General features: G+C 39.0%; 2 protein-coding genes and 2 long non-coding RNA genes across 4 annotated transcripts; 2 read left to right on the top strand and 2 right to left on the bottom strand.

The window, feature by feature from the left end:
- Nucleotides 1-28,798: 28,798 nt before the first annotated feature.
- Nucleotides 28,799-29,129, bottom strand: LOC124175024. Its single transcript, XR_006869062.1, has 2 exons — nucleotides 29,094-29,129; nucleotides 28,799-28,926 (listed from the first exon to the last, which is right to left on the bottom strand). It is a non-coding gene; the product is annotated as an uncharacterized LOC124175024 (long non-coding RNA).
- A 54,376-nt stretch (nucleotides 29,130-83,505) lies between these two features.
- LOC124175403 (gonadotropin-releasing hormone receptor) lies at nucleotides 83,506-268,300 on the top strand. Its single transcript, XM_046555628.1, has 5 exons — nucleotides 83,506-86,286; nucleotides 214,783-214,966; nucleotides 233,338-233,540; nucleotides 259,542-259,666; nucleotides 267,978-268,300. The coding sequence occupies exons 1-5, from the start codon at nucleotides 85,636-85,638 to the stop codon at nucleotides 268,282-268,284; spliced, it is 1,470 nt and encodes a 489-aa protein (XP_046411584.1). The 5' UTR covers nucleotides 83,506-85,635; the 3' UTR covers nucleotides 268,285-268,300.
- On the bottom strand, nucleotides 114,313-129,412 carry LOC124175405. The gene is made up of 3 exons (XR_006869157.1): nucleotides 129,348-129,412; nucleotides 122,160-122,161; nucleotides 114,313-114,325 (listed from the first exon to the last, which is right to left on the bottom strand). It is a non-coding gene; the product is annotated as an uncharacterized LOC124175405 (long non-coding RNA).
- LOC124175404 lies at nucleotides 131,830-134,275 on the top strand. The gene is made up of 3 exons (XM_046555629.1): nucleotides 131,830-133,129; nucleotides 133,283-133,715; nucleotides 133,774-134,275. Exons 2-3 carry the CDS (start codon nucleotides 133,436-133,438, stop codon nucleotides 134,004-134,006), a joined length of 513 nt encoding a protein of 170 aa, XP_046411585.1. The 5' UTR covers nucleotides 131,830-133,129; nucleotides 133,283-133,435; the 3' UTR covers nucleotides 134,007-134,275.
- Nucleotides 268,301-288,358: the final 20,058 nt, after the last annotated feature.

Genomic DNA, 288,358 nt, shown 5'->3' with positions numbered 1-288,358 from the left:
CATCCGCATTTTCTCGGACTAATCTAGCGACGCTGTCTTTCTCCTCGTCGTTAAGATGATCTAGTCTCAACAGATTTTTAATGATTTCGGAGCGTCTAGAGAGTTTCTCGTCGGAGTCGGTAACGTCGGTTATTGAACATTTGTTTATGCTAATGTGATCGGTCTTGTCTAGCGGTATCGCCTCGCTTGTGTCCAGCAGTTCTACAGTGGGGACTATTATAAGCTTGTCTTCCTCTGTGGTGTTTACCGCGCGAATAGTTGCCCTGCCTCCATTATCTTTAACGATAGCGTTCCCTATATAGACTCCTTCACAACTATCCAAGAGGGGGACGTATCCCTCCTTGATGCTGTTCTCACTAATTTTAATAGGGAAGATTACGTTCGTACGCTTGGGTACGAGAACGGTTTCTCGGTCGATGAAATAAATCGATTCGTTCAACACTTCAAGGCACTGATCCGCGTAGTTAACATTGGCTTCGAACTGGGTAAGGAAGGCTCACCCTAGGATACCATCACTTTTGATAGGAAAGGTGTTCTCAACTACATGAAAATCTGTTTTGAAACCAAACATTTCTAACTCCGTGGCTCCTAAACTATAGTGCGGGACGTCTCCTATTCCTATTATTGTGATACGCCTTTTGGGGTTCACTCTACGAAAGTCTTTTATGTTGGAGGCCTTTACGATGTTGGCCTCTGCTCCTGTGTCTATCATAAAGTTTACTGCGGTTTTTATGTCTTTTGAATCTAAGTTTACTGTGGGGATTTTTCCTTTTAAGTAGAGGCAGACGAGCAGACGTGTTTACACGGCTCCGCGTTGTTTCCCTCGGCCCTGCTTACACCGCGGTTCCTGGCCCGATCTCTATCTAGTTCTAACGCCTTGCTGGCATCTATGGCCCTTTCATAGGCCGTTTTCAAGTTGGAGTAACCCTTGATTAATACTGCATTCCGGCAGTCGCTCGGCAATCCGCCGATAAATGCCTCGCAGACTTCCTCATCTAGCCTGATTATCTCGGATTTGGTTAACTCGCGGTTCTTTCTTCTTTCCGCTTCTATTAATCCCGTTTTGATGTCGCGGGTTCTCCCTATAAAGTCTAGCACATGTTCATCAGCGTATTTATACAACTGACCGAGTTCTCCACGGTAATGATTCGCGGATCTACTGGGCGCGAACACTTCCGTGAGTTTATCCAAGAGTCCCTGCAGAGTTGCAAAACTCTCGTCTTCAATCACGGCGTATGCTCGACCGGCGAGCTTGTTTCTGATAAGGCGCGTGAGGTAACCCTCTAAGCTGGGTGCTACCATCTCGAGCGCTCTTTTACACGCCCGATTGAATTGCATCACGGTGATATTCTTTCCATCGAATTTTGGAACTACCGCTAGAGCGTCTTTAACTGATATAGACTGCTCCGCTAACGGTAGAGTAGGAGGAATGGCTGGTTGTACGGTGTTAATGGTTTGGGGGCGGGCGATTCCTGAGATTTTGTCTTTCAGGGCCTGCTCCCTTTTCTTTAATTGCTCTTCGCGTTCGGCCAATTTCCTCCTTCTCTCCCGGAACGGATCAGCTAACGCGGCTTGGTACGCGAGCTCTTGCTCCTGTAAATCTAACTCGCGCTCCCAAATCTCTTGCTCGCGTAATTGTATTCCTAGATCCTTGTCGAGGACTAGTTCTTCCGGCACGCCTGGCTCTCCTAACTCCTGAGGTCCCAGGTCCGGTCCTGTGATTCCTCCGCGTAGAGTTTTAAGTTTCTCGCAATTTTCTCTCTGAATGCGTCTAATTAACGCCTCCCTAGCTAAAGCTTCTGCTTCTAGATTCAGTTCTTCGTCGTCGGTGAGGACGGATACCACTGATTTTATCGAAACATGACCGCTTTCTAAATTCTGATTTAGAGCATTTCTACCGATTGCTCCTCTGCTGAGTGGATCAGTGCGTTGACTGTCCACGAGATTAAGTTTATGGGTCGCCACGGATTTTCTTAAGTCGCCCTTTTTTCTTTCTGATTTCTTCCTGAAGTGCAGGATTTCTGCTTCTAACCTTAACTCGTCTTTGCTTCGCGGGCACGCTGGACCGGGTTCCCTAAATGTAGCGTCTGTGGCTAATTCTATGTTTTCGGTTACCGCCTTATCCGTGCCGCGTGAATTTTGAGCTTCGAGAAGTTGTACTTCTCGATCGATTTCCGCCTTTTTACGGAGAAGTTCGGACAACTTTGTGTCCTCCGTAGGACCTAACCGCGGTTCATCCTCTTTCGAACGGCCCGGCGCTTCGTTAGCGTCCCTAATTCTGTCGTCTGTCACGCTCGCGGAGAGTTGTGCAGGATATTTGAAGTCGTCTACCTTGCCCATCTTGGACTGCGTAGGATATTTTAAGTCTTCTACTGTGCCTTTCGTTGGCTGTGTAGGGTATTTTACGTCTTGCGCGGGACCCTCGAGTGGGCTGTTCCGCTGCGTTTTTATTTTCGCGTTCGCGATTTCCTTCGCCTCGAGCTCGGCGAGCCTAGCTAGTTTCTTTTGAACGTCGTCGCTTAAACTCACGTCTCTACTCGATTCTATGGCGCGTTGTTTCTTTTCTAATTCAGCTTCTTGCTGTTTAAATTGTTCGCTAAGATGTCTCGACTTCTTATCCATTTCTGCTTGACGTTCCTCTAACGCTTCTTTTTCCTTTTGGAGCCTCTTTTCTTTGTTAGATACCTCCTGTTTTATAAATTCTACATCGGTTTCTGTGTACTTAAGCTGTAGGCTATCGTCTACTGACGCACCACTTTCCTTCTTACTACCCGTTCTAGTTTCGATAGGCATATTAATTTCGCGTAAGAATTTCTTCCCTGTTTATAAAAATAATCGCAAGCGTGTGGAGTCCCCGTGGTATTCGCTTTTATTTGCTAATGTCGAGCGTTATTTCACGATTCCGTGTGTAGTTTGTTCGTTCGTCCCGATCGCGTTCTTTGCGGCTTAGGTGAATTTGTTTGCTACTCCCGTTACGCGTGTAGTGCGAAGTTCGGTTCACTGTTTTTCCTACTTTTGCGGATTTCGTCTTTAATAACTCTACCGATAAATTTTAGTTGAATTCGGCTTTACAAAATCAATTTTGAATGAATACCACCGCTGCCATCATAAATTTTATTCCTGTGACGTCCCAGACGCACTAATCAACAAAAAAAACAATTCTTATCGTTGACGTACGCGGCGCGACACCGAAATAACGGAGCCCTGTTTTATTTGAGGGACCCGGGCCCCCGCTATGGATTAGATTCGACGTTAGGGAGTTATGGGGTAACGTAAAAGAGCGTCCTACCTTTAGTCGAGGAAGATGATCTCTGGTTCTGAGTCCAGGTCGATGATTTCAGGTTCTTCTACCCAGTCGTAGACGTGCGGCACCGGGAATAGCTTTCGCCTGATGTCGACCTGCTCGTACAGCAGCCCCTTGTTGACTCTCGTAATCGTCTATATGACTTCTCGCTCTACTCCGTGAGTAGAGAGCGGCTGGTCAAGCTTGGGTTGGCTGGACGTACTCGATGTGAAGGTGCCCGATTCTTCGTTAGAACTGGTCTGAGTGTAGATCGGAAGGATCTCTGTGCGACTATGAACGCGTTTGACTCTAGCTTGTAATGCAGCTTGTTTCTTAGCTCGAAGTCGTCGGCCTGCGCGATGTCTATTCTTACGATTCTGGCGTCTGCCTGACTTTGACATCTACCGGTGGAGAAAAGGTGTAAGGATTAGTTTAACGTTGGAAAAGCTAGTTTTGCAAGCTCAATCAAGTCAGCGTCTCCGCTAACAACCAATGTTAATGAGGTACCAGGGAAATTACCTTAGAGGATTCACTGACTCTAGTTTTAGGTTGCAAACAAATAAATACTCGATGAGTTAAATCTTTGTGTGTTGATATATTGTTACAGATAAAGTCAGCAAAAATACAATGATTAATATACTAGACGCGTAAATCTAAAGGTTAACGTAAAACAGAGCGCTAAGCTGTTAGCGAAAATCGTACAAGTCCTAGACGTGCAAGTTAATTATTTAGCTTGTAGAGATTTACAAGAACTCGACTAGTCAGCTTGAAGCGCGGAGAAGAAGTGAAGTCCTGGGTCAGCGGCGTTGACCGTCTCGGCTGCTGGGCGTGCTGGTGCGCATGCGCGGGGTTGGGGTGCGCGCGCAGTTGTCCCGCCTCTATGCGCTCGGTGTCACGTAGGCGCGCGTGACGTCAGAGCTTTGGAATGCGGTCCTTTGTTGGTGTAGGCCCGTTAGGTCCGGCTCCGACTTGTCGCTGCCTGTTGGCTTGCGCGTGTTCGGGGTCCGGCGCCGACCTGTCGCTGCCTGCTCGGTTGCACGTGTTCACGTGCACGTGATGGGCCTGACGTCATGCTGTGAGGGTCTCTGTTTTATGGCCCTGTTGTATAGCTAAGCCGGTCCCTGGCTAAGTGCGGGTCTGGCTTTCACTCTTGTTTATGACGGTTGAGTAAAACAGGTTTCTCCGCTCGACCCTTGGCCTTTGTTCTGCGTTGGCGTCGGTCCGTAGGACTGGGCTGGGATTGTTTGCCTCAGTTCCTCCTTGGGTATCGGATCGCCGCGTCGATGTTTCTGCTTAAGTGTTCTTCAGTACTTGAGCGATTTATTACTTCCGTCTGTTTATTGTATTGGAGTTCGGGAATGTTAACTCTAGAATGTAATCTTAACTACGCAAAATCTTATCTTTATTAGTACGAACGCTCAGCGGGTGTTTATGTTCGGGTTGGCCTATGAACCTTTGTTCAAGTGTTTTCGGGTCCCGCTGGCCGCTCTGCTTACAGTTATTTATTTATTCTAGAGAAAGTAGATATTTCTAAGAAGTGCACGTGGTCGGGCGCTGAACGTGCAGAATGTCACGTAAGCCGCTGAAAGCGTAACATGAATGCAGGGATAAGGTTTCCCTTTGCGCGACGATGACGTGTACTCCTATTGTATATGGTTATATTACGTTCATGGGTAAGTCCCTATGATCATTTATTGTATCCTGTTTATTTCATTATTCGTAATAAAGCAAGTATGCTAAATATGGGTGTGTGTACATATGTGTATACTATGAGCAGGGCAAGTCAAGATGGCGGCCTCTCACTACTCTAGCGATACGGCTTGGTGCCTGGTGCTTTTTGACGGGTTCGCCATGTTGCTTTGCCCCTTTGCTTATGATGTATGCTTATGGCTTATGCCTGATGTAAGTATGTGTTATAATATGGTAGTATACTCGAGGTGAGAGAGCAACAGTCTTGGAATGATAGTAGGAAAAAATATGTATATGGTAGACGTTCTCCTGGGGACGTCACACCCCCCTCCTTATTCGAAGGAAATATGTTTATTTCCGGAAAGATCTTAATGGCGTTGCTAAACCAAGTTAAGATCTTTCGCTCGCTGTTGTGCTCTTTCCTCGAGTTTCCTTAATTCTATGTCAGAATTCAAGTCTAGATTCTCTGGAAAGTGTATCGACTGTGACGGGACATGGTAAATTATTTTGTTCAGCGGTTCCGTCTGCTCCTGGGCGTCAGTCGTTGTCGGTTGGTCAGTCTTTTGTCCCCTCAAGTGCATTAATAGATGCGTCACCGAGTCCCACAGTGAAGCTATCAGGTGGTAACTGCATCCGTATGCTGTGTGTAGAGTGTATCCGTGTATGCAGGTATCGATCAAGAATTTTATTAATGCCCATACGGCCCAGATCCCCCATATTCCTTCTACAATACTTCCGAAGGTGGTGAATCCGGAGAATAGCTTTTTCGCCGTTGATTCTGCTATTCGCGTTAATGTTTTTTCGTTCAGCAGGTTATACATGTTGATCGTTCCTGTCCCGATGGTTTCGCCTCGGGCGCCTCTGGAGATGGTGTCGAGTAACGCAGGCTTTTCAGCCGGAAACATGATATGCTCACGTAGCTCTTGTAATTCCTCTTCGGTGTATATTCCGCTCGATCCGAGAGGTCCAGGGTTGCTATACCTCCAGTTCATGTTGGTCAGCGGCTTGAGTTTCTGCGGTACCTTGGCTTCGGAGGCTCTAGGTGTGAACTTGTACCATGTTTCCTCCACTTTGAACATTGGCGGTACGACCTCGTTACAGCTCCTCCTGGTTCCAGTCTTTACGAGAATCCTCGACTTGGATCGCAGGAACATGCTCTCATTTTGGTGGTTTACCGGAAGGTCGTTGTAGCACTCTGCCGTCTTGCGAAATTCCACCTCTACTGGGATACATTTCATGATGTAAATTACTTCGCCGGCTATGGTTGCAAAATAACCGGGGCCCTTCATGAGGTTAAAAACGAAACTGTCAGGTGATAGTTCGGCGAGATTTAATGCATTTTTTAACACCTGCTGTTCTAATTTGCACTTTTGCTCGATCACATCCCTGTATAGGCTGGTGGTTTGCGTCCTGATGTGTTTCTCGACGTAGATGAACTTCGAGTTGATATACGAGAAGATATCTATGTTCGATACTGCTAGTTTTGATCGTTGCTTGAAGACCTCTGTGGGGTTACTCTCGAAGATAAATAGACGGGGATGTTCTGTGTTTATGATTTTATACCCGCAAATGGTGGCTCGGGACCTTTCCATAAGCGCGAAAGTCGTGTCTCCTGTTTGTAGAGAGTACACGGTCGGTGAGTCTGTTGCATTCGTTCGGTCAGCGTACCCTGTGTATAGTACGTCGTATTTGTCAAATTTACATTCGTCGAGGGGCGTTGTTGTCCAATACGTGTGGCCACCCTCATCGTCGATGCATTGTCCGTCTCCGAAAGGGCACGTCGTTCCACTTTTCAGCAGAATTTGGTTGTTGGAGATCTTGACGTTTGCCGTGTACGAGTAGACTGAAATTTTGATTACTGCCTGAACGACGGCGCTTTCCCACTGTCCATATCCGTCATTGTAATATTGCCCCTGGCAGGTTCCATCAGAGGTTAGGCTACCGGCCAAGGTGGCGTCGCGTAGTGTCGTCACATTTGTCGGGATCTCTACCAGATGCGTCTGTGTTCCGAGGGTTAGCGTGCCTGTGCGATGTAACGTTTCACATGCTTCCCTCGAGATTCTGGGAAGGTAGGCCTTCCTCCCTCCGTCGGTCACTGAGTTGTGCGAAAATTGGCCGCATCGGTATACTGTCCTGTCAATCTCCACTTTACATTGTAAAACTTGCGCCTGTTTGTACTCCGTGAGTTGGAGCAGTTGTATAAAAGTGCGTTCGTTTTGCGTCTGGTCATGTTCCAGGTCGCATTGGTCGATGTCTAATAGATTTATTGTAGTTACGTTTAGGGCTGCTCCGCCACAGTCGTACCCGATTAATGCATGGGTTCCCTCCAACCAACAAATGGCAGTGAGGAGTATGAGGACGGACCTCATGGCTGGGGTTTGCATAGTCCCTGTAACGTATGTCGTAATACCTATAAATTCTGACATCTACTCTTAAACTACTAGTGTGTAAGATTATATGGCGTCTTTGAACATTTGACTGCCTACATAATTAACAATTGGGCCGGAGACGGTGTACTTTGACACTTCGCCGTCCATGCCTTTACCAACGTACGTGTACGCTTCGTTCAGATCTGGGTGAAAAAGTACCGATGTGTGGTGTTCGTCCGGGCGGGCGAAAAACACATCCAACACTTGATCTACTATGCCTTTTTGGCTTCTTATTCTCTTGTAATATGTTCTATAGTCGCCTTCACCTATATCTGTTATCTTTATCATTTCTCTGAGCAATGACTTGAAGGCTTCGTTGGCTTTAAAATACAGTGTTATTGTAACTTTGTACATTATGATTTTGATGTTTGTGACTGGGTATGGTCGTGTCTGTGGCTTTTCTATGAAAACTACTTCAAGGTGGTCGTCCTCCTCGTTAGCTGGGAGCTTCATTATACTACTGTGTTCTTATTTTCTAGTGGTTCCTGCGGACAGAATAATAAGGGTAGGTGCGGTTAAGCCTTTGCCTTTTTGAGTTTGTCCAGGTGGACCACCCTAGCTCTACCATCAACAAGAATTTTGACGTTATTATTGGGAAGGACTTCTATTACCTCATGTGGACCAGTGTAATGGTCAGCAAATTTATTCTTTCTAGGTTCCTTTAAGAGGAACACTAGATCTCCTGTTTTTAATTGTAGCAATTTAATTTTGTTGTCATAATAATGCTTGTATCTGTGTTTCGCTTGAGTTAAATTTTCGGCTGCTAGAGTCTGTATCTCATGGAGGTTCTTACATAGATCCAGCAGATAGCCTTCGTATGTCCTATCTGATACAGCCTCTATTGCCGCGTAACTCGAGGGCACTCTTGCCTCTCGGCCGAATACTAGCTCGTAAGGTGAAAACCTAGTGCTTTCATGAATGCTGGTGTTATAGGAAAACATTGCTAATTCTAACCACTCGTCCCAATCATTTTTGTCCGTAACGAATTGTTTCAGATACTCGATGAGAACGTGGTGTGACCTTTCTATCGATCCGTTTGACTGCGGATGGAAAGCCGTGGTCCTATTCTGTGCTATTCTAAATCGTTTTGTAATTGCTTTCATCAGCGAGCTGGTCAAATTGGCGCCCTGATCCGTAAGGATGTGCCGGGGTGCGTCGTAGATACATATGAAGTTTTTCACTAAGCCGTCGGCGATTGCCACCGAGTCGGTTTCTTTTAAAGGAATTGCTAGAGAGTATTTTGTGAGGAGGTCTTGGATTGTTAAGATATGACCATTTCCTCGTTTCGTAATGGGCAGAGGGCCCACAACGTCCATTGAAATTTTTTCGAAAGCAGCGTCAGGAGTGTCAGTTATCACCATGGGTTGCTTATGCTTTACCCGCGTGAGCTTCCTAGTGGCGCACTGCCAACACCTGCCTACGTATTCCTGTACTTGGCGCTTCATGTTCGGCCAAGCGTATTTCTGCCTAATCCTACGGTAGGTTTTGGTTACACCTTTGTGTCCCCCTAACGCAGATTCGTGATTCTCTTGGATAATTCCGGCTCTAAGTTCCTCCGCCGGTGTTTGAATTAGATCTTCATAGATAGTTAATGTGCAAGGACAATCACTAAGTGTGACCTTTACTCTATTTAAGATTTCCTTCCACGTAATATTATCTATAAAGGCTGTTCTGGCTAACGCAATTTCTGCTAATTCTATTTCCATGACGACATCCAACAGAGATTCCAGAGCTTCTTTGAGTATTTCCCTGTCAAGATTTCTTTTGGCTGATTCTTTGATTGGCAGATATATAATGTTTCCATTATCTCTTTGTACTAACCTAGCCCTACCTAGCGCTAAGTCTTCTAATTTGGGCATCTTAAGTTTATTGAATAGGTCCTGCGCTCCGCGGTCTACCGGCTCACCCTGCTGCGAGACGAAGCAGACCACATTCCCTTTGTGAATCGATAGGCTTTCTTTGCTCCTGGTGATTCTTAGTTCGGGGTCTGCGGCGAGCTCGTAGGGCTGCGAACCTGGTTCTATGATTTCGTCGGAATCGCTTACGTCGCTGTCAATGTATTCATGCTCGTTGCCGTGCTCAGAGCCCGAGTCTGAGTCTTCGTCGGCGTCGCTTGCCTGATATTCTACAGGGGTGTCCTGGCCTGTTATGTCAAGGGCTTTGTCCCTGTTCTTTAAACCCATAGATGTTTCCGGAAGGGAAATTCTACTAGTGTCCCCCCCATTCTCCTGCTCCATTGTCTCGACTATGGGGTCTAAACCCGTACTCTGATACTGGGGCGGGTCGTTTCCGAACTGCCCTAGAGGTGAACTCTCCCGATTGTCCGTCGGGGCAGGCTCAGTGGTCTCAACGTTGGGTGGAGGCAATGCGTATATAGGTATTTTGAAGGGTTGTTTGAACACTTTATTGATTAATTTAATCACGGTCTTCCAGGATAGCTTGTCAAGACCACAACCTATCCTGGGCATCGCGAGGCGGTAATCTGCGTTCCTTTTACAAGTAAGCCTGAGTTGAATCAGAGCCTTTTCTAGATTTTTAAGCGTAGGCTTGTCGTTGCTACGTTTTTTGGTTATTAAATAGTAGACAAAACGCCTGCCCACCTGAAGTTGAGCCACTTCGCCTACCTTGGCGTTCTGTTCCTTCAGTTCGTCAAGTCTCCCGAATTTCTCCCGGAATTGCACTGCGATGCCGGCTCCCATATGCAGGTCCTCAGCCACGCAATGCACCAGCGAGAAATTTTCGTCTACGGTAAATAGGTTTCCTGTCACTTCCGTCGTGACCGGAGGTAGCTCAAAAATGTCTTCGTTCGTGGTGTCGATTTCGTTCGTCGTGTCTAACTCTAACGTTTGTATTGTCGCGAGTTCGGGATCCAACGGGGCTGGATCTGTATCGTCGACTGGGTTTCTGGAAAGGGCGTCGGCATTCGTATTGGCGCGCCCTTCCTTGTATTTTATTGTGCACTGAAATTCGGCAAGGAGGGTCTTCCACCTAATGAGCCGCGCGCATGGATTTTTGTTCTTATGGAACCAAGACAAAGCTTTTTGATCTGATATCACAGTGAATTCCCTACCGTAGAGGTATGGTCTAAAATAGTTTACGCACCAAACCACTGCTAGAAGTTCCATTTCAAAGGTAGAATAATTTCTTTCAGCTGACGTTAACACTCGAGACACATATGATATTGGTAGGTCTTTTCCTATTTCTCCTTGACTCAGGACACCCCCGATTGCATAACCGGACGCGTCCGTTGTGACCAGAAAAGGTCGCTCGAAATCAGGGTATTGCAGGATCGGTTTTTCGCATAACTTATCACGCAAGAACTCAAAGGCTGATTGATGTTGTTCTTCCCATACAAAACTTTCCCCCTTTTTGAGAAGGTTCGTGAGCGGTTTCGCGATCTTTGAAAAGCCTGGTATAAACCGTCTATAATATCCTGCTAAACCTAAGAATTGTTTGACGTTTTTTGGGTTTTTGGGAGCTGGGAACCTTTTTACGGACTCGATTTTCTTTGGATCCGAGTCCACGCCTACGTCGCTAATCACGTGTCCTAGGTAAGTAACTTCATGTCTAAGAAATTCACATTTGTCCGGCTGCAGGGTCAGGTTTGCCTTTCGCAGCTTACTCATTAATCGGGTGACTTTACGCTCGTGTTCCTCTAAAGTAGACGCGTAGATTACGATGTCGTCTAAATACACGAATAGCTCTATCCCCTGCGATCCTAGCAGCACCTGGTCCATTAGTCTCTGGAATGTGGCTGGCGCATTTTTTAATCCGAATGGCATACGAGTAAATTCGTAGTGCCCGTGTGGTGTCGAGAAGGCGGTTTTGCAAGCGTCCTTCTCGTCCATTTGTATCTGATGAAAACCTGACGCTAAATCGAACACCGAAAAGTAGCGAGCATTCCCTAGCTGATCGAGGATCTCGGTTATGTTGGGCAACGGATAGGCGTCACCTATTGTCTTCTCGTTCAACTTTCGATAGTCTATAACGATTCGCCATCTCTTATTCCCTTTCGAATCGGCCTTTTTCGGTACGATCCACAGAGGAGAGCTGTAGGGCGATACCGATGGCTTAATCACGCCATTTTGTTCCATCTCACTAACCTGCCTGGCTATTTCGTCCTTGTGGACGGGCGGGAATCTGTACTGTTTCGTGTGTACGGGTAAGTCGTCGGTCGTGGCTATTTTGTGTTTCATGACGCTAGTGTATCTAAGCTTGTCGTCTGGTAAGTGGAAGACATCCGCATTTTCTCGGACTAATCTAGCGACGCTGTCTTTCTCCTCGTCGTTAAGATGATCTAGTCTCAACAGATTTTTAATGATTTCGGAGCGTCTAGAGAGTTTCTCGTCGGAGTCGGTAACGTCGGTTATTGAACATTTGTTTATGCTAATGTGATCGGTCTTGTCTAGCGGTATCGCCTCGCTTGTGTCCAGCAGTTCTACAGTGGGGACTATTATAAGCTTGTCTTCCTCTGTGGTGTTTACCGCGCGAATAGTTGCCCTGCCTCCATTATCTTTAACGATAGCGTTCCCTATATAGACTCCTTCACAACTATCCAAGAGGGGGACGTATCCCTCCTTGATGCTGTTCTCACTAATTTTAATAGGGAAGATTACGTTCGTACGCTTGGGTACGAGAACGGTTTCTCGGTCGATGAAATAAATCGATTCGTTCAACACTTCAAGGCACTGATCCGCGTAGTTAACATTGGCTTCGAACTGGGTAAGGAAGGCTCACCCTAGGATACCATCACTTTTGATAGGAAAGGTGTTCTCAACTACATGAAAATCTGTTTTGAAACCAAACATTTCTAACTCCGTGGCTCCTAAACTATAGTGCGGGACGTCTCCTATTCCTATTATTGTGATACGCCTTTTGGGGTTCACTCTACGAAAGTCTTTTATGTTGGAGGCCTTTACGATGTTGGCCTCTGCTCCTGTGTCTATCATAAAGTTTACTGCGGTTTTTATGTCTTTTGAATCTAAGTTTACTGTGGGGATTTTTCCTTTTAAGTAGAGGCAGACGAGCAGACGTGTTTACACGGCTCCGCGTTGTTTCCCTCGGCCCTGCTTACACCGCGGTTCCTGGCCCGATCTCTATCTAGTTCTAACGCCTTGCTGGCATCTATGGCCCTTTCATAGGCCGTTTTCAAGTTGGAGTAACCCTTGATTAATACTGCATTCCGGCAGTCGCTCGGCAATCCGCCGATAAATGCCTCGCAGACTTCCTCATCTAGCCTGATTATCTCGGATTTGGTTAACTCGCGGTTCTTTCTTCTTTCCGCTTCTATTAATCCCGTTTTGATGTCGCGGGTTCTCCCTATAAAGTCTAGCACATGTTCATCAGCGTATTTATACAACTGACCGAGTTCTCCACGGTAATGATTCGCGGATCTACTGGGCGCGAACACTTCCGTGAGTTTATCCAAGAGTCCCTGCAGAGTTGCAAAACTCTCGTCTTCAATCACGGCGTATGCTCGATCGGCGAGCTTGTTTCTGATAAGGCGCGTGAGGTAACCCTCTAAGCTGGGTGCTACCATCTCGAGCGCTCTTTTACACGCCCGATTGAATTGCATCACGGTGATATTCTTTCCATCGAATTTTGGAACTACCGCTAGAGCGTCTTTAACTGATATAGACTGCTCCGCTAACGGTAGAGTAGGAGGAATGGCTGGTTGTACGGTGTTAATGGTTTGGGGGCGGGCGATTCCTGAGATTTTGTCTTTCAGGGCCTGCTCCCTTTTCTTTAATTGCTCTTCGCGTTCGGCCAATTTCCTCCTTCTCTCCCGGAACGGATCAGCTAACGCGGCTTGGTACGCGAGCTCTTGCTCCTGTAAATCTAACTCGCGCTCCCAAATCTCTTGCTCGCGTAATTGTATTCCTAGATCCTTGTCGAGGACTAGTTCTTCCGGCACGCCTGGCTCTCCTAACTCCTGAGGTCCCAGGTCCGGTCCTGTGATTCCTCCGCGTAGAGTTTTAAGTTTCTCGCAATTTTCTCTCTGAATGCGTCTAATTAACGCCTCCCTAGCTAAAGCTTCTGCTTCTAGATTCAGTTCTTCGTCGTCGGTGAGGACGGATACCACTGATTTTATCGAAACATGACCGCTTTCTAAATTCTGATTTAGAGCATTTCTACCGATTGCTCCTCTGCTGAGTGGATCAGTGCGTTGACTGTCCACGAGATTAAGTTTATGGGTCGCCACGGATTTTCTTAAGTCGCCCTTTTTTCTTTCTGATTTCTTCCTGAAGTGCAGGATTTCTGCTTCTAACCTTAACTCGTCTTTGCTTCGCGGGCACGCTGGACCGGGTTCCCTAAATGTAGCGTCTGTGGCTAATTCTATGTTTTCGGTTACCGCCTTATCCGTGCCGCGTGAATTTTGAGCTTCGAGAAGTTGTACTTCTCGATCGATTTCCGCCTTTTTACGGAGAAGTTCGGACAACTTTGTGTCCTCCGTAGGACCTAACCGCGGTTCATCCTCTTTCGAACGGCCCGGCGCTTCGTTAGCGTCCCTAATTCTGTCGTCTGTCACGCTCGCGGAGAGTTGTGCAGGATATTTGAAGTCGTCTACCTTGCCCATCTTGGACTGCGTAGGATATTTTAAGTCTTCTACTGTGCCTTTCGTTGGCTGTGTAGGGTATTTTACGTCTTGCGCGGGACCCTCGAGTGGGCTGTTCCGCTGCGTTTTTATTTTCGCGTTCGCGATTTCCTTCGCCTCGAGCTCGGCGAGCCTAGCTAGTTTCTTTTGAACGTCGTCGCTTAAACTCACGTCTCTACTCGATTCTATGGCGCGTTGTTTCTTTTCTAATTCAGCTTCTTGCTGTTTAAATTGTTCGCTAAGATGTCTCGACTTCTTATCCATTTCTGCTTGACGTTCCTCTAACGCTTCTTTTTCCTTTTGGAGCCTCTTTTCTTTGTTAGATACCTCCTGTTTTATAAATTCTACATCGGTTTCTGTGTACTTAAGCTGTAGGCTATCGTCTACTGACGCACCACTTTCCTTCTTACTACCCGTTCTAGTTTCGATAGGCATATTAATTTCGCGTAAGAATTTCTTCCCTGTTTATAAAAATAATCGCAAGCGTGTGGAGTCCCCGTGGTATTCGCTTTTATTTGCTAATGTCGAGCGTTATTTCACGATTCCGTGTGTAGTTTGTTCGTTCGTCCCGATCGCGTTCTTTGCGGCTTAGGTGAATTTGTTTGCTACTCCCGTTACGCGTGTAGTGCGAAGTTCGGTTCACTGTTTTTCCTACTTTTGCGGATTTCGTCTTTAATAACTCTACCGATAAATTTTAGTTGAATTCGGCTTTACAAAATCAATTTTGAATGAATACCACCGCTGCCATCATAAATTTTATTCCTGTGACGTCCCAGACGCACTAATCAACAAAAAAAACAATTCTTATCGTTGACGTACGCGGCGCGACACCGAAATAACGGAGCCCTGTTTTATTTGAGGGACCCGGGCCCCCGCTATGGATTAGATTCGACGTTAGGGAGTTATGGGGTAACGTAAAAGAGCGTCCTACCTTTAGTCGAGGAAGATGATCTCTGGTTCTGAGTCCAGGTCGATGATTTCAGGTTCTTCTACCCAGTCGTAGACGTGCGGCACCGGGAATAGCTTTCGCCTGATGTCGACCTGCTCGTACAGCAGCCCCTTGTTGACTCTCGTAATCGTCTATATGACTTCTCGCTCTACTCCGTGAGTAGAGAGCGGCTGGTCAAGCTTGGGTTGGCTGGACGTACTCGATGTGAAGGTGCCCGATTCTTCGTTAGAACTGGTCTGAGTGTAGATCGGAAGGATCTCTGTGCGACTATGAACGCGTTTGACTCTAGCTTGTAATGCAGCTTGTTTCTTAGCTCGAAGTCGTCGGCCTGCGCGATGTCTATTCTTACGATTCTGGCGTCTGCCTGACTTTGACATCTACCGGTGGAGAAAAGGTGTAAGGATTAGTTTAACGTTGGAAAAGCTAGTTTTGCAAGCTCAATCAAGTCAGCGTCTCCGCTAACAACCAATGTTAATGAGGTACCAGGGAAATTACCTTAGAGGATTCACTGACTCTAGTTTTAGGTTGCAAACAAATAAATACTCGATGAGTTAAATCTTTGTGTGTTGATATATTGTTACAGATAAAGTCAGCAAAAATACAATGATTAATATACTAGACGCGTAAATCTAAAGGTTAACGTAAAACAGAGCGCTAAGCTGTTAGCGAAAATCGTACAAGTCCTAGACGTGCAAGTTAATTATTTAGCTTGTAGAGATTTACAAGAACTCGACTAGTCAGCTTGAAGCGCGGAGAAGAAGTGAAGTCCTGGGTCAGCGGCGTTGACCGTCTCGGCTGCTGGGCGTGCTGGTGCGCATGCGCGGGGTTGGGGTGCGCGCGCAGTTGTCCCGCCTCTATGCGCTCGGTGTCACGTAGGCGCGCGTGACGTCAGAGCTTTGGAATGCGGTCCTTTGTTGGTGTAGGCCCGTTAGGTCCGGCTCCGACTTGTCGCTGCCTGTTGGCTTGCGCGTGTTCGGGGTCCGGCGCCGACCTGTCGCTGCCTGCTCGGTTGCACGTGTTCACGTGCACGTGATGGGCCTGACGTCATGCTGTGAGGGTCTCTGTTTTATGGCCCTGTTGTATAGCTAAGCCGGTCCCTGGCTAAGTGCGGGTCTGGCTTTCACTCTTGTTTATGACGGTTGAGTAAAACAGGTTTCTCCGCTCGACCCTTGGCCTTTGTTCTGCGTTGGCGTCGGTCCGTAGGACTGGGCTGGGATTGTTTGCCTCAGTTCCTCCTTGGGTATCGGATCGCCGCGTCGATGTTTCTGCTTAAGTGTTCTTCAGTACTTGAGCGATTTATTACTTCCGTCTGTTTATTGTATTGGAGTTCGGGAATGTTAACTCTAGAATGTAATCTTAACTACGCAAAATCTTATCTTTATTAGTACGAACGCTCAGCGGGTGTTTATGTTCGGGTTGGCCTATGAACCTTTGTTCAAGTGTTTTCGGGTCCCGCTGGCCGCTCTGCTTACAGTTATTTATTTATTCTAGAGAAAGTAGATATTTCTAAGAAGTGCACGTGGTCGGGCGCTGAACGTGCAGAATGTCACGTAAGCCGCTGAAAGCGTAACATGAATGCAGGGATAAGGTTTCCCTTTGCGCGACGATGACGTGTACTCCTTTTGTATATGGTTATATTACGTTCATGGGTAAGTCCCTATGATCATTTATTGTATCCTGTTTATTTCATTATTCGTAATAAAGCAAGTATGCTAAATATGGGTGTGTGTACATATGTGTATACTATGAGCAGGGCAAGTCAAGATGGCGGCCTCTCACTACTCTAGCGATACGGCTTGGTGCCTGGTGCTTTTTGACGGGTTCGCCATGTTGCTTTGCCCCTTTGCTTATGATGTATGCTTATGGCTTATGCCTGATGTAAGTATGTGTTATAATATGGTAGTATACTCGAGGTGAGAGAGCAACAGTCTTGGAATGATAGTAGGAAAAAATATGTATATGGTAGACGTTCTCCTGGGGACGTCACAACGGTCTTCCTTAACTACATATCGAGACAACAACTTGAAAACTGCCCTGAGCGTAATGTTCCGCAGGAGCGACGATCCGGGCTTAGAAGAAGGGCGAAGAAGATGACGAAGAAGCCAATGATGGCTAACAACGGATATCGACAACCCAACTACGACGGGAGGGATGTCATGTATTTGCCTGAGCGGCAGAGCAACCTTCGATCTAATCGTATCGATCGACAGGTGACACTAGGTGTCCCTCAATTGTCGCGCTTATCTTCGGTGACCGCGAGATTCTTTCGATACGCCAGTTCGAGCTCGACCATCGAGCACAATCTGCTTGTACTCTTCTGAATATGTATATCTGTTGTTTTATTACACTATGAGTCTTTATTTACTTCCTACATCAACATTTAACAGTATAGTTAATTATTCGATATTGTTATACATATATTTCTGAAGACAACAAGGTGCCACGAATCCGTAGATTTCGCAATTGTAATTCATTAAACTCTTGTTATTTTTTTTTTTCACGAACTGTCATTAGTCTCAACCACTGATATATATATATATATATATGTCAGATATACAGAGTAAAATAAAAAGTCACCATATTGTGTCTTTGTTATATTTTGATCACCGGTTGTATGACGTTGATGGAACTTGTTTTGGTTGGATTTGTTTTGTTCTTGTTTAACTTGGTTACTTCGTTTAGAATGATTTTCAAACGATTTGAATAAAGTTGTGTTGTTCCGTGTCTCAGCGGCTTACAATTAAATAAACTGCGTTAAACTCTTCATTTAACTCTGTATATCTAACATCAGAAGTGAAATAAAGAACGTTTAAGCGTGTAGAAGTAAAAAAACTTGGTAAATTTTCGAGATAGAGATGGAACGAAACGAGGAAGATTTCAGTGTGGCAGAAGATGTAGAAGAAAGTGTGAGAAGTGCAAAGAGTGACACAGGCAGAGTAGAAACTTCTCGAAAACGAAAAAGAAATCACCGATCCCCGACGACATCGGAATCTGAACATTCTGATGATTTGCGAAGAAGGAAGCACGGAAGACGTAGGCACAGAAAACGTCAGGCAAGATTGGAGGAGGATAATCTGCGACTGCTTGCACTGCTTTCCAGACGAGAACGTGTATCGATGGATCTCATCAAATTTGATCCGAAAACGACTGACTCGACTGGTTGGGTGAAAATGGTTGACGAGTGGATTCGCCGTTATAATCCTGATGATTATGAAATTGTCCAGCATTTGGCGAAAGCATTTAAAGACGAAGCGGCACAGTGGTTCACTGGTATGGATCCCTCAGGAAAAAGCTGGGTAGAAATACGTTCTGAATTTTTAAGTGCGTATGCGAAAAATAAGAACGTTGCGTCGGAGCTGCACACAACTTGGATGGAAGACGCAGAGTTTACACTTGAAAATTTTATGAAGAAAGGGATGAAATTAAAAGCGTGGCTCAACGAGAGAAAAACGGTGGACGAGACTGCAGCTCAACTTACGGGATTATCCTATTCGGCGAAAAACAGATTTGTTCGCAACATCTTTGTGCGAGAATCTCCTAAAAGCCTACAAGAAGCGATGGCGTACCTTGATGGACGAACGACCGACTTCCATCAACCGCGTGCATCCTCCAGAGCCCCTGGTCCACATACTAAGACTTTGGCGCCGCGAGATGGTAAGTCGCACCGTTTTGACATCGAGTGCTACAATTGTGGAAGAAAAGGACATCGGAAGGCCGAATGTCGATCAGCTCTGCAGACACAGCGTGGCAGTTACTCACGGGTCATCAAGGAACTGGACGGAGAGGTTTGGGGTCAAAGAAGCCGATAACCTGCTACAACTGTAAGGAAGAGGGACACATTGCCCCGAGTTGCCCTAAGAAGAACGAGAAGGTAGTGAGGCTTTGTCATTCTACCTCCACTGAGAATACTCTGAAGCTTGCTGACGGTAAGGTGTTGACGTTCATCTTTGACTCTGATTCGGACTGTTCTCTTGTAACAGAGAGTTTGGCGGAGAGGTTGCCTGGTAAAAGACAAGTCGTTTGTGTGCGTTCGAGGGGCTTAGGAAATGGGTATGTGGATTGCCGTGAGATGATCTCAGTGTGTGCAGAGTTGAATAGCACCAATGTTGAAATTGATTTATATGTAGTACCGGACGAAAGTTTGTCCACAAAAATAATTCTGGGTAAAGAATTGTTAGCAAATGGTATCTCAGTCACATTAGATGGAACCATAGTTGTGTTGCAACTACTAATTTTGATACTGTAGATTGCGATGTGGAAGAGATGAGAGAATCACTTTTGAAATTGTTAAGACTGCACGCGGAACATATGAGTGTTGATACTCCTAGGATTCGTGTAACATCTGGCAGCTTTGAGATTAGACTGAAAGATGAAAATAAAATTGTACAGCGAAGACCTTATAAGCTAGGAATTTTAGAGCGTGAGAGTGTTAGACATATGGTAAATAAAATGCTTGAGGCAGGAATCGTTCGAGAAAGCAGGAGTCCGTTTTCTAGTCCAATTATCTTAGTTAAGAAAAAGGATGGATCAGATAGATTGTGTGTGGATTTTCGGGAGTTAAACGCCAATACAGTAGCAGATCGTTATCCGCTACCGTTGATTCAAGATCAATTAGATCGACTGTGCGGTGCGTACTATTTCTCGTCATTAGATATGACGGCAGGCTTTCATCAGATACCTGTAAAAGAAAATTCAATAAAAAAGCTTGCTTTTATTACACCGGACGGACAGTTTGAATATTTAACAATGCCATTCGGGCTGATGAATGCACCTGCCATATATCAGAGAGCAATCAATAACGCTTTGGGTGAATTGAGATATTCTTTTGCGATTGTTTATTTGGATGATGTTCTTATACCCGGTAGAACTGCACAGGAAGCTTTGGATTAGGTTGGCAGTCGTGATGACAAAACTTGCGGAGAAAGGATTTTCATTCAATTTAAAAAAATGTCAATTTTTGAAAACAAAAATTGATTATCTGGGGTACACTGTGTCACATGGAGAGTTGAGGCCCAACCTTCGAAAAATCGGAGCCCTGGTGCAATCACCTATTCCTAAGACACGGACCCAGGTAAGGCAATTGTTAGGGTTAGCATCCTATTTTCGTAGATTTATACCGAGATTTTCACAAGTGGCTGCTCCTTTATACAAACTTACAGCAGGTAGTTCCAAAACGATTACATGGACAGACGAACACACTGACGCCAGGGCCAAGCTTGTCAGTTATTCAACATCAGAACCGTTACTGAGAATTTTCGACCCTAATCTTCCAATCGAACTACATACCGATGCTAGTGCTCTCGGGTATGGTGCCGTATTGTTACAATGTGTTGAAAAAGAAAAACATACCGTCGCTTATTATAGCAAACGTACCATAGACGCTGAAACTCGTTACCATTCTTACGAACTTGAGACTCTTGCAATTGTTAACGCAATAAAACATTTTAGACAATATTTAGTAGGACGTAAATTTTTAGTTGTGACTGACTGTAATTCGCTTAAAGCCGCAAGCCTTAAAAAAGATCTTACTCCACGAGTTTATCGCTGGTGGGCATATTTGCAGTCAGTTGAATTCGAAATAGAATATCGCGCGGGTGAACGAATGAAGCATGCGGACTTTTTGTCAAGAAATCCAGTTACAAAAAAAAGTGTACTCAAAATAGTTAAGAAAGATTTGAATAAAATAATTGAATTAGCTGATGACTGGTTGATGGTAGCTCAGCAGAAAGATGACGAAATAAAAACTTTGTACCGTGAGGTAATAGAAGAATCAGAGAGAGCAAAAACATATTCAATTAGAGACAAAATTTTGATGCGGACGATAAACAGAAAATCGAAACAGATAACGTTACCTGTAGTGCCGAGACTGATGGTGTGGTCACTGATACATTACGTACATGAGAATATCTGCCATTTGGGCTGGGAAAAAACTTTAGATAAGTTGTACGAGCTGTATTGGTTTCCTCAAATGTCAAAGCGTGTTAAGAGATTCGTTGAAAATTGTATTTTATGCCAAACTTGTAAGTCAGTGTCAAGACCGACACAAGCTCAGCTGCATCCTATAGAAAAACAAGATATTCCGTGGTATACAATCCACATAGATATATCCGGAAAATTATCAGGATCTTCTGACAAGAAAGAGTATGTTTTTGTAATTATAGATGGATTTAAGAAATTTGTAACGCTAAATTTGATAAGTTTTTTGGATACAGAAACAGCAATCAATCAGTTGGAAAAACATTCGTTTATTTTTGGAGCTCCGAGACAAATCATTTGTGACCAAGGTTCAGGATTTACAAATGCACGGTTTAAGAAATACTGCGATGAAAAGAATATTGTGGTTCACTTCATAGCTTCAGGAACGCCTAGAGCTAACGGTCAAGTTGAAAGAGTTATGTCAACCATCAGGAATATGTTATCAGTATGCAAAGCTAAGGGGAAACAATGGCACTCCGAGTTAGGTAAAGTACAGCTTGCAATGAATTCAACTGTTCAGAAAACGTTAGGAAAAAGTCCTGCTGAAATTTTATTTGGCACAAAAATAAATTCAATAGATATAGGACGTGTGAAGCATAGGTGTGTAAAGACTGACAATGTAAATTTAACACAGCTCAGGTCAGAGGCTACAAGTAGCATTACAGCAAAAGCCATGAAAGACAAAGAACGGTTTGATAAAAAGAATAAACCAGTTAAACCATTTAAAATTGGGGATTTTGTTATGGTTAGAAACAACGATAGAATTAAGACGAAGTTAGATGCAAAATATCGCGGTCCTTTGGAAGTTGTCATGGAGCTTCCGAATGATAGGTATTTAGTTGAAAAAAATAGGCTCTTCTGGATTTAGAGGTCGTAATAGCGTTAAGGTGTCTCACGATAAACTGATCGCAGCTCCTGGATATGGCGCGAGTCAGGACAGCTGTGTCGCAGAAAGTGAAGAAGGTAAGAACAAAGTTCCGAAGTGACTTGTTTGTTTTAAAGAGAAAAAAAAAATGTTGTAGTACACAAAGTCATGAGTGCAAACATGTTTTGCTGAGATGAACCGTGAACCCTTGTGGGTTAATACAATCGGTTGTTGAAAACAAATGTAGCGATAATTTGCAGAAACATGATTCTGGTTGAGCCGGATTTGGAAGTAGAAATCCGAAGAGAGCAGGGGACTCTGTTAATTGGTTTAGCCGGATTCACTTAAAGAAATCCGAAGAGAGCATGAGACTCTGTTGGCTATCGCTGTTTCATTTCGAGAGTGCGACTTTGGCTTTCAAGGCTCGCTGGACTTGATCACCCAGAATCCTTGAACCCAAAGCCTTGATGAAACTTGAGAATGATTCGGCAAGTCACAATAGTTAGAATATGTACGGATGCGTAAGGCATGCCTGCAGAGCTATTGTGAATGAAAACAATAGTTAGAACACGTACGGATGCGTGAGGCATGCCTGCAGAGCTATTGGTGCCTTGGATAAGGAATTTGAGAGAAGTCATGAAACAAATAGAGCAAAGCACATGGTTGCACACATGAAGTAGAGATAACAAGGGATTTGACTGAGTGAGGATGCCTGGCTTGTATGATCAGGAAAGCCGAACGAGATTTGATGAAGGTTTCTTCGATGTTTTTTTGTTTCAGAAATAAATTAGGAGAATGAAAAAAACTGACTCTCGAGACGCGTGCTAGTCAGTATGGCCGTGTCGCATCACCATATTGTGTCTTTGTTATATTTTGATCACCGGTTGTATGACGTTGATGGAACTTGTTTTGGTTGGATTTGTTTTGTTCTTGTTTAACTTAGTTACTTCGTTTGGAATGATTTTCAAACGATTTGAATAAAGTTGTGTTGTTCCGTGTCTCAGCAGTTTACAATTGAATAAACTGCGTTAAACTCTTTATTTTACTCTGTATATCTGACATATATATTGTAACGTGGCATTTTTACTGCGCGTTCCACACGGCTCCCCGAACTCCAGACGGACCACAGACTTAGGGAGCACGCGGAGCAGACCGCGGCTCATTTCAAAAAAGAGCGCCAGGACAACAGTCACGCATCCGAGACTCTAAGAGGGGACCATCGCCGGTTTAGCGAATAAGACTTTTCAGGATTTTTGTGTTATTTTTTTTTTGGGTGGCCAGTAAATGCGGCTTCAGACAGGGGATCGGCAGCAAATCCGAATGACGTTACTGAATGGCAATCGCGGCGGATCGCGACGAAAGGAGGGCCTCGCACGAGGCTACGGAGAGAGCGTCAACGGAGAGCTCTGCCGCGAGGGAATCCAAGGCGGACGAGATTCCCGTTGGTGGCCGGCAAGCCGTAGCCCCCCCCCCCTTCGTCACCCAACTGACGACAGGTACCCTCGCGAAGTCATCACCACGCCACTGCCAAGCTACGGGGTACCCGAGACTGGCCAGCCAATCAACACCCCGCGACAGCGGAATTCAACGATAGCGATACGCTAGATTGTAAGAATTGCGTAACGAGAACCCCGATGCGATCGGGAAAATTTTGACTATGGATGGCGCCTATGTTCGGGGCATGTTCGAATTGCGGCTCCGATTAGCAGGACTCGTCACTTGAGTCCTGGCGACAGTTAGCGACTGTTGAGTAGCGCAAAAATAAAAAAAAAAAAAGGAAATAGATACTTGTGTGTGACATGGCAGAAACTGGAGTAGGAGAGTTCCTCGGGTGGCTGCGGAGCGGTAAGCGCTTATAATTCTTTGCGGGCATATTTCGAGCGCAAGTTAAATTGGCACACTGATAAACGGTCGGCCCACGTAATCTTAGAGTTAGAGTAGCGCTCGAAATCTGTTTGCCGATCTCCTTGAGGATGACCGTAGCCTGAGATTTCGCGATAACGTGTAGAGTCAAGGGGATCCCTGTAAAGTCTCGCGTCGAGTCACGGTTTCGAGTGGGGAACAATCTCGGAGTGAAATTAAGTGCGGCCAAATTCCGCTGCACGGGGTCTCGTCGAGTCTGCGTACGTAAAAAGGGTGGTGAACTTTGGGGAAATAGGAACTACGACTGGAGCTCGGATGCGTCATAATACGCTATACACTTGCACGATCAGAAAAGCTTCCTAGAGTGATTAATTTGGTCGCGATTAGCGCGTCGAGTCACGTCTTTTTGATTTAGTTAATGAATTATTGTGCATCAGCAAGGTGGCGGCTAGCGCTCGTAGAAATAAGATATCAGCTAGATTTAATCATAATTGCGATAAGCGCGTCGAGTACGATCTAGATTACGTTTTTGTTTCGCGGTTTATAATTAAGTGACGAGTAGCGTCGTAGTTCAGGCCGATCACGGGCAGCGCATCAAGTCCGATTTTGTTTTTGGTTTTTGCGAGTTGGGGTATTATTAAGACGGCGACTAGCGCACGTAGGCCGTAGAGGTCTCCTAGATTTATTCATTTTTTCTTTATTTGGCTTGTCTCTCCCTTTCTTATTTCTTTTGGATTAAATTTAAACCTTGGTATTTGGAATCGCGAAGGACGACTTGCGCAGTCGTATGATTACTTTTATTTTTATTTTTTTTGTAATATCGCTGACGAGAAATATATTATTGGAATTTTATAGTGATTTGGCCAAACCACGCGTTGGCTTACTGGTGTTACATCTCTCTCTACCCAAAAATTACCCCTCCCCTCTCCGCGGTACTGAGCTATCGAGTATATGGTCGCGGTATTTCGCATTACCGATTTCGAGGCGTGTTAATCACGCCAGGCGCCCAACAAATTTCGCGATATTGTTTTAGGTCCAGGGTACATCGTGGACGCCGATTTATTGTGTACGAGGTAAGTTCTCGGTCATTTTCTCCGAGTGACCAAAGAGCGGTAAAAATCCACGTCACAATATATGTCGCATCGCAGTCGAGGACGAAGTCCGGACGACGCACTCGACCTTTTTTTATGACGTTTATGGAGGGTCAAATGTCCAACATCGAGTGACCAGATGTCGTCATGATGTTCAAGAAATACTTGGCCTGTTGGGGGTGCGTGGTGCAAGTACCACGGGTGGGTTGTATCGCGCAGAGGCCTAGGACAAAAAGAATAAAGAAGGACGAAGAGGTCTCAGGCTTTTGGGTAATGCATTCCTGGCACTCTCTCTCGGGTCATCGAGTCAGAAAGAGCATATTTTGAGAAGGTTCTGCGCGATACACTCCGCTAGCACCACCATCGACAGATCTCTTTAGAACGTTTATTCTGCATCTTTTAATCTATGTATCAAATCATCTAATAAATTCTGTACGCTGTGTCACTGCGGCCGTCAGCTAGATATTTATTGTGTCTTGAGAGCACACTCTTGCTCCCTCTATTTTATTTTCAAAACACATTATTTGTGTGTTTCTGACATATATACACTGGATTGGATTAAGCGTGGTGCCGTCACGCCAATTGAACGGTAGCCATTTTGTACAGATTCTTGTCACTTCGGATATATATATTGTTACAAAGGGTGAAATCACGCGTTTTGCCCCCTTATTAATAATCTAGTAGTCATCATAGATAAAAGACGTTCATAAACCTCTTATGTCTTTTAAAAGAATAAGGTTGCTGCGTCAACCAACATTATTGTAAAAACAGTCTTGTTTCAGACTTTGAACGAAAAACACATATTACGCAATTAAAGCTTTTCACAACATTTTATTCACGCTCTTGATTTTGACTTGATAATTAAACTCGCGAAACCATATTTTATTTCCGTAACGTCAAAGAACGTTACATTGGTGTCAGAAGTAGGATCTCGAGTTTCTTTTTAATCGAGTCAGCTCAGTGCGCGAACTTTAACTATGAGCAATAGTCGTATGACGCGCTCACGTCGAAGGGAAAATGGCGGAGAAGAACCTTTATGGAGAATCCGCGGGTCCCTGAAACGATCTCATCACCTTCAGTAGACCCTCTTCCAATTCCTTCGGCGGTCTCTCAGATTGATCTGCCGAAGATCATGTCCCAACAACAAGAAGCTGCTGAGCGTCATAAACAGCAACTTCTTCAGCTGCTTCTTGATCAACAAGAGCAGCAAAAGCAAGAAATCGTCAATCAACAAGAGCAGCGAAGAAGAGAACAAGAACAACGAGAAAGGGAAATTGCCTCGCAGTTGGAGCAGCGGAGGCTTGATAGAGAAGCTCAAGAACGATCCGAGACCAGTCTTCATGAACTGTTCCGGACGACTGTGGCGGCTCTTCAGGCTGTCCATCAGGTGAACGGCTCAGGAGAACCGGCCGTCACTCCTCGAGGTTCCAGAGTCGTTACTCCGCTTCCCTCTCCTGTTCCCTCTCCTGTTACCTTTCCTGTTCCCGTTCCCGCTGTTCGGCAGGTCCAACATCCAGGACGGTTCCAGGATGTTAGATACTCAAGGTCTGTGCCTTTTATTAGAGGAATAGATGAATCCCCAATTTGTAGAACACAGTAAATAATGAGGTTGGCGTTTCCGAGCCTCTGCCTCAGGTTCAACCTCGTTATTTCCATCTGAGTCAATTAAATAATTCAAGATTTCCTGGGGTTGCTTCTCAAATTAACGAGAAACCCTTCTATCCTTTGAAACCGCGAATTTTTGATGGAAAGATTCCATGGGCAGATTATGAACGTCAATTTAATACAATTGCAAAGCATAATCAGTGGGACCCCGCCATGAGGGCCCACAGCATTGCCTCTTGTCTTCGAACGCCGGCTTTGAATGTTTTAACAGCATTATCTGAAAAAGAAATTTCCGACTATGAAAAACTTAGCTCTGCGCTTAAGTTGAGATACGAAAATGACCATCTGACAAAATTGTACACAGCTCAATTACAGACTAGAAGACAAGGACGAGACGAAGACCTCGCGTCACTTAGCCAAGATATCGAACGGCTTTCTCGTGTAGCTTTGCCAGACCTCGAGCCGTCTCGTAATTTATTAGCGACACAAGCTTTCCTCAACGCAATCAATGATCTAGAAATTAAAATAGCCGTTGGGACATCGGGTCTCACTTCTTTACGGAAGGCAACGGCCAAAGCCCTTGAGGTGAAGGCAATGCGAAAACAATATTTTGGATTGAGCAAGCTTCGTCGGATTGAGGTGTCCAAAAACACCTCAGAAAGGCGAAGTTTTGAACACTCGAAGGAGTCAAAGCCTCAAAATTATAAAAATAAAAATAACAATAATAATTTTGAACCAAGAAATCGTGGCTCTTTTCAAGACCACAAAAACAAGCGTGGAATTAGGAACGCGATCATGACAAGTCAAACCGGCTTGACTTCTATATTTTGTGAAAAAACAGGCCATGACGCAAACCATTGTTTTCTAATTAAAAAAATTAGTGAAAAACAAATGCAAGGCTCGAATCCAAACTCTTATAACTGGGGTAAGAAAAATATAGAAATAGGGGAAGCAAATCTTCAGTCGAGTTCTTCAACAGGAACTCGCCCAAAAAACTAATTCCAGACGATTTGACGGGGCGAAAATCATTGCAGATTGTGAGGAGTAAAAGCCCTCTTAGATAACAGTTTTTAATTAAAAGTCTACGACAGTCTGGTCTTTACGCGCGCGGTACTGTAAATGGCGTCGATTGTCTATGGGTAATAGGCACCGGCGCGGAAGTAACCGTAGTTCGATCGGATCTCTTCGAATCTGATGACCAGATTCTTTTATCTCTGCGAACAGCCACTGGAGAGACGACCCCGGTTTTGAGACAGGTGACTGTCCAAATTAACCTTTTTGAGTGTATCGACTCTCCACATAAGGCTTTTATAGCAGATATAGAGGATGAAGGTATTTTAGGAATAGATTTTCTTACAGCTTATAACTGTGTTATCTCGACCAAGAGGAATTCATTAGCTTCAAACAATCGCGAAATAACTCTTTGTACAAATATAAATGGAATTTATTGGACTCCTCCTAGAATTCGGGAAATACAACTTTCAGAGGATGATTTTCAACAACATTTCCTCTTACATTTACAGAGCCTTGTCGAGAAATCTTCGATTTCGTTAAATCCAGCTCAGGTAGAATCGTTTAAATCTCTTTTAGTGATAAGGGCCGATATACTTCTGTCAAGCACAAGATCGACGTCGGAGAGAGTTCACCAATAAAACAAGCTCCTCGAAGATTCGCTTTCAACGTCCGAGAAGAGGTGAAGAAGCTTGTAGAAGACATGTTAATGAACGATGTGATTGAACCATCGTCTAGTCCCTGGGCCTTACCAATCGTCCTTGTTAACAAAAAGGACGGATCCAAACGATTTTGTATCGATTACAGGAAGCTGAACGATATAACAAAGAAATATTCTTACCCTGTACCCAGAATCGACGAGACACTCGACCTGATAGCTGGTGCAACTTGGTTCAGCACCATAGATCTTCAGAGCGGATACTGGCAGGTCGAAATGGATCCTATAGATTAAGAAAAAACAGCTTTTGTTACGGGTTTAGGTGGATTATGGCAGTTCAAGGTTATGCCGTTTGGTTCAAGTAATGCCCCGACTACCTTTGAACGAATGATGGAGGCTGTTCTCCATGGGCTCACTGGCAAAACATGCCTCGTTTATTTAGACGATATAATCGTTTTTGGCAAGAACTTTGAAGAAGAAGTTTAAAATCTCAGACAAGTTTTCACTAGGCTGAAGCAAGCAGGCCTGAAAATGAGCCCGAAAAAATGCCATCTGTTCCAGAAAGAAGTAGGCTTCCTTGGACATATCGTCTTAGCCCAAGGTGTGAAAACCGACCCATCCAAAATCGAGAAGGTTTCTTCTTGGCCGACACCTAAGAATAAAGAACAAATCCAAAGCTTTTTAGGCCTTTGTACGTATTACAGAAGATTTGTAAAAGGTTTCGCTAGTATAGCTAAACCTCTCCATCACTCGACCGAAATCAAGATTCCTTTTGACTGGACCCCGGAATACGAAGAGGCTTTCAAGAAATTAAAAGAAAATCTTGTTTCTTCGGAGATTTTAGCTTATCCAAAGGTCGAACTTCCTTTTATTTTAGATACGGATGCCTCTCTTTCAGGAATAGGTGGGGTTCTGTCACAAATTCAGGGAGGTCAGGAGAGAGTGATAAGCTATTTCAGCAGAGTTTTGAGTAAAACTGAGAGGAATTATTGTGTCACTCGTAGAGAACTATTAGCTGTTGTTAAGACCGCAGTACATTTTCACCATTATCTGTACGGTGGGAGATTTTTGATACGTACAGATCATGCTTCTCTTAGGTGGCTACTCTCGTTCAAGTCTCCCGAAGGTCAGGTAGCTAGATGGTTAGAAAGGCTCGGTCAGTACGATTTTGACATTCGTCATCGAGCAGGAATTCATCATGGAAACGCCGATGCTCTCTCTCGGAGACCCTGTGAGGACATACCAGAGTGTAAACAGTGTGCACGATTAGAGAAAAATCGTGACCCCTCTCTTATATTACGGAAGATTTCTTTCAAAAATAACCAGGAGGAATAGAGAAAATCGCAACAAGAGGACGAAACTTTGACTCAAGTGAAGTCTTGGAAAGAAGCGGAAACTCGCCCGGACTGGCAGGATATATCTTTAACCGAGCCAGATTTGAAATTTTATTGGGCTCAATGGGACTCAATCTTTTCAATTGATGGAATTTTATACCGAAAATGGGAATCTACAGACTTGAAAGAAATCAGGTGGCAACTTTTAGTTTCCAGGTCACGAGTTCCGGAGATTCTTGCTCTTTATCATGATTCTCCTGTAGGCGGACACTTTGCTTCAAATAAAACTCTGGATAGAATTCGCAACTTCTACTTTTGGCCCCGTTGCCGGATGGACGTTGAAGATTGGTGTCGAAGATATCGAATCTGCACGGCAAAGAAAGGACCTCGAGCGAAGGGACAAAGCTCTCTTTAAATTTACAACGTGGGAGCTCCATTTGAAAGGATAGCGATGGACATTCTCGGACCTCTTCCGATAACCCATTCTGGAAATAAATATGCTTTGGTTATTGCTGATTATTTTACTGAGTGGCCTGAAGTGGTCCCTCTCGCTAATCAAGAAGCCTCTACTGTAGCACAGGCATTCGTCAAAGAATTTATTTGTCGACACGGAGTTCCTCTAGAACTTCATACTGATCGGGGCCGAAATTTTGAGTCAACCTTAATGAAAGAGGTTACTCAGATTTTAGGGGTTAGAAAAACTCGTACGACTTCTCTGCATCCGCAATTTGACGGCATGATAGAGCGTCTGAATCGAACCTTGCTACAGTATTTGTCGTCCTTCGTAGAGCAGAATTAGAGAGACTGGGACTCCTGGATCCCTCTCTTCCTCTTATCTTACAGATCTGCGATCCATGAGACGACGAAGCAGTTGCCAGCCCTCATGCTTACTGGAAGAAATCTTCGACTTCCGTCAGATTTAGAGAAAGGCCCTGTTTCTGTGCAAAGACAGCATCAAACAGATTATGCCTTTTTATTACAACAACGTTTAGAAGAAATTCATCACTTTGCTAGGAGTAGAATTTCCATGGCTTCAGACAAATTAAAAACTCGTTATGATATTCGTGCCAGAGATTTAAAATTTAATCTTGGAGATTCTGTCTGGCTCTTTCAACCCCAAAGACAGAAAGGACGATGTCCAAAGCTACAAAGAAATTGGGAAGGCCCTTACTTAGTGGTTAACCGGATAAATGATGTTGTTTATAGAATCCGAAGATCTCCTCATTCGCTCCAGAAAGTGGTTCACTTGGATCGTCTTGCTCCATTTGAAGAAGATCAACCTGGAACAGTCTCTCCAAGACCAGGAACATCCTTCGAGATTAGATATTTCAACGAACACCCTTGACGGCTGTGATCGACTTGACCTTCTTTACAGTCGGTCATCGATTGGAAGAAGAATTTGCCTTTCGGAATTCATTTGAGTGAAACTCGACCACTTACGATTATTATTGAAGGAAATATCGGATGCGGAAAAACAACTTTCACCAAGAGGTTTTCAGCAGATCGCCAGGTCTGCACACTTTTAGAACCTCTTGAGAAATATCGAGACGTAGCTGGAATTAATCTCTTAGATTTGATGTATCAGGATCCAGATCGTTATTGCTATTATTTTCAGCATTGCGCTCTAATGGTTATATTAGATAAACATCTGCAGACGACTTTATTGCCTGTAAAGGTGATGGAAAGATCGATATTCAGTAGCAATTGTTTCGTAGAAGCTCGTCGAAGGTTAGGTAATTTTCGCGACTTCGAATCTCATTTATTGATGAAAAATTTCGATCTTCTCATTTGCTCGTCTGAGCTCAGAGTAGATTTGATTATTTATTTGCGAGTTTCCCCAAAACCTTCTTTTGCTCGAGTTAGTTCCCGTTCTCGTGAGGAGGAATCGAGCATTTCTTAAGAGCAACTCAGAACTATTCGTGAGGTTCATGAAGATTGGCTAGTAAAACCAACGTTTTCTTATTTATCGGCTCCTGTCTTGGTTATAAATGCAGAAGCTACGGCCAATCAAGTTCTTAAAGATTTTTGTACTTCCTTAACATGCGGATAGCATATAGCTGACCTATACTTGCTTTATTAAGGGATACACTTAATTAAGTAAAAGACATAAAAAAATAATAAAATAGATTTTCCTTATTGAAAAAACATAAAGATTGTGAAAGGTTATGTTTCAAAAATTCATTTTCTTGTAATCGACATTTTGCGTAATTGGTCTCCATTTTGTAGGTTCGAGGCGAGATGACGCTTAGGCGAAGTCGGGTTTTGGTCGGCTCGATTTTACTGCGTCGAACCTGATGTTGCTTCAAGCGTTGCTTTATCAATAAAAGAGAGTGAGTTTAAGATGGGTTTGCTCTTTTTCGGATCTTTCAAATTGGAATTGAATCATTTCTTTTGATTAATAAACTTTTCAAAGAGCTTACATTTATTATCATTGAGAAGGAGCCGGATTTCAGCACGGCTCCAAAGACCGTTGTCGTGTCGATCTGTGTCGAGTCCTGGTCAAGTACCTTCTTCGGGCTCGCGGTTGGCTGCCGCTCTTCGCACGAAGCGTGCTGGTCGGAAGAATTGTCTGGCACTTTGTCGACAAAGTGCCAGGCAACAGTGAAGTTTTCCACGGAAGTCTTGGGAATTTATTTTGGGGGAATATGGGAAAAAGCCCCGGCCGGCATCCGTGCCGGCCGGAGAACAAGAACGATCTGATATTTTCAATATAAGAAGTTCTTTGTTTTCAAATGATCTTTTGTTTTGAGAATATGTAAATTTGAACAACTGGTGAATTTGAAAAATTAACGACGGAGCCAGGAATCGAACCTGGAATCTAGCGATGCTTTACCGGAGACTTACTCCGCTAGACCACCTAGCCGCCCTGATCTTTCGTTTTCCTAAGAGTTTTGTTTCCTTCTGGAAACTTCTTCTTCGGAATCGAGTTTTGTGTCGGATAGGCTTTGGTTTATTAATGTGAATAGAGCCACGCTTATTTTTCGAGGTCGATGAGCGATTGCTTGATTTTTACATTTTATTAAGCTTAAGTGTCAGTTTTTGTGAGTACTTTTTCAGGTTACTTGACACAGCCTTTTCCCATCCAATCCTTCCCCGATTCCTGAGGATGACTGGCGGCCTTATTTTGAAGAAGGACGCAGATATGATTCAGATAAGATCGTTTCTTTTGAATACATATTTAATTTATTTCATTCGTATATTCTCCCAAATTCACTTAGTGAGTTTGAATTGTTATACTATCACTCACATTTGTCCTTCCAAAACTCTAGGGTGAGCTATTTCTAACGAGGATTAGGATCAGTCACCCATCTATTTCTCTATTTCCTGTGAAAAGGAGTCTGGTTTTATTCCGTTCGGTCCTGGAATTTTCGGTTCCCGCCTCGATGTTTTCACCAGAACCTGTTTCGTTTGGGCAATCCTTCAAGAAGAGGATTGGATTTTTTTTCGACATCGATCTGGACCGATGCTGATAACTTCGAATTCATGAAGCCACACAACACTCAATAACATTTACCTTTATAAAAACGAGGCACATGAATTTTTGAAATTATTCAACGCTCAACTGTCTGCTCAAGGTTTTCTGTGGTTTACCTTGAGATTGTGGGCAAATGCCAGATAGTAAAAAAAAGAGTCTTTGAATTTTTAGAGCCACAGCTCCAACTCACCTTTGAGCACTGACTGCTAGATCACTTATATAATTGTTTTATCTTTCCCGAGTCGGAACGACTCTTTTCCTTGGGAGGGATTAGTGTTACAAAGGGTGAAATCACCCATTTTGCCCCCTTTTTAATGATCTAGTAGTCATCATAGATAAAAAACGTTTATAAACCTCTTATGTCTTTCAAAAGAATAAGGTTGCTGCGTCAACCAACATTATTGTAAAAACGTTCTTGTTTCAGACTTTGAACGAGAAACACATAGTACGCAATTGAAGCTTTTTCACAACATTTTATTCACGCTCTTGACTTTAACTTGATAATTAAACTCGCGAATCCATATTTTATTTCCGTAACGTCAAAGAACGTTACAATATATATATATATATATATATATATATATATATATTGTAACGTGGCAGTTTTACTGCGCGTTCCACACGGCTCCCCGAACTCTAGACAGACCACAGACTTAGGGAGCACGCGGAGTAGACCGCGGCTCATTTCGAAAAAGAGCGCCAGGACAACAGTCACGCATCCGAGACTCTAAGAGGGGACCATCGCCGGTTTAGCAAATAAGACTTTTCAGGATTTTTGTTTATTTTTTTTTGGGTGGCGAGTAAATGCGGCTTCGGACAGGGGATCGGCAGCAAGTCAGAACGACGTTACTGGATGGCAATCGCGGCGGATCGCGACGAAAGGAGGGCCTCGCACGAGGCTACGGAGAGAGCGTCAACGGAGAGCTCTGCCGCGAGGGAATCCAAGGCGGACGAGATTCCCGTTGGTGGCCGGCGAGCCGTAGCCCCCCCCCCCTCCGTCTCCCAACTGACGACAGGTGCCCTCGTGAAGTCATCACCACGCCACTGCCAAGCTACGGGGTATACGAGACTGGTCAGCCAATCAACACCCCGCGACAGCGGAATCCAACGATAGCGATACGCTAGATTGTAAGAATTGCGTAACGAGAACCCCAATGCGAGCGGGAAAATTTTTACTATGGATGGCGCCTATGTTCGGGGCATGTTCGAATTGCGGCTCCGATTAGCAGGACTCGTCACTTGAGTCCTGGCGACAGTTCGCGCCGGTTGCGTAGCGTGACACTTGAAAAAAAAAAAAAGAAAAGAGACTGTGTGTGAAATGGCTGAGACGGGAGTAGGAGAATTCCTAGTGTGGCTGCGGAGCGGTAAGCGCTTATGATTCTTTGCGGGCATATTTCGAGCGCAAGTTAAATCGGCACACCGATAAACGGTCGGCCCACGTAATCTTAGAGTTAGAGTAGCGCTCGAAATCTGTTTGCCAATCTCCTTGAGGATGACCGTAGCCTGAGTTTTCGCGATAACGCGTAGAGTCAAGGGGATCCCTGTGAAGTCTCGCCTCGAGTCACGGTTTCGCGTGGGGAACAATTTCGGAGTGAAATTGAGTGCGGCCAAATTCCGCTACACATGGTCTCGTCGAGTCTGCGTGCGAAAAAGGGGTGGTGAACTTTGAGGAAATAGGGACTACGACTGGAGCTCGGATGCGTCATAATACGCTACACACTCGCGCGATTAGAAAAGCTTCCTAGAGTGATTAATTCGGTCGCGATTAGCGCGTCGAGGCACGTCTTTTGATTTAGTTTATGAATTATGCTGCATCAGCAAGGTGGCGACTAGCGCCCGTAGAAATAGGATACCAGCGAGATTTAATCAGAATTGCGATTAGCGTGTCGAGTATGATCTAGATTACGTTTGTTTAGCGGTTTATAATTAAGTGACGAGTAGCGTCGTAGTTGAGGCCGATCGCGAGCAGCGCATCGAGTCCGATTGTGTTTTTGGTTTTTGCGAGTTAGGGTTATTATTAAGACGGCGACTAGCGCCCGTAGGCCGTAGAGGTCTCCTAGATTTATTCCTTTTTTTTATTATTTGGTTTGTTTCTCCCTTGCTTATTTCTTTTGGATTAAATTTAAACCTTTGTATTTGGAATCGCGAAGGACGACCTGCGCAGTCGTATGATTATTTTTATTTTTTTTATTTTTTTTTTGTAATATCGCTGACGAGAAATATATTATTGGAATTTTATAGTGAATTGGCCAAACCACGCGTTGGCTTACTTGTGTTACACCTCTCTCTACCCAAAAATTACCCCCCCCTCTCCGCGGTACTGAGCTATCGAGTATGTGGTCGCGGTATCTCGCATTACCGATTTCGATCACGCCTGGCGCCCAACAGATTTCGCGATATTGTTTTAGGTCCAGGGTACATCGTGGACGCCGATTTATTGTGCACGAGGTAAGTCTCGGTCATTTTCTCCGAGTGACCGAAGAGCGGTAAAAATCCACGTCACAAATTGGCGCCCAACGTGGGGCCTTCGCGAAATTTCCGCTGTAAATTTCCGAGAAAGATAGTAGCGTTGCGCGTTTCGGAAATTTCGACTTTGCAACGGCTAGCGCGCGCGAAACCAAACAACAGCGTTCGGAGAATTCGGGGGAGATAGGTCGCGAGACACTTCGGTCAAGCGTGTTGACGTTTGGAGCACAGCGGGACAGGTGTGAATACGTAGCGAGGAAATAAAATTGTATACAAAGGGCGGCGAATAACATCGAAAATTTTCGATTTACGACTCAGGCTACGAGTTGACGAATATACCGGGTGACTAGAAAGTACACCACGTATATCCGTACCTCCCCTCTCTAATAATAGGAATAAAATCGCCTGCCTTTATCGCCTATCCCTTGCTGGTGTCATTTTTATTTTTTTCTTTTTCTTTTGTTATCATTTTTGATTTCGGATTTCTTTTTGTTTTTCCCTGTCTTCTGCGGTTTTGGAATTATTTTTTTTGTTGTTTTTTTTTTTGTTGTGTGTTCGACGACGGCTTTTAGCATTGCGATCGAAGATTATTTTTTTTTTTGTTTGTTGCTGGAGCGACAATATTTTTTTTTCTTCTCCTTTTTCTCTTTTCTTTTCTTTTCGTTTTTTTGTTTTTTCTTTCAGCTAGTCTTTTGTTTTTGGTTTGTTGTTTTCTTTTGTGGTTTTGTTTCATTTTGTGTACAATATTTCCTTTGCTGGCGCTTTTGTTTCGCAAATATTGCTATCATTAAAATATTAGCGGTGATTTCACTAATACGAGGGGTCCCTATTGAATACCCTTGCTCGCGCTCAGACTCTACCTACGGCTTTTGTCTTTCGATCCGAACGGTTTGATTTTGCGTGCTTGTACTTTCACCACTGTTCCTTTTCTTTTGTGCGTGCTTTTACCTTCATTCCTGCTCTTCATTTTCGTGGGTAAAGTCAACATGGCGGAAGTAACCATTGGCGCGTGGTTGTATGACATGACGAGCGATGAGCTGGAGTTGGCATTAGTGACCGCGAGGGTAAATTCCACCGGTAGCCTACTGGTGCATCGTGACCGGTACGTACGACACCTCTTGCGTAAGCGCGGGGATTTGACGGTCACCTGGGAACCAGAGGACGAGGATGTCTTCGCGGGGTTGGCCGAATAAGCGACCATTACGGAACCGGTGCGGGAACAGCCCCGAAGGGCTAGCGATTCGCGGCTGTTAGAACCCGTGAATATTACCATCGCGACCCGGCTAACCACGGTAGCGACGACGAGTACGGTGGTGAGCGTAGCCGTCGCCTCGGCGGCTATCACCACCTCGGCGGTGTATGGTAGCGCCTCGCGACCGACCGCGTACCAGGTTCCGACGCAAATACCCTTCCACTCGATTCCGTTTTCAATGGCGAGCGGAGCCCAGGGGCACTGGGGAGAGGCCTCCCCAATCCTGGGGCACCGACATGTGCTCGAGGAACCCATCGTGGATTCTACCCGGCTAGTGGCGGGGCCACCAGCTTCGCGGGTCGAATTCCGGTCGTTACCGGTCGATCCCGCAACAGTTCCTCGCGATATGGCGACCGCTGCCCGGCCGACCTGGGCCCGGGATTCAAACATCGAATCGCGTACCCGGGAAACAATCCGTGACATCCCGAGGGCCCTGCGAGGGTGGAACCTCCAGTTCTCGGGGATTGGCGAGCCGAGTGTCGAGGATTTCCTGACGCGATTGGAGGAGTGGCGTAGTTTGTCGGAGTTAAGCGAAAACGAAGTGTTGAGTTCGCTCACGATGATCTTCTCGGGCGTGGCCTTGGAATGGTTGCGTTGCGAACGAGATAGCTGGGTCACCTACGATGAGTTTCGCGCGGCATTACGGTTGTGGTTCGGGGACGGGACAGTCGGAAGTCGCGTGGAGGACCAGGCTAGGTCGCGAACTCAGGGACCAGTAGAGTCAGGTACGGAATATCTTTCCTGCGTTCGAGGGTTGTTGAGACGGATGCCGCGTCCGTACACTATGGAACAGCAGCTAGACCTGGCCTTTAAGAACCTGCGTCCCGAAATTCGCGAAGTCCTCCGTCGAAGGGAAATTCGTACGTGGAGCGAATTGATCTATCTCGCCACGGAGCGGGAACGAAACCTCGCGTTATCTCGCGAATACCGCCCCCCGCCCACGCCGAAAGAGTCCTCCATTAGTGAATTAGCGTGCCGGACCAAAACCGCGGCGGCTCGAGGCGAACCTGGATTAGCCGCAATTACCGAAGCAGGGATCGAGTCAACTGTAGCGCAGACGATAGAGAAGCTACTCGCGGCCCAGGTGAAAGGGCTCGAGGAGAAATTGATGAAGGCGATGGCGGTGGCGACCCAGAGGGGTAAATCGAGCGGCGCACAGCCGAGTGGCGGAAGCCCGGCTCCAACGAGGCCGACCTCGCCGAAGCGACCCGCGCGAGGACCAAGGAGGGGAGCGGCCCCCTCGGGTAACCAGCCGGCCCCTAGCGTGTCCCGGGTCGAACAATTTCGTGGCGACAAGGTGTGGGACGAAAAGTTATGTATGAATTGTCATCGTCCCGGTCACCGATTCAGCCGCTGTCCGGACCCCTTGCGAATCTTCTGCTAACATTGCGGGTACGACGACGTCTATTCGACGGATTGTCCACGGTGTTCGGGAAACCAGGGAGGGCAGCCTCGCTAAGTGTCGGCGCGGCGCCCCGAGTGGAAGACACCACGGCATTGCGAGGCGTCGAGGGGGAAATCGCGACGTGTTTTCCGATGCAGACCATGGAGTTCGGTCAACGCTGGTTTTTGCGGGTGTGTATCGGGGGCACATGGGTCAGTGCGTTGTTAGACACCGGCTCATCGCCAACATTTCTCGGTACGATCGGACACCAAATTGCGTTAGAGTACGGGCGACCGGTAAAATCACCCAGCTGTTCGAGTGTCGTATTGGCGAATGGATCGGTAGATTCAATAACCGGAGAAGTAGAGCTGCCGATAACGTTGCTGGGTGTCGCGCATAAGTTTTCGTTGCGGATTATCCCCACCTTAGTTGGAGATCGCCTTCTGGACATAGATTTCGTGCGAAAATTTGGCCTTTTGATTGACGGCGCGCGCGAATCATGGAAAATCGCGAATATTCCGGAATACGAGGGAAAATTTGAGGAGGGTCGCCCGATCCCCGTTACCGAGGTGTCAAGTTGTAGCGGTATCGTAGAGCTAGGGGATACCGAGAATCGCGAATTACAAGAATTCTTAGCGAAGGAATCACCGAAAGTCTCGAGAGACTTGGGTCTCACTCATCTCGCGGAGCACGAAATAGACGTGCAGGGAAGCGCCCCGATCAAGCACCGGTACTATCTCGTATCCCCGCAAGTGCAGGAGGCTATTAACGAGGAGGTAGAACGTATGCTCGCGGATGGAGTGATCGAACCCTCTCAAAGTTCGTGGTCGACGCCAATCGTGATGGTCAAGAAGCCAAACGGGAAATATCGGTTCTGTTTGGATTTTAGAAAAGTAAATAGCGTTTCGAAAAAGGATGCGTATCCGATCCCGTTTATGAACGGTATATTGGATAAATTGCGGTCGGCCAAGTACATCTCGACTATAGACTTGAGTCAAGCTTACCACCAGATTCCCTTGACACGCGAGAGTCGCGAAATAACGGCGTTTACGGTCCCAGGTCGCGGATTATTCCAGTTTGTGCGGATGCCATACGGGCTTACCGGAGCCCCGGCCACCTTCCAGCGATTAATTGACAAATTAATTACTCCAGAGATGGAGCCGCATGCCTTCGCGTATCTTGACGACATTATTGTAGTGACCATTGATTTTCGTTCGCACTTAAAATGGCTATCCCGCGTTATCGAACGGATAGTGTTGGCGGGGCTTACCATCAACCCGGAAAAGTGTGAGTTTTGTCGTAGCGAAGTCCGGTATCTCGGGTTCAAGGTGAACCAGGACGGCCTACAAGTCGATGCCGACAAGGTGGAACCTATTCTAGCGTATCCCGCACCGAAAAACCTACGGCAATTGCGGCGATTTTTGGGTATGGCGTCGTGGTATCGAAAATTCATCCCCGAGTTCGCGAGTGTGGCGGAACCCCTTACCCGGCTATTGTGTAAGGATAAGAGATGGGACTGGGGTAGCGAACAGGAAACCGCGTTCAAACGCATAAAAGCCGCGTTAACGTCGGCTCCGGTTCTAACGTGTCCCGATTTTGAGCACGAGTTCGTAGTACAGACCGATGCGAGTAGCTTTGGCATTGGCGCCGTCTTGACACAGACTATTGGCGGAATTGAGCGTGTGATCGCGTACGCGAGTCGGACAATGTCGGACACGGAACGGAAGTATTCCATAACCGAACAGGAATGTCTCGCGGTGATTTGGGCCGTTAAAAAGTTTAGAGCATACCTAGATATCACTTCACGGTGATAACCGACCACGCGAGTTTAAAGTGATTGCGGGAATTGCGGAATCCGACGGGTCGGTTAGCTAGGTGGGCGCTCGACTTACTCGAGTATGATTGCGAGATTAAACATCGAAAGGGGGCGATGCACCATGTGCCCGATGCACTATCGCGGATGTACGAGGGCGAAGACGAGGGGACGGAGCAGCTAGCCACCCTCAACGTGGCTGGGGACGGCAGACCAGGGACGAAGCGTAAGGCCGTCTGGGAAGTCGTCGTCGACCCCTGGTACCAACATCGCGTCACGGACGTCCTGGACTACCCACACAAGTTCCGAACTTGGTCGGTAGTCGATGGGCGTCTATACCATTTCCGGGCGGACCCCTTAGTCGAGCCAATACTAGCGGACTTGGCGCCGTGGAAATTGGTGCTCCCGAGGGAGCAGCGATCGCGGATTTTTGCGGAAGTCCACGAGGACCCCCAGGCAGGGCATCTTGGCGTCGAAAAGACCTACGCGCGAGCGAGGGCCGACTACTACTGGCCCGGGATGTATCGCGATATAGTTTTGACGGTCCGAGCGTGCGAGCGTTGCCAGGAGTGCAAGGTACAGCAGGTGCCACCAGCGGGCCTTATGGGTCGACGGGTCGTCGACACGCCCTGGACTGTGGTTGCGGCGGACGTCATGGGTCCATTTCCCCGAAGTCGCGCTGGGTACGAGTATTTGTTGGTTTTTGAAGATCTGTTTACCCGGTGGGTGGAGGTAGCGCCGTTGCGGAAATCAAACGCGAAAAACATTCTTGCCGCGCTGGAAGACCTCGTGCTGTCCCGATGGGGTACCCCGGAGTTGATCCTGACGGATAACGGCACGGAATTCGCGAATAAGGCCGTCGACGAACTGAGCGCTGCGTACCATATTACCAACGCAAAAGTACCGCCGTACCACGCGCAAGCTAACCCCGTGGAAAGGGTGAATCGCGTATTAAAGACCATGATCGTGGCCTACATCGAGGCAGATCACCGGGACTGGGATGTGCACCTTCACGAATTTCGATTTGCGTATAATACCGCTGTGCATAGCTCACTAAGAGTCAGTCCCGCGTTTTCAAACTTAGGTCGCGATCCCAAACCACGGCTGCAATTGCGTCGGCTAGTGGAAGGTCCCGCGGAAATCCCCGTTCCCCGTCCCGAGGTCTGGGAAGACCGAATGGCGAAGTTATGTGAATTGCGTGACTTAGTGACGAAACATATCGAGGAGGCCCACGAGCGACAGGCGCACTACTATAACCGAGGGCACTGGGATGTCCGTTTCGAGGTAGGGGATCGGGTTTGGAAGCGGAACCGAGTCCTGTCGTCAGCGGCCCAACAGGTCGCCGCAAAATTGGCGCCAAAATTCACCGGTCTGTTTCGTGTCGTCAATGTAATCTCGCCCGTCGTGTATGAGTTGGAAGATAGCGAGGGAAAGTGTTTCGGAAAACATCACATAAATGATCTGAAGCCGTACGTAGAGTCTGGGGAGGTTAGGGAATGAGATGGGAGGCGTGTTACCCGGAGGTGGGAAGTGCGGTATACTTTACCTCCGCTATTACTTTCCCAACAGTGGACCACACAACCGCGGAGGACCCGGAGGTACTCCGGGCATTTCGCGATGCAGCGCGACTCGCGTTGCTGCCCGGGCCGGGGGCCGTTACTCCCCCCATTCCGCCCGCAAGGGGACCGTGGCCCCAGGGAGCCCCGCAGGAGACGTGGAGGAGGTGGCTGCCGCCCGGCGGTTGCTATAACTGCTGGGAGAGGGGGCATGGATACCCCTGATGCTACGCACCCATGGGATTCTTCTGCCGCCAATGTGGGTGGCCGGGGAAGACAAAATTCACGTGCCCCGAGTGCTGGAGGCGGCCCAGCGGGCCATGGGTGAATAACACCCCGGCCGCCCTAGCCGCGTACAAGAGGGGCGAGCCGCGACCGCGGCTGGTACAGGAGCCGGTCCCCCGCGTCAGGGACCTGCCCCCGCGAGCCCGCGCAGCGTTGGGGCCGACGTTGAACGACGAGAGGCTGAGGTCCCACTGGCCGGAGATCCAGCCGCTAGTGGTCGCGCTGGAGAACCGCGGAAGAAGACGCGGAGTACCGCGCGTCGACGTATACCGCCTTTGTTGTTTCCAACTCTTCACCTTCCAATTTTTTGAATTGTCGTCCAACCGCTTTTGATCTTCAATCGATACTCATTCCCTGCTGGCTTGTTCCAGCGTCGGTGTTGCTTGAATCCCAATATGTTTGATGCGACTCAGCGCGTTATCTATGATTTTGCCGTTTATGCGTGGTTGTTTCAACTCCTCGTTGTGATTATACATGAATCTCTCAAAATTTGATTGAGAAGTATCCACAATATCCACAGCCATAGACCGTAAAGCAGTATTGAGAGCTTTTAAGGAAGCAGCATAGGTGGCGTGCTGCGGATCAGCTATGTTACACAATCGTTTACCATCCAGATCATACTGATTGTCAGGAGTGATTTTGACTCCAACACCATGGTACACGAACGAGTTTTTTATCGCCACGTTCCAAATGATGCCCGAATATGTCTATGCTCATCGTTAGACAGTCACTGAACAAATGATGATTTTATGCTGATCTGCTGCTAATAAACGATTTCGGCTTCCCGCAACTCTTCAATAATGGCCACTATTTCGTTGGTAAGACTGGTATGACCTGCAGCCCGTGATGCCATAAGCAGCTGGAGACGATCTGCAATTCCATTTGGATCATCCCACTGGATGTAATCTAAATCTTGCCCTTCCTTTCGCGCAATCTTATAGTCAGGTAAGCCTTTACCTGATTTTTTTGCGAGATAACGTGTTGTGCAATGAAATTTCTATACTTTGCGCTTTTAAAATCGTCTTAAAGGCTTCCATCGGCTTGGTAACGTTTTCGATGCGCATTTCTCGTCGTTACAATCCTTATGTAATTACTAGGGGCTTCACCCTTGCGCGCTCCGCGCGCCAACACTGCTTCGGCGCTACGCGTCTCACTATTTCTTTATACATTTTTTTGCGTGTCAGAAACAGATACCTATTAAGATATTTGTCAAAGACTGATCCGATTTGGGGTGGATGAATTTGTTCTCCGCGATACACGATTAAACATATCTTAAAAATGTCCGCAGCTGCAGCGAATTCCGTTTCTCCCCCGTAAATTCCATTTTTCTTCACATGTGATTTGTAATCATCAGGTGACCTAATCACGGCACCGTTTGTCTCATTACCTGTAATAAAACCGGCAAATGTAGACCAATTATCAACTTTACTTGAAACGATACTCAGTCTCACCTCTGCGTGTCGATCTTGAGTGTTGTATACACAATAAAGCGCGAAATAGACAATTCCCGTCGGGAATCATCTTGATAATTTGCATGTTTATTTTTTGCGTGTCAGAAACAGATACCTGTAAAGATATTTGTCAAAGACTGTCGTACACAGCCGATGACAGCTGTCAAAGGAAGCTTTGTTTGCCAGAAGCTTTTTGTTTTGTTCTCGGTATCTCACCCCACCACCAACTTCGTGCGTATACTATTGTTATTATAGGCTTCAGGCTTCTTTGGCTTTAGGCTTCTCTTTCATTTGTTCGAAACTTTTTTATTAGATAGAGAGATAGAGAGATTCTTGTCCGCATCATTTACAATCGATGCATCGCGTAATTTTTTGAACAATAATTCAAATAATCCTGGTGTTCTCTCATAACTTTTATCTCCCACGTTGATCTGATCATCAGAGAAATTGATTGGCATATAACCAATCATCATACCGTTTGTCAAATTTCGAACACCGTATGTGGTATCCAAATCCCTCTTTTTGCTTGTGCTAAACATTTTCAAATATCGCGCCATGGAATCCGTTGTTTTCTTCACCAGCGTACTTGTAGTAGAAATTTCACCAAACTTCAGTGTTTTATCATGAGCATCCATGAAATTCTCCTCGTCCATATCCTCATCCTCCTCATCGTCATCCGTGGTACTCTCGTCATCTTTTTCTTCTTCTTTTTTCATCGTAACATCCGGGAGACCCGTTTCAATTTCTTGTTCAATATGCTGCTGCCTCTGCAGCTTTGAGGTATCCACCAATTCTTGAAACGGCGTCACTGGTGGTTTGCACATCTTTTCCATAACCTGCGTGATTGTGTCTTTGTCTAACTTGATCATTTTGTGTTTCCGACATATGACATCGCTAGCTTCAGATATTTCACTCAATGTATCGCTATGCTTTTGAATCTTGGAGCTCTCCATGTTGCCGGCTCGATTGTTGCAATGAAACTGTGCAAATTCATGTTAGTTTATGCTTGTAAAGCAGTCAAACCCCTTCCTATATCTCCCTCCATTAATTTCGCTATGCTTGTCAATCACGGTGAAACTGTAATTACCATCATTCCAGCATGCCGAGCACAATTCTTTAAATTGCTGATACGTCACGTCTGTGTTCACATGATCGTTGTATATATGTCTCAGATTCATTTCATCTTGCCGAAATAGCACCACTAAGTTTGCATTGTCACGCACTAGATGTATTGCAATGCGCGCATTCGATTGACTTGGGTGAGAGCTATTGACATCGCGATGCCTCCCCATGCTGAAGTATGATCTGATATTATCTTGCTTTTCACAGGCTACATCGTCGAAAACCATAAGAGAGTTGGGGCGAGCATCTTCCGGTTTTACAACCTCATCGTTCTCACGAAACGGGAAATAACCCACACCCCGCACGGATTCTAGTAACTTTTATAAAAATTGATACTATGGCTTGATGAGAGATTTCGAATAGACGTAGACATTTTCGAATCGCAACCCATTGCCGTGGGTGATGAGTGAGAGAAGAGCATTAGTTTTACCACAATTCGATGGCCTGCAAAAAATTGCTCTCACGTATGTGGCAACAATTTTCCATGTGGTTTTTCTATCTTCCTCTTTTCACGCCGAACCAATTTATCGAAATTCGCGATAGGTAGCTTATGGGGTTGATCTTCAAATCTCATGATGCTTCGTTAGCATGACAAGGAGAACTAAAATGACGGTATATAAATTCTTCGTTTTATAGAAGATTCGTTAGTTGCTGCCCGACTATGAGGACGTGCACACGGAAGAAACGCGGCGGTGGTTTGTTAAATACATCATCAATCATCCCCCGGTTAAATTGCACGTGCCGGGGTATAAGTACTGCAGACCCGGAACGAAATTAATTGAGAGGTTGGCTCATGGTAATCCAGGTATTAACCCTTTGGACGCTGCGTGTAAAGACCACGACATTGCATACGCAAAGAATCGTGATATCGCAGCGAGAAATCTTGCTGGAAAAGTGCTCGCTGGGAAGGCGTGGAATCGCGTCTCGGCCAAGCGCGCTAGTGTGGGTGAAAAGGCGGTAGCCTGGGGAGTCACCAACGCCATGAAAGCTAAATCTAAACTCGGAATGGGCTTAGCTGCGAAGCGGTCAAAACTTGGAATGGCTACGAAGAAGAAGAAGAAACTTGGAGCTAGTGCGCAGAAGAAGAAACTTGGAGCGGGCGCGCAGAAAAAGAAATCCACAACGGGTGTAAAGACTAGACAGCGGAAGAGGGCAATAAATCTTAAATCTATCATTAACGCCGCAAAGGCATTAATGCGACCGGGTTATAAAGCCATCGAGTCGGCGTTGGCGGATGCTCGTGCAGCCGCGCGTGGGACTGGGAAGAATGTTCGTGTGCCTCGTGTTATACCTGTGCCTGGTAACATTGGCGGTATCCTACCGCTTCTCATTCCAATTCTCGCCTGTCTAAGCGCTACTGGGGCTCTAGCGGGTGGTGCTGCGGGTATAGCTACAGCCGTCAACAAAGCTAGTGTCAACAAACATCGGTTGAACGAAACCAAACGGCATAATACAACAATGGAGGCGATTGCGTTAGGCAAGGGATTATACCTGCGACCGTACAGCAGCGGAATAGGCCTGTACTTACGTCCAGCATGTTGTATGTGTAGGTTTTACATAAAGTGCACAAGGGTTATCAACTCTAAATATGTCTTTATTAATAACTAACTCTTTCAATCAAAAACGTAGCTTCAACTCGCAAACAGGTAATGTAATAACGCTGTAGTCCCTTCGCCGATTACAGAGCAACTGTGCTTGCTCTTTTGGTCATTTGGGCCGTTGCGCGCCCTTACTACCTTGTATTCTAACTATCTATTAAATTCTTATTCATCAGCTTGTATTCTAACTCTACCCCAACACGACAAAAAACTAATAAAGTTCCACACCAAGATCTTACTGATATTGATTTACACAATTATGCTAAGAAAATGAAGACTCCGCATTTTCGTGGTGCTTTCATGCGAAATGATCTGCCAGAATCTAGACCGAAGAAGCCAGAAACTGCAATCATTAATCTCGATGATAAAAACGGGCCTGGAACACATTAGGTTGCGTATAAGAAAAATGGTGCTGATGTTGTGTATTTCGATAGTTTTTATGATTTGCAACCGCCTAAGGATTTGATGAACTATCTCGGTGTCGGTAGCGCTGAATATAGTCAAAGAAGATACCAGGAGTATAATACTATGATTTGCGGCCACTTGTGTCCCAAATTTCTCAGCCAACGGATATAAAAAGACAAGTGTCACATGAGCAAGCATTAGTCATGCCGGAATCGTTGACGTTAACACTATCAGGCACATCTTCCGTGCTGGAGGCGCAATATTTTCCTCCAATCGAGCTATCATCGAAGAAAAACTATGTTCTTGGACTCGTCAAATTCACAACATTCGATTCAATACCCAATATTCATGAGGGTTGTAATAAATTTTATCTGGGGCGGGTGGACAAGCGCCGAGAAGTGATAACTATACCCACCGGGAGCTACAAAATTGAAGATATCGAAAATTTTCTGTGTAAGGAGATACTCAACGACATCACCCTCAGTCAGCAAACTAACAACAACGAGCTGAACAGTGAAGTTACGTGCAATCAAGTAATAGATTTTAAACCAAGGATTCCATCGGGCGCTTATTGGGATTCAAGCCGGTTGAGCTGGCAAGAGACGTTACTCATAAATCGAAATTACCGGTGGCCATACTGAAAGTTAATACGATACGCGTTGAGTGCAACATAACCACAGGGACGTACATAAACGATCGTAAAGCTCATACGATTCACGAATTTTTCCCCATCGTTCTATCAGGATATAAGATTGCTGAAGTGCCCGCAAACATCATTTACCTACCGGTCGCCGTACAGTCCATACATAATATACAGCTGAGAATATCCGATCAAGACGACGAGTTGATCAATTTTCGCGGAGAAACGATAACTGCGCGCTTACATGTGAAATCTCTCGAATAATGGCGATCGTCTTTGAGACGAAAAAGTCGGGCAAGAGTTATGAAAGCGAGACGTCATGGCCAAATATCACCAGTCGTTCAGCACCTCCGACGAAGCCGACATCTCCGCTGACACCTCTGAACGTTTAGTTTTTACGGAGCCTAGGTCTTCGATTACGTGGAAATTTTGGAAAATAAGAATTCGTGTTCGCTGCACCCTGTGCGTGTTACCATGGAAGAAATAATAAGAATACAGAAACTTGTGGTATTCGACGAATCGATTGAGCACTCTGATATTCATGCTCATCAGCCTTTTGCATTATCCACCTTCCAGAACAACGATGAAATCCATATTGTTGTTCAACATCAAGAATTGTACTTACTGCCCAGTAAAAGCTTTCTCCACATTCATGGAAAAATTACAAAGGACGATGGTGTAAATGAGGTGACGACTACGAAATTGATCAATATGGCTGTTTGCCATTTGTTTGGGAAAGTTCGCTACGAGTTGAACGGTATGGAGATTGATCGGAATAAACATGTTGGTATCACCAGTGTTATAAAGGGTCACTTATCGCTAAGTCCCGGTCAGCAATATAGTCTGGAGAATACTGGTTGGTTGAGCAGTGATACCAAACTAACTGATGCTTCTGGAAATTTGGACGTTGTTCTATCGTTAAATTATATGCTGGGCTTCGCCGAAGATTATTGTCGAGTCATCGTCAATGGCAAACACGAGTTGATTCTCACACGTTCCAACACCGATTTGAATGCGGTGATTCAGACCCCGCCAACGGAAAACTTTAAAATTACCTTTAATAAAATCGAATGATTGCTACCCTACATCAAACTGGCCGATAAACCGAAAATCCAGCTACTCAACTGAATCGCCAAGAATCTGGCCATATCCATGAGTTTTCGTTCTTGGGAAACGTACGTGTATCCGATACTCCCGTTAACGACGCGACATGTGTGGGCTGTCAAGACATCGACGCATTTGGAGAGACCGAGATATGTCGTTCTGGGATTCCAAAATGCAAGAAAAAACGATCCCCAGAAAAATGCCAATGAATTTGATCATTGTCGAATCAGAGATGTAAAACTCTTCCTCAACTCGCAGTGTTATCATTACGGAAATTTGAATCCCGATATATCCAATAATTAGTACGCCATTGTCTACAACATGTATGTTCAATTTCAAACAGTCTACTGCACAAAGAGGCCGAACCTGTGTTATCGAAGCACGAATTTATAAACCAAGCTCCCATCATCAGTAGCACAGCAAGAGAGGTTCTACACGCAGATTCCTGTTACCGACACTTACTGACCGAGCCGCTCCGCGCAGCCCAGACTCAAACCCTTTTCCGCGATGACGTCACAGTCTGCCGTACCGGCTTGAGGTCAAAACCGTGCAACCTTACCGACAGTTGTATCGATCGAGGGTCAAAATCGTGCTGTTTTACCGACAATCTTACCGACCGAAGGTGTGTAGTGCTCGCCTGCCAACGGTAGAGGGCGCAGCGGGGGCGAGAACTTTTTTACCGTCCCGCATTCTTCTCCCACAATAGGACTGCTGATGTGTAACATGAACCACTCCGAATTCCTTTCCCACGGTAGGACTGCTGACGTGTAACATCAACCACCTCACATTCCTTTCCCACCTTATCAACCACGTGACATTCCAAAATTATTGGTTCCGAGAATAGTTTTTCACTTACTCGGATGTCGGTTTGATATTCAAGGTCGACCGATAGTCGCGGTACATTCAAAGCCATGGATCTGCGGTGTCGGGTAACTATCGCTCTTGGAATGCCAAAAGATGCGCGCGCATACACAAACTTTGATATCAGCCCCGTGACATTCCTTACCCTCCATCAAATTATGTGGTGGGGGAACGTTATATAAGCGAAAAGTGAAAACTTCATCGCCAGTCTGAAGCTGTTCTTCTTGCAAATGAGAAGTGCTCTGGAACAACGTGAGTTGAAGAAACGACTAGAACTGCTCCTCAAGAATATTGGAGAAGTAAAACATCTGCTGAAAATCAGATCCGACCTCAATCAACTGACAAGAGATTTCGAGCACCTACAACTGGACCGTAACGAACATGAACTTTTCAAAATTGAACGAAGTCGCTCGCCTGGAGACATTTCTGCCGTTGAAAAAGCTCTCGGACCTCGAAGTCTACTTCGAATACCGGGTCAGTGGCGTTCGTCGGGTTAAAACGAAATTTGGAGACAAAATCGTTCTGGACTTGGATGACGCTTTCACGATTTTTCTGCCCAACCGACTGACCAAGGCCCTCCACGAAAATTAAGATTTGTTCCAGAAGGTGACGACAGCCAGTAAGGAGATTCGGTTGCATCTACGCTATCTTGGCCGACCGTACGGTCAACTTGAATTTGTATACGTATAATATTCGAATATCCAATGTTCTGTGTAAGTCTTACGTTCAATAAACAAAAAAAAAGATTTAAATTATAAATATTTTTTCATTTATCCATCTTGTATACCTTTAATCCTACGTACCTTGTAATTGTATCTGGAATTAAGTCTCAAAACCTAAGAAAATGCTACTCCGAACACCACTAAGCAACGATGGAGGGTTCCGAGCTGCGTCACGTGATGTGAACTCTACGATGAGTATTTGGACGGGTCCAGACCGGAGTGCAAGGTCGGCCGATAGCCGCGGTACAGAGCCAAGGATCTGCGGTGTTGGGTTACTATCGCTCTAGGAATGCAAAACATAACTCGGTTTGAGTACAGCTCGGTCAAGGATAGAGAGCAAGGTCGAATCTTACATAAGCTTCGTATTGAAAAAAATTCTCTCTTAAGAGCTAAGGTGAAGGTATAAAATTATTTCGTGAATATTCTTTCAAAAAAACAGTTTTATTGAGTACAATTTTTAGAGTACGTTTGACAATTATTTCACAAAAATAGTACAATAATTCTATTGAACAGTATCATGACCAGGGTGATATATTCGCCACGAATGCGGGACCGTTCTTGTAGATGCTTCTGCGCAGTAACACAAATCGTACAGCCTCGCCATCCGGACAGTACGATGATTTTGTAGCCAATTCTGAAGTATGCAAACGTTTCGTGCTGCACAGATTGCGTTGGGTATCGTGTGAAGGTCGCATCTCAGAGACACAGCTGAAGTTTTTTGCAGGGTTTCAAGCGACGGGCAGTCAAAGTCCAACATATCGATGATTTGAACTTTCGGAACGATTTTGAGCAACCAATCTCGTTTTTCTTCTCCTCTTACGTACACGGTTTGAGCTTTGCACAGCCTGTCTTAAATGGTCCGCTCAACTTCCTCAAAAGGTATGGTTCCACAGCTCCAACGTAAGCCGTGAAAATTGCGTTCTAGCCAAGAATTTTGGCTTTTGTATATAACGTTCAGTAAATTCCATTTGTAAGGTGGCTTGAAGAAAAACACTGATGGAGATGCTTCCGAGTAGATTGGAATTATAGCCAATTCTTTTAATGTGAAGGTGTTGTTGAAAGGTCTACGAAAGCCTTGTATGTCAACGATGAGCTTCATCTTTGAACTGTGCGAGATGGTGGGAAAGGGTCAGCTTTTATACCAACTTTTTCACCCCACCACTGAGCGGGTTGTATTCGACAATACGATCGTGAACGATCAAGCAGTACGCCGATGTTTCAGCGGGAAAGTTGGCTTCAGCTTCAAATTCAAGACGGATGTCGACAGGTCCGTACTTCAAAGATTCGTTTTGTTTCGAACAGTCGATAACGAATAAGGGGACGTCTCGAAGGAATTCACTCTTTGTCAGCAACGGCTCGGGGTTCTTGTCGTAGTAGGTAGCTTGGAAGTTTGCGTACATCTCGTACAGGAGCGCGTAGAGATTACGACTCATGTTAAGGTTCAGGTTACCGTACGGATAAGATTGGGAGTTTAAGAATAGCTTGACGTCCGTGATATTGCAATGATCGAAATGACTTGCGTTCTTGCCGGTTTTGTTCTTTCTACTTGTTTGGAAAATCAAAATGACGTACCGAGGTTTTTCAAGCTGAGTGGAAGTTTTCACAGTCCAAACGTGTTTCAATGTTGTGGGACGTAAGGGATATTCGTACGATTCCCAACTGCGGAAGCTCATCGAAATAGGCGGATCTCTCTGAATGAAATTTAGTAGGTCAACTTTTTTCTGATCCGCGAGTTTCAAATACGGTATTAGCCATTCCACTGCATTGATCGTGATTTTGGATTCCTCCTCCTGAGTCTGCATGATTGCGTTGACGTCAGTTTTTGATCTCGTCAAAATTAACTCATGTTTAGCGTTGACAACGATCTTGCGGTAGTCTTCGGCGAAACCCAATATCATGCTGAGCGGTATCAGTACGTCAAAGTTACCATCGGCATCGGTTAATTTTTTTTTCTCTTCTACATCGAGCCATCCAGCGTTCTCCATCAGCCAAGTCTGACCAGGGTGCAGGGAAGCGTAACCCTTCATGAGACTTGTCAAGCCAACGTTCTTGCTTCTATCAACCTCAACTGCGTTAATTTCGTAGCGAATTTCTTCAAACAGATGACAGATGGCGTTGTTTACGAGCTGTGTGTTCACAGTAGCTGTACCATCAGGTTTGAGGAGTCGTCCGTGGATATGTACCGAACTTTTGCTGGGTAATATGCATAAATCCTGATGCTGAACGGTATTCGAATTTCATCGCTGTTGTTGAAAGTTAACGAGGCGTAAGGTTTGTGAGCGTGAATCTCGTAATGCGCAACGGATTCATCAAAGACGACTGGTGTTTGAATGCTCAAGATTTCCTCCTCCATGGCACGTAGCAGATGATAAAAAAGCAAAATCGGATTTTTATTTGTCGGAAATTCCTCTTCCAAAAGGTGTCAGTTTCAGACCCAGAGCTATCAGGAACTCCACGTTTCGAGGTGTTAGCGGTTCGGGAATTGATCGACGACTGACTTGATCGGGGCATGTCGACTTACTGATATACCTACTCTTTGACAGTCTGTTATATACAATTCCCATCGTTTATTGCGATTTGATGTGTAGTCTCACAGTAATAACTTCTCCACGAAAATTAACCAGGTCTCCATCTTGATCCACTAACCGGAGCTAAACGTGATCTATGGTCTTGACGGTGATCGGAAGGTAAATGACGTGCGACGGTACTTCCACGATCTTATATCCTGGTGGGACGGTCGGGAAAAACTCGTGAATAGTGTGTACTTTGTGTTCATTGACGTAGGCGCCTGTTGTAATGCTACACTCGACTCGCAACGCGTTGACCTTGAGTATAGTTACAGGCACGTCCGATTCGTGAGTTTTATCAACCTCCAATACACGTGGTGTAAATCCCAAAAGTTGAGCAATGGAATCATCCGGCTCAAAGTTAATCGTGTGATTGCATGTGATTTCGCTGCGTAATGTATTATTGTTGGGTTTGATGGCGAGCCTGATATCTATATTTCTTAGCACGTTTTGAAGATACTTCTCTATGTCCTCGATCTTGTAGCTGCCGGTAGGTATGGTGATCACTTTGTCAGCTACGTAAATTTTATTGTGACCGACATCAACGTTGGGAATCGAATTAAAGGTTAACAATTCTACCAAGCCAAGAGCATAACTTTTATCACGAGCAAGTTCGATCGGTGGGAAATATTGTGCCTCGAGTATCGAAGAGGTTCCCGAAATCGTTAACGTTAACGAATTATCCATGACTGCGAGTGGTAGACTGACTTTGACGAATCACGCACCATGTTCATATAGCTCACCACTTAGAAATTTCAGACACAAGTGTCCGCATTCAAATGTATCATAATCCTGGTACCTCTCATGATTGTATTTGACGCTACCAACGCCGAGGTATTTTATGAGGTCCGAGGGTGGTTGAAGGTTGCCGAAACTGTCAAAGTAATCGATATTATTTTCGCGTTTCTTGTACGCAACCCAGTGTGTTCCCGGACCGTCTTTGTCGTCAAGGTTGATTATAGCTGACTCGTTTTTTCGTGGACCGTTTGCGGGCATTCCGTTTCGCATGAAAACACCGCGGAAATGCGGAACCCTCAAGATTTTTGCATATTTCAACAAGTCCCAATCAGTCAACGCTCGACGTGGTAGCGTCGCATCTAGTTTTTTGAAAGATGGAGACCAAGACCTGTTTTGTACGGTTTCATATGAAGCCCTTTGCCCAACGCGATAGCTTCCATAGTTTTGCTGTGTCGTTTGCTTTCCTCCAATTCTCGTTTAGCCGCGCTCGCATCGTTCACAGCTTTTGCCATACCGGCCGCACCACCGGCTAACGCACCCGTAGCGCTGAGACCGGCAAAAATAGGAATCAGAAACGGTGGAAAACCACCGACTTTCGAAGGTACCGGTAGGACGCGAGGTGTTCGCACTTTACATTTACCACCCGCTTTTTTAACGGCGTTCTCAGCTCCCTTCAGCGCAGATTCGATAGCTACTTTTGCATCGTTGCTTGGAACCATAGAACGTTTTGCAGCATTTACAATTTTTCTCAAGGTCACATTTTTTGACTTTCGCATTCCCATTCCGAGTTTCGATTTTACTTTCATTGTATTAGCTACTGCCCAAGCGGCTGCCTTCTCACCCAAATTTGCGTCCTTTGCGAGAACCCGTTTCCAAGCTTTCTCAGCCAACACCTTATCAGCCTCGTTTCTAACCTCAAGGTTCTCACGATTTTTCGAATGCGCTATATCGTGTTCCTTACACGCTGCATCGAGAGGATTGATACCGGAATCGCTTCTCGCGAGTCTTTTCGTCAACTTCGTACCAGGACCGCAGTATTGGTAACCGGGAACATGCAACACGATCGGAAGTTTGTTGATGATTCTATTCACCAGACCCTTGCCACGATGTTGCCGCCTGCTGCTGCTTCGTTCACCTCTGTACGCGATCATGTTCGTGCGTTGACTGAAGAAAAGTGCTTTAAAACGGGGTATTCATAGCAAATCCGATCAGTCATGTCCGGGATGCGGTTTGAGAAACAACCTACCAAGCTTCCCGTGATGAATTTTGACAAAATTTCGGAGCAAAATGTCGAAAAGCACAAACGGCACGGTGAATTACTCCCGAACAGTGTACGTGCGATATTCTGTGGACCGTCGAATTGTGGTAAAACTAATGCGTTGCTCACACTTATAACCCATCCCAATGGACTCAGATTTGAAAATATCTACATCTACTCGAAATCTCTCAACCAACCTTAATACCAATTGTTGAAGCAATTGCTGGACCATGTTGAGAATACGGAGTATTTTGCGTTTACCGAGCGTGAGCAAGTGATTTCACCGGAAGAAGCACGATCCAACTCAATAATCATATTTGACGATGTAGCGTGCGAGAAGCAGGACAATATTAGAGCCTACTTTTGCATGGGTAGACATCACGACCTTGACTGTATCTATCTCTGTCAGACGTACGCGCGTATTCCTAAACATCTCGTGCGCGACAACGTAAACTTACTCGTGTTATTCAAACAAGACGATATGAACCTGAGACACGTATACAACGACCATGTGTACACCGATATGTCTTACACAGAGTTTAAAAGTGTGTGCTCTGCATGCTGGAACGGTGAGAAGTACGGGTTTCTGGTGATCGACAAAGACAGTGAGCTCAACGAAGGACGATACAGGAGGGGATTCGATTCTTTTGTTAGCCTGGAAAAGGAATAAAATCTACCGTTTTCGAGCGAGAGACGCAGTAGCGTTGCAGACTCAGTTGCGTCAACATGCAGAGCTCTGAGATTTCCAAGCAAAAAGATGTCCTACATCAGATCGCTCAAGCAAGTGCTGCGATCCGTCGAAAACACAGATTGCTCAAGTCGGGCAGGGAATCTACGACTCAGAAATTAAGTGACGTTTTTAAACCAGTAGTGACTCCGTTGCAAGAACTGGTCAATGTTACAAAAGATACCAAACCTGTCAAACAAGAGGTGAAAGAAATTAAAGAAGAAATAAAGGAGATGAAAAATGAAACGAAAAATGAAACTGTCTCGGAAATGGACGATTCCTTTGCTTCGGCGGGGGATGAAGCAGTCGTAGAAACACCGGTCGAGGACGAGTATTTTGCACTGATGAGAGATGCGAAGACAAAAGGCGAATTGGACAACATGTACGGTGTACGCAACCTCTCAAACGGACTAATGATCGGTGATTCGTTGATATCTTTTGAGAGTGACTACGTTCGTATTGGCGACACGCGTTAACCGAAAACGAAGGGTTTGCTGAAACTTTTGTTCAAAAAGAAGCCCGACGGTTCTTCTGTGAGCGCCGGAGATCGGGAAAATTTTAAAAACATAATCCTCGCAAAGAACGCGCATAAGAAGTATTACTCATCCGATGGAGCTGTTCGAAACGATAACAGTTACAAATTTAGAAATGTCATTGCCGAATTAAGGGATTATTCCCCATCACCTCGCCGAAAGGGTGAAGGTCTACTTCCGCAAGCTATGATCACTCGACAAGGTGTTGAAACGGAATACGTCTTCTGGGATGATCCAAACGAGTTGGTGGAGCGTCTTCGTTTACTCCTGGCATCTCAGGCAGCGGGAAATCCGAGTCCCGAAATCGCAGATCCCGCAGCGCCGAACAATGCTGTAACTTTAAAAACCTTGAGACAAAAATTCAGCGTGCTGCAAAAACAAATCGACAACCTCGATCAAATGATCAAAGCTTTGGAGATCACCGCGAAGAAAGCCTTGGATACCTTCTACGCAGACTTTAAAACAGACAGATACTTGTCGATTCGAAACGCGGAAATCATTTCCAAATTGGACACTAGACTAATAGCGTTGGAATATGAACGAGGAAAAGCAAGCACTGGTGACGGAACTGCATAAGCCTGCACGCCGGAATTACCCGCGTCGACGTGTAGACGTGCGCGGCATCGACGAGACCTGGCAGGCGGATCTTGTTGATATGACGTCGTACGCTGGACAAAACAAAGGTTACAAGTACATGCTCACAGTCATTGATATCTTTTCAAAGTATGCGTGGGCTGTACCGATAAAGAGCAAGTCTGGAGATGATGTTACGAAGGCAATGGAATCTGCTTGTCCAAGGACGGGTACCGAAAAATTTACACGTCGACAGAGGAACGGAATTTTACAACTCGAAATTCGAATCGCTTATGACACGCTACGGAATCAAACTTTACTCCACGTACAGTAATTTGAAGGCTTCGATCTGTGAACGTTTCAATCGCACGCTGTAAGGTAAAATGTGGACACGGTTCAGCATGCAAGGAAGCTACAAGTGGCTCGATATCTTATCCGATTTGGTTTCGGCTTACAACAACGTCAAACACCGAACCATAAGAATGAAACCGTCGGATGTCACCGTTGCAAACGAGAGGCTGTTATTACGTCAGGCGTACGGAGGGCTTCGAGCGATACCTACCGTATCGGCAAAATTCAAATCCGGCGACAAAGTTCGAATCAGCAAATTCAAAAATGTCTTCGAGAAAGGTTACACTCCCAATTGGACGACTGAAATATTCACGATAAGTCGAGTGGAAAATACTCATCCTGTGACGTACAAGCTCAAAGACTACCGAGATCAACCCATCGCTGGTGGTTTCTACGAACAAGAGCTCCTCAAGGTTAAGCATCCGGATATCTATCTGGTGGAGAAGGTGCTCAAGAAGCGTGAAAGAAAAATATACGTTAAATGGTTAGGTTTTGACAATACACACAACAGTTGGATAAACGAATAAATGAATTTTTTGTACAAACGTATGTCCCTCTTTATTTTATATCCGACACGCAACAAGTATGCGTCTTTATTTTTTAGACAATCGACGGACGTGGTACAGTTATAAATTACAAAGCTTAGGCTTGTAGCCCCACGGAAGCGTGTCGGTTGTATTTTGAAACACGATCCGCTTGTCGTCATTCCAGCTCAGTGCTACTTTCTGCTGTTCTACGGTGTATACCTCGTGCTTTCGACTCAATATCAAATGCTGATTTGAGGATAGATTTTCACGGTTCAAAACACGGTCCAAATAATCGTTGAAGGTTATTTTTCTCAACGCTGATGCTTTGACACCTTTGGCACGCTTGTTGTCTTTCTCATCTCCCAAGACTCGGAATGCGTACAACTTAGCTCTTAATCCTACAAATTCTGACATGATTTTCCCGTTATTCTAGTCTTTCATTAAGCCGAGAACTTTTTTGTTTGCTCGAGGTATTCCGTAAACGTTGTCGAGCGGATAATCAGAAGTATCGAATTTGTGCAAGTCCTCCTTAATGCGTTCGTATATGTCGGGGACGGTAAAATTGTAAATCAAACTGTCGGTATCCGTGTACATTAATTTTGCTCGGTTGCCGAATTTCTGCTTAATGTAATTGTGATGAAAATCGTAGATATATGTTTTCGCCAGATCCATGATGGAGAAACCTGCGTACAATGGTTTATTCAACTTGACTTTCGTCTTACTCATTTCAACGGTAATTATATCTTTGTCGGAAACGGTGCAGCTGTGAAAATTGGGTTTGGCTATGGTAGCTCTAGCACCGTATCTTCCATCCTATTTCGTAATCAGCCTGACATCTCTATACTTCCTAACATTTTCCATAGTTTTGCCAAAAACTGCGTTGTTCATTAGCTTGTAAAAATTTTTCTCAAATTCGTTGTCAGATTTTTTTCGCAAATCGGTATTTAAATCTATATAATTTTTCAGCCACCGGGTTTGCCTGAATTTGAGAACTCTATGAATTTTGAGTAATTTTAAGCCTAATTGTAAGTATTGTTTCAAAACGCGGTAGTGAACAACGTAGTTTTTCTTGGAAAATAGCGTGGGTGTCAATTTCGGTTGCTTACTATTCGAGATCGTCGGTATGTAGTGCTCCGGACACAGTGGTAAATCCTCATGAATTTCATGCAGTTCCTCAGGATATTCCAAATCAACCTCCAGTACGTAACCAAACTCCGCGTCGTCCGAGATGGTAAGAACGTCGCATTGTCCGAAGTCTGATAACCATTCGAAGGAACTGTATGGCAGAGCAAAGCTCATAGCAGCACCGTACAAATTATTAACGTCAAAGTACATGAGATAAGATCCTTCGACCTCAGGATCGATTTCCTCTCACATATATCTATTGTTGGCCTTTGCGTATCTGTTCGAACACTGTGGCACACCACCACGAATACCCTTTTCGATAAACATAACCATGTCTATGTCGGTGAGAAGCTCGAGTTCGATGCCTGTACATTTTAACATTGCATCAAACGACAGACCGGGCGCTGTGTAGTAATGTAACGGGTCCAGTTTGTACGTCGTCCAACAGCTCTGTCGAAAGTTTTGAAAAACGTCGGCCAGTAAAAACACGTCCGTCTGTAAATACAAGTCCGAATACTCTCCCAAAGTTTGAACGTTAAAAGTTTGCCAAACTTTACATGCATGTGCATAGTCGTCGTCTGATATATCCCGATCATTTTATTTTGAGTAAAATTGTTGTTTGGATGGTAACCGTGTGTCCTTGAGCTTCTCCCAACTGTCTATATATTCGTACGGGAACACTCCTTTTCTGGTCAATAACTGAAATTTATCTGAGCTATGATGAAATTTTCTTGTGATTGATTTCTGATCGTCACCGAGATACGTTGCTAATTTCTCAAGGTTACTGGGCATGAAGCGGTACGAATCTACGAATCTACACTTTATATCTGTCCCCTCGGCGTATTTTGTAAATGAAATGTACTTTGCTTTGTTTACGGGTAGAAGCTCAGTTGTGCCCTCGAACGATGTGGCCAGTGCTTTGATCAGAAAATGCGAATCGTAACCCGACAGATTGTGGAATATCACTGGGATAATGTGCGAATTTTGGTAATTTGGATTGCAACCTCGGTGAGCAGCACCACGGTACTTTCCCGTGAAATGGCAGTGATCACGATGTTTCACGTCTGCGAGTGTAAACGGTTGTTCACAAATGTGACACACTGTCGTTGAATAAAATTCGTTGATTTGATTGAAATTTAGTGGTTCCATCGGTACAACAGTCTTGAAATAAACTTCCAACGAATGCGCCAATTCCGCTAACTCGTTCACAAACCATTGAACGCAAGTCTCTCCACGATTAATTTTGAATTTTGAAAGGGAATCGTCAAACGCGCAATGCAGATAGTAAGCTATGCTATACGGAAGATGCTTCTGATAAATTATTCTATTTTCCCCAAAACTTTCATGTGTGGGTTGCAGTAAACATTCGAGATCCGCGTAGATGCAGAATGGAACGGTTTCTTTGTGCTTGAAATTTTCGAATTTCAGTATTATTTCCTCATCTGTAGGTAGAATAACTTTGGTTTTGTTTAAATTCATGCAATCAGCTCGGTGCTTCAACAAACATCTTTCGAAATTAAAATGAGACAGACACCTATCGCACAACCAAGTTTGACGTTTATGCTTGGAAATTTGAGAACTCGTTAATCGAGACAGATTCCGAATCCATGCAAAATGATGTGTTACATTCTTTTCAATATTTTCCATACTATCATCGTCATCGTCGTCGTTTCCAGACTCTATTAATAAAAGATGGATTCTAGGTTTATCAGACTTGTTTCGGCTTAAATAAATGGGTACAATTTCACTGCGCTTTTTTTTCCGCACTATCTATACGATAAACGTTAACTGAAAGTTTGTTGAGTTTCTCAAATTTTGGAATCTGGTCTAAAGACATTGGAAAATGCAAACCGTCGTATTGTAGCACTGAGCTGAAATGTGGAGACGAAGTAATTTTGCTGGGATTGTTGTTGTCGGCTGGGAACAGAGCTGCGGTGACCGACCAGAGGAAGCAATACGAGTCGCTGTTACGGATGTTGACGACAGCCTTCTTATCTTGAATATCTTTGGGTAGTGGTGTGTATGTGAAGACACCGCCTCGCAGTGGCACGTACTTGTTGATATTCACAGTCAAATTGATTATTTCGGTCAGCGACCAGCCTGAATCCTTTTCCTGGAAATCTTCCACCTTTTTCAACAAACGCTCCGTCGCGTTTTCGATGAACCATTCGTTGATATCCGTTGTCTGGAGGATGATTTCATTTCTCGTATTAAAAAATTTGATCTCTTCCACCGTGCGATCAACTTTTCTAAGTTCAAATTTACAAGCCAGGACAACGTTGGCTTTCAAGCTCCTGTCTTTCTTCAGAGCGTTTTTCAGTCTCGTCACAGCTAGTACCTTTGCGTCTTCTAGAAATCTCTCCACATCTTTATGCTTTAAATTGACGATGGATCCAGTTCGAATTCTACTCTCGAAAGCTGATTCCAAATCTTCCCACCGTACTCGATCGCTTCTTCGCCGGCTTCGTCATCCGTCACCCACTTTCTGCAATTGTTGAAATTTGACTGTCAACGATTTCAGAATTCCAATTGTAGTCAAAATTCTTGTCTTCTCCCCGATCGTTGAGGCGTTGTTGCGTAAGATTTTATTCAAAAGCCTGATATTTTGGGTTCCGAGTCGAATCCATTTTGCAATTTCTGCCGGCGACGATTTTTCCGATAAAATCTTGAACGCCGATTCCATAATATCGATCAATCTCAAACACTTTGCGGATTCCATCTTGAGCTCTTTCCTCACGTATGCTTGACAGGTTGTGACGTAATGATCGTTTGCAGTGATGAGCGTCCTTTTTATAGGGCAGCTGTACGGATGCGCGCGCACCTTTTGGCATTCCAAGAGCGATAGTAACCCGACACCGCAGATCCATGGCTTTGAATGTACCGCGACTATCGGTCGACCTTGGATATCAAACCGACATCCGAGTAAGTGAAAAACAATTCTCGGAACCATTAATTTCGGAATGTCACGTGGTTGATAAGGTGGGAAAGGAATGTGAGGTGGTTGATATCAAACCGACATCTTAATAAGTGAAACACGATTCTCGGAACCATTAATTTTGGAATGTGACGTGGTTGATAAGGTGGTCAGACAAAACAATGCGTTCGACAAGTTTCGACTTGACGGCGAGCGGCATGCGGTCAAAGGATTTCGGCGCGACGTTAAATTTGAGACAAACAATTCTCGGAACTATCAACTTTGGAATGTCACGTGGTTGATAAGGTGGGAAAGGAATGTGAGGTGGTTGACGTTACACGTCAGCAGTCCTACCGTGGGAAAGGAATTCGGAGTGGTTCATGTTACACATCAGCAGTCCTATCGTGGGAGAAGAATGCGGGACGGTAAAAAAGTTCTCGCCCCCCGCTGCGCCCTCTACCGTTGGCAGGCAAGCACTACAGACCTTCGGTCGGTAAGATTATCGGTAAAACAGCACGATTTTGACCCTCGATCAATACAACTGTCGGTAAGGTTGCACGGGGTCGGTAAGATTGTCGGTAAAACAGCATGATTTTGACCCTCGATCGATACAACTGTTGGTAAGGTCGCACGGTTTTGACCTTCGGTACGGCAGACTGTGACGTCATCGCGGAAAAGGGTTTGAGTCTGGGCTGCGCGGAGCGGCTCGGTCGGTAAAGAAGGTGTTTGTACTCAGAACCCGCCTTGCTGTACTACTTTCATCGTTATCGATTGCTCGAGGCAGAATGAATCCTTGAAAACCGGACCGGTGGATATTCGATTGGTATTTGAAGCGAGCGTCGAATTTCCCCAAAACACCGCAGCCTATTGTATGATCTTGCACGATCGTATTGTCGAGTACAACCCGATAAGCGGTACGGTTAAGAAATTAGTATAAGTCAATTTTGGTATAATAATATTTTCAATTAATATGGATATTGAAAATGATATGTATAATTTTACTCTTTAAATTTAGAATACGATGATCTATTTCCATTATTATGTATGAGCTGAAAACAGACTGTGATTGTTGATAAATAAAAAACATCTATTCAAAGCATCCAACCGTTATTTTTTTGAAACGTTCACCCATCCACATGATAAATAAAAAAGTTAGCATCTTGCAGCGAGCTTTGGAGACATCACGCATTATCGATCGAAGGAATATCGATTGATCGATAACGCGACAAACCTGTGGCAACACCCGGTAATACCAACAGTCGTTCCTCGTTGCATAGAAATATCACGCTATCACGCAGAACTTGGGTATTCACAATTCTGTGGGTAAACTGTCTGCCATCTAACAATAAAAAAATTTGAATAGTCCGCTCATCCTACGATGAAAAAATCAAAATGGCTGCTCATCTGACTAAGCAAAAAATTCCATTATCAAACTGTCTATCGGTAAAAATCAACATGACCACTTATCCGACTAAACAATAATCAAAATGGCTGCTCATCTGACTAAGCAAAAATCAAAAACCTGCACACCGACCCTAATCACCGTGGGGGCATGTGATAGGGAAGAAAATCGGTTAACGAAAAAGGAGGTAGTGGGCAGCGTTTGACGGAGGGAAAAATGAAAATGATTACTCATCCAACTGAGCAATGATCAGAATGGCCTCTCATCTGACTAGCAAAAAATTTAACTGTCGAACTGTGTATCGATAAAATCGGGCGAAAATATAGGTGGCGCCATCTATATTAATAGTCGACACCAATATCGCGGGTCAGGCTTACCATCGCGGTGGTAACATACCGACTGTCGGTAAGGTAGGAATCAGGATACAAGAGTTTTAACTGACTACAGTATGTTACCACCGCGATGGTAAACCTTACCCGCGATATTGGTATACCGATTTCACAAAACATGCGGAGTCGTGCAGTTCGACCCTAAGGAAATACTCTGCGAGATTTCCTTTGTACGGACTAAGCCGTCGAGTCTGTGGCCATGATAAATGCACAATATGCAATAAATATCAATTTTTTGTGAATTACATTCACAAGCGACTCAAGGTAAAACTCTGAGAGTCTACCTACGTACGGTAAAAACCGCTGAGTCTGAGGCCCGTTTTTTCCGCGAGCGACACACGCTCGAACCTTCTTAGGTTATGTACGACGATGTATTTCGTAGAAATTGTCTCCGTACGGCAAAGCCGCCTGGTCTATGGAAATAACTATAAAGAACATGAAAAAATACCTTGACGACTTGTCGATGCACCCTGATGGTTAATCGTTACTCTTTTTGCAGCTACGCCCGAGGTAGCGCCCGACGTCTCGAGTCCGTATCTGAAGAACTGTCAGGCATCACGTCGACCATCTTCTTCAATTTCTTAAAGAATTTCTCGTTTTTATACTCTTTGCTCTTCTTCCTCTTGTGTGATTTTCCCATGATTCTTCTCGAAGAAAAACTTTGAACAAAGCTCTAAACGTGCTACACTTTCACACACGAAAAACGTTGACGTGGAGAGGAAACAAGCGCATCGCCATGAGGATCCGGCGGTGCTCTTTTGCTAAGCAGTGAATATTCGTGACACTAGCGTGTGAAATTAGACGGTACTATGATGTAATCTCGAAAACGAGACTCGTAATATAATAATCCAACAATTGGCCTTGCATTTGATTTATCTGAATCTTTTCAACATGCTGAAAAGTCACTACGACTGGTGGCAAAAAACATAAGTTGGCCACTAGGATAAAACTTCAAATTTTTTGAAAATTGGATTTCTAATTCGAAAATTCTTTATAGAAAAGTACAAAGATTAGTTATGATTTTTTTTTAGATTTGTTATACAACCCTTGCACTTGCATATTACATTTTTCTTTGTTCCGGAACGCACCTGGGACGTCGCCTCGGACTGCGTCGAATCTGGGAAACTGTGGCGATTTGATTACAGAATTTCGGGTGCCTCCCACACCTATGCTATTAACCTTGGACATATGCTCTCACTGACTTTCGTACCGGAAATTTTGTGCTATACAAGTTTGTTCCTGTGCAATTTTTGTCTATCTGGCACAATTCTTGCAACGTTCTAAAATGAAGCCAACAAGCGCGCAAGGTTTTCATCATCTTGTACGGTTTTTTTTCTTAATTTTTTTACGTACGTTGTAACGTGGCTTTTTTGACGCCCGTTACAAGGGGCTCTTTGAACGCTGGGCGGAACCAAAAATTTAGGAATTTCCGAAATTGAGTCGCGAAGTTTTTGGAAAAGAGCGCCAGGACTAGAGTCACGCATCCGAAACTACGAGAGGGGACACCTTAGCGACCACCGTAAGATATTTCAGTTTTTTTTTTTGTTTTTTTTTATTTTTCGAGCTACAACGGCATCAGGCAAGAAGTCGACACCGAACTCGAGGAAATTGCGAAGGGGCGGACTAGCGACAATTGCGAAGGAAGGATGTCGAGGCTGCGGAGGGGGAGCCGACGCAGATCCCTGCATCGCGGGAATCCAAGGTGGACGCGATTCCCGCTGGCGGCCGGCGCGCCGCAGCCTCTCCCCCCTTCACCCCGCCAACAATTGAGCAGCGAACTTGCGACGGACCGACTAGCGACGAGGGAGCATCACGCTCACCGCCAAGACGTCATGGAGCTGCGCGGAGGACCAGATTGCGAGCTAGCTTCAAGTTCTGCGCAGCGATGCTATCGAAGGTGCGCGTCGAGTTGCGCGATCGACGAAATCGATGACGGATCGATTATTGCGTATTCGTGGGGGTATGACGTCACGTGTGGGATGGCTTATCGAGATCCGTGTTGCGGCAGGTAGTAGGTTTGTGAAACCACTCTAGTTCTGGCGGTCGTGATTAGTAGTCACGTTTTGAGGGAGTTTCGCGAAGAAATGGAGTCGCCCAAAAATCGCGAGGGGAATGGAAAGGGGGTTGCAAGGATGTAGAAGGTAAGCGCTGCTTCTATTCCCGCGATTGAATTTCGAGCATAATTGCGAACAGGCTTGCCGAGTAACGGATAGCCGTTTTGGATTTGCGTTGTAGAGAAGTACTCGAAATTCTTTTGCCGATGCTCTTGCTTGATGACCGTAGCCTGAGTACGCGAGTTAAAGTAAAGTAAATTCTGAGTTTCTGAAAAAGTTAAGTAGAGTCACGGGTTTTAGTTGAATCTTTCTCGTCGGTGAAATCAAGTATAGCCGAATTTCGCCGTACCGGGTCGAGCCGCGTTATCGTTTTTTTTTTAAGTGTCACCTCTCGAGTAGGTCGGGAAGTGCCGAATTAGAGTGCTCGGATTAGCGGGTAACGTTTTGGAGGGTTTTGAAAAGAATTAAGTTCGGATGCGTTGCGATTGCGTATAGTTTAGGTTACGTTTAGTTGCGCCTGCATTGAGTTCCGTACCCGTTATTTAAGATAATGTAGTTTGAGTTGCGTTACTTTGAGCTTGTGTTTAGTTGAAGTTAAATGTAGTGGTGCTTGCACTTAGTTAAGTTTACGTTTAGTTAAGATAGTGTTTAGTCGAGGTTAGGTGATGTATAGTCGAAATTGCCGTTGCGTTGAGCAGCAGTTGAGACGAGAAGTTTGAGCATTGAGTTTTAGTTGCGTTTAAAATATAGTAGCGTTTACGGATTCGTTTAGATTTAGGACAGCTCGCGGTAGCGTCGAAGCTCCGAGTCGGGTGAGATTTCGAGTGAGATTGAGGACGCCGCGCCGTCTGTTCGGTAGCCCGACGGCGCACCGTCGAATAATTGGTTTTAGTTTCGTTTCGAGCAATAATCGCCATGGAAAACAAATGGCGAATTTGCAAATTAAGAATTGCGTATGAGGATTTTGTGATCGTCGAGTGACGTTTTAGTTAGGGAGCCGCGAGCTCATTAGAGTAAGAAATAGAGTAGGTTACGTGTAATTTTCTGTTTAGTTTTAGACTCGCGATGAGCGATTTTTGAATTATATTTTTTTTTGTTTTGTATCACCGCTATTGTGAAATATAAGATTTTATTTTACTTTTGTTAAATAGCATGTATATTTCGAGTGTCTCTCTCTCTCCAAAAATTACCCCTTCCCTCGCCGCGGTACTGAGTTATCGAGCATATGCCCGAGGAATAGCGTATGAATGATTTCGAGGCGTGTTAATCACGCCAGGCGCCCAGCAAAAACTTTGCGATATTGTTTTAGATCCAGGGTACATCGTGGACGCCAAATTATTGTGCACGCGGTAAGTTCTCGGTCATTTTCTCCGTGTGACCGAGGAGCGGGAAAAATCCACGTCACAACGTATATTATGCAAACTGTGTTTTTCACATAAAGTTCAATTTATGGTCACTAAATCACTTCTTTCAGGCCCATATTTTTTTTAAATTCAACAACCTGTCCACCGAGGAAATTGCGCACTGAAATGTTATACATCTGTTCGTTATTTATGGGGTTTATAGGTACTCGCAAGCGCAGTAGTAAGGCTAGCTCGTATGTAGCAGCGAGAGCAGAGGTACAATTTCCCCGTTTTATACACAATCCACGATTTTGCCATATGTTTGTGAAAAAATCGGAAACTCGTGGAGTAGAAAATTTTTGTATACAATGTGTATAGTTCTTACAAGAACTTCATTAAGCAAAAATGTTGAACCCGGTAAAATGATCGTATTTCATGATTACTGATAATATGTGCGTAGTTATTCATTTTCGGGAAACAAAAAAAGAATGCGGAATACAAATTTTCCATTACCCGCATGTAACGTGTCGGTGCGCGTTGAGTACAGTGGGTCTAGGACACTAAACTCTAATATAACTGGAAGGCCTGCTGCAATGATAAGGGATAGGACTTGCTTTCAGCCGAGTGAGAGGTATCAAATAAGACCACTCTCTCAGTCGCTCCGTGTAGTCTTCCAAAAATTTGTCCACTTATTTTCACACACTACAACACATTCTGTTTAAATCTCTTTACGAATTCTTGCATTATCTTATGTTTTATAAAAATTTACCGTTTTTTTTTTCGTATGATATTGACATATTGTATTGAGATTTCGTAATAATTAAATTAGGAAAAATAAAACTAAGGACTGGTTTCTTTCAAAATACTTACAGACTACCTGAAGTCGAAATACTTACACAAAAAATGAGACATTACCGCCAGGTATAAAAAATTGATTACATTTAGTCACACAACAACCTCACACCATTTTTTAACATAATAATTTTTCAAAGTCAACAATAAAATAAAATTCCCAGTCGTTCACAATCACATATTAGAGTTCAATGTGGTTTAGTACGAATAGGATATCGCAGTGGGATAACATTTTTGCTTCGACGGTGCAACGCATGCGCAGTACCTAATAGAAAGAGACAGGCTGGTATATTTAAGTACATTTGAGCTATCTCTGTCGGGTGAACCTCCACCACCGCAGCAAGCCTTCCAGTTATATTAGAGTTCAGTGGTCTAGGAACAGTGTGGCATATTCAGGAAAAATAAAACGTGAAATTCAAAACAGAGAAATATCACTTTTGGTATATACACATGATGCAGAATTCATACCTTACATTACTAATAGCACATCGCTGTTTCGATAAAACATAAACATTATACAATCAAATTAAAGTAATAATAAAAAGCGTACAGCAATAATCTTGAAATGTGCATCCACTTACACATTCAATTATCGGCCTAGGCTCTACGTTCCGGCAAAATGAATTTCGTACCATATGAAACCATGTTTATGTGAATGTTTCCTAATAAACTTTTTTAATATTAATCGGAAGCTTTACTTTTATGCAATAACTTGTAAAATTGTATTAAATACATAATAAATATTCAATAATAGACACACATATTGTCAATTTTATTGCAAAATTTTAAGAGACTATGTACACTAAAAGAACTGTAGATAAATGTATAGAAAAAAAATAAAATTCTGTAAAATTATGATAAAAAATGTAAACTATAAATATAAGATTATTTATAAGAATGTTTTTGTATAAATTTTAATTATAAAGAATATTGTAAAATAGTCGACACAGTGACATTGAATAAATGTTGATCAAAAATAAATTAATTTAAATAGAAATACTAAAAAAAAAATAAGTTTTCTTCTGCGACTTTCTGAGTCAGTTTCATAATACTGTCAATTAGTTCTCGACCATTCCAGCATGATCTGAAACGTGAAGTAAAATTTAAAAAAAAAAATACTAGCAAAAAGAAAATTAAAAATGGTTTGAATTCTCTTTTATTACCAAACTCTGGTGACGAAACCGAATCAATGAATTCATACAAAAAAGTAACGATAGCATTATATTTTTCTTTATCCATTTCACTCACAGCAAAAGTTAATTTCCTTGAAGTCAGTATCTTAAACCACAGTGCAAAATTTTCTATCAGCCAGGCAGTAGTTTTAACTCCAGGTTTATTTAGTTCTTCCCCTAAAAATTCCAAACTAGTAATTTCATGACGAAGAACGTGCGAGGCACTTTTTACTGTCATCTTTTGAAAATGTGCATTTCTATCAATGTATTTGTTCGATAATTTCGGAGCAAATTTTAAATCAGAATCACTTTGATCTTTCAATAATTCATCAAAATGCGCTGAACTTGCTATAATTGTTGGAAGATTATACAACTTAACGTACTTGTCAGGAATTTTTATAATTACATTGTTTAACATCCCTTCTTTAAATTTTTAAACGCATGACATACGTCGTGAAACAAAAATAAATGCTTTTTGTCATTAATTGGATGTTGACATTTATTTTGTGTCTTTGAATACTTTCCCAAATTAACATCAAATGACCGCCACATAGCTTGATTAGAATATCCCATATCGGATAAAATAGCATGAACGTTTAATCTTAATGAATGCGCTTTTCTTATATAATTTAGAAATAATGGCTTGTATTTTGTACCATCCGTACTTTTCCCTGTGTGAAAAGAAATTAATGACTTGTTTCCACTTTTTACTGATTCCAGCGACCATGATAACAAGCGCATGTACGCTGCAACCTCGCTACTGTCATGCCCGTGTTACGTGGGGGTGAGGGTGGAACTGAGCGGTGGTAGTTAATGATTAATTGAATAATCTAGCTCCCACGTAACGACAATGAATAATAATTAAAACTAAGACAAAGACTTACCTTTCGATAAGCCGGTAATTTGTAGGATCGTGTTGCTATAGACCTGTACAGGTCTGTGAGGTTTGTTTAAATGGTTGAGGCAATTACAATAATAAAAATAGGAAGAAGGTCGTTCAAAATAAATGACTAATATAATTTGACTGGTAAAAGATGAAGTATATTCTATTTCAATTTGGTTATTGAAATGTTTGGTAACAATCAATGGTGATGATGATATATGTATGAGCCGAAAATAACAATTTATAAAGTCTTCAAGTTTATAAAAATCTTGTGTTATACTATTCTAGAGGATATTATTATTTGATACCAAGAACATCTACTCTGAACGATAGTTATAACTAGCTGGTCGTGGTTATTGTATTGTATCTCTCTTTTTAGATTATCTTAAATCGATTATATGTATACTTTTGTTAAGTCTTATTCGTTAGTTCTTGGAAACAATAAGTAGGATTTAATTGGGGGTAGTGAAGCTAGCCACCAATTCTAGACTTGGTTTTTTGTGAATTTACTGAAGTAGTTTTTGATTATCAAGGTGAAACAAGAATTCGTCTAATTTTGAAGATTAACACTCGGATTGACTCAGCTTTTTGGTGAATCGGTCGACGAGATTGAGAGCCGTCGGATCGTGTCGGTCTGCGTCGGTAGAATGCTGGACCAGGGGGCCTCACCTCAAATTTGGAAGAGTTGATGAATCGAATGATGTTGAACGTTGGTCACTTAGTCTTTGTGAATTTAGAATGATATCTTGTTATCGAAAGTTTGAAAGTGTCTGTTTTCTGATTTTGATGATGAGTTAAAATTGATTGGAAAGATTATTTATTAAAAATGATAGTGTAATTATTATTATTTTTACTTAAGATCACCTGATTCGTTTGAATCAGGGCCGAACTCAATTTTAACTAAGGAAAATGGAATATCATAAAAATGTCTATTCGCGAAATGACGAGATTTAGTAAAGAACAGGAAAGATGGAAATGTAGAAGATAGTGAGTCTTTTGCAATTAACAGGATAACTGAATGCTCGAATTTAACGAATTAGCGCGAGACTTTAGGCCGGTCACAATTAAGATTTTCCAAACGCTACTCTTGCTCGAGAGGGCTAATCCGGGTTTACGTCCACGCACTTCGCGACTTGACAGACGAAAGACGCGGCTTCTTGGGCCCGAGGGTCCAAGGAGCTGCAGTTGTAATTAGTTACAACGGTAATTAGCCAATGAGGTGCGAGGGCGACCTCCTGGTGCCCAAATCCACATGGTCAGCGTTACTTCTCGCTCTTCGACGGTGTTCCGACGATTCTCAATCTCGTCGGTGACACATTGAAAATATGAACAAAAGATATTTGCATGCAATGTTCACACATTCATTCATACATTCCAATGAGTAATCTATTTTAATTTGATGGTTCTGAAGGTAGTGGTTTATCCTAGTTATTGATTATAATTTTAATTTAAAAAGAGGAATATTTCCAGGCTGAGCGCTACTGATACTAACTCAGCAGTCTCTCATCTCAGTTCTTGGTACCAGATAAATAGAATAAAGTTGAACCTTATACTAGGGATCATCGTTGGTCTCTACGTGACTTTTGCCAGGAGGGGTGGAACTCGCCGTTATTAGAATATGAGATTTTGATGAAATGATATCTGTGCATTGAAGAAATTAAAGCAATGAAATGAAATGGAATTTTGAAAAAGGTACGCCAAGGCGGTACGTCGGGGCGTAACACCCGGGTAATGTTACATCGCCTGCATAAGTCTCAGTACAATTATCACAACATAAGTTTTCAATTATGCTTATTTCGTCTAAAACTATAACACATTTTTATGAGATTCTTTTTTAAATTCTGATACTTTCAATTTAAAAAATTCAAAAATTTCGTGGCTAATACCGCTGACGAATTTCCAATTTTCTAATTTCTTGCGAAGTGCTCTCAGAGATAATGGAAGTGGAAATTTTTCTCATAACAATTCTGTATACCTGGAAACTCCGCATGCAAATTTTAACTGGTATGCTTTAATTAGAGAACTATTAAACCATTTTAGCATTTTTTGCAAATTTCTATCACGAAATTTTAATTGATCGTAATTTAGTATTGTATGGATACCTTGTGGAGTTTGCTCAAAAATACGTATTCGGTCTTCCAATGTCTTAACCAACACGTTTAAATAAATTATATTTTTACTTGTATCTTTTGTCATATAAATTCTTAGACTTTCACTTTGCGGTACAATTTTTCAAGTGCCTTATGCTTTTTTACTAAATCTGTGTTAGAATCAATAGCTTTGACATCTTGGTGCCAGGCCAGTAATGTTTCTTCTTCTCTGATTAAGCCATCATCATAAACAAACTTCTTTGTGATTAATGATTCATTCTTATACTCCGCTTGATCAGTTGTTAAACTTAACTTCAATTTCGTTGAAACTTGAATTGTCAGGAATAGGTTATATTTTTGCTTCTGAAGCTTTCTTGTCTTCTTTGACATGATTACCGCAAGATACTTTGTGCATATTTTATTCACTTTGCCTTCCGAATAGTTTTCCACCAAGTATCTCTCCATTGCTAGTCAACTCTGTTATTTGCACATCCTTAATATTGTCTAAAGGCTCTAAAATTTGTGAAATATTAAATCAAAAATATTTTTAATAAATTTATATAACATTATTTTGAAAATCATTTTTAAAAATGCACAATGATATCTCTGTAAGAGTTTTAATTTCAATGTTTGCATCGTTGATTCTTCGTGAAAACGGGATTAAAAGTTTGTTATATTCTTTTTCATGGGCTTGTATTGGATAAACTTTATGTGAGTCAGGATTTGTGTGTTTATTATTCTGTTCCTTGTGAGTATTTTCAATTTGAGTGGACTCTAAAGACAAAACTTTAAACTTGAATAATAACAGACAATTGAACAAAATTATTACATTAATTGTATAAGTATGTAACCTTGACTTATTTGTAGATTTACTTGATGTACCAAGTTCCTAAATATTATTGGAATAGCTCACATTTTCAATTTTCTTTTGCTATCTGACCTCACTTTCTCCCACATATCTGGTATGAAATGACACTACAAATATAAAGAAGTCGATAATATATTTTTCTAGTTTCATCACATGAGGTGTTTAGTTATCTCTAAAATAAATTCCGATATCGAATACTCTGTGAAAATTAATATAAAACTTACCTTGCAAAGAGCAGATGAATCTTTTGGTGTCCAATCAGTGATGTGACCCAAAGTCCTGCAGTTTTTTTCCCATCCTCTCCTTCGAGCAATATCTTTTGGAAAGTAATTCATTTTCACACCCATTTGAGACGTATTCTGACAACCTTTCGCTGAGCAGGGATGCATATTGGCTGTGTGCGTATAATCATCCAGCAACAGAACAAAGGAAATATGTACAGTAATTGCATATTATTGCTTGACATTATTGCACATTAACAATAATTTTGCAGTTTTCGGCATGATTTTCCAAACCACTGAGTGTCATTTTAGGTTAGCTTTTGGTAGCAAGTTAAAATTATTTTTCCTACAAAAAAGTATTTCACATCCTCACTTCATTTACATCACGTTCATTTATAATTCATATTGGATGTCATATTGGCTCATATAACAGTGTATTGGACTTATGATCGAATAAAACATACGACTATTACATAGAAGTATCACAACCTGACCTCTTGCCTGGACCCTCCTGAAGCTGGTATCTTCAGTCAACGCATGTAATTTGCCTGATATTTTGAAATTCGCGAAATAGTTTTCGTAAAAATGGCGAAGCCAATCAGTACGGGGCACGCGTTTGGGCCACGCTGTTCCTAGACCCACTGTACCTCAAGCGGTGCAGTCCATAGAGATATAAGAGTAGAGTACGTGAGCCACAGGAGCGCACATAAGTGAAAACCAGCACGCGATAGAAAGAGAGAGAGCAATTTGAGAGTCTGGTTATCTTTGTCTAACCACGCATGCGCTGGCGTGCCGAAGGTTCTTGACACAAACATAACCTGCTTCGTACTCTATTTGAACATGATTATACCAAAAAAGGAGGTTGGTGTTCCACAGAATATATCGATGAAATAGTGAATCATATTAGCGGTTCTATAGTATTTTCATTAAAGAATAAAATTCATTGTAAACAGTGCGTTGCTATGATAGAAGGGAGTACTGATAACAGCGGCAATTCCAAATTAACTAAACTAAAAAATCGTGGAGGCTTGTACTTTGCATCTGACGACGTGAACTTTATTTGTATTATGCTGAAAAAATTTCACGTCAAAATCGACATTTAACATTTTCTTCAAATATTATGGATAGAGTTGTGTCGGAAACTCTGCAAATATTACCAAACACGATATTAAATGATGGTAAACATTCTTTGTAACAAGATCCCTTGTGTGACCACAGACATAAATTGATTTCACTTATATTGTATATTAGTTTATTTAAATTATACTAATACTACTATTCATAGTCTTACTACTGATTACATTATTTTTTTATATGTTTTCGTATTGAGTGCGGCCGAGACTCACCTGCTGCGCATGCGTGATTAGACAAAGACAACCAGACTGACTAGTTGCCTTCTCTCTTTCTATTGCGTGCTGGTCGCATCGGCTGACTCACGTACTCTATTCTTATATCTCTATGGTGCTGTCGCGTGATCAGTGGGTGCAGAAAGTACGAGCGAAACAGCACTAGTTTTGTTTTCTCTCCGTCTCTATCTTGTCGTCTGTGACCCGGTTGCGGCTTTTCGCAGCATTATCACTGTGCTACAAAATTGCACGCCGGAATTTTAATAATGTATCAGCTCAAATCTCCAACATTGTGACGTCTTGAAAAGTAATATGCTCTTATTCTATGAATTCTGAACATTTTTACGCGATTTTAATCAGGTTTGTAAGATTTTGTATCCCTCGCGATAAATATTCACGATCCGAAAACACCTATTTGAATTTAGACTAGTATGTATGATAATTATACTGTGATGATTTTTATCATCAATTGGTTCTTTTGGTAGAAAATTTATTTTCAGAAGTTGGCTTTACAATCTTTAGAAGATTGTACATGGAATTTCATTGATTTCTTCAACTTTCGCGGTAGTATAGCAATAAACAAAAGTCATAGCTAAGCAAACATTTTTAAACGTGAAGTCAATGAAAAGTTTGCCTATATGCTTGGCCTTTATTTATTTTTGAATCCACCGTGCTTTGTTTTCCCCCGGTCACGTACGCTTATTAATATTGTTATTTTTGTGATAGTCTAATGAATATGTGTATGAGCTTCCTCAAAAATGTACAATAACTGCTATGTCGCCTATTACGACAAATCTAGCTATTTGTCAAAAGGCGTATAAATTTTCGTGCTTTCCTCTAGCTTTTGGAAAAAAAAAAAATTCTAGTCAAATAATCAGTGCTTCTTTGCGGAAAATGCACTTCTAGTGTTTCGTAGTTCAAAAACTTAAATTTAGAGCTGTATCCGTTCTGAACAAATTTTTTCTCTAAATTACATTTAAACCCAGGTAGCACATTCATATCCCAGTAACGTGAAAACATGTGCTCTACATGTACCGTACATTTACTCCATTATGTCCGCCACAAAACATTATGGTAGCTATATAACAGACACAGAACAGAGGTACGTATCGATGATATCACAGATATCGATGAGATTCATATCTTTCCAAGTCCGTTATGTATCATTTATGTTCTTATTTTTTGCATCCAGCGCATGGCAGTTATATTTTGCAGTGGCAGATCAGATTCCTATTTGTTACGTAATACATCCAAATCAGAGCAATTAAATAAACGTACTTAATAACTATCTCTCACTTCGTGTAACATTCGACGAGATTCATCTTATGCGCAAGTGCACATATGCACGCTGCTAAAAGAAAGCAAACAAATACCAGAATATATAAGGAAAAGATTGCTTATTACCACCCAAAATATTGAAATAGAATGTGTTATAAAAGATACTAGAATAACAAAGATACTAGAATATATAAATTCAACATGTAGTGTCACAAGTAACAATAGGGAAACCTAGTCTCTCGTCTACGCTACCGATTTCTGTAAATTATTAATGAATGTCAATCTTTCATACTTGTAAACATCTATGGTTTTGTCTTATTCTTGCGTTATTGTCTCCCGAGCTATCGTCACTTTGTTTTTATTGATTTGCAATAAAGTTCGCACTCTCGTTTTTAATTAACAAAATAAAAATTCGCTTAGCGTCATTCTTTGCAACTTGAGTAGAATCATGTCACCCAGTTACGTGTAGATTTGAGTAAATTTAATGCAAGAATCTATTATTTATCGCTTCGCCCAACCTACGCACATTTTTCGCTATTAACTATCGTCTCTCGTTTCAAAGCTACCGTTAAATTCTGTTCTATCAAAGTTTCTGCGAATGGCTATTGTCTGTTTTACTAACTACCGCTATCGTTGCCATTTCATTTGACTGTCTTAAACCTGTAACCTGCTCGACAATGTATGACTGATTGACCCGTTCATTTTCCCTGACTTGAGTTTATTCTTTATTTCTTGACTTTCTTTAATTCTTTAATTATCGTTAGCTGCCTTGAATACCGCCACTCTACCAGTTCGAGTGAGTACCTGAGCCTAGTCAGCCGTACAACGGGTTCTCTAGTTATTTTTCGTATTGTTTCGTATTGATTCTTATTGATTGGTAATTATTGTATGAAATTCGACGCTAAAGCGTCTGACGTCCAACGTGTTTTATTTTGTTATAGTTTAGTTGTTCAACGTAAGTGGAGAACCGCGCCAAGGTGTCAACGGTAAGTTCTCATCTGAGGGTAACAGAATCTAGCGTTACAATACATATATATATATATATTTTTGGTGGATTCGCCGTTGTACCATTGACTTTGTGGAAAAAATACTGAAGACTAATAATGCCAAAAGAGCGTCTGAGCAAAAAATATTGAATATTTATAATAATGATAGTAATAATAATGCTAATATTAGTACTAGTAGTTAATATCAATAACAATAACAGTGAAATTATATATATGATATGATATTATATATTTTGAATAATTAGGGGCGTATCTCCTATACTTACCTACACCCATTTACTATTCGTGTTTTTTGATGTTGGCATTTTCTTACGTTTAGAACACTTTGTCGTGGAATGCCGTAAACAAATATATACGCCTCTCTGCCATTAAGAATTGCAAAAGGGCGTAAACTTGTCGCTTAGGGCTGGTTCCATTTCAAACCGCCCAGCAAGGTCGGGACGAAAAATTTAAACGACTTGTAAATAATTTATATGATTCTCTGCGTAATTTAAGGGGACCCATATTTGATCATTTTGCTCTAAAAAAATTTCATCTTTTTACACGGCTATTACCATTTTTTGTCAAAAACTTGTTTTCACAGATTCCGTAAATTTACTGTTTTTTTTTTAAGGTGCTATAACTTTTGAACTAATCAACGGATTTTGAGTGATTTTTTTCAAAATATGCGTATTTTTATCTTCTTTCAGAAATTCGGGAATTCCCGAAACTCGGGGTTGAATTTTTTCGGATTATTTTACATTACGTTCAATAACTCCGGTGATTTTGTGTCGATCTTCCTGAATTTGGAATTTTCTGAAAGAAGATAAAAATACGCATATTTTGAAAAAAAATCACTCAAATCCGTTAATTCATTTAAAAGTTATAGCACTTTAAAAAAAACAGTAAATTTACGGAATCTGTAAAAACGAGTTTTTGACAAAAAATGGTAATAGCCGTGTAAAGAGATGAAATTTTTTTAGAGCAAAATGATCAAATATGGGTCCCCTTAAATTACCCAAAGAATCATATAAATTATTTACAAGTCGTTTGAATTTTTCGTCCCGACTTTGCTGGGCGGTCTGAAATGGAACCAGTCTCAGGCCTTTCTTCCATTAGTTATACGATATAACAAACTCACAGTTGTTAAAAAATCTGTCGCAATTATCCCAAATAACCTGGTATTGAAACCTAGAAAAAATATTTTAAGGACTTTTACCGTAAACTATTAAGTTCACCGACAATGCAATTTAAGAAATATTCAATGCAATGAAGAAAGTTCTCAACCGTTGGGAATTATGATAAAGATTCTCGGTGTCGGCGGTCAAACGTTTGAAATAAAACAAACATCTTTCGTTTCGGCCCTAGTGAGAGGGGCCCTCCTCAGAACTACAATTTATTAACAGAAATAAAAAAATATATATAAGAAAAGAAAAGAAAAATACATATAAACCATAATGCATCTATTTACATCTGGAGCATAAATTTGTGGTCAGTAATTTGACATATTAAACGAAAAGACAAAATGTATTGTCAAGGAAAAATCAAAAAAAAGGGGGGGGGGGGGGGGGCAGAAACTTACATGAAATTACTCAGTAAATGTCATCAAGGCCAAATGTAGATTCAATCCCTCAAGAATTAGAAAAAAACCAATAGCTCGCCAAGTCGTCATTTGTGTTCGAAGAAAAACTTATTAATTGTCATTGGCACCATCAAAAGAGCAAAAAAACTTACAAAAAGGGCACCGGATATTAATTATTCATTTGTCTAGCTCCTTCGGAACCATTATAAGACGGAATCTGTAATTTGGAATGGAGACCGTTAGCCGAACAGGTGTTAAGCCGGCAAGACAAAATGGAGAACGAAAAAGACCATAAATTGTGAACGATGAGATGACGACTCAATGAGTATCGAAGTACAGTCGGTAACTAGGCAAGAACCCTGGAGAGAAAGACGTCGTGGCACTGGTATCTATCCTAGGAAGTTAGCTACCTCCACCGCGGGAAGGAAAGAGAAACTCCCTATTTGTTCAAAATTAAACTGCAATTAACATCACTGAGGTTATCTGTGACATATCTCAAATTGACGGAATCGCGTTCCCCAACAATATTACACATTTCTAATATCAATCTTTTCTCTAATCCTCACGGTGGAAGACGCTTACTTCTGTGAAATAAAAATTGTGATTATGTTCTATTCTATGTGTTGTCAATGTCTGCTCCAAGCCATTCTCAAACGTGAAGGACAGCTGTGAATTTGTAAATAAGATCCAAAATCTCAAGATCCCAGATGATCACCTTCTCGTATCACTTGATGTCACTTATCGTTTCACCAATGTGCCAACAATTTGGCAATTGATGCGGTATCTAGAAAATGGGACCAAATTAAGAACAACACTCAAATTCCTTTGGATCAACTCGTTTGGATCAACAACACGTTTAAGAATGTTACTTATTCACAAACATTTGGCTTCCTAATGGGATCACCCCTGTCCCCCATATTGTGAGATTTGGTTATGGAGGATTTAAAGACAAGATCTCTAAATTCGTTGAAGTTCAAAACAACTTTTTATCACAGATACGTCAACGATATTCTTCTTACCGTCCCTTCTGGCCTAATTGACTGTACGGTTTCGGAATTCAACCAGTACCATGAAAGGCTTCGATTTACTTTTGAGGTTGAGGCTAACAATCGGATCAGTCTTCTCGACGTATGTGTGATAAATCGCTCTGGATTCTTGATCACAGATTGTTATCAAAAACCGACGTGGTCCCGTAGAGATATATGAATTTTCAGTCACATCATCCGACCAATCAAAAGATTGCAAACATTTACAATTTGGTGGACAGGGGCATCCTATTGGCTGACTACTCATTCTATTCTAAGAACATTTATCTCATTAAACATGTATTGGCTCTTAACAACTACCCCGAAAAACTTGCCAACCGTTGTATCAAAAATAGAGTCGCTTATTTGAATGACAAAACTTACGGAGAAGTAGGCATAACCATAAGCAATGATGATCCTTGAGATTCTCACAAAGCTATTAATGACTTTTCCGTATGTAAAAGGAATGTCACAAAAAATAGGTCGTGCTCTTAGAAATTTTAATGCTAAATATGTTTTTAGGAATACCAACAATTTGTCAGGGCTGTTTATTTTACCGAAAGATCGAATCCCCTTAGAGAAGTGCTCTAATTTAGTCAATAAAATTCCTTGTACTGATTGCAACAAATGTTATACAGGGCAAACTGGCAGACATTTGAAGACAAGAATCAATGAATATAAACGTAATATTTTCTTCAATCCGGAAAAACAAACAACCCTGACAAAATATAGAATAGAACATAATCACAATTTTAATTTTACAGAAGTTTGCGTCTTCCAGCGTGAGAATTAGAGAAAAGATTGATATTAGAAATGTGTAATATTGTTGGGGAACGCGATTCCGTCAATTTGAGATATGTCACAGATAACCTCAGTGATGTTAATTACAGTTTAATTTTGAACAAATAGGGAGTTTCTCTTTCCTTCCCGCGGTGGAGGTAGCTAACTTCCTAGGATAGATACCAGTGCCACGACGTCTTTCTCTCCAGGGTTCTTGCCTAGTTACCGACTGTACTTCGATACTCATTGAGTCGTCATCTCATCGTTCACAATTTATGGTCTTTTTCGTTCTCCATTTTGTCTTGCCGGCTTAACACCTGTTCGGCTAACGGTCTCCATTCCAAATTACAGATTCCGTCTTATAATGGTTCCGAAGGAGCTAGACAAATGAATAATTAATATCCGGTTACACTTTTTTTTAAGTTTTTTTGCTCTTTTGATGGTGCCAATGACAATTAATAAGTTTTTCTTTGAACACAAATGACGACTCGGCGAGCTATTGGTTTTTTTGTAATTCTTGAGGGATTGAATCTACATTTGGCCTTGATGCCATTACCGAGTAATTTCATGTAAGTTTCTGCCCCCCCCCTCCTTTTGATTTTTCCTTCTTTGACAATACATTTTGTCTTTCCGTTTAATATGTCAAATTACTGACCACAAATTTATGCTCCAGATGTAAAAAGTTGCATTATAGTTTATGTTTTTTTCTTTTGTTTTTATATATATATTTTTTTATTTCTGTCAATATTATTGTAGTTTTGAGGAGGGCCCCTCTCACTAGGGCGGAAACGAAAGATGTTTGTTTCATTTCAAACGTTTGACGTCGACACCGAGAAACTTTGTCATATTCAATGCAATATCTAATTTGTGTACTATTTGATGTCATACTGTCATTGCGTGATGTATCCTCTCCGGTTTAATTCATTTTATACCATCACATTAATCATTTTGCTCTAATTTACAGTATTTTCCATAAAAATGGCTATCGCTATAACATATGAAAGCATCATGGTTGGATCAATCGAATTTTTAAAAAAACTCTTAGATTCTTCTATGATATTGGGTCAGATTATAAAGTACCTAGTTACCCAAATAGAGGTATTATCCAACCTAGCTTCCGTTAAGGATTTCCATTCCGTCTTAATTAAAAACATGACTGTCAAGATTACGACGATATAACACACACCAGCCGTTCGCAAATTCCATTCCATAGAGTATGTGCCTGCCATTTTGAATGTGAACAAACAGGCTGGCCCATTTTTGAACTTTCAATTCTTCTCAGTAGCATATTGGTGCACTGTTTGCAGTAAGAAATTGAATATCAGGCATCTAAATGATTCTGTATTTAGTCTAGAACAATGAGCTTGGAGGGTGAAAAGTCAAGTTCCGAATAAGAAAATGTCGGGCCACTGATCTCCGAAGAATCAATATTTATTCACCAATAATCATTAGTCACTGTTCACAAGATCGATTTCTTACGCCTCCCGCAATTGGTATAGAAATAAAGTTCATTTACTAATTCTTTACGTAACTAACTTCGAAGCTGTATCTTCAAGTAAGACGCTGACCTGTGATACAAACGAAAGATTCTCAAAAAAAATACTTCGACTGTGAAGACCAATAGATTGTTTCTATTTCATTAGTTTCATTTTTCATTTGATGAATTATGCGCTAAATTTGAGATCTCTAAAAAGTGCTTGAAATGGCACACCTTGTGGCACATTCATTACGTTTATTTATTTCGTTCCAAAAAAAAACATGCATTGGATTTTCGATAACAGACGGCGTGCAGGTTTATCGTGAGTCTAAAAGGCTGCTTGTTAATCTGGACTAACGATGAATAGTCGGGTATGTTTTTTTAAATCTTATTTTCATTTACTTTTATTGTATTATTTATTGTATTCATTCACATAGAATTAATATGACAGAATTCTTAAAAAAAATAAGTAAAGTTCATAAGTAACTTTATTTTTGACTGGTTCTCAGTAATTCTATGTCCCTCTCACCTTGACCTGAATTTTCTTCCTTAATAATTACCGGTACAAAAGTATTCGGCTCTTTTCTGACAGACGTTGAAATTGCCACAGTGTATATAATATCGCGAACGGTATGCCCAAGGCACAAATAAATTACGCTATCGATACATCTTTTCGCGGAAATAAGATTCAAACAATATTTAAAACACTAGTTCTAAATGCTCGTGTGAGTGAAAAACATCGGTGTAAAACCTGAAATAAAGATTTTCTACAATTGCAGTATAAGAGGTGATTAAAATATCCATTGACTTTGGTCGGTCTTTGATCGCAGCTTGAAGAAATCTGAGGAAGTACAAGTGAATCGCTCGTTGGCACATTTTTCGTCGCATTGACTCCACGGTGCGAACTCCTACGTGCCTATGTAATACATATCCATTATTTAAATTCGCATGGCACTTAAACTTCGTTTCACTGACCTCTCAACCCCGTCCGGGGTCAGCCCGCATTAGGCTAATTCCACTGCATTCTACGCTTGTTACTCTCCACTGCATTCTATGCTTGTTACTCGTCGTGCTATCCACTTGTCTGCCTGTCCTACGTATTCCGATCTCCAGAAGACTTCTCGTAAAATCAGGCGCATGCAGTGTTGGTAATACTGCAAAAAGCGTTGAAAAAACGATAGCCCCCAATAAAATTCACTTATGTTTAAGGAGGTTGATTATAAAAGACCCAACCTTGGCGTGACAATTATAATCTAAGTAATTCTACGGAGCCTCTCTAAAGTTAATTGAATTATATTAGGGGCCTTCGAAAAAATCATTCAGACACCAGCCCACGTACAAGTTAAGTGAAGTTTGGAAAATCCAAACGCGCCAGATGGTGCGAATGATATATGTGAAAGAGAAGGGGTCGCAGTTGATTGTACCTCGCAGCACGAACAGCGAAATTACTAAGTGTGCTACATGTGCGCAAAGCATGCGTATGCAGTCTACGGATCAATGAATCATGAAAGGAATTATTGCGGTAAAAGTTTCTGAAACTTTGCATGGGGCATTCCACGCTAACTCAACCAACGTTTAACTCTCACTATTTCTGATTTTGTCCAAACATCCTTATGCAATTGTCCCAACTCCGGAGTAAATTTGTTTTACTAATGATTTTTGAAAACCAAATTGGCTTTGGCCGTAATTGAAATATTTGAAAAAATCTTAGACCCAAACTTCACTATACGTGGACAACCAATGACGTATCCAGTACCTTACTGGATCCTCCCATTGTTCTTGTTTATTAATTTTGTATCTATTTTAGAGATATTTTTTTCTTCGTAATTTAATTATTTGACGACCGCAATAGGATCACCCAATCCTAATCTTAACGTATTAGTTTCGAGTGATTGACTAAGTTTATTAGAAATTCTAATCATTATTATAACATTCAGTGTACGTTATTATACGACGCGAAGGCTGAATCAGGCGGTACAATTTATAACATCATCAATACTATCTACACTATCACTTCCTTTGTAATGGCGCTACTATGAACAAATTATTGTCAAAAATTAACCTGAAGATGGTCGGCACGCAGCCCGACCGAAACGTTATTATAGTAAATTAACGGTTCTATCTGATCTACTTCGACGAATGACGTCACTTCAAAAAAAAAAAAAAAAAAACGACAAGGTCACGAACGCAACAATTAATAATAAAAATTATAAAGAACATGTTATCACCGCTATAGATATTATAGAGAAACACGCACATTTACTAAACATGTATATTGGAAAATGTTAACATAATCATTTTGGTACTTGTAAGCTTCATCTGAAGATTTTAAATCGTCTGATCAACTAAAATTGAAAAAATGAATTCAAAGTTGTGTATTGTCAGATCAGTTTCAAATCGAGGGTGAAAAAAAACAGTACATCTAACATTATAGTGAGCAAGGTATAGAGAACTCTTCGAACATCGGAGAATTTCTATAACATATGACACGCGGTGCACGTGTAGGGTAAGCACAACTGTTACATACATTCCGACAACAGAATGAAAAATGTGAGAAAATTCAATAAAAATGTAATGCTGCACATTTTGCGGCACATCTAGGATCAGATGTTGGGGCTACACTTTATCTGACTTCACCTTAAACGCATCCTATCTCTGATTATGGTCTAAAGAAAACTTTCCTCGCCCTAGTTGATTCTTCCCTTCCTCCCCCTCCGTGACATTGGCCGATGTGCGCACGCCTGGTCAAAGCACGGTACGTCACGGCGTGGCGCTTGAACCTGCGAAAATCAAAGTTTACGCAGGTCAGGCTGGGGTTAGGCTAAGGTTGAGCAAGGTTGAATCAGGTTAGGTTTGGTCGGGTTAGGTTGGATCCGTAAGTTCGGCGGGACGTCGGGCTCGACGTTACTCCGCGATTCAACTTTCAGCCGCCGCGTCAGTCTGCGCGTGGAACTGAGCCGTGAGCCCACGGAGTTTGTCCCGTCCTCTCGAGTTCCGCATTCATCGGTTTAAGAGTAACCAGTAATCTCTTTTACTTGAGAGAGTTTTTTTTTTTGCAATTTTTGCAATCGAAGTGTAAAACAATACTCTAAAAGTTAGTTCGTACCAGTTTGAAGATTGGTTCCAAAATAACAATAAAAATTTCTTTTTACGCAAATTAGACAACCAGAACAAATATTATAAAGTTAAAGTCTACGAATTCTCCGATTTAAAAAAAATTGTCAACGAAAGAAAAAGAAGTATAGAAACCAGAGACTGAAACTGTTCTTGTTTCATGTTATTTTACCAAATTCCCAAAAAACTTTATAAACAAGTTTATAAAAAATCTGCGTCAGTGATACACGTTCCAAGTGCGTCTGGCATACTCGGCTACACGAATTCTCATTTCAAAACTCTTCGAATTACTAAGGAAGTCCGAAGCCTTTACTTCATGAGAAGACCGTGGTACAAATTTCATCGGAGTCGGTGCCATATAGACGTCAATTGACACGCAGTAGAAAAGTTTTGCATTACTTCAGACTGCGTGGTGCAAGCAGTGCTGGAAGTTTGGTGTGAATCTAATCAAGTTTGACTTGACAAAACATTGTCTGCAATAATTTATTAAGCATTCGAAGACTTTTATGCACTGCTATCCATTTGCGCTCGATAAAGACATTAACGCTTTTTACACTCCTCGGCAACCGCAGCAGAATGTAAAATAAAAGTGAACCAATTATATCCCGAGTGAACTACCCACGTCCACCTTGAAATCGCGTTACGCGTAATTATACCTATTTCTGATGTCTGGTCCCTTTCGACTTATGACAAAACGCTAGATCAGCGTATTAAGCATCTTTGAACGCCATTCTTACTACCCAGTATTATTCTATTATCAGCTTATTGCATAATTCCATATAGAAAGAGAAACGATTATCGCTACTGCAGCGAAGGTGCCCTGATCTCTTTTCTGCAAGCGTCATTCAAACCTATATTATCCACTTGTTGCGGTCGCTACGGGTAGCAGCCGACGGAGATAAAAAAGAAAAGAAAAAGTTCGAGGGACGTTGGATTAAAAGTAATTTCAAGTAAATACAGTCAGAAAAACTGGGTGGTCAACTGGATACTAGATGAGCTCAAAGGGTTCTTTCTGCCTCTACCTCCGGTTGAGTTCCAGGCGCGTTTAGTCTTTGGAGAGACGTCCAGTTCTCTGAACCTTTCCGACTGTTGAACGAAAATTAAATTTTACTCTATTTAATCGGACACATTCTACAGTTTCTATGTAAAGCGATCAAGTTTCCAATAAGAAGTGACCAGGTGGCATTCGTTGCTATTTTTTAGTGAAATTTAGATTTTTTTCAAATCGATTTACTTCAATTTTGCATCCAACTATGCAGATTACCTCGAAACAAATATGCTTCGCCGTCTATTTCGTTCGATAATAAAATGAACCGGTGTGTCGGACCCGTTTGACAGCCTCGAAACTAGTAAAAAACCAGTTTAGCGGTAGTAGTAGACTAAACGACAAGAACGACGCCTTGCAGCTCAATCCAATTAATTGGAAGAGGTAGCTGATCAACTTGTAGTTACAGTAGAAAGTGAAGTGAATGCGTATTTCGTGTAAACGTTAATGTCGCAGATGAACTGTGAGTAATAAAATATTTCTAGCGTCCCAAGTATCTACTCAACAATATCCAATCGACGACTGATTAGATAGCCAATATTTATCGGTGCCAATTTGCTAGGATCACGTGCTGCGAGTGACGCTATCAAATTAAAAAAAGGCGTCGAGAATTTCTTTCTGAGCTTAAGCAATTTGATTCTATGCTACTCTCAATATCTTGCTACGAGTCATTTCGACACCCATTTATCATAAAAAATATTTTGGTAACGACCTTTACAGAGAATATGCGAAGACGGTTGGAGATGCGTCATCCTCTCCTCTATTTAAAAGCAAAAAATCGTCAGTAAAATGAGAAATGAACATCTTTGCATATAATCACTTCCAACGATTAACAGTAACATAAGCCCACTGTTACAGCAGCCAAGAGCATAGGGGTAAGAAAAAAAATCGCAAAAGGTGAAGACCTAAAGGCTGTGAGAGAAAGAGCGAGACATGAATGGCAGAAACTACGGTGAAAATCTATCGAAAGAGGTATTGAAGCTAATACCCTCCCATTTCATCAGCGCAAATAAATCCAGCACCATGCTGCCGCCTTGCGATAATTTCGGAAACGGAACTGTCGAGAACTACCAGCATGGCTGGGTGAATGTGACGGATTTTAACGCATTTGGCGTCGTTGGTTCGATGAACAACGTCAACTGCCTCGAACATGCTCCTCAGTTGACATATAGCGCCTACGTGAAGGCGGTGGTGCTATCTGTAATGGCGGCGCTCAGTCTGCTCGCGAATGCCGCAACAATTTACTCGATAACAAAGAATCGGCGGAAAAGGCAGAGCTGCACCGCCATTTACACCCTAATTCTGCACCTGTCAGTGGCTGACCTATTGGTTACTGTTTTCTGCATCGCCGGCGAGGCGCTTTGGAGCTACACCGTCGCCTGGATCTGGGGTAATGCTGCGTGCAAGATATTCAAGTTCCTACAGATGTGGAGCCTGTATCTTAGCACCTTTGTACTCGTGTTGATCGGCGTCGATAGGTTCGTCGCTGTTAGGTACCCCATGAAGAGCCTCAATACTGCTCAGCGTTGCAGCCGGCTCGTGCTATTGACCTGGGTGGTTTCCTTCATTCTCAGCATACCTCAGGTGAGTTGGTTAAATCAGTGGCTAAAAGTCTTCAATTTTATTTGATTGATTTACTTGACCGTAGTTTTTAGAATAAAGTTTTACAAATGATATTATAACATTCATCGATATCTGATGTAGTTGTCGAAGTTACTAGGTGGTATACCGGTCCTCTCAAGATTACCAGAAGTTGAATTATGTGAAAACGTATACGTTAGACAAGCCCCAATGTTTTTTCCGTACAAATTTTTGTAATTTTGAATTTCTACAGAGGCACTTTAGGATTGGTACCAACGAAAATTGAATGCCTGCTATATTCGATAGCAGGAATTTTTCTCGTCAAAATAGAAAATCAAATGAAAAAAGCAGTAAAAAATAAAGATCTACGAAATACGTGACTTTGGTTCACTCCTTGACAGTATCTTTTCAGGACTAAATACCTCATAGAAATGAATAGCAAAACCCTATGCAAAACTGTGATGAGATCTTTCTCTCTACCTCATGGAATTTTCCGCTATTAATTTCATTGTAAAGAAAGTAACATCAATACTGCTGGCACGCGTCATTCGGTTCCATAACCCTCGTCCAATCTGTAACTGAATCAATTGCTAAAGGAGTTTGACAGAGATAACTTGAAATTTCTGATAAAAAAAAGTATTTCTGCACAATCCGGAATTTGTGATACTGGTGCTAGCATAATCAGTTGAAGGGTATAGAACGCAAGTAGTGCAGGTTAGTATGACCTAATTTTTCAGGACAAAAGAATTTGCTTTTGAGATTACTAGCAATTGTGATACCGGGAAAACTGTATTACTCTGCTTCGTTCTATGTCGTAACAATAGTTAAAGATCACTGTTGCTACTACACTTAGTCCTTAATGAATTACAACGCTTACATTCTCGATCCCTCATTTACGCGATAAAAAACCAGGCTGTATCAGGTATCATCATTCTATGTGTTCTCAGTACGGAACAATCTTTCTGCAGTTGAGAATGTCAAATGTTTAAAAACAATGAGCAATCTGAAGCTTTAGTTTATGTGTTGGTTCAAAATTCCCTAATCAATGTCGAGAAAGTGTAAATAACAGTGTTATCGGACTCAGGAGTTAATTAATGTTTCCGGTGAAATTTTTACTTCAGGGGAAATGCGGGTAGACCCGGACACGTGAATGAAGTATACCAAAACGTATAAATAACAGGTTTCCATGTTCAATATTACATCATTTATTAACTTCAGTATCGTTTTAATGACTTGAACAAAATAATAGATACTTTTCTCAATTGTGTAAATAAGAATAATAGAAAATCGTTACTCTTTAATTTGGGGCAATGGAATAAACGGGGCATAAAAGCCCCGGACACACATTTGAATGGCGATTAGACCGTTCTTTGGTTTCGCCAACGTTAAAATACCAATAGATATTGGACGATTTAATTTTGACACAGGCTTTGTGAACCCAATCGCTGCATTTTCGACTTTGAATCCAATCCTCTCCACACATGATGCCTTCCGTAGCTTCATGACGATCTTCAAGGGAGCAGGTTTGAGATTGTTTTGACGGTTTTTAGTTTGTTTCGATTCGTGTTTTTTTTTCTTTTTTGTTTATTTTCTTTCGTTTTCGGTAGTTTACCTTCGGTGACTGTGATTTTCGTTTCAAAATCATACTTGTACGAAGAAGATGTTAATATCTAACTTCTTTGCGGTTTTCGGGACCGTATTTTAAGAGGCTTTGCTGGCGCATCAGAAAGATAATTGCTTAAAAAATCGGCTACACTGGATTAACTGGGTGTTTCAGAAGTAGGTGGTGTGATACAGCTGGTGGAAAGCTGGGTGATATTATTTTCTCTAACAAAAGACACCGATTCCTGAGCGATATCTGTCATTCTAAAACATACAGACTGTCGGAGGGAACCCGACAGACTTGCGTCCGCGGCTACCCGATAACCTCTATCCCATATTTTTATTAATAACGATCAAATTTTAAACGTGATCTAATATACAATGTTATAAACGTAAAGTACATGTAATATCCCATAATGCAATTAATAAGTTGATTAGTAATACTTACGATTTTTATATAAAAACCGTTGAAGTTAAATGAGCGCGCATGACAATTCTCGGCGGTGACGAACTTCACAAATACATTTTACCCGGTCAGCGGTCATGCCATTATAAACTCTAATTTGTGTCTGCGCACTACGAACACGTTGACAAGTGTCGATTTGTTTACGTTTATATTTCAAGCATTTCGTACTTTAAGTGTCCAAGGATATCAGCTGTCCAGAGCTACCCGCACTTTCTCTACCACCTTCCGAGAAATCTTATTCATCAATTTTTAAACTAAAAAAATAGTGCATTGTGTACTATAGAGGAAAAGCAAGACTTTTGTAGCGAGCTTATTGACAAGTACTGAAAACATCGAGCGCATCATTGAATCTTCCCTCCTCTACGGTGCACACTATACTTTCGATAATAATACCATGCTTTTCAAGCTTTCATTCTAAAATGATTTCCACGAGATGCTGGAATTCAAGGGGGGGGGGGGGGGGGAAAGTAAAAGAAGGGTCTCTTCTGGGTTGAAGCACCGACCTATAACAAAACCACTATTGAAAAAAAAAAAAAAAACAAGCGTGACTACAATATTATGCAAGAAGAAAAAAATTACTGGAAAAGTATTGAAATAACGACTTGTAGATTCTGTTATTTGAAATTTTCATTCATAATAAATGAACAATTACTTTGACGTTTTGGTGATGTTTCTTTAAACTATATTTATGATTGAATACTTTGTTGCTTACCTAACATTATTTTTCCGCGGGTAACAGTCTAAATTTTTTTATGTTCTTGCGCTGGAGCATTGGTACTATATTAGGCAGACTTGACTGAAGCAAAGTATTTTTATAACGATATCGTGTTGCCAGTTTTTGATGAATTTTTGAAAAAAATCTTCTGCATCAGTGCTTGACTTCCACGCACCTTGACGTTCAAGGTTCTGATATTTGGCCCGCTGTCGATAAACAATGTAGAAGAAATTCTGCAAAAGATTGCTCTGCGTACGCTTGCAAGTTATTTAGATTCAAATAAACCGCAACTTGTTTTGGTATATTCAAAAACTTATGTATCCCAATGACTTACGACGTGCAATTGCCTTTTTAGCAATTTCACACTATTTGATTCCTCGGTATATCTTTTGGATGCAAGTTTACATGTAGTTTCACTATTCTGGCAAATTCTTCTGCGATAACAAATGTACATCAATACTGTTACTAGAATGTATTCTAAAAATCACTTTCATGTGTAAATACAGGGTGAGGCAATTGCGAAGTCGAGAATGGGAGGAGCTTATTTTATGAATTGGGCCGTACCCCTCAACCAATCTGGAGTGAGTCAATTGAAACTCCGAGAACAGGAAGAGCTTAGTTGTGTTAATATCAAAGTACGGTTCGAAGTGTGTACCCACTATGAATGAGAAACAATAATGAAGATATGGCAAGAAAGGAAAGATGACAGCACAAAATTTCAACAATTAGGTTCGTCATGGCATATGAAAGTCATGTTCACTCACAGACCTAGCATAGTTGAATAGGTTAGTCAGTATGTGTCAATAAAAAAGGAGAGCAATTTAAATACTGTATACTATAATACAAAGTACCATTTATTACTAATACAATTCTTGTTGCCATATTGTGACTTTATTTCTCATCACCACTGAATACCTGTATGTAGACTTCAAACCTTACTTTAATCAATATAACTGAGCTCCTTCCATTCTCGGAGTTTTAATCGACTCGCTCTAGATCGGCTGAGGGATACGACCTAATTTATCAACCAAGCTCATCCCATTCTCGGCGTTTCAATTGCTTCACCCTGTGTATCGTTACCTGAAGCCTCAGCCAAAATTCTTACGATTTCTTCGGATCAAAGCACCTTTACTTAAGAATCGAGATGACTGTTTTTTCACGAAATCTTTATTGTCAGATAATTGGCAATGGCAATTTGTTCTTTGATTTTCAGCGGTATCTTCATCATAGAATAAATGGTGGGTAGCGTCCATGCTTTGTCCAACTCGTTGTAAAATGCCATCAATATTGATTTTGAAGTCAGTTTAGTATCTAGTTGACGCTTCCAATCGACAACTATATTGTATGCGGATTAATAAATCTGTTTCGACTTAGATGGCAATGAATAGTTTTTAAATCTTTCCACCAAGTCAAGATCGCGTGCCGTATTTTTCAACCACTTTTTGCCATTGCGTTTCTTAAGAGGAAACTACGGTGAAAAAAAAGTACCGTATCTTTAGATCAATTTCATTGAAACTTGAATCATTTATTTACAACCCTCAAACTAGGATCTGATCCAAAATTCAGCTCAATAGGTCAAGTAATTCCAAAGTTACACATTTTTTTCTAAGATTTCTTCGAAACATCCCTTGCCCATTAGGTTTCATCCTAGGGTGGAAATGTTTTGTGGATACATTTAATAATATAGACTAAAAATTATTGCAGGGTATTTTTGATTCGAGATTCCTAAGTCATTAAAATTATTACTTCAACAGTTTGAAGTTTTTTCGTTACAATTTTCGGTATATTATAGGCTGTGAAGTGAGTTATATTCACCGGAGCTAAAATTCACAGCAGTAATTTCAAGATAATATGCCTGAGAATATATCTGCAAAGTGCAAAATGATTGGACGAAACCTATGCGCACGTAATATTTTGAATACCTGAAAACACAATTCTGAGATAAACGCGATTTACATAAATTCAGATTCATGACCTTCTAGGAAGCAAATATAAAGTATGCAGACAATGAGTTATTTACTGTAGAGATAAAACACTTTGACTTAGTTGAATTTAACGTTGATTTGGGCCATAAAAAATTGGGTCCAAAGTAAAAAAATTCGGTAGTCGGATTTTTCTTTTTTCACGCCATTAATTAAATTGAATTCAAAATTCATCTCAGAATGTGAGTAATAATATTGATAAATCATGTATCGCTCGTCAGTGCTTATCACTGTTTTGATTGATCTTCAATTCCATTCCTCGGTTTTAGTTTGTATCCAATCGGCTTCTCCGTATCTGTTCTGAGGTCAACCCTATTCTTACGCCGCGTCTTCCTCCAGAATCATTTAATTATCAATGAACTCGCTCAGGGACATAAAGGCAAAGAAAAACCCAATTATTGTATTGTGGAATAATTATTAGGGCTAGACAAATATTTCAATAATATATTGAGTAAATGAAAACGATCGACTAATATTTATCTTCCCCCACTGGAGTCTACTATACAATAGTGCACCTGAATTTAACTTGGGAGCTGACTGCTTGCAAATTAGTCCCCTGCAGAAACCGTTAGAATTCCCCGGCACCATACCATGTCCCTTGAACTGCTTCTGTTTTAGCCTTCTCCGCAGCGGTTTTTTTTAATTTTCACTGTTCGTCTGCCTTTCTTAGACTCAGTCGTTCCTTTCCATTCAGCCTTATGCTTCCATCTGGCATCTCGTTGCTGGCTCATCTTTTTTGCATTATCTGCCACCTTTTCAGACTTCACTGATATCTTTGCCTTTTGAGCATAGAGCGTTCTAAGTAGCATCTAGTTGGGCTGCGACAACGACACACACCTGGCAGTATTTTGAGAGTACCTGGTTATCTATGGCCAGTCCAGTAAGGATGTCGATGACTATTCTTACGCCATATAACGATGTAAGGCCTCGTTTGTGCCACGTACCATCGTAAGATACTGCAACGTTAAGTACTACCCCACTCTTCATCGAAGAATCTATTACTTCATGCGCTCTTCTAACAGTTTTTCTAACTTTTTCGAAAACTCTCGCTTCTAACTTCTCAGTCCCCGCAGTAAATTGGTGCACATGAAATTTGAAGCTACTTACACTAGTGCCTTTCATACCCATTACGATACAGAATTTTTCCGTCCTGAGTGCCCTAGTCCAACTCCGATGATTCCATCAACTACTCGCCTGTCTATATCGAAGGGTGGCCTTGTCGAAGTGTCATTGGTTCGTGGGCTCGTGTAATTTTCACCAATTTTACAACTTGTAGCATTTGACGACGAGCGAGTGCTGATTGGATTCATTTTGAGAGACAGATCTCTTAAAAATTTACTTCGGAGTAATTCAAACCACAAGAAAACTTTGTGACAGCCCGTCAAATCTATCGTTCCAAAAAGTAGCATAGCAAACACATTCGCGGGGAATAACGACTAAACTATATAAATTTTTAAACCCAAATGGTTAGAGTATATGTATATCAAAATAACTTGTACGAGAGTTATCCGCAATGTTACCGACCGATGACGGCGCACAGGCAGCCGTTAACTTCGCACTTTTTGATTTTCCAAAAATAATGGAAAGGATCAGCGGACTTTGGCGAAAATTGATACTTAAACGTTTTTTGAATCACTGATCGCGAATCCAAAGTCGGATTTTCAAAAATTTCAAAAGCGGCTTCATTATGATAGTCAAAAGTTCAAAAACTTCTTTATCGGGCCAAAAAAAGGGTAAAAAAAGTATTTTAGCAATGTCAAATTTTTCCCAGTTGGGGGACGGATGAAAAACGTTTTTCCGTAAAAAACCGAAAATCAATTTTTCGGTCATTTTTGACGAAAATTTCGCTGAATTCTTCCCTTAAATGAACTCATTTCGACTTAAATTTAATATACAATATCTTGCATTACTTACTTTGAAACCTTGAGCGTGAGGTTATGTCAACGAACACATCCATCGTGATACGAATTTTCGCGTGATTTTTCAACGTAACAATTGATAGCAGCATCTCCTTGAAAAATACCGTGCGACGTACAACAATGACCTGTGCCCGTGAGAAATGCGCATGCATGGAGCACTGATTTGAATATTCTCGCGTACTATGAACCGAAGGTGCTCCTCTGTCCACTCCCCACCATTAATTGGTTTCAAGAGTCCATTAGACGCCTACTTCACTTACACACGCATCAGAAATCAAGGATACATGGTTGCATTGAATAAATCGATATTTATTCAGAAAAATGTGAAGACGTGTTTTGATGAAAATGATGGCATTGAACAACTTTTACCTACATTTAAGATTGTTTGATTCCTCGTACCATTGATCAGATCGGCCTCAACTGATGGTGTTGTATTATCTTAGAGACGTGAGAGATAATGAAACGAAAATTCTGCTGGTACAAAAATGTAGGTCCATCATATTTGAGACTTTTACAACTACAGTTTTTTATCAAATTTTGATATCGACAGTTGGGAACGTTTCGAGGCAAGTTTTGAACTATCTTTTTCTTTCCTTTATCCCTGCCATGTGTACTCATGAAGGAAATCAGATCAATCGCAGAAATAAATTCTGAAGCAATTCATAAATTGATGAAAAATTTTGCCAACATAGTTACTTAGCGTACATCCTGTACGCCCTAGCATCGTACATGATCGTTTATCTTGTCGTCCTACAGAAGGCTTCTACAACGTACTATTTCACTCTAATTATATACGGCTGCTTGAATGCGGCGTGTATCTTTGGAATCCTTGGCTATACCTCATCCAAACCCCGAAACTGCTCGTTGTGAATCTCCCAGCTTGTAGAGCCTGCAATGTGCTGCTGTAGTAACGAAATTTCTATAACGGGGGCGCTATAACTATAACGGGCACTAATAAATGAGGTTGAGGCAATATAGGCCTGCGAAATTCACCCCGGGCAGCGCGATTTTATATTGTTGCCAAAGTTACGAATCTCTTACCGCCTTGATATTTGTGGTATGTAAAGCGTTTGGATGGAAGAATGTCATTCAGTAATGGAGTGTTTGTTGGCGCTCTTAAGTAGTGAAAAGAACTTCAACTTGAGTTCGAACGTGTTAATTGTTGTCTTTAAAAAACCTTAATAAATTAGTTACCTACACGAGCCGGTCTGAAACTCGTTTCATTCTATTGATTATCAGCAATCACAGTAAATATGGTTATCGAAAGAGAATTAAAAAATTGTAATACTTCAAAACTGCTATTCGTCGTGCGATCCCAAGCAGGTCTTTGGTATAGTTTTATAGAAAACAATAACTACGATATCGCCGAATCCTACTTTCTTCTGCAACTCTCAACGTGAGCTTACTACTAGTAGGAACTGGTTATTGGAAATAATGGTCAAACGAATACACCACATCTGTCGTTACCGTTTAGACTCGAGTGTGGGCCCTCCTCAGAAGGGATACGAAGATTTGAACCCTCATCGAAATTAAGACAAGCACAAGTGGTATAAACCTACATCTTAATCGCCGACCAAACTTTACCTCATCTCTTTAATTCGCACTGGGACGTCCAGCGTCTCCCACCTTTTTTTTGCGGCTTATTCTGTATTAAACTACTTTTGTAGTAAAAACTGCCGCGTTTGTTGGTTCTATATGGTCCCTGAAAAATTCCGAATCAGAACAAAATACAAAATTCATTTATTGCAAAAATAGCACACAAAAATAGCACATAAACAAATTGTCAATATTCGTATTTTTTCACGAAAAAAAAAGCATTTTCAGCTGATCCACCATGTCAAATACCAATTTTTACACAAACCTAATACACACCGAAAAATTTGGCAGAATCTTTTAAAAAATTTTTCGCTTCGTAGTTTTGTTTATCGGCCATATTTGATCAGCCATTTTGAATTTTCAAATTTCGAGATCAGATTCTTAATCAGTGACTCCAAACACCCATGTATGCAATTTTCGAGTGAATCGCATGTAAGGAAAAATGTATGCATGAAAGGATTAAGTCTAACTGCTTGATTTAACTTTAAGTCAAGTCGACACTCTATGTTATGCTCGTAATGACATCTCGGATTGCTTTTGACCCCTCTTTTCTCCTAGTCACTGTTCGTTCACCCATGGTTTTCTGCATCGTCAAATTCTTGGCATCTTAATAATTTAACAAGACACGTAAAAGTGGGAGATCAGGATTTCGAAGGAAGTTTGATAACGCATCCGTAACACTTGCATGATGTGGATGACTTTGTAGATATTAAAAAGATCGAAAGATTAAGGTAATCTTTCCTTCTAGTGACGTTATGTATTAAATTCTACACGTGATTCCGAAGTCGATTAGCGTCGCATCTTTTATTTAGTTTTGCAGGTTATTCTGTTTTTCATTGTGTCGAAAATTTGAATTTGAAAATATTTTTGGATCTATGTGTACATTAACATTTAACGACGATGTCGTACAATAAGTATCATTGCCAATCCACGATGCATGTTTAGGACATGCGATATTAATTCTCTTAGTTTTTTTGACCATTAAAATATACATGTTCGTATGAAGAAGGCTTACACTCGGCTCGAAACGTTAACGACAGATGTGATGTACTTCAGAAAGTTTGCTTCCTCAAATGGAAAAAAATATGACAAAACCGGTTCAAAATAGACGTCCGACGAGTGCGCGACATCACTGAGCCGTAAATAAATTACCAGCATTGAGAAAAGCGAGGGTGAGTAAACGAGTTATATGAACCTCGAGCGACGTCACAATGCCGCAATGCTTATCTTTTCGTTATTTCACGCACACGACCTCGGTAAACACTGAAAAAACGCCCTCAAGTACCACGAGTTAACACCTGAAGAATAGCGTATTGTTTTACTATTGCCGAAAGTGGGCGATTTCTAATGAGTGTGAAGTTTTGCAGCATGAGCCGAAGCGAGCGAGTATCAGTTGTCACCTGGTGAACAATCACTTCCTCCCAAATGTCGGAACCAACAACACCTAGGCCTGTAGAATATCGTTTTAAAGTTAGTAATCTGTTAATAACTATTGTAATCAATCTGCCATTCATTGAGTTACCTTGTTTGAATTTAGCTTAGTTTTATAACAATTTTAGTATTTAATGTAATATTTTTGCAACATAAACCAAATATTAATATATAATCTAAATTGAGAGACGTGAGATGACAATCAGTCAAATAACTGATTGTTCGTCTATAAAATAGTAGTGTTACATTCAATTTAAACATTTAAATATTATACAGAGTTATAACAAACAATTTAGGGAAGAACATTAATTTTGTAAAATGGTTTCCTCGATTAGCTCTGAAGATGGTTGGCGGGCAGCCCAGCCGAAATGTCGGAAATATCACAAATATTCTATTGGCCTTACATCGACGACAACCTTATTTTATTTAAATTACAAACGGCCACAAAATCCACGACAAAACATACTATTATACCACTCCTATCACTATTATACTGTTATACTATTATTATTATTCTTACACACTCACAAGCTTCGATAATAGAACTTTCCAAGCATAGGTTGTTTCGGCAAAGTAGCGAACTCGATAGTTCAAATCAAAGTATCGAATCGCACTCATTACTGTCTCATTTCACTCGCTATTTAAAATCGTCCTCACATATATTATGTACTCAGGCTTCCGTGCAATATTTACCCTTTCGTCTCTACCTCAAATCTAGTCGCTTGCCGGTGTCGGGCCTCGGAACAGATCATCTGTGTATTTCATGTATTGTTTACTGTTTCAAAGTCATATCTGGGTATCATCTGTGTATTCTCTCGCCTATTTCAACCTCAGTTGTCTGTTTGATCTCTCACGATACAGATGGTATCGCTATATATCGAATCAATAAAGTATCTCATTTATTGTCAAATGAATATCATCGATCGTAATTATCGTCCCGCTTCTCCACTATCTATAGTCTGTCATCACTAGTTCGCGGATCCTACGTCAACAATCCAAATTTTTCACTATCTTTCCAAACACAGGTGTTGGTGAAATTGATGAGAAACCTCATGCTGAAAAAATGCGATATTTCTACAAGCAAGGGGTCATCCATAAAGGGGAGTGGGAGGGCGCAAACATTATTATGGAGTCTTATCTGGGGGATAAAGTCAGAAAATTTCTCTCGTAAGTGTTTTCAAACTGTCTATAAATACGTAACATCTATGCTAGTGTTCTGATAACACGTGTGATCTGCAGTGTTGTGGAAATTTTCATTAAAAAAATACGCTGATTACCGATCACTTTTGTTACGTCTAACTTCAGAAAAAATACGTCCATAAACAAAATGTTTATAGGGCGATTGAAATGAAATTGATCACAAGCTAATTTTAAAATGACCAATCGAAAAAATTAAATTACTTTTTACCATTGTAATTGAAATTTACGCACATGAGAAAGAAATGTGATTCAATTTCTTCTATTGTTTACTCTTCTAGTCTTTATTCGTAACAACAACAACACTGACATTTGATCAAATTCTTTTCATAACCCTATAAATATAGGCTTAAATCACAACAGTATTTGTAATTGAATTTTTTTCAACCAACCATTATCATCAACAAAATCATTTTAATTGATTCTTGTTAATCACACGGGACAAAAATTAAAAGTTGTCAAGTTCATCATTGAGTTAAAAGTGCAGTTGAAAATTCGCTACGTCAGTCTTCTGTCGATGTTAGAGCATTTTTCTAGTGTGAAATATTGTCGTCATTCGTTAAACAATATTTCACCCTTATTCCGAAAATGCAGACAGTGATGTTTATATATATTTTATATATTATGTATCATTCACGATATTTTATGATTGATGAAATTATTTGGAGAAAAAATCTAATGAAAAAATTGTGGGGGGTGCATAGTTTACGGACAGTTTCTAATTACACGATACTGTGTACGTAAGGTACGCCCTCATTGGAATATTTATTGTCCTGACTGTAAACCTTTTGATACAGCATAAGAATTGGCAAATTTATCCCAGAAGGTGAATGCTGAATACAACGAATATCAAATTGTTTCCGCTGCATCAGACCAGTTGTTAGCTCCAAAACTTCTCCGTATTTTTTCAAGGCTGCTTATCAGCTCCTGAATGGAAAACCGATGAACGTTTTCAATGTCTGTAAATTGTCTCGTTTGATTCGTTTGTTCATTATATAACAGTGAGCATGCTTTTGTATGAAGCGATTTCATTTGGAATTCAAATTAAGAATCAGAGGTTCGGAATCTGCAATTATTTTATTCAAAGAAAATCATACAAGGCAAAAACGAACGGTAAAGGCGAATGAAGTTATTTTTTACACCGTTCAGAACTTGCTCGAATTCCGAAATAGGTACCAATAAATTTTAAGTTAGATCTGGAGCCAAGAATTTGATTATGTTGATCGAATGCTGTGATTAGATGTGCGTAATATACGCGTCGAACAATATGGTAAATTGATTCTAAACGGCAATTTCAGACTGGTATATCGATATAGAAAACGAAATAACTTTCACGTATTTATTAGGTTTTTTATGAGAATGATGTTGAAGTCAATGTTCGTATAATGATACAGCTATTATCTAATGATCGTCGAAATTCGGTCACTATCGAGGACGTGATCGATTATTCTGATTTACTATAAATAACGGTATAACAACTGACGGTTATTTTGTCCTGCATTTTTTATTTTTTTTTTCATTTTATTAGCTCACTCATTAAGCAAATTAACAATTCATAGGATAATAAAGAAAAACCTTGGATCAGTGGTCATCATTTGATGTTTTTCACGGCACTTTTTATCACCTTGCTAACTCATTCTATTACTGAGAGTACCATCGAGTATACTGAAAATCTTTTGTCGTTAAAACGATTTTTTTTAATTCAACAGTTTCATCCTTTTCAACAAAATTGTATGCTATTGCATTATTTTATTCGTTTTATAGTAATTTATGTAATGCTTATTATCAAAGTCGTATAAACTGTGTCAGAGTGCTTCGAATTTTTAAAATTTCGACATTGCCGTCCTAAGCTTACGTTAAAGAATAATAGGGCATGCCAATTTTCTATTCGCATAATTCGAATGTAAAAGCTTTTTAATCCAGTCAGATATTGAATTTTTGAATTTTTCTATAGAAGCATACGTTCAAACATAACAAACTGGCAACTGCTAATTTCCATGCTCATAATTTAAATCCAAGGGCGTGTCAATTTCTGATATTTTTATGAAGCCGCTTCCAGGAAAATTGCGGGAGTTTGTCATGACAAACAGACTATAAGAGTATAAGGATTCATTAGGATTAGGAAAAATCTTTTTTCAACAAAACCAATATTTTTCCTTTCACCGTAAGTAATGAAAAGTGAATAGAATTACGGAGATTGGTGAATCAAATCTCAATATTTGTTTGTTGATTTGATTACGAGATCATCTAACAAAAAATTTATCAGGTTTGAACATTTATAAGCTACAATGATTTTCTTAGAAATGTAAGAAACATGAATACTTTAGTTGCAATTAGTATATTTTTGAAAAATTCAACATTCACTGATACCGACATCATAAGAAGATGATCTCCCCAACAAAATAAACTATCGTGAAATGAAATCGTACGAATCTATCGGATTTTTAAGCACCTTATAGCACAATTGAATAAAAATATAGTATCTAGACTCTATTTTACAGTTTTTAATTTTTCTTGCCCGTTTCATTCACGGTAAAATCTTCGTAGCTTGCAAATATGTGAACTTGATGAATTCTCCACGTGCGGATAACTTGTAATCAAATAAGCAAAAACGAATAGATTCACAAATCGACAACTTCGTAGCCAGGAGCTGAACATTCGATTCCTAGTACCGCGTTTGACTCCGACGAAAAATGGACAAAGAATAATAATAGCATGGAAAAAAGAGGAAAAAGGTTTTATTCCACTTATTGATTCGCCTCGTCCATTGCGGCTTGTGAGTGTCGCGCAGTGGATGACGATTAAATAATTCGATACACATTACTCGCGGTGGTAATCGACGCTTTAATAAGAGCTACGAAGGCACCGATATTGAATGGTAATGCCTTGATTATAGTCTCTGGTTTCTTATTGCCAAAACATTAAAGATTCACGACGAAATTATTGCTACCAACAATCAATTTGATCTCACACGTTTCGTCGCTCATGCAATTCTTGGAGGAACTAAAAGCATTTGCGGGTTTCCTTTCACCTTTCCGGATTTCTTATATGCCTTACAAAGTGCATTGTTTTCAATCGTAAGATTAAAATCTAATAAAAATTAAAATAAATTTAGGCTTCATAGATATTTAAAGCACTCTCCAATGTGTGCATTTAAGGGTGTTACAACAAAAAATATTTTTTTTTAACGTGCTTCAAAATTTCGGTAGAGCATCTCAAATAGAATATCTCAGTCAAGTATTGGCTCTTAATTTTGATATTTAGAGGTACCTATTTTGTTTCTTCCATTTTCCATTTCAATAGCATGTAAAAAAATCGGAAATTTGAAAAAAAAAAAATATGCTTTTAAACGGTTTGATCTATAAACCGTTTGAAAAAAAATTCTTGCAGGAAATTTCACGCTATGTAAAAAAAGTACTGAGATAAAATTTTCTTAACTCTAACTGATTCAGAGATATTAAAGATTACTGAGTGTTTATAGGCGAATATCTCTTATTTGGTTAGAGGTAGTAGAATTCTACCTTTGTACTTTTTTATAGAGAGTGAAATTTCCCAGAAGAATCTGTATTTAGATAGTTTATAAGTCAAGCCGATTACGAGAAAATAACTCAAAAATTTTCCGATTTCGTTTACGTCTTATTTAACCCTAGTAGGTCAAACCTCAGTAGAATCGCATAACGGTCACACGGGGTGAAATTTACTCCAAACGTAATATTTTGCTTGAAAAATGAGTTTTAGACATCTGAAAAAAACATTTAAGTATTGTTTAACGTTCGCAGAACAAGCCTTTTAGTTTTCCTAATCTGAATTGATTGTCTTTGCAAAATATTTGGGGTGAAATTGATCCCCTGTGACCTTTTAGAGTTAAGTGGAAAATGGAAAAAAATAGGCACCTCTCAATATCGATACTAAGAGCTCATATTCGGCTGAGATATTCTATTTGAGATCCTCGAACGAAATTTTGATGAACATTTGAAAGAAAAAAATTATTGATTGGAATATCCTAGTGCGTCTGTACATATACATGCACTGTGCAGCCGCTTTTCTATGAAATGGATAGCGACCGATGACTTCTGCCTTGCTCGAATTTAAAGCTTATGCTTTCAACTTATCACGGAATTTGTAAAATTTTCATGCTTCTTATTTATGAACCTCGTTAATTGTTCCCCACTCTATAATGAAAAGGTGTTGATTATGGGTAACGTCGCGTTGAACGCGACCGAATTTCAACCCGTAGAGTAACCTGTGTCAAACTAATTGAAGATGAAGGATATTAAAATTTTAAATACCTTCCCGGCATACAAAATTCTCTATTCCTGACGTAAAATTGATTTCACCTTGTTCCGAATGAAGCACAATTTATGTATCACACGGATGTGCAATAAGCTCTACAATAACTACACAATATCCGCAACAGACTGTTATGCTTGATCTGTCACAGACACGTGTACGAGTTACAGAATAAAGATTAACATATTTGACATTGATACACTACGAATCGGATATTTATGGGAGGGTCAACGTAGAACGCAAAACTGCGTCGATTTTGATCATTTATTGGAGGGTAAGACATTTATATATCTTTTCAGGGTCATAGATACTTTTTATCATATAATTCTAATTTTCGATTATCTGAAATGGTCTGCGCAGAAAATTCATTAGTATATGGGCAGATTCATTACTTTTCGCCGAAAAGTTGCGAGGGGTGGGTCACCGATTTGGCTGCAGTTTTTTTTTTCTCGAAACCAGGTCAAGAAAAAAGGTAATCATGAAAATATGTGCTCGATGCGCCAAAATCCGGCCGCTGGAGAATTGTTGGAAATCAAAGGATGCTTGACGGCTTATATTTGTCGTTAAGGTATATTCTGATGATATCTGCCCTATTTTTGCTTGATCACTTTCATTTCACTGAGATGTCGCCACATAAGGTAGTTCGATTTTTGAAAAACGGCTGTTCTTGAATAGCTAGAACATTTTTCTGTCAGTTCATTATTGCTGAAATAATGATAATTGGCTAAAGGGGAGGCCATAGAACAAAAAAATTCCAAACTTTGAATCAGCCAAACACATATTTATGTTGATAATTTTTGGTCCGTCCTAAGTTCATTAATCGGGCATAAGTATCATAAAAACATGTAGTAAATATGAGCTTGATCCGTCAAATAGTTTTTGCGTAATCGTGTACACCGATCTTCAAGTCGTTGAAGAAATAAGTCTCAAGATAATCGCGTTTAAAGTTTCGAGAAGAAAAAAAACGTATGATTCCGCGGCTTACCGAGTAGTCAGCTATACCAGCACCAGCCTTCTTCCAAAATCACATGGATGAATGCATATATTTCTATGGGTTTCTGACAGCTATTATTGAATAGCTGCTATGAGATGTGTCACCTTTTTACATAGTGCCAATTGTCCAAATTCACTAACTGAGTCGTATTGTTCTACAGGCTTCAAACTATAAATATAGGCATTAAAAAAAAATCATACTATGAAGCCTCTATATAAAGTTCCCCCTTAACAGTGATGTAAGAAAAACATATCACAGGCACAGCCTAGAATGTGTAGGAAACAGGAGTTTCATGTGGCTTACCTCGATGGGGCCAGCGTAAAAACTTTCGACTGGAATGCGTTTCGAGTCCCGGAAACATTAACAAACAGAAATTTTTTATGTTTTACATTTGTTATGCAATTAAGAAAAGCCCTGTCAATTCGGTCATTCGGTCTCCAGATCGAATCGGATAGAAAATTGTTCACTAACAAAAATGTTTATTGTGCTCGATTCCAATCCGCGAAATTATTTGACGTGGATCACTGTGTGATACAACAAACATCTTCTTGTTACCTGCACCTTTAACGAGATCGATAAACATAGATTTTTCCCCGAAAGTTCAATATTGAGTCGACTATTCGCTTCACGACCCGCGAATTTTAGTTGTTGAATCGAGAAATGTAAGAAAATATAGTCACCATTAATTTTCTCCCGTCAACCAAACGGTCTGCATTTAGTGTGAAAAAATATTCTATAATTTCAGCGTTGATTTTCTAGAACTATATGTCCGTACGTAGCATCTGTAACCGAAACACGAAGAACAAACAAATAGAAAACAAATTCGAAAAGAAAAAAATTTAGCAATAGTATAACTCGTTCTTGCAGTACACCGCAATGTGTAGTCAGGTTAATAGGTAGACAGCTGTATCTATAATTATATAAACATGAATGCAAGACACATATATAATGATAACATGCCATAGTTATTGGATAGCCGTAGGGCTATTTAGCAGCACGTAAGAAATGAAATTAATCACACTTGTCGTCTGCTGTATAATCGCTAGTAACCATCAGAGAGAGACAAGGTAAGACTGTCAAATGATGTTAATAAAATGAAATGATATAGAGTATAAATGCTGAAAAAATTGCCCATTTAAGGAGGACGGGTAAATACCGAGGCCACACATCGACGTGCTAAAATAAGATTAGGAAAATAAAAAATTGGAAGTCTGAAAAAAAAATTGTTCGCAAGTGTAGTACGATAAAACAATTTACCGCGGTATAAATGTCGCTACGTTTAGCTCTGCAGACATGCCTAATTAATTATGACGGTATGCAAGTACGTTGGACGTGTATTTTTATAAAGCTACGAGCAGGCGCGAATTAAATAATGCAAACACTCCAGATATGTAGGCCTATTAACAAAGAATATAGAATAGTTTATACCAGAAGGTCGTTTGTGAGATTACTGAGTTTCTAGTAATTGCAAATTATCTCCTACATGGGCGGTTCCAACGTTCTATTACAAAACAAAGTTATCAGTACACCCATTTGTAGTACCAGCTACGTATTTGTTGAAATATAAAACTGTAGGATTTTGTTATTGACGCTGCGAATCATTCGACTGAGCTACCTACAATTTAATATTCGAGACTCCGGATGGGGATTCAGCACTAGACCTTAGATCTAAACTTTTGCTGATATAATCGGTGTCACCATTTCCAGCTAACTTTCACTGTATGAATTGACGAATTACGATTCTTACTCAAGTATGCGCTAAAATATATGCAAAGTGTCGGACTTGTATCTGAGATATTATCACTGAATTATAAAAGTAGCAACTATTACTCTGCGGCCATTCTCCTTTATAACATAGGTACTCAATTCAACAGATCGCGAGGCTGTCATTTGGTTGAAAGGATGTACAATGTACATAATAACAACTATACGATATCATAGTTATTAGAAAAGCCAATTTCTATCACATTCTTTTAAATCTTAGTTAACAAAATGAAAAAATTAACTAACAGCACCATAGCTTGCTCAACAATTTCTATGAGTTTATAATATTTGTAATCAACACGAAACAATCAGGTGATCTCTGTTATTCTGCTATATTACGTAAAAACATCTGCGCCGGATCGGATCTTCTTCTGTTTTCTTGTTTACTGATTTTGTTCTTGGCCTACGAAGGAAGCAATTCAGGGCCAGTAATTCACTCGCGTTTTCGACAAATGCTTTGAATGGACTATGATCAGTTACATATACTTCAAAAAAAGTCATTCCATAACCGAATAAAAGCGTGCGCAGGATCGTTGCCAACAAACGAACAAAATTCAAAAAAACATTTATCGAGATGAGCGCTATTTTACTATTATTAGTGATAACGTAATATTTCGAGTTCAAAGACTACGTGTCGTACTGGCTCTGCCGATATCTGACTTTTTGTTAGTTAACCAAACTCTGCCATGACTCAAAACAACGTGGATAAAACTGCTGGTTTTCAGAACTTGAACTGATTATTAGCACAAAACGTGAAATACAATCACTGACGAGGAGCACCATATCGAAATATGACAATATGACTTGTCTTCGTGAGAATGGAATGTAAGTAGTGAAAAGCAAAATGTACCAAACCTTTTCGCCCGTCACCCTCTTCTGACACGTGACGAACAGCACTTTTGAAGTACTTAAGGTAAGTGGACCAGTTATTGATACACTTGGACCCAATTATTGAACCTTATATTTTCCAAAATTACAAATTGTCGGCACAAATTGTGAATTTCTCGATGACTAAAACCAATTGCTAGAGGGTTAGACACTACAAATTTATTTCTTGGTAATTTGAAAACTAAGGTTCAAACAGATACAACCAAAAAGGTCGATAACTGGGACACTTACCTCGGGCCACTTTCCCGTTTTCACTTGAACATACAATTCCTCCGTATATGCGTATTACATACTATATTATCTGCGCGTGTAATTCGAGCCTCAAAATCACTGATATTGAATTGGTCTGGCATGGTACAAGCTAAGTAATTCTAATACGTTTGTGTATACTCGTTCGTTCATCTTTAGAATCAATGACGTTAGCAACCAGCTTCTGCGTTTTTTTTTTTTTTTGGTAGCATACGCATAAATAAAAGAAAACCCAGTAATGCGAATAACCTGTAAGGTGCATTTGCTACGTGATTGAATCTCATTATTACCCCCATCATTGTATATTACACAGAATTTTCCAAAAAAATGTGCCAGAAAGCAAGCAATGCGAACAGAAAAGTGCATATTTGTTATAGAGACCGGTGCTTGCATATTTATGAATTCATCGATCAATTTATATTCACCCTATCATCATCATTTATGTTATTATGCTTCTGTCATTTTACTCGAACGCTTCGGTATTTTACATTTCCTCGCTTCTAAATATAACTATTAATTATATCTAGTATAAGAGATAAACATATACTAATCGCATGGCTCCAGGCAAACTATCAGTATCCGGAGTGCGGTTGAAAAACGCCCGCAGCGAAATAACATCTGAAGAAGATTCATCAACACCAGCCGCAAATCGACCGCAATCAAATTATATACGGAATGCATAAAAATTAACGAATCGTCATTCAACGACGATTCTTCGATCGAATATTATTGTGCTTACAGCCGAAAGACGAAAACGCGAACTTTCACTTCGCGGTTTTTGTACACGCTGATGCATCTGACATCTGGGATTATCATTACATGACGAAATCAGCATTATTAATATCAATCAGGATGAAAAGTCACTGGGAAAAAATATGTTACACCTTATTTCGTGAAGTCGCTATAAACAGAAATATTTGAACAAAATAACTCGTGCCATTGCGCAAAATCGTTCAAAATATACACATATATTTCCCCACCTGTTACTTATGGTTTTGTTGTATAGAATTTAATTCCATATTGATGCATTGGCTGATTGGCATCTGCTATATCCTTCAAGACTCGGTGTGTTCCGTCTATTGAGACGGATTTCCTGATTTTCGACCTTCTATGGCCAATGCATTTTAACAGCCGTGATCATCGACCTTCCAATAAATTCAACTACGAGTGAGAAGGGGAGCCGGCAAAGGCATAATATTACTTTATGTGGTATGCCCGTAAACTCGGTGTTTTTAGGTGAGGATATGTTGTTGCGTTCAGTGTTGAGTGCAAGCCACTAGTCGAGGAAATAAAGCAATGGACTGTCGATTTTTTGAGCAGTAAGACGGATTTTAATGCGGTTTTTTGCATTCGCTTCGTAAGAGCGCCTACAAACTTTGTGAACTAAATTGATTAATTAATTTTTACAAAACGCATTATGGCATTAATAATATGCATTTTGCAAGTGCACTTTTAAGAGACACTAAATAAAAAATTAACTGCAGAAGACAAAGTCTATACTTCTTGTCACCACAATCTACACAATTCTTATAATATTTCAATAAATAATTAAGAACAATATACTTTAATTGAGGTAAAAATGATAATACTCAAGATAATTCCAGAAAAAGGCGTTGAAACGTTCACCCTGGGCACCAGGTACTTCGGAGACGGTTGCCGTGGCGATATTCGTGTTCAGCGACCCCAAAAACCCCGAAGCAACGAGTTTCGACAAATTCGATCACAATTTTCGCCAAAACTCTAGGAGAAGACGTTGATACTGTCCACCCTGGGCACCAGGTACCTCGGAGACGGTTGCCGTGGCGATATTCGTGTTCAGCGACCCCAAAAATCCCCGAGTAGCAAAACCGGACTCATTTCCATTAATATTTACCGAGTTGCAAATTTTTTATTTCGTGTCTCTTGGAAGTGCACTTGCAAAATGCATATTATTAATGCCATAATGCATTTTCAAAAAATTAATTAATCAATTTAGTTCACTAAGTTTGTAGGCGTTCTTATGAATCGAATGCAAAAAACCGCATTAAAATCCGTCTTACTGCTCAAAAAATCGACAGTTGGGCCGTTTTTAGTGCTTTATTTCCTCGACTACACAGGCAGGGACGAAGGCGAGCCGAAGCGCAGCTGACGGCTCGTACTCAAAACGTCATTCGGACCAAAAACAGTTTACGGATGCATCGTATATTCTTTTTTTTGGCACACGCATGAAAAAGTCACTTGCATAGCCTATTTTGAAGATTGATTAATACATTCAGCAGCAGATTGCTTCCCAAAATTACGCTTTGTAGTAAAATTGTTCGTATATTGATTGTACAACAATTAACATCAGAGAAAACTTAATTTCCCAGCGATCCCTGAAGAAGTGTTGAAAAAATTATTCTTACTGTTAGTCACATTCTAACATTCCATCCTTCGATTCCTACTGCATTAGGATGAAAGTGAAACTGTAGCTAAGGTGAAATTATGCAATTTTCGTTCCATTTGCCCAGTTTTCAGATCGGATAAAGTTTGTTTTTAAGTGCCAGCTCAGAAACCTTGTCCGGTCTGAAAACAGACGCGTAATGCCGAATTTGCGGGCAAATGGAACGAAAAATAGAATACGCGGCTCGCGCCGTAATATGCTATTCTAAGTTAAGCTGCTCCCAAGTCTCTACTTTATTAATTAATCTTTCAAAGACAAATTCTTTTATTTTAATCGTCTTATTTATGAATGATTCAATTTTTCAAAGCAGATTTTGGGAAATTTACTATTCTCCATTTCGAATACTTTCTTGAATACGGTCGAATGCCAATTCAAATAATGTAACCTCGATTCTATCCAACCCTACCTCTGCTCTCACTGCATAGTCACGTGCATTTGATGGGAGGGCAAGTAGTTTCTGAGAAACGAGTTCTGTAATTTGTTTAATTCATCAATACGTCCTATGCTCTAAATTCGGATGGCATAGAGATGCGTTGATGAAACTAATGCACTGACTAGTTTTTTACACGTATCTAGGATTAATAATATTTATTCTATTAATTAAGTTCACCGTTGGATAGAATGTATTTCTAGTTCTGTTACCTATTTTTAAAAATTTTTTTTATCTATATAGATTTGTTGAATAAGCCTGCTTGTGAGAATACAATTCCTAAATTTTGATAATTCTTATCTAATATTCTATCTCGTTTCTGTTAAACAAGTGGAGAGGGGGGTTGCTTTCTCTTTTGAGCCCTCCTTTGAAAAATACCGTCTCTTTTGTTCTTCTGACCTGGAGATCCAACTGATTCGTTGAAAAATATTCACATAAGTACTTTAATAATTTTGTTCAAGATAGAGGAGGAGTCCGATATGCAAACCTTATCATTGGCAAAGGCTAGAAGACGGACCTCAATTGCGTGGTCAACAAAACCCGTTTCAAACCCTTTCTTACTAAGAACTCTGCAGTTTTTGGAATGTACAGAGCAAACAATAAAGGGCTCAGAATTTTCCTTTGCAGTACACCGACTGTTATATCAAAGGGAGCAGAATCAACGAAATTCGGCCACATCTTAGCTCTACTGGATCCAAAACACGCACAAGAAGTAAGAGATATTATTCTACAACCTCCAACAGAAAATCCTTACACAACACTGAAGAACGAGCTCATCAAACGCATGGGATCATCTCAAGAAGTAAAAACTCGTCAACTACTTGAACACCAGGAGATCGGAGACCGCAAACCATCGCAATACCTACGGCATCTACGCGATCTCGCAGGAACAGAGTTTCCTTCGAATGTCATTCGACAACTCTGGCTACAAGGCCTACCGACACAAGTCCAAGCAGTGCTCGCCACTCAAAAGAATGCCGAACTCAATGATGTAGCCGATCTCGCTGATTCAGTCATGGAAGCTATAAGAGGAACATCTTCAGGCCGTAATATCGCAGCCGTGCAGCAGCCGAACGAATCACTTGATACATTGTTAAGTATCAAAATCACTCAGCTAACTCTCACTCTACGAGAAGAGATCAACGCACTAAAAGGAGCATTCAATTCCTCACGCTCTCGCTCACGTAGTCGCTCAAAATCCAAAAAACGACAATCTGATGACTCTGATGATGAGGACGATGAGAAACTTTGCTGGTATCATCGCAAGTACGGAAAAAAAGCGAAGAAGTGCACATCTCCATGTGATTTCCAGGGAAACGCACAGGGCACTCGCTGATGGCGGTCGGCGATCCCAGCCCAAAACCACGCCGCCTCTTCATTACCGACTACGACACGAAAATACCATACCTCATCGACACAGGTGCTGACTTGTGCGTCTATCCACGAACGCTCGCTCGAGGACCGCACAAGAAATCAACCTACGAACTTGCAGCAGCAAACGGTTCTACAATTCACACATACGGCACAACAACACAGTCTCTCAACCTTGGATTACGACGAGAATTCCCATGGAGATTCATCATAGCCGACGTCTCCAAGCCAATCATCGGAGCAGATTTCCTGTCTCACTTCGGACTTCTAGTCGACATTCAAGGAGGCCAACTCGTCGACAAAGAAACTAAGCTAACTTCACAAGGTAAATTTTTTCAGTGCATCATTCCCAGCGTGAAAGTTATCACCGGCGCATCGAAGTATCATCAGCTACTTGCAAGCTTCCCGGAGATTACGCGACCGGACGGACGCGCTCCCCAGGTCAAGCACCAAACTCGGCATCACATCGAGACAACACCAGGCCCGCCCGTCGCTTGCAAAGCTCGACGCCTTGCACCGGATCGTCTCTCTATCGCTCAGAAACAATTTGACGCGATGGTAAAACTTGGAACAGCGCGCCCGTCATCTAGCAGCTGGGCGGCACCTCTTCATCTCGTTCCAAAGGCAAACAATGATTGGCGACCTTGCGGCGACTATCGCGGACTGAACGCGAGAACAATTCCTGATCGATACCCGGTGAGACACATCAGAGATTTCGCAGGTCTACTCAGAGGGAAAAAGCGCTTTTCCGTCGTCGACTTGATGCGCGCTTTCAACCAGCTGCCCGTCTACGAAGACGATATCCCGAAAAACGCCATCATCACTCCATTCGGATTATTTGAATTTCCGTACATGACGTTTGGCCTTCGGAATGCAGCTCAAACTTTCCAAAGCACTCAGGAAATTCCTTGGCATGGTAAATTTTTACAGAATTTGCCTGCCCAAAGCCGCAGAAACGCAAGCTCCACTCAATGATTCGTTACAAAACAACATCAAGGGCAAAGCAAAAGTCAACTGGACACCAGCAGCTACCATCGCCTTCGAGAAAACCAAAGAAGATCTCGCGAAAGCCACTCTTTTCGCACATACTGAAGCAGGAGCGCCACTCAAACTAGTATGTGATGCATCGGACAACGCTGCTGGAGCAACATTGATGCAACTCGTCGATGGAAATTGGCAGCCACTAGGTTTCTTTTCTAAGAAATTTAGTCCAGCCGAAAAGAAATACAGCGCCTTTGATCGAGAACTCCTCGCAATCTACTTGGCAATCAAGTATTTCCGATACATGTTGGAAGGACGCGAATTTCAAATTTTTACGGATCACAAGCCTTTAATCTATGCTTTTAGACAAAAGTTAGATAAAGCTTCTCCGCGACAATCACAACATCTCGACTTCATCGGACAGTTTTCCACGGATATCCAACACGTGTCCGGAAAAGACAACGTTGTAGCCGACGCACTCTCGCGCATCGAAGCAGTTTCGCAGCCTCTGGACTACATTCTTCTCGAAGCCTCACAGCAAGATGACGAGGAACTGAAGAAATACTTATCTCCAGACTCTCTACTGCAGCTCAAACAAATACAAGTTCCAGGAACGAATGCCACCATTTTCTGCGACCTCTCAACAAAAAAAGCGCGACCATTTCTCACCGCGCCCTTCAGGAGAGCAGCCTTCAATTCTGTGCACAATCTCGCACATCCAGGCGTAAAAGCTTCGGTCAAGCTCATAACTCAACGTTATGTATGGCCGAAAATGAAAGTCGAATGCAGAGAATGGGCCAGAGCATGCATTAACTGCCAACGTTCGAAGATTACACGCCACGTGAAATCACCAATCCAGGACTTCCAAGCACCTTCCGGACGTTTCAAACATGTGCACATCGACATTATTATCATGCCACTGTCAGAAGGTATGAAATACTGTCTTACATGTGTCGATCGATTCACCCGCTGGCCAGAAGCTTTTCCAATACCGGACCAAGAAGCTGAAACCGTTGGACGTGCATTCTACAATGGATGGATTTGCCGTTTCGGACCTGCTGATCGCGTAACCACGGATCAAGGCCGGCAATTCGAGTCGAAACTTTTCACCGAAATTAATCGATTTTCAGGTAATCAACGCCTACGTACGGCAGGGTACCATCCCGAAAGTAACGGAATGGTTGAGCGTTTTCATAGACAACTCAAAGCAGCAATACGGTGTCATGAAAACAACCAATGGACCCGCAGCCTCCCAATAGTACTACTCGGAATAAGAGCAGCCTGGCGAGAGGACATTCAAGCGACATCCGCAGAATTGGTCTACGGTGAACCACTTCGTTTACCAGGAGAATTCATTGCATCGACACCTCAACAATCCGAAGATACAAGTAGTTACGTCAAAGACCTTCGACGAAGAATGCAAGAATTGCAACCAACTCCAGTCATTCGGCATGGTCAACGCAAAATCTTCGTTTTCAAGGACTTGCAAACAACAAGCCACGTTCTCTTGCGTCACGACGCTACAAGAACGCACTTGAGAATCCATACGATGGCCCTTATCCTGTCATCAGTCGCGGCACCAAGGACTTCGTAATCAACAACAAAGGAAAAGAGATCACTGTATCCATTGATCGTCTGAAACCAGCTTACATTCTACACGAAGGTGACCAAGACGTTTCTCTTCAATCAACTGCTGAACGAACTACACAACAAGCTCCACCGCAGCCAACAGATTCGCAGTCCCAAACAGCTCCACAGCCACAAGTGATCGAATCTCCAATGCCAAGCAGTTCAGCACCACCGGCTCAAATCCAGAGAAGCCAGAACGAGAACAACAATCGCCGGACCAAGCGGCGAGTCAGATTCACCGAACGCTACCAAGCTGGATTCAATTAACATATTTAATCGCGACTTCATCACTGGCAGGGGGGTACTGTGGCGGCTTCGCCTCACAAAAATTAAACAGAAAATTACAACCGGACGTGACAAATCCCAAAAATCCCAAATGCATTTAAAAATCCATATTTCTCCTAATCCTTAATTATTGCACCGCAATTATGAACTCCTAAGTACTTAAGTGTATTCTCGTTTTTTTTCTCTCAATACACTGTACTCTAGCCTTTACAACCGACGCCGCCGCGCGTCTCGAGTTTTTACAACTCGACCGCCCGCACGCAGATCCAAGTTTTATGACTTGATCGTGCATGCGCAGTTTAGGCACGTTTTCCTAATTACTGGGTTTTCCCCATTTTTTCTGCATGTCATCTCCTTTGTACCTTTTCGTCCTATCACAGACAAGAAATCCCTTCCATCCACCTACTTCCTAACTGTTTCCTCGTGCATAAAACCGATGCACGGACACAGCGCAAGTACAGGACTCGGGGACTGACTCTGACACTCAACAGTGACTGACGTGCACGCTCAACAGTCACCCGCGCTCATCAACTCTGCCAGCGCGTATTCAAATATTACATTACATCATTTATTTTCTTTGTAATTTAATCAAGTGTTTTATAATAAATAATTCTTCTGTGTTAAAGTCAACCAATTGTGTCATCTACCTCAATCACTCGACCACCAACCCTAAAGATCTATGAATAGGGAAAAAAAAATTTCACCCTTCTTTGTTAATTTCATTTGTATTATTGAATACAACGTGAATATATGATCCACCGTACTTCTACTTCACCGACAGTCCGCCTGCCACTCTGGCACCTTATTGTTTTTCTTTGCACAAATACTATAAAGCCTATGATAAATTACCAATGTGGAAATCTTTTTTATTGTATTTACCAAGGAAATCGGTCTATAGACTTTCGGATCATACCGATCGCCTTTTTCATGCAACATTTTTGTTATGATTAAGACCCAGGAACTGGGAACTTGTTCTTTCTTTGTGATTTTATTAAATAAAACATTTATGTACAATATCGAATTGTTGGGATAATTTTTTCAAAAACTGATTTGAAATTCCATCCCTTCCTGGGGCTAATGCCCCATTTATTACTTGTCTGAATTCAGAGCACTCCTTGTCATACCAAGGTTTTGAGTTCGCAAAAAAGTTAGATTGGTTGGAAATCAGTTTTGCCGATTTAGCGGTCTCTTTAATGGTGTTAACTAAATTAGTTGCCGTCTCCTCTAAATTAAGATCGATCAGTACCACATTCTTCGACCATAATATTTTTTTTCAAGTAGTTTAGCTTTGGCCTCGGTCCATTTAAGTCTACATTCACCCTTAATATTGTTTTCTTCAAGCCTAAACGCTGAAACCAGAGGAAAATGATTGGATAGAGTGGGACAATCAATTACCTTAAAATCTTTTTCCAGATAGTGGGTCGATAAACTGCACATAACAAGATCTATGACTAAGCAACCTCAAATGTTGACGAAGGTATAATTCCCCATACAATCACTTTTTAACCTTCCATTGGCGAAGAAAAGCTCATCTTTTGCAACAAAATCTGTCAGCTCACCTCCACTATTGTTGAACCTTTGATCTAGGCTCTTTCTCCTCAGATGGAAATTACCATCTGCCGGCACATGATTTTGGGTGTGTTACGTGGGGGTGAGGGTGGAACTGAGCGGTGGTAGTTGATGATTAATTGAATAATCTAGCTCCCACGTAACGACAATGAATAATAATTAAAACTAAGAGAAAGACTTACCTTTCGATAAGCCGGTAATTTGTAGGATCGTGTTGCTATAGACCTGTACAGGTCTGTGAGGTTTGTTTAAATAGTTGAGGCTATTTTATAATAAAAAAAATGGGAAGAAGGTCGCTCAAAATAAATGTTTAAAAAGATTTAACTGGTAAAAGGTGAAGTATATTCTGGTTCAATTTAGTTATTGAAATATCTGGTAACAATCGATGGTGATAATTATATATATAAGCCAAAAATAACAATTTATGAAGTATTCAAGTTTATAAAAAATCGTGTGTTGTTCTATTCTAATGGATATTATTATTTGGTACCAGGAACATCTATTCTGAACGATGGTTATAACTAGCTGGTCGTGAATATTGTATTGTATTGTATCTCTCTTTTTAGATTATCTTAAATCGTTTAATATAATATATATATATATATATATATATATATTTAATATATATATTTAATCGTTTAGTCTTATTTGTTAATTCTTGGAAACAATAAGTGGAATTTAATTGGGGGTAGTGAAGCTAGCCACCAATTCTATGCTTGGGTTTTGTGAATTTACTGAAGAAGTTTTGATTATCAAGGTGAACAAGAATTCGTCTAATTTTTTGAGGGTTAACACTCGGATTGACTTAGCTTTTGGGTGAATCGGTCGACGAGATTGAGAGCCGTCGGATCGTGTCGGTCTGCGTCGGTAGAATGCTGGACCAGGGGGCCTCACCTCAAATTTGGAAGAGTTGATGAATCGAATGATGTTGAACGCCGGTCACTTAGTCTTTGTAAATTTAGAGTGATATCTTGTTACCGAGAGTTATAATTGAAAGTGTCTGTTTTCTGATTTTAATGTATGATGAAATTAATTGGAACGATTTATTTATTGAAAATGATAGTGTAATTATTATTATTATTACTTAAGATTACCTGATTCGGTTTGAATCAGGGCCGAACTTGATTTAATTAAGGAAAATGGAACTGCATAAAAATGTCTATTCGCGAAATGACGAGATTTAGTAAAGAACAGAAAAGATGGAAATGTAGAAGATAGTGAGTCTTTTGCAATTAACAGATTAACTGAAGCTCGAATTTAACGAATTAGCGCGAGACTTTAGGCCGGTCACAATTAAGATTTTCCAAACACTACTCTTGCTCGAGAGGGCTAACCCGGGTTTACGTCCACGCACTTCGCGACTTGAGAGACGAAAGACGCGGCTTCTTGGGCCCGAGGGTCCAAGGGGCTGCAATTGCAGTTGGTCCCAACGGTAATTAGCCAATGAGGAGCGAGGCGACCTTCTGGCGCCCAAGTCCACATGGTCAGCGTCACCTCACGCTCTCCAACGGTGTTCCGACGAATCTCAATCTCCTCGGTAACACATTAAAAATATGAACAAAAGATATTCGCATGCAATGTTCACACATTCATTCATACATTCCAATGAGTGATCTATTTAAATTTGATAGTTCTAAAGGTAGTGGTTTATCCTAGTTGTTGATTATAATTTTAATTCAAAAAGAGGGATACTTCCAGGCTGAGCGCTACTGATGCTAGCTCAGCAGTTCCTCATTTCAGTTCTTGGTACCAGCTAAATAAACGAAAGTTGAACCTTATACTAGGGATCGTTGTTGGTCTCTACGTGACTTTTGCCAGGAGGGGTGGAACTCGCTGTTATTCGAATATGAGATTTGATGAAATGATATATGCGCATTGAAGTAATCAAGGAAATGAAATGAAATGGAATTTTTAAAAAGGTACGCCAAGGCAGTACGTCGGGGCATAACAGGTGAATAAATCCTTCTCCGCAATACGTCAGTTAAAGTCTCCTCCAATAGTGCTGACAGGGTCCGGGAATTTTAAATAGACACAATCTAACATTTCGTCCATAGCTTCCAGCAACCCTTTTATTTCATCTACCTGATTTATATACGTAATCCCGATCAGTCTATTTTTTTTTTTCTTATATGGATTCAATGAAACTGAAGTTATTGGTCTTGGACAGCATTTCAATTGACCTAAATATTTTCTTATCAATCATTATTAGAAGCCCTCCACTCGCTCTGCCTCGACTTGCGCGTCTTATTGCCGGGCTATCGATCTGTGAAAAATTCGAAACATCAACATTTGGCGTTTTTAATGCTCATGTTTCGGAAATGCATACAATATTTTCTTTTCTGGTTTCACGAGTTATATTTCTAAAGTTACGAATTCCCGTTGAAATCCAGAAAATAATTCGAAGTAGACGAGATTGAGGTTGTTGCTATTGTCTTGTAGTAAGAATCCTGGGTTTTTTATTGATTGAGTGAGTTGAGAGGTCTATCAGCTCCATTCGCCATCTCTATATTATGCCTGGTACTTTGATCCGCGTTGAGTCCAATTTTCTTATTTATTGTTGCTTGCCTGCTGTCTTTCTTCTCTAGTCTTGCGCTTACGCCGCTTCCCCAGTATTCGTGACTATGCTTAACACTGTAGTCGGCAGTGAGTTGAGCATAGCTTTGTGATTCATCATGTGTTAAGATTTTTGGAAATGAAGATGTTTCTCAGTTAATTACTCATCTTGTATCGACGGCATTCTTTAAAATATTCCAAACGTTAAAGAGTATCACAAAGTCTGACATGTTTATTGGATCCAAGTGCTTTACACATTTATTTTACCGATGCTGCATGTATTAGTCATTATGGGTCTCCCTCATGGCCACTATGACGTGTCATAGGAGTGTTGAATGTATCCGTGATAAAAGAAGTTCGCTGACAGGCCACAAGATCAGTTGGGCTTTTACCAGATGCCAGTTTACCATTGTGTACACAGAGAAAAAGGATTTTTTGGAAGAAGCGAATATTATTTCACTTAACTAAATACGGCAGTGATGGGCAGCGAAATAGAGACTTATTTGAGACAGCAAAATTATTTGGTTGAATTAGCCATTTGTTATTTCAAACGACTATTTCCTCAGATCGATTGGTCGCTGCTACTGCATTTACTGTATATTTATTTGACTGGATCGGTACGTTTCATTGATTGTACCACATGGCCTTTCAGTTTAAACAAAAGAACAGCTAATGTGGAAAATCTGTCGGTTCTGTGAATTTATAAAGAAACGTTTCAAGTTACCAATAATTAGTCAAGGGAAACACAAAATTGTAAAATTTAATATTAGTGGTTTGGAAGAAAACTAACGTTTGCATTATAATTAAGGTATTTACAACATATCAACCTGTTTCAAAGTCGCACTCTTATGACCACTGCGCTAAACTATCTTTCATAAGTTGGATGGCTTTTCCTGATTTATTGTGAGCCATACGCATACTCACCATTATATGCATTACACAGGCTTACAGGAATATGCGGGTGATAAAGAAAAAAGTGAATTTTTAAATCGAACGAATATAGCATTGATATAAAAAATTAACATATTTCTGAAGCAACATGCTGATTGAATCCACCAATACTGCAGTTATCTTATTGTTTGCTGAATCAACTAACATTAAATCGTTACTGTACTCAACTGAATCCGAATTGTCAAATATAATATTATTCATTTGATTCAAAAACATGTTACTTAATTTAATTGGTTCAGACAAATAAATCGTTTATTACAATAAAATCAATCGCTTACAATAATCAACTAAGTTATTCGCTGAATTCAACCAAATGCAAGTGACGGAATAAACTGTTATTTTGTTAATTCGAGCACACGTTGATTGATGTAATTGGGTCTCTTTACTTAATCATTTGCTACACTAAACTAAATACGAGTCAAAGATGCTGTAACAATTTTTTGTTACTGAAAGAAAAGAGGTTCGTCGATTAAAAAATCAAATGCAACGAAAAACAGAAAGTACAGGACAAAATCATATATTTAAGAAAATATGTGTCCTGGAGTTAACGTCTGGAAAGACTATTTCCACAATAATAATGGTTGGTGCAGCAACCATTGTAGAGAAGTTGTTGTAGAGAAGGTACCTTCGCTACATTAACATTAAATATTATTCATTTTATTCTAAAGAACGTTGCTTGATTCAATTGGCTTCCTCAACTGAATCATTTACTAAACTCAACTGCATTATTAAGTTTACTCAATTATATTGGATTTGTCAACTGTACTTTCATTCGTTTTATTCAAGCACTGGTCAGCTTGAGTCAACTGTCTCCACAACTAAATCACTTACTACGCTCAAGTAAACAGAAATTGTCAGAAATACTTTTTTTTCATTTCATTTAAATATACGTTGGTTAATTCAAATAAATTTGTATTGGCCGGACATATTCAGTTGATTTAACAAATTCTTTTTCTCTGTATTCGATTGGTGGTTCATTGGTCAAATCGATGATATTAAATATAGAGTTGATGCTGACGAACTACAGAGATCAATTAAGTTCTGAAAATACGTAAGCCTTATTTTTCTGCAAATCACAAAGGATTTTTAATTTGGACTTGAAGAAGAAAAAGCACCGCATTATACTTTTTTAAACCCAGCCTTAATCATGTAAATTCATTTTTTTGTTCTGAGTATAAAGATCCGATTTGTAGTCTGGAAAAGTAGATGGTAGATGGACCCAACATTTGGTTGGATAGATCTTTTCGTGACTGAAATTCGTGCCGAAATTTTCACCACATACCTGTGTTACTAGTCAAAGCTGATCATCAATGTTTAAGCGAATCCTCTGGTCCTCGGTACGAATAAACAATGTAAACTACCACACTATATTTTCCATTCCTGTAGCTCTATTTTGTAGTACACTGAAGAAAAGGATTATTTAGGTCCAGCAATATTCGTTTAATTCAACAGATGCCATGGTCAAATACAGTGATCACAATACTTTCTTGATTCAACAAAATGCTTTTGCCGGACCAACTACTTGTGACAAGTTGACATAAAATTGAATCAAGCCTTTGATCGATCATGCTCACTTTCAACTTATTCAAGGTAACACGGCGTGAGTTTCTTCCGATAATGTAAATTTTGTATCAACAAAAGACAAAAAATATGACAAAAACAAAAGACAAAGAAATGACAAAAAATTTAATTGAACGCACCTCGATTGTTTTGTTTTAGAAATATGAAATTGGTGTCTCAGAGCACATTAAGCTTGTTATAATTCATGTTTTGTTCATTTAAAATTTCAATGGTTGAAATGGGTAATTAAATTTTTTGTTATAAAAATCTTTTGCATATATTCAATATTACGAGTTATTCAAGCGCGCAAAATGTATTCTTCCAATTATATCATTTATAACTCTGGTGACTCAACATTTTCCGGGATTTACTGAATATTTCATGGGTAAAACCCGATACCTATCCTTGTATATATTTAGAAAGATAAATTGAACATGTGTCCACAGTTTTTGTTTATCTGTCGTTAATATAAATTTCGATAACTCGAAACTTGGTATGGTTATGCTTTCTTCGTTTGTAACAGGTCTGATGGCAAAATTATCGTACGTTATCCGTATCTGAGGTCCTAGACGACTAACCGGTTTTACAACGATCTCTAAAGCTACTTCAGTAGCGAGAAAGTTCACCGCTTAGTGGCGCTTTATAGTACTAGTATTCTGATTTTTAAGATGGAAGAATCTTCTTTTTCTTAAAGCATGTGGTGTTTCTTTTACTTTATCAACAAATTGGTGCAACTGATTCAAGCGGTTACGCCAAACGAGCTCCGGTTAGATAAACAAAATATGGCATTCAATTGATCTAAGTTTTTTGTTGGCTAGAACCATGTACTTATTTGATTTTAAGTACCGAATTGTTTCTGTCAACGAACATGCGACTTGGAGAAACAATACATAAACTTCAATTAAAATTCAAATAAAATTCAATTGACTTAATTTTGGAAATACATCAAAAGGTTCACTCGAATCAGTACTTCACTCGATCGCGACAAGAAAGGCTTTTGTTTAATCAAAAAATTCGCTTGACTAAATCATTTTGACAAACTAACTAAATCGGAATTGTTGAATTGAAGTCATCGTATTTGGCACAAATAAAGGATACTAGATTGAAGTGAATGGAGTCCAATCTGTGGAACACAATCTATTTTGTTGGCTACAGGATTCCTTTCCCTTCGTATACTAAAAGTTCTCTCATCACGATCGAATTTTGGATATAACTTTACGTGCTTCCATAATTGAGCTGGCTAAAGATAACTTATATGAATCGTAGAGCAAAAAATGATGTAAAATATATTCTCGCATGAATCGTAAGAGCGAGAATTGTGGATGATATCTAATTACGTAAATTAGATATAATAAATTGAAAACCAAATCTGTACCGGCTGTGGAATGCCAAAGCTATCTCTGATTTTCACCGTCAGAATAATAATTCGTCTGTCCACGATAATCCTTTCGCTTAATGGGTTTTTTTCCGTATTACGAGAAACGAGTTTGGGCTGCAGCCAATTAACCTGTTGCCGCAGCTTCTCAATCCAGATAATAATTTTTCATTGATCGAAGTGATATCTTATGCAAGTCGGTTGTTCAGAAGCTGCACGTTCAAATTACCAGCGTATTTCGTACCGCAGTTTTATTCTCAAGGCTTTATTAATACGTCCATCTGAACCTACTCATTGGCTCTCATGGTTAGATTATTGAAAACTCGTATAGCACAAACGCCAATGAATATACAATTATGGGTATTTTATGACACAATAAACATACAATTATGACCGTGTTAGGATCGTTCAGACTCGTCGTTTATTTTCTTGCTAATATATTTTACGCTGTTGTGAGGTCACATCATATTTCGCAAGACATTGTCGCATATTAGCTGCCATGTTTAATATGCTTGACAGATTCCGTACAACAGATCCAGAATGTGGATTGTCAATTGCACTGGATTTCATATTCCACACTGATCACTGTATCACTGGAAAAGTGGACGGGTACGCTTTCTACGTATTACAGCGTAGAACCATTAGAAGGGGGATGGGGGGACAAGCGTGGGTTCTTTTGAAGCGGGAAATTTATTCGGACCAAATGTTTCAAGTAAATATGTGTTAACACAATCGACTATGAACTGTTGGAGTACCGCCGTCCTTTAATTTCATATTTTTTAGCCATCCTTTTGATAAAGTAGGATTGCTCAGGGAGAAAACTAAAACACTACAATATTTTGTTTATTCTCAACTCCACACTGAACCCCGATATTGTTAGCAATTGCGGCTGTAGCATTCATCTGTGATTAGTTCGTTTGTAGCATTTCACCATTTTCATTCATTTCATAATCTTTTTTTTAGTGCTATGTACTAGACCTTATCGTTTACCACAATTTGCGAACTTGCTCGCTTCTATTTAGTTTCCACCGCCAACGAACAATACAAGCGTAAAACTAGTTGGCTTTCAATTTGAACTGCCCGCTTTGAAACGGATCATAAAAATTGCAAATAGCACTGATCAATTGTCCAGTCAATATAGAGATCGGTGATATTCCGAAATAAATTTCAATAGTTATCTACGAAAATAAATTTTTATTCTTGTCGGTTGAGCGCGTGATTCGTGAATTTGTAACGCAGGTTAACTTGAATAGAAAATTAGATAGGAATTTAAAATTATGGGCAACGTAGTTTGAAAAGGCTTGCATTTCAAAACCTTGAAGAACAAAATGAAAGAATTAAAAATTTTCCATCGCAAGATCTACAGAATGTACATGTTGCCTACATCACTACATAAGTATTATACACGGGTATACGTACGAATGGATGACGATCGAATTATACAGATCAGCATTCTATATAACGACCCTGAGAGTCCCAAATACATCAATAATAAGAACACATCAATCACAAACAAAGTGTGCAACGATCCGACGGAAGAATTTACGCAGTTTTCACACTCACACTGTTAGTTACATATTATCATCTGAGCATTAATTGCTAACAGCTTCTTTTCGATTTACCATGTGGTAGGTGTTGTTCAGTAATCAATCGAGACGCCTGCTTGAAAGCATTTTAGCATAATGAGTGCTACATTATTCGGTCCGCGAAGTTTCCATCATTGTTCTTTTATACCTGTTTTGCTTCTTCGTTACACTTGTTTTCGTTGTGTGTGTTGGACCTTCTTGACACCGATGTAAATCACGCTGATGCACATTGAGGAAAAATCGAGTTTTGCGGTCAAATATCTATTAAACTCGAACCGAGCAATGAATTTTCTTAAAACTTAATTCCCGAAGATTTTCGAAATCGCTAATTCTGAATTTGACGTCAAATTTTGAAAATTCGAAATGGCGGGTGGAATTTGGTTTTCAAAAAATCTGAAAATGGTGAATTCGGTCGCAGAATTTGGCCTGCGTGGATTTTTGGAGTCGTTGATGATGAATTTGAGATGAGATTCCCAAAATCCGAAATGGCTAACTTGATATGGCAGTCCCAGGCTCTAGCTTGGTATCTAGAGTATATTGTATAAGGTACGAATAGCAGAATACAATTTAATTTATTTATGCATATATTAAAACACGAGCCGTCATTTGGTTTAAAATTGATTCATTCATCCATTCCACAATTCATTCAGCCCATGTGTGTATTGTTTAAAATAGTGTATATTGTTAAAAATGGCGTACATTGTTAAAATTATAAATAAGTGTAAATAACTGTCTTTCGTCGAGGCACTATATTCTTGGTTTTCACTTTTGTTTTTTCTTCGTTTTACATCGTCTCTCTGTAAATTTGGCCTGACTTTTAGAGTGTATAATAATTAATTTTAAATGTTCGTCCTCGTAGTTTAAATTTAATTTTTTATTATAAGTTCGTCAGTTTTCGGTCTGTTAAGACTTAATTTCGGAGAGGGGAACCTCCGCACCTCCTTCCTCCTAGAGAGACGTAGACCAAGCAACTCCTTCTTAAATTTCAAATTGGTGACCAGGTGTCCCACTCCCTGGGTCGAACTTCATCCGCTCGTGTCATGCTCATTGCGCGGTTATATTTGAATCATTACAACGTGCAATGCAATCATTCACGGAGAGATTGCTGCGACGATCGTATATTCGTATTATATACTTCTAGGATAAGGAAAGACAAAATAAAACAGAGGCAATAGTTTTTTTCTATTCGGAATCTTTATTCATACTGACTTGTTTACCCGCTGATACGATAATTTCAGATCTAACAAAGGCCCATCACTTACAATTAATATCACTTTGTACCAGCTTCCGCACAATATATCCTAGTTATTGCCGTAGTTACAAAGTTCCCAAGTCAAGTTAGTCGCGTAGTGCTTCGACGACGTTCTTCACCCGCTTCTTTCTCCACTCAACGTCTCACTTTTCTCGTTCGCTAACTTGCCTTACGCCCGGTCACCGTCCATTTAAAATATGACCGAATTTTCCTCCTTTTACTGCCCTAGATTTCTTGATATTATATTTCCACTTTTTTGTCTCGGTCTCTCGGTTTAGATTGGATGTTGGTAGTTTTTTCTGCACATTTCCTTCCAGAACTTATTATTACAATGCACAGCTGGCATCCTGTGTCAGCTGCACAATCACTTCTTGGCGTCATACTCTCACCTTATTTTTACCAGTTTCTCTTCTTTAATGTACAACATAGAATATGGAATTGATCCACAACAAAAAATACGATTTTTGTGATTTGAGACAAAAATATTTATCACACAAGAATGTTTGAAAAATGTGTATGGGGCTTTTCACATCTGTGGCGGACACCCGCCACCAGCAAGCCGGCGAAAAACCCTTAAAATATTTCCGTTTCTCCATGTGTATCTTTTTCTATAGTTCTTTACAACTAACGTGCGAGTGTCCAGGCCTCGCCTCGCTAGCCGAGGGCTAAGGATTTGACCGTGCCGGAAATTTCCCTACATGTGGCATTTATGGCGCGACGCGACCCTTGGCCTCGACTTGGGGGCGAGCCTGCACTTTTTCCTCATTTGTAACCAGTCTTCGCCACGCTCTTGACACATACGTACCTATCAACTCGTTTCGCTTTTTTTCCCTGCCTTACGCATTTTCTACTACGCCATCCGAACTGTGTAACCCGATTTTCTGGCAATAAACAACTTGTAAACCATATTCTCTGGCGTCATACAGTAACTAACCTCCCGACAGCACCACAACATCAAATCGAACGAAATACTGCAATTTTTCTCCTAACTACTCTTGATTTTTCTAGAGTTAATGATTTCTCGAATTATGTTTTCCCCGGGACTCGAGAATTCTCGACTAGAAATTTTCGGGAATTCCCGAAAACTTTTAAGAATATCATAAGATTGTTAATTAAATGCAAACTGGAATTAAGATTATTAATAACCATTATTATTTATTATTTATTCAGTCTTGTTAAAATAAATGTTTCATAACCTACACATCTTTCCAACAGAGCCAACTAAATCAAACTTTGAGTAGCGTCCTATAAAACTTTTAAACAAACTGAATTTTGGTGCTACCACTACTGAAACATCACGATAGGTATCGTGATATGCAATGCAGTGTTGAATTCGGGTTTAAGATAAAACTGTTTCGTAACATTTAAAGAAAAACATTTTTACGAAATCCGAACTTCAAGTGATATTGCATCACAAATGAAAGTAAATAATGAACCGAAAAATAGTATCAATAAATTTGTTCAACTAAAATATTACTTGAGTATATGATTTCAAAATATTCATATCTACTAGTAACGAAAACTGATCTCCATATTGACCATACTATGAAAACACGTATTTTCTGTGTATGATCATTAAAGATACGTGTTTTTACCTTCTGTACAGAAACATAGAAGCTACGTGTTTTCCATTGCTTCACTCTGGAGGTGTGTTTCTTTCTAGCAAGCATTAATGTATTAAAATCGTATACCTGAATAGTATTCGATCAGAAGTTTTTCACTTTATTATTCGTTATTAGTTCTGATGCTAAGAGTAAAATTATTTAAGATAAGCCGGAGCTGTCGTCCACCCCCTCTGATTGTGCTGACTTTTTTGCGGGCATGTTACCCACTTGGAGAGTAGTCAAAAGCCCAAATGTTGGGTCTCGAAAAAATTTATTGGCTGAGCCAGAGCCATTGTTGGCTTTCTGTACCAAGTGGTTGAAAATCGGTTTCCTAGTGTAAAATTGACCAAGGAACAAGAATATGGGCACAGATTTCACTTAAGACAAATACCTACAGAAATGTTGGTCAAAAACACTCAAAATTGACCAAAAACATGCCCAAATCCTGGGAAAATGGTAAAAAAAAGTGTCCCTGGAAAGCAGTGAATGTCACAAAATAGGCCTGTAGGTCGAATATTGACCCACAAGGTCAAAAATGTCAACTTTGGCAACAATACAAACTCTAACTTTGACGCTACGTATTTTTTGACCGGTTTGTCCTCAAAATTTGAGCATGTGCACATTGGATTCGTTGGTTCTTTCTCTACAAGATAGCTGCCTCAGATAGTCTAAGAAAAGATATTTTAACCATTACCCCAAGAGTTTGAACTTTTTCGGCTAATTTCAAATGTTTTTGGTCAATATTTATGAAGGTATTTATCATAAAACAAATGTGCAGCCATGTTTTTGACATTAGGAAACCAATTTTCAGCCACTTGGCACAAAAATCCTCTGCGTATTCAAAAATACTTAATTTCAAGAAAATATCAGAAACTGTTCAAACGTACTATCTCCGAATTTTCAATGAATCTATATTTTTAATCAGGCGTTGCTGGAATACCGTGGACATACTAAAACACTATGTCATCGAACAACATTGCAGACGTTATCATCACTAAAACAATGCTTTCCGTTGCAAAAAAAATTTCGTGAAGCCTGATTTTCTTTTGAATAAAACAGATCCGAATCGAATTCAATAATTTGTTGTCGAAATATAAATTTCCGACATTCGTGTCTTTTCTCAGTCGCTTACTGGTACATACCGCATCAGAAATGGCGATGCTTCTTTCAATTTCGTGGTTCAAATGAGTGTAGCACATTTTCAGATTCTTATGGGATCAGAATTAGCCAAATAAAGTCTGCTGTGAATCCATAAAAAATACAAAACTAAAATAAAATCTTAAAGCATACTTACATGCGGAGTTTCTTCATTTACCGATATTAGAACTTGAATAGAAATTTCGAAGAAGAATCTGTTCACGCATTCGTGAGTGGAATCCTGATACCTAACATTTTAATGTGGCATTATCATAAGGTGATCGGGATTCTTTATCACATATACAATTTATCTTAGAGTATCTTAGATGTAGTTCCAAAAATTAATTGCAGAAGTTTATCTGTCTACCATTCGGGCCCACTGTGTTTTCATAAAAATTCTCAAACCGGTTACATTTCATTTAAATACATTACGTCCGTTGTCGGTAGTATACCTCGAAAACCGGTTGTGCCCGTGTACGGATAACACTGTATATTCAATGTACAGAAGCATGTAACTTACAGAAGATGAAAGAAATTTTGGAGTAATTAGGTTTCATCATTAATGTCACAAAATAATCTTATCTTAAAGATGCGGTACCAGTTTTTACGATTCATACTCGGTACTTCTTGGAAGGCTCTCGAATGTCCCTGCGAGAAGTAAGGAAATTTATCAAGAATGAAAATGAGTCTTCGAGTAAAGAGAGTGTGTCGAATCGAAAAATTCACTCAATTTTTGGGTTATATAACAGCAGTATGCCCAGCTATAAATTAAAAATAGCTGTACTCAGTCTTTCGGACGCCAAAAGTATTTGAAGTTGTTGAAACCATGGCAACCACGATACAAAGATGCCCCCAATCAAGTCATAAAAACTCCATATCACAGGCAGTCAGGCCGATCAGATCGTGTCAGTTATTTGACGTTGGAAATATAATAAGCCAACTACAAATATAGACTTAAGACTGACAATGAGTTGTCCCTCTAAACAGTTGGCTGTATTTCTATGGTCTTCTTCGTTAGAGCTATATACGTATATCTCGTTGTAACCAAGACGCTATCAATAAAGGCCGATTATGAAATAATTTATCACAGTATAACAAGAAGCAGAAGCTGATGCAATTAGAATTCCACACAGAATTGAACGTTCAAACGAAGTCACCTGCTGTGAAGTTCGATCGAAATTATATGAAGAGTCTCGTTCGAATGATACCTATGTAGTACCACTACTTCCTACATGATAATGCTACGATTTTCAACTAAAAACAAAATGCCGGAGTGCCCTGATTCTTCATGGTGGTGACATTGTGCCTGGGCTGGTGGCACTACATAGGTATACGAGTATCTCTTAGACGGAAAACATATAATGACGATCGAAATTCGCAACGGTTGGGTTCGTTTGATCGCTAAGTTACGAGTTGATCGAATTGTGTTCTGCAAAGTTAATTGATAATCTTGAAGGTAATAGATCATATCGGTCTAGTATGTGATCTTTGATCTTTATATTATTTCGGCCGATTTCAATCTGCCTACAGGTAATAGATGGTACGCTTTAAGTACTGTTAAAGAAAGTTTTGCAGAAAAAATTTTGACGGGATTTTGCCATAAAGCTCGCGTTTTTGGCACATTTGACTTCACAGCATTGGACCACGCGGTAGTGAAAATGAAAAATATATTTTTGCAAATATGAAGAGCTTTCAACCAAGTCACTCACTCAATAATACCCTGTAACGCGTGCGGATTTCCTGAGAGTGATTACTCATGAACCTGCGTTACGGAGAGATGTCTTTGTCTTAAAAAAATTTGATGAATCAAAATAGAAAAGCGAACTCCTGTAGTCTGCCAACACGAAATACCCTATTTAACTATGCTGAAGCATTTCACAGACTCGAACTTTCGCCAGAGCCGTCTTTTCACAGACTTGGGTAACAAGTTAAACTGCCTTTTCCGTAGACTCGGACATATAGTCCAGTCATTCTGTGCTCAAAAAAAGGATAACCGTGCATTTTGGATATGTTTCTATTGATTTTTTAGGGTTGCGGAGGGAAGAGAGTAAAGAACAAGTGAGATACGTAGATATTGAAAAATTGTTGTTAATTTTATTTCGAGTAGTATTTGATTTTATTATGATATTATTACGTTTTAAATTATTATTGTCTGTTTTAGCCAATATAATATTAACATTGAACTCTTTTCCACATCACCGTCGAGGTAGAGTCGTAGGAGTATTTTTTTTTTTGTGGTTTTCCCTGTAGGCCTAATCCACGAGTATTTTTTGCGAAGCTACTTAATTTTTACCAAAGTCGCCCAACTCCAGTAAACAGGGAAATCGGAATTCCATGTATGTCGTGCCCGAATTAGTTTCGTAAGTTTCAACCGGCCTACAGACCAGAGCGAGATCCCAGGCTGTTCACCAAACTCGGGATCCCTCAAATAACGATTCCGGACACAGAATGAACAGTGCCGTTCAAAGTTATTTGCTTCACTGACAGTGAAGCTGTATTTTAATCTACGACTATCTGAACTTGAAATAACTAAAATTAACCGTCAAACGAGGACACAAATATGTTTTTGAGTAATATTTAATCGGACAAACTTCTAGTAATAGAAATCAAACATAAATGGCGATTCTCGTAAAATTATAAAATTTCAGTCAAAATGTAAAACAATATAAAATGAAATCCAAAATTGAAGTTCCAATTTGACGGTTTGAGATCTGTGCTATACGAAGTCTTGTTTCGTTAAGTATGAAGGATGCTTTTGTCGCGATGTCTACGATATTACAAAGACGGAGCCTGAAATGCAATTGAGCAAATATTTCTATGATCTCAAATCCAAGCTGCATTCATGAAATGATTCTAGATGATCCCATCTAAGTAGCAAATCAAATCAGCTGAGCACTGTGCTGTGAACTGCTCTCTACAACCGCTGACTGATCCAAGTGCATTACGACGTGACCACTCTATTCTAATACAAAAACTACCTAAGGTTACTTGCCCCTTTGGCTACGCAACAATCAAACAAGGAAAATATCCCAGTTCAATCTCTCCGATTTGATATCTTTTTGTTGCAATTTGTTATAGTAGACTAAAAACTAAGCGGAACATATTTTTTTCATCTGCCATTAAACATGTTAAAGGAGTGAAACCACCCTTCAAAGTAAGGCATAACAAGGGGCGATTTGGCAGTTTCATCCACAAGAACACAATATTTTTTAACTAATCAAACTGAAATTTTTTTCTCACAACGAGAAACAAAAATTGTAATTTACTTAACCCGTTGAGGACACACATCGAAAAAATAACGTTGAGGACACACGGGGTCCAGCGCACCCCACGCAGATAAACAGTTCTCATTTGTGTTTCACGCTATGTATCGACTTAAAACCGGTGCGAAACTTTAATTTTATTCCATTAGACGGCTGGCGATAGTTCGAGGTCGAAGATTATAAGACATCTGTATATATACACACATATATATTTAATTAATAACCATTATTTATTGCTTAAAAAAAAAAAATTCAATTCATGCATAAATACTTACGTTTACAGAAACAATATAACATCAATCAACGATAAAAAAAAAATTGAATTTTTTTAAGATTTTGCCACAGTAAGGCCACACGGGGTCTACAGAACCCCAAAAAAAAAACACGTGCGCACTAATATGTCTCTGCAGGATGACTAATGCCAAAGAGACCTTCGTAACGTGTCAAAACTTGTTGTGGAGACTTCAAACAACAACAGATGGTGCTATATATCTAATTCCTAAGGGTCTTTGTAGATTTAAAATTGCATTGAAATTTGTCTGGGGTCCGTTGGACCCCATGTGTCCTCAACGGGTTAATTTAAAAAAAAAAAAAAATCACTAGGATACTTTCCTTGGAAGTGTAGGCGATGCGCAAGCCAAGCACTATGATTCGGGTCTTCTCTAAAACTATGGAGAGTCAGTCGGATGCTTTGCCTCGGGTTTGCTGCCGAGCTCCTCTTCGGGCATCTATTTATACTAAAATTCGGTTCGATCTCATTTGCGCACTGCCTTGTCCGTTGTTCAGCTGTGAAAAGGATTATCCTCCCCTACATCGTCGCCTCGCCCTTTCCGCGCTCGCCGTTGCAGTTGTTGAGGTATGGATCTCTCGTTCATCCGAAAAAGGTCGATTACTGATCTTGGAATCAGCTGTCCGTTACAGCCCAGAAGTAATTTCACAACTTCAGTTTCGAAGACAAGGTCTTATCAAAAGAATGCTCTGCAAAAACTCATCTACTACTACTTAGTAATTAAGGCGGAAGGCGACTGTAACCGCCGACATAGACCGACAGACCAACATTTTTCCATAATCTTTTTTTCGAATACCAGATATTCGAAAACACATAGATTCATTGAAATTGGAAAAATTTATTTTTAACGAAACCAATACTTTTTCTATACCACCGCAAGTAATGAAAAGTAAAACAGTAGTTGCAAACGCAGTCTCTGTTCCTAGAAGGAAAGCCTATACAGCATATTTAACGAGGATGTGATGATATATTTTTCTCCTTTCACCATTGACTGCGACTTTCGAGGATTTTATTTCAAATCCGGGTCTGAATAGCCTTTATTTATCTGAATTGCATCGCCATCAGCGAATAGAGACCTGAAATGTATAATTTACTGTATTTTTGACCTTGTTGAAGCTTGATTATATCTTGTCGACGATATAAAATTATTTGTATAAATATAAAAGTGAGATAGAAAGCTGCTAAATCCATGAGAAATTTACATGGAGATGAAAATGAAAAGATATACCCGTCTAGTTTTCATAGCGTGATTGCGTAGTATACAACTTGATTTCGGAAATAATTCATCAACTCCCGAAAATTGAAGCATTCGTTCTAGATTTTGGGTACCAAGAGCTTTAGAAATCGACACCCGTTGCCAATGGATTACAGTAAGCTAAGGTATTTCTATAGTGAAATAGGGGAAGTGGGAACAAAGAATTCACAATAGACGGGCTCGTATTGAAGCATTTATTGTCTCACCGCGGTGTGTACACTGCCGGCTCTTAAGTCTAGCTTATTCTAGCAATACCACCCGGGAAACAGTTTCAAGTGGCAGTTATATAGCCGTCACATAGCGAAACCCAACTACCAACGCAGCGGATATGTGGCTTGTTGACGGTTTTATCCTGGCGTGTACTCAGCAACAACAATCAACACTCATGGTTCTTAGATGCTTAGACTGCCATAGAGTTTCAATATCCTTTGGCCATATGCCTCGGTTGTCGCTGCATAGTAAATATCTGAAATTATAGCACCAAGCTGTTATATTAAAACCGATAAAGAATCGTGGATTTTGACCGTCTTGCGACCATAAGAAAAAGTCTTTTGAAACTCTATGAATATTATAATTTTTTATTAAAATTAGGCAATTCATGTACATACATAATGCTGATGTATTGGTATTAAGCTCTTGTAAATCCTAGAGTTTCAGTTAATTTTCGCATATTACCAAACAGCCGCTTTGTTTGCAGAAACAAGGTACATCTAGTGAAAGTATTACAAAGTGCACAAAGTATTATGGCCATGTTGCCGACGGATGAAAACCATACTATTTAAAGGTGAGAACTACCTGTGAATCATCTACCTGGCCAAACTACTTCTCTATCTTATTGTGTACAAGCATGGCGTTATATCTGAAGAACACGTTAATATTTTCAAACATGACTTACGTGGCCGGTACTCCCGCTCATACGATCTTAATGTTTGAGCCTGATCGAAATTGGTCAAGTGGTTACATATTTATTATCTGTCAAAGATAGTAAAAAAACATTTTCTACAATAGCGGAGCGAAACCAGCGAGTTTCCATCCGCAAACGAGGATGGAAACCAATCGATTACCGGTCGCTGATTCGCGCGGATTAAAAACGCGAGAACATGTGTTGCCGTCTCGTGAATCGTGGTAGAAGCTCGTAGCCGTGTCGCCATCTCCTAAGCTGCCAGTTGCTTGTGTCAGAGAATTCCGATACGGAGTACTGTACTCCTCTCGAAATTCGAGAAGCCGCCACCGAATCAAGACCAAATTTACTCCCGGGAACCTCTCGACAGAAATATCAAAAGGAATACAAGAAAGTATGAACAATGGATTCTCGAAAGTGGAGTAAAACACACCTCGGAAAACGTTCATCTGGCCTATTTTTGGAATTTATCAAAAGCATCAAGCCCGCTATGGGCGACGTACTCCATGCTCGAAGCAACTATTGATTTCCATGAAAACATTAACCTTTTAAGGACGGGGATTTTTACGTTGAAATCGACCTTTTATTTTACACGAAATTTGTGTATCATATCAATGAATTTCTCACGCGGAGTGTCCAACCAACCCAGTGGTCGAAATTTCGACCACTCCCGTCCGCAACGTAAAGTCCAATGTTAAAAATTTGACTTGGCGATTTAGGAATGCTTTCCTACGTAATTGGATACGCTGAATACAAAAAAAATAGTAAAAGATGTGCAAGACACATCCTTGACCTTGAAAATTACATTTCAAGGTCAAATTTATTGCTTCTTCTATTTTAACCCGAAAATGATAAGAAATCCTCCGCAAGAAAAAACAATGTACTGATCTGTCGGTAGAAAATAACGGTGATCAAATATTTCGACTTTATATTAACCTTGAAGATGCATTTTACCATACGCAATACTATTTTTTTCGAATTCAGTGCACCAAAATACGTGGGTATACCAATTTTTAGGTCGAATTACTGAATAAAAAATTTGACCTTGAAATCACTATTTCAAGGTTAAATATGCTTCCTAGAATGTTTACACTATTCCTACTATATTCAACACATAATATTATCCCCATAACAACTCGAAAATATTATGATACTTGAGTGGTCGAAATATCGACCAGTTCCGTCCTTAAAAGGTTAAAATTACCAACTTTTCAAAATTAATTGTCTTTCTGAAAACGCTGAAAAAAAGATTTGTCACAAAAAAGTCAAAAGTTTTCACCGGAGGGGAGATTAACAAGTTTTTAACTGAAGTTCCCCACATTAGATTTTTGGCAATGAAGGTAAATATGAGATTTTAAACATTCATTTGAAAATTCCTATTAATTGCTCAATAAATTTTATTGCTGTTTCACTGAACGTATTCGTATTTTCTTTGGGATTCTTGAATAATTCTGTATAAAATCCATGTTTTCATAAAATTGTATCAAATTTAGGTTGTAGCTGTTTCTAAACTATTCGCTGCATACCGAGGATGCGAATTCATCAACATGAATTGCAATGACGTGAATCAATAAGGAAATTTGATTCTGGTGAAATTAAATGACACCAAAAACCGCACAACGAGATGCTTTGCAATAGAAAATGAAATGGCTCTAATTGTGAAGAAATACATCACACTGCGTCCACCAAATGCACTCAGCAAGACATTTTTTTTCGGCCACAAAAATGGAAAGTGCACCGTTCAGGTCATTGGAAAACACACGTTTGAAAAAATACCTGAGCAGATTGCGGAATTTCTGGGCTTGGAAGGTCCAGAAAGATGCATCGGACACATCTTCCGTTCTACCACAGTGCTTGTTGACTCACAAGCCAACATGGAAACACTCAAACGTCACAGAGAGTGGAAATCTTCAACAGTTGCCAAAGGTAATCTTTTAGTTGTAATTTAAATTTTTGGTTCCATAAATATAATATTCTGTTACAGGTTACATAGCTGACTCGATTAGACACAAAAGAAATACTGGCTCAATGATTGACAACATCAATAAATCATCAATGTCTAAAACTGCATTCGTAATTCCAACTTCAACAGTTTCAAAAGCACCGGATTCGACAAATTCACAACCTCTGAAAAAAGCCAAATTTAGTGACTCGATGATCTCCAACATGATCAACCTACCGACTATGACCTTGACACTTGCAAAAGCACCAGACTAAACCACAACAATCGATATTCAACTTGAAGATCCGAATACTGAATATGTCTTGGATGCATCAGATTCGGAGGACGTTATGGTGGAACTTGTCAGCAACTCAAGTGCTGTAACCAATGCAATGAAAGCCAAAAATCCAAACAGTTATTAATATAACAGGATGTAACTTTTATTTTGGGAAAAAATAAATGTAAAAAAAAAAAAAGTCAGTAGTAGCTATTCCGATTGTCTTACAAGAACAAAGTAATTTATAAGGTTTAGAACATTGAACTTTTGTTCTGAAAATAATTATCACAGAAATTGATAATTGTTGTATCAAAAATAATTGTGTAATAAATTTTTGTAGTTTTTCCGTACTTTCACATTCTAATTTTTTTTAAACCAAAAATAACCCTGCCGACAAGTAAAGAACGCCTGCGGAAATTCGCGAATACGTGGAGATTTTAGAAAATGAGCTGCAACTTTTGAAAAATTGGTCTTATGGAGTGAATTTTTATTCTTACTTTTAAATTTTAATTTTTTCGAGTCAGGGGGCCGAACAACCCGACCAGAGCTCCGTCCCTCAAGCCCGCGATCACTTTCGCCCCCCTTTCACTCCCCAAAACAGGCACACCAGTAGCAGAGCTATCATCCCTTAGTGTTTGCTGCCACTTGCTTGACAAAAACTATAAGCTCTGAACATCTGTAGCGCGTAGCTACTGGAAATTTGCTTTCACATCGCTATTGAAGAAAATAGTATGTTCACCTCGGCGCAAACGACCGTTTTCTCGCTCGGTAAGCAATGTACTATTTCATGAGCTCGGGATGGTAAACTGGAAGACCGGCAGATTCAAAGAAGGTCGCAAGGGCCTGCAACTGATCACGTCGGGTCGGGTAAAACTCTTCCTCTGTCTTAGCCTGTAAAGACAATTGTAAAATAGTTTCGAAATAACGTAAACCAGTCCTGAAGGCCAAACTCGCCCAACGTATGTCCATAAGCCAGAATTTGGATGAAGCGCCCTGAGTTGGGTCCTTCGGGGGAAAACCGCCTTGCTTGCACTTAAGAGGATATGTGGCTATCAACTGCACTGTGTCCGGGTGTGAAAACACTCGGCTCAAGACAGACAGAAAAGAGATTCCACTGAGAACGGTTGTGTATGCAGCCTCTATTTCAAGGTTCTGGATAATTTGTGTTTCTGTTATAATTTGCCAATTCTGATATTCGGCTGTGTCGCCAAGTATACAGTTATTATTTTGCACTATTTTATCACTATATGCCTGCAGTTTGTTGTGACGACGAGATATGATAGTGCTGTCCCGTCGAAGTACCGGTTGCGACACCGCAACAGCTGCGAGTCATCTGTAGTCGTCTTTGGGGCAAGGACTGCCCTCGTACCCAAAAAGTTGGGGTCCTGTAACGAGCTGGGATTTTGCCACTGGGAAATCCTATTTCGCCCAGCGACCTGACTTAGAAGAGAGATCGGTCTCGGCATCACGGAACACACCGTGTATTGCGACAATATCGCGGATGTTGTACCCTCCAATAGATACGAGAGCTCTCTTACAATTAGTTGATTTAGTCAAGCAAATGATCATTCCAATTGCGATAGAAGTCACTGGCTTGTAGGAGTTTATTCACCTTTTTATGCACTTGGATGTTACCTGAGTTTCATCAATAAATTCACTATCATTCATTGGCTAGCTCGGGCTTTTCCCTCTACTCCGTGAGGGCTTTTACGCCTCGACAAATTGTTGTTCGTTATTAGTTTGTCCGCACAATACCCGTGTTTTTATTTAAATGACCCAATTACTCGTTCCTGCCAAATCCTCGCTTTTATATTATAAGAATAATTCACCCGTGACTTAATTCTCGGTGTTGGGTAACGAAATTTTTTCCGTTTCGTGGAATTTAATTTAACTACGCGGATAACATTTATCACGCCATTCGCTTATTTACGTCCGGATTATATTTTGGGTTCTTACGAGAACGCTGCAAACCGGTTTAATCGCGGAACGAAATTTTCATCATTACTCTTTCGTTGATAGTTCCACAGAGCTCTCTCTACACGTGAATTTTCTGCGGAATTTCTGTAAACTATTTTTATTTCGTCACGGCGAGGTCGATTTGGCTTGATGAGTACTCGTCGCCTGTTGTATCCAGTAGTTGGCGAGGATTCATGGTAAATTGTTCAGTCACGGGACAGAACGTTGTTTTGTACTCCCCCGTTACTCGTTATACGTTCCGCAGAGCTCTCTCTACGCACGAATTCTCTTCGGGTCATCTTTAACACGATCTCGGTCTCATCTCGATAAGGTAAATGCAACGTACTACGTGTTCGCTGATTTTCCAGGCTTGTTGGCACAGGTTTGGTTTTGTTTAACCGCGAGGAAACACGTTTTTATTACTTATCCGTTCCTGGCTTCGCGGAGCTCTCTCTACACGCGAAGTTTTTGCGGATATCGAAGTAATTCTTCAAGTTTACCAGGCTAAAGATTGCTTACTTAAAGTTTGCGAAAAAAAATAAGAATAAACCTCTGCGGAAATCTAAAAGGTTAAGTCGTCGCGTACGAGACCGCTCCTCACGTGACAATGGTTTCTTTAGATATTGAAGATGCATGTTTTGCCATGTTTGTAGAAGTGAAAGACAGAAAATATCTTCACTTCAGATTCAAGGGTTGAATTAACCAGTTTATGTGCCTACCCTTCGGGCTTTGCACGAGTTCTACGATGTTTACAAAAATTCTAATACCAGTTATGGACGTACTGAGAAAAAAGGGTCACATATCAAGTATTTATTTGAACAATATTCGTTGTATAGGTGCTAAATGAGGAATACGTTCAAAGAATGAATCAGACACTGTGACACTATTGACAGAATTGTGGTTCCTCGTTACCTTTAAAGAAAGTTCTTTAACCCCACCGTTGAGGTGTAAATATCTGGGGTTCTTGTTAGGCTCAAAGGGGTTTGTAGTGGAACTAACGAATCAAAAGAAAAATGGTCTAAAAGACTAAATATAAGAATACCTGCTCACAACTGAATATCAAATTAGAAGTTTTGCTAAGTTCTCGGGATACCTAGTATTAGAGTGTCGTGTTGCCTAGCTATTGCGTACGGTCCATGTACTGTGAAAATTTTGAAAAAGAAAAATTTGTATGTTACTAAATTTGTAATTCAAGTGGTGGATAGAAACTACAGAAAAAAGTAATAAGTCGATCAGAATCAAGTTTTAAAAAAGAGATGAACCTAGACGCATCGTTCTCCGGCTGGGATGCTTATTCGGAGGAAAGAAGTACCCATAATCTTGAGAATTGAAGAAAGAAGGTTTCATATAAACTACCTTGAGTTACTAACTGTATTTCTTGCCCTGAAATGTTTTGCAGCAAATTTGGAAAATTGTGAATTATTGATAAGGTGTGTTAATACGACTGCCTTGTCATATGTAATAAAATTTAATGCATTACCTTCTTCTTGAGCCGAGTTCGGGCTATTTTGATGTGAATATTTACCTTCAATGTAAAAACAAATTTGTATGGACACGCTCTAAATCGAAATCGAAAATTTATAGTTCCTCAGAAAACAAAAAAAAAAAAAAAAAAAAACCATATCAGTTTGCAACGATTGCGAACAGAGTTGCACTAAAGTAATAAAATTTGGACATCCTATTAGGATCCCAAAGTTCAAGTTCGTACCTATAAATTAGAATAACCTGACCTTTTGCAGAACAATCACACACTTCTACGGGATTGAGATTCAACGAAGGAAACACTTAGGTGTTTGAAACTGAAATGATTTTCATAAAAATACGTATTCATAATTTTTATGATATAAAACCTGGAGATGAGTCTATTTCCCTGGCGTTACGGAAAATTGATGATTCAATCCAGTAATAATAATAAAAATAACGTTGAAAAAAATTTAAAGGTGGTACGGAGCTCTCACGTAATGTCGTTGTTCTTATTTCATCTTACTTTCTGTTTTCATTGACCTCAAACACTCCAGAAACAGCGATTTTCTCGGACGAACCGAGTGTTGTGTCCTAAGTTCAGGTTCAGAATTGTAGAAGTTTGCAAAGTTAATATGGTACCACGTTCATGAGTCTATAACTAGCACTTCTGTGAAATGTTTCAGAATTTAATAAGCAATCAAGCAAGCCTGGTGGCTTTATTCGTACCGACTATTTTTATGCATCATTAAGAACTTCTGGGACACTTCCGACCTTATCAACCACCCTATGGATAAAGATTTGAACACTTGCTTGTAATGATCTTCTGCAACACATCGACAACTTGAAGACTCAGACACATTAACAAACCAGGTTGAATTAATTTTTGCAGTAAACATTGCTTTTTCAAATTTAATTCTTTGTCAAAATAAATATCCCCATCAATTCATTTTTAACAGACACAACTGGGTGGGAATACGAAAATATGATAAACTGCAGCGATTGAACAAATTTGCGATGTAACCTTACGAATGTGTAATGGTTTTATTATTTGCTTGAGGCACAATTTCAAAAAAAAAAAAACTAACTCCTATAATTTAAGTTCAGAAATAGGTTTATACCTTACTGCAGCATCCTACTGTATGGAATGTATTATAGTTTGATCATTCGAAACCCATAATGACATATTTCCTCAATTTGAAATAGTTCTCATAACCAGAAAATAACCTTACAATCATTAACTCATTCATTCTTCCAAAACATGCCGATCGGCCTAGAAAGTTTAATTTAATGAAGTTAAAATTTGAATTAAATTGAAAAAGGAGGAAGCCTATGATAGTGAGTGTAAGTTATACAAATTTTCTGAAGCTAAATATATAGGATTCTCAAGATGATGCTAATTTGATCACAGTTGACGCCTTAGTACTATTCTCTTACTTAACTGGAGAAATTGACGATCATTACGAGCTGTGACATGCACGACCATAGCTCGTAATGGCGGGCGTAGATCCTTTATGTGCTGAACGTGCTTCGAAGAGGCTGTCTAATCGTCGAGATGTTCAGTGATGTCCCACAAGATCCGTAGTGTTGTTTGCTTATGCTCAATGCAAAGACATTTGAAAAATATTTTATACTATGCCGACCCAGCAGTGGAATATTTACGTGTATAATGGCTGTATGTGAAAAACATTGACACACTGCTACGAGGAATTTAGGTATGTGTTGGTTGATGTAAGCGCCTATTTGACTCTCTTTGACGATAAATTTGTTTGTGCTACTTTGCTCTGATGGCAGGTGTCACCCTGTACCTGTCACACATTGATTAAATTGCTTTTTTTCGTGCTGTCTTTATTATCCTTACTTCCGTCCAATCGATCCTCTTCAAATCATTCGATCAATGAGTATTTAATAAAAAGTGATGGTTCTGCAATATTCATTGCTGTAAAAAATTGAGAATCGTCTCAGCAAAAGTCAAAGTGCGGATAAATACAAAATTTCTCTATAGCGAGTCAATGAAGTCGTATTAATTTTGAAATCTATTAATCCCATGTAAAGCGAACATCAGTCGACACCTCAATTTGTCTTTAAATAGCAGTGTTCTCGTATTTCGCAAGCGTGACACAATTGGAGCTTCTGCTGAATCACCCCTAGAATGTATAAAACTACTAATGAATCGATACACCCAAAATGTCTTGTGAACAAACACAGCTGGGCAAGAATATGGAATTATGATGAACTACGGTGTTTGAAGACACTTGCGATTTAACGTTAAAAATAGTTTAGATCGCTTATTTTGCATTGGAGTCTTGCAGTTTATTTTAAAGCAATACGTGAAATATGCTATTATGTGAATGGGGTAGGATTTCTTTTTCGTCCCATCATGCAGACATCAAACATGACTCACATTCAAAACCAACATAATCAGGTGAGTAAATTGAAGAAGTCTTACTCAGCCTAACTGGTACTGTAAATTCTGGTGAACGTGGAGCTGCGATTACTTGTCTTTAGCCTGGCAATATACGCCCACCAGGAGCAGTCTCATTCTAATCTTGTTCAAACAAACTTTCAGACGAATTTATCTACCCTGTCTGTGCGCTTTGTCCTCCTATTTCTCGGATGAAACTCGCTCTGTGTCACGATCAATGTTTCACATTCCTTTAGGAAATCCTTTAACCTATTTATACAAAAGATTTGGTTAGTCAGCGAATCTTACGTGGCTTGAAGTTTCTAGTTTTTCTTTTTTTTTGTATTATGCTAGCATAAAAACTGCTGAACAAAATTTCCGAGATTATCGCGGGGTTTGTTCGGATAAACAGATAGACGGACATTTTTCTAAACCCTTGTTTTTCGCATACCGGAGGTTCGGAAACGTGAAGATTCATTAAAATCAGAAAACAGTACGTTGTGTTACTAGTGCGGATAGTTGGTGATTTTCGACGAGTGTGAAATTTGCGACATGAGCCATTGCGAGTGCTGTAAACGCACGAGTCAGATATCACGCATCCGCATGTGTAAAAATACGTTATTTTTTTCAACACCTGTGAAGAGAAGCTTGATTTGAGTTGTCTTTTTGCCTAGAAAAGTAAGACTGGCAGGATAGGCGGTGAAATGATCAATCCACCTTATTTTATTTTATTTTAAACTAACCGACGCCTATTTATTTTACTATGAATGGGGCACCTTAAGTACGCTCCACAGATTTCGAATATCTCACTTTCCAAGCAAATGTTGGGAAAGATCATTTTCGACTGAGACGGATACATTTATTAAATTACCTACGGTGATAGAAATTACCATGTCTCATTCTTTGCATGTATGCTTCCATCGAAAAAAATTATAAAATTCTGAAGACTCTTACGCAGTTCATACAATATTCATCTAAAATTTTGTACAAACTGCTATGAAACGAGTAAAATCATGCAACAGGTAACGATTACATAAAAGATTGAGGAACCGTATGCCTAACAAAAAAGAAAAAAAAGAAAGAGAATACAACCAACTAAGGATTTCGATCGTATTAAATGGTATTTCCAGTCATTTAATTAATTTACAAAGTGTTAAAAGTAACCATGAAAAAACTATTTTTAGAATTTGTTTCTAGTTTTCCTACTATAAATGTGCGAGTAGGTACTTTATGTAATTTCTCATTGAATCTAGAAAATCATCTATCCGAATACTGTAATCAAAATACGATGTATACAAAAAAGTACGGTAGCAATGTCAATTTTTGTGCTCGTGACTCGGCTTGAATAATGGGTGCATCTTTTTGCTGATCCTAGATTTAATTTGTGTTCCAAATCTGTTGAATTTCACATATTCGGTTGATTTCGTAGAGATGCGTCCATTGACAAAATCATCTACGGATCGTTGTCACGTACGCAGAATTTTCCAGGAAAGTGAATGGAAAAAATATGTGCTTAGGTAGGCTAATCCGCTAATCAAATGTGCGTGAGAATGAAATACGCGCCTCTTCGGCAATGAAGAAAGATCCCAAAACGGCACTCTGATCGGTAAAATATTGGTGAAATTGATGAAATAAGTCCGAATAAGATTCTAGCAGATAACGGGCCTAAGGGCCTGAGAAATGCTACTCGAGTCACGTGGGAAGCGATCAGGCGTCGGAGACTTAGGGTTACAGATCTTGTAGTTCTTCGATGTCCCGACTATAACCCGGGGCAAGTACGTGGGAGCGGCGCCAAGCAATACCCCTCAAGATGTATCCTTTTTGATTGTTGTATAAAATTGGCGGTGTTAAAATTGACCGAAAGTGGCTGGTGTGGACTTAAACGTGATATATAGTCTTAGATTGGCGACAGATAGTATTAGATTGTCATCGAATAGTGTTAAATTGACACCCAAAAATATTCTATTAAAGTCCACACCGCATTTTTTTACAGTGTTGGGAGGCGCCTATCTTATCACAACAAACAGACTCCACGAGGCCCATGGACCTCCCAGAATAAGGGAGCTACCCACCAGTCCCTGAGGGGTGGGGGTAAGAATAAAGGAGGATGAGAAAATAGAAAGTTTGCAATTTAACTAGTCCAGTCAAGATAGGCAAAAAATCGAGCTCACTTTGCATTAATTCCGTTTTTTCTTGGTTCAATTGTTGGGGGGGTCACTGGGAGTCCTCAAACCAAAAGTCGACCAAATCGGCCCCTTGCTATCGCCGCCATCTTGAATTTTATGAAAAATGGTTTTTCTTGAATAACTTGGCTATTTTCAATTTTAACGAAAAATGGTAAAGACAAAAGTCTGGTTCTCGAGTTTTTTTTTCAAAGAATGAATATTTTTCGAATTAAACCTGAAAATAGCGGCGAAGTAAATCTATTGTATTATCTTGTTTATTTTTGACTTTAGGGCTTAAATGAACTTGAACAAACTTGCAGAAAATTAAATTTTCAACAATTTTTGTTCCCACCTTTTTTTTTCTACAGTCAATATTTAAGGTAGTACGCCAACGGCAAAGAAAAAGAGGACCGTCAAAACTTTTGTTTCAATGTGTGAACGTGTCTATATGCGTGGGCGCGTTGTGTGTGGTGCTGCCGGTACAGAATACAAGATAGAAAATAAAAATAGGTTTAAAATGAAATAAAATAAACCTGAAAAAAGCGGCGAAGTCAAACTATTGTATTATCTTGTTTTTAACTTTATTTTTAATTTTAGGGCATAAATGAACATAAACAAACTTGTAGAGAGTTAAATTTTCAAGAATTTTGGTCCTTACCTTTTAAACCTATTTTTATTTTCCATCTTGTATTCTGTACCGGCAGCACCACACACAACGCGCCCACGCATATAGACACGTTCACACATTGAAACAAAAGTTTTGACGGTCCTCTTTTTCTTTGCCGTTGGCGTACTACCTTGAATATTGACTGTAGCAAAAAAAGGTAAGGACCAAAATTCTTATAAAAATTTAATTCTCTACAATTTTATTTTTGTTCATTTAAAGTCTTAAAGTCAAAAATAAACAAGATAATACAATAGTTTCACTTCGCAGCTATTTTCAGGTTTAATTCGAAAAATATCCATTTTTTGAAAAAAAAATCGAGAACCAGACTTTTGTCTTTACCATTTTTCATTAAATTGAAAATGGCCGAGTTATTCAAGAAAAACCATTTTTCATAAAGTTCAAGATGGCGGCGATAGCAAGGGGCCGATTTGGTCGACTTTTGGTTAGAGGACTCCCAGTGACCACCCCAACGATTGAACCAAGAAAAAACGAGAACGGAATTAATGCAAAGTGAAAACCTATCTGGACTGGACTATACGGGGTGGATGATTGTGATCACGACGGCGGCTATCGATGACCGCATTCACACTCAGCCGTCATGTTATTACGGCCTGTTTCAGGATCGTCACCCGTCGACTTCACGAACCCCACGAATCATAAGAGGAAATGAGAGGAACTTGTATTGAGGAGTTGAATGTTTTAGTATGTAATTGATTTATTGTAAAACATATGGAGAATACAGTGAGAAGATGTGGAGGAGGAAAGATACAGGGGCAGGAGTATACTGCGGACTCGGTGAAGATAAGGAGAGGATGCAGGGTGTATAGTTACTATAAGACTGTGGGAAAAGAATGTGAGGTTTGAAGGACGTACCAATATCCATTTTATGCAATATGGAATTTTTGAAGAAGCGATAATGTCATTTAATAGAATTCAAAAGCATAGGAATTCGTGGTATGAAAAAGTAAAAGAGTAGAATAGGTCAGAATACAGATTTCCAAAATGTAGAATAGTATAGAGATTCTAAATTCTACCATTCCACCTTTTGACTTTTCTATATTTTGTCTTTGTGTACTTCAGATTTTGAAGTTAGTAATAGGTGATTTTCGTCGAGTGATGGTCAATTCAAGAGACATTTTTTTTTTAATCAATATTTTATTGCAACGTTTCGATCGGGCTGCAGCCGATCATCTTCAGGCTACTACAAACAAAATGAAAACAAGAATTTTTCTGGACAACTGTTTAAATTATTTGGCGTTCGTTTATATTTATAAAACTAGTTTAAATTTGTGATGATATGAGAATACATGCGTTTTCGAACTGGAAACGTGGAAAATGATATGCACAACAGCTAATATGATGTAAAAATAAAAAAATAAAAATAAAAAATACAAGCCGAGACTTAAAGAAAAATTATTTATAAGAAAAGGATCGGGTATTATCAAATTAGATGTTGAGAGAATTCAACTTACAATTTAGTGACATTCCTTATACATGGTGTTGACTCTTGACCGGTTGGCGCGAAAGTGAGGATATATTGATTTGTATTGATTAACGACTGATTCTTTTTTTCAGGACTCGAGAATTCTCGACTAGGTATTACGTTCTCCAGACCTTAGGATTCTTTTCCCACACTCTTACGGTTTACATTACTTCCCGGGAATTCTCACTTTCAGAATTCTCGACCAGAAACCTGAGTACCACCGTAATTATTGGGTGGGAAGTGACAAACGTACGGGGACATGTAGACTATCTCTAATGGAATAGATTTGTGGATTGAAGATAATCCAATGTAACGAATCTAACAATATTAATCAAGGTACATGAAAATGTATAAACCGATATCAATCTAGTTGTAAGTATGAGTTAATACACTTCAAACCACACGCTTTTGGGGCAAAACTTACACCGGTACTTCCAATGTCACAAAAATTTCTGAATATGCTGTCTCTGTCTTGAGAAAATCACTCTAATTTTTCAAATCTCAGCGTCAGTATTTTTGGAGTTACACGATGTTGAAAAGCTTAGTCTGAAAAAAAAAAATTGCAAAACTTTGGCGCACGGTGATCTTCAAACACTTATATTCTTGGATATATTCATCATAAAGGGTCCGATCGGAGATATTTTGAAGCTGATGCAACCTCTCTTCAAAATATATGCACATAAATTTTACTTCCCTAATAACGAAAAGTCTTTTTTCATGCGTATGAATATTCAAATGGATTTTTGTACCATGAATTACTTGATCTCAAAATCTGGAAAAATACCAGCGTATTTCTTGATCAACTTCCACTAAAACCTGAATTTTTTATCATAGATGACTAATGTGATGTATGTAAGAAGTGAGGAAATTTTGTTCTTTTTATACGGTTGAACGAAACGTAGTATGTATAGAGAAAGATTGGATATGAATAGAGTCACATAAAAAATTTAATTTCCTTGAATTCAGTATTCCGTCATTATTCACAATATTGCAGTAGGTATATCCTTTTGTGCAAAAGAAAAAGATTCGGCAGTTATTTTGTTTCTTGATCGGAGTAGATAAGCCAGGCTCCATTGGTGTGTCATGGATCGCTTCGAGAAAAGCAGGTTCCTGTGCGCAACTTTCCTTCTAGTTTCTTAAAACTAATCTTGCCATATTTCTGGTAACTTGGATGATGACTAGGCTTCCACTCGAACTAATGGATATTTAATAGATATTACCGACGCCTTGGATCTTCAATGTAATTTCACCGCTGTTGCGGGTTTTTTGTCGTTCATGTTCAAAGTTTCACATTTCGTGCAAGGTTTACCAGTATTTAAATTTTTCTGAGGAAGGCCCCCCTTAGAGCCGAAACGTTAAACTGTGACTTCCATTCATTTTGACCTTAGATACCGAGAATTCCATGCATATTATTAAGTTTATAACCTGTAGTCACTATCATTTAGAACTTGTAGTCATTTTTGTTATATCTTCAGATAACTGTTGATTATATTGGTTATGTTGACTGTTTTATTTCGGTTCATTCTGCATTTGGTTCCCAAAATTCTGAGCTATTCGACAATTCTGATTGCAAGAGAAGCACCGTAATCCACCGCTGATGTATACAAATCTGGTTCTTCTGTTATGTTGTAATTTGGACTGTCTCTTCGAATATCCTCTCTTGTACAGCAGCATCGTGATCATTGCTATAACTGCCTCTCTCGTAGTAACGTAGCGCCTGCAACAGCTTTGTCTTGACTTATTCAATTGTTATCAGTATACTTGAATTTTTCAAACCCCATTATTAGTTCACTCTATTCGTTTCCTACCTCAATACCCAGTTAACCCTTTCATGCACACATTTTTCCTGACATGCGATTCAGTTGAAATTTTTGAATCTGAATGAGAAATTTAAAAAATTCAGAAAAAAATTAAAAATTTGAAAAAATTCTGGAAAATCCTACGTCAAATATAAAAACTTTTAAGCTTTGATCCGGAGTAGGCCGATTTTCCCTTCTTACTGTTTTCAAGCTTTTTCCAAAAAAAAAAAAAAATCATGGGAGTTTGAAAATTTTTTCAGACTTTTCAGAACCATTTTACCATTTGCAATTTTTTTTTTATTGACAAAATTGCTGCGTAGATAAGCGAAACCACCATGCTCAGTGCAGCCTGAGCTTTTTTGATGGCGTTAAGAGCAGCTGGTCTGCTAAATGCACTGGCTGAGAAAGTTAAGCCTAAGTATTCGTAGCTATCCACGATATCCAGTTCTTGGTCTGCAAAGTGGAATTTTAGGTTGCCCGGGATCCGGCCAGATTTACAACAGCATACTACTTTTGTCTTAGATGTGTTCACCTGTAGTTTGTTTGTTTGACAGTTATGAAGAAAGTCTAGTTTTCTTTTCAAATCGCTCTTGGAGTTGCTCAATAGTACTGAGTCGTCAGGATACAATAATATGAGGATATCAGAAGAGCCACCAATGTTCACTCCTTCACAGCCATTCTTCCGCAGGAAGTGCTCCAGATCGGCGGTAAAAATAATGAAGAGTAGAGGGTTTAAAATTTCCCCTTGCAGCACTCCTTCAGTCGAGAAGAATTCGCGCGTGGATTCATTGTTATTTTTTGCAGTGAAGGCAGCCGAATCGTAGATGTTTTTAAGTAACCTAACAATTTTAGCACTGATGCCTGCCTTGTATAATTTAAGCCATAGCAGTTCGTGATTTGAAGAGTCAAAGGCCCTTTTGAAATCGACGAACAGAACACATAGTTTGGCTTTGCTTTGGCGCAGACGAAGTTGTGTAGCCGTCAGCAGATTAAATAGATTGTCTACGCAGCCTTTTTCCTTTTGAAACCCAGCTTGCGATTCCGGTATAGCCTTTGCGTCTTTGGCCCAATTTTTAAGTCTCTTGTTGACCTTGTAGGTGATCAATTTTGTGAGGTGATTAATTAGCGCTATTCCACGATAGTTTGCAGGATCGAGTTTGCTTCCCTTCTTGTGCAGCAGTGTAATTGTCGAGGTAAACCAACCTTCTGGAATTGTCTCGTGCTCGAGCACTTTATTAAACAGACAGAGCATGTAATATCTCGAGTTTAGCGGTGGGGCTTTATAGGCCTCATTTTTTATGTTGTCTGGTCCTGATGCTTTTATCCTTTTGCAGAGTTTTGTGGCTTCATTTAATTCCTCCAGCGAAAATTGACTGTCCAGTGACTGGTCAAAGACTCCGTAGAATGTGTGTTCACTCATGTCTTTAGGTGGGGTATTCTCAGCAAAGAAATTTTCCCACGTGGTTATATCAACTGGATTAGCGTTTAGCGTAGGTATTTTCCTGTGTAGTCTGGCAGCTTTCCAAAATTCGGCCGAATTTTTTATGTTGGCTAGGCTGTCGAGATTGTCTTTGTTAAATTGTGATTTTTTATCTTTTATTGTGGATTTGTACCTCTTTTTTGCCTCTAAGTAGTGAGTTTTGGCGCTACCTAGAACGTTTTCGACTCTGGCTTGTTTAAAGAGAAGTTTGAGTTCCGTTTTTGCGGCCCGGCATTCCGCATCGAACAAAAACTGCTTTTTATTTGCCTGACTAGACAGACGGATTTCTCGAGTCAGCCCCGAGTTACTTGCTGCAACTTTTATTGCTACGTTATTACAATGTTGTTTATTGTTGCGTTGTTACAATTCAAGAGGATCCGGTACATTCCTCGGGGTGATACCTAATACAAAAACATTTAAAACATAAACATTGTTCACACGAGCAACGCACGAAGGTACTTTTGGAGCAGCCTCATTTCTCGGTGTGAATGCTGTCTTATATTACAAGTAGACGTGAGGTGATTGAAATATACGCCTTGATCATAATTAATTGCAGGTACAAGCATTTGAGAAAATGATTCGGTATGCATGGTTTGCTGCAAAGTTATCACTGGATCGCGAAATTTTGATCTACGTCAACGATCTTGCTTTTCCAGAAATTGGAATAAAATTATTTTTATGGAATAATATTCTTTTAATAAAAATTTATAAATAATATAACGTTAATTTGAAATCTTCAAATTAAATCGGCATCGCTATTTTCATCAGATTGATCATCTGTGTTCGAATTCGTTTCATCGATGTCGTCTCGTTGCTCAGACTCAGACTTAGAATTTGAAAAGATACAAGTCATTATTACAAACAAATTATCTGCAAATAACACTAAAAATAAAATTCATTCAAATTAACATCATCATTTGAGCAAGTAAATATTCACAATTTCATTTTACTTCCATTTTTATTCGGTTGAACTATCACGTCTCTCACAAGCCTTGGCAATTGATTTCCTTCGAATCAATTGAAATTACCGAGAGATTTCGCAACAAAACTGTCCCCTCGTAGTCATAAACGACCTTTCGAACGGATCTTCAAGGTTATTTTTTGCGCAGATTTTAGCAAAAGTAATTGGGCACTCTCAACGAGACGTTATTATTTTATTTCTGCCATTATGAAAGATTATTTGAATGTTATTAACGACAACATATTCACTGTTAATTTATTTTACTATCAGTTTATATTGAAACATAAAAGTTTTAATTATTAATCAATTACAGGCATATCGTTTTTTTTTTTTTTTTCTAATTATACATAATAATTATGTAATAAACAAATTTTCAGCTATTACACAACTCTTGTACCGACATTATTATTACGACCACTTATGCGACATGCTGACTCGGCGCGTTCTGCAACTATGCGTTCTGACTACTTTTTCACGTTTTTTTGTACTATAAACAAGTTCAGCTCAAATCTTCAACTATTCCGAAACACTCATAGTACATGACATAATTTAACCAGGTGTCCCTTTATCTGACTTTTCGAGTGGGTGCTGACTCATATACACCCTTAATACTACTTTATATTTAGATATGAGCCATTAAAAATCTCTTGCCGTTTTTTATCACGAGCTCTTGGACTAATAGTATCCCGTCAATTTTGTCACAAACTGAGCCATTCAAAGAATTTTTTGCAATCGCGGTGACTCCTCATCATCTCTTTACTTATCATCCATTTGCCTATTTACTGTTATAATAATTTTGCATTTTATATTTACAAATGAAAAAATTTTTCGAACTAGTAATTAAGTTAGTGCTTAGTTGCGTTGAATTCGCCGAATACAAACCGTGTAAGGTATACCAATGCCCGAGACATTGTTCAGTGCACATTGTACCTGTATCTACAGATTACTCCCGACGCTCGCTACAGCTCTCATTTCGAATCAAATCGATTTTATGCCGATAGGGTGGTGTTCAGTTTCCCTTTCGAAGTTAATAGAGAGCTCAGGCTTCTTTTTTTAGTACTCTCAGTTTCCGAGATCTTCAGATAGTTCGCTTGGAATGCGACAGTCAGCTTTTATAGTTCCCGTTTCTGTCCCTGAGGAAATTTTGTCAAGATTGCACACTGGCAATTGATAGCTTTCACGTTGAGCAATAACGTGGGTGCTGAATTAAACGTTAGAACTTAGAGGTATAACGTTTTTCCAGTATAGAAAACGTGGATCAGAACTGAGTCACTGATTCTCATACGCATGCTTTCGGGATCCTTCAGAAAATTATATCTATTCATTACGTATAGTTTTCACTACATCTTTACTAGTTTCAAGGTCTAGTAAATCACCTCCGATCATTCTATGGAATTACCTTCGACCGTTTCCGAATGGTGCATGTGTTTATGGTAATTGGAAAACGAATAAAGGTATTTGGGTGGTTTTGGCATGAATTAAGATTTGTATTTTATCAATCAGGCAGTTTTTGATTGGTATGATTAACCAAATGAAGAAACTTAAAAACTTTCCACGTTTTACGGGTTCGAATTGCATCGTAGTGGGAAATTCTTGATAGTGCTTATACGTAAATCCAAGCTATTCGGATCTTCGGATACCCAATTCATTCGGATCCGTCAGTTATAAAACTTCAAATCTGGATAATTTGAGTACCCGAATGGTTCGAGTATCCGGGTAGGTATGATTTCCGGATAGAATGAGTATCCATATGGTTCGAGTACCCGGATAACTAGTATAACCAGAACAATTTGTACAAGATTTGCAAATAAATTACATACATTCACACGAAGAATTTTAGAAGTTTAAAACACAGAGGTGTATTTTTGCAATAAAGTTTTATTAGATTGCGTTAGCCCTCGATTCCATGAGGAATATGTAGCAATTCCACTTCGCTGTACAGAAATAATACTCTTGCTACACTTCTGCGTAGAAAATCTATAGTGAATTCGCAAACATTTTCACGGGTACACATGTAATGATAGTTATAACAAACACTTAGCTCTAATACTTATGGTACAACTATCCGTAATAAAGTTCGTCGCTAAGGTACATTGATCCAACTATCCTAACCCTAGAACACGTGTATCTTTTTTTTTCTTCTAACTCATGAGTTGGGTCGTTAACGACCTCGCAGGATTTTCTTTCATAAAATCGCTCTAAAAACAATGGTGGGATTCGCAAGTACTTTTCGTTTTTTAAATAGGGAAAAAATGGTGAAGAGCAAATCCAATTGAGTTGAAGTTTAGTTGGGGATAAATTCAATTAACTATCAAAAAATGCTGAACAGCAAAATCGTCATTTTTTCAACAAAATCTCATATCTTTCTTGCTAATGAAATGATGTTAAAATTTTAAAGGCCATTTTAAAGAGGATACATTAGACTAGCAGAAAACAATTGCTTTCCTTATATCCCATTGGAAAAATGTGTTTATTTCGGGATATGCAAATGGAAAAAATACGGGATACCGAAATAAGAAAAACGTCAATGAAAACGTAACAAAACAGTATTTGTCAGGAGTTTTCATATATTTACAAGTTATCCTGTTTAAAAATTATCATATCTCTCTATCTAATAAAAAAGTTCTGAACAAATGAACAGGTAAAAAAGATTATAATAACAATAGTATACGCATGAGGTTGGCGGTGGGGTGAGATGCCGAAAACAAAACAAAAAGCATCTAGCAAACAAAACTTACTTTGACAGCTGTCATCGGCTGTTTATGACAGTCTTTCACAAATATCTTCATAGGTATTTGTTTCTGACGCGCAAAAAATAAACATGCAAACGAAAATTATCAAGATGATTCCCGACGGGAATTGTCTTTTTCGCACGCTGGCGTATTGTGTATACGGCACTCAAGATCGACTTTTATTTATTTTATTTTATACAAAGCCGCTGAGTTCACGTGAAAAAAATAAAGTGGCGCAGATTTTTTACAAAGGGTCCGCGTTCACGAAGAAAATTGCTTCGGTATATGAAGTATATGGCTTTAGATAATACATATATGGAACCATTGATGCTTAAATTACGTATAATAAATAAATACTTGAATAACAAGTCAAATATTTTGATACGAGTAAAAAAGGAAAATTCACTTACTTCCACGAAACACCAAAGGCAGCTACAGAGCGGGGTCGTTAACGACCCCATACATGAGTTATAGGGTGTAACACGAACCCCCGCGTGAAAAACCTAACTATTCATATTATTCGAATAGTTCATGTATCCAAACAAATAAAGTGCTCTAACTATTCAAATAGTTCGGATAATGCGGATGCCCGAAAAAGTGGTAGCTCCTCACCGACGATGAGGCAAGCTAAAGTAAACACATCTTCATTGTTATTTTGCTTAGTTTATCTAACACCGATATCGTATTTTCCGCTTGAATTTAATGCACCAAAAGTCATTCCGCTCACATTAAATTTTCTCTAAATGCCCTGCAGAATTAATTTCTTATAACGTTGATATGTGTTCAATAATCTTGTTCGTAATATGTTCGTGATTAGTGAAGAAGTTAAGAGAAAGTTTGTAATGAACGATTTGTAAATAATTCATCTATCAATAAAATAACCTGTTATTTATTAGCCGTTGGACGGAGGGAGCAGTTTAGCATTACAAACACAATAAAATAATGTGATTACTCTGAAATCAATAACGGACGGACGCTTTCATTTTATCTTTCTGAGGTTCAATAATTTTTTCCTACACATGATGGATAAGATACACACCATACTATCTCCTTAAATCACGTCAATCGGTGAGAACCAGAGGAGATAAAATGGTCAATGGCCAGCCGTTACCCCTGATTAGCACAACTAATTGGTACCAGGTTGAAGTTGCAGAAAGTCCCGTACAATCCGTGCAGTTTTCGTCCAATATCGAAAATCAAATGTTCCCTTATACTTATGAAAAAATTGGCGCCCGAAAATAAAACTTCAAGAAATGAATTAAAAAAACTGCCGTCTATTTGAAGTCTGTTGGCTACCAATAGCTGCAGTTGCGATTAGTACGTACAAATTAAAGAAAGCTTAAGAGTATTGCTTTTAGTATTGTTGTCTATTTTTCAATTCTCTATTCTTCGCTACGACAATTAGAATCAAAAAAGTGTGCACATGGAGAAAAAATTTGATCAGAAACCTGGAAGCTGTGTTGGAATTACTCCAGCTGTGTAATTTAAAACGGGTGTGTGATGAATTGTAATGATTAAGAATCAGTATGATGATGAGGGAAAAATGTTGAGCCAAGAGATTTCGTAAGTTTCTAAAAACATCCAGAGCCTGGTGCATGCGAGTAAACTTTCCTTAATTGGTGAACCCGACTTGAAAAAGGTGTACAGCAATCTACGCAGACTCCTTAACCGGAAAATATCACAATAATCTCGGTATGTTGGAACTGATCCATTTTTCAATTTTATCATTATATCTTACGCGAAGGCAGCAGGTCACGTGGATATCGAAACAAACAGGAATATGAAAATAAAAATCAGAAAAACTAACTTAGCCTAGCCTAACCTGAAACAGAAACAGACAAATGAGCTAGGCATAATGAAAACTTCGGTACATGAACCGAATCTTCATAATGTGTACATAAATATTGTCCATGTTATTAACGGGAGTTTGCAGAATATCGCATACTCAAAACTTTGGTTCAGCTATTATCTAAAGTGAGATGTATGAAATTAACATTCATTCATTTTTTCATTATACAGATTTGGATCGTTAATTCATCTCAAAGTTTACACACTCGTGAATAATGGCATACCTATGTTGTCACTTTCATTGGGCGTTAGTTTTGACCGTCAAAAAATTATTACAGTAAAAATCTATAACAAGGCTAATTAGCTAAGAGTTAGCTGGCTAGAATAATTAGCCGGCCAAAATAGTTAGCCGGTTCATCTGCTAAACCTAAAAGTGTAAAAGATCAACAATCAAATGAATTTTCCACCTTTTGGATTCGAACTTGCAGCTGGAATAAGTTTTATTATATTTACTTGACAGATTTATTGTCATCTAATTATCCAAGGTGTCTCAGTAGTTGTTCAATCAATAATAATCAGCTAAACTAACAATAAGAATAACAATCAACTTCGTCAAATCGTGATACGTGTTTGGGTTAACTTTTCAAAGTAATTTACTAGGCTCCGCATATTTTCGAATAATTTGATACGCATTATTTCCTAACTGGAGTTAGTACGTTATTCAGTTATATTAAAATTAAATTCATTCAAAAACTCTCTAATTATAAGTAACAGATGTCTATTTATGTGGTATTTTGGCTAAAAGTTCGAACCCAAAAGGTGAAAAATTCATTTGTATGTTGATTTTCTGCATTTTTAGGTTTGGTCGGTTAAAATTAACTGATGAGCTATTTTTGGCTGGCTTGTAACGGATTTGTTATATTAGTAGGTCAGTTCTACAAACGATTAATTGTGATTTAAATTTTATAATTATATAAATGGTCATACCAATCAAGCTGACGGGAAATATTGACCGGATATTAAATACAACAAGAAAAAAAAATAAATAAAAAATACTTAAAAGTAACTCTTATCTTTTCTGAGGCGTCATACGTTAAAAATAAATGTTAATCATATATGTTTGAGTCGTCAGTCCTTACATAATATATATTTCGATTAATCTTGTAATTGGTGTCAGAATTTTCCGCAAGTTTTCCCAAGAGGGTTCGAAGAGATTAAAAAGAACAAATAAATAATTAAAATTCCGTACCGATGGTTATGTATGAATTGAGCCGTCACATCGATAATTGATGTGATTTGCGATACGGATACTAACCGACTGACTATCCTCGCACCTCACGCGTGATCGACACCACACGTATATGTGTGAACATATACATGTGACGTCCAGATTCTTACAGGCTTAACCAGTTAACCAGCTAATTATTTTAGCCGGCTAATTACGTTAGCTAGCTAACTTTCAGATAACTAGAAAAATTAACTGCCTTGGCCGGCACTAATCTGAAGATATGACTCTACAGGTTGAATGATTCTTTTGCCCTTTTAATGCGATTCGAATTGGCGTTGGGAATACATTTATCCAGCTTAAAATTAATTGTAACCTTGAAATCAGTAAGACTCAATAACAAGTTTTTCTGTAGAGAACTGGTTCAGTCGATTCATTGGTTTGGTATTTGATTGATATTTCAACCTTGTTTGGCATCGAACGTTTTCATGTTTTGTCGAAAACTATATACTGCAAATCCTTCAAGTGAAACAATTCCTCTTCGATCTTTATTTTCGTATGCTTTCACGTTACATGTATTCAGACCGTCAAAAACTGAATTAATCAATACACAAAAATACAAGAAAAGGTGCATTAATAAACAAGTTTTAAATTACGTATATCAATCCGAGCAGTATGAGTTTATTTATTGTTCTCTTTCTGTAACGTTAACTTATGCGGCATCTAACATCTTCAATGGTTTATTTTTATATTTTTTCTTACATAACATTATTACCGAATAATCACGGTAATTTAGTTAAATAATTTCTTCAACGTGACAAATCATTGAAATCCGAGAAAGATTCATCGCGCCGGAAGTACAATATATTCGACAACGGTTTCGTGAAATATCATTTCGTGCAGTCTGTTGCTATGACTACATCGAATACAGTTATTCATTTTACATCCTATACAGCGTGTTATGTTGCCACGAAATTGCAGTGATCGGTTTCGGTGTGCAAGATTGCTAATGTTATGTTCACCTTACAGCAATGTTGTGCCAATTTGTTAGGGAGGAGATTTTGGCAAATTACAACAATATTACTGGGTAATATTGCAAACAAAGCATTCAAAATCAGTTTTGGAATGAACATGCGTATGTATTCAAAATGCATGAATGGTTTGAGGCCTCGTGGACGGAATAAGATCGAAAACAACTAGAAGCGGTTTTTGTATTTGAATATGTCTGAATCCTTTTTGCGAATCAAAAATTTACCTTAACACTTTCACGCACCTTACGTGTGATTCACTTGAAATTTCGCGTGCATGGGCAAAAGCCAGAAGGGGTTACCGATTACAAATCTGAGCTCGAAATTTGAAAATTCAAAATGGTGGACGTAAATTCAAAAACTTATTTGATTTAGATAAAAATTTATGTAACATGGCTTTTGGGGTCACTGATTACGAATTTGAACTCGAAATTCGAAAATTAAAAATAGCGGATCCAATGAAACGGACAAAATAAAACAAGAACAAGAAAAATTTTGAAAAGATTGTGTAAAATTTTTTAAGGTGCGTCAAGTTTGTGTAAAAATTGGCATTCGGATTTTCATGGCAGATCAGCCGAAAATGCTTTTTTCGTGTAACGGCACGAATTTCGACCATTTGTTTACATGTGCTATTTTTGAAATAAATAAATGAATGAATTTTATATATTTATTAGACTTAGAAACATTTCAGAGACGACGTGAAACCAAAAAACTCGGCAGTTACTAAAAAAGTAGTTTAATAAATAAGAAGTTGCTAAAAAATGTGGAACGCTGCGCGTCTTAGCGTGAATTAAAGGTTTAACCGATCGAATATGTACAAAATCAGGTCAAACATCCAATATCCTCACCACATGTTAATTGTATTATAAGATCACTAGCTTTAGACTTCATAGTATTGATAGACGGTAGAAGCGTATGAAATATTTTATGAGTACCCAACTGCAGATGTCAAGTGCTCAGATACGGAACCATATACCGAATGATTTCACGAGTTGGGATATTTGCAGCTCGATAATAGTTTCCAACAGAGTACGTCAAACTCTCCTGCGCGATTGGTGGCGGACTGTAGAAATTCCAAGCAAGTGTGAAGGAAAGACTGTTTTCATATGAAATCTGTCCATCCACTGTATAGGATAAGAATTTGTTACCCATAGTGCGGTCATGAATTGATACACGAAATGTGACATGAACTACGTTTGTTTGTGAATTTGATACGCATGTGAATAAATACAACCGTGTAGGGGTCAAAAAGTGCACAGTTGTAACACTTTCCGCCATTCCTGAAAGAACGAGGAATGAAATGAGCGATCGTGACACGGTTTTCATGCAATATTAAGATCACTAGACGAGTACTAGGAATTACAGTAATTCCGAAAATAAAAGATGCTCTCACGATCAGCTGGGCGCACGGCCAACATAGGAGAGATCGGCCGTGTGCCCAGCTAATCGCGAGAGCATCCTTCATTTGCGATATTATTGTAATACCTAGTTCTCATCCAGCGATCTCAATATTACATGAAAACAGTCAGAGAAGACGACAACTTTATATTTTTAAAACAAAACTAATCTCAATCAGATGCGTTCAATGAAATTTTCAATAATTTCAATCACACATTTTCTTGATACAAAATTCACATTATTACTAGAAGTCACGCCGTGTTATCTTGAATAAATTTTTAGTCAGCAATCATTCAAAGGCTCGATTCAATTTTGTATTAAGTTGTAAGAAATATTTCGCACGACAAAAGTATTTTGTTGAATTAAGTAAGTATTGCGTCCACCGCATTTAACTATAGCGTTTATTGTTAGTTGAATCAAACGAATATCACTTGACTCGAATAATTATTCCCCTCTATGTAGAAATCATTATATCAGCCGAATTGCAGTTGTAGATGTGGACTTGAAACTTCAAAGTTACGCAAAATTAATCTGAATTTTGATATCTATTGAATTTCAGGAAGATCATATAACGCATAACGAATCTCCGGAATCAATTATTATATGGCGGTGAAATTCAGACCAACATATTTCGCATTTCACGTGGCAATACACCAAGAATATTGATAAAATCCACGCAATAGATGTCGAGTTACTAAGTTGATAAAGGTTTAGAGATTCGTTATTCGAGACGGACGGCTGGACGCAAGTTCTTGATATTTAGAAGGTAGGCTGTGTCGTTAAAATCGTGACCTCCATTGACTTTAAACAAAATTGGAAGACAGACCGAACAGTTAGTTACTGACTATTTTTGTAAAACCGGTATGAACCGCGATTTCAGACGAGCAGCCAGAAGTGAACGTTTCAAATTTAAAAGGTCGGTTTGCTAGAAGGAGGGAGGTCGGCGAAAAGTCTGTCGACTATGAAAGATCCTTGAGCATCGTATTAATGATACATGAAAATGCATAGGTAGTCTAGAAATATCGGTGTACCATACAAACATGTTATTCGTGGTCATGGTAACGTGATTTGAGTGTACATAAAAATTGTTAACTCTTAAGATAATTTTTATACATGTGTATCTGTACAAATTATCAATATTTCCAACCATTTTCTGCACGCTCAATTAAAATAAATTGGATAAAATATGCTATTTCGATGCATTGACTTTGACCACGAATTGGTTACAAAATCAGTCCAAAAATAATCAGAGAAAAGTTCATCAGAATGTTGGAATAAAAATTTGATTCCACCTACAATAATAGTTCATCTGCACGATTCCCAATAAATTGTTGCCGCAGCATCGATATTATATTATCAACATGTATATTAACTGAAAATCAGAAACCAATTCATTCGTACTTCAGTTCCCTAAAATCTAATTACGCAAACTATGCAGAGATGCAATTGAAAACTGTATCTGTAACCCAATAGTCATAACCATGTTCCTCAGAGGTAGATCGAGCCTGAGGCTAATATTCAATGTCAATACAAACGACGTATTTACTTTTAAGGTAATGAGAATAATCACTCTAAATTTAAGCAATTCGCTCATCACGGCACATGATTTGGGATAGATATGATTCTATACTGCATTAGGGTGGTCCTTAATAGGGTTGTTTTCGAATTTTCATGCCCCAACGGGCTTAAGCGCTTCCAAATAATTGAAAAAAAGCCCTCAAAATTTGAATATAAAATATAAAAATATATAAGTATAAAATACCAAAAATGGTGAAAAATACATATTTTTGTAAAGAATTGAACGCTTAACAAAAAAGCTCTGATGCATAAAATTTTTGAATGTAAGCGTTCATATGTTAATTCACGAATTCGATTCAACTTTGAACGTCATATTATATTTTATTTTATTTGATTCAATTCGATCCAATTTAATGAAAATAAATTGTGTTGAATTTGTATGAGTGCTGAATGTGGGTGGGGTCAAAACTTGGAAGGGTCTGATTAGTAGTCATTCTAATCAGTGACACTTTCGAAAATCAAGATTTCGCACAATTAATTTTTCGTTCTTTTATTTACGGATGTTTAAAATTTCAATATATCGGCTATTCGAAATATTGATCCTTCCAAGTTTTGACCCCCCATCCACGAAAGTGCGTTGCATCGAACAGGTATTGTGTTCGATGTGTGAAAAATCGTAGGTGTTACGTCTGGCCTGCCAGCCACACGTATTCCCCATCTTGTCTATTTACTCATTACCCATTTATTGTACTTACTAACTATTCCACATTCTTTACGATGACCTTTGTAACGATATTATTTTCCTTGCACTCTTTCGTAACTAGGTTCTTCTAAGGTTATATTAAAAAAAAGCACACGACTCGTCGTAGGTTTAGCAACATAGCCTAATAGTTTAAAAATAATCAAACACACGATAAATAACAAATAATATAAAAATGTATAAATAAAAAGATAAAAAACGAGGCGTGAAGAGACAATTATCTGTAAAATAAAATTGAGACGAGAGAGGGGTTTTTCCGGCGAACGTATAAAATTGTATAGAAGACGGTGACGATATTAAAACTGAATAAAATAAATAGTGATTGAACTCTTTCTATGCTCGGTTGTATATTTAGTCAAAATTTATACCTGGCCAGAGTTTCGCTTCAAGTCACTACTGTCACACATCTTATCCTATCGAGCCAAGTAGATCTACTAACTCTTTCGCCCCAAACTCGTCTCTCTCTCTCCCTCTCTGTCTCTTCTCCGAATTTAAATATAATCCGTCACACCTTATAGTCTGCTTCTTGTCTCGTTTTCATCCGGCCTTCAAGATGAGACGGGCGCATCTCAATTGTTCCGACACCGTATAACAACATTCTATCGTTACGCTAGTGACAAAAAAAGTTACTTATGGACCTCGGTTGGCTGAATAATCAGTAAATGTCAACAATTTTATTCAAACCTATAAAAACTTCACACGTGGTTTTTTTTTTAACTGCGTTTTTCAAATCGGCAGCCATGATATCGCGATAACTAATTAGCGGATTGACCTCAGTTTTGGCATTCGCCTTCAGTGGACTGTTTTTCAACATTGGAAGTAGAATTGAGTCGATATGATATGTTTTTTTTCAATATCGTATATTATAACTTGGAGAATCGTTAGAAGAGTGTAAAAAATTCACAATCGAAGTTTAGCATGCCGCCGTTTTTTAAACTTTATTTCCACTGAATCCGGTACCAAACATCGCAACACTCATGCGGATTAAGAATGTGTTTGTTTTTTTCCAGATTCATACAACGAATCGTTAAATAAACTGATTACCAATTGGATATTTTTTTTCACTCATCGTTGTAAATAAATGTACAAAAGTACATGATAACGAAATTTGCATATATTCTTGAAAGATCAAAAACATGTGTCAAAATTTCATTATGTACGAGAGAAATTTGACCTTACAGATTTGGTATTCTGAACTGATAGTTACCCTCTGTGGAAAATTTCAATAAATGTTCAATTACACGGTCGAAATTATTCAGAAATGACAGAAGTCTTACCGACGTTGATCATATGAATTTAATAGAGTAGCGAGCGTTTAATTCATTTCTACCGATCATACCGATTGTCATTGCAATAATATACTATACGAAAAAATTTATTAGACGTAAGTTAAAGCACCGGCACGAGCATCACTTCCGTTGATTCCCGAAATGTTGAGGCTGAAAACGTCCGCGACTTGATACCTCGACGTTGCCAATGCTGCGTTTGCAGTAACGGTACAAATTATTGTTTTCTTGATTATGGCGATTTTTGTAACGCTCAGCCCGGGATTTCCTGAGGATTTGGTCAACGACACGCGTGACCATGTATTTGTCGGATTTCCTTTTACTTTTTTTATTTGCTGACTCTGCGTGGCGACATGGGCAAGATTTACCGCAGCATCGCTGGCCGGCTCCACGTCTTCCGCATTTTTTCACCTTGCGGCGACAGCATCGTCTGCGAGAACACATCTCGATCAGATCTATCTCTTGTGCGGCGATCTCTTCGCTCGCAGCATCCGTCTCAGTCGGGAAACTATAGAAGCCTCCCTCCCGCCTCAGGATTCCGTAGGCGAAGCCTCGCTTCAGAGATGTGTGAACCTGTCGCAAGATCATATTATAGTGTTAGGTCTCGTGGTTTTAACGATTTAATTCACGCTGGGATGCTCAACGTTCCACGTGTTTTAATGTAGCTTTTTATTTATTAAGCTACTTTTTGGTAACAACTACTGAGTTGTTTGGTTCTACACGTTCCCTGAAATGTTTCTACATCTAAAGAAAATGTAACGTTTATTCATTCATTTATTGTAAAAATAGTAAATGTAAACTACGTGGTCGGAATTCGTACTTTTCCACGAGAAAAAGCATTTTCTGCCAAATCTACCATGAAAATTCGAATGCCATTTTGTACACAAGCTTAGTACGCGCCAAAAATTTTCTTCTTGATTTCGATTGTCTGACATATTGAAGCCATCATTTGAATTTTTCAATTTCGAGTTCAGATTCATACTCAGTGACCCCAAAAACCCATGTGTGCAAAATTTCAAGTGGATCGCATGTAAAGAGAAATGCATGCATGAAAGAAGAATTTAATGAGTTTTGCAGTTTTATCTAGATCTCGATCATGTAGTTCACTTGATACACAGGGGAAATTTACAATTTTTTACAGGTCTGATTCGACTTTATGGTTTTCCAAAACCAAAGGTGTCCGTTAAACTTCATCGGCAGGTTCCTATCGAGCTGTGCTTGTTAGCCTAGTAAGCCCTGTTGTCACATAACTATTAACTATAAGAAAGGATCAGGTATATATCTGACAATGAGCAAAGCAGCGTACCACGCAAATTGTCTATCTTCGGCATTGGACTCTTCAGCATCCTTGAACTACTATGTAAGTAATGAGAAGGTTTTATTGCATGTCGCTTAGCATGTTCTACATAAACATGAGTCCAGTTACTCAGCATTCGTTACAATTTGAAAAAAAGTAGGAAGTATAGCAAAGTATAAAAAAAAAACTAGAATAGCTGCATCAATCCAATCAGGTAAGATTTCTAACTGAATGTAAAACCGGAATACTACAATACGTAACAACATGAGTATTTCAGTAGAGGTAGTAGAGGTATTCAAAAAGTTTGGAAGTTGTGAGTTTATATTTACTCGTATAAGGCTAAGGAAGTCGGTGAATTGTTGGAATTCATATATTGAAAACTGATTGGTTAATTTGATTGAAGTTTGTTTTATTTGAAACTCTGTGGATTAAGCTGCATTCACGTTTTTTGAAACAAGAATCGTTGAATCACACGCATTGAGACAGCCTATTCTTGAATAGCCTATTATTTTTTATATGATAACCCCATAATGAAAATTGAACCTCAGGTTCAGTCTTCATTTTGAGAGTCCTACATTTTTCAAATTACTTGAATTCCATTTAGGAGTAACTATAAGTACGAGCTGATGTAAAAAATGAGAGTCCATCACCATAGGAGTTAATGAAATTGTAGGTTTTCATGTGCGCATTACGCATAAGAATCCGCAATCGACGAAAATATGGCTGATAATATTACAATCGATAACGAGTTACACGTGATAATTAATGGGGATTTATATCAAGGTATGACAGTAATTACAAATGTTTTGTAACGTCCCGAATTAGCGTCGACCGCGGGAGATGGAATGGTCGTCTTCTTCTGTCTTTTCGTACAGATTTTATTTGTGATATTTTGACTGTATAATAATAATATGGAAAAAACAATATGAAAGCAATCGAAGAAAGAAATAATCGTAAATGTGGTATTAACAAATATAAATAAAGAAGGCCTAATATCGGTGCAGTTGCCGATGTAATTATTGTAAAGATTATGTACAATATTTGTTAATCAAATGGTAATTTGACTATCAGAGTGGTTAATAATATTTGTTTTAAATGCGCTAGTCAAAAGAATGTATCAGAGATCCTTAAAGAGAACATTTTATTAACATACCGGCTTCGGTTGATATTTGTTCGGAGAAGACCCTACCGTGAAAGGTTTTTCATCTCGTGTCATACAAAGGACCAGGAAAAAAAAAAATTTTTCCAACACCTGCTTAAAATGTTTGATTTTCGAAGCCTGTGGAGCGTGCGCAAAGTGATCTATTTCCAAGCGTGTCATAAACAACGTCGGCGCTTACACACAATTTAAATGCCATATATTTTACGCACTGTAGTTTTCTTTGGTACATTATTGGCTCAGAATCATCGGAGAAGGGATCAACAATAAAAAGAACTACGTGGAAAACGCAAAAATCTTTAAAAAGGCCAGAAAACCGAGTACCCTTCTTTGAAGGACCAACCAGCGCCGGATTAACGCCTAGGCCGACAAGGCCCAGGCTTAGGGCGGGAAATTTTTAGAAGCAGCACTGCCGATTTTTATTTTTTTTTCTCTTGCTAAGATTACATTATTACAGTTATTGTCGTCGGATCGTATTCCAATCATATTTGGCTGAAATGATAATTAGTGGATATATTGTATTTTTTTCATCATGGTACCTAAGCCACGGCCACCCGTGGCTGCTGCTGATGCCGGAACCGAAGTATATAATTTTGCCACAACGTGGCGCGGCGGTACCGGCGGACACCGGCACGGCGGTTATATCTCGACGTTCGACGCTTCTCGCGAATAAAGTGTGGTCACAAATTTTATACCTCTGAGCGGTGATGTGCAGACGTTGCCATCTCCATGCGTACTGATATGGCTTGGTACCATTGCGTTGGGTTGATTGGTATTCGTTTAATTGGTAGCGATTAATACTGTATAAGAAAATCGTAGTAGACGCTGTACAGGCAATGGTGAATTTTTTCCTGCACTACATTACAGGAGTTATTTTTTTCATAAATAGGTTCAGTATGACGTACTGAATGTAAATTCATAAAATCCTTACAAATTTCAAGGGCGGAGGTGCCGCCATTTTGAGAAAAACCGTTTCGGCCTATATCTCCGTAACCGTGCACTCTAGGCCCACAATGATAATGACCTTTATTGTAGATAATGATATTTTCTACCTTTTTTGTTGAATAACTTTTTTGTATCCCAACTATTAACAAATTATCAACTTATACGACTGCCAAAATTCATTTATTGACTTTTTCATCAATATCTCCCCGAATAATTGTTTAAACAACGAAATGCTAATAATTCAACTTTTAGATCCACAAATTTCCTACAACTTTTACTTGAAACTTTTTGTCCTCAAATAAGTATTTATGAAGTTATAACTCTTTCTATGTTGCACTATCGGTTGGAAGGTTAATAAAAACGCGGGATGCATAGAATAATGATGAAAATTCTTCAAATATGTGCAAAAAATATTGATGAGGTGACAAATAGCAATAAATAATTTGCATTCTTAACTCCAAAAAAACAGTAACTACCTGATGGAATTTTTTTCAAATTTAATAAATGAATTTTGGCAGTCGTATAAGTTGTTAATAGTTGGTGATACAAAAAAAGTTACTAAACAAAAAAGACAGGAAATATCATTATCTACAGTAGAGGTCATTATCATTTTGGGCTTAGAGTGCACGGTTAAGGAGATATAGGCTGACACGGTTTTTCTCAAAATGGCGGCACTTCCGCCCTTAAATTTTGTAAGGATTTTGTGTATTTACATTCAGTACGTCATACTGAACCTATTTATGAAAAAAATAACTCCTGTAATTTAGTGCATTATGGACAAGAGTAACGGGTCCCCTATTGCCTGTACTAACGTACAGAATTCTAAACTAAGCATATATTTTCAAGTGTCATGAGTGGGAGAAAGAGATTGAGCAGTTTTCGGTACAGAAAAAATGCGAATGAACAAAAGTAAGCTTAAGAGAAACGAAAGCAAATATTCCGAAATTAGAACGCGTTCATTGTATAAAATAAGGTAACTGGCTAGTACCATAGAAACACCAGCTGGTAAACATGAAAATGAAATCGGGAGCGAAAATATTGATGTCGATATTAAAAATAACGATTTGCAAATGAAAGTACAAATGACGGAAGTTTTTAGGAGCTGGAGCTATTGAAAAGAATGCTCCAAATATTAGCACATCGGACACTCTTGAAATTTGTAATGTTCTTGATCTGCAGGATATAGGTAACGCATGCAATACCACAGATGTTTGTAAATTACGTCAATCGGAAGACAGTGGTCTTATCAGTAAAGATCCTGCCAAATGGATACTGAATGAGACAACGATCGAGTATTTATTATCGCATAGTATTGAACAAAATATCGATTGTGATTTTACGAGTTCAAAGCGACGATACATATATCGATAAGACCCGCGTCCTTATGAAACACGTATTGGTACGACACATCCAAACAGTGAAGTAAAGCAATAGAAATATCTTGTCTATTCCGAGAGCAAAGGAGCCGTGTTCTGTGCTCCATGTCGATTATTCGAAGGGGTCTCTAGTTCGGCGACAAGTGGATATCATGACTGGAAGAATATATCTGCTTGTCTGCACGAGCATGAAAATTCGAAAGAACATAATACGCGCGTCTTCAAATTGATTAACAGAGGTCAGACATCCGGTAGAATTTACGTGAATTTAAAAATTCAAATGGAAGAAGAAATTTTTTATTTGAGAAACATGCCGACGAGAATTCCAGCAGTGGTGAAAAAATTATCAAGTAGACGATTTCTATTTAGATGTAGTGTAGAAAAATTTGGATCGCCTCATAACGACAATTACATGATGGCTCTTGAGCTTATAGCAGAGTTTGATCCATTTTTAGCAAATCACATTACACGTTACGGAAATGGAGGTCGAGGTAACGCATCTTACCTCTCATCCCATACATGTGATGTATTTATAGAATTGATCGCTGCAAAAGTGGTTTCAAATATTGTCAACGAAGTAAAAAAATCTAAATACTTTGCGATCATCGTTGACTCGACTCCTGACATATCTCATGTCGATTGGTTGTCTTTCATGCGCAGATATGTAAACGACGATGGCGTGCCAGCAGAGAGATTTTTTAGTTTTCTGCTGAATACCAGTCACAAATAAGAACAGTTAGCTGATGCTGTACTTTCAACTTTGAAGACTTATGGACTGGATATCACTAATTGTAGGGGCTAGTCGTACGACAATGCCAGCAACATGTCGGGCACATATAGTGGGCTGCAAGCAAGAATGAAAAGAATCAATTTGTATGCTGTATACCGGGACAATCTCTCGAAACTATACATACAATGCGCATGCGCCAAATAATTCAATCTCATTGGTCGATGAAATAGCCCTGCGGCGATGTTTTCGTCTGCTGAGCAGAAGGCCAACGTACACAAAAATGAGACAAGACTCAAGAGCTGTAAATCTCTCGTGCATAAAACCGCGGATCGAGGTTATGTTGCTGTTTATTTTCACGTAGCGCAAATTGCCTAAGAATACTATCGTTCAGCAATACCGTGGTCGATATCGGAAAATATTCAACCGACGCAAATATCAAATGATACAGAAATTGGATGTTATTTATTGAAAGAAAAAATCTAAAATTCAATGTGAAATGTCATTAACAAGTGGGAGTCTGGACAAACAGAGGTAGGTGAGTAAAAACAATGTTTGTTGTGAACAGATTCTTTATTTACATAAAATTAAAAATGGGTCTCATTAACGATTTATGTTTTGTGCATTTTATTGGAAATTAGTTGTATTCAAAAATACCAAAAGTTCCAGTCTGATAATAATAGCTTGTAATATTTTCAGGTACGAAATAATTCATTGTCAAAGCGGGACTAAATTTGTCAGGCATGGAAGCATGTAGGTAAATTTATAATTACGTGATCTTTGACGATTACAATATTTTAACATAAATTCAATGATTAAATTCGTTTTTTTTTCAGCAGGCTCGAAGTTTAAACTTTGATTAATACGAGGAAAATTGTGCCTTACCTGATGGTCAAAACGTTTAGATGGCAAGGATCCTGTTTTCTCGAGCGGTGCAATCATTATAACCATCGAACCTGGTTGTTCCGTCAGACATCAGGTACCAGAGTGAATTTCATCAGGCCATCGCCACCTTCTTAACATCAGTTGAGGCAAAATTGAAGAGCGGGATATACTACAGATGATAATGGCTGAATAACCCATCATTTTACTTTGATCGAGCCAATAACGATAAGTTTGTTACTTAACCGTTGCCGCTAATTCATTGTACCGAGGAATCATTCTGTGCACCATTGTGATTCAAGCATTATTATTGACCAGCATTGTTTTTCAAACTTTATGCCATTTAATTTGGTATCTCATTTTGAAGCATACTTTTACTCTCTTTGGCATTAAATTCAGATGAATAGTTTTTCAAGACCTCAATTAGATTGTGGGGTTGAATTTTGCTAGGCAAACTGAATCAATCTAAATCTAGAATTGTTGAATAACTCCAGTTAAAAATGTCTTTAAATTCAATTTTAGTTGACGGTGTCATCTGGCTAGCTAGTTGCACGATAACTTGAAACCAAATTCAATTTTACACTCTTTATAGGGTCCTACGCTAATTGAACATCATTAAAACGTCATTAAAAATACATTGACTATCGACTACTTGTAAATTTTGTTGAACTATTTTCGAGAAAAAAAAGATTCACAGTTCTGTTACAGATAGTGTGATATTTAAATTTCTTGAACACTCGGTTTAATGTCCCATTTTCAAAAGTAATAAAATTCAATATTATTGTCTGAAATCACAAGAGAGTGAGAAAGTCGCTTAGTTGCTTGAAAATGGCGATGATCTTTGTACGTGTGATAAATTCAATAGGCAGATAACAGTAAATATTAGAGATGCAATTATTTTGGCCGTATCACCTGTTGACAGAAAAAAATTTCATTGTTATTTCTAATGTACAAAATAATAAAAGTGATCAAATAAAGTGTTCCCACCTACCTGCTGCGTTTCTTCCAAGCACCCAACATTTAAACAGATTTCTCATTCAAGTCGAATAAAGCCAATTTTCAAAGAGCATTAGCATCAACTTTCCGAGTCACTATCTCGACTGTTTGAGATTCTAACCTCAAAAATCCGTATGAACTACATCGACGCCAGAAACATAGTTTGACAGCTGAAACTCGGAGTGGCCAGCCTGCCCGTGCAGCCGATAAAACTCGCGCATGCGCATTGTATGTATAGTTTCAAGAGATTGTCCCGGTATGTACCTTGCTCCGCACATTCTTTGAATTTGGTTGAAACAACTGCAGCAGAGAGTTGTCCGGGAGCTTGCGGGTTTTTCTCAATAGTTCAACATCTTAATTTATACTTTTTTGCTGCCTCTACCCACCGATGGGAGATATTAGTATCTAATTTCCAGCCAGACAGTAAGGTAATAACGAGACTTTCGGAAACTCGATGGTCATCTTTAGCAGAAGCTTGCCATAATTTGAGTGAAAACAGGACTGGAATTCTTAACCCTTTCAGTCATGCATTTTTTATCTGCACCGATTTCGATGAAAATTGGTACTCGTGGGTTTTCGGGATCGCTGATTACGAATCCGGCATTAGATTTTTAAATTCAAAATGGCGGATCCAATATAGCGGACGAGAAATTCCAAATACTTATTGATTCTTCTAAAACTTTGTACTTAGGGGTTTTCAGGGTCGCTTATTACGAATCTGGCATTAGATTTTCAAAATTCAAAATGGCGGATCCGATATGGTGGACGTCAAGTTTTATATTTTATATCCTTCTGCTCAATATTTTGGCCTGAATTTAGTCATTTGGGGGATTTTGGAATGGCTGATCACCAATCTAAAGTCATGACTTCATAATTTCTAAATCCAAGATGGCAAATGCCAGCTTATTTTCTTTGTCTATATTCGTGTCTCTCTCTTAGCCCTAACCGGAACTAACGACGAGGACGTGGAGAGCACCTAGTTCCACTTTTTTTTTGTTTATTTTTCTGTTTTTTGTTGCTTTTTTCTGTTTTATTTTTTATTTTTTTGTGTTTTTTTATTGTTTTTTTCTTCTACTTGTTTTTTTTCAATATCTCTATTATGACGCACGCACACACACACACATATATATATATATATATATATATATATATATATATATATATATATATATATATATATATATATATATCAATGATAATGATAAGGAACCACGGATTTTAATTATCTTAAATTTCATCTCAAATTAACTGAAATATTTATTTCTAATGTATATTTCAAGGAATATTCCTGATAAAATAAGATTTTACGTGATTGAAATTTTTATTGTCACATTGCCCAATTTCATCGACTATAGCGGATCCACCATTCTGAATTTTCAAAATCCGACCTCATATTCGTGATCAGCGACTCAAAAAACCCCTAGATACGTATTTTCAGAGGCCTTGGTTCAATACTAGAGCTCTGAGGTGATTTTTTAAAAGGTGGGACCGTAGCGGTCCCACTATGACTGAAAGGGTTGAAGCATTGTGTAAAATAAAAGAACATACTATTGAGAAACCAGTAACACGTAGTGGAGCTGCAGGACTGGAAAAAAGTTTTCATCGAATTGAGACAGCTTTCATGTCCGTATTTTAGACCCCACTGTTGGATCGCTTTCACATTATAAGCCAAAAGCTGCAAAGTGTTGATATCGATTTACAGACAGTTATAGAACGCTACTCTTCACTTATAGGATACACCGAATTTATGAGGGACTTGTTTGATATCTACGATGAAAAAGTGAAACAGAAATCCGAAATTCAAAAGTACGATCTGCAACCCTTTTATTACCAGCCAATCGATCTGCCAATGTTATGACGAGATTTATAGGCTAAAAAACAAACAATACGATCAGTTGCAGCCATGGAATAATAATAATATTTTCACTATTATATTACATATTAGAGGTGTTCTGCCTCCCTCGCATACCGCTATCAGGGATAATCCTCATAGGTGTCACTTATACATGTCTCCCTCGACATTCTCACAAAAAATAGACCTTGAATAAATAATTACTGAAAAATATCACCAGCTCTTACACTACTTGCCCTTCCTTTAACACGGAAGATCCATAGAAGGTAAATTAAGCAATTCAGATTCCTGACGGTCGCCGCTTTTTGATCGTGAACTCTTGATATAATTTATCACTGACATCATTCACCCACAAACGTGACGACGTAGCCTGTACGCCTGCTAAGTTACGCCGGGGATTTTGTAAGTCTTGTTGGTATGTTTCCCACTGAATTCATTATACATTCGATCATCAATACACTCATAATTCACATCATTCACTCATATGCCAAAGACTAGTAAAACGAGTTAATAAGAAACAAATCACCTAAGGAATACACATCATTCTACGAGCATCGAGTGTATATGTGGCATTCTCATCAGTTCAGCCACCTTTTTCGGACCCTCTTAAATACCAACCATAAACGGTCACATTTTAGTACTACTTAAAAGTAGTTTTGGTGCATTTGTACAGTTTTTGAAATTAATCAATCTATTCAAGATGATGAATATGTTTTGTAAATCATACACCTTGGATCGAGTGAGCCTGGTAACACAGTTGTTCTGTTTTGAAAGTCGCAGCATGAAACTACGTCATACCTACCATTGCGGCAATATACAGATCGTTGTTACTAAAACGATTTGATAAAGATGTACACTTAGGGACAATGAATCTGAGATGGCTAATTTTTTACACTAGATAGTTCTGTGATGGATTGGAAAATCTAAAAAAAATCACCGATTTTAATATCAAATAGGACTCAAATGTGATTAAATAAAACTAAAAAAAATTTAAAAATCGTTTGTCAAACGATCTGAAATTCAACGACATTCAATCGTGATATTCCAAACAGACGTGACTGAATTAGTGGAGAATGCTCGGTAAAAGCTTTTCATGCTCGAATTTGTTATCAATGTAGTTAATAAGTTCATCAACAAGTTTTCGCACTGAAGAGCACGGGAAAAGACACTGCCCGAATCTAGTGAACCAAATTGATCAAGTATTAGAATAGATGGACACTTTCGTATCGGAAGTTCCGCGTGTTGCATGGTAGATCAACCCCTGCATCTCACGTGTATCATTTGCCCACTCACCAATTTTTTTTCATTTTGACCCGTAAAAATTTTGTCAGCAAATCTTAAGGATTTATCAAAAATTCGGATTTCGATAGATGTTGAGCGCCTTCGTCCCGCGCCTCGTACGTAAATATCTCCAATTGCTACTTTCTAACCTGTTTTCCGATCACATCCTCATCAAATCCGAAGTTCCTTGTTATGTAGTGAACAATAGCTCGGGACGTCGATCCTCTAACTTCCTGCAACTTCTGAATCGCAGATACGGTCAAAGCCAAAGCCTTTGTTTTCGGTGCATTATTCATTTTAATGTTGTGAGTCCAGGTCACCACGCAATAATCCCCAATCACAAACTGTAGAGCTTACGGCAGTATCTTTATCTTTAACGTACGTCTGCGGAAAAATAAAATGTTTTGATGATCATGGGATACTTTTTGTTACACTTCAAATACGTAATACGTGGGTACGCGCAGGGAAAAGAATTCTTTAACTAACATAATACATTTTATTGGAGTCCATTCATTTCAATCTAGTATCCTATTTTTGTCCACATACGATAACTTCAGTGCAACAATTTCAATTTAGTTAATTTGTCAAGACGATTTATTCAAGCAAATTCTTTGATTCGACAAAAGCATGCGGTGTCGTGATCGAGTGAAGAATTGATTCTAGTAAACCTATTGATATGTTTCGGAAATAGAATCAACTGAATATCATTTCGTTTGAAGTTTATGTATTGTTCTTCCAATCGTATGTTCGTTAACAAAAACTATTTAACACTTCAAATAAAATTAGCACAGGAATCTAGCGAAAAAAAAAGTTACATCGATCGAGTGACATACTTTGTTGATTTAACCGAAGCTTGCTTGATGTAACTAGTTGAATCAATTGCATTAATTTTTTTACGAGCTAAAAGAAACACCACATGCTTTGAAACAAGTAGAGAATATATTCATCGTAAACATGGGTATACTAGTACTATAAATGGCCACTAGGCAGTGAACTTTGTCGCTATAGAAGTAGCTACAGAGATAGTTAGTTACAAAAATGTGTAGTCGGTTAGGAAGTCAGATATTATCAGGATAAATTAGATAAAAATTTTCCATCCGACCTGTTGCCAACGAAGAAAGCACGATATCAATTTCCGAGCCATCGAAATTGATTTAACTAAAAATTAACGAAAACTATTGACACACGTTCAATTTATACTTCTACATATGCGTCATTGCACGTCAAGGGGACAGATTTAGTCAAAAATATACCTCGATGTTTCTGATTCTCTCATCGTTTTTCTTCCAAATTCTCTGAGCACGATGAATGAATCAAACAATTTTTTTTTTTCTACTCGAATAATTCAAAAGTTACGAGGGGTTGAATTTTCAAAAAATGGACATTATGCTCTACTTTAACGTCGAGATCTCTGGTTCCCTTTTTCGTACAGATTGCAGCAAAAACTAATTTCAAAGCTCTTAAATCGTAATTTCATCTTATGTATTTCAAATTTATTGGATAAATGATTTTTCATTTATATTAAGAAATTATATTATTTAAATGTGATTTTCAAGATAATTAACTTCTTGAAAATTTTCAAAAAAATACGAGCGTGTTCCTTGATTCATTCTCTAAGAAAGCTGTATGTTTAAAAGTGGAACTCCAACGTAAACTATATTAAAAAGTGATTGATTCCTGAGGCACGTCACGCATGGCCACAGGCAGGGGCGCGGCAGACCCTGTTCGCGCATAGTTATACGTAATTGAAATTCAAGTCAGGTAACAAACTGTGTGCTAATTTTGCCTTCTATACGATTGGCTTGCAACTCCGAAACACTGAATACATTCCAAGAAATTTTTATTACAGCTTACACTGAATTTCTCAGAAGGTTATAGATATCTAGTAATTGCCAAGTTTTCAGGATATTCCGAGTAATACAATATCAATACCCATTGTCTGAACAGCCGTTTGTGTGAACCCTCAGGCATAAATTTTGGACATGAACTGGGTTTTCACCAGGCTCTTAGAAATCTCCTTTTATTTACCCTTTCAGGTATTCATGACCTCCCTTTAATAGCGGAATGCATTCTATTATTTGACTATTTCAGTATCGTTTTGATACTTACTGGGGTCGCTCGATTTTCTGATCACGTAGCTTCAAACAATTCACAAGTGTTTTATATTTTTTGAAGTGCTTTGAAATTAAATTTTCAATATTCATTATGGCACCAAAACAGATCGGTTATGACCGTTGCTTCAACCCGTTCAATCTAGAAAAGCATTGCAGACAATCCGCAAAAGATTTGAGACGTGTACTTCCCACGCTGCTACAGAAGTTGAACATAAAAAATTTAGCAAATTCCGCAAATATGAGAATTTATTGTCAGTTGATACTTACAAAAATACCTGAAATCGATAAAATCAGTGATAGTTCTTCACTAACAAGTGAGGATCCTCAACGTAATACCAGTGCGGTGATTCAATCGTTAAGTGCCGAAAAGAATTCTTTTAAATTGACCGTTACTGGACGAACATTACGTATCATTAATCCTCCAGCGCTAATTAACTTCAAAATATGAAAAGAATTCTACGCCAAGGAAAAGATCTGTGGATGTTTTAAAACTAAATGAGAGTTCAATTAAAAACAACATCCTTACGACAAACTGAAAAAATTGCGCAAAACACTAACTTCAAGGGTATTTCATATTAAAGATGACATTGAAACGGAATCGGAAAAAAACAACAAACAGTCAATTAATTCAATAATTAAAGGAACAGTTTCATTGTACAAAAGACCAGAAGAAGAAAATTCGAATTGTAAAAATATTTCAAAATTGGTAATTTCGCAACATTCATAAAAATTTTGATGTTGCGGACCAGATGATTACCGCTGCCTAAAAAAATTAGAAGAACACGAAATCTTATCCACCCCCAACGTGAAGACTGGTTAACTCATCAACGCTCACACGGACGTAAGCGGACACTCGCAAAAAAAAGTATCCGGTAACGAAGTAAAGTAAAAAAGTATAAAAGTATATATAAAAGTAAAAAAAGGATATATAGTATTGGATTTTTATACATCTGATCTCATTAGTCGTGTGATGGCAGGTGAAAAAAGGTAGACACAAACCATGGTCAGTAATTCCTTTGAAAATAATGATTTTGATTTGATGCGATTGTTCAACTATTTTCATATTTCGCGTGCCTAGAATGACCTTGTGTTGTAGATCACTGAGTTTGCTTCATAGTCAGTAATAATGTGGTAGGAAAAAAAATGCATTGTTCCATTTAAAAAAGTGGCGTTGACCTTGACGTAGCTTCAGCGCCTCCACCAAAAAAAAAAAAATAAAATGATCCAGTATGACAGCCTTTTTGAACTATGTAGCTTTCATCTGAAAATTGTTTGAGTATCATCAATAGTTTGAGTACTATTGCTCTGACACACTTTAAATGCCCCACCCTGTATATCATACGAATGATACGTTTTGTGCGCTTGAATAACTCTAATGTTTAGTCGGTGCAAAAGATTTTGTGAAACAACAAATGTTACTTGCTTCAACCATTGAAGTCTTCTCTCCACAGAACATAAAATAGAACGAACTTAATTTGTTTGAAACAGCAATTTCATATTTTTCAAACAAAGCGATTGAGGCGCGTCCAATTAGATTTTAGTTATTCCAGTTACACGTTTTGTTGATGCAAAATTGACATTATCGCAAGCAACTCTCGCCATGTTGAATAAATCGATAGTCAGCATAATTATTTAAAGATTTGATTCAATTCTGTATCAAGTTGTCACAAGTATTTAGTCCGACAAAAGTATTTCGTGGAATCAAGTAAGTATTGTGTTCACCGTATTTAACTACAGAATTTAGCCGAATGAAACGAATATCATTTGACTCAAATAATCCTTTCTCTCCGTGTAAATGCGTGGAGTGTATGTTCCAATTCCTGGTTATTTAAGGGTATGTAGTTGCGATGGTTTTGTTGATAAATACAGAAAATAAAGATGACATTACAGCTGCAATCCTTAGATATTTATATATCTAGATATGTTAAGTATTCGTTTCATACGGTACCGTGGAATACGAAAAATATACCTAATCTTGAAGTGAAGGGTGAGCGCATTTTACAATTTCTGAATATTATATATAATCATCATACATAATTTCTTCAAATAAGACACTTCGACAGTGTAGTGTATTACTATGGTATTTAGACTAAGCTATAACTATAATTAAGTATGTACACTTCTAACCCATTACACTATTGAAGTCAGTCTATAACGGAACGTATACGAGTGAATAGGTATCACCTATCACTAGAATAATGTAGACATATCTGAAGGTTTTTATCTCAGAATAAGAGCGTCTGAACCAACAACATGGAGTACAATTTACTTTGAGCATTTACAAGCCCTAAAAACAGTATTTGTCGCAGCTCCTCGCGTCACCTTACGAGCCAATGCAATTACCGGAAGTAAAATCAAGTTCACTCAAAATCTGTTGTTGTGACTACTTTTTTAAAAGGGGATTCACTAGTTCGGCTGCTGCGGGGAACAAAGAGAATAATTACGTTGGCTCTTCTGTGAAACACATGCATAAAAATCAAATTTTCTCATTTTCTTACGATCAACGGCGTGGACGAGAATTCGTAAACAATTCAATTATATGTTTACAGTTTTGATGAGAATGTTGAAAAAATTTTGAATATTACTCGACATTTATATAAAACTAGCAAAACCTTCTCGGATATTGAATGATTTTCTCATGCATAAACTTGATGTGAAACGCCGTATATTTCAGATCTAAAGAAATAAGAAAAAACGTTTAAAAATTTATTTTCTATTCTTCAAGAGTGCTTTGTTTTGGCAGAAAAAAAAATGGTTAATTAGCGTATTTTAACCGTCGGAGAATAAATCACGAAAATCAGCTATTTTTCGACCCGTTACACTAGCATGATCTCTTGATTGCACAGTGTATATCTTGCAACACATACACGTTATGAAATCAAATTTCATATGCCTAAAAAACGAATAAGAATTTTGCGCAACATTGCCATTTGAAGTTTGACAATGAGCTTCTATATACATATACGGCATTTCATATATAATCGACCTGACCAAAACCTTTACCTTCTCAGATCTTGGTGAGATCTTTTCATCAATTAATAAGACTGTATGTGAATTTTTGTAGATTTTGATTCGAACATGTTTGGAAGTGAGCAACCGACAAAATATATTTTCAAGTCTACCACCTTCGATTTCAGTGGAGTTGTAACTCAAATACTATGAACGATAAGAAGAAAAGTTGATAAAAGAGTTGCACTATATATTTCAGTTGATTTTTAAGTCATAGTCTTCAAAGCAATATGGCGGCTCTTAAAATTTGATATAAAAAAACTAAAATTCATTAGTTATTTAAATTTCTCAATAACCACCCGTTTTCACTAAGATTTTAGATGATACTTCTTTCTAAGTACAGAAAAATGTGTATAAATTCAGTATCGGACCGAATTCAGTTACAAAGCTATACATTTTTTTCGTATTTAACGAAAAAAAAAACGTAAAAATATTAATAAGAATGTTTCACGCTTCCAAAAGCACTGCACTTTGCACTCTGTTTCAAAAGAAACAGAGAACAAGATCAAACCTGTTCATTTGATGTATCACGAAGACTATATGAGTCGATAGCTATGAAGTTTCTGAGATAAATTCAGCCCCATGTTGAAGTTTATACACGTTTTTCTACACCAACAAGGATATTGCATTGGTGAAAATGTGATTATTTTCAACCGTATTGCCACTGTTTGTAATCGAACAATTTTGATATATATCATTTTCTCTGAACGTTAAAAAATCGACCAGACTCAAATTTTCTTTTGGATTTTGGGGCGTATGATGTTCATTCGATTCAACAGTATTCAGAAGAAAATTTGTAAAGCTAGACAGTTAATACTTTTTATAGGTACATTTAGTGGATGAGCACCCTCAAATTATGGTGCCCTTAAATTCGGGGATATCTCACATCTCTCATATCTTTACGGCGGCGGGGGGAGGGGAGTATGGGCTACTTATCTTCATACCAAATAATCTGAGATCTCGACAGAACTGTTGCGTACCGTCAATTTATTTTCACTGGAATCACTGTCAGGATTGCTAATTGCACTATCGTATGTGTTCCTCCCAAAACCCTAAGACCCTCTGTTTACAACCTTATGTTGTTATACTTAGTTTTCCCAAGATATTTCAGCACTCGAATGCGACCCTCATAAATCTATTTCTATCTCAATTTCACTCGGTATTACTTTTCTGCGAGTCCAATATTTTTGCTCTTTGCTCTAAAAATTGACCTTCGTCTGCTTATTCTTTTGCCCATGGGGCTTATAAATTTTCAATTCCGTGGCGATCTCCCACCTTCGTTATTTCATCCACCGCAGCCTTCCCGTTCCAAATAACATCCCACGTAATTTATTTGCCATCGATGCTCGCCACTTGATAGCAGTAAATTATAGCAATTGAGAAATGTGCCAAGGTACACTATTTCTGAGGCACATCACTGCCTCTAACAACGTGATTCAGCGTAGTTGAGCACTTGCTGCTCACATTGGGTTGGACAAACACTACGAAAAAGAAAAATAGAAAGAAAACGAAGTGATATCAAAGGAATTTGACGACCAAAAGAAAACTGTGGTTCGCTTTGACAAAAGCACACGCTTGTCAAATTGCTTATCAGGAAATCAAGAATCCGCGGCTAAGCCAAAGTTCGTACATTTTTACCGTGCAGATGATCATATCAATTTGCATATGGATGTTAAATCACATGACATAGGGGTGGAAAAAAGTGAAATAAGACTCAGTTCGACGGAATAAGTGAGTACTATCAACTGAATTACTGGGGTATAAATGGATATACAGTATTGGGTGTAATTAATTAATTACAAAGTACAATTGTACTTTATAACCCAAAAGAACATTAATTGCACATTGCAAATATATTTTGTAATTGAGTAAAAAAAAAAAAAACGATTAGAAATTACAATTGTCATTGTCATCTTTTTTGGAATCAAGTATAAATTACAATTTTAATTGACATCCTGTTATCGTATCAATTACAAATTGCAATTGTAATTGACATCCCTTTATCGCATCAGTTACAAATGAAAAAATTAATTGACACTTTTTTCGAGTCATTCACAAATTAAAAAAGTAATGACGCTCTTAATTCAGGTCAATAACTAATTGAAAAATTAATTGACACTATTTTCAAATCAATTACAAATTACAAAAGTAATGATACTTTTTACGAAACAATTACAAATCACAAAAGTAATAGGTACTTTTTTTAAATCAAATCGTACACTCTGTTCCCGCATGAAGCAAACAGTGGTCGTCGAGCCAATTAGGGTAAGAAGATAGTCGAAACTAGGTAGAAAGTAATTTATTATTGTTTCGGCAAAGTATCGAATAGTTAAATGTGTGTCTGGCGGCACTTAAAATCGTCCTCACACATGTACGCGCACTCACGTGCAATGTTTACTTGCCGTCTCTGCGTCAAATCTCGCCGCTTGCCCGTGTCGCGACTCAAAACCTATCAGCTGTATCTCATGTATTGTCTACTGTTTCGAAATCATGTATGTGTGTAATCTATGTGTTCTCTCGCTCTGTAAATCATCACTCTCTGTAACGTTCTCTTGCGATACGGTCTGTATCGCCACATTGAAACCAATAAAAGTCTCGTTTATCGGTAATCATTATCTCTCTCCATCTCAACATCATTTTCGTTTCATTTACACTCGTCCTCATCACTAATTCGCGGATTCCACGTCAATGATCCATATCCTTTTGCCATCTCTCTAAACAATTATTGAACCCAACGTGCAATGGTTAACCATTTATTAGGACATAAAACGACGTGTCATGAACGAGGAAACAGAGCAATGATAAAAAGTTCGACGTTCCTGCGTCTGGCCCCCAATCAAACTATCTTTACCGATATTATTCAGATCAGTACCTGCGCCGTAGGGTTCCGGATTATCCACCCTCGACCTATCTTTCAATATCATTTCTAGGATAATTTGCGTTCACAGCGTACAAATGTTAAACAAGTAAATATCTAATGAACGTGATTTTGCACACCATATACATTTTCATCATACGGTTATTCGCAGGTAATTTGTACGGCTGTTATGCTTTTGTGTTCATTATGAGTATGTATGTACTGGCTCAAATCATTTAAAGTTATCCAATTCAATGTTTTAGGAATATTTACAAAACTCTTGGGCCTCGTAAAATAGATGTTCTATTTTGCTCCGGAATTCGACTACTTCAAAGGCGTCCCATCAAGTACATTACATAAAGGGGAGATTCAGGCGAAATGGGCCCCGCACTGATTCGAAATAAAATGTCAATTACTTTGTTCATGTGTAATTGAGTTTAAAAAAGGGTCATATACTTGTTTAATTTGCAATTGACGCGATAAACGGATTCAATTACAGTTACAATTTGTAACTGATTCGAAAAAAGATATCCGTTACAGTTATAATTGGTAATTGATTCGTTTTTGTAATTACAAAATACAATTGAAATTGTAATTCAATTTTTTCAATTACAAATTACAATTCCAATTTGTAATTTGAATGTTATTAATTACAAAAAGTAATTGAATGCTGCCCAATACTGTGGATATAAATATACAGTGATATGTATAAACTACATATTAGGGTATTACAAAAAAAAAAATCTTTAAATGCGCATCAATATTTCGTTATAGCATCTCAAATAGAATATCTCAGCTAAATATGAGCTCTTATTATTGATATTTATAGGTGCCTATTTTATTTTTTTCATTTTCCATTTAAATAACACAACAAAAAAGAAAAATCAGAAAATTATGATTTATTTTCCCTTGTAAACGGCTTGACTTATAAACTATCTAAATACTGATTCTTGTAGGAAATTTCACGCTCCATAAAAAAGTACTGAGACAAAATTTTTCTAACTGTAACCGATTAAGAGATATTCGTCTATAAACATTGCGTCATCTTGAAATAGGAAAACTTTAGCTCAGTATATTTGCTTTGTATAATTTATCCGGTCATTTTATGAGATCCCAATGTAGACTCGATGCTCAAAGCCTTTGTGTATATACACTGCTCGCAAAAATTAAGGGAACAAAAAAATTTTCGAAATTTTTTGGTGATTTTCAACAGGCTGTATTTCAGTGAAAAATGGTCGTACAAGAAATAAAAAAACAAAGCTTTTGAAGCTTGAAGACTCTAGTTTTTGAATTTTTCGGTGAAAAATTTTTCGAAGCACTGTTAGCCATGCAATTCTTGGATAAAGCACGAAGAAAAAATTTTCAAAATTTTTTACATGTTTTTTTTCGCTCTAAGGGCATGGAAAAATTTTTCCGAGCTAAATCAATGCATAGGTCGCATAGCCTGTTTATTCAGCTTCAAGATGCTTTTTTTTAAACCTCGATACGACCATTTGTCTTCGAGATATCGAATTTTGAATGCCAAAGGATCCTTTTTCACACAACTGCCGATATCTCTAGAACTACTGGTCGCCTAGCGAGCCGAAGGGCAGTTTCTTTTTCTGCAGATAATTATCTACAAGAATCTGTCATGGTTGATGTCAAAAAAAATTTTTTTCCACCTGTAGCGTTAACGTGAAAAAAGAGCAAAAAAATGCCGTTTTGACTTTTTTTGGATAATCGACTGTATCTTCGTCAATATTGGGGGGAAAGGTTAGAAGAAAATTTTACAGCCTAATGTACCCCAAAGGTCCCCCTAAATCGGTAGATCGATCGGTTCAGCGGTTTTCCCGGACCGATTGATTGAAATTTTGAAAAAATTAAGGGAACAAGGTTTTTGTTCCTTAACCCTTTCGGCTCTGTATGAACGGTGTTCCAATCTTTGTCGCATATTCGAAATGCAATTTCGGATCATCCGTTGAGGGATCTGACGCCAAACTCTAATCAAAGCGTTCTCTAATGCTGGTAAATTGTTCAAGTTTGGATAATTTTGACGCAATGTGCGGCCCAATATGTCCCAGACGTGCTCTATAGGATTCAGATCAGGACTCATTGCAGGATGATTCAATAATCTGATGTTGTTTCTCTGAAAGAATTGACGGGTGATATGCGCCGTATGAGGCCTAGCATTATCCTGCATAAAAATGAATCCTCTCCTGTTTCTCGCTAAAGGTAACACCTGAGGTCGCAAGATTCGGTCGATATAACGCCGAGCATTGAGAGTGTCTCGAACAATCACTAAAGGAGTTCGAGAATCCCTCGAAACTGCAGCCCAAACCATTACCGATCCTCCACCGTAAGCAGCTATGGGACGAATAAACCGTTGTTGATAACGTTGACCTGTACGACGCCAAACTCGAGGTGTTCGGTCGTTACCATACAGGCAAAACCGAGACTCGTCAGAGAAAAAAACGTTGTTCCAATTTCTCATTGGCCAGTTTACATGGTCGCGAGCGTACTGCAGGCGAGCTGTGCGATGTCGAAGGTCAACATCGGTCCACGGGCAGCAGTTCTTGCACGGAATCCAGATTCGCGAAGGCGATTTCTCACCGTCAATCGAGAAATGTTTCGCGGCTGTCGTCGTTGTCGTTCTTGTTGACGGTTAGGGAAGTTTCGGGCGATGACGTTTGCTGGAGCATAAGGGTCTTGGATAGCCTGCCGAATGATTGCCCGGTCGTCTCGACGAGTCGTTGCTCGTCGGCGGCCTTGTCCAGCACGTCGTTCATACCCATCTGTTTCCAGGAATCGGTTGCACGCACGAGACACAACCGAAGCACTTACACCGAGTCGTTCACCAACCTGCCGATATCTGTACCCCTCCTGAACAAGAGTCACTAAACGAGCGACTTCTGGGGTGGTTAAATGTCGCCTGGGAGGCGTTATGACACAAATCGAATTTTAAAAGCTGCTGTGAGTAATTTTTTTTTTTGAAATTTACGAAAAAAGGTTAGTTTTGAAAAAAACTGTTTGTTGGCTTTTTTACCGAATAAGTCGAAACGTTTTGAAAAAAACTGTTTTTCAACACGTGATGGTTCTGCAGAAAACGGAAAAATTCTATCGCTCAGAATTTCGCACAACGAGTACCGTGGGCAACTTAGGGGTATCAACTTTAAATTTATTCAATAAATTTTTTTTTTTAGCAAAATAAAGGTTTAAATGTTTCCATAGCTTCAGTGGAGGTGAGTCAGAAATGGTCTCTTGATTTTGTTTCAACTTTTTTAAATTAAAAAAAAAATTGTTTTGAATTTTTTGAAATTAAAGAAAAAAATTTTTTTTTAATTTTTCGATATTTTCAGAACAAAATTTTAGGGAATTTTCTTAAAAACGTAAAAAAAGTTTTTTTTCGAAATTTTTTTTTAAATTTTCAAAAAAAAATTTTTTGGAAATTTTCAAAATTTTTGCAAATTTTTTTTTTGATTTTTTTTTTTGATAATTATTCTTTAAAAAACACACAATTGAGTAAAAAGTGAAAAAAAATGAAATTATTGATTTTTAAAAAGATTAGGTCAAGTTTAATCGAGGCCAAGTAACTGCCCGAAAAATCATGGTTCCTTCGATGTAAAAATGAGTATACTCAAGTGCGAGTCAGTTGCAATTACCGGGTATGAATGATCCGTTGCGCGTGTACGTGGATGATACATCGTGGTTAGCATCGGCTGACAGAATATATTAATATGTATACCAATATCTGCTGTCACTCAGATTATCCCTGGACGCGTCTTTTTCGTCTTTTTTCTGCAACACGGATTGCATTTCCACAACGGGATTTTAAACCGATTTTGAAGGCAAGAATGAGCTTTGTTTCTGGAAAAAGTCCTAGTAAACTGAAGAATTCTCTTTGTATTTACACGTGAAAGAAAATATGATCTGCTGCTGCGCGAACGACGCTGTTCAAAACTAGATTCAAGTGGCCACGATCGATTTGAAATTAAGTGCAGTTTATGCATGTTGGTCAAATAAAATTTTGTCAACCGTGGAAAGCACAGTAATGGTGATGATATCTAGTAAGGTCGATTACGAAAATTTGAATGGATAGCATTTCAAGTATAAAATCAATTTAATTCAACTGGGCCAGCATTTCGGTTGATTTGAAAACGGGTTGAATTTATATGCTTCATAAATGAATTGGTTGAATATGATTTCTATTATTACGAGGAATTTTTAAAATCACTAGGATCCTTCGGGTGATTGTTTGGCTGGTAATTATGTCAATAGCGTAATAATATATGCCTGACTACCTAACCACTGTGTTGTTATCTTCATAGCGTATACATTATCATTATCTGTGCTAGATAATTGTAATGATGGGTATTACTATTATAACTTATGCTAAAATGAATTACTATTCGAATACCTGTAGCAGTACTGAAAATAATTAGATTTGCAATTTAAATTTTATAATTATTCTATATCACGCGCTTGACGCGTGTCTAATACCACATTTTCAGAAAGATCCAAGCGGTAAAGAGTAGTATCCAAACAGTGGACAGCGCTATACTGTAACATGAACACATTATTTTCAATAAAATTACCTTAACAATATTTAATAAAGTCAACTCAAAGAGTCACAAGACTACTCAACTAATGCATACATTTATTTGATTCTTCAAATATTATTTTTACAGCGTCAAGTGGTTCACTTGCTTTCATTGTTAATAATCTGAAGATATAAAAATCTCTGCCGACCACTGCATAAAATATATTTTAATCACTCTGAATATAAATAATAGAACGGAATGGTGTGGGCACCGACTTTTTGCATTAAAATTCACGAAATTAACACCCGTATTATACTTCGTGTCTTCGATAAGAAGGAAAACCATTTCCACCCTTTAGAAATGTGTAACATTGTTGGAGAACCCTGTCAGCGCTGCAGCGCCAGGACTAGTGCTTTCCCGTGTCATTTTCTCTTAGCTTTTTCTTTATGACACCGATTCATCTTTCTATCCATCATGGTCTTTCTCTTATAATAATCCGATTCGCAACAGGTGTCAACGGATGATTTCCCTCCTGATTAATCCAATTTTTGATTCATTACTTGCAATAAAATGGTTCCTAAAGAACCAGAGAAATAAAATCGTTTTCTCTCTTCACATTTTCGTAAATTTCTGGTTTTTTTCCCGCTATTCATGGACATTGACGTAAGTTTTTGTTTCAATCGTTCCTTGTAGATAATGACCTGGCGCTTATTATATGCTTGCCTGTTTGCACGAATCTGAATGTAAGTTAAAATACTCTTATGTTATACTTTTTTTCTCTTTTTTTCTCTGTATTAATTACTTACAGTTACTAGTGTGTTGTAAAACATCATTTTCGTTAGGAAAATATATTTTTCTTACAATAAAATGTTTCTAGTCCGAGGAGCCCCCCCCCCCCCCCCCCCCCTTAGGGCTGAAACGTCATTGGCATTCGGTTTTTTTTTTATTATTAATCTGACGACACCAAGAAAAATTTCTACAGATATAGTTCACACTATTCGGCATCGGCACGCATCGACCGTAACCGACACGACACACACGGCATATCATTCGAGAAAAAAATGATTCGTTGCGTCATTTTGGACAATGTGGCTTACGAACGGTAAGAGTACAGTCGATTTTGCGAATATTGATTTCCGAAAACTCGTCGAATGTGTACGATCTTACGTGATACTGTATGTTATAATCCGCATGAAGAATAGTATTAATTAGTTCTAGAATGATGCTTGGCGAGAAATTGGAAAAAAATGAACCAGCCAGGTAAGTTTGATAATCATTTAATTATCTCCGTGGTTCATAATTGCTATGAAATTGCGACTTGACATCAACACGACCGTGTTCCGCGATAATAAACTGTTAGAAGGTATCTCAGACGGTAAATTCAATATTCGTTGCACTGCCTTCCTGCCGTGGTAAACTTCGCAATTCGGTGGCAGTATCATAATTATAAGAACTGCTTCTTCATGAATATTATATAATTCCTCGGATAATTATGTAGGATGGATGTGGTATTGTAATTTGTACAACATGTAGAAAATTGGCGGTTGCAATGATTTTGGAATCATGAGTCTGTAACCCAAGAACAAACAATTTTTGTCGATGGTTAAATCTGATTTTTTATTATAAAAAAGTCTATCGATATTATTCAACTTTTAATGTCTTTCGGCCATCAAAACTATGCTTCATTACGTTACGTAAATTTTTATCTTTGTCTGTTTCAACAACACTGTGTTCGAAATTGAAATTTCTTTCACCAACTTCAATGAAATTTGTACATGTAAACTTAGTTTCGAATACTGGTAGGGTATAGTACAGGCAATAGGGGACCCGTTACTCTTGTCCACAATGTACTAATTTACAGGAGTTATTTTTTTTCATAAATAGGTTCAGTATGACGTGCTGAATTTTGAGAAAAACCGTTTCGACCTATATCTCCTTAATCGTGCACTCTACGCCCAAAATAATAATGACCTTTATTGTAGAAAATGATATTTCCTATCTCTTTTGTTGAATAAATTTTTTTGTATCACTAACTATTAACAACTTATACGACTGCCAAAATTCATTTATTGACTTTTTGATCAATATCTCCCCGAATAATTGTTTACACAACGAAATGCTAATAATCTAACTTTTAGATCCACAAATTTCCTACAACTCTTGCTCAAAACTTTTTTTTCACATATTAATATTTTCAAAATTATAATGCGTTCATTTCAAAAATCCTGTATTTTGCCAAGGAAGACGCGGACGAAAATGTGAGAATTGATGACATTATGCAGGGCCGTATCGATGTTATGTCTGCGAGTGACGATTGCGAATTGCTTTCGGGAATTTTGAAGAAAATTAATTCTGAAGATGTGCTTGATATTCTTACCATGAAAAAATATTTATGAGAGAAACACGGCGAAGAAGTTTGCATCGTTGATTCTCAAGGCCACGATGCATTCGTTCTTTACAAAAGTAATTCGCAATTCGAATCGAAGGGTGAATTGCATAAAATATAATATAAATTTGAAAAAAATTTCCATCAGGTAGTTGCTGTTTTTTTTCAGTTAAGAAAGCAAATTATTTATTGCTATTTGTCACCTCATCAATATTTTTTGCACATATTTGAAGAATTTTCATCATTATTCTATGCATCCCGCGTTTTTATTAACCTTCCACCCGATAGTGCAACATAGAAAGAGTTATAACTTCATGAATATTTATTCGAGGACAAAAAGTTTCCAGTAAAAGTTGTAGGAAATTTGTGGATCTGAAAGTTGAATCACTAGCATTTCGTTGTTTAAACAATTATTCGGGGAGATATTGATGAAAAAGTCAATAAATGAATTTTGGCAGTCGTATAAGTTGATAATTTGTTAATAGTTAGGGATACAAAAAAATTATTGAACAAAAAAGATAGAAAATATCATTATCTACAATAAAGGTCATTATCATTTTGGGTCTAGAGTGCACGGTTACGGAGATATAGGCCGAAACGGTTTTTCTCAAAATGGCGGCACTTCCGCCCTTAAAATTTGTAAGGATTTTATGAATTTACATTCAGTACGTCATACTGAACCTATTTGTGAAAAAAAATAACTCCTGTAATTTAGTGCAGGAAAAAATTCCCTGTTGCCTGTACTAGTAGTGAAGAAAACTCATTAAACTTACCACTTACGTGTGGTTTGATAATTTTAATATCGTACGTAAATCCGGAAATAAATAGAACTACCTTATCAATCTACTTTGTAACATACTCAATAAATTTTCATTTGGTACTGAAATGAATTTTAAGGACACATGACCAGTTTTCGAAGTAACCTTAGCAGCATATTCATACTGAAAATATTTGCTCTCGCTTTTTTATTCAGAATTTCACTGTGGGGTTCAATTTGGGATATTTTTTTCGCGACGAATGCAACCGATCGTTCTGAACTATCTGAGAAACGATGCGATAGCACTGCTGACAGCCCATAATGACATGCATCACAGTCCAAGAGATAAATTAGGATCGAACAATTTTAATACTCCGTCCAAATTCGATCTTTCGACCATTCAAACTCTTTCAAACACTGATTAGTCCATTCGTATTTTAATTTGTTACTTAAGTTAGACAACGGTTTGACACTATCAGCTTTATTTAGAGAAAGTTTCTCGTAAAAATTCACTAATCCCAACAAAACTTACGATCGTTTAAAATTTTTTGGTACTGGAGCCCTGTATAATGCTTTCACCTTTGGAAGTGTAAGACTTAGACCTGTATCACCAATCAAAAATCCTAAGATTTCAATTTTTTTCTTAAAGAAATTATATTCATGAACATTTATTCTTAGTTCAGCTTCGAATGTCTTTTATTTCATCACCGAGTGTGGATTCACCGTAATTCTGAAATTCCCACACGCTCTGACTTGTGCGTTTTCTTTCAATACGAGTATGACGGGAGTTGGCCATTTGGTACAAGCCATTGGATTTCAATTTCTCGCTTTCACTACTTTTTAATTTCATCTGAAATCTTGCATCTGACAGGGAAAATGGAGCGCGATAGGGATTTAATTGCACTGGTTTGTCGTTATCTTTAAATCTGAATAGTATTTTTCGACCTGTAAAGCATCCCGGTTTACTAGAAAACAAATCTAAGAATTGCGATAAAAACTTGTCTCTCATTTTACCTTTAAAATAATACATATCAAAATTCTTTGGCTTTTCGACTTCATCTACTTTCAAAGGCCAATACCCAAACTCCTGAACTCTTGTGTTCAGGTCATTCGTTCTTTATTGCGAAACGTTACGTGAATATTTCTTATTATACCTGTTGCAATATTATTTTTTCTCCTACAAAATTTTTTTAAACAGAACGTGGCAAAACATCGTTGTCTACGAACAGCTTCGTTTGAGTGTGATGTGGTTAAAAGCGATCGTCGTTTGAAATATAAATAGTACACTTTTTAAGCAAGTAGAATATATGAGTAGTAAAAAATGTATCCTTCGACTTATCGATTTCTATTATTGATAGATTTCACTCAGATATCACTCTGATTTTTTGAATAATGAAGCAGGTGCTTACTTCCAGCAAACACACTTCAGACTGTATGGAATTCGAAGCACAAATCGTCATCGCTAAATGTGAGATACAATTGTGACAACGGATTTTTTATGTATAGAAAAAATAAATACATGCAGTTGGACAAAACTTGGAATATTTCGAAGATTGTAAGTTTATGCTTATAATTAGATTTACTCCTTGGGGTGTACTGAACTCTAATTTGATTTTCAGAAAGAATTTGAATATTGAATACATCATGGAATGTGCAAGAATTTTACATGTTGTTCCATACTTGAAGTTATGGTCATAATTCCTTACCATCACGCAGAATTTATCTCATACACTTTCTGTTTACAAGTTTTTAAATTATTACATCGACTGCTAAACAAGCTTTTTAATGTAAATGAATCATGACTATTGCAGAAACTTCTGGGACTTCTTCGTATCATCACTTATATTTACTTTGTTCACACGGAACTAATAGAAGAATCACGAGTAATACTTTCTACATTATCCACTAACGTATCAACATTGCATGAAAACAATCTCATGACGGCTGATTTTACCCTTCATTCTTCCCAGAATGGCGGAAAGTATCACAATTATGCACTTTTTGCCCCTAAAATGCGGGAAATGTGGAAATGGCAACGCGTGTCAAAAAATCACACATTTGTTTCACGATTTTTGGGATTTGAGTAACTTTCCTGAATTCCGCTACAAAAGAGCGACTATACATTTGATTCTTTTGCGATCGTTTGTTTATTCAATATAGAAAGAAAAAAAAGGTGAGTTTACTCGGTCGGTAAGGGTAGTAATTCTGCACGACCTTGAAGTTTTCGCACGATGTCCATTCACAGCCGTGAATACAAAACCAACCGGCATGGGTATACACAAATATTCCACAGTTATAAAGACCGCTTCGTACGCGCTTCTTCGATCCGAGCAGTATTTCAATTTAATAACACAGCGTATTACGTAAAAATGCTGGTATAATACGAAGGCCCCCCTTTCTCGAGCGTATAACCTGCACGATCGGTAAAAAATGAGAAGTTACGACGCGACGCTACATATTATAGTCGAGGTCCTCGCTCACTCTTGCGTGTCCCGGCAGTAATTCTAAAGCTCCGAAAGACATAAACACTGATCTGTGAGACGGTCTTGCTGCGTGCGACGGAACGGCCACTGTCCGTGTATACGTATTCTTCTCCTTCAATCAACGACGGTTATTTCGACTTTTTCTTATACCAACTTGTTACATAAACGCCGAACTTGGCCTCTAAAAGATCAATTGATTGGGGCAATATTCACAAGATATGTAAATTCAAACGGACGTCATCGGGTAGGTCATTTGACGGAGTGTTAATTCAGTCAGCCATTTGTGCTACGGCTATACGATTATCATGCCGAATTTTTCATCGTGTTACTTTTTCTATAACCCATTGTTATAGCTTCCGGTAAATTGAAAGCACTCATAGATATTCATGCGCCCGGCCACGTGTAAATACCATGTTTATACTTTACAATGAGTGCCTGAGCATTCGAATCTTTCACTAAACTGCGGGAGTGTTTCCACCTAAACGAATCAGGATTTCCTCAATTTTTCACCGTTAATGTGACATTAAATGAAGTCGGTTGCATTTTTTATTATTTTTTTGAGATTTCGGTTTCGATATAAAGTAAGCGTGAAGTACTGAGATTTCAGTTAAGGTAGTACCGTGATAGCAGCAGTCCTCAAGTTCCAGAGAAATATCCCCCGTATAAAACATTATAACTAAAGTAAAAAGTAGTTGAGATACAGTACACCTTTGCGCCTCCTCTCACATGCGCAGAAGTATAAAAATTTTCCCATTGCGTCTTTTGTCTGACTTGGCAACGTTGCATTCTAACTCAGTATCTCTTGCCCCTCAAGCATGTGTTGTAGAGAAATGTATTGTTATGAAATCAATTTGAGGTTAGTTATAATTGGAGACTGAAAATAATACACAATAACTTCGCGATTAAAACCTGTACCGTAACCTATATCCGCAAAGTTCCGACATTTATTTCAATTCGTTGGGCCTTTATGGCATTTTAAACTTCCCGCGTAGGGCAACGTTGCCAAGTCACTATTTCTCACGGGTCAGGTTATGAGAGAAAGTTTGAAAATCATTAAAAGCAACAAATTTTAAGAATTATTTACAAAAAAATGAATACGGCTTGTTTATGTTTTTTTTGAAAAAAATTACTTGTTATATCCTCAATTAATAATTCTTAGTTTTTAAAAAAAATTCTAAGAAAAGTATGGCTGTTGTTAAATAAAATGCTCACTCTAACTACGGTCGGGATAGGGAATACATGTAAATTGTACGACTTTTGATCGCTAATATTGCAAAATTTAGTACCGCAAGGACTATTAAAAAAAATTCCTACGTATAAAGGACACTTCAAATTATGTGTATTCAAAAATTGAAAGATATTGTAAGAAAAGTGATTTATCACGGTACTACCTTAACGAGTCACGAATCAAGTAATCTGAAAGCTTCCCATCGGAAGTGATCGAAATTTTTTACATTAAAGGCAAATACCATAATCTGATCATATTTGAACAATGTAGACATTTAACACTCACCTATGAATTGTTCCACCAAACATGAAAAAACTTTATAATTTCCTTTGTTAATGAAGAATTAAAATATGATTATCGAAACGGTTTTGAATTTTTTATAGCTGTGGTTGATGAAAGAAAAAAAATACAAGCGTTCTTGGCGTTTTGCAAAACATCGTAAAATTGCCTTAAAAAGAAAATAAAAAAGTTTCGTATTCCAAATGTGATATTGCCGCCATGCCGTTGAAAACGTGTTCTTATTGAAAAAAAATTAAAACTTTGTGCTCACGAAACTTTTTGTTCACATTTTACTTTTTCATTGGGATCGATTTCAGTTTGATTTCTTATGTAACCAGGAATGAACATAAGATTTTGCGAGATCTTTAAAATATCCAGAGGCTCATAATCATAATATTTATTACTTCTGACGATTATGTGAGATGAGAGGTTATAGTACAAACAGTAATTATTCAGTACCCTGCAATCGCGTTGAGGCGCTTGTTGATAAAAACAACATGGTGTGGTCAAGGTTAGAATATATGGATCATTCCTAGTCAACTAAACCTACTTTCGCGATCGATCTCTTGTTGACTACTTTGAGACTGAAGAATGATGTATGGAACGTTGAGAAAGAGTCTGACGCTAATTTAAATACACTGAAATATCTGTACGTTAAAATAAATATCGTTATTGTTTTAGAACTCCGTTCTTTGAAATTACGAAATAGTTGACGTCTGTTCTCATCTTGGCTAGCGTAGCCATACCAACAGCCGCTGGTAGAGCTACATTTTTTTGCATCACTCGTGCTATGGTTCATGGACAGCCCCTAAGTTGATTTGACAGTTCAATTATACTCGATACCTCGTTATTGCAGATCACAATGTAGATGTTTTAAAAGAATTAGCATTTTTCAAGCAATGCAAAATGAAACATAGGTACGGGGTAATTCTACTTCAAATCGGCGGAATTTAGGTCTTTTTTGACCTTGTATTTTTTAGATAAATTGTACGCACAAAAGTGGTCCTATTTTTTCTCGGTGGTCCAAAACACGCGTACTCGTACCAGCACAACGCGATAGCGACGAGGCGGACCACGCATCAATACGATATCGCGCGCTACAAGTAATTGAACCAAAAATATTTAGAAGAAACGCATAATTATTTAAACTTTTTTGCATTTCTAGCAGAGAATAAGGAATGCAATCGCATTATTAGAAAAATTTTTGAATGGTTAATGTTTGAGAAAAAAATTTATAAGCATTTGAATTGCTCATTAAAAACAAAAAAACTCTATTTTTTCAGAAATTGTAAATTTTCATTCGAAAATGTCTTTCATTAACCTTGAAACGGGTTTTTTAATATCTTCCCACGGTAGGGAGACCCGAGATATGAATTTTCAAAGCCGCCCGCAAGCTAATTTTATAGTGAAATGCAATAATTCATGACTAATAGATAAAAAAAAATTTTCGACCAACGAGTAAATGCAGTCCATTTTTCAGGTAAACTTAAAAAGTTTCAATTTATCTATAAGTACAAGGTCATTTCTGGGCCGATTTGACATGGAATTGCCCAGATATCTTTATAGCGCATACCGAAACGCATATATGTACCTCATTTTTCGCCTAGGTATTCATTTTCTGCTTTTCAGAAATTATTTCAAAGAAATTCATTCAACCGCCTTAATCTCATAACTATGTTTGTGTATTCTAGAAATTCCTTGCGCATTTATTTCTATCCAATCATTCTGCCCTTAAGCAGACATATTCTAATTTCTATAATCTTGAAATTTGTGGCAAGAATTACCAACTCTGATAAATACAACACATTACTATGCATATACGAGGATAATGCCAAAAATTGTTACAGGGAAAAAATAGGCCCGTTTAGCCAATTTTTCGAATGACTCAGGAGACTTTAATCAAAATTTCTACTACTGTAGTTTAAGGTAGTATAATATAGTATTCATTCATTTGCCAATCCTACAAAAACCTGTACAAATAAGTGAGAAGTTGGCATTGTATTTACATTAGGTACATAATCGCTTGTTACAGTAGGTAGTAGGTAGGATTTATAGTAGATAAAATCTCGCTTGAGAATTCATTAGATTTGTGTCACAATAGAAACGAAATAGAGGACAAAGTTACACATTAGATCTAACGGACAAAGTCATGCATTGTGCGACGTTGCACTTTTAAAGTTTGATAATATTTTGAGCTACTACGATTTTTTTTAGTAGGTTCGATACTACCTTAATTCTATCAATACAGTTGACATTCAATAAACATGTTCGTGCATTAATTTGAGATATGCCCAGTATTTGTTATACAGAGATATCGGTTTGAGTCAAATATGCATTATGCTTCCTTCTCAACAACATTAATTCTGGATGTGCGTTTAGTAAATAGCCTGCACTGATCTTGAGCTACGATCTTTATCATCTAGATTGGCAACGTTTGATTTATGTAGGGCTGGTGCTCGTTTGCCAGGTTCAAACTCCGATAGAATACAATGAGATTAGATTAAATGAAGTTTATTGTGTGGATATTGTGCTGTCCAAAGTTCATTGAATATTAAAGTTCCCTCGGTATTTGTATTGTATATATTAATATCAGCAGTATATAATGGAATTGTAATTCTCTATTCAACAGTGCGAAATAAAATGATATAGCTGCCTCACTGCTGCTCTCTCTCTCTCTCTCTCAATCAATATAAAAATTATAGATGGGGCGTTTGCTTGTTTCATAAAGAGACTGAGCTAATATGAAACGAGCTATGTAAGGACTCGGTGGCGCAGTTGGGGATGACCAACCCTCCAAAGGCAGAAACCGGCATTGGTTTCAAAAAAGCTGCATGAGTTTATAGGCTTACCTGAACGTGAAACTTGATACTCTTATGGCAGGCAGGCAGAGCCAGGACGAGAAATAATGTGAGCTAGCCCAGTTCACGTGTGTAGGGGGTAATGTGCTCGTCCCTCCTAAAACCAAAACCATATCTTAGGCTCGTGTTGATCACTCACGGAAGCAGCACGTTTTGCTCCTTTGATGCGTCGTAAAAAACCAGAGAGCATGAACCCACTAGGGAGAAGTAAAGCTTCTCGATGAGGTACTTTCTCAGCGCTGGGAATAATGCTTTTCTTTAAAAACTTGATACAGGTGATTCGAGCGAGTTGAAATGCTGCACTCTCTAAATGTCCGTTTTTCAGGCTGCTATATGAGACACCTTTTATAAATCGATTATTTAAGATTTACATTCAAGTTTTGAGATATCACTGTCATTCTTCTTTGCACAATTGGCCTTCTCAGTCAATGTTGATGTTTAAAGAGGGATTATTATGATTCCGCAAATACAATGAGCGCCATAAATAAGCAAAGTGTTGAAAATGCCTGTTTTACAGAATAAATGTAATTGTGGAAAGGTTATAGAGACTAGTAAAGTGGAACGCGGTAAACTTGATTTTCTGGAATCGCTAAAAACGAATCCAACGTCATCATTTCAAAATTCAAGAAAGTGGATCCAATATGCCAGACAAACATGAAAACTGATCTTATGATTTTGACAATTCAAGATGATGGATCGAATCCCACATAATATGAAAACTTTTTAAGAAACTGTCAATAAAATATTTTATAGAAAGATTATGAGAACTTTTTTAAGAACAACAACAATCAAGAAATCTGTTGCAAGCTTCTGGCGTGAACATTTTCAACTTGCAGCAACCTTTTTTTGACATATTTTTGGAATGTTTCTCTCCTTTCATGAAAGATTTCAGAAAGTTTTCTGAAATATTCATTGTTATGTGGGACATGTTGGACGAAAATTTTTAATTTGTTCGCATATCGTCAAGAAACTCCGTGCAGTGGTGTTTGCAGTCCCTGATTGGATTCATCATATAGAATTTTCAACATCTGATTTCAGATTCGTAATCAGCGATCTCAAAAACCCTCGAATAGAATGTTTTCTCCGGATTCGATCGAGTTGTAAATCTTTATTCGCTATGGTGGATTCGCTATCTTGAATTTTCAAAATTCGATTTCAGATTCGTAATCAGTGACCTCGTAAACTAATAATTTATGTAGAACATGTATATGTGCAGAGGGGTAACCTTCTCGAAAATGAATCATTCCGTTTTGTGCCCCTGGATACTGTGGAGCATTTGCCTAATCAACTGCGGGCAGGGTGTTTCGTCACAATCTAGCTTAGCAATAATATTTTAAACAAAATCAACACATTAGTTTTGGAAACATTGCTTTACTCCAAAAAGCAGGTTCCCTTCATCACTACTGTAATAAAGTTTTTATAAAAATTTTCTATCACAATGGAAACATTCCCATCAACTTCTAATTCCAGATCTGCAATGCAAAAAGTGTCCTTGACTTTTCTTATAAAAAAGCATTTGTAGCTGAATCTGGGTCTTGAACTTATATTGAATTTTACCATGACAATGATAATTTTCTCCAGTCTTTGAGCTTATCGGTCACTTCACTTCGATAACAGCTTATCACAAATACCATCGGGGGAAGCACCGAACTCAGGAAATTTGACACCGAGTAGGAGTGAACTCTTATCTACTTTTTTCAATCGATTAGATACTTTTTGAAGCACTTGAGGTTCTCATATTCTTCCGCTCTTCATTGCCATGGTATAAAAGTTTTGTGCACTCAAAATTCTTCCACCAAAGTTTCATGAGTTGTGTTACAACGTGCCGTCTTAGGAATCACTGATGAAGTAATACGTCCACGACGCAGTTCATACCATTTTAGTAGAGCATGCTGCTATGCAAGCTTAATTTTGCAGCAACATAATCCAGAAATGCTTGTACGTTCCATTTGTCACCATCATGCGATAGAGTATTATGATGCATTGACAACCCAAAACCAAAAGTTGGCGCAAACTTTCGCTAAAAAAATTTTATCAAATGACTATCTGTGTCTGATTTCTCGATATTTAATATTCTTTGAAGGAAAGTTTCCTGCCGATTTTCACTCTAACCACCTACAGCAACAGATTGTGACTGTGTGATGTCTATCTGCTATTTAATACTTTGTCATGATGTACTTTAGATGAGAGTGAAACATAGAGTTAATATGAAAGTTGAGCGTTCGATTATCAAAATCGAGAAACGTGGTCAATACAGTATCAAGGCTCTCGCCGGACTGCCTAGTCAGTCTCTTGTCCGGTTAACCTTATAGAGGTGAGGTTTAACCCAGGCGTCGTTACTCGCGGTACACATTGTACGATATTATTCCTACGATCAGATATCAGTGCCAACTTGAAATAGTTTTGGCTTCTTCGATAGCATGCTATGGATGTAGGAGCAGGCTCTTCTGTAGGACGATGAATCCACACAAATAAAGCCACAGCATGTTTGCAATTACCTACAAAATTTTAAAAATAATTTTAGAACATGAAAGAATTATTGCAGCTTCAGCTTGCAAAATATTACAGACATGCCCATTGAAGAAGTGCACTCATCACAAACAGCACTCATTACAACATTGTCCCCTTCATTTATTACTACCCTGGCAGTATAAATTTAACTCTTTATTCTGTGTTCTGGGCATATTTTGACTCCCTCTGCATACGTACCCTTTTCTTGCAATGCTTGTACATGTTCTATGGCATCGTCTGCATACTTAAGCCGCATAGATATAGGAACAACAGACAATACATGTTGGAGATATTTTATGATAGAATTTCAAGTTCACATTGTAAATAATCAAGAAGTATGTAAAATACAAGCCTTTCGGTTTTGACGTTAAACTTAGTTCACCTATTGAGTTCAAATTTGGATCAGATTACAGTTTAGAGTTCTTAACAAAAGGTTCAATCTTCAAAGAAATCGGCCCAAAGATATGTGATTTTTCAATTTCACCATATAATAGGCTTCGCTTAACTCTTACAATTACAGGACCGACGTTTGGAGGTTTAAGACTCCCATACAAATCTACAAAATTCTGTACAATATCTGGACGAAGGTAGCGTCTATGTATAGGTTCTCCGGCCCTATGGAGGTTAAGGTTTTTATTTCACTGTTTTATGCTTGGAAATGTAATAAAGTACAGAAGCACGTCGATAGATTTAGCATTTCCCTTCTTAAGTAAGACTCCTTAATAAATGCTCTACAACCAGTGAAAGGTTTGATGCTAGCAAGTGGTGAATTTTCTTATAAGGAGAAACCAACTGATTCATTGAAGAAGTAAATTGAAGCAGTTCTTCTGTAAAAATCAATTCTAAAAAATGGTACCTCGGTTGTGAGAGCCACCGTTATGCCATTAGCTTGATGAGGTCTTTATTAAGAGTCGGCCCAATTAATGCAAAGGGCGGAAATGTAGAAGAACTAAATTTGATAAATTTGATACACTGGTAAATTCAAAAAATTAACGGCGGAGCCGTTTTTTTTTTCAAATTTATATCTTCAACAATGAAAAGTCCTCGTAATTAATGATAATGCATATCCGCATTTCAATTATTAGACGATCTTTGACTGTCTTACGGGCTTCGCATCAGAAGCGTAAGATTCCAAAATGTAAACATTCCTTACATACATTGTTACAGTTGTTGCTTAAGAGGAAGAACACTTTCTATTCACAATGTAGGAGAACCATTGCGATCAGTCTGATAAACGCATTTAACGTATAAGATTCAGAGTCTCTATACCATGAGCAATAAGTATTGCAATTTCGATTAAATCCTAGATGCAAATAAGTCTATCTGAGGAGTACCCAACCTCGAGGTTATCTCTCGATAAGCAGTCTGTGCAAGCTTCCACCCTATATCAATGTCATTTATGTGTAATTCCTGATCTGCTACCTTATTTTCTTTATACCGGGACAATCTCTTGAAACTATACATACAATGCGCATGCGCGAGTTTTATCGGCTGCACGGGCAGGCTGGCCACTCCGAGTTTCAGCTGTCAAACTCTGTTTCTGGCGTCGATGTAGTTCATACGGATTTTTAAGGTTAGAATCTCAAACAGTCGAGATAGTGACTCGGAAAGTTGATGCTAATGCTCTTTGAAAATTGGCTTTATTCGACTGAAATGAGAAATCTGTTTAAATGTTGGGTGCTTGGAAGAAACGCAGCAGGTAGGTGGGAACATTTTATTTGATTACTTTTATTATTTCGTACATTAGAAGTAACAATGAAATTTTTTTCTATCAACAGGTGATACAGCGAAAATAATTACATCTCTAATATTTACTGTTATCTGCCTCTTCAAGTTGTCACACGTACAAAGATCATCGCCATTTTCAAGCAACTACGCGACTTTCTCACTCTCTTGTGATTTCAGGCGGTAATATTGAATTTTATTACTTTTGAAAATGGGACATAAAACCGAGTGTTCAAGAAATTTAAATATCACACTATCTTTAACAGAACTGTGAATCTTTTTTTTCTCGAAAATAGTTCAACAAAATTTACAAATAGTCGATAGTCAATGTATTTTTAATGACGTTTTAATGATGTTCAATTAAATAAATGAAGGGAACCTAATACTCAACTTGAAAATTTAAGTAATATTAGATTTATTAAAATAATTTCTGTATTTCATGTTAGTGCGGTTCGAAACAAAGAAAATCTAATCGGAAGCGTAGAACTCAGGAATGTAGATCACATCCTGTGACACAAGTTGAAAATCAACTTTCTCAAAATGCGCCTTTACGTCACAATTACCTTCAAGGACAATCATGTTTTAGAGTAATGTCAGAACATTATTACGAGGATGTTGACTTATCGGATTCATGATTGCGCCCCTTGTTCCATCAAAATAAATGAATATCTAATTTTTAACGAAGTTCGTGAAGATTTTTTTCCAAATAATGTAATCCGATACAATATCTTGTTCATAGTCCTCCGAACATCACCTTGTAATAAGGATATTTGGAAAGAGTCCCTTTGTTGCAGGAACCATTATAAAATTCTTGGTTTTCAATTCATGCTAATGAATAACTTCTGCGTTTCAGGTTCCATTTCCGATCTCAAAATGAGATTTTTTTGCTCCAGACAATGCTCATATGAAATGCAGAAATAATTGCGCTGAATGGAGATTCACAAGCTTTTAGTTTTAGCGTAGGACCCTATAAAGAGTGTAAAATTGAATTTGGTTTTAAGTTATCGTGCAACTAGCTAGACAGATGACACCGTCAACTAAAATTAAATTTAAAGACATTTTTAACTGGAGTTATTTAACAATTCTAGATTTAGATTGATTTAGTTTGCCTAGCAAAATTCAACCCCACAATCTAATTGAGGACTTGAAAAACTATTCATCTGAATTTAATGCCAAAGAGAGTAAAAGTAAGCTTCAAAATGAGATACCAAATTAAATGGCATAAAGTTTGAAAAACAATGTTGGTCAATAATAATGCTTGAATCACAATGGTGCACAGAATGATTCCTCGGTACAACGAATTAGCGGCAACGGTTAAGTAACAAACTTATCGCTATTGGCTTAATCAAAGTAAAATGATGGCATATTCAGCCATTATGATCTGTAGTATATCCCGCTCTTCAATTTTGCCTCAACTGATGTTAAGAAGGTGGCGATGGCCTGATGAAATTCACTCTGGCACCTGATGTCTGACGGAACAACCAGGTTCGATGGTTATAATGATTGCACCGCTCGAGAAAACAGGATCCTTGCCACCTAAACGTTTTGACCATCAGGTAAGGCATAATTTTCCTCGTATTAATCAAAGTTTAAACTTCGAGCCTGCTGAAAAAAAAACGAATTTAATCATTGAATTCATGTTAAAATATTGTTATTGTCAAAGATCACGTAATTATAAATTTACCTACATGCTTCCATGCCTGACAAATTTAGTCCCGCTTTGGCAACGAATTATTTCGTACCTGAAAATATTACAAGCTATTATTATCAGACTGGAACTTTTGGTATTTTTGAATACAACTAATTTCCAATAAAATGCACAAAACATAAATCGTTAATGAGACCCATTTTTAATTTTATGTAAATAAAGAATCTGTTCACAATAAACATTGTTTTTACTCACCTACCTCTGTTTGTCCAGACTCCCACTTGTTAATGACATTTCACATTGAATTTTAGATTTTTTCTTCCAATAAATAACATCCAATTTCTGTATCATTTGATATTTGCGTCGGTTGAATATTTTTCGATATCGACCACGGTATTGCTGAACGATAGTATTCTTAGGCAATTCACGCTACGTGAAAATAAACAGCAACATAACCTCGATCCGCGGTTTTATGCACGAGAGATTTACAGCTCTTGAGTCTTGTCTCATTTTTGTGTATGTTGGCCCTCTGCTCAGCAGACGAAAACATCGCCGCGGGGCGATTTCACCGACCAATGAGATTGAATTATTAGGCGCATGCGCATTGTATGTATAGTTTCGAGAGATTGTCCCGGTATGTAACTAGGGGCTTCGCCCCTGCGCGCTTCGCGCGCCAACCCCGCCGCCCCGGCGCTATGCGCCTCGCTATTTCCTTATACATTCTCTATTAGACAGGTGAATTCATTTTGCACGTTTATTTTTTGCGTGCCAGAAACAGATACCTATGAAGATATTTGTCAAAGACTGTCATAAACAGCCGATTACAGCTGTCAAAGGAAGTTTTGTTTTCTACATGCTTTTTGTTTTGTTTTCGGCATCTCACCCTACGGCCAACTTCGTGCGTATACTATTGTTATTATAGGCTTCAGGCTTTCCTTTCATTTGTTCAGGACTTTTTTATTAGATAGAGGGATATACAATGCACTAATTAAACGCGAAACTAATTTGCAAAACTTTGGAGATCAAGCTCCTCTCATTTTATTGACACGAGAGATGGTCGTCGCAGTGTAAAATCGTTAATGTATCTCACAACTTCTCGAATTATCTACAGTCGTTTTCAAAGCCGAAAGACACTGCTAACGATTCAATATAGAAACTGAGGAATAGGCATCTAGAAAAAATCACAATCCTGTATCGCTGTGTTCAAATATGATTAGAATTTGTTGACACAGAATTTTTCACTTAATCACGATACCTTTATACCCAGATTGGTGTATGCGTATCGTAATAGCAAGTATAGAAGGGGAGCGGCGATTAGACGTCCTATTAATTGTACAAAAGCTTTTACTTTACACGCTTGTGAATAAAATTCGTGACTTCTTGATGAGGCAGCTCTGTCTTCTCCTCTGTTGCTTCTAACATGAGGGGCATTCTATGTCAACTCAACGAATGATTTTCCCTCACCACTTTTGATTTGCTTCAGAATTTTTTATACGATTTTACGATCTCAGAAAAGCACACCTGAATTTTTTAAAGTTTTTTCCTACAACTGTTGACTTTTTATGATTAATCAAACCTATCTCAAGGTTGGAACTTTTTTTAAATCTCAAAAAATTGTCTAAAATCTTTTCATTCTGATCATTCTGATATCGGTTCATGATGGGGACATTTCTTTTATAGTTTTTTTCAGCATTTAAAAATCTTGAACAAACAAAACATCATATTACGACGTTCCAAAAATCTGAAAAAACTCAGGAGTGCTTCTTTGAGATGAGAAAATCGCACAGCAATTCCTGAAGCAAGACTTCAATGTCAATAACAAGACTCAGATATAAACAACGCTTTTTCCACTTTTCTCTAATTTAATAACGAAACCTAAGCGTCTAAGACAAGATATTATTTGTTTCACGTTATCGCTATGGGCCTCGAAAGATTCACCTTAACGTCAAATGTCGTTCAGGTAAATTGATGATATTAATATCTTCAAAGGAAAGTGATGTTAAATTTCTCTTCGAAACCATAAGAACTAGGCCCGTGGAAACGTAAGGTGCTGTTGACAGGTCGAATTGCAAGTATGTAAATTCGTAGACCTAACCCAATAACATAAAGAGCAGACATGTTTTCTGAAATTTATATGCAGAAATAGGGAGACCTTTCAAATTGAAGGATATCAAAGAAGAACAGACTTCGCGCAGCAAATATAGTCTCGGCTTGTTTACTCACACTCTGGCTGCTTACGATCCCTGTTGAATCGTGTGTGGATACCCTTTTCACCACGTGAGCGCTTTGATTTTGCGTCTGACGAAGATTGCTGTTTTGCAGTCAAATCCACCAACAGCTTCCGTAGATTGTCTACGATGGTTTCTTCGAAAATCGATATTTTACAATGTTCACCGACTTTATGCAACGTGGCTCTGTTCAACGTGTATAGCCAAGATGTTTTTTTACTTCTACAGTAGAACTCCTTTTGACTGTGATCGGTTCAGTATTTTTCAAGTAATTTAGATGATAAAATTATCAGAAATAAAATGAAAATGATATCTTGGGAAGGGATTCACAAAGTTTCATAAAAATTGATTTTACAAGGTTTTTGCGGCGCTTACCAAGGATTCCAGGTCATTTAAGCAAAAATTGTACCTACAGCTGCAGTCAAATATGGTGAAGCAAAACCCAGAACTCGTTTGATTTTCGTGCATTATGGTATCTGAAGGTTTTTCGGTCGCCGATCACGAAGTTGGCATTGTACTTCTTATATTTAAATAAACCTATGACATTATTTTTATTATTTCAGCTTGAAACGAGTTTGAAAACGGGATGTTCAAAGGCTGGCTCATGGTCAGCCTAAACCTGCTTATTTATAAATGTAAAAAAGAAAGTCTTCATCTTTTTATTTTCGCTAAAAATTGCTTATCTTGATGAGTTGATCCATTAACTGCTACGTTGGTATAAAGTACGCTGTATGTCGCAATGTCTGAAAATAGCCATGAGCATGACATTAATCGAGGTTAACGAATTCAGCGAAAGTTGAGATCATCTTCATCATTTGTTGATTCGTCGATATAATCTATTTCTGATTCGTGCGAAGAGGCTTCTAATTATTCTGCTTTATCTGAGAAGAAAACTTTAGTTTAATAACCATGGCAACTGGGGGACGATAATAACAGTAAGTATCATGAAGCCGATACTGACAATTGTAGTAATATTAGTAGTATCTCGCCCTTGTGAAGTCAGTATTGGGTCGTTTCCAGGATGATGGCATGTGCACGAGGGATCCAGGCTCGAATGATGATTTAAAATTTAAAAAAATAACATTTATTACGTACACACAAGTGGTTCACATTGTCGTATGGTACATAGACGAAATAGGCAGCAACCAACTAAAAGTTTTCAGTAAATTCGGACACACTATATTCCGTTACAAGCCTACCACGGATATGACATTAGTAACTCTTAATCCAACGATCATATAAAAGTGATCGATGTCTAGATCATCCATTTATTCCCCATGTAGCATATCTAATGCCACAATACCCGTGAAAGAGTGAGGCGCAAAGCTTTAAAACTTATAAAAAAAAATTCATTAGATTTTTTGAATTAAAGGAAAAAATACTGCCACGATTTTTCTTTAGTCTGATAATTTAAGTAACGAGATCTGATTCACGTATACAGCTGCTGACAGAAGGACTAATTGAAATAACATCATAACCAGCGTGAGGTTATATTGAAGATCAATCATTACAAATCCTGTAGAAAAAAGTGTTGGATTGCATCATTAGTTTCCATAAATGAGAAATATTATAAATTAGGAAACACATCGAAGTGTTGAAATATCTCGATAAATAGCGATAAAATCTGTATAAATAATATTATATGCAGATTAAATTGATGAATTTCTTACATATACTCCTCAAAAATTTTTGAGAAATGGTGAAAATCGAAACAGTGAAGCGTACTACTAACTTATCAAGTTACAGGATTGGCCAATCATCTTATACATAAGAATGTTGACTACGGAAAAAAATCGCTTATTTCTTAAATGGTCTACAGCATGATGATAAGATATTTCGTAAACCGGAATATTTATAAGCTACAAAACTAACCTGTACCTCGCCATTGGTTTTTTTTTCCTGGTGTATTCATCGGAGCAAAGAACCTTTAGATTCAAAAGTGTAGAACCTCGATTAACCAGGAAGGATGGATCCGAATCTGCTACATTGTATGAATTTTTAATTTGAAAAATAGTCGTTAACGATTCTGGAAGTATTCATAACAGCTCGTATAAATGAAAAAGCAAGATTTATAACCATTGCGTGGTCATTATGTCAGTGAGAACAAGCACGACATCTTTATTGTTCGAGTATAACAGACATACACAAAGCTTTGTAATGAGAGTAATTCATTATCTGTAGTTGACGTCGAAAATTATCACTAAACTTGCTAATGTTTGAATCAAGTGCGAGACTGCCAGGACGAGGAAATACAGACATTTCTGATGTGTGAATATGCCACGATAAGCTTATCGCGGATCTGGAAAGGTCTTAACGGGTCAACGCACACACAAAAGAACCGAATACTGAATCCCTAAAGGCCTGGGTCCACGAAGAAGACAGATTCACGTCTTGTCCCCGCCTTGAGGTGAATTTTTTTTTTTTTTTTTATACCGCATGTGATTTTTGATCTCGATATATACGACTGCAGAAATTATTTATGCGTGTGGGAATACAAGGTCACTAGAAACCGGTCATTTGGAACCGGGATAAGCTGTTTGATACTATTCGTATCACTTGTATGAGTACCATAAAAATTTTGTTTACAATGTTATAAGCGACTATGTAATTGTAACGTATTTATACTTTATTTACGGTATAATAATTAATTGATATGTTTCTAACCGAAGAAATTCAGAGAAATCTTTCTCAAGTTTCTGTAATAGGTACCAGAACTTACGATTAGAAGAGGTTTAAGTGTGTTGATTTTCTTTGTTTCGGTTTCACCTCTCTCTGTTCATGTCCAATCTTTGTCACTTTTGACAAAATTATATATTATAACAAATTATTATAAGAATATTATTATAACAAAGATTAAAATAAAATATGAAATACTTTGGTCAGTCACAAAATTTTCACAAAAAAAAAGTAGGATATGTTATTCTTGATTGAAATCTAAACGACACGTGTTTTTTCTTATCAATAGATGAACGGTTTAGCGGGGTGAATTCAATCCCCAAAGTTAGGCATCCTGAGTAGCAGTTTCACAATTTCGCATGCTTCCAGTTGCGATATTTGAATGAAACCAATTGGAGGATAATTCTCATGGTAAATAATGAAAAATGTATTCAACCGATTATGATGTTCAAAAATATGGTTGAGAATTATAAACATATCATTATTCACTTATTGGAATGAAAAAGTCGTACCTATGTAGAGAAATATTGTATTACAATATTTTCAGAACATTTCAAGACTTGGTTGCAACATGTTTTCTCCCTCGTAGGTCCAACGTTGGTTCAAAAAGTGTGGTATTGATTGATGTATGGAGTAGCCACTGCCCTGCAGCTGTATGCTAGGCATCACCTCCGAATAAAGATTTACGTTGAAAATTATATCTAAAAAAACAACCGGAATGATTCAACCCCCTTACGCTTACGGTTTTAGGGTGTGGAAAAATTTCGTTAGACAATTCTCGGACAGTGTTTTATTAAAGAAATATAATGTAAATTTACATTCGAGAAATACTGTTATTAAATTACAATCTTTGACTTACAAACAGTTATCATCTCCACGATATGTCAATCTTTTTGAGCTTTCTTGGTTCAAGAGTAGTTACACAGAAGTCAAGCCAGAAAGATTTTGAAAATTTTGCGGATTTCGCTTTCGAAGGAACTTGTTCATCACATTGTTAAGTTGCAAAATGTAATAATATGGCGGCTATTTGTTTTTCTTGGTGCAAGAAGTTCTTATGGTTTCACCATTTTTTGACGATTATCATTATTGTAATACTTATAATGAGTATTGCAACGCATATTACCTCTAATATGGAGACAATACAAAAGTAGATAATTCATTATTGTTGAAATTCAATATATTGCAAGATTCGTAAGTTGTAAGTTGAGTTCAGATTAATAAAATAATATACGTCCTGGTCTCCCTCATTAATTGCATTTGTTATATGAATCTAACAACATCGCACTGCTGTATTTTATTATGCGATGATTCCAAAATTGCAAGGCCAGAATCGATTCCAGTGATGTCAAAACCCCTGAAATACCGGGATTCGCAAGATTTCGCGATCGTGAAATCAACTCTGCAAGAAGGCGGGCGAAAATTTGAGAGGGTGGTTTTTGTCATTAATGAAACTAAATGTTATGCAAATGAATAAGTTTCTCAATTGTTACGCAGAAAAGCTTTGTAATATTAAATAACACAAACTGAAGCAAAATAGTACCAATTTAATATAAACTTGGTTGTATGTGTACAGGAGTAGTTCACCTCCTATGTGACATTATTTCGAAAAACGCAAAAACACGTATGACCTAATTTTTTATATTCTGTCAATGCAATTAATTGCATTCAAATATGAGCAACAAGTTTAGATTTGTAACTTTCGAACCCTTGAATCTATTACCATTTAATCCTGTCCTAATCCCATAAAATGCATTTTTCGTTATTCGCCACGGCAATTATCCTCAAGTTGGTTTCATTCAAATATCTCAACTAAATGCAAGCGAAACTACGAATCTACCACTGTGGATGCCCAACTTTGGGAGTTGATTTTAGCCCTTTAAGCCGTTCATTCGCTGATAAATAAAAATACGTGTCGCTTATATTTCGCTGAAGAATCATATATCCTAAGATGAACAAAATTGATGGTGGGGAGCACATCTGAACTTTTCATTATTAGTACCGTATTAGATATCGCTGTGCAATATATAATAAAGTTATGACCTGCATTGCAAAAATTTTGTATTTAACTTGAAAACCATGAGAATATAGACTCACGAAAATTGTTCAATGTTTCAACTACCACCTGACCGGCAAAAATACTTCCTTTATATACGAAAAAATGTTAGAATTAATCTTTGTCGTCAAGTAGGTACATAATTCATAAATAAATTGGCATTTGTCACCTCTTTTTGAATAAAATGATGTAAAAGTGAAGAATAGAGATTTGTGATGAGATGAAAATTTTTCAGATATCAGTAGTTGGCAAGCATTTTTTTAAAACACCTGGAAATTTTTCTTATGCAGCTGCAGAAGTTTCCAAAGAATTTCATTATAAGTTCCCACTCTAATTGATGATCTGATAAGTCGATTGAAAGTACTGCGTCTGCAGTTCTCAATAAAAGAAAACATTGCTCCCCGCAAACGTAAGTCTAAAGACTTAAACGTCGTGTTTGTCATATCAGATAGAGAGTTGTAATTAATTGTAAGCGAGAGTTCCTATATCGCGAAAAGTTTCCGATACGTGTTTTTTCAAATCGTTCGGTTTACGTAGTATGTGTAAAATACATTATTTCATACCCTAGATTTATGCATATTTAGAATCTGTTCTTTATTACAGTCTCGAAAAATATCATCTGTTCAAAAACTTTTCAAGCTACATTACGGATCGTAAATTACAGCAAAGTCTACATATAATGTATAAAAACTCATGGGAAGATTATTCTACTGCTAATAAGAATGCAGGCTCTCCCAATATTTTAAACACTTTTATCGTGAAATTTACGTTCTAAAATTATTCTTTAAGCGCTTATTAGAAGTCAATAAGTTTATACATTAGGGTTACGTATAATCATTTAAATTTTCAAGACTCTTTTCCTTTTATTTATCCAACCAACGCTAACATCTCACCATATAGATACTCGTATTGCAGAGAAAGTAGATGAGACATGGGCGCTTCTGTAAGCGGAAATACGCCCGGAAAAGAAAAAGAGAGAAGATTGCGGAGTGCTGTTATCTCGGTCCTCTGGCGCATGCGCAATGAAGCTTCTTTGTTGACTGGGGGAGGGTTATTTTCGGCGCTGGATCTACGAGGAGGAAGGGGGGGGGGGGGGGGGGACCGGGGCACTTATCCCAGGCGGCAACTTCGTGGAGCGGCAAAAAGAAAGAAAGCGAATTGCGAACACATATGCCCAAGATAATTTACCTGAAAATAAAATATTGAGTAAAAACTAGAAACTACTTATTCACATGTTCCTGGAGGTTCTTTCATAAAACTGTTCATCGTCCATCCTTCATGATCAAATAGAGTTGAGAAAAGGTTCTCTTAGGATGAATGTTTTCTTTACATATGAACCCATAACATATTTCTCCAAAATTTTTGTGTATTTTGATTATGTCGTCATATAAATCACATTGAAGAGAAATGTTTTTTTAGGACTCATGTCATTTATCCAAATATATTTGAAAAATCACTTCTATCCGTTGAAGATATAATTTTTCTAATATATGTATATAAAAAATTATATTTCACAAATGAAGAATTAAGGAAATCGACTCCGATCGAATACTCTGATTTTATTCATTCGCAATATAACAGATCATTTTTCAACAGATATTCTTACCATTTTTCATTCGTTATCCTCATTCGAACCTTTGCCACTGGAGCATTAAAGGCGGCATCGACGGTGCGTGGAATATCTCAGAATATTAAATTAACAATAACTAGTTCCATATACTAAATTAAAATTGATATTAACAGAAGTATATAGCAAACATAAATACCATATGAGTTTTTAAATGTTTGCCGTTTGTAAAATAAGCTATCAAGTTCAAAGATTTTATCTTAGTTCTACTACAAGACATCCACTTTTTTGTCTTCCGAAATATATTAATATGTGATTTATTTACGCAATAAATGATATGTTTTTTTTTTTTATTCCAACTGTTATTGCTTTTCTGAAGTACCTGAACGAAATTCCAGTTCTTAAAAAAGTATCAATCATGTAATTTTGATTTTTTGTCCGCCATATTGAATCCGCCATTTTGTAGTTTTTTAAAACTGACCTCAGATTCGTAATCAACGACCCCGATAACCCTAGGATCAAAATTTTTGCGCCAAATAATGTTTTTTCAATGATTTCATCCGCTGTCTTGAATCCGCCATTTTTAATTTTCAAAATTTCCATACTTTTCAAAATTCAGACACTGAATCAAGGTTTTATCCAAAGTTGAACCCAAGACAATTAGCTCGAGAAATCAAGCAAGGAACCATTGTTTGATTTTTACGTAAAATTTCACCCTTTTCGAGCCGCTATTTTGCAAACAATTAATAAAAAAAAATTCTTAACCAATAGGTTCTTAAAGTACAGATAAAAATTCCACGATTTTTGCAGAAAAGAATCTGATTTGAGTGTTATGAAGGTTCGATATAAATAGTTTTTTAAAATAACTACACCGAAATTTCGCTGTTTTTTTTTTTTTAATTGCAAATTTTCCATAGAAAATTTAATTTTCATGGCTTCTAAACTCGATATTCTGAAAGAGCACCCTTAAAAATAGCCGGGTACTAATTTTTCTTAAAATCCCATTGTCCTAGCATTGTTGACAATCGGTCAAACGTGACTAATGGGTTAATTAACTGGACCGAATCGATTTGTATTGATCTGAACTTTCATCCCTATCGATATGAAAGACAAACAAATCATTTACCAAAATGGCAACCAGCTCCCTAACTATTAGACAGAGATAGAAAGCACTCCACGGTTGTTTTTGTCTTTTTATTCGCAATGTGTATATTTCGCTGGCTTCCTGACATTATCTATAATATGTCTGTGCGATTCTTACACGTGAAATTAGACATTTTGACTTTGAAGCTAAGTGCTACGACTGGGGGGAATATGGCGTGCAATTATTTGAAATAATTTACATGGTAAAATAAAATAATTTGGTTCAACGCAAAATCTTTATCAAAATTGAATAGTACTCATGATTGTATCCAAAACAGTTCATACATTTTGTTTATAAACATCAAATCAAGGTTGGTTCTGCTAAAAACTATTGTTGAGTACTGTTCTGACAGCCAACATTTCCGAGGAGTCAGTATCAATAGCGTTGACCTAAAAACTGGTACCAAATCGCTGAGATTCGATCCAAATAAATTTTTTTTTTTTTTGAGAAATTTAATATAACAGTTGAAGGTACCTATGCCTATGAAAGAGATTTATTTATCCATACATCATTCAAACATACATATTAAAATACGCCGTTATATTTCACGAATAATAGAAGAGTCCACCAGTTAATTAGTCGGGTATATTATGAACGACAATTGAAAGTATCGATTTCATTTGTGTGACGTAATTTTATTTGTTACCGTATTAGCACACTGTTAATATGGTATAAAGAACTCGTAGAGATCCAACGTAGGTAGCAACAGCCTTCGATGAGAGCACAATCCAAGATGGTGTAGATCAAGATGATAACGTTTACCACGTGTGATGTTCGAAATTCGATGATCCAGAGACAATGTATAATCCACTTGATTTGGTGATTGATTAGCGTGGAACTTCTATGGTCTACTGCGGAACACTGATAATTTTCTCTTTACTTCTTAATCGTATCGTCTTTGGTTGAATTACGGGAGGATAGAAATTCGTTTGTAGTTACTTGAGTTAGAGATAGAAATAAATATCACTGCTATGAGATATGATCACGGCCTTCTACACAGGTCTGGAGACTCCTATCTCTTTACCATTGAACGCCGTGTAACCGGTTTGAAGCCTGTGTTTCTTAGTTCGACCGGAGCGTTGTAAACTCGGAGGCTGGCTACTGCAAGTGCATGTCTAATAATAAGTAGGTACACTTACCAGTGTATTGGCCTCCCCCTCATTAGCGCAAGCGGCAAAAATGCGGCACAACGCGGTGTATTATGGATAACGGGATAATAATATAGACAGATGAATTATCGTTATATCTTTATTTGGGGACGGTGACCATCGAACTGATTTCTCACCCCTTACATTCTATCTTCCCCTTAGGCTCTGTCTTGCTCTCACCCCACTCACGCTCGATGTCTCGCTCACGTCGTACACGCATACACCACAGCTTACAACGTCGGTTTCAATTCCGTTTTGATTTTAGAGACGGAGTCCCCAGACCTATGTAGAAGGCCGTGGGTACGATGGATCTTCCGTCCCGGTGTCTTCCCATAGAGTATGTATTTGTCTCCTCCAATTTCCGGCTTGGTCACCATCCGTCCGTAACCATGCTCGTCAGTTAAATTACAGTTCAGGTTGAAATGGCTGCGTGCGTTAAAATATTTTAATGCTTGTAGTGTTACAAACCTAAGCAAAGTAATCACGAATGTACGAGTCTTCGGCGGGGGGGGGTTAGAGACATACTCTGAAGTGAAAAGTTTCTTTTATTTACACTGTATTGCGTTAGCTGTCCCAGATATTTATAATGCTGAGAGCTCTGGAAGACGGTTAACGTAATAAAATTTGTACGCTATTTAGTGAGTGACATTTTGAAATGACATGAATATCTTCTGAAATTCGTTATTCCTCATGGGCCAAAGAAATTCCATAACCAGAAGAATGAATATAAGTCTTCACAGAAGAATCGGGATGGATCAAGCTGCTCACGCTAGGGTTACTATGGTCCTTTTTAATACCTGCGAGTCATTCCTTCGAGTACGAGAACCGAGCTACCACTAGATTTGGAAAGCCATAGTACCTGAGAATTTTAACTTCTTCCAGACGGTAAACAACCTGGTGGCGTTCCGTGGAGGCAATTTGAAAGCAAGTGCAGTTTCTAAATACATATTCATTTCGTCTGTACTGAAACTTGTCAGATGCGTATTACATATTGGATGTTTGATAAAGTTTTGGCATCTGTCTGCCGTGATGCGGCACAACAGAATTTTCGAAGGTGCAGGTGTTTGCTCTTTTGGTATCTATAGATTACAATAATTCGTTTGGCATTTGAATTACTTGCCGAAGGAACGATGGTCACTGTGTGCCCTCACGCCAGATTATTGAGCATACGTCGATTTCTATCTCCGGAATAGGTTGGCACGGCTTTCTTTGATGAATCGTTCGCTGGTCTCGGTGAGCATCCTACTTGGACATGGTCAGAGCGGATTCACACCGTTTCCAAAGGTTCGAAACTCTAGTCTAGGTTCACGTTTTTCATCCGTGTTTCAACAGGCTCTGGTTGATTTATAAAACTATAAAAAAAAGAAACAATAACCAACGCTACCATAAGTGACGTATACTTTATCCTATCAGTGATAAATTTCTAGAGTAATAATTTATCGTAAACAAACTTATCGAACCGAACCTCATCAAGGTGGACATGATTGACGTAATCTATTTCACAACTGTGTTTCGTTTATGTACTTACCAATGAAATTATACGACGCTATAGGTTTTTTCTCCTTGACCACAAAAAGAACAGCCCGTTGTCATTTTTGAGTATTTGGATATTCCACGCGTCGCTGTCACTGGCGGTTAATTATTTCGACAATGTATCGGAGAAATCGGTTCACTCATGAACTCGTGCGGCCCTCTTACCGACGAATCATCACTAAGAATTTTCGCCCCACGCGATCTCTCGGACGTTCTCGACAACGCCTGTAAAAATCGATTGCCATGGTTCCGAGCTAAATTCTCAATTCTCGGAGAATCACCGATTGTCGCAATTGTCTAGATTTCGTGTTATTTTCTCATTCCAGGGTGAAGCCCACATATTCATAGTGTCTGCCTGTTCGAAAGGCTGTGAAAAATGGGGCTGTTATATGCCCATTTTTTTTATAAAAGGTGCTACGTGGCGGAAACTAGGAGCCAGAATTAGCAGCTAAATGTTCTAATGTTCATTTAAATAAGGCAGTGAAGTCCCAAAATAATAATTTTGGGAAATACCTTGCACCGCAATTACTTTTATAGAATTATAAGGATAAGACTGAACTGCATTTTTCTATTTCCAAAAATTTAACACGTTTGGTTGCTAACTCTGGCTGTTAGTTTCAGCTTTATAAAGATGCTTCGGTTCTGATTTTTAACGACATAAGTGACACGCCCACATTTTAAGATTTACATGACGTGAATTTTTATCAATTTTGAGTGATTTTGTGCTTTCATCGGAAGCTATTACTCGAGAAATCCGTATATAAAAAATTTGCTCCAATCTCACTTCACCCGTCTATGAATGATATCGATGTTGCCTAATCTCTCTATCTAATAAAAAGTTTTGAACAAATGAACTGGTAAAAAAGATTGTAATAACAATAGTACACGCATGAAGTTGGCGGTGGGGTGAGATGCCGAAAACAAAACAAAAAGCATCTAGAAAACAAAACTTCCTTTGACAGCTGTCATCGGCTGTTTATGATAGTCTTTGACAAATATCTTTATAGGTAACTGTTTCTGACACGCAAAAAATAAACATGCAAACGAGAATTATCAAGATGATTCCCGACGGGAATTGTCTTTTTTGAGCGCTGGCGTATTGCGTATACGGCACTCAAGATCGACACGCAGAGGTGAGACTGAGTATCGTTTCAAATATATCATACTGGCAAACATGTCAGCAGAAGTAATGAAACAGAACTCGAGGAGAGTTATATCAGAGAAGAAATAGGTTTTTTTGTTAGACCTGCATGGAAAGTTCATTTTTATGCGCCACTTACAAACACCGAAAGTAGTCTTTTATACACATGTGCGGGTAAAATTTTCGCGCATTGCTAGGGGTATGAGAAAAAACCTTTTCACATTGCTAACGGTGTGCGAAAAAGTTGGTCGCGCTTTTATCCACAGTTGCGCATTTCGCAAACAGCTGCACTAGCGCTACCGATGGAATAGTTTGGTGCATAAAAATGGACATTCCATTACAGGTGTAATAAAAAATACAGTTCGATACACGTGCGAAAGTTAGCAATGCCTATCTCGCGTGAATGCGCCACACTCGCCCTTCAACTCATCTCCGGGCTCGTGCTGCGCCTTCACGCTTGTACGGGCATTGCCACCTTCGCGCACTAGTATCGAAAAACACTATTTTGGATCCTGTAAATCCTTGATCCGGTTAACCACTAAGTAAGGGCCTTCCCAGTTTCTTTGTAGTTTCGGACACCGTCCTTTCTGTCTTCGAGGTTGAAAGAGCCAGACAGAATCTCTGGGATTAAATTTTATATCCTTGGCTCGAATATCATAACGAGTTTTTAATTTGTCTGAAGCCATAGAAATTCTACTTATAGCAAAGCTATGAATTTCTTCTACTCTGGGGAAAATAATAACTATAGCAAAATAAGGCGCCAAATGCAATTGGGGATGCATGGCATCGGGGGTTTTGTACATGTGAGTGGATTCGTTTACGAAAACAATCTGAGCAGACCTGCATAGGGAGCCAATAGCAATGTCGGGTTGACCGGAAACAACCGATTAACAGTTGTGGACCTGTCATCAAATCAGCACAAATAAATTCACTTGTTTAACAGACACTGTATAAGGAAATAGTATGGCGCGTAGCGTCGAGGTGGGGTTGGCGCGCGAAGCGCGCAGGGGCGAAGCCTCTAGTAAATACTTTACAGAATTTTTGTTTTTTTTGGTTACTCATGTTTATAGAATTTTAAATTTGTAATCTTTGTGAAACTTAATGAACTGATCGGTCTGTCTTACGCCAATATATTCCATGTATTGATAAATGGTACCGATAGAACATTAAAACCACACAAATAGAAATGTTAATCGATACACTAATTTTTCTTTTGGTTACTCTGCTTCTGGTAGGTCTTTTCTTTAATAAATCAAATATCATTCTGTGAATTGTTATTGCTGAACCGTTATCAAACAAATGTTAAATATCTCAGAAGCCTCACAATCTTTACAATCATTACGATATTGTTACAAAAGGTGAAATCACCCGTCTTACCCCCTTTAATGATCTAGTAGTCATTACAGATAAAAGAGGCTTATAAACCTCTTATGTCTTTAAAAAGAATAAGGTTTCTGCGTCAACCAACATTATTGTAAAAACAATTTTGTTTCAGACTTTAAACTAGAAAGACGTTCTCTGCTATTAAAACTTTTCCATAACATTTGATTTGCGCCTTTAATTTGATTCACTAAATAAGCTCGCGAATCCATACTTATTTGGCAACGTCTTAAAACGTTACAATATCATAAATTGTAAGGGTTCAAATGATTCACGTACTATTTGGTTAAGTACTAATATTGAATACCATTCGGTGACATTACGAAAATTTTAGGATTCATCAATACGTAACCTCATTCAATAAAATTCATTGTAATCAGTTCATTTAGAACACATTAATTCCTTCGAGAACGCCGTTTAAACAGTTTTGGTTGTTCATGACAATTGTTTTCAAACTTGACACACTACGGTGAATAATATAGAATTAACGGATCAACGGCTTGGTATTAAATAATAGATAATCAACGAATTATCCGTGTCAATTAACTTTTTCACACAATCGTATGAACTATTTTCGACTACTACGGTTAGAGGCAGAACAGAATGCAAAGGGTCTGTACAAAGTACTATAATATTTATTTTCAACTATCTTGTGGTGAACTTGCACTGCGACGCATTTGTCAAATTTATACCTATAACATTTAAAAAAATCTAAGATTCTGGAATTTAGCTCTGCACTTTTCGACAACTAACGGTGCTACCCTCAGTGATACATGTATGCGAAATTTAGTTTCTTGTGAAACGTGGTTCTTATCATTCTTACTATCATTACTAGTAATACTTATTGGAACACGGTTTACAAGTACGTACGTTTACTAACGTTGGATGTTTTGTGCTTAATTTCAGTTGGTGATATTTCACGAAGCGAGCGGGCCCTTCGTTGAAGAATTTTGGCAATGCGTCACACACGGATTCTATACGGAGCCATGGCAGGAGCAGCTCTACACGACGCTCAGTTTGATTTTCATGTTTCTGCTGCCTCTAGCTATCTTGATATCCACATACGTATCGACCGTAGTGACGATAGCTCGTAAGTAAGCATAAAAAAGACTTATAGTGAAACTATCTCTCAGTAAAAGTTAATGTACAGACTGCTCAGCTGAACAACTTTTGAACCGACAACGAAATTCAACTTTGGTCGATTGTCATTTTTTTTTTATTGGTAGGATTGTATGTGTAAGCCCGTCTTGTGCATAAGTCCACAAGTCAAATTTCACAGACTTAGGTTCATTACATGTGGAGAATTATGTTTATTAATTTTGACTTTGAGACAGTTTCAAAAGCTTTCATGTCAAGTTTTTACTGTAGCCACTTCGCGAATATCGTGCTAAGTTTTACTGTACCTATAACGAGAAATTTCTGCCATTGTTCGTCACGTGCTTTCTCGCTTTAGGTTGCACCTTCGCATATTGAGTATGCAAATTCTCGGTCGATCCTCGCTCAGCAGTACTGTCACCAATTTCCATCTCATTTTCGAGGACCTCCGCAATCAGTAGTTCTCGAAGGCCTTAAACTTAAGAATATAGCGAAGAAAGAATATCTCACAGGCTTTCACGCTTAGTTTGAAATTGGATTTTTTGTCGGTATGGCAAATCTTTTTCAACTTGAGATTCATAGACAACATGTGGAAATAATAGAGGAAACTAATATATCATCCGAGTACTGTGGGTTTACTATAAGACCTTTTTGGCAACCAATATTTAAAACGTGCTCATCAATAATTGGAATAAGTTCAAAATATAAGGAATTTTGTTCTAACAATTCGTACAAACTTCCGACGCATTATCTTTGAAAAACCGTCTGACTGTCAGAAAAATTATACCATTTTGTGTATCCGTAACTATATTATGGTGGATACTCGATACACGGAGAAAAATCCCGGGTTCAGAATACCGTAATGAATGTAACTTTTACTGAAATCGCTGGTGCGTATATGGACAGAATGCCTGTACGGTAATTTCTATTTTATTTGTCTGGTAAGGCTCGAAACTCAAATTGTGGTTCTCAAAACCAATTCCGAGCATCAGCATTACAAAAACGCATGTTATATTTACTCCGTCCAGACAGCTTATTTACTAGTCGATGCTGTAAGTGTTACGACAAATCTATTAGTCAATGCTTTAATTGCTACGACAAAACAACGATAAATTTACAAGACCGTAAAGTTGAAATTACTGCCCCAATGTGGTTCATTGAGCCAGCTGGTATTGTTGGAATAACCAAACTGTACGGTATCCTTATCAAGTTGAGGGAATAATCCATGCACTGGTTACCAGTGTGTATAGTTGAGAGTACCGATCGGTGTAATCGTAGCTAAAATATTGTTTTGTTTGTTTTAGTAAACTTTTTGGTAAAATTAACAGTACAGGCATTCTATCCATATACGGACTTGCCACTCTCGTGAAATTTACCAGAAGTTCAGTAAATTTAACATGCAAGGTATAGTTATAGAAATAATGAGTCTGTAATTAAAATATTTGTCAGTTTATTCAACATTCCTTCAATTTACATGAAACATGAACATTGAGCAGGTACATGTAACAATTGCAAGAAATTCCAAGGCGTAACGTGTAGTTACGTAAGTCTTAGACTGTTTTATAAGTAACAAACTACACGGACGTGAGTCGGGTGACATTTTAAAAGAAATGAGACTTGAATGTATATCCATACCTGGATTTTCAATTATTCCGTAGCCCCAAAAATGATGATCGAATCTACAAGATGGCAAAATATTAACTAAAAAGTTGGGGTTGTCTCCGACCATAAAAATATCTGTTACTTTACCAAAAACCGGATAAACTGTGGTTTTCTCCAGAATCAATATCGAACCTACCAAATATCTCCGACTGTTTTATTTCATTAAAAGTTAGGATTTCTGCATTCATAGGGGCGTCGCCATGTAAAATAGTGTTGAGTTGATGCGGGACGATATACTGATCTATATGTATATCGGAAAACTATATATATATATATATATATATATTGTATAGAAACTGAGGCCAATAAACAAAAACACTGATTATATACGAGTAAAAGTGAATGAACAAAAGTACTCACCATTCCCCAGCTCTAGCAATGAAGAAAGGGAAGAAACGTAGCATGGTACTGAGTTTTGGTCTTGATCCAAGCTTTGGAAAGACAGATTATTTCTGTTTGTCGAACACTGCACGCCACTAACATAATGAGCCATGATGCCTCAAGTTTAACCCGCTTTTTTAGAACTGATAGACGGTTACAAACATAACTGTGCCAGAAACTAAATTTACTCTTTACCGATCCACGCACTTCGGTAATTTTCCCTCCAAAACACGTCTTATAAGCAAAGAGTAAATACCACCGTAGCGGCATGCAAATCCAACCGGTCTTCTAGTCTTTCTACGACAGAGCCGGTAAAATTCACCACGCGCTTCAGTTATTTTCCCTCCAAACGTGTTACGAGCATAGACTAGTAAACTTCACCAGAGTGACGTGTGATGCATACCGCTTCTATGGTGCTTTTACCGACGAGGCTGGCACACAATTCGCTACGCTGTGTGATAGAACTTACCAACTAATCGGTAAACCATGCGCTTGTCTGTATCTAGTTAACTCGACTATGCAAAATGTATATAGTACTAGAATAATGGTACACTCTACCATTACGACATCAGTAAAAATCACCGTAACTTTGTAGCAGTTTTTACGTTCACGTATGTACTTTAAAACGTACACATTTATAAGTATGAACAAATCTTCAGTACTCAGTACCATAAAAATTTTCCCTCTGCAGTACGGTAATCTGGACAGAGGGATTTTTCTCTGTATACGATTTTTCGAAAAATTCTAATATTTAGGATTATTCTCTCACAATCAGACTATTTAGCCCACGCCATTACAGATCCAACCTGTCGAAATATTATACTGATAAAATATTATGATACCTTCAAAACATGCTATTATTACATATAAAGAAAATCAAAAACGGCACACAGATTGATCCAAAGTGATCATTGTGGGAGATTCGCTTTTCTTCGAAGCAACCTGAAATATCGACTCATACATATCTTATTGGAATAATACGCAGGTGCAAATATTATTTTATCTAATGCAGCTTCGATTCTCGTTACCACCCGGTGCGGCGGTTCAATTTTATACGAATACAATTACAAATACAAATAAACAAACAAGTATCAATTCTAAACCAGTCCAACGCCGTTTTACAGTGATGTTATTTAACTCACGCAATAAATGTTCCGGCGTTATGCTTGACTTTCACGACATAGGCGTCATCGTTTTTGATGCAAATACTTTCTTTGAATTCCAAAATTAAACACACAGATAAAGCCCAATTATTAAAATTTTCAGATATCACGTTACAGGATGGGTTTTCTCACGCTGAAGGCGTGTTATACCTATTTTTAAACAAGTTTGATGAATAATTATCATATTACCTCTATATAATAAACCTCAATAAAATCTGTATCCTTTGAAAATCTACCTATTCTGTTCGTTTGACTGGTAACTTCAATGTTTGTGAATTTAGCCATGTAACCATTGTGGACTAGGAAAGAGGTTCGGCAATCATGCCGTCTACAGAACAAAAGCGGATGAGATTCAGTACACAGTTTTGTAGTGGCGATAACGTTAGTAGTAATTGATTACGCTACAGGCAGACACCATCTTTATGTGGCTAGTCCGAGCTAAGGTTGAGGTGATTGATGTAAATGAGAAAACACTATTTAATAAAAAACGGAACTTGAAGTATAATTAGGTAGTTGTATTAATTGAAACTCGATAATATTTTTACAATGAATTTCCAGAGTCACGCTTATTTTTACTAAGTTCTTGATTTCTAATGATAATTTACAGTAGCTTGCACATTGGTTGTGTAGTTTCAAATGCGACACAAATGGAGTTGACGGTTTGAAGAATTGCGGTAGACTGGTTGTTGGTGGGTGTTTTGAATGAAGATTTGGAAAGAAGGTGGAGGGGTGTAAGAGTTTGATCTTTCGTATTGATTGGTGGATTTTTAAGAATATTTGATTACTAGAATTGGTGGATGTTTGGGATTGGTCGAAAAATGTATACCGGAAAAGCCTCACAAGAGGAGGAGCATTGATACATAGGGCTTCTTGGAGAGAGTATGTGGACAGGAAGAATAAAAGAAGGAATGTTGGAAAGTTCCAAAGGCAGGGTTGTAAGAATATAGCCCGGGGAAATTGCGTGTGATTATCGCATATTTAGTTGCCAGAAGTAGTACAGCAAGGCGGGTTCTGAGTACAAACACCTTCTTTACCGACCAAGCCAACTATCGCAACCCAGACGCAAACCCTTGGAGATAACCCTCACTCTCGTAAGATAAAACGTGCGCTGCCGTACGGACCTGAGGTTGAAAACGTGCAACCTTACCGACAGTTGTATCGGTCGACGGTAAAAATCGCACTGCCTTACCAACAATTCTTATCGGTCGAAGGTCAAAATCGTGCTGTTTTACCGACAACCTTACCGACCGAAGGTCAAAGTTTTTATGTTGTGCTCGTCTGCCAACGGTAGAGGGTGCAGCGGGGGCGAGAACTGTTTTACCGTCCCGCATTTTTTTTCCACGATGGGACTGCTCAGGTGTAACATCAACCACCTCACATTCCTTTCACATGTTATCAACCACGCGACATTCCAAAATTAATGGTTCTAAGAATTGTTTTTCACTTACTGGGATGCTGGTTTGATATCAACTACGTGCCATTCAATACCCCCACTAAATTTCAAATTATGTGGTGGGGGAACGTTATATAAGTCAAAAGTGGTAACTTCATCGCCAGTCTGAAGCTGTTCTTTTTGCAAATGAGAAGTGCTCTGGAACAACAACGTGAATCAAAGAAACGACTAAAACTGCTCATCAAGAATATTGGAGAAGTAAAACATCTGCTGAAAATCAGATCTGACCTCAATCAACTCACAAGAGATTTTGAGCACATACAATTTGACAGTAACGATCATGGACTTTTCAAAATTGAACGAAGTCGCTCGCCTGGAGACACTTCTGCCCTTGAACAAGCTTTCGGACCTCGAAGTATACTTAGAATACCGAGTCAGCGGCGTTCGTCGGGTTAAAACGAAATTTGGTGACAAAATCGTTCTAGACTTGGAGAACTCTTTCACGATTTTTCTACGGAACCAAATAACCAAGGCCCTTATTACGTCCGGCACATTGCTTCGGCGTACCTTTTTCAAAATCTATGTGACCTTCAACACGTGGTGGTGATTCTCACAATTAGCTTTCAACACTGTAACGGTTACGGCCATAAAGAACATTAAAATATCGCATTGCCTGAACCGGCGAGTTCCACCCCACCTGGCAAAAGTCACGTAGAGACCAACAATGATCCCTAGTATAAGGTTCAAAATTGTTTCTTACAACTGGTACCAAGAACTGAGATAGGAGACTGCTAAGCTGGTAACAGCGGAGCTCAGCCTAATAATACCTCTCTTTTTGGGAGCAAAATTATCATTGATATTTAGCATAAACCACTACCTTTGGAACCACCAAATTAAAATAGATTACTTATTAGGATGTATGAATGAATGTGTGAACATTGTATGTGAATATCTCTTGTTCATATTTTTAATGTGTCACCGACGAGATTGAGAATCGTCGGAACACCGTCAAAGAGCATGAAGTAACGCTGACCATGTGGATTTGGGCACCAGGAGGTCGCCCTCGCACCTCATTGGCTAATTACCGTTGTAACTTATTACAACTTGGACCCTCAGGCCCAAGAAGCCATGTCTTTCGTCCGTCAAGTCGCGAGGTGCATGAACGTCAACTCCGTATTAGCCCTTCTTGAGCAATAGTAGCGTTCGGAAAATCTTAGTTGTGACCGGCCTAAAGTCTCGCGCTAATTCGTCAAATTCGAGCATTCAGTTATTCTATTAGCTGCAAAAGACTTACTATCTTCTACGTTTCCATCTTTTATGTGCTTTACTACCGACGCAGACCGACACGATCCGACGGCTCTCAATCTCGTCGACCGATTCACCTAAAGATAAGTCAATCCAAGTGCTAATCTTCGACATTGAACGAATTCTTGTTTCACCTTCATAATCAAAATTTACTTCTGTAATATTCATTTAAAAGCAAGTCTAGAATTGGTGGCTAGCTTCACTATCCCCAATTAAATCATACTTATTGTTTCCAAGATTTAACCAACAAGAATTAACAACAGGATATATAATTGATTTAAGATAATCTGAAAAGAGAGATCCAATATCGAATAATCACGACCAGCTAGTTATAACCATCGTTCAGAGTAGATGTTCCTGGTACCAAATAATAATATTCTTTAAAATAGAATAACACATAATTTGCCAAATCCCGCAAACGGTCAAATTTAGTGATTCTGCAGCTTCTCTGCATTTGAATATAAATTCGTCTATCGGCGTGGATCGTTATACAAACTCAAATGCTTCATAAATTGTTAATTTCGGCTTTTATGTCATTATCACCATTCATTGTTATCGGACATTTCAATCACCAAATCATACAGAATATACTTCATCTTATACCAGTTAAATCATATTAAACCATTTATTTTAAACGACCTTTTTCCCATTTTCATTATTATAAAATTGCCTCAACAATTTGAACAAACCTCACAAACCTGTACAGGACTATAGCAACACGATCCTACAAATTACGGGCTTATCCAAAGGTAGGACTTTTCTTAGTTTTAATTTTCATCCATTGTCGTTACGTGGGACCAAACTTGATTATTCAATTAATCATTAACTACCACCGCTCAGTACAATCTCACCCCCACGTAACACCCTCCAAGAAGATGAAGATTTGTTCCAGAAGGTGACGACAGCTAGTAAGGAGATACGGTTGCATGTACGCTATCTTAGCGGACCGTACGGTCAACTTGAATTCGTATACGTATAATCTAAGTATCACATCCAAATATCCAGTGTCTTGTGAAAGTCTTACGTTCAATGAACAAAAAAAAAGATTGAAATTATGAATATTTTTTCGTTAATCGTTAAACCGTCCTGTTTACCTTTGATCCTACGTACGTTTTGTACCTTGTAATTGTAACTAGAATTGAGTCTTAAAATCTAAGACAATGTTACTCCGAACACCACTAAGGAACGATCGAGGGTTTCAAGCTGCGTTTGCGTCCTGTGACTGTAATGTGAACGATAAATTTTGTACGGGTTTAGTCAAGAATAGAGTGCAAGGTCGACCGGTAGCTGCGGTAATATACATTAAGAGCCAAGGATCTGCGCTGTTGGGTTACTATCGCTCTAGCAATGGAAAACATAACTCGGTTTGAGTACAGCTCGGTTAAGGATGGAGAGCAAGATTGAATCTTACATGAGCTTTGTATTGAAAAACATTCTCTCTTACGAGCTGAGGTGAAGGTGTGAAATTAATTCATGAATATTCTTTATAAAACAGTTTTAGTGAGGACAATTTTTGGGTTACAGTTGACAATTACTTCACAACGATAGTACAATAATTTTATTCAATAGTATCGTAACCAGGATGATATATTCGCCAGGAATGCGGGACCGTTCTTGTAGATGCTTCTGCGCAGTAACATAAATCATACACCCTCGCCATCCGAACAGTATGATGATTTTGTAGCCAATTTTAAAGTAACAAAACGTTCTGTGCTGCACAGATTGCGTTGGATACTGTATGCACGTCACATGTTAAAGACACAGCTAAAGTTTTTTGCAAGGTTTGAAGCGACAGACAGTCAAAGTCCGGTTTATCGATTATTTGAACTTTGCGGACAATTTTGAGCAACCAATCTCGTTTTTCTTCTCTTTTTACGTAAACGGTTTCAGTTTTGCACAGCCTGCCTTTAATGGTCCACTCAACTTCCTTAAACGGTATGGTTCCACAGCTCCAAGGTAAACCGTGAAAATCGCGTTCTAACCAGGAATTTTGGCTTTGGTATTTGACGTCCACACAATCTCATTCGTAAGGTGGCTTGAAGAAGAACATTGATGGAGATGCTTCCCAGTAGATTGAAATTATAGCCAATTCTTTCTATGTAAAGGTATTGTTGAAAGGTCTACGAAAGCCTTGTATGTCAACGATAAGCTCCATATTTGAACTGTGCGAGATGGTGGGAACGGTCAGCTTTCATACCAACTTTTTCACCCCACCACTGAGCGGGTTGTATTCGACAATACGATCGTGAACAATCAAGCAGTACGCCGATGTTTCAGCGGGAAAGTTGGCTCCAGCTTCAAATTCAAGACGGATGTCGACAGGTACGTACTTCAAAGATTCGTTTTGTTTTGAACAGTCGATAACGAATAAGGGGACGTCTCGAAGAAATTTATTCTTTGTCAACAACGGCTCGGGGTTCTTTTCGTACTAAGTAGCTTGGAAGTTTGCGTACATCTCGTACAGGAGCGCGTACACGTCACGACTCATGTTGAGGTTCAGGTTACCGTACGGATAAGATTCAGAGTTTAACAATAGCTTGAGGTCCGTGATATTGCAATGATCGAAATGACTTTCGTTCTTGCCGGTTTTGTTCTTTCGACTTGTTTGGAGACCCAGAATGACGTACCGAGGTTTTTTAAGCTGAGTGGAAGTTTTCACAGTCCAAACGTCTTTCGATGTGTGGGAAGTAAGGGATATTCGTACAATTTCCAGCTGCGGAAAGTCATCGAAATAGGCGGATCTTTCTGAATGAAATTTAGTAGGTCAACTTTTTTCTGATCCGCGAGTTTCAAATACGGTATTAGCCATTCCGCTGCATTGATCGTGATTTTGAATTTCTCCTCTTGAGTCTGCATGATTGCGTTGACGTCAGTTTTTGATCACGTCAAAATTAACTCATGTCTAGCGTTGACAACGATCTTGCGGTAGTCTTCAGCGAAATCCAATATCATGCTGAGCGGTATCAGTACGTCCAAATTACCCTCGGCATTGGTTAATTTTTTCTTCTCTTCTACATCAAGCCATCCAGCGTTTTCCATCAGCCAAGTCTGACCAGGGTGCAGGGAAGCGTAACCCTCCATAAGACTTGTCAAGCCAACGTTCTTGCTTCTATCAATCTCAACTGCATTAATTTTGTAGCGAATTTCTTCAAACAAATGACAGATCGCGTTGTTTACGAGCTGTGTGTTCACAGTAGCTGTACCATCAGGTTTGAGGAGTCGTCCATGGACATGTACCGAACTTTTGCTTGGTGATATGCATAAATCCTAATGCTGAACGGTGATTCGAATTTCATCGCTGTTGTTGAAAGTTGACGAGGCGTAAGGTTTGTGAGCGTGAATCTCGTAATGCGCAACGGATTCGTCAGAGACGACTGGTGTTTGAATGTTCAAGATTTCTTCCTCCATGGTACCTAGCAGACGATAAAACAGCAAAATCGGATTTTTAGTTGTCGGAAATTCCTCTTCAAAAAGGTGTCAGTTTCAGATCCAGAGCTATCAGGAACTCCACCTTTCGAGGTGTTAACCGTTCGAGAATCGATCGATGACTGACTTGATCGGGGCATGCCGATTTACTGATATACCCACTCTTTGACAGTCTGTTATATACAATTCCCATCGTTAATGGCGCCTTAATATATAATCTCACAGTAATAACTTCTCCACGAAAATTGACCGGGTTTCCGTCTCGATTCACCAACCGGAGCCGAACGTGATCGATGGTCCTGACGGTGATCGGAAGGTGAATGACGTGCGACGGTACTACCACGATCTTATATCCTGGTGGGACAGTCGGGAAAAACTCGTGAATAGTGTGTACTTTGTGTTCATTGACGTAGGCGCCCGTTGTAATGCTACACTCGACTCGCAACGCGTTGACCTTGAGCATAGTTACAGGCACGTCTGATTCATGAGTTTCATCAACCCCCAATACACGTGGTGTGTATCCCAAAAGTTGAGCAATGGAATCATTCGGCTCAAAGTTAATCGTGTGGTTGCATGTGATTTCGCTGCGTAATGTATTATTGTTGGGTTTGAGGGTGAGCCTGACATCTGTATTTTCTAGCACGTTTTGAAGATACTGCTCTATGTCCTCGATCTCGTAGCTGCCAGTAGGTATGGTGATCACTTTATCAGCTACGTCAATTTGAATGTGATTAACATCAACGTTGGGAATCGAGTTAAAGGTTAACAATTCTACCAAGCCAAAAGCATAACTGTTATCACGAGCAAGTTCGATCGGTGGAAAATATTATGCCTCGAGAATCGAAGAGGTTCCCGAAATCGTTCACGTTAACAAATCATCCATGACTGCGAGTGGTAGACTGACTTCGATGAATCACGCACCATGTTTATGTAGCTCACCACTCAGAAATTTCAGACACAAGTGTCCGCATTTAAATATATCACAATCCTGGTACCTTTCACGATTGTATTTAACACTACTAACGCCGAGGTATCTTATGAGGTCTGAGGGTGGTTGAAGGTTGCCGAAACTGCCAAAGTAATCGATATTATTGTCACGTTTCTTGCATGCAACCCAGCGTGTTCCCGGACCGTCTTTGTCGTCGAGGTTGATTATCGCTAACTCGTTTTTTCGTGGACCGGTTTGGGCATTTCTTTTCGCATGAAAACACCGCGGAAATGCGGAACCGTAAAGATTTTTGCATATTTCAACAATTCCCAATTAGCCAACGCTCAACGTTATAGCATCGCATCTAGTTGTTTGAAAGATGGAGACAAAGACCTGTTTTGTACGGTTTGACATGAAGCTCAACGCGAGAGCTTCCATAGTTTAGTTGTGTCGTTTGCTGCTTTTCAGTTCTCATTTACCAGCACTTGCATCGTTTACAGCTGTTGCTATACCTGCCGCACCACCGGCTAACGCGCCTGTAGCACTAGGTCCAGCGAAGATAGGAATCAGAAACGGTAAAAAACCACCGACTTTTGAAGGTACTCTTAGGACGCAAGGTGTTCGTACTTTACATTTACCACCCGCTTTTTCAACGGCGCTTTCAGCTCCCTTCAGTGCAGATTCGATAGCTACTTTTGCATCGTTGCTTGGAACCATAGTACGTTTTGCAGCATTTATAATTTTTCTCAAGGTCACATTTTTTGAGTTCGGAATTCCCATTCCGAGTTTTGATTTCACTAGTTATCGCACAAGCGGCTGCTTTCTCACCAAAATTTGCGTCCTTTGCGAGAACCCGTTTCCAAGCTGTCTCAGCCAACACCCTATCAGCCTCGTTTCTAACTTCAAGATTTTCACGATTTTGCGAGTAAGCAATGTCGTGGTCCTTGCAAGCTGCGTCCAGGAAATTGATTGCCGGCTCACCCCGCGCTAGTCTCTTTGTTAATTTTGTACCAGGCCCACAGTACTGATAACCAGGTACATGCGATTCGACTGGAAGGCTGTTGACGATTTTATTCACCAGACCATTGCCACGATGTTGCCGCCTGCTGCTTCTTTTACCACTGTACGCGATTATGTTCGTGCGTTGACTGAAGAAAAGTTCTTCAAAACGGGATATTTATAGCAAATCCGATCAGTCATGAACGAGATGCGGTTTGAGAAACAACCCACTAAGCTTCCCGTGATGAATTTTGACAAACTTTCGGAGCAATATGTCAAAAGGCACAAACGGCACGGTGAATTACTCCCGAATAGTGTACGTGCAATATTCTGTGGACCGTCGAATTGTGGTAAAACTAATGCGTTGCTCACACTTATAACCCATCCCAACGGACTCAGATATGAAAATATCTACATCTTCGCAAAATCTATTGACCAACCGAAATACCAATTGCTGAAGCAATTGTTGCACAATGTTGAGAATACGGAGTATTTTGCGTTCACCGAGCGTGAGCAAGTGATTACACCGGAAGAAGCACGGCCCAACTCAATAATCATATTTGACGATGTAGCGTGCGCGAAGCACTACAATATTAGAGCCCACTTTTGCATGGGTAGACATCATGCCGCTGACTGTTTCTATCTCTGTCAGACGTACGCGCGTATTCCCAAGCATCTCGTGCGCGACAATGTGAACTTACTCGTGTTATTCCAATAAGACGATTTCAACCTGAGACACGTATACAACGACCAGGTGAGCACCGATATGTCTTACACAGAGTTTAAAAGTGTGTGTTCTGCATGCTGGAACGGTGAGAAGTACGGGTTCCTGGTGATCGACACAGACAGTGAGCTCAACGGAGGACGATACAGGAGGGGATTCGATTCTTTTAGTAGCCTGGAAAAGAAACAAAATCTAACGTATCTGAGCGAAAGTCGCAGTAGCATTGGAGAGGCAGTTGCGTCAACATGCAGAGCTCTGAAATTTTCAAGCAAAAAGATGTCCTACATCAGATCGCTTAAGCAAGTGCTACGATCGGTCGAAAACACAAATTGCTCAAGTCAGACAAGGAATCTACGACTCAGAAATTAAGTGACGTTTTCGAACCAGTAGTGACTCCGTTGCAAGAACTGGTGAATGTTACAAAACATACTAAACCTGTAAAACAGGAGGTAGAAGAAATTGAAGAAGTAATGAAGCAGATGAAAAATGAAACAAACAATGAGACTGTCTCAGAAACGGACGATTCCTTTGCTTCGGCAGGAGATAAAGCAATCGTAGAAACAGCGGCCAAAAAAATCGAGGATGAGTATTTTACACTGATGAGAGATGCAAAGACAAAGGTGAATTGGACAACGTGTACGGTGTACGCAACCCCTCAAACGGACTAATGATTGGTGATTCGTTGATATCTCTTGAGAGTGACTACATTCGTATTGGCGATACGCTTTACCCGAAAACGAAGGGTTTGCTGGAACTTTCGTTCAAAAAGAAGCCTGACGGTTCTTCTGTGAGCGCCGGAGATGGGGAAAATTTAAAAAAGTAATCCTCGCAACGAACGCGCATAAAAAGTATGACTCATCCGATGGGGCTGTTCGAAACGATAACAGTTACAAATTCAAAAATGTCATTGCCGAATTGATGGATTATTCCCCATTACGTCGCCGAAAGGGTAAAGGTCTACTTCCGCAAGCTATGATCATTCGACAAGGTGTTGAAACGGAATGCGTTTTCTGGGATGATCCAAACGAGTTAGTGGAGCGTCTCCATTCACTCCTGGCATCTCAGGCAGCGGGAAATCCGAGTCCCAATAACGAAATAATCTCCATTATCGAAGAGCTACGCCAAGCAGGAATCATTTGGTGAGGAGCTTTCATCGTTCTTGCATTCATTACCGAGATGAGCGTCGACGTGTTCGGACGGCATCTGGATGAAAACACGGCCACGAGCAATCGCGATCCTCCGGGTGTCGGATTTCGAATAACAGCGGACGGGCATCACGATATACGGAACAAGAGACTGTGCAATGTCGCAGATCCCGTAGAGCCGAACAATGTTGTAACTTTAAAAATCTTGAGACGAAAATTCAACGTGCTGCAAAAACAAATCGACAACCTCGATCAAATGATCAAAGCTTTAGAGCCCACCACGGAGAAAGCTTTGCGGCGACCTCTCGACAACGACCAGGTTCGCCCGTCGTCAGAACCGAGAGCAGCGCCCCAGATCGTAAGCGGCAGCGTAAGCAGACGAATAATCGTGCGAGAACTCGCCCTAAGGGTGCGCCCCAAAACAAGCCAAATCGGTTACTCTCAGCCAGAGCTGTGGCTAAAGAACCACGTAATACTTTTCTCTGAACTCTTTAATAAACGACAACTTATTATCTGTGATACATCCAGGTGTACCTATCATTTAGTTACCCGTCCTCCCTTGAATAAAGCTAATGTAGCAAAAAAAGCCAAACCTTTGGGTACCTTTCACACAGACTTCAAAACAGGCAGAGATCTGTCGATTCGAAACGCTGAATTCATTTCTAAATTGGACACCAGTCTAAGAGCGTTGGGGTATGAACGAGAAAAAGCAAGCACTGGTGACGGAACTGCATAAGCCTGCACGCCGGAAGTACCCGCGTCGACGTGTAGACGTGCGCGGCATCGACGAGACCTGGCAGGCGAATCTTGTTGACATGACGTCATACGCTGGACAAAATAAAGGCTACAAATACATGCTCACAGTCATTGATATTTTTCCAAAGTATGCGTGGGCTTGCACCGCTAAAGAGCAAGTCTGGAGATGATGTTCGGTAGGCAATGAAATCTGTGCTTGTTCAAGGACGGGTGCTGAAAAATTCACACGTCGACAGAGAAACGGAATATGACGACTCGAAATATTATTCGCTTATGACACGTTACGGAATCAAACTTGACTCCACGTACGGTAATTTGAAGGCTCCGATCTGTGAACGTTTCAATCGCACGCGGAAAGGTAGAATGTGGAAACGGTTCAGCATGCAAGGAAGCTACAAGTGGCTCGATATCTTGTCTGAGTTGGTTTCGGCTTACAACAACGCCAAACACCGAACCATAAGAATGAAACCGTCCGATGTCACTGTTGCAAACGAGAGGCTGTTATCACGTCAGGCGTACGGAGGGTTTCGAGCGATACCTAGCATATCGGCAAAATTCAAATCCGGCGACAAAGTTCGAATCAGCATATTCAAAAATGTCTTCAAGAAAGGTTACACTCCCAATTGAATGACTGAAATTATTACGATAAGTCGAGTGAAAAATAATCATCCTGTAACGTACAAGCTCCAAGACTACCGAGATCAACCCATCGATGGTGGTTTCTACGAACAGGAGCTCCTCGAGGTTGAACATTCGGATATCTATTTGGTGGAGAAGGTGCTCAAGAAGCGTGGAAAAAAAATATGTGTTCAATGGTTAGGTTTTGACAATACCCACAACAGTTGGATAAACGAATCGAACATGTAACATTGAATAAATGAATTTTTTGTAATAACGTATGTGCCTCTTCATTTTCTACCGGATACATAACAAGTATACATCTCAATTTTTAAGACAATCGACAGACATATGCATCGTTGTACAATTTTTATATTTCGGAACGTTCTTATTCACTATCCTACGTAATAATATTTTATACATCATGGTACAGCTATGAATTAAATCCTACATAGATTACGATACGGTAATTACAAAGCTAAGGTGCAGGCTTGTAGCCACACGGTAGCTTGTTGGTTGTGTTTTGGAACACGATCCGCTTGTCGTCATTCCAGCACAGTGCCACTTTCTGCTGTTCTACGGTGTATACCTCGTGCTTTCGACTTAATATCAAATGCTGATTTGTAGACAAATTTACACTGTTCAAAACACATTCCAAATAATTGTTGAAAGTTATTTTTCTCAACGCAGATCCTTTGACACCTTTGGCACATTTATTGTCTTTCTCATCTCCCAAGACTCGGAATGCGTAGAATTCAGCTCTTAATCCTACAAATTCCAGCATTATTTTTCCGTTATTCTCATCTTTCATCAAGCCGAGAACTTGTTTGTTTGCTAGAGGCATTCCATACACGCTGTCAAGCGGATAATCAAACGTATCGAATTTATGCAAGTCCTCGTTCATATGTTCGTATATGTCAGGGACGGCAAATTGTAGATCAAACTGTCGGTATCCGTATTCATCAATATTGCTCGGTTGCCAAATTTCCGTTTAAAATAATTACAATGAAAATCGTAGATATATGTTGTACCCAGAACTATGATAAAGAAACCTGCATACAATTGTTTATTCAACTTGACTTTCGTCTTACTCATTTCGACGATAATTATATCTTTGTCGAAAACGGTGCAGCTGTGAAAATAAGGTTTGGCTATAGTAGCTCTACCACCGTATCTTTCATCCCATTTCGTGATCAGCCTAACATCTCTATACTTTCTAACATTTTCCATTCTTTTGCCAAAAACTGCGTTGTTCGTCAGTTTGTAAAAATTTTTCTCGAATTCGTTGTGAGATTTTTTTCGCAAATCGGTATTTAAATCGATGTATTTTTGGAGACACGGGGTTCACCTGAATTTGAGAACTCTGTTAATTTTGAGTAATTTTAAGCCTAATTGTAAGCATTGTTTCAAAACGTTATAGTGAACAACGTAGTTTTTTTTGGAAAGTAACGTGGGCTTCAATTTTGGTTGCTTACTATTCGAGATCGGAGGTATGTAATGCTCCGGACACAGTGGTAAATCTTTATGAGTATCATGCGGTTCCTCAGGGTATTCCAAATCCACCTCCAGTATGTAACCAAACCTCGCATCGTCAGAGATGGTAAAAACGTTGCATTGTCCGAAGTCTGATAACCATTCGAAGGAACTGTATGGCAGAGCAAAGCTCATAGCAGCACCGTACAAATTATTAACGTCAAAGTACGTGAGATAAGATTATTCGAACTCAGGATCGAATGCCTTTCTCATGTACCTGTTGTTAAGCTTAGCGTATCTGTTTGAGCACTGTGACACACCACCTCGAATACCTTTTTCGATCAACATAACCATATCTATGTCGGTGAGAAGCTCGAGCTCGATGTCGGTACACTTTAATATTGCATCAAACGACAGACCGGGCGCGGTGTAATAATGAAACGGGTCCAGGTTGTACGTTGTCCAACAGCTCTGTCGAAAATTTTCAAAAACGCCGGCTAGTAAAAACACGTCCGTCTGTAAATACAAGTCCAAATACTCTCCCAAAGTTTGAACGTTAAAAGTTTGCCAAACTTTACATGCATGTGCATAGTCGTCATCTGATATATCCCGACCATTCAATTTTGAGTCAAATTGTTGTTTTGATGATAGCCGTCTGTCCTCGAGCTTCTCCCAACTGTCTATGTATTCGTACGGGAACACTCCTTTTCTGGTCAATAACTGAAATTTATCTGAGCGACGATAAAATTTTCGTTTGATTGTTTTTTGATCATCACCGCGATACGTTGCCAATTTCTCGAGACTACTGGGTATGAAACGGTACGAATCCATGGATCTAAACTTTATATCTGTCCCCTTACATATTCTGTAAAAGAAATGTACTTTTCTTTGTTTACGGGTAGAAGCTCAAATGTGCCCTCGAACGATGTAGCCAGTGCTTTGATAAAAAATGTGAATCGTAACCCGACAGATTTTGCAATATCACTGGGATAGTGTGCGAATTTTTGTATTTGAGATTGCAACCTCGATGAGCTGCACCACGGTACACTTTCCTGTGAAATGGCAATTGAAGACGTTTGAATTTTTCCGCGAGCGCTTTCAAGAGTCTGATCGTTGTGATAATTCTCATTTTTTCTCCAATTGATGAAGCCTTTCACAAAATTTTGTCCAGAAGCCGAATATATTGACTTCCGAATTTTATCCATTTCTGAATCTCTGCTGTTGATGATGATTTGTCCAAGATTTTGTACGCCGATGTCTTAATCTCGATCAATATCAAACACTTTTTGGATTCCATCATAAGCTTGTTCGTCGCGTATACTTGACAAGTTGTAACTTAATGATCGTTTGCAGTGATGATCGCCCTTTTTATAAGGCAGCTGTACGTATGTTTGTTAATGCGCGCGCACCTTTCAGCATTCTCAGAGCCATAGTAACCCAACACCGCAGATCCATGGCTCTGAATGTATACTACCGCAGCTATCGGTCGACCCTGCACTCTGGTCTTGACCGAACCCGTTCAGAATTCATCGTAGAGTTCACAGTATAGTCACAAGCCAAAAAGAATGTCACGTGGTTGATATTAAACCGGCATTCGAGTAAGTGAAAAACAATTCTTAGAACCATTAATTTTGGAATGTCGCGTGGTTGATAACGTGTAAAAGGAATGTGGGGTGGTTGATGTTACACATCAACAGTCCTACTGAGGGAAAGGAATTTGAAGTGGTTAATGTTACACATCAGCAGTCCTATCGTGACAAAAGAATGCGGGACGGTGAAAAAGTTCTCGCCCCCGTTGCACTCTCTACCGTTGGCAGACGAGCACAGCATAAAGACTTTGACCTTTGACCGATAAGAATTGTTGGTAAAGCAGTGCGATTTTTACAGGCGCCCGATACAACTGTCGGTAAGGTTGCACGTTCTTAACCTCAGGTCGGTACGGCAGAGCACGTTTTATCTTACGAGAGTGGGGGTAACCTTCAAGGGTTTGCGTCTGGGATGCGACAGGCGGCTTGGTTGGTAAAGAAGGTGTTTGTACTCAGAACCCGCCTTGCTGTACTACTGCTAGGCGTGTTAGTAAAAGGTAGAGAAAAAAAGTACTTATTTTATTCCTGTTATGCCCTATGGGTTCCCGGTCGAAGTGTCGGTCACTCTCTACGGCGTGTATTGTTCCCGCTGTCATTACTAACTAGGTGTCTAGTTATTGAAATCACCAAATCGTGTCTTAAAATCTATAGGTACTGCATCTCGAATAGTAAGAATGTTACGAAAAGGATTAGATTGATCCAAAACCACGTGACATGACACACAACAATAATAATATAATAGAAATGCTAAGGTAGTACGATCGAGCCTTTGATTAAATGTGGTTTGTCCATATTATGTAATTACAGGCAGTGAGCGCGTATTCAAAACTGAACTTGCCAACAGTAATACGAATCACGTATCTGGGGACCTAAATCGACGCCGTCTGATGCATCGCGCCAAGACTAAGTCCTTGCGAATCAGCGTCGTCATCGTGGCTGCCTTCGTTCTATGGTGGACGCCCTATTATACCATGATGATCATCTTCATGTTCCTGAATCCAAACAAACATGTGAGTAGAATTGCCAGATTACAACTCACTCAAATCAATGGATGAATATTTAGTCAAACTGTGATTAGTAGCACCATATACGTGTACGACTTTTTTTCCATTGAGTGACGTAAATGTTGTATCATGCTTTATATATTTCATCCATCTTAATTGAATCTTGGGTGTCTGAAATCGAATTCATTTGATTTAACCATTGGAAATATACCTCTTTTCGGTTCAGTTACATTCCTTGATACTGGGTATGTAATGGTTCTCGAGGTCGTTGATATAAAATATGGGGTCAGATTTGGGAAATTTTCAAAATTCAAAATGGATCATCTAATATAGCAAACTGAAAATGTAAAAGTGATCGAAATAGCTTAAAAATGCACACTCAGGGATTTTCTCGGATCACCAAATACGATCCCGCTGTCAAAATTACGACATCAAAGATGGTGGATCCAATATGACAGACTGAGAATATGAAAATTGATTTGATTTGCTTGAATCTTGCTATTCGGTGCTTTTTGGGAACACTGATAACAAATCTGAATCCAGTATAATGAAATTCAAAAAAGCAGATCTATTTTAGTGGTCAAAAAATAAACAAATTGATCGGACTAGCTCAAAATTTGCTACTTGAGGATTTTCGGGGTCAACTGTAACGAACTCGAAATCGTGATAGCGACTACCTTCATCCTTCATCCATGCGGACTTTTATCCTAATGTATTCTTCATCATGCGAGATTCATTCAAGCATTTTGTGCATAATGCATAAAATGCATTCGGCACATTGAATTTAGTAATTTTGACGGTGAACACGTTTTCATCGACCCCGAAAACCACCGAGTCACAAATTTCAATAAAATATGAACTGTTTTCATATTTGCAGTCCGCCATATTGGATCCACCGTCTTGAATTTCGAAATTCTGACTTCGAGTTTGTTTTCAGCGAGCCCGATAACCCCTGGATAGCAAACTTCAAGCGAATCGGATTGATCTTTATATTTTCAGTCTACTATATTGGATCCGTTGTTTTCAATTTTCACGGCAGATTCATTTTTAGTGACCCCAGAAACCCAAGAATACCGAGTTCTACTGTTCTACTAGTCTCTATAACGTTTCCATAATTACATTTATTCTGTAAAAACAGATATTTTAAACACTTAGTGATGATTAGAAGACCAATTATGCAAAAAAAAAAAAAAATAAATAATAACAGTGATATCTCGAAAATTGAATGTAAAGCTCGAATTACCGATCCAAAAAAGCGGCCTCATATATGATACGCTGTGCCGCAAAGGATTAAATATAGCTGAGGTGGATTCCGCGCCTTCGCAATCCTCACTGACGGGATTACTTTCAAACGTTCCAGTCCCTCCGCTCTCTCGAATCTCTATCTCTTTAGACGCAAGTGTGTGTGTAATTGTATCAAAGAGTCCCGTTTTGGTTTGTAGATCGGAAATTAGGGGCTTGAAGCGGGCCTCGAGTAGGGCACGCGGAAAAGAGGTGAATTTCGTACAGCAGCAAAATGTAAAGTGCTTTTACTTTCTCATACTTGAAATATTGGCTCGCCGAATCCGAAAAAGTATTAGCTCTGCTCTTAATGAATGCGTACACTGTCCTAAGCACTAGTTTATGTATTAATAATCAGCAATGTTGATAGTATCTATTTGAATTATCGTTCGTTCGCCTCCGGGAGTACAGTTCTGTGAGACGCTGCTCGTCTCGTTACAAACGAGTTCGCCACCTATAAACCTCGTCAATTTATCCCAAAATCAGATTTTTCCTCCTCCGGTAAAAATTATTTCTGTAATGAATGTCGGCAATGTATAAAGGATTCATTACTGCACTGTGCTCTGAATCGACGATAATTATTCAACAATACGCTATCTACATAATGAATCGAACTCTTTTTCGATGAAAGCTTCATCTCGTCCTTCACCTGTTCACGCGTTACTATCTTCAATCACAGGGTATGCCTACGCGTAGAGATCAGGAAATGAAAGTTCGATTTTACCTCGGCAAAGTGAGATCAGACGGCGAAAATCGACGTCGTTGAATCGTCGCACGTAACCACGAACCAACCAACGTTTTTACATGGCATTTTTCCCTTGAAATTCGATATTTTTTGTAGGTATGATTTATGTACATAAATATCGACGTTATGATAATCGAAGTTACCTGCTGGCTCAAAAACGAGCCAGGTCGGCCCTCTAAAAGTTGATGGAGTTGCTGTGTCTCATTTGGAGGTTGGGTTTAATCTGGGTGTAAGTTGACAAGCGACCATATGACACTACAGCCTATAGCCCTCTCGTAATCCAGGTAGACCGTATTGAACTATTAGGAATTGTCTACTCGATTTTGAAAGGCAATCGATGTATCACATCACCGAAGCATGCGAAACCAATCCTTCTCTCTGAGAATTATCTTCATTCAATTTCATTCATCGATCGCAGTACGTCGAGCATGTATTTTTGGCGACATTCAGTCACTTGAGCCATCAGGCACCTGATCAATCAATTACTACAGTCTCGGAAAATATGCCGGACAAAACCTTTATGCCCGTGAACGAATTGTTTTCACCCCTTACTGACAATATCCCTTAATTGTAGATCTAAAATTTTAGACATTTGTTTTCATGCAATGGAGATTTTTTTCAGGTTATACGAAATTTTAAACAAATATTTCAGTAAATACAGTCAACGTCGAATGTTTCTTTTCAGTTTTTCTCGCCGATCGAAATATTCCGAAACGTAATAATAATACGACCGAACCGCGAAAAAAAAGCATTGTAAGTGTAAGAACTGTCACATCCTCGTGTCTTTATTACTATTGAAGTCCGTGAACCTTGTGTCATCTATACCGGCGATGAATAAATGTAAGAACCTTCTCCTTGTCGACTAAATTACGATAAAATCAACGACTCAGAGGGAGAAGGGTGGTTCGTGATTCGGCAACGTAGGCCGTACAGCCGAAAATAAAAACATATTTCTAAGTCGCCGGAGGGAGAAGAAATAAGAGAATACAACGGACCGGGATCTCATTTGTTCTGGAGTAGCTCAACCAACATGCCGAGCACAGTGTTATGGGTCTGGATTCGATCGACATTCCTCTAATTGTAGGTATAATGCGCATTATAAGCCAGCAATAACGATGCTTCGGAGTTAGGTATAGTTTAGGACTCCACGTATTGGACAGTAATAGATCAGTGAGAATAAAGTAGTGTGCACAATTATGAGTTCGATGCTCTATTAATGTAGCTTTTATTATCCGTTTAGTAGTTTTATCGCTTTTTTACTTTATCCCCTGAGAGATGGAACACGTGTAAGGCCGCTTGCACTGTACTAAGGAAAAGTTAATTGTACTGGACCACAGGATTGCGTTTACGTTCACAGACTTGAATTCTGCAGGACCGAAAGAAAAAAGAGAGCAATTTTCGTCACAACATTTCGCGAAAGTTTAACTTTTAGAGCTTCGAAAACACACACTGAATTACCCAATCACATTTCCTCACCAAACCTTGAGCTTCTCCTGTAAAGTCAAACGAGTTCCTTTCTACTATCGGAGAGGCGGTGTGAGATTTATTTTATTCCTACTTGAGATAAACTGCACCATTCATCCGATTAGGTTAACAAATACACACGAAATAAAAACGGTAATTTTTTCGGGATTCTGTTTCGTTATCAAGAATTTGAGGTAAGAGATTTGAAATTTTACCAGCCTATAGAAGTCACACTCCCCTCATCAGTGTGAGTCCTGCACATACGAACCCTTAAACCGAATTTTGATTAGCCATTCGGCATCAAAAATTTGATTCATCTGGTACTGCCATGTTTTATTTCATGTGATAAACATATAGGGGTAATTTAATTAAAGGAGGGAAAATTTTTCTCGCTATAAATATGATATGGTATTTCATATCAGCAAAAATGAACGGCCCGCCGTTCAAAATGGCCAAATTAATGTAATTCACATTAATAGCCACATACAAACGTCACATGTGTGCACATGTCAACAAGCTTCACACACAAATTCAAAATATGTGCTATCGCGGCGAACTTTAAAATGTAAATATATTCAGAGGCACACGAAAACAAACAATTTTCGAAAAACAGGTGACGAGGGAAATTAATGACATGTAGTCAGGGCGGCTAGGTGGTCTAGTGGAGTAAGTCTCCGGTAAAGCATCTCCAGATACCAGGTTCGATTCCTGGCTCCGTCGTTAATTTTTCAACTCACCTGAAAATTTCGAAATTGTTTTCTTCAACTAGCAAATTTTTCTCGCTATAAATATGATATGGTATTTCATATCAGCAAAAATGAACGGCCCGCCGTTCAAGATGGCTAAATTAATGTAATTCACATTAATAGCCACATACAAACGTCACATGTGTGCACATGTCAACAAGCTTCACACACAAAGTCAAAATATGTGCTATCACGACGAACTTTAAAATGTAAATATATTCAGAGGCACAGGAAAACAGACAATTTTCGAAAAACAGGTGATGAGAGAAATTAATGACAGTGTAGTCAGGGCGGCTAGGTGGTCTAGTGGAGTAAGTCTCCGGTAAAGCATGTCCAGATACCAGGTTCGATTCCTGGCGCCGTCGTTAATTTTTCAACTCACCTGAAAAGTTCGAAATTGTTTTCTTGAACTGGCAGATAGTCATAGCGTGAACGATTGTAAAAGGGTACAACGATCGAGTCGTAACTCAAAAAGGTGATACAGTTCACTCAATTCGCGTTTATTCGACGGACTTAAACGCCCACCTCTCTTCCTCTATCGCTCTAGGTATGAATCATGCATAGGTAGTAATGCATCTCTACAGCAAGCAGTTTGCATGCGTCCTTCCAACACGTACATATATGCCGTGTATTTTGCAGCCTTGCAAATCTCTTTATAGCCAGTTTTGCGGTTTAACGTTAAATCGATGCGTCTTTAACAAGTGCAGGCCGTTTCACATTCTGAAACTACAAAGACGGCTCTGCAGCCCAGCTTTCTTCAGGGTTCGAAAGAATGGATGAATACGATTCCACCCTGGTTTATTGTTGGGCTCGCCTGCCAACTCTTGTGAATAGATTGCAGCCACCCCCTGTTGCTGTAATAATACGAACATTCTCATGCAAACTTACTTCAGGGAAGATAGACCCCTTCTCAATGGGTGAATCGATACTTTAAACAACTGCTTATGTATTTTGAACTTGGAAACGTATCAGATTTCATGAAATGTTTATAAATTCAAGCTTTGTACGGGCTTGTGATAGATTTTACATAAATTTGAAAATATGGACAAGATTTTATGGGACGTTTTCTCAGACTTTAATGGATCTTACATAAAAATTTTTCGGAATTTGGTATTTTTGAAGTTGCCGCAACCATTCACAGATTCCATTACATTATAATGAACTCACAAGATTTAACGATATTTCATGGTTTTTCACAATCATTCATAGAGTTTTTCCAAGCCATATCAAGCTGGAACCGCCACATTCGAAAATCGAAAAATTTCCTATGGAATAATCAAGGGCTAATTAGAGGCTAATTAAATGCTCTATTTTCGAATTAAATGCTCCGCGTTTTTTAAAAGAAACCTGTGGCGGTGCCAGCTTGACATAAACCTGGAACCGCCACATCGAAAAAAAACGGAAAACAAGTGAAATTTCGGAAAAGTGTTAGGGTCATAATTAAAGGCTAATTAAAGGCTCTTGGAATTGCTCATCTTTAAATTAATTGCTCGGTGTTTTTTAAAAAAAACCTGTGGCGGTGCCAGCTCGATATAAACCAGACTTGAAAAAAAACGGGAACGAGGTCAAATTTCGAAAAAGTGTAAAGGTCATAATTAAAGGCTAATTAAAGGCTCCCGGAAAACCACCCGCTCGAATTAAGTCCTCCACCCCCGGGGGTGGAAACCACCAAAAAACTCGAAAAATCGGTGTAACTCTCGGACGCAACAACTTACAGAGTTCGTTCGAGTGTTAAAATTACTCCAGAATTAAAGGCTCCCGGAAAATCACCCGCTCGAATTAAGTGCTCCACCCCCAAGGGGTGGAAACCACCAAAAAACTCGAAAAGTCGGTGTAACTGTCGGACGCAACAACTTACAGAGTTCGTACGCACGTCAAAATTACTCCAGAATTAAAGGCTCCCGGAAAATCACCCGCTCGAATTAAGTGCTCCACCCCCAAGGGGTGGAAACCACCCCCAAGGGGTGGAAACCACCCAAAAACTAGAAAAATCCGTGTAACTCTCGGACGCAACAACTTACAGAGTTCGTTCGAGTGTTAAAATTACTCCAGAATTAAAGGCTCCCGGAAAACCACCCGCTCGAATTAAGTGCTCCACCCCCGAGGGGTGGAAACCACCAAAAAACTCGAAAAGTCGGTGTAACTCTCGGACGCAACAACTTACAGAGTTCGTTCGAGTGTTAAAATTACTCCAGAATTAAAGGCTCCCGGAAAATCACCCGCTCGAATTAAGTGCTCCACCCCCGAGGGGTGGAAACCACCAAAAAACTCGAAAAATCGGTGTAACTCTCGGACGCAACAACTTACAGAGTTCGTACGCACGTCAAAATTACTCCAGAATTAAAGGCTCCCGGAAAATCACCCGCTCGAATTAAGTGCTCCACCCCCGAGGGGTGGAAACCACCAAAAAACTCGAAAAGTCGGTGTAACTCTCGGACGCAACAACTTACAGAGTTCGTATGAGTGTTAAAATCACTCCAGAATTAAAGGCTCCCGGAAAATCACCCGCTCGAATTAAGTGCTCCACCCCCAAGGGGTGGAAACCACCCAAAAACTAGAAAAATCCGTGTAACTCTCGGACGCAACAACTTACAGAGTTCGTTCGAGTGTTAAAATTACTCCAGAATTAAAGGCTCCCGGAAAATCACCCGCTCGAATTAAGTGCTCCACCCCCAAGGGGTGGAAACCACCCAAAAACTAGAAAAATCCGTGTCACGCTTGGACGGAACAAGTTACAGGGTTTCTAGAGGCGTCAAAATCACTCTTCAGTCAACGACTCTCGATACACTGCCATTACAAATCAAATGCTTCACAGTCCACCCACAAGAGTGTGATTGAGACACGAACTTTACGAATCAACGTAGCAGGTGGATGAAACAGGAACCAGGATTTTCAATGCGAAAAAATGCTCGTGTCGCGTGAATTCGTTACAATTTTTGTGTCTTCTACTTTGATTTCAGCATCGTCACCAACGAACGTCATTCCAGCGCAAATGAGGCGTTGTTTTTGCAGTTATTGATTTCACTTGTGTGGATTGCAGGTGAGTGATGGAGATTATTTTCTATGTACCTCTCTCCACACTATAAACATTACTCGTCACCGCCACCGACGTCACCATCACAGGAACTCAGCCCTTTCTTCTCTTTTCAGACGCTATCTAGAAAGATAGACACAATGGTCTAAATTGTGCTACAGGCTTGAGAAAGTGAGTGCGTTATATAAAGAAAACTCCTACTTCAAATTTCAAATCTTCAGAAGCTGCCAATTTTGTTTATGGCCTGGGAGTCAACGATAGCTGGGTCATTTTGGCAACATCAATTTATTTAATGAATCATCCGTGTAACGTATAATAGTAATATGAACATTCTCCAACGCACCACCGGGACGTGAACGGGAGAGCTTTATTGACGATTAAAAATCAACAAAAAAAATTCATAAACGCATAAGCGAAAGTGTTCTTACACATTGATTGGAGTATAAGAATTTCACAAAATATCGTTTTCCGCCTGAATTTCACGACTGAACTCGTCTTTCACCCATATAAGCAGGCGTAAAAAAATCTAAGAAAATTTGTATTATCAAGAATGAAATTAATTGCGATGCGTTTTTTTATAATAAAAAACACGAAAAGAATAGTGTTTCACCTATAAGATACAACGACGGTCGTCCAGGACTGTGAAACTGCGTTGGGCATGCGGCACATGAGCGACGAGGTTAGAACGCTGTATCTCTACCTGCCTTAAAGACGATCGTTGGTGTTCTGAATGATTGGAAGACCATCGTGAAGCTGTTTTTTCCATGTTATACGTTTACTCAGTGAATAAATTCAAACTCTGGCGGATAATTGTAATAGATCTTTTACCGTAAGAATCGAGACTCAAATATACTGGTAAAATTCGCAAAATTCCACCACTTATGCGGGTGGACGACAAGCGTGTCATGGAATCCAGGCGGAAGATGATATTTTTCTAAGTTTCTTATTTTCCATTCTCTACAAAAATATGTCTATGAATTTTCTGTACGGCGCATCGTTAGCTAGTGATGAAAATCAGAATAAGCCACAAACAATTTTCTCCCATGTAATCCTTATGAAAAATGGAAAAGTGCGATGCGCAACCTCTTAATGTTAAGATTGAGAGCTAAAATTTTGAAAGACGTATTTTCGTGATGAAATGGAAGTTCTCAAATTTTTTGGAAGTATAAAAAATTGCTTTTTTTATACTATCTAGTTTCATTCAAAATAGTTGTAAAATTGATTATTCGATATTATTATGAATTTGACTTCTAGTTAAGACCTCAAGAAACAAGAAGACATTTTTCCAGTATTTTAGGTATTATAAAGTTTTCAGTGGTTTAATGTGCCGCGAATGCAAACGGCTCATGTTTACCTTTAGTGAGGTACGAAAAAACGGAGTATGGTTTCAGGATGAGGGCTTACATAGCTTCACAGCACATGATGTGAATGCAAATATGTCGATATATTGTCGATTGATGTTCCCAACACAGAAGAAAAGTTAAAAATGGCAGTTTTGATTATTTCAAAAACTCTTGCAATTGAAATATTTCCCGAGATGTGCGATGCCATGATGGCTAACATCACGGTCGCCTACACACAATCCACATTCTACTGAAATCATACATGCTGTGAGTACCAATAGCTATTTTGTTGAGTAAAAATGATTTTTGCCTACCGATGAGATTTAATATTAACAATGTGTACTTATAACCAATTACCGGTGAATAAGATTGATGAGTTTTTGATACATAATGGAATTTAACACAGGTCAATTAAATAAATTTACTCGAAGCGCTTGCGCATTGACAAGCTTTTTTTGCTAATTGTTGAAATACCCTCTGTTCACCTGCATTTTTGTGATCATGATTAATTCATATTTTATTACTGATATTTTTATTATTAATTATTACTGATTTACGATTCTGATTCATGGGTGGATTCAATTCAATGGATCAGGGGCGATAACGTCGGAAATGAACCAAGTCAACGTGAAGTGAAATATGTTTTGGATGACGGTGAATGGCTTATACGGGCAGAACACATTATCGTAGCAAAGTTGTGAGCGAAGATCAATTTTCAACAATGTTGACACCTGATCCAATGGCACTCCACATTTATACACCAGCACGAAGTTACGGGCAAAACCAGAAATTACTCTATTTAAAATTGTCTCGGGAATCATGGATTGAAACGGGGTATCATGATTCCTGATAGCGACGAAGTAGTGAACTTTACTGCAAAACGGTCCCGTAAAACTTGAATTCTTTTGTACTACTAACAGTACAAAATGATCGGTTTGATCGTTGACAGAACATGAGATCAACTGAACACTTGAGAATTTCGTGTACCCTGAAATTCACTCAAATTTCTCTGCTGATTTTTGTAGGGCTTGTGTTGTTGAAAATTCTTCTGTTTTCAGAGACGATTCAATAATGCATTGTTTTGAAATGACCGAAATCTGGAAATTAGAACGGATTACGTCAACTTGTATGGATTTTCTGAAACACAAACTTTTGGACTGTGCAGCGGAGAGCCTATGATTGAGAGATTAATGTAACGCCTCCAAAGATCATCTAACTTAATCCGTCCGAGAGTTACACCGACTTTTCGAGTTTTTTGGTGGTTTCCACCCCTTGGGGGTGGAGCACTTGATTCGAGCGGGTGGTTTTCCGGGAGCCTTTAATTAGCCTTTAATTATGACCTTTACACTTTTTCGAAATTTAACCTCGTTCCCGTTTTTTTTCAAGTCTGGTTTATATCGAGCTGGCACCGCCACAGGTTTTTTTTAAAAAACACCGAGCAATTAATTTAAAGATGAGCAATTCCAAGAGCCTTTAATTAGCCTTTAATTATGACCCTAACACTTTTCCGAAATTTCACTTGTTTTCCGTTTTTTTTCGATGTGGCGGTTCCAGGTTTATGTCAAGCTGGCACCGCCACAGGTTTCTTTTAAAAAACGCGGAGCATTTAATTCGAAAATAGAGCATTTAATTAGCCTCTAATTAGCCCTTGATTATTCCATAGGAAATTTTTCGATTTTCGAATGTGGCGGTTCCAGCTTGATATGGCTCAGTTTCCAGTAATACGAACACCAGACAGCCCATGTGCAGGGGACATCTATCCGACAAGGATAACCGACTTAATGGACGTCAATGCTTGGAAATGCTGACGTCACGTCCAAACATGAAAACAACGTGAACACATGTATTCAAAGCCCGCTCTCAAGCCTTAACTCCTGAATACCCGATAAGCCGCTGAAAGCAACAGAGCAATAGTTCAGATGAGAAAGAATTACGGCACTCACTATCTTCATTCTCATGGTCATAAAAAACAAATAGTGATTCATGTTCAGTTGGTACAATGTACGATTAACAATTCTACAGACTAATGCCGTATCCTCTGCCCAATTCAGGGTGCTATCCAGTGTCACACCGAGGCAGCGCAAAGGAGACATACTTGATAATAATTCCACGGATTATTGGCGGAGAAGATTTGCATAGTCAAGCCGATAGATAAAGATAAAGTTACCAGCTTTGAAAGCCTTCCCTAGAGCGTGAAAGACCCCAACTCGACTGTTTGGTTTCTAAGCTAGTTTTCACCTCACTCATCCAAATTCTCAGCATGCCTGACGACAGATATCCCATAATATGCTTGCAAAAACAACTATCATTGGTTTCATATGATTCCAAAATCCCCAAACACGATTGGATCCTTCAGATCAAACGCATATTTGTTGAGCCAATCGGACAAGCATCAATTTTTTATGAACCCACTCCCACCTCACTGATAGCAACCAAAAATCTCGATGTGACGCTTTAGCAAATATCTATATAGGGTGGATGTTGAAATCCATCAGAACAGTAGCACTTTAGTAATTCATTCTGACATTTGCCTGCAACGTGGAGCTCAGCAGTATTTAAACTTGAAACGTCCACTCAAAACATACCAATTACTGGCGCAGATCAGATTCCTTAGCAATTTTAACTGCAGAATTATATCACATTTAAAAACTTACAAACTTACTTGCACCTATCCTCTGACTGTTGTGATAGAACTAACGATATTTTTCACATGTTAATTCACTGTCCCGTTTTTGAAATCAAAGAGTTTCACTTAGACTCCCTCTGAATAAACAAGACAGCCTTGATCTCTCTGACATACTTCCAACTCTGAATTTAAAAAATATAAACAAACTAGCATCATTCATAAAATTCATTTTGTGAAAATACGCATCCTTAAGTCAAGTTTATGTATACCGTAACGCTAATCTCGGTTAAGGACTCATCTTTGACACTTTGGCGCGATTCTCTAATAACCCTGAATTCAATAAACAATAACAAAAAGATACTCGTTGGGCGCCAGGCACGTCAGCGTCAATTTCTAAATAAAGATACGGCACGATACGATATCAATAATCAGAGAATCCGTTGTATGGCTGGCTAGGCTCAGGTACTCTCCCGAACTGGTAGAGTGAGGCGGTATTCAAGGCAGCTAACGATAACACAAAGTTGCGGTTCTTTTTTTCTAAAAGTTTCTTTACTAGAGTGTTAATGATTCTGAAAGTAGTCCTGAATGTAATATAAAACGACATTCATATGATATACACCACGTCACATTCAGCAGATTTAGCTGACACTACGTTTGAATGGAAAATCGGTACCAACTATAGGTTGTATGAAATAAGACTACCTATATATAAAGTTAAAACTTGAAATTAAACTGGGCAACATTGGTTTTCTTGCCCTTGATATTTGAATAGCTTAGTAAGATTTTGTGTCAACGATGCTAGGTGTAAGCGTAGTTTTACGAAATTGGGTCTGGTTACTTATTTTACTGACGTTTTCACGTACGACTTAATCATGGAGCCTAGAGTAAAGGAGCCCGAACGCTGTACTGTGGACGTGGGCTATGAAAGCAATGAAAATTTTTACTGAAATACCCTCTGGCGCTACTGTACCCAAAGAGAGGATGACAGAGACGGAATGAGAAGAGAGAGAGAAGCGAATATTCATATTCGTAGCGCAGTTATACGTAAACAGATGAGAAAACAGTAAATTTTTCGTTTGTCGATTAATTCTGTCATCATGCATTTTGTAATATTTTTGGCATAATTGAAAGTCGAGTTGACCTAGATCCTAGAAATATTTATTAATAAAAATTATTTTTATACAATATGCGTCAAATCCAGACTAATTAAAACAAACAACAAAAAGTGCGAATATTTATTATTCAGTGCACAATAGGAACGTGCTTTTTCATACAGATAGGAAACAAAAATTTTCAAACAACAAAACATTACAATTTTATTAAAACATTATTATTTACTGCACAATAGGAATGTGTTTTTTCGTACAGATAGGAAACATAAACATTTTCAAACAATAAAACAAACAATTTTTAACAATAATTAATATTAATAATGCGGTAAATTGTGGAACTGTGGAAATAAAACAATTTTTACCTAAATCCAAGTTCATCCAAGATCGAAATTTTCATTGCAGGCCCTCGACAATTACCGCATGATCATAAATTGTCCAGCTCTGGATGGCCCGACGAACTCAATTGTTCTTCTAGCCGACGCGATGAAACTAATGTTTCCTCGGTGAATAATTTATATGGAGCATTCCACCCGAATTCGACCAGGCTCCGACCCTCACCCTTTTCGATTCGACTCGTAATTAGACACTGTCCAAGGACTTCGCGCCGTCGTTGTTGCATATTCTACAGACAAAAAAAATTTTATTGTATTTAATATGAAGATACGGGTAAAAACAAAGCGGGTCAAAATTTATATACGCCAAGTCATTGAACAAACATATTTTTTTCTATCGGCAAAAATTGGTATGCAATAACTTAATATTTCGTCAACAAATTATACGTGTTGACTCATTTAATAAAGAGAAAAAATTGTGACCGGAGATTTACCTTTGGTACCTTGAAGACAGACAGCTGCCGTCGTCCTAAGCGCTTGCAGTTTGCTCTGCGGGCATCTCGCCCAGTTCGGCAGCCTGGGTAAGAACAATATTTCCCCATTGTGCACTCTGCTACCAGAAATAAACTAAAAATATAATTTGTGATTACACATGACAATATATGAATTTTAACCTCACTTTCTTGCTCGTTTCATTCAATCCGTAAATTACAATTTAATAAAGTGTTGAAAATAGCATATGTATTTAAAAAATACCATTTTCTCACCTGCTTAGATATAATGTGGAGCAATCACTCACTACACCTTACGACGCCGGTTTTTATCACAATAAAAAAATCTTTGGAAAACTCGTTTATACGTGCAAAGCCGAAAAGCCAAAAATGACGTGTAAACGCAAACCCATCTCCTCTCTTTGGAGCACTAGCGCTTCCCGTGGCTGCATTCTGAACCCAACTTTTCGTCACTTTCAGGGTCCACGTTTATAATACTTCTCCTATAGGCGTTCGGGCTCCTTTACTCTAGGCTCCATGGACTTAACCCTTAGCGGCCACACGGGGTAACTAGTTGCCCCAGGCTCAGGAAAAGTGAAATTATTAGTCCATCCAGTACTTTTGCAAAATAAATATACTTTTTGAATGATTAGCGGATACTGTTATTTTTTTATGGTAGTGGTATGAGTTGTGCGTGCAATCCTAAAATTTTAGCCCTTAATATTGAAAAAATAGCGGAGTAATGAATTTTTTTCTGGAAAAGCCATTTTTGCTGAATTTTCACACATATGACCAGTTTTTAGAACGCCATCTATAAATTGACCGATAAAAATCATTAGAAATGTTGAAGAACTCTTCAACAAGCATGAAACAATCGGTTAGAAGTCTTCAAACACTCATATATGTATATGTCTTGTACAACTAGGTTTTTCAGCGTGGGGTACTGAGTTACTCCATGTGGCCGCTATGTGGCCTGGCTGAGGTGCAGCCGCTAAGGGTTGAAAAAGCAACATTTAGATGAAAACTTTGATTTTTTTTAATATCTGAAGTTTATCAAACAAATACTACACAGCTCATGAAAAATAATTTTTTTTGCTGTCCTGATTTTTTCCGTGAATTTTGGTGTTTGACAACGTACAATTTAGGAATAAAATCGGAATTGTATTATAAATCATTTCCCCCCTTACAATACGACAATAACACAAAAACTAGCAGCAATATAAAGTGACCTTTTAGACTCATATGATACCCCGAGTTTTTATAGTTGCTTAACATTTCTTGGACAATATTTTTATAATTGGGATCGGTTACGTTGCCTGAAAATTTAGAAGCTCCAGTTTTTAAAGAATTCCAGGAATGTTTTTCTGAGCTTGCCATGACATTCTCAAAGTCTGTATCTTCATACTAACGAAGTAATCATGAATTTACTAGATTACTCCTTTGAAACTGATAAAAATATTTATTTTAATAGAGTTATTCTGAGAAAAGTTTCTCTCCATGTACATCTGAATCATAAAAAACCATGATATGATCCGTAAAAACAGAGTTGATATTCAAAATCAGCAGTCCAAAATCTATATGTATCATGTAAAAGTTTTCAGAACACTTTTTTATTGCAGATCTAACTAAAGAAACAAAGACGTGAACTCAAGTCAGGAATTAACAGATCAATCAATCGCATATTATCGATTAAATCTACAATTTTGGATCAGTTAAATAAGTTCACAAAAGATAACGATAGTCTACTGGGTTTCATTCAACAAGCCAAAGATCAGAATTACGTCTAACGATAGCTGTTGACAAAAAATGATAATCAGCATAAAATATGAGAAGTAGATCGGTATAAGCGACATAATGCAAAAGTCTACTTAAATCGCACGTCAATTCTTACGTATAATTTACAAGAGAATACAAAATTATGAGATATTTCGAAAGGATTGAAGAGGTTTTACGGAATTAGGGAATACCTGCTAAATATACTTCATCACGAGAGAATCAGAGATAACTAGTGTGGCTTAAATTACGAAAAAAATCAAATATTCCAAGAAATACGAAAATACATCAAGTAATAAGCAATACAAAATCGGTAACAAGAAAATAGCGAGAAGTACTGTAGTATTCTATAGTATATTTAGCGGTTGTTTAGTATCTACACTCAAGTGTACTCTAAGGAACTCGATTTACGATATAAGGCATGCACAACAGCAAATAAAATATAATAAGCGATAGAATACAATAAGTACTGGAATTAAGAGAAAACAGAGATAAAGGTTGCTCAAAATACGGTAGGAATTACAAAAGTAATCTAATAGAAAATTACGGTAACGTAGAGAAATTCAAAGGATACGATACAAATATTAATTCGGGAGCTACGAGGTCGCTCAGCGATACGAAATTCATTAATTAGTGAAATCATGCAGTCACGCGACGGCTTACAGCAACTCAGAGCCATAGACCACCATTCACAAAGATAATGGCATCACACGATGCAACCAAATAATACATTGTGTCCATAGGAATAGTCCATATGAAGGAAAATAATAGTGTTTTTCGATACTAGAACTTTTTTATTAGATAGAGAGATATAGTTTATCATTTTTTTCACACATGAATATTTGTACCATATAGTTGATCATTTTTTTCACACATGAACGGGGAAAACTATTTTGCTCTCTCAAGAGAGGAAGAAAAAAGAAGTTTTGTGTCCCTAGGTAGGAAAGAACAATATTGCTACGGCGATCTTAATATCTCATCTCCCCACCCTCGGCTCGGGCAGCATGCTCCGCGCTCCTAACAAGGAAAGTCTTTCCGCTGACATCCTTCGATTTTGATGAAATTTATATATGTTATTCTACATCAAAATCTAAGAGACGCGTATTTTTTTTATCGGCGGAAAAACGTTTCTAGGGGGTGAAATTATCCTTTGAAGTTCACACCTCCAAGGGGTACTTTTCAGGTTTCACCTATTTTCACTTGAGATAATCGAATGCACGTCCCATGGAAACGGGATAAAAAGTATCCTATATCCGTCTCCTGGTTCTAAGCTACCTCCCCACCAATTTTCAGCCAAATAGGTCCAGCCGTTCTTGAGTTATAAATCGTGTAAGTAACACGTCTTTTATATATATATATATAGATAAACATAATATTTTTTCGTGAACATATGGTTCGCAAATGTATGTGCTTTATTTATCAAATATTGAAAAACCTCTAAATATGTTATTTTTTTGTAGTAGAATAAGATTTGTGGCGTGGTGGGTACAGGTCAGAAAGTAACGTCACATACTTAATCACGTTGATACAAACTACTGCGTTCCTCAGTATATTGATGAAATGAAGCGATTGCTCTGTTGCATTATCGTAACTATGAAAATTGTTCATGTATAGTGATTTCGAGTAAAGTACTCTTGATGATTCTAGGATTCTATTATTTCGGCATAAATATGAGGCATTCTATAGTAAAATATCGAGCTGTTGATTAACATTATACTTTTAATTGAGTTTATGGAAGCAAGGGAACCCGTTAATTGCATAAGAATGTGTATGGAAATATATTAACCGTAATAGCCTTCTACTTTAAACTTACAGCGGATTCACTTTCCGCTGCTTTCTATCGGAGGTTTTTGCTTTGCGATATAAGTTTTTACGTCTGTCGTTTTGGGCCACCAACATTCATGTTTGTTTGACGTGAGCCATATTGTAGGCACTTCTGATGTTACATCCTCATCCTCGTCACTGAAATCGCCTTCACTAACAACAGCGTACGGCAAGCTCATGGTGAAGAGTGTCAATGGGTAATAAAAATTGACGATATTAATACTAACCAAGACGAATGAGTTCAATGAACCAAATTTTTCAATCTACGTCATCACAACGTGGTTCGTAGCCTGCCTTAAAATATAAAATTACAAATATAAAATTTTTAATTTCTCGTTCGTCACTCAATTTTTTTAATCATGTTACTGATGCCCAAAGAAAGTTTGTGTAATTTTAAATGAATCTGGATGAGTCTTAGGGCGACTCTGAAGTGTCCTATTTTGTCCAAAACTTATCGTCAAATGGGTCCCAAACAGAGTCACAGATTTATCAATTACCAAGCCAGCGCAATATTTAAAAAACTACTTGCTTAGTAATTGTTAAATTCGACTCGATGTTTAGGTTCAATAAGAGGGTAAAAATTTCAAAAAACAGAACACCTGTTCTAAATTGCCTCTTTCTTTGAGCAGCGTGTTAAATCACTTTTCTTTTCTCTTTAGAACTTGGCAGGGAGTTATGGTTAGTAAATTTCGGTGAAAATCAAAGTAACCTTTGAAGTAGTCTTTTTTTGAGAAACTAAAAAATTGCGACCAAAGTTCATCTCTTCAAATGCAGAATCCTATCGTTCTATCCGTAAATTACAAAAACGATGCAACTTTGTTTTTAATAATAACATTTGCCCGGTATATTTCTTAAATTATGGGTCGAAATTCTCTTTAGATTTGCAGAAAACAAATAATATTTGAGAGGGTGTAATATATTGTACAAGCGTCGCAAGGTTTTATAGGTTACGAAAGCGTATCTACGTACGTAACAGCATAACGTAGAAACAAATTGTCAATTAGAAATAGAAACCTATTACAACTGAAAGTAAGAAATAAAAGAGATGAATAAAATCACCTCGGTTCGGTGCGTACCTTTTAAACCGCATAGTGGGATCCGCATGTGTTGGACTTGCAAAACCAGTGAGGCGTTCAGCGTGGTTTGGCTTGTGTAGTAGGCACGCGCGCGTGGAGTACGAGTTGGAGATTCAAATATCATGGGCCAATGGAAATACTGCACTTTTCCGGTCGCTTATGGGTAACTTCAAGCACTTTCGTTTGATGTCTCTCGTCTGAAGCACAATGAATTCGTAGCGTTCTTCGTTTACTAAATGTACGCCAACTTCTGAAGAATCACAGGGCTCATTGAATAATATTTTACAATCAACATACTTCATTCCATACAGAAATATTGTACCGTTTTTCAAGAAAATACGCTTGACAGCTATAATATTTTCCTCAAGTCAGAGAAAACAGCTATCACTTTTTTTTGTATTCAAAGAGAAGCTTTCATACTCTAGAGACTTCATTGATTGTCTACCCGCACTATCTTCTCCGGAGCTATGAAATTTTATTATTGGATAGTCTTTTTTCTGAGGACTTATTTTCAAATAATTTTCTACATGGACCCTGTTAATGAATGGTTTGTTTGATGTTCTTACGTTTTTCTTGATTTTTTGCATGAAATTTTCATATTTGAAAGCACTGTATTTGTTGATAGGGCCCAAGGATTGCACATCGTCAAAAACATGAACTAAATTGTGTACATTATGAGACACTTATTCTGCACCATATAGCTTTGAATAAGTTGATACAAAATATATCAACAAACTTCGAGCATAATCTATTAGTGTCACAGAATATTCCTCACTGGCTAAAATCTGCACTGCTACCCTAAGACTGAGAAAATGATTATATTTGTCCTTATCCAAAGTATCTTCGAAAATTATCGGTCCGGTGTATAATAAGATTTGTCTTAGCTCCGTTGCTTTGAACCGATCGACTTGTTCCAATGGTCTTGGCTTCCTTGCAAATTCTTCAGATATGGTTGCAACTAATGACATCAAGTGAGCAGAGGCCAGCTTTAATTGGGAACTAGTCATCTTAACATTGTTTTCTTACTCTACCCAAAATTGAAGCAACTTTTCATGATACCAAGGCAAAAAGATGCAGATATTCCAGTAGGATCCGGCTAACCATTCCTATTTTCAAGTCTTCGAGAATTGATCGCTTCTTATGATATTCTTCGTTAACTTTTAATCTGAAAGTAGCATCAATTTCTGGAAATGTTACACGATTTGCCTTGAATTCGCCTTTTTGCATACATTTGCTGCACCCGAATTATGTATTATGTCCTTTGGTACCAGTGATGAAGGCTTTCGCAGGTACGTCGCATATGATTACATTGAGTTCACATGATATTTCGTGGCCGTTTATAAGTATACCTGACTCATGAACCGATAAAGTATCCGCCACAAAATGTTTCAAGAAGTCATTGTAGTCCTTAGGTTTTTCATTGCCGTGGTATATGCCATTAAAATTGGCCAAGATTGACTTCCAGAGCTTTTGTTCAGCGGTAGACCATCCACATTAATATTAAATTTGACATTTGATAGAAACTCTTTAGGCGAATAGTACCCTGGTGGCATGCTTATAATTTTGATATTCTTTGGTGTGTTCAGAAAGGTAAATCAGCAGGCAAATCACGTCCAAGGTTTTGTAAAATTTTCAACAAATCACTCAAGTGGTTTCGACTAACCGATGACTTAATAGCCCAATTCTGAATTTCAGCATATATTCCTGGATTATTTTCAGTTGAATGCTGTTCACAATAATCATTGGTAACGTTTGCAGAACCACTACTACTACTGCTGTGGAGATCAGCACTGAAATTTTCGGTTCTATCCAAACTCTTCTGTTTTGTCTCATGAAAATCATGTGAAAATTTTGCCTCAGATGTTCTATGATTAGAAGTTGTATTTTCTAGAGTACTTTCCTTCAAATCATGCTCAAATTTTTCACAATTGATCTTCGGTTTAACTTTTTTCAGCATACGTTTGATTCTTTTCTAATCAAACGTCTCCAATGCCTTTTCGTCAGACATGTAATTTCTTTCCCAATCTTAGGCACATGGTGATGTAATATCCTGTTGAATAATCGGATATAACATATTTTTATGATTGACTCACTTATATCGATTTAAAAAGATATTTATTCTTACTTTTGATCGTACTGAAATATGTTGAGGTCACTATTAACAAAAGATGTTTCACTGAAGGGAACAAATTTATTCATCTGTAATATTACGATAAAATAAATTCACAAAAACCTGAACGCCGCGTAAATCCCGGTACACGTTTCACTTAGGCGTAGTGCAGCGAGGTTATGTTCCGCGTGTTGTTCTTTTTAGGGTTGACACAATCATAGATCCACTGCAACATAGATGGCGCATATTAAGGTTACGTTTTGCAGTCATGTTAGCTACGTCTCCTCAAATCTGTGAAGGGTATGTTGCACCGCATCATATAATTAATGTGTCAAGACGGTTTCGCATCACTTACATAATTTCTATGGAAAGTATTATCACAGATATACCATAGCATAGATTTTACGTAGCACGCTTGCATGGCTGTGACAAGTTGTCACAACATGGAGTATATGTCTCAGATATGTTTGTTCCATTTCTATTACATAAGCATTACATTTACAGTTGAGCGTATTAGGATCATCACGCTATAGACGTCGCATTCACGTCAACAGATTAAATTGTTACCTGGGTAATTTATATGTTGCAATGTTTTCTGGCTTTCTCGAGAGCTGATTAGCTCATGGAAAGTGCATCGGTTGTGGGTTTTTTGCAGAAAGATGTTAATAGTGAGTATGTTTGTTACATTAGGGCTATCTCCAGGGAATAGGGTCAAGAAAGATAGGTATCGCCTATTCAAAAAAGAACCCTAAGCTGCTTTAGTTTGTCCTTGACGAGGTAAGGGGTTGCCTACGCCGCCTTTTTGCACAACTAACGAAGATTTGAATACAGCCGTCGTTCGTGTTTTGATCTATTCCAAGGTCTCGGGCGCTAATGCCGTCGCCGTGGTCCCTCCAACGATGCAGGGTTTGAAATTCCCGTGCTCGTCGTACCTGTTCTTTATTACATCGGTAGCCTCTACAGTCCAGGGTGGATTGCCGTGGCTGTCAATCAGGCTCGGATTCACATTTACACGACTGGTTCATGGTTTATAACGATGCCAAGTGTGAGGTTGTGTCACCGTCGCTGAGTCCCTAAATTATACGCGATTACTGCCTAATTGGTCGGATAAGGAAACAACCGCGTATATTTCACAAGTGCCAAATGTACGATGAATAAATATATTGAATCACAAATTATAGATTCGTTGACAACAAGATGACAGAAAAGTAAAATGAGTTTTGTTATAATTTAAACGTGATTCTGTCTATATTCCTAAGTTTTCACCTTACTTTTTCCTAACCTATTGAATTTAATTTTGGTTTCGCTTTTGAAACCACGCTTTCCTTTTTTATGATAAATTTGGTCGCTTCGACTCGAAATTATTGTGTATTGAAATTTATAATTTTTTAAAGTCAAGTTTACATGAATCTATTTTGTTCTCCTCCCGTTTGATCAGGCGGGTGTTTTACCACGTCTTCTTCTAACACTGCTCCTCGGTGCTGATCAGCGTGGTCCTTGTATACTCGGTTCAATCCCTCGGTGTTGTCGCCTCGTCGTGCTTAGAGATTATCCCGTTCACGTTGGATTGGTCCTTCTCTGTAGTTCGATCATGCGTGTACTCGGTTACGTGTATGTATGTATACCCGCACGTTGCAATTTATAGAGTAAATGACTAATGATTGAATGGATAAATGAATGCGTTCGTTTATACATTTAAGAGTAAACCACAGTGGCCACGATCTTTGTTAGTCGATTGCAGAACTTCCTCGGTCAGGAACATACATACGTGCAAGATCATTTATGGTGCCTATAGGGTCCGAAATTTCTGAATTTTTTCTGTATGAGAGAATGTGCAGAAAATTAATTCTTTGGTAGCAAAGACCGATTCAGTCGTAATAAAGTATAGTTGTTTGTTTTTATTTTTATGTTGTATTCCGGAACAGAAAACTAGTTCACATCTGATCGACGCATGTAATAACACGATTAATACAAAAGAATAAGTCGATAACAAACTTGTTGATCATTCATATTTGCTGACACAGAGATATGTTATCATTCTACATAATAGCGTAGCATTACAATGGTCTGTAAAAAGAATAGGATTACTTAATAGATCCATCAATATTTTGAAATACAAGAGAAGTAAGCATTTATGTTTGTGTCGAAATGTACAGGATAACTCGTAATTTTTTTTTTTTTTCCGTTACATTTCCTGCACAGACAACAGTCTTTTTCATGACGTACGATTATAACTAAATCTTACTATCGTTGCCATATCGTAGTTACAAAAATTTGCGAAATTTTTTTTTAAAAATTATTCAATATTAATATCACATATCATTAGGGTGGTCCTTGAGAAGCTTATCTTAAAAAGGTCTCTCTCCAGATTGGTTCCATAAAAAAATTAGAAAAATTCTTCAAGTATTGGAGATAAACAAAAACACCGGCGACGATGATCGATTGCCAACTTCAAGTAATAACTAATTAATATACTTTAATTTTCTGAGGAGGGCTCAGACTCACGGCCAAGACGTCAAATTTGTTACTGAATTTATTGACCTTTGATACCCAGAAACTCTACACATAATTTCAAGATATGGTCAAGAAATCAATCAACAACAATGAACAATGTACTGCAAAGTAATTTGTCTAGGGATCTTATTATCGCTTTTCAATTATGCATCGGTAGAGATATTTTCGTCAGAGGTAAACAATGATAAATTTTAGGTTATACGCCCAAATTTCGTATCTTTATCCTCACGAGCTATTTCAAATTGATATGCATTCCATATGGCCACTACGGCAATCTACACAATTGTAACGAATACAGATAATTTAATATGTTTCATTCGAATACTGACTTGAATTGCCCGATCAGCGTCGATTTGTCATATTAATAAATCAAAGATGAACAGCTCGACACTCTTGAACTTTCAGGGCTGCTTGCAGTGGCTCACCTGCTCAAGCTTGTGTGTGTGTAGTGTATTAGACGAGCTGTTTATGAGCGTCGTGTGCTACAGATGACGTCCAAGGAATTTGCGCTCGGCTGTGGTTTGACAGCGTACTTGAAAGGTTAATGATGGCGCCATCTTATATCACTGAATTTTCGTGGGGTAAAATATCAGTATATAGAGCTTCACCAACAACGGAGTTGCAATTAATGTATTCGCGCTGCTGTTTTATTGCGCGTGAAATAAATTACAGTGGTATCTAAGTGCCGTGAATTTTTAAACAACCGAAATTCTATCGCAGTCATTTTAGCGGTAGCCATGTTGACTTTGTGAGTGCGTGAATACGTGTGTCAACTGTCAACGGAATATCATACAATAATTTCTTTCGTTACTTTTGATTCAACTGTGACCTGCTGCTGCTATTTCATCCACAAAAATTTCGAATGAGGAATCATTTCATCACAAAGCATTCGAAAAGTATTTTTTCGTCATTCAGAATTCATCTCACAAAATTCGTTTGTGATTCACATGTGGTAGTATCAGACAAATGAAAAACTTCACTATGGTTGATTCATAAGGAGAGTAGGCAGCAAAAATAGGCCGAAAACGGGATGAAATTGAAATGGCATTTGTGAAGAACTGAAACAACATACATACATTTTATTCTTTGCAATATTTTTATTGGAGTTTGGACTACAAAATTCAGTGGTTCAAGTTTCAAAAATATAAATATTTAAGGCGATATGGGCGGATAAAGAAGATCGCGCGTCTTGTGCACTGCTCCCTTATTGCCACAATTCTGAGTGAACAGTCAAGAGTTTTCGGTAATTCTTAGCATCATTCTCTTTAGGGGATGTTCCTTTACAGAATGAACCTAAAATTTTTGAAATAGCATGTAAATTAGAAAAATGGCGGCTAAATTTGTAAAAAACATCGAATCACGAATGACATTTGTTTTAATAACTACAATAATAAATTTCTGTTGACATAGACATTGGTTCACTTTGGAGAGAAAGTTGATATCTTCATTTAAGGAAAAACGAAAACGGCGATATCTTACCGTGTTCTTGAGTTATCGTGGCAAAACTGATGAAAAATGTTGAAAAAAACGCGTGCCAAAAATATGTACCACACCTGAACACACAGTCGTCTTTAACGCTTGATATCTTTCTTTATTATTGATATTTTTTTAAGTTCACCATTGATTTTGATTTCTGAATTCCGTTGATACTTTTTACTACGTTATCGGGTATAATGCACGAAAAATAGAACTGTTTGCATGCCGCTCGGCAAAATCAGCTCTGAGAATTCATCAGACAGTGAGTTCGCTGGCTACGATTTGCGTAAAGAATTCATTGAGTTTCTCTGTGTTAGTAGTAACAGGAAGCCTTGGTGCCTTAGATTTTGCTACCCGGTTGTCGGAATTTCGACTAGATGGCCCTATAACTATTCACAACGCTATCGAGGTGAACCCGCCAACTGTAGCCAAGGATATGCACGAGACTTCGTAGAATGAAAGAATAATAAAAATAAACGAATAATTATTTCGGTTTATCCGTAAACACTCGACCGTTTCCGAGAGTGTAACGGTTGAAGTTTCGTCGCTGGATTACGAATCCGCTGCGTACACTACGTTCAAGTGGATCGATCGACCAGTGGCTAGCGTTACGTCTTGCGAGTTTCTGCGCCTCGTATTTCAAGTTCAGACTGTTTTACTAGTTGTGCTTACTTTTTTTATCTCTTCATCAGATTATGCTTCACGAATGTTCCTTAGTATATTGATAAATAAAAGGGTGCTATATTTGAATTACAATTTATCATTCCAACGCAATTGTCCGCTTTTCCGAAATATGGTACATGATATTGGGTTTGAAAATAATTGGAAATAGGAAATGTACAATAACGAGTAGTGTTTGAAATAGGAGAATGCTTCGGATGGCTCGGTTAACGGACCAAAATGTGTCTGTGAGAGTAAAGGATATATTGTAAAGAGAAGTATAACAACTGACATAAGATAAGACAATTAATGAAATTGGAAGAGTAAGAGTGGTGTCATCACGCAGCGTTAGTAGGTCGGTATTGGAGGAATCTGTGAAGTAAAGAAATAGTATTAGTTCGTTGTTGGTCGAGGAGGTTCGTCTAGGAATGTAGACACAAGTTGGTTATTTTTCAATGTAATTAGAAAATATCCAGGCTGTAAGAAAACAGTACATATAATGTGTTTTATGAATATAATCGAACGAGTCGACTAGAGAAAAGAGCGCGAAATAGGCGCTGCGGACAAGATTGCACGAATGGTGCAATCTTGTACAGTGTATGGATTAAATTCTCTCAAGAAGGTTGCGCGAACAAGGTGCCTGAAAGGATCTCAAGAAGGTTGCACGAACTAGGTGCCTTGAATGAGTGCACGGACTAGGTGCTTGAAAGGATCTCAGGAAGGTTGCACGAACTAGGTGCCTTGCACTGGCTGTGCACCCAAACAAACCAATGCACAAACTCGGTGCGGTAAAGTGACAGAGCGTATTCAGTATCAACCTGTGATTCACCCAAGGTATTGGTGTTTGAAAATCGCAGCGCTGAGCAAGCGCGGCTGTGGTCAGACTACAACTGGCCGCCTCTCTGCGGTGGCGCTTATATGTGGGGTAGTTGGTCGTATCATGGAGCGCTCAGTAGTCTTTCGGTGACGTCACAATTCTGTAACGACAGACAGATTATTATCTGTTCCCTTGCCGGATTATACTCTTAGGTGCTCATTCAATCATTGTAGGCGAACGTGAATCCGATAGCGTAAATTTATTGATACAGAAAATTAATAGTTTAATAGTAACAAAAAAAAATATGTAATTGTAAGGTTACTCAAACAAGTAGCTTGGTTTGTGTTTATTGTAACATTATTACAATCCAAAAGGATCCGGTGCATTCCTCCGGGAGATACCTATCATAAAAACAAACAAACAAATGTCGGTGGTTTATTTGCTCTTTTTATACCCAAATCTTGTTATTTGCAGTATATGAATGAATCGTCCCTAATTTGTCATGATATCAGCGTATTCATGTACATTTTAACAAATTAATTACAAATAGAATTAAAAGACAAGCAATGTTTTTGTTTGATAGCTAAGCGAAGACCTACAAAGTGGAATATTCTTGTTCGGAATGAGCAACAGCCTTGTCAATCCATTGATCTACGGAGCTTTCCATCTCTGGCCACAAAGAAGACGGCGTCAAGGCAGTAACTACAGGTCAGATGGCGAATGCCCCCTTGTACTATTTATCTCAATTGTGTGTTTGCGCAGTAATTGTATGTGTACACGGTATATATTTTTGTCACTGCACAAACACGCCTAACTTAAACGGCTGGGAATTTAAATGAGCAGCGTGACAAATATCCTTACTTCCTTCCTTTTGTTAGAAGACTGTATACAATAGTAAACAAATAGCAAAACAGCTTAGGAAGTGATTAACTGGGAATTTAACAGCAAGAAGAAAACTTTGTTTAACACTTTATCAAGTACCTCTTTGTTTATTAGTGGAGCGAATAGAGATGTAAGGCTGATCACACCAGTCGACCGAGCAAGGCAAAGATATTTGCAATGCTCACCTAGCGTCTGAGAATGGGGAAAATCAAACAAAACAGAATTTAAAAATTCGAAGACAGCTCTGCCCGTTTCCCTATAGCAGTTAAAAGTAGTAATATTCGCGTTAGAAAAGTAGGATTGTTTAAATCTATACTTTTCCTCACATATGGTGATTTAGGAAAAGTATTGGTTTCGGTCGAGAATAAACTTCTCCTAATTTCAATGAATCTTCACTTTTTCAGATCTCTAATATCCGGAAAATAGCTTTTTACAATATCATCTGTCTGTCAGTCTGTCTGTCTGTCCCAACAAACTCCCACGATGAACTCAGGAACGGCTAACTGAAAGAATTTGAAATTTACACGACTTTGCATTCAAATGATAATCATAAAAAATTGCCGTATCCCATTTTGTCGAACGTATGCTTTTATTGAAAACAGTCGTTAGTCTATAAATTCTAAACACTCCGACACGGTTTATGTGACGTTGATAAAAAGTGTTATACAAAGACCATAGTGGGATAAGCAGAGTAGAAATAACTTTTGCGAATATCCGAATGATATCTTAATCGTTAGTAGGTCCTATCAAACTACTAAGATCCTTTGAGTAACAGACTTCAACCTATATTGTTTTTTGTTAAAAATAAGGTAAACTAAAAAATATAAAACAAATTTCACCCTAGGACTGACTTGACCGATTTGTCCAAAAAACGAACATGTTATTGCGAGAGTTAAGAGTTTTCACAGAAACAATGGATAAATTTTCTGTTCAATAAATTCATGATGAAAGAAAATTATTATCCCTCAAAGTTCCGTTTTTACTGTAATACTTTTCCAGCAAAATTATAAAACCATTATTTTTACATTCTTCACAGATTCCTGAATAACTCGTATTTTCTCCGAATTTTCATAACGGTGCATGGTAATTAAAAAAGAAACGCCTTTTTCCTATCAGAAATCTGAATTGTTAAACGAGTTTCAGCCGTACTATTACATCATAAACAAAAAAATTTAATAATACACTTACTTAAGAAGTTGTAAAAAACTTTTATTATAACCGTTTTTTTTTTTTACAACAATTCACTTACACAAGAAATTGTGAAATTTATTATTCAGAACTTTTAATGTGAGTCTATTATTTCAGTACATTATTTATAAAGAAATAAAAGTAGAATGTGTAATAATACGGCTCAAACTTGTTTAAAGGCTGACCCCATACCATGTGGTTGTAAGAAATTCTTTGTTTTTTCCCACTTTAAAAGGTAGTTTGAACGGATAAGATCAATATGCTGTTACGTCCCAGCCGATAATTACGGCTATACCCTTTCTGTACCGTAACTTATAGACGTGTAATTGCCATAAGAGAGCACACATGCTCATACCATAGCCTTTAAGATGCATATCGATCTAGATTCAGTTACCATCTTGGTGTGGAATTGTCTCGCACCGACAATTTGCATACAACATACCATTCGTTATTTCGCAAGCGAGCTTACATTCATATAATGCCATGCAGTATATGAGATATTCCATGCCAACTGAGAGGCCTTTTTCGCTGACCCACGCCGATTTTGTTCATTTTTTTTTATATGATTTTACAACCTAAAAAAAGCACTTGCCATTTTTTTCAGATTTTTCGTTCCAACCATTCTTTTTAAAAAAATGTTACAAACCCTTTTATCGTCCTAAAAAAAATACGCCATTTTTTATTTTTTTACAAAAATTCACATAATTTCTGGGTCCCAAAACAAACATTTTGAGCAATAATTCAGAGTGGAGAATTGATTTTTTAAATATTTTTTTAGGGGAATAATTTTTCTTATTTTGTATGTACTATCTAATAATAATTCCTAACGGCTCGGCATTTTCCAAACTAATGGATTTTTTCGATTTAACAATTATTTATAATCGAAATAGTTCGAATGCTCAATTTTTCTTTCAATTTTTCTGGAATCGGCTTGGATGATAAACGTCGAACCATTTTCAGTACATTCTTACCATTTTTGACGTAGTTATGAAGTATTTCATGAAATATCGTACGATTTTGCTATGGTCTTCCATGTATACGAGTACGATTTCAATAATTAATTGCAGGACAACCATGCAGACGATCGACTTGAAATTTTTCACAGATGCGTGATCCCTATGGACGTATATTCCTGAAAAATTTTAACTCGTTCTTATCATTTTGACAAGGCGAGCCAACCTCCTTAAGACGATTATCGTCCAAGCCGATTCCAGAAAATTTAAAAGAATAATTGAGCATTCTCAACATTTCGATTATAAATAATTGTTAAATCGAAAAAATCCATTAGTTTGGCAAATGCCAAGCCGTTAGGAATTATTATTAGACAGTACATACAAAATAAGAAAAATTACTCCCCTAAAAAAATGTTTAAAAAATACTAAAAATCAATTCTCCACTCTGAACTATAGCTCAAAATGTTTACTTTGGGACCCAGAAATTATGTGAATTTTTGTAATAAAATAAAAAATGGCGATTTTTTTTAGGACCACAAAAGGCTTTATAAAATTTTTAAAAAAAGATTGGTTGAGAGGAAAAATCTGAAAAAAATGGTGAGTGCTTTTTTGAGGTTGTAAAATCATATAAAAAATAATGAAGCAAATTGGCGGGGTCAGGGAAAATGTCCTCTCAATTGGCATGGAATACCTCATATACATCATTTTCATTTCTTAACTTCATATCTTGAATTTCAACTCACACATAGACCTTGTCTACAATCGAAATTCACGGAACTCAGGTTCATAAACCCTCACTGACCAAACGTAAGTAACATGTAAAAATAAAAGATGAGCAGTTCGCAAAGTATCATTCTGAGAACTCAATAATACACTCTTGCAACCTACTATCTTGTCAGCACTGTACCGATTGGCCTCTTCAAGACAAATCGTTACGCACTGACGTAGCTAAAGACCAATCAGGAGTCTATTTCAGATCTCCCACTATTGAATACCCTTTTCGAACCAGACAGATGCAACAGAGAATCACTTCAGACATCAAAAGAGAACAGGACTAAATTAATTGCAGAACCAATTTAGACTTCAGACTATTCAGAACAGTTCGAAATTGAGAATTTTATAGAATATTCTGAATCAGAGAACACTCATATTCAGAACTTTCGAATTTCAGTACAACTAAATATGTGAATAATAACATTGTGAAAAAAATCTCGAATATCGATTTAAAAAACATCTTATTGTTAATAAGTGTGTGTTATAAATTAAAGTGATGTGTAAAATGAATTATTTCAATCACGCGTAGTGATAGTTGGCACGACCCATAACATAGTTCCAGTCCGAGACAGGCTGCACGAGAAATCGTAATGTACAAATAAAAATAAATAATAAAATATAGAAATGGTAGTTTCATCAGTACGGTTTAAAAGTATCACAATGAATTACAAAAGTTTGAGAGACAATAATTTTTTAACCATAAATTTTGTTGAGCTACAAATCTGTCCATAGTCTCTCTGAAAGTTCTTGACCCACTTAATAGTATATTAAATTGTCAGTCGAATCGCTCAAGTCAATCCTATGGAAAAAATTATTTTATGCTTTTGAGTTTTCTTCTATTTTTCTTGAAAACCAATTGAGAATGAGGTTGATACTTTCAGGATCTCAATATTTAAATAGTATCTACGTATCCACAGAATATAATTAAGATATTCGTGAAAGGCATTTTACCCTTATTAACCCCCTTCGCTCTTACTGAAACACGGATAAAGTGCAGCAATAGGAAACAATGTTACGAAAAATGAATAAATCGTGTAACAATAATAATATATATATGGGACTTGTAGTAATTTAAGGAGGATGGGGGGGGGGGGGGGGGGGGGGTAAGGGTAAGGGTTTCAGCGTAAAAAAAACCACTTTTTTTGTGAATTTTTTTAAAAGTATGGATTGAACAAATTCAGTCAAATCTTTTGTACATTATTGAGTATACTTTTAACAATATTCTGTAATTTTTTCATGCGGAAATATTGAAAAACAAGCTGGTGACAGAGCTTGCCCCAGAACGTCTCAGAAAAAAAAACAATTTGTGGTGTTCACTATATCTCGGTCGAAAATTATCTGATATCAAAAAACATTGAAATTTAGTCAAAGTATCATCAAATCCTCCGCCCAACGTTTTTTGATTATTTTGTTTTTTCATTTAAAAATTTTTAGTGAACATCTAAAGTGTAAACTGCTATTTTCCACGCAAAATTCCGCCATTTTGTGACTGGGAAACCCCCTTAATGTGAAAAAAATTTTCTTTGAACTAAACGTTGGGGGAGGTATTTCATATGTAGAAGATGTGTACCAAGTTTGAAATGAATCGGTCAGGTAGTTTTTAAATGGCAGCGAACACGGACTTTGAAAAACTAGTTTTGAGAAAAAATCACAAGCGCACGATCGAACGTACAACGACAAACTGACGCTCGTCTCTCGTTTTAAAATATTGTACAGTGTATAGTATACATACAAATATAAAATATGTCTTTATGGTTTTACTCACCTGTCTTTACTAAATAAAATATTCTCGAAACAGGATAATGGACCAGAATGATAGAAGTGAATAAGCTGTATACCTGCTGTCAGAGCTATAGTGTTAAAAGGTAGGAGACTAATTAGACAATAACTTCAAGAGTTTTGCTCAGGTCCACTTAAAATTTTGGGAATATATTCTTGAAATGTTTAACAATAAGATAAGACAAAAGAAAATTCGATTTTTCGAAAGTGCAAACCCTTACCCCCCCCCCCTTAATCGGTTTGTAAAGTGATGAAAAATATCGCAACGAAGACTTTTTTATGACTTGTTTCTCTGGACTGGAATTTTCTCGCGCACTTCTGATAGTAAATTTTGAGAATGATAGAAGCACAGCAGTAATTAAACAGCCGCACAGCACTAAAAGAAGAGAGGCATACATATTTCTAATAAGAATACCTCAAAAATACTTCATAAAAGTAATGAAATTAGTCTACCAATGCATACGTACATTTATGGACCTCTCCAAATATTATTTCTTCAGCGTCAACAGGATCATTCGCTTTCTTGCCAAGAACCTGAAGATGTAAAAATCTATTCTAACTACCGCATAATAGTACATTGTGTTAAACGTGCGAAAAATGCAAAGGACGAGTCAGATACAATGTTGTAAGTATCGTAATTGAGGAAACTCTAATTGCTAATTACTTTTGTAATGTGTGGTTGAAACAAATTCAATTATACATCACATTTACAATTCGATATTAAAAAAAAAAAAAAAGGTTCCAGACATTAATTTTGTAAGATGCATTTAGGAAAAGAAAATAACCTATTATTATAATAGCATAATTTTTAATGGAAAAAAATTCAATTATTATATTAAATATGTGTTGCCATGTCAGGAAAAGTCTGGTAATTTTAAATCGGTAAAAAAAAAACACGTAGGCCATAGCCTGTGTAATGACTGTTTGTCTGGCATTCGTTACTGAGATTTAGGATTATTGGGGTGTAAAGAACAAAATTGGCCGAGGGTGAACATTTGAAAAAATGTAGAGGAACGTGAAATACTGATGAATTCAGAGGACGAGGTGAATCGTGTTGACTAAAAGAACCAGACATTTTCAAGAACAGATTGAGGTAGAGCAAACGGAACTAACGTTTTGCAAACTCCGCCGTATATTGGCACTGTGTTATAAGTCACGAATATTATCATGTCGATAGCTGCAACCGTATTTGATAAAACTGGAGGAAATTGATAAATGAGTTGTGATGATGGTATCTGCTACGTAATAACATACGAATTGAAAAATGTCCTCATGACGTCAGAGCCTGGTTGTCAGTGCCATTTTATCACCGGATAACCTAAGTTTTTAATTTTAGTGGAGGTGAATAGTAATTTTTGGGGTTTCTAAATAGTCATGTCACATAAATTAATGAAACGCAATCAATAATATACCTGTTCTGATATCCGCACGCGAAAAAACACGGTCGACAGACAGCTGTCAGCCTGGTTGCATTAGTTTGTTTATTTCCCCCCCGAGGACGCATTTTAAAGTGACAATCCCAAAAGGTGTCCATAAGTATAATGTATGGTTACATATGGTTACACGTACAGCTGTTTACGACAAGACTTTATAGCCAACGCACTCAATTGGATCAAGTGCCTTACTTGAATAAAATCAGTTAACGAATCCTTTCCGGACCACCCCCCCAAATCTACTTTTAATAATTTAATAAGAATTCCCAAATCTGATCAGATTTTTATCTGGAGTCTAACCCGTGCCTGTGAAAATGAGAATTTCTTCATTAAAATTATTTTTTCTCCAAGAGTAATAAAGTTCACAACAATCTATGACTGCGAGGTTTTCGTGGGCACTAGTGCTATCTAAGAAAAAATTCACATCATTATAGGTGTTACGAACGGCCCCTTTGAAATACGCGACACGCGTTAAACTGGATGAGTCAGGGAGTGCATTAACACCAAAAAAGTGGCGCAATGGATACTCTGCAGAATAACGCCCCACCACCGATGAAACCGAGCCGTAATTTGTAATCCATCGACACCTTCGAGTCAGTCGAAATTGAGGAGCTTAAGATCAACGAGATCTGAGCCTGGAGATGAGTGAGTAGTACACCCCATCGATCGAACCGGCCACTGGAAAGGACCTTCCATCACGCATAAAGGCAACGTGGAGACTCAGGATTACTTAACGGAACGGCTCGGCGAATCGATGGTGTGTCCTAAGAGTCACCCTCGCGCTACCCAATGTGGCCCACTCCTCGACTCACCTTCCCTAAACCGTAACGTAGCACTTAGTTGTCCTAAATCTCTGTTATTTGTAATAGTTCAATTGGTTACCCTAGTTGTTCTAAGTCTCTCTGTCGTTTGTAATAGTTTAATTGATTACTCTAGTTGTTCTAAATCTCTTTGTTATTTGTAATAGTACATATACTTGATTTATTTCATTGGACAAAATATAAACCATTGTGGACAATTCGAGTCTCATCCATTCGTCTTGTCCATACCACTGAGATCCTGTCACCTAGAATAGCATGCATTCATCACAGCAGGTGTGTTTACACTTTATACCACCGAAACCCAAAGTAATCTATTTCTAACCGCTCGGGAATAGATTATTTACATATTCTTTTAGGTCACGCTGGACGAGATCCGTGAGATCATCGTCTGCACATGACACAGGTCATCTAGACAAATTGTACTTCTAAATGGAAAAAAGTCAGATTTTGAGTGTACGCAACTCGTCGAGATTGCATGGTGTGATGATATGAGTTTTTTTCCAGATAGTAGCAGTAATGCCCACTAAAACCTCGCAGTTAAAAATTGTTTTGAACATTATCACTTTTACAATAAAATATATGCTGTGAATGTGTCCGATACACGTGTATTTCAAATGGGAAATCCACCCTTTTACAGGCACGGGTTAGAGTTAAGATAGAAATATTTAAAAATTAGGGAATTGTTTTTGAATTTACTAAGTTGATTTAGGGGGCGGCTCGGAAAAAAAATCGTCAACACTCTGAATAAGGAAGAGTCTGAGTGTACTTGTATAAGTCGAAAATTTTATTTTTTTCATCGAATGATACTTTTCCCTTCTCCCTAATTTTGGCATAAATGTTACATATTGGTTGTAAGTGAAATTTTCATTCATTTAGCTTTGTGTTCCCAATAGAAGGAATGATTGCATGGGGCGCAACTTTGAAATGCACTCCATACTCATCATCCTTCTGAAAAATTGCAACGTGAAATTCAGTTGATATTTCTATTGAAGACAATTTCTCAACCAATTAGTATTATAAGTATCAATCGATCGGTTGAAAGTTCCCTACGATTATTTTTGACCCAAGATTATCTTTAAAAAATGTATATTTTTCTTGCAATGGAACTCAAATCGCAAACCTACGCTAAGTGAGCATAAAAAAAATGTGTAGTCGAAAGATCTATATTTTGTTCGATTTTTATTCACAGGGATGGGTCAACGGGTCAACACCGAACGACGTCAACGAACGCGAGCATGATGCTGGCGCAGAGAGGTAGCAGCGTACGTTTAGTGCGTCAACCAACCAAAAATTCAAACCTTGCCTTGAACCTAGACCGTAGTAATTCCCAACGCTCTGACAAGACGCTACTCGTTCATCTTCTGCAGGACGAATCGCGGAACAACAACGAAACATCAATCAATGACCGACAGGCTCGCGTTGTCTTGCGGTATAGCGGAACCGAAAACGGTAACGGGGTGCATTTCGATACCAAACTTGGGGATCACCAAGTCTGACTTGAAAAGTCTGTGAGATATTATCATTTTCGTCGTCGTAGTTATTTAATCCAGACGAATGTGAGTAACATTGCGTCAATTTGATATTCTGTACGATTGTACGATTCTATAAGCTTGAAACACGTTATAAATAACACTGGTCAGTAGTGGTTTTGTTGCCCTTGATATTTGAGTAGCATTGGTAAGATTTGATGACACCGACCTTAGGAGTATGCGTAGTTTTTCCGAAATTGGATCTAGTTATTTATTTTATCGACATTTTCACATACGTTATCATACATATGACAAAAATCATTGTAGGTGTAAACTGCAAACGAGCGTTCATACTTTGGCACATAAAACCTGCTTGAAATTGAATAATTCAAATGAAGTGATGCTAATTCACAAAGTGGTAATTGTTACAGTACCGCGGTGATAAATAATAATTTGAAAAATACTTTGGCTTACATAGTTTAAATAGCAGTAAATGAATTTCGACGTTAATAATTAAGTACTTAATTAGTAAGAAATTTACAGTGATCAATATCATACCACGCCTAGAATTTTTCGGTCTCTTCATTTCTGAGGTTAAAAACATAGGGTCCCATGCAAAAAAATCGGCTTGACCTCGAGATGACCTTGAAGGTAATTGTCAAGGTCAAATCGATGGTCACGGTCGGATAGTCAAAGAAAAATTATACAACCTCAGTACCCATCATTTTTGCTACTACTTAACGTTTTGAAGTTATTCCGCTATCCCGGAACTTTTTAGACATCTCATATGGGTACGTCATATTGACAATGAAACGGAAATTTATTTTCTAATTTTTATTTGAACGGACCAGAGATTTCCTTTGAATACTTGTACGTACAAAGGTATGTATTGATACGATTTATTTCATGGAGTGATGGATCGTACTACGGCTTACGCTATGAATGAGGAATTGATCATTGCCACAGATTTGTTTGCAAGGCAAGAATTGTCCAAACAGTATTTCTTTGCATAAAAGTAGTTTCGTTGACAACTCACGTAGTTCTTTTACCGAGAAAACTACAAAGTATAAAATAGTCTCAGCCAACAAAAAAAAAAAAAATAATAAAATGAAAACAACACCCAAGGTTTCTGCTTATAGGTAGACTTCTTGATATTCAAGAAAAATAAACTGTGACGCTTGAGTTGACATGAGGAAAATATGTGATTAAATGTACTGAGTTTAATGAGTAAGATCTTTTGAGATGATAAAAAAAACCTTCATTTCATTATTTTATTACAGTACGGTATTACATAACGTTATAATCGAACGATTACGGATATTGTAATACAAAGCATTTCGTGTTCAAGAATAATTATTGATTCATCTTCATACATCGACGCATCCGTCAGCCTGGCTGTATTCAAATATCACGCTAATCATTATAGCAGCATAGAAAGTTTTGAGTTATTTCGATTATGTGAATACTCGTAGCATATGAGTTTAATCAACGACAGGTTTATACGGTCTTTCCGCAGGCATGTTATACCATACGTGTTTTTACAAGTTGCAAATTACACTCGTAAGCTCGTAAGTTCTTTACTGCTGCTATTTTATAGCTCTCGACACGCATAGGTGACGTATTGGAGCCGTGTCATCACTTTTCAAATCTTGCTTACCTCACTTTACTCCACCGTATATTGCCTTATTCAACTAAATTGGAGAGTAAAAAAAAAACAATAAATAAATAAATAAATCTCTGTCGTGGAAAATATCATTTGGGTTTCAAATTTGAACGAATTCAACAAGTTCCAATCAATTAATACCGGCATAGAAGCAGCTCTCATTATTTGTATAATTCAGAAGAAGAAATTCCAGAAGAAGAATCTTGATGATACTTATTGTATGTGAAACATAGCAGTTCATATGTTGAAGGTATCTAGTAAAAATGTAATAAAATCATCTGGTGACTCTAACTCCCTAAAGGTTGCACGGATATAGGTATATTATATTAATATATGCGTGTAATTCCAAAACTTACAAACAGATACCTACCGATATCCACTATTAGAAGTGTAGCATACATAAAAGTTAACTAAAATGTTAAAGTGAGAAGGAAAGTATGGCTATCGCGGAATAGGGTGAATTTTCACAACACGCTCTATCCGTTTCCGCACATGAAATAATAACACAATTTCTATTCGATTCTCGGTTTCATTCGATTCTGCAGGCCTAAAATGTATTTTTAAAGATCTGAAATGATTTCCAACCTGCGCATAACAGGATGTTGCAGCGGAAACATCGAAAATTGATCGTTAGAAGTTTCCAACAATTGCTTGAAGGATTTGTACTCCTAGGAAAATCTTGAAGAAAACCCATTATTTCATATTCAGGACTTTTTTGGTATATATTCCTGGAACAAACTGTCTCAGGGACCAAAAATCCTTCTAGACCTCCAGTTAATTGATTTCGAATAATTTTTCAACTTTGCTCACCGGTTATCTTCACAGAGAGTTTAATGTTTGCACATTGGAATCTCCTCGAAAAATACACATCAAATTACACAGGTGTGCAATGAAAAAGGTTTCTGAATACTTGTACATATTGCGTATAGATTCTGGTCTGCTGATTCCGAACATCAGCTTTGTTTTTACATATCACGTCATGATTTTTTGCTATTCATATATACATGGAGGGACACTTTTCACAGAATAACTCTTTTAAAATAAATATTTTTATCAGTTTCGAAGGAGTAATCTAGTAAATTCATGTTTATTTCGTTGGTATGAAGATACAGATTTTGAGAATGTCATGGCAAGTTCAGAAAAATATGCCTGGAATTCCTTAAAAACGAATGTTTCTAAATTTTTAGGCAACGTTAAAGGTCCTAATTACAAAAATATTATACGCATTTTTCATCTGAATCTTACTTTTTTAAGTCAAAATATGTTACGTTCTGGGAAGAACGTCACTAGAAATCTTTGATTTACTGCGTGATTTTCGGGTTAAACTGGATTCACAAACCTTGTGATGTCCAAGTTCACGAACTTCGATGATCATCTCGTATAGATTACTCGTTCAGGTTACCTCAATCTGGAATTATATTGTGGGTCCTGCCAACTATCACTATACGTAGTTGAAATAATTATTCGTACATAACACCTTAATTTAAATACACATTTATTAACAATAAGATGTTTTTGTAATCTAGTTGGAGATTTGGTTTCACAATGATGTCGCTCACTTATTTAGTTATACTGAAGTTTGGAAGTGATTTAGAATGATCTGTATGATTTAAAACTTAAATTAGTTCAGCTTTCATTGATGTTAAATTTAGTTCTGTGTTCTTCGATGTGCAATTTAGTTCTGTGTTGTTCAAAATCTAATTTGGTTCTGAATTATTATTCTCTGTTGCATTAGTTTCGTTTGAAAAATGGGAGTCTTAGAAAGGTTTCTGATTGGTTTTTAGCTACGTCAGTGTAGGACGATTGCTCTTAGAGAGGCTAATCGGTGCAGTGCTGACAAGATAGTTACTTGCAAGAATGCAATTTTGAGTTCTAAGAGTAATACATTGTGAACTGCTTATATTTTTTTTCGCACGTTCTTTACGTTCGGTCAGTGAGGTTTATAAACTTGAGTTTTATGAATTTCGATTATAGACCATGCGGTCTATATGTGTGGGTTGAAATTGACTATGTAAGATTCAGTAATGATAATTATCATACATATATCGCATACCATTCAACGGATGTAAGTTTGGTTGTGAAATAACGGATAGTATGTTTTACGCAGTGATGGTAACTGTAAGGTAAGTTATGGTACAGAAAGGGGAACACCGTAATTCTCGACTGGGATGTAACACATATGTAAAAATGTCAATAACATAAATAACTAGACTTCACGGCACACGAAAACAAAAACAATTTCGAATACAGGTGATGAAAGAAATTAATGACGATGTAGTCAGGACGGTTAGGTGGTCTATACTAGTTGAGTAAGTCTCCGGCAAAGCATCTTTAGATACTAGGTTCGATTCCTGGCTCCGCCGTTAATTTCTCAACTCACCTGAAAATATTCGAAATTGCACTCTCTCTATAAATAACTAGAGCCAATTTCGAAAAACTACGCGTACTCTCAGGGTTTTCGACATCAAGTCTTAGTAAGACTATTCAAATATCAATGGCAACAAAACCACTGTTGACCAGTTCAACCAAAACTTTAAATACAGGTAGTTTTATTTCATTCAACCTATGGCTTGCATCTATTTTTTATTTAACCACAGTTTCAGCCAAATCTGATGAACCTATGAATCTGTTAGGATAATAATTTTTTTTTTACTTCAGACGTCCAAAAACTAAGTGTTATTTTGTACTGTATTGAATCCCATTTTCACTTTGCTCTGTTTTTGCTAACATAATATGTAAGATATTCGATGTAGATTTACAATTTGAAAAAGATAGACTCTTGCATTTATCTTATTGTCTAATTAAACGAAATAAAACAGTAATAAACTATATAATTCTAGATTAATTATTCGTAAGATGTAATATAGCTGTATGGTAGAATATAGCATATCTATAAGTAATTTTTTGATGATAACGAAGATCAATAGGAAAATCTGTTTCTTAACTGGAACGAAACATGTTAAATAAATCTGAAACACTTTAGTTGATCTGATGAATTTCTGCTTCACTGTCGGAGAAAATTTAAAATCACGTGATTTTTTTAGGTTTTAAATTTAGTTGAAAATGTAATTTACCTACAATGTATCCGTATTATATGAGTAGAAACTAACAAAACTGTACTGTGGACTCTCCTAAGCTATACTCTGTTTATATGTATATGTCAGAAACACACAAATAACGTGTGTTGAAAATAAACTAGAGAGAGCAAGAGTGTGCTCTCAAGACACAATAAATATCTCACTGACGGCCGCAGTGACACAGCGTACAGAATTTATTAAATTATTCGATACAAAGATTAAAAGATGCAGGATAATCGTTATAAGGAGATCTCTCGAAGGTGGTGCTAGCGGAGTGTATCGCGCAGAGCTTTTTTCAAAGTATGATCTTTTCGACTCGATGACTCGAGCGAGAGTGTCCGGAATCCATTCCCCAAAAGCCTGAGACCTCTTCGGCCTTCTTTATTCTTTATGACCTAGGGCTCTACGCGATACAACCCACTCGTGGTACCTGCACCACGCACCCGCAATAGGCTAAGTATTTCTTAAACATCCTGACGACATCTGGTCACTCGATGTTCGACTTATGACCCTCCGTAAACGTCATAAAAAGGTCGAGTGCGTCGTCCGGACTTCGTCCTCGACTGCGATGCGACACGGCCATACTGACTAGCACGCGTCTCGAGTGCCCAGTATTCAACCATTTAGTTCACTTCTGAAACACAAAAACAAGCATCGAACGATCGAGCATTAGTTTACGTTCGGCTTTCCTGACTCTACAAGTTCGTCCGTGTCCTTTATGCTTTTGCTGTATTTTTCTTTTAAATACTCTACAGTCACACTGTAGGTCCTATTACCAAGACACAAATGGCTCTGCAGGCATGCCCCACGCATCCGTGCAATTTCTAACCATTGTCCACTTGCAATAGCTCTGTAGGCATGTCTTCCACATCCATACATGTTCTAACTATCGTTTCATTTACAATAGCTCTGCAGGCATGCTCTAAGCATCCGTACACGTTCTAACTATTGCCTTCATCCAAAATAGCTCTGCAGGCATGCCTTACGCATCCATACATGTTCTAACCATTGTTTCCATCCACAATAGCTCTGCAGGCATGCCGTACGCATCCGTACATGTTCTAACCATTGTTTCCATCTGCAATAGCTCTGCAGGCATGCCGTACGCATCCGTACATGTTCTAACCATTGTTTCCATCCACAATAGCTCTGCAGGCATGCCGTACGCATCCGTACATGTTCTAACCATTGTTTCCATCCGCAATAGCTCTGCAGGCATGCCGTACGCATCCGTACATGTTCTAACCATTGTTTCCATCCGCAATAGCTCTGCAGGCATGCCGTACGCATCCGTACATGTTCTAACCATTGTTTCCATCCGCAATAGCTCTGCAAGCATGCCGTACGCATCCGTACATGTTCTAACCATTGTTTCCATCCGCAATAGCTCTGCAGGCATGCCGTACGCATCCGTACATGTTCTAACCATTGTTTCCATCCACAATAGCTCTGCAGGCATGCCGTACGCATCCGTACATGTTCTAACTATTGTGACTCGTCGAATCATACTCAAGTTACATTTAGGCTTTGAATTCGAGGATTCTGGGTGATCAAGTCCAGCGAGCATCGAGAGCCAAAGTCGCACTCTCGAATTGAAACAACGATAACCCACAGAGCGCCCTGCTCTCTTTCGGATTTCTACACATAAATCCGACTCAACCAGAACCACATGTTCTCCCCGAATTCTCAGCTACACGATTCTGTGGTCGTCTTCTTCATTTTCTGCGACACAGCTGTCCTGACTTGTCTCATCCCCTGGAGCTGCGATCAGTTTATCATGAGATACCTTAATGCTACTGCGACCTCTCAATCCACAGCCTACTTTCTTGACAAGATACCTATCGTTCGGAAGCACCGCAACGACTTCTACGGGACCGCGATATTTCGCGTCCAACTTCGTCTTTATCCTGTCATTGTTTCTCACCATTACAAAATCTCCAATTTTGAATGACTTAACCGGTTTGTTCTTTCTATCGAACCTCTCTTTCTCCTTCGTGGCTTCCGCTGTCATGCTACTTGCAGCCTCTGCCCTAAGTTCATTGAAATTATCGTTATCGGCTTCCACGCTACCGTGCTTCACGCGTTTAATCTCAATTGCATTTATTTTTGTACCAAATAAAATCTCAGCGGGACTCTTCCCTATTGTTTTGTGAACAGTCGAATTTATCGCAAGCTGCACTCTGCCTAACTCATTTTGCCATCTCTTTCCCTCGGCCTTGCTTACCGATAGCATATTCCTCATGGTCGACATGACCCTCTCAACCTGACCGTTAGCTCTCGGTGTCCCTGAAGCTATTAGGTGTAACACGATATTCTTTCCTTCACAAAATTTCTTAAATCGCGCATTTGTAAACCCTGAACCTTGGTCACAAATGATTCGTTTCGGTACCCCAAAAGTAAACGAGTGTTTTTCAACCTGATTAATTGCTGTTTCCGCGTCCAAGCGGTTTATCCAATTTAGTGTCACGAATTTCGTAAATCCGTCTATAATTACGAAAACGTACTCTTTTTTCTCAGAAGGACCTGATAATTTGCCTGATATGTCTATGTGAATCGTGCGCCACGGAGTCTCGTCTTTTTCTATCGGATGTAGCTATGCTTGAGATGGTCTCGATACTGATTTGCAAGTTTGACACAGAATACAATTAGCTACAAATTTCTTTACTTGTTTTGACATATGAGGAAACCAATAAAGCTCGTACAGTTTGTCTAAAGTCTTTTCCCAGCCTAGATGGCAAATATTCGCGTGTACGTGATGTATGAGCGACCATACCATCAATCTGGGTACTATGGGCAACGTGAATTGCCTACCCTTCCTCTCTATTGTTCGCATCAAGATTTTATCCTTTATCGTATAAGTTTTTGCAGCCTCTGATCCGTCAAGTACTTCGCGGTATAAGGTTTTTATTTCGTTGTCTTTTTGTTGAGCTACAATTAACCAGTTGTCTGCTAGTTCTATTATTTTATTCGCGTCGACTTTATTGACTTTCATTACGGTTCCCTTCGAAACAGGGTTTCTTGACAAGAAATCGGCGTGCTTCATTCTCTCTCCCGCGCGATATTCAATGTCAAAGTCGATGGATTGTAAAAATGCCCACCAACGGTAAACTCGTGGCGTTAAATCTTTTTTAATGCTAGCAGCCTTCAGTGAGTTACAGTCCGTTACAACTAGAAATTTGCGTCCAACTAAGTACTGTCTAAAGTGCTTTATTGCATTTACAACTGCAAGGGTCTCGAGTTCATACGAATGATAACGGGTTTCAGCGTCTATGGTACGTTTGCTATAATAAGCGACCGGATGTTTTTCTTTGTCAACGCGTTGGAGTAATACAGCGCCATACCCGAGGGCACTAGCGTCAGTATGCAGTTCGATCGGAAGATCAGGGTCGAATATTCGCAGCAACGGTTCTGACGTTAAATGTTCAATGAGCTTGTTTCTAGCGTCGGTGTGTTCGTCTGTCCACGTTATCGTCTTGGTGCTGCCTGCAGTCAGTTTATAGAGAGAAGCTGCTACCTGCGAGAACCTTGGTATAAACCTACGAAAATAAGATGCTAATGCTAGCAATTGCCTTACCTGGGTCTGCGTTCGGGGGATGGGCGATTGCACCAGTGCTTCGATTTTTAGAAGGTTGGGCCTCAGCTCTCCGTTCGATACAGTGTATCCCAGGTATTCAATTTGCGTTTTCAAGAATTTACATTTATTTAAATTAAACGAGAACCTACTCTCAGCCAGTTTTGTCGTTACAATTTTCAGTCTATCAAAAGCTTCTTGTTCGGTTTTGCCAGGTATAAGGACATCATCTAAATAAACAATCGCATACGAGTATCTCAGTTCTCCTAGTGCGTTGTTAATTGCTCTTTGATACACGGATGGTGCGTTCATCAGCCCAAATGGCACTGTCAAGTATTCGTAATGTCCGTCAGGTGTAATAAATGCAAGCTTCTCTATCGAGTTCTCCTCTACGGGTATCTGATGGAAGCCCGCTACCATGTCTAACGACGAGAAATAATGCGCTCCACACAGACGATCTAATTGGTCCTGTATCAGCGGTAGTGGATAACGGTCTGCTACCGTATTTGAGTTTAATTCCCGAAAATCCACGCATAGCCTATCCGATCCATCCTTTTTCTTTACTAAGATGATTGGACTAGAAAACGGGCTTATACTTTCTCGAACAATTCCTGCCTTGAGCATTTTGTCAACCAAACCTCTCACAGTTTGCCGTTCTACATCGCCTAGCTTGTAAGGGCGTCTCTGCACGAGTTTGTTTTCGTCTTTCAATCGAATCTCAAGACTACCGGAAGTGACTCGAATTTTGGGGGACTCGACACTCATATTTTCCTCATACATTCTCAAAAATTCAACGAGTGCTTTTCTAATATTAATTAAATCACAATCGACAGCATCGATACTAATTTCCAAGTTACACGAGCCGATAAATTTGTCTACTTTTGCAAATTTTACCACGGTTCCGTCCAACGTGACTGAGACACCGTCTGCTAACAATTCTTTACCCAGAATTATATCCTCGGACAAAGTTTCGTCCGCTACCACATACAAATCAATCTCAACATTTATGCCATTTAAATCGGCCAAAACAGAGATTTGCTCACAGCAATCTACATATCCATTTCCAAGGCCTCTTAACCGCGTTGAGACGCACCGTCTCCTACCGGGCAGCCTTTCCACCAAACTCTCTCTTACCAACGAGCAGTCTGAACCAGAATCGAAAATAAATGTCAACACCCTACCGTCAGCCAGCTTCAAAGTACTTTTGGTAGAGGTCAAATTTCAAAGCCTCACGATTTTCTCTTCCTTCTTTGGACAGTTCGTGGAGATGTGACCCTCTTCCTTGCAGTTGTAACAGGTCAACGCCTTCTTGAAATACGCGCCCTTGCCGTCCCGTGACTTGCTGCTGTGTGACTTCGAGGATGATCTGCAATCGGCCTGACGATGTCCCTTCCTTCCGCAACTGTAGCACTCGATATCCGAACGGTGCGACTTCCCATCTCGCGGCGTCGGAGTCTTAGTGCGTGGACCAGGGGCTACGAAGGATGCACGCGGTCGATGGTGATCGGTCGTTTTTCCATCGAGGTACGACATTGCTTCTTGTAGGTTGCGAGGTGATTCGCGTACGAAAATATTTCGCACAAATCGGTTCTGGAACGAGTACGACAATCCAGTCAGTTGGGTAGCGGTCTCGTCCACCGATTTCCGTTCCTTGAGCCACGCTTTGATCTTCCTCCCCCTCTTCATGAAATTCTCGAGCGTGAACTCGGCGTCGTCGGTCCAAATCGAATGGAGTTCTGAAGCGACGTTTTTGTTCTTTGCATACGCGCTCATAAATTCAGCACGAATTTCAGTCCAGCGTTTTCCAGAAGGGTCCATACCGGTGAACCACTGAGCTGCTTCGTCCTTGAACGCTTTAGCCAGATGCTGGACGACTTCCCAATCGTCCGGTTTGTAACGTCGAATCCATTCATCAACCATCTTTGCCCAGCCAGTGGCGTCCGTCGTTTTTGGATCGAATTCAACGAGGTCCATCGGTGCCCGTTCTCGTCGAGTAAGCAAAGCAATCAGTCGCAGATTCTCTTCCTCCAGCCTTGACCTACGTTCTCTCCGTTTATGTTTTGTGCGCGCAGAATCATCAGACTCAAGTTCCGATTCGGATGTAGACGGAGATCGTTTTCTTTTTCGTTTTCGAGATCGTACACTGTCTGTCTCAATAGCATTTTTTTCACTGTCCCTTGCTACCACACCGGCATTGTTTTCATCAGATTCAACCACATCACTGGCACTGTTTTCGCCGTCTTTTGTCATAGTCGTATTTCAGAGTTTTCACAATTTTCACGTGAACTTTATCGTCGAATCTCTGAGTTGAAAGTTCTTTATCCCACTTCTGATGTCAGAAACACACAAATAACGTATGTTAAAAATAAACTAGCGAGAGCAAGAGTGTGCTCTCAAGACACAATAAATATCTCGCTGACGGCCGCAGTGACACAGCGTACAGAATTCATTAAATGATTCGATACAAAGATTAAAAGATGCAGGATAATCGTTATAAGGAGATCTCTCGAAGGTGGTGCTAGCGGAGTGTATCGCGCAGAGCCTTTTTCAAAGTATGATCTTTTCGACTCGATGACTCGAGCGAGAGTGTCCGGAATCCATTCCCCAAAAGCCTGAGACCTCTTCGGCCTTCTTTATTCTTTATGACCTAGGGCTCTACGCGATACAACCCACGCGTGGTACCTGCACCACGCACCCGCAATAGGCTAAGTATTTCTTAAGGGAGCTTTCCAGTGTGACAGCCCGAAAAATCGCTGTTTTTCGCAATTTTTTTTTTTAAAGAAAAAATAATCTAATCGGTCTGGTTTTTTTTTTTGTATATTAATTGGGTATTGAAGAATACTAAACAATTTTTTAAAGATCGATTTATTCATTAATTAATATCTATAAAAATGATGAAACAATTGTTGCAGAAAATGCACTTGGATGTGGTGTCCACATTGGGGGTCACAATTTTGATCTGAATCAAAAAACACAAAAAGATTATTGATCGGTATATAATTGGCTTTCGTGCTATGGAGGCTTTTTTCTTTTTTTTTGCAAAAATGGCGCCGGTTTGAACAAAAAGTATCGATTTTAGCATTTTTTTTGGCAGTTTTTTTTACAAAAAAATAGGAAGATGTCAAAAAAAAAAAAAGCTTCCATAGCACGATAAACAATGACGTTAAGAATATTGTGTAAAAAATTCAACTCGATAGCTTTAAAACTCTGCCCTCCAAGTTGGACACCGTTTTGAAAAATGCTGTTTCGAGAAAAACGCGTTCAAAGTTTCAAGTGAGGAAATTTTAGGTAAATCGTTTACTTACGGTCAATCAGCGATGCCAGGTCCGTACAATATCCCTTCTGCTTCTTCGAAAAGATCGTGTTCAATGGATTGTTCAGTCCGACGAGCTGTCCTCGCCTCTTTGCTATCCAGAGACGCCCGGCGGTTTGCTTGGATGATGCGCGCATTCTTGTACTTAGCGGCGAAATCTGCGGCGCTCGGCCCTATCGTGCATCCCATCGTCTTCAAAATTTTTAAAATTGGGTCGTAACCTTCATTGAAGGTGCACACAGCACACTGCGTAGCGATTTCTACTATCTGCTTGCCGCAGAATACGTGCTTTGGGGCTAGTTGCCACACACAGTGATTGATTGATTTTCAAGAATTTAGCACGCCATCCGCTTTTTTTTTGAAAATTGAGTGCGACAAAAAAATAAGTCGCGCGACTAATTTACGGCTAATTAACGGCAAATTATGCAATAGTCCGAATTCACATTTTCGACAATTGGCGAGCCAAGTTCATGTACGTGCAGGTAGGAACGAGACAATAGAAATAACAGTCGCACGGGCAGCTGTAGCGCTCCGTTGCCTTCTTCCAAAAAATGCTGTACAGTAACCGAAATAATCTGAATTTCGGCATGAAAATTTCAGGGAATATTCGGAAGAGTGTATACTATTCGATAAAGCAAAAAAAAAAAAAATCGATTTTTTGAAAATTTCACACTGGAAAGCTCCCTTAAACATCCTGACGACATCTGGTCACTCGATGTTCGACTTATGACCCTCCGTAAACGTCATAAAAAGGTCGAGTGCGTCGTCCGGACTTCGTCCTCGACTGCGATGCGACATATATATATACAGGGTGTCCCTAAATTGCCTCCCACGGACTGGCCAGCATGATGCCTCGTTAAAATCGAACCGAGAATTTCTTTTCCGGAAGCTCGTCCGACGCATAGTTTTTGAATTATAAGCGATAGCGCTAGGCCAATCAGAGTGCACCATTTCGTCTAGATTTGCCGCCACGGAAATTGCTATTTTGTTCGACTGGGTAAATTATTATTATTCGTTTACGAATTAAATATCGGCGCCTCTCCTCTCTCGCTACTGTACCCCTTCTCCGGCGCTGACCTCGGTATTGTTGCCGCGGTACACGCTGCCGGCCGCACATCCATAGGCGCACACTTGTATGTGTAAACAGAAGCGCATCCTCAAGCATAAGGGGTACAGCAGCGAGAGAGGGGAGGTGCCGATATTAATTTCTTGAACGAATAATAATTCACCCAGACAAACAAAACAGCGATTTCCGTGGCGGCAAATCTAGATGATATGGTTCACTCTGATTGGCCCAGCGCTATCGCTTATAATTCAAAAACTATGCGTCGGACGAGCTTCGGGAAAAGAAATTCTCAGTTGGATTTTAACGAGGTATCATGCTGGCTAGTCCGTGGGAGGCAATTTAGGGACATCTATGGGAAGCACCTTTTTCTCAACAGCAATGAAGTACAATGATATTGCTGCCTTGTTTGGTCCCACAGCAAGTAAGCACGGCTGTCCAATCCGCGGCGAAGACCCCCCCCCCGCTCCTCCCCCCACCGCCCTACCCCCCATCCGCCGCGGGAACTCCCCCAATCCCCGGCGCTACGCCCCCCCTCCCGCCCCTGAATCCGTGGCGCTCGCTCCCTCTCTCTCTCTCTCTCTCTCTCTCTCTCTCTCTCTCTCTCTCTCTCTCTCTCCTCTCTCTCTCTCTCTCTCTCTCTCTCTCTCTCTCTCTCTTCTCTCTCTCTCTCTCTCTCTCTCTCTCCTCCTTCCTCCTCCCACCCTCCCTCCCTCCCTCCCTCCTCCCTCCCCTCCCTCCCGCCCGCCTCCCTCCCTCCCTCCCTCCCTCCCTCCCTCCCTCCCTCCCTCCCCCCCTCCCTCCCTCCCCCCTCTCCGCCGTCCCTCCCTCCCTCCCTCCCCCCTCCCGCCCTTTCTCCCTCCCTCCCTCCCTCCCTCCCTCCCTCCCTCTCCCTCCTCCCTCCCCTCCCTCTCTCTCTCTCTCTCTCCTCTCTCTCTCTCCTCTCTCTCTCTCTCCTCTCTCTCTCTCTCTCTCTCTCTCTCTCTCTCTCTCTCTCTCTCTCTCTGTCTGTTAATGCTTGGTGAACAACGTCTACCCGTTATCGCTCGTCACATTTTCTGGCCGTTTTTTGAGTTTTTCTTTTGTGAGTTCGGTCTGTCTAGTATTGGTCGGTTCGCGCTGTGCCGGCTCTCAAGTGGTATAAAACTCTTTGCACCTTGTAGTGCGGCTATTAAATAATTGAGACTTACAGTGCATTATAACCCGTTAAAATTTTACGGACGATTTGACTTTGTTGTTTCTTTCTGGACCTGTCAGTGTCAGTGTCAGACTAGTGAGGTTGAACGCAGCCTTTGTTGACTGTTGGCTGTTTTGGGATTACCTTCGTGTTATCTATAGACGTCTATTTATACCAATCTGTGATACCGACTTGCTGATAGTATGGCTCCTCCAAACTGTGCTTTGTGCTACGCCTCTATAGATGTCCCTAGTAGTGCCATTACGACTGGCGACAAATGTAAACATTCATTTCATGCTATCTGTCTCAAAATACGGTTTCAAGTCGAAACTAGCAGGGCTGCGACAGATCGTGTACGTAATTGCTGTCCTATTTGTACGAGAGATGAGACAACCGCTATTGGAGCAGAAATTCAAAAAATTTCAACTTTACTCGTGGCTATGAACACTCGCCTTGGTGCGTTTGAAGCCACAGCGGCCAAGGTCAACACGCTCGTAACGGTTGTCGAGAATCTTCGAGGAAAATTTGACAGCATGCTAGCCGATAATGTAGCTCTCAAATCAGGTCTCGAAACTGTCAATGCCACCGTAACAGAGGTAAAGAAAGATGTTGATTCGCTGGCTGAGGTAGCGTCTCCCCATTCAGCGGAGATTAACGAAATTGGAAGCAAGCTTGCCATCAGGCAGACTGGCGTGCTGGCACCTGCTGATGAGGCTATGCTGTTGCGGGTAGCATGCAATGAAGTTGCGAACCAACTAATTATTACAGGGATTCGAGATGGTGGTGATCGCGAGCGTCTAGATGAACTATTAACCAAACTGCTAGCGGCTCTTAATATACAGCTGCCTCCTGATGCCATAATCCGCTTCGAACGAATGGGCCGCTATAGAGCTCAGAGTGCCCCTGGTGCTTCAACCTTGCGTTTGGATGCAACTGCTCCTGGCTCTCCTCCTGCCTTCACTGCGCGTCCTCTTCTGTTAATACTTGGGTCTCCTGCCTGGTGCGATCAAGTAATTGCGGCTGAGAAGCTCAAGCCTCAACTCCGCGCTGCAGAAATTGATGCCGCCCTCTCGGACCGAAAGGTCTATATTAACAAAAGGCATCCTGTGCAACTTTACCGATATCGGAGTCGGATCTTGAAGAAGTTCCCGTCGCTGAGCCCGAGGTCTGTGAGGATATCTGATGCTGCGTTGTTTGTTCGAACTGGACCGGGGATCAAACCGTTACGCTTGCAGCCTTCTTCCGACTTGTCGACCCTAACCGGAGCCCTACAATGACTCACACCTGCAACTGTTCTCAAACCTAAGCGCTCACTGACCCGCCCGGAGCTCCTCAATGTCTGCGGCCTTAACGCCCAGTCGCTGCCTGCCTGCAAAGGATTGCCCATGCCTGCCCGTGACGTATCAAAAGTCTTTTGCGTATGTTGGCGTTAACTTTTGGAACTCTTTGCCTCCGTCAATTACATCAGCGTCCACTTTGCCGGTATTTCGTATTGGCCTGCTAGAAGATCTGCGAGCGGAAGAGGCTGAGCGTGTGCAGCGAGGGTGATGTTTGTGAAACTATTGAAATCAACAGATGCATTGTATGATGTATGATGTATGCTGTATGATGTATGATGAATGCTGTATGATGTATCATGCGCGCAGAATGTGGCTGCCCTCTCTGTATGTACGCTTTTCATTCGGTTTGTGTCTATTTCTATTTCTATTTTTATTTTATTTTAATTTTTGTATTATCTTATATTATTTTGGTATTGGTCACCAACCGCCATATGTGTATGTGTGCCTATGGTTGCTAGGGGGTATTACCCCGCGATCAAATAAATACTCTCTCTCTCTCTCTCTCTCTCTCTCTCTCTCTCTTTCTCTTTCTCTCTTCTTTTCTTTTTCTTTTACTCTTTTTCTTTACACTATTTCTATGTTTTATTTACACTTTTGTGCTCGCGGTTTCTCTGCATTTTGATTTGGTACGCTTTTTCTTAGTTTTAAGCTCTTAGGTTAAGTTTTATTACACCATATTTTCATGTACGCATTGCCCAAGGAGTCTTTCTCCAGGGCATAATAAAGTATATTCATTCATTCTCTCACGCTCACCCCCCCCCCCCCCTGTTCCCCCCTCGCTTCCCCCTGTCCCGTTGATCATTTTCGCGGTTTGCCGCAAGATGGCCATTTTCAAAGGATATGACACACACACACACAAAATAATTCCTGTCGAGACTTGTTTTCCGCCGAACGTCACAAACGTAGGTATTCGGGGCCCCGATTTTTTATACCTGCACCGCCCACTACCTGCTTTTTGTTGACTGATTTCCATTACATGCTTGGGAAACTATACATTGCTACTTTACTCACAGCATTTGCGCAGATTTTTGTACTTAGGCGGGCATCCATCGTAGGCGGAGGTGGGTTCGCAGAGAGGGGGAGAGGGTGAAAACCTGTTCCAACACGCTTTGAGGCAAGATGCAGCTGCGGAAGCGGGTCACTTCAAACGAGCAATAAAACCCAAAAATTTGGGGATGGGGGGATGGGTAAAGGCTGGGCCCAGTCGTCTCTGACGCCATTTTTCCTTCCGATATGCGCAGAACGCAGTGCGCACCGTTCCCAAATTCTTGCGATCCATCGGCCTGTATATAAGCTCAACGCATCCGATACAGACTCATCAGTCTTACACGATACGTGCAAGTCAAAAGCCTATAATTTTCATTTCTCTGACATACAATTGTTACCTATAACCGTCAAAGCCATGGCAGTCGAAGCGTATATGGGACTTGCGGAGCAGATGGAGGGGACGTACAATTTGCTGAGAAAGCAACCACCCGGAGAAGAGAATGACGCTGTCATCAATCATTGGGTTGATATTGGAATCGCGAATATCCAAGTTCTGCGCGATATTTCCATGCAACGAGGAACAACCGTTGGTGCGAAAATACGGATCCAACATACGATCGCACTCCTGCAATCTTGGGTGACGAAGATCAAGCATTTGCAGCAGCGCACAGTGGTGACGGGTGGAAATATCGGTACTCCTGCGGGTGTACAATGGGACGACGTGGATAGCGCTTTTGCCAGCCGAATCAGAACGGGTGTTGTCACGAATCTCCGTCATAAAAATTTGGACGCCTTCCGGGACGATGTGCAGCGCGTCGTCACCGAGAAGTTGGAGATGATACTGCACGAGGAGGGAAATGTGAAGGTTAACATCATATTATCATGCAAATTCGAAAATGCCAAGCACGAAGAGATCTCCACCGAAGTCCAGTGTTTCAACACCACCAGCGTGGCGATTCTCCTCCCATCGAGCGATATAAATGGCTGGTTTATACGTGCACGGGGTGATCTGCTGTCAAAGGTGGAAGATTTCGAGCAACGCGATTCCGGCTGGAGTATGATTGAGATCCTTAACATCGCTGTAAATATCAATCGCTACCAGCCTCTCGCCGCGGGGGCTTCAACATTCGTCGAGCTGCCCCAAGGCATTCGACGGAAGAGAGCGGTTGTGAACGTGAGGTACGAGGACGAAAGATGCCTTCTCTGGTCCGTCATAGCAGCCCTCCACCCGGTCAAGATCAACACCGATAGGACTCCTAACTATCGTCGCTATATTTCCGAGTTGGACTGTACAGGTATAAAATTCCCTGCTACTCTACATGATGTGAAAAAACTTGAGAGATTGAATAATTTGCGCATCAATGTATATGGTATAGAATCTCAAACTTTTTCGCATCATGCAAAATCAAATAAAAGCGTCATCGTGCCAATTTATTTGAGTCAAAATTTGCATAGCGTAAACATTGACACGATCCATCTTCTAATGGTTGAGAGTAATCCGGAAGACGATATGACCGGTGAGTTTGCACCGAGATTCCACTTTGCTTGGATTAAAGATCTTTCCCGATTGGTGAGCAAACAATTGTCCATTCATGAACACAAAACATTTTTATGTGACAGATGTTTGTGCCACTTTAGCGCGAAACATGTCTACGACGATCACCGACAAGATTGTATTACGCTTAATAAAGTACGCATGGAGTTTCCCAAGTGTAAAGATTTAGTATTTTCCAATTTTCAAAACAAAGGCACCGTTCCATTTGTCGTATACGCCGATCTCGAATGTATATTAATCCCTGAACCTGTGGATGAATTTGAAACTCGTAAGACTTGTGAAATTCAAAAGCATATCCCGCACAGTGTAGCGTACTATGTACATTGCGCGTACGATGAGACTTTATCGGAGTTCCACGGTAAACGCGGTGTCGATTGCATGAATTGGTTTATGAAACAGCTTAAAGATTTATCAATTCAAGTAGAGTCACGCATCAAAAACATAATTCCGATGAAGTCTCTTACCCAAGTGCAACGCGATCGTCACATGCGCGCAAAGAATTGTTATATTTGTGGAAAACCGTTTACCCCTGAGGAGAAAAAGTGTTACGATCACTGTCACTTCACGGGTGAATATCGTGGTCCTGCTCATAATCGGTGTAATTTGAATTTGAGAGAGTCGCACACAATTCCAATAGTTTTCCACAATTTGTCCGGTTACGATTCTCACTTTTTAATAAAATCCCTCGCGTCAACTTTTCCTGGTAAAATTACACTACTACCCATAAATAAGGAAAAATATATATCCTTCACGAAACGCGTCGATGGAACAATGATGCACTTGAGATTCATCGATTCGTTCCGATTTATGGCTAGCAGCATCGATAAACTTTCCACATATTTGACCGATACCTATAAACGCATAGCACGCAAATTTTATAATAACCCGACTCAGTTCAGTTTGATGACCCGCAAAGGCGTTTTTCCCTATGAATACGTCGATTGTTGGGGGAAACTCGATGAACCGCGATTACCTGCAAAGAAGCATTTCTACTCGCACCTCTGCGATGCAAATATTTCAGACACCGATTACGACCACGCGAAAACTGTTTGGAGGGAATTCCATTTAGAGTCATTGGGGGACTATTCAGATTTATATTTAAAGACCGATGTTCTTTTGCTTGCCGATATTTTCGAAAATTTCCGCGCTAGCTGCTTCAAAACATACGATTTAGATCCGTTGCACTACTACACTGCATCGGGACTTGCTTTTGACGCGATGCTCAAGCATACTAATGTAAATTTGCAACTTTAAGACAACCCTGAAATGGTGTTATTCATTGAAAGAGCCATTCGAGGCGGCGTAGCGCAATGTTCCAATCGACACGCTCGGGCCAATAATAGATTCATGGGAAAAGATTTTGATCCAAACAAAGCGGAATCGTATCTCATGCATTTTGACGTGAATAACCTGTACGGTGCAGCTATGAGCGTGCATTTACCAATCGGTTCGTTCGAGTGGGAGTATCAGCACATCGATATAACGAACCATCCGGACGATTCGCCGATCGGCTACTTTCTGGAGGTAGATTTGGACTACCCTGTGGAACTCCACGAGGATCACAAAGACTTACCTCTTTGTCCCGAACATTTTACTCCTCCAGGTAGTAAAAAAGCCAAACTCGCGACCACCCTTCACCCCAAAACAAAGTATATATTGCACTATAGAAATTTGAAACAGTATTTGAGTTTAGGATTAAAAGTAACGAAAGTGCATAGAATTTTGAAGTTTGCACAATCTCCATGGCTCGAGCCTTACATCACGCTCAATACAGACATGCGTAAGCGGTCTAGGAATGAATTTGAGAAAAACTTTTACAAACTCATGAATAACGCTGTGTTCGGCAAGACTATGGAGAATGTGCGAAATCATAAAGATGTTAAATTGGTTACAAAATGGGAGGGAAAAGGTGGTGCGAGAACGCTTATTGCCCGAGCAAACTTTCACAGCTGCACCGTATTTGACACTGATATGGTTATCATTGAAATGAATTGTGTCAAAGTTCACTTCGCCAAACCTATTTACGTCGGCGCATCAATTCTAGATCTGTCAAAAATCATTCTCTACGATTTCCACTATAATTATATTAAAACCAACTTTTCGAATAAACAGGCTAAATTGATGTATACCGACACAGACAGCCTTATTTATCAATTCAATGTGCCTAATATCTACGATATCATCAAACGTGATGTAGATACAATGTTTGACACCTCTGATTATCCGCCCGACAATGTGTATGGTATTCCCCTTAAAAACAAAAAACAACTAGGGCTAATGAAGGATGAAAATAATGGTAAAATTATGACAGAGTTTGTGGGACTGCGAGCAAAGCTGTACGCATTTACTACGATG

The sequence above is a fragment of the Neodiprion fabricii genome, chromosome 2 (genome assembly GCF_021155785.1).
Source record: "Neodiprion fabricii isolate iyNeoFabr1 chromosome 2, iyNeoFabr1.1, whole genome shotgun sequence".
Classification (NCBI taxonomy): domain Eukaryota; kingdom Metazoa; phylum Arthropoda; class Insecta; order Hymenoptera; family Diprionidae; genus Neodiprion; species Neodiprion fabricii.
This window is presented reverse-complemented; position numbering and strand designations above follow the sequence as displayed.

Coding starts and splice junctions, on each gene's coding strand:
- LOC124175404 (XM_046555629.1), top strand. CDS start 133,436: ATGGCTCTAATTGTGAAGAAATACATCACACTGCGTCCACCAAATGCA. Junction 133,716..133,773: donor ATCTTCAACAGTTGCCAAAG/GTAATCTTTTAG, acceptor ATTCTGTTACAG/GTTACATAGCTGACTCGATT.
- LOC124175403 (XM_046555628.1), top strand. CDS start 85,636: ATGAATGGCAGAAACTACGGTGAAAATCTATCGAAAGAGGTATTGAAG. Junction 233,541..259,541: donor TCCTGAATCCAAACAAACAT/GTGAGTAGAATT, acceptor TTTGTTTGATAG/CTAAGCGAAGACCTACAAAG. Junction 259,667..267,977: donor CGTCAAGGCAGTAACTACAG/GTCAGATGGCGA, acceptor TTTTATTCACAG/GGATGGGTCAACGGGTCAAC.